The sequence below is a fragment of the Paroedura picta genome, chromosome 1, assembly GCF_049243985.1.
Source record: "Paroedura picta isolate Pp20150507F chromosome 1, Ppicta_v3.0, whole genome shotgun sequence".
Taxonomy (NCBI): domain Eukaryota; kingdom Metazoa; phylum Chordata; class Lepidosauria; order Squamata; family Gekkonidae; genus Paroedura; species Paroedura picta.
Genome location: NC_135369.1, coordinates 27,734,428 through 28,019,612, shown reverse-complemented (window position 1 = coordinate 28,019,612; position 285,185 = coordinate 27,734,428). Strand labels below are relative to the sequence as shown.

The 285,185-nt window shown below is 46.9% G+C and overlaps 8 protein-coding genes and 2 long non-coding RNA genes across 15 annotated transcripts; 6 read left to right on the top strand and 4 right to left on the bottom strand.

The window, feature by feature from the left end:
- Positions 1–68,088: 68,088 nt before the first annotated feature.
- Positions 68,089–79,020, bottom strand: LOC143833713 (uncharacterized). The gene is made up of 3 exons (XR_013229694.1): positions 78,743–79,020; positions 72,497–72,552; positions 68,089–68,252 (listed from the first exon to the last, which is right to left on the bottom strand). It is a non-coding gene; the product is annotated as an uncharacterized LOC143833713 (long non-coding RNA).
- A 4,491-nt stretch (positions 79,021–83,511) lies between these two features.
- On the bottom strand, positions 83,512–89,819 carry LOC143833667 (uncharacterized). The gene is made up of 3 exons (XR_013229685.1): positions 89,652–89,819; positions 85,019–85,224; positions 83,512–83,852 (listed from the first exon to the last, which is right to left on the bottom strand). It is a non-coding gene; the product is annotated as an uncharacterized LOC143833667 (long non-coding RNA).
- Positions 89,820–95,105: 5,286 nt separating this feature from the next.
- Positions 95,106–107,844, top strand: SLC35F6 (solute carrier family 35 member F6). The gene is made up of 6 exons (XM_077331017.1): positions 95,106–95,294; positions 100,036–100,108; positions 101,843–102,014; positions 102,761–102,976; positions 104,346–104,456; positions 105,270–107,844. The coding sequence occupies exons 1-6, from the start codon at positions 95,218–95,220 to the stop codon at positions 105,749–105,751; spliced, it is 1,131 nt and encodes a 376-aa protein (XP_077187132.1). The 5' UTR covers positions 95,106–95,217; the 3' UTR covers positions 105,752–107,844.
- On the top strand, positions 107,727–117,888 carry LOC143843745 (uncharacterized). The gene is made up of 4 exons (XM_077350358.1): positions 107,727–107,771; positions 110,248–110,653; positions 114,592–114,798; positions 115,329–117,888. Exons 1-4 carry the CDS (start codon positions 107,727–107,729, stop codon positions 115,544–115,546), a joined length of 876 nt encoding a protein of 291 aa, XP_077206473.1. The 3' UTR covers positions 115,547–117,888.
- Positions 117,889–120,531: 2,643 nt separating this feature from the next.
- LOC143834288 (uncharacterized) lies at positions 120,532–130,110 on the top strand. 2 transcript variants are annotated; one of them, XR_013229760.1, is made up of 5 exons: positions 120,532–121,766; positions 122,576–122,659; positions 123,878–124,223; positions 124,839–125,428; positions 125,904–126,037. XR_013229760.1 is itself a non-coding variant. In XM_077330986.1 (5 exons), exons 1-5 carry the CDS (start codon positions 121,248–121,250, stop codon positions 128,434–128,436), a joined length of 1,371 nt encoding a protein of 456 aa, XP_077187101.1. In that variant the 5' UTR covers positions 120,566–121,247; the 3' UTR covers positions 128,437–130,110. The 2 variants fall into 2 exon arrangements, 1 of the variants encoding a protein (XP_077187101.1); XM_077330986.1 differs by lacking the exon at positions 124,839–125,428 and adding an exon at positions 128,222–130,110 and having other exon boundaries at positions 120,566–121,766; positions 125,904–126,110.
- CLU (clusterin) lies at positions 128,985–150,439 on the bottom strand. The gene is made up of 9 exons (XM_077331004.1): positions 150,269–150,439; positions 140,781–140,896; positions 138,385–138,533; positions 137,425–137,595; positions 136,426–136,834; positions 134,885–134,998; positions 133,415–133,638; positions 131,074–131,255; positions 128,985–129,217 (listed from the first exon to the last, which is right to left on the bottom strand). The coding sequence occupies exons 2-9, from the start codon at positions 140,866–140,868 to the stop codon at positions 129,211–129,213; spliced, it is 1,344 nt and encodes a 447-aa protein (XP_077187119.1). The 5' UTR covers positions 140,869–140,896; positions 150,269–150,439; the 3' UTR covers positions 128,985–129,210.
- Positions 150,440–155,937: 5,498 nt separating this feature from the next.
- SCARA3 (scavenger receptor class A member 3) lies at positions 155,938–204,301 on the top strand. 5 transcript variants are annotated; one of them, XM_077330936.1, is made up of 8 exons: positions 160,244–160,614; positions 160,818–161,007; positions 163,898–164,001; positions 171,029–171,085; positions 171,895–172,014; positions 182,720–182,818; positions 188,893–189,936; positions 198,175–204,301. In XM_077330936.1, the coding sequence occupies exons 3-8, from the start codon at positions 163,914–163,916 to the stop codon at positions 198,612–198,614; spliced, it is 1,848 nt and encodes a 615-aa protein (XP_077187051.1). In that variant the 5' UTR covers positions 160,244–160,614; positions 160,818–161,007; positions 163,898–163,913; the 3' UTR covers positions 198,615–204,301. The 5 variants fall into 5 exon arrangements, with proteins under 5 accessions (XP_077187087.1, XP_077187051.1, XP_077187068.1 ...); XM_077330953.1 differs by lacking the exon at positions 163,898–164,001 and having other exon boundaries at positions 160,246–160,614; positions 160,958–161,007; XM_077330945.1 differs by lacking the exon at positions 163,898–164,001 and having other exon boundaries at positions 160,247–160,614.
- Positions 204,302–239,007: 34,706 nt separating this feature from the next.
- CCDC25 (coiled-coil domain containing 25) lies at positions 239,008–258,280 on the bottom strand. The gene is made up of 9 exons (XM_077330924.1): positions 258,123–258,280; positions 254,521–254,568; positions 252,657–252,696; positions 250,318–250,369; positions 249,339–249,414; positions 248,099–248,202; positions 244,406–244,608; positions 242,563–242,608; positions 239,008–241,263 (listed from the first exon to the last, which is right to left on the bottom strand). The coding sequence occupies exons 1-9, from the start codon at positions 258,145–258,147 to the stop codon at positions 241,234–241,236; spliced, it is 624 nt and encodes a 207-aa protein (XP_077187039.1). The 5' UTR covers positions 258,148–258,280; the 3' UTR covers positions 239,008–241,233.
- Positions 258,281–260,553: 2,273 nt separating this feature from the next.
- Positions 260,554–267,942, top strand: LOC143834250 (uncharacterized). Its single transcript, XM_077330911.1, has 5 exons — positions 260,554–260,753; positions 261,579–261,627; positions 261,741–261,783; positions 263,216–263,308; positions 265,378–267,942. The coding sequence occupies exons 1-5, from the start codon at positions 260,646–260,648 to the stop codon at positions 267,785–267,787; spliced, it is 2,703 nt and encodes a 900-aa protein (XP_077187026.1). The 5' UTR covers positions 260,554–260,645; the 3' UTR covers positions 267,788–267,942.
- A 4,146-nt stretch (positions 267,943–272,088) lies between these two features.
- On the top strand, positions 272,089–284,379 carry ESCO2 (establishment of sister chromatid cohesion N-acetyltransferase 2). Its single transcript, XM_077330879.1, has 11 exons — positions 272,089–272,237; positions 274,412–274,480; positions 274,929–275,952; positions 278,091–278,184; positions 278,279–278,336; positions 279,785–279,917; positions 280,120–280,251; positions 280,621–280,710; positions 281,313–281,453; positions 282,754–282,929; positions 283,640–284,379. The coding sequence occupies exons 2-11, from the start codon at positions 274,428–274,430 to the stop codon at positions 283,770–283,772; spliced, it is 2,034 nt and encodes a 677-aa protein (XP_077186994.1). The 5' UTR covers positions 272,089–272,237; positions 274,412–274,427; the 3' UTR covers positions 283,773–284,379.
- Positions 284,380–285,185: the final 806 nt, after the last annotated feature.

Sequence of the window (285,185 nt, the reverse complement as noted above, 5' to 3'; positions counted from 1 at the left end):
TGGTAGCATAAGGCTTTTGTGGCACAGAGTGGTAAGGCAGCCAAATGCTGTCTGAAGCTCTGACCATGGGGCTGGGAGTTCGATCCCAACAGCCGGCTCAAGGTTGACTCAGGGCCATTTCGCACGGCTTCAAAGTAGCAGAATGGTTGCTATTTGGAAACGCTACTAATTTGCCATAACCCACGACGTCGTAGACAATCTGCAACAATCCTGAAACCAATCAGCAAAAAGCGCTTCGTTGTGGCGCTTTCAGGGGAATCCAGAAAAGTGGATTCACCCTCCGGATAGCGATACACTCCTGCAACCAATCTGCAACAGTAGCGCTAAAGACCTGTGTGTTACCATTGTTGCTGGTTCTTCAAAGTCCCTCCCCCTGGCTCTCTCCTCCAAACTTCCGGCGAAGCGATCGCCATTTTTTTTTCTCCGAGCGAGCGGGGATAAACGCACCGGCGAGCCTCTTTCTGTTTAGAGGCTTCCCTGGCTTCAGTCCTTCACCTTTAGTCACTAAGCACAAACCACTTAAAAGCCCGTTTGCTGAAATAAAGTCCCTTTATTTTTTACAAATAAATTCAGCCGAAAATCGGGACCGTGAGGGGGGGGGATTTTTTTTTTATCACTCGAGGCAGCGTGCAAACGATCATACAATCAAACGACAGCTCACATTAGGCAGCTGGATGGGTCTCTCCGTAGCAACGAATCTACCTAGATTCGTTGCTATGGGTCTGTTTTTTTTTTTAAAAAACCTTTCTTAAAGGGAAAGGGGCTGTTTGGGAGCATGCTAACGGCTGCCCATTGGCTGCTTGACGGCCAGGGGCGGGACGAGCTTGGCAATAGCGCTTCCTTTCTAGCGATTTCTGCCGAGACCGGAAGCCTGTGGGAAACGCTAAAAAACGCAACTGATTCCACTACAAAGGCAGGTATGCATAACGACGAATTCCACTATTTTAAATGGCGATTTTTCATTCCGCAAACAATTTGCAACAAAGATCCCTGTGCGAAAAGGCCCTCAGCCTTCCATCCTTCCGAGGTCAGTAAAATGAGTACCCAGCTTGCGGGGGGGCGGGGTAAAACAGTAATGACTGGGGAAGGGAATGGCAAACCACCCTACATTGAGTCTGCCAAGAAAATGCTAGAGGGCGTCACCCCAAGGGTCAGACATGACTCGGTGCTTGCACAGGGGATACCTTTACCTTTATTTTCTGTTATGATATTTTTAGCTGAACGTTTTTTTTTATTTTTTGGCTATTTCATATAATCATAGAGTTGGAAGGGATCTCCAGGGTCATCTAGTCCAACACCCTGCACGATGCACTTACTCACAACTACCTGCCCACCCACAGTTACCCCAATTTCATGCCCAAGGGATCCTCTACCACCACCAAAAATCTCCAGAATCCAGCCTGGCCTGGAGGAAATTCACCTACCATCCCACAGCAGCCTTTAGCAATTCCCTGAGTATGCAAGGAGGGATCAAACACTGGCACATCCCTTTCTGCCCACCTACTCACAATCTGCCTAAGTTTGTAAAATCAGCCTCTCTGTCAGCCTCTGCTTTAAAACTTCTAAAGAAAGAGAACTCACCACCTCCTCAGGAATCCTATTCCATTGAGGAACCGATCTAACTGTCAGGAACTTCTTCCGGATGTTTAGCTGAAAATTCTTTTGAATTAATTTAAACCCATTGGTGCTGGTCCGACCCTCTGGGGCAACAGAAAACAGCTTTGCTCCATCTTCTATATGACAGTCCCTCAAGTATTTGAAGATTGACCTTTGGCCAATACAATAAAATATATCTATCACATGGAAGAGTGGGATTTCAACAGGTGAAGCTTTGCACAGGGATGCTGGAACACCTGTCGGTTTGGCTCATGTCTGCTGTGTTTTAATAGCTGCAGTTTATTTCATTGCTGCTGTTTAGAAGGTCATCCCACCAGGGAGGCTGAAGACTGTTGCTGGGCAAATTAGAACCTTCTACACTGAAAGGGAAAACCAAGCAGGAGAGGATAAAAAAGATAGAAAATGTAGAGCAGGGGCTGAAAGAAGGTCAGAAGAATATAACCTTTGTTATGAAGCATGCCTTATGTTGTTTCCTTGTCTGGATCACCCAACTGAAATGTCCTGTGCACCAGCTGAAAGCAACTCGATCCACACCTGTATTCAAGTGGTTCTGTGCCCGGACCAACAGACCCAGCGATCAGCTCGCATGTCAGAGTCAAATAAAGTATGCTTGATTGGCAAATGCATTTTAAATGAGATTCGTGGCATTCCTGGCTTTCCTCCACTTGCATCTACTGAACTGCCTTCTTCTACACAAGCCCTGAAGATACTGAAGTGTTGCTCTCCTCCTTTGCCTCAGTGGCCCATTGCTCCTGACCCAGATGGCCTGGACTAGGCCAGCCTCTCCGAAGCAAAGCAGGGTCATCCCATGTTAGTATTTTGATCGGAGACCACCAAGGGATATCAGGATCCCTTGCAGAAGAGGGCAATAACTAATCACCGCTGAGTACCTTTTGCTTTGCAAGCCCTCTAAAGTTGTTGTAAATCGGCTGTGACTGGACAGAACCTTACACACACACATTGCCCCACAAAATCCGCTGAGGAGCTGTGGGACAAACATCCAGGGATTATTTTAGAGCATGGCAAACGGCCTCATCAAAAATAGCACCTGCTGCTTCGCCACACAGCTGACCAGAAATCTATTATAGCTTCATTGATGGCAGTAGATTGAGGGCTGGAGTGGGGTCCTGGTTAGACCACCAGATTAGAAAACACAAATCCCCACTCAGCATGAAGCTCAACAGGGGAATTTGGGTCTGCCCCTCTTTCTCAACCGAGCCTTCCTCTTAAGTTTGTTGTGTAGGCTAAAGGAGGTGGGGGGAGTCATGTGTGCGGCCCTGATCCCCTTTCAAGAAGGCTGGCATAAAATGTGAGACTGTCGAAAGGTGCATGGCTGCCCTACATATCTGCAGGCAATTTGACATAAGAGTTACCTCCCTGCCTTTCTTTTTCAGCTCCCAGCACACCACCAAACAGGGAGAGGTGTCATCCCCTCTTCCCCTCCAGGAATTTCCTTGTCAAAAGCAATCCTGCCTTTCAGCAGCTCATAGTGGGCTTTGCTATCTTTTCACTGCTTCAAAGGAATAACTCCAGTCACCTCTGGCCCAGGACACAGGGAGAGGAACAGCTGTTACTGGTTTTTACTGGCCTGTGATTTGTTTTGTATCTTGCTTCCAGCCAGTTTTTGATTTTACATTTATAGTGCTGGGTTTTGCTACTGGATTAGTTCATGCTGATCTTTTTAACCAATTGATAACATGCTGTGTTATCGCCTTCACCTTTAATTGTGCCGTATTTATTTTTTATTTTTTTTATTTATTTATTCGATTTTTAGCCCGCCACTCCCGAAAGGCTTGTGGCAGGTTACAACATTTAAAAACCCCAATAAAAATTTCCCTAAAAACCATATAAATTGCACAATACCCATACAAAAATCCAAGATACAATTTGGCATTAAAACAGCTAAAAATCCCCCCTAACCAAGACCTCCAGGGAAAGATATGGGAGAATAGATCTCCAGCTGTCAATAAGATGTTAAAAGAAAGAAGGAAGGGGGGGGGGGGTCCAGTTCTTCCTTAGTGTACCGGCCTCAACCATAGACCTGGCGGAAGAGCTCCGTCTTGCAGGCCCAGCGGAATGATGAAAGCTCGTGCACAGGCCGCAGCTCTTCCGGGAGCTCATTCCAGCCGGTAGGGGCCAGGACTGAAAAGGCCCTGGCCCTGGTCGAGGCCAAGCGTGCTTCCCTGAGGCTGGGTATGACCAAAAAATTTGCTTCCGCAGAGCATAATGCTCTGCAGGGGGGCATAGGGCGAAAGGCAGTCCCTGAGGTATGTGGGACCCAGACCGCGAAGGGCCTTAAAGGTAAGTACCAGAACCCTGAACCGGATCCGGGCAGTAATCGTTAGCCAATGCAGCTGCCTCAGCACAGGCTGGATATGGGCCCTCTCCTCCAGAGCAATATGCTAAGAGATTGGGGAAAACATTTCAAATCAAAGGGATGCTGGCGAAGAAAGGAGAGCACAGAAGCCAAGCTGGTGGGAGAGGCTAACATTTCCCATCTTGATTTTATATGGCCAGTTGAGTAATTCACTGTGATTCATTCAGGCACTACCAGAGCTCCTGATAAGGTGGCCAACTTTTTAATTGTCCCTCTAGCTCAGGACCTCCAGCCTGGTCGCCAGGGGCACTGGGGCACTTGCTGACCTCTTTCCTGGGGCAGCTAAGAGTTTTTAGAAAGTGGGTAGGGCCAGATGAGGATTTTCCCCAGAAAAGCTTCTGATTGGCTACTGGAGATTTGATTGACTGTGCAGATTTGTTGAAAGTTGCCTTGGCAGCAGCTGCCACTACAGCACAAGATGCTTCCTGGTACCGCTGAAGGTGGGTTGCAGTGGCCCTATTGGGGCTCCACTCACCAAACTGGGGTAGCATTTCAAAGGAGCCCACAGGCTCAATAAGGTTGGGGATCTGTACTTTAAGGCTAGTTGCATCCGCAGGCCATTATCAGGCTGTGTTCTTTAACTCTGGGCCAAGAGAAGCTTCACAAGCTAATTTCTACTCACTTAACTGGTGGTAAAGAGAGGGGATATTTTCTCCAAGTCAGGTGGCAATCCAAGGTCCAGAATAGCTGCTCTTAGGGCCGCAGCTGGACAACATTCAAAATAAAGACTGAAGTGTGATTTCTATAAAGGGGACATATTATGTGCCTTACTGGAAGATAGCAAAGTACCCCCCACTATTTCCTCTTTTCCTTCCCTGAAAGCTCCCTCCTCCCCTGGAGACAGTTTCATACATGCAACCTCTTTTCTTGATTCCTTCTGTCCTTCTCGCCCACCAGCCAACTGATCTCCCTCCTTCCCTCTCCCTTGCAGTCCCTGTCCAATGGGGCTCAAGGACATGAGCGGGGCTAGAAGAAGGTAAAGAAACAATTGCACTATCTGTCCCTGGAAACTTTAGCTAGATAATAAAATGTTAGGAAGCCTGCACTTCAGGCAGGTCTGCGGTCAACACTGCCTTTGTCAAAGTCATGGGTCATTTTTAGTGCCCATGCCCATGTCTATGAAAGAGAGAGAGACAGAGAGAGGGCTCAGCTGTTTTTTTTTTTGTACCCCACTTTTCACTGCCTGAAGGAGCCTCAGAAATCGCCTTCCCTTCCTTTCCCCACAACAGACACCCAGTGATGTAGGTGGGGCTGAGAGAGCTCTGAGAGATCTGTGATTGGCCGCACGTATAGGAGTGGGGAATCAAACTCAGCTCTCCAGATTGGAGGCCACCGCTCTTAACCACGCTGGCTCTCCTAGAAGAGGTCTTTTTGGGCTTTCTGGTAAGGATGCAAGGCAGAGTTGCTCCCAAAAGCTTTGGAGGCAGCCTGTGTCCAGGCAAGTGGGGGGGGGGATGACGATTTTCCTAATAGGGCAGCTGTTTCTAGATTGGTTTTTAATACACTTTTAATGCATTGCATGTCTGTTGTTTTCATGCTTATATTAAACAGAGTTTTATATGGTTACACCCCTTGGGGTGCTGAAGAGTTCAGGAGAAATAGATGTGTATAAATATTCAAAATACATTTCATCTGTGGGGCCTCCCCCCCCCCCCAAAAGAAAGAAAGAAAGAAATGAATCCAAGAATTGCCAGTCTGTCCAAAGGAGAGTTGCTTGCCAGGGACAGCTGCGTGATCTTTCGGGCAGGTATCGCCCCCTCCCCAATATAAGGCAAACGGGCTCCTTCTAGCTCCATCTGTTTTTCTGGCATCCCTGGACGGAGAGGCTCTGTGGTCTCTGATCTCCCTAAGGGGGTCAGTTCCTGCCTCCCCAAACAGCTTTCGCATTGTTCCTGGGCTTGCCACCTGTTACATGTCTAAATATAGGCCCCGGCTGGCAATTATTGCTTTTTATTGGCAGGCTCTGACCTGCCCAGCTCACATTTCCTCTGGAAAACTGGAACACAAAACAGGCTGAGAATCGTCTAACCTTTGCCAGCATCCTGGCCACAAGAGAAGCAGCTGGCAAAGGCTGAGAGAGCAAAAATATCCACTTGGACTCGGCAGTCCCAGTGTCCTGGACGGCTCCCAAATTGCAGCTAAACAAGTCCAGGCCAGTTCCAGGCAGGGGTGGAAGGCTGTAAAAGAGACCACCTGTTGTCGGGAGAGAATGCTTTGGCCCCCGGGGTACTGGCCACAGACTGAGTGAGATGGATGGGGGCCCTCCCTGAATGGGGTCCCAGTGCCCCTGGGGTGGCTGTCATGGCCGACCTGGGTGAAGTCGATACTCAAGATCAAGAATTCAAATGGCACCACCCGAATAACTCTCAGGGCGAATCTGGCGACAGCCAGGGGCCTTTCATCATCTGATATCAGACAAAACACAAGCAGGAGACTGCCCAACAGGTTTCGCTCTCTTCCCATTTCCTCAGGATTTGAAGGCCATCCAGGTTTCTAAATCTGTCCTCGTGGTATGCAGTTTGTGATGGCGTTTTGTGCTGTTCTGCTCATGCAACCTCACCTTTATGGCTCCTTCTGAAACTGGAACGCTGAGCGTTGCCCCCCAGAACTGGCTCCAAGTAGTGGACCAAGCTAAGCCTGCAACAACTCTGTACAAGGAAAGGGAAATTCTCCCCTGCCTTGGGAGTCTCAAAGCGGCTTACAATCCCCTTCCTTTTCCTCTCTCCATAAGAGACACCCTGTGAGGGGGGGGTGAGGCTGAGAGAGCCCTGATATTACTGCTCTGTGGCGAGCCCAAGGTCACCCAGCTGGCTGCACATGGAGGAGGAGTGGGGAATCAAACCCGGCTCACCAGATTAGAAGTCTGCGCTCCTAACCACTACACCAAGATGGCTCTCAATCAATGTGGTAGAAGGCTGTTCCTATGTCTGTGGATCGAGTTGTTATGGATTGTCCATAATTTCATTAACATGTAACAATATGAATAATTTCCTATAATATTCTGTTGTTAAGCCATCAGGGCCTTTCCTGATTTCATTGTCAGAATTGCATCATTAACATCTTGTAATGTTACTCTTTGATTTAGGATGCATCCATGTTCCATAGAAAATAATTTTACAGGACTATTTCTTAGTTATTCCATCTCAGGCTTGATCTTTTAAATGATATATATTTTTAAAATATTCTGTAGGGCGGGTTTGAATTTCCTTATCAGACTGACACTGCATTAGACAAGTTATAAAGTTCTTCAAAGATTTTTTCCGGAGTCTATACACCAGCCATCTTCCTGGTTTATCTGAATTTTCAAAGGTTTTTTGCCTTAAAAAGTCTAATTTTTCCTCATTTCTTCTGTTTCTAATAATTCTCTTTTGAGTCTGAGAGCCTTTATTTGGATCCACAATTGCTCTGTAGGATTATTATTATTATTATTATTATTATTATTATTATTATTATTATTATTATTATTATTATTATTATTATTATATTTGTTATTAGATTTGTTATTGTTTTATTTTCTGTAACCCGCCACAAGCAGGCTTTGCCAAGAGTGGCGGGTTACAGAAAATAAAACAATATAATCTCCTAAAACCCCTGGTCCATTCCGCACAAGTTTAATGTAGCAGGAGTGTGGCAAATTGTAATCACTACTAATATGCAGTTATGCACGATGTCGTACACTATCTGCCACACTCCTGAAACAGTCCCACTAGAAGCGCTTCGTTGTATCGCTTCCAGGGAAATCCCAAAAAGTGGATTCACCCACTGGAAAGCGCTACACTCTTGCAAACAATCTGCAACAGTTTCGAAAAAGTTCTGTGCGTTACCATTGTTGCGGTTTCAGCAAAGTCCCTCCCCCTGACTCTCTCCTCTGAACTTCCGGCCAAGCGATCGCCATTTTTTTTCTCGGAGCAAGCAGAAAGCAACGAGCCAGCGAGCCTTCATTCATCCAGCGAGGCTTCTCCGGCTGCAGTCCCTCCACAGAGCTGCTTCAAAGCTCCCCTCAAGTCACCCAGCACAACACAGCCCCATTTGCAAGTTCCCTTTATTTTCGCCCAAAAATCGCGCCCGTGCACGGGGGGCGGGATTTTTTTTTAACTCGGGGGAGCGTGGCAACGATGAAATGGCAGCTCACATGCCAGCTGCCAGCTATATGGGTCTCTATGTTAGGAGGAAGCAAGGAATCAAGGAATCAAGGCATATTCGTTGCAACGTGTGTTTTTTCTTTTTTAAAAAAACTGTTATTAAAGGGAAAGAGGCTTTTCCGGAGCATGGTAACAACCGCCCATTGGCTGCTCGTTTGATTGACGCCCAGGGGCGGGACAAAGCAAGGAAAAAATCGCTTCCTTTCTAGCGATTTTTGGTAAGACCGGAGACCTGTGGGAAACAATTGAAACGCAACTGGATTCCACTACAAAGGCAGGCGTTACGCCAAATTCCACTATTTTAAATTACGTTTTTTCTTTCCGTAATCAATTTGCCACATTGATCCTGGTGTGGAATGGGCCCCTATTTTCCCTTAAAACCAGCAATAAAAATAAACTACCAACAACAGGCGGTAACCTACCCACTTACCCCACTGGGAAATCAGGGGAGAGGATGGCCACCACTGATGACATATGGTGGAATACTCCTCCTCTGGGGAGGCCCATAGATCTTCTCTTCGCCCTGGCTTCAACTGTAAGCCTGGTGGAAGAGTTTCGTTTTCAGGGCCCTGCAGAAAGGGTTTTCTGGGCCCTTTTTTTGGTGTTGATCTTCCGACTCCCGGAGTTGGGAAAGAATCTCTTTTAGCTCCTTTCTCCTCTTATTCTTCACAAAGGGGTTGTTTCCCTTGAACAAAGTCTTTGCTGGATTCCCAGATTGTCGAGGTCTCCACATTTGGGGTATTATTGATTTGGTAAAACTCTTGAAGATCCGTTTGACATGGCCCCTGGGCCAATGGATTTCATGATTCAGAGGCAGAAGGCCTGTGATTGTCAGATGTTGGCGCAGTCAGTGGGTGAGGGCTGCTCTTTAGGGCCCTGCTGGTGGGCTTCCACTGGTGGCCACTGCTGGAAACAGGAAGCTGGACTAGCTGAGCCACTGCTCTGATCAAACACAGCTGCTGTTCTGTTCTTTTATCAGTAAGACCTTATCCACAATCTGCCCTGTACTAATATGCTTAACCTGTGGCAGAAACCTGCAAAGGAAAGGTTCCAAAAGAGATGTAAAGCTTTCCTGTATGTGCTTTCTTTTATTGACCTAGTCTTGTGTGGTTTTGTCACGCTCTTCACATGAGAGTCCGACATGTGATAAGCCCTCCCTTTAACAATAGAAGAGGAGATAGTTTTTATACCTTGTTTTTATCTACCCAAAGGAGTCTCAAAGTGGCTTACAATCACCTTCCCCTCCTCTCTCCACAACAGGCACCCTGTTAGGTAGGTGGGGCTGAGAGACCTCTGAGAGAGCTCTGGCCCAAGGTCATGTAAAGGAGTGTGAAATCAAAACTCATTCTTCAGATATCTGCAACTCTTAACCACTACACCACTACACCTTCCTGACTGTGGACCTTGACTGCTGGCCACCCAGGTAGGACTGTTCTAGGGTTGCCAGCTCTGAGCTGGGACATTCCTGGAGATTTGGGGATACAGCCTTGGAAGCTGAAGGAAATTCCTAAAGGGAAAGGCCTCAGGGTCTGGGGGAGAGTCCCAGTCTTCTTAACGCCTGAGGAAAGAAAGGGCAAGGCTACTGCAGATGACTGGAACTCCAGATGCATAACTGGAGATCCAAAGAGCAGCTGCACAGGTCAAGGTTGGGTCTGATATGGAGAAGTCCATCTGTTGTGGAAAAAGTTTCATTGATTACAGTGGGGTTTGCTTACAAGGATTACACCTAAGTTAAAATATTTAAAACTATATTTCTTCCATGAAGAGAAGGAGCTATTTAGCATACCACACACACAAATAAAGCTAACTTCTCATGTTGCCAGCATTTTATTTTATTTTATTTTATTTTATTTTATTTTATTTTATTTTATTTTATTTTATTTTATTTTATTTTATTTTATTTTATTTTATTTTATTATGCCATGCACACTATAAACAAGTGAGAGCTTTTTTAGAGGATGTTTATAGAGTTCTGTGGGCAGGGTGATGTCACTTCCTGGGGTTGTGGCAGGGAGGTGGGGCCAGCCAACCTAACTTCTGGTTCCTTGAAGCCTGAAAAATATTTTCAAATGTTTTCAAATATTTCAGTGGTACTTCCACAGTCAAAAGGTTGAAAATGGCAGCTTTAGGGCATTACATCCCAGAGGGATGCCATCACTTCCACAAACTGGGCTCTCCCCAGGCTCCACCCCCTAGGCCACCCTAGGATCAAGGCACTATTGGGCAGAACTGGACTGGTATCTGGCCAATGGGACAACACTAGGGCCGCCAACTTCTCTACACACATACACTCACACTCCAGACTACAGAGATCAGTTCCACCCCTGGAGGAAAAGATGGCAGCTTCAGAAGACAGACTCTATGATTTGTCATCCCTGTAAAACGTTCTCCCCCAGACCCCAGCGTCCCCAAGCCCCACTCCCCAAATCCTGGGATTTCAGAGCAGCCAACCCTACCCCTCTTCCCAGCATTCGCCCTTAGCTACTGAACCATCTACCCACCCTTGTGAACACAATGGGAGTAGGTGGACACCTAGGGGCAGGAATTTCCTGGCTGTCCTTCAGATGGGCTCTGAGAAAGGTCTTTTTTAACCTGCATTGCTTTGTTCGTGGGATGTGGAAAATGAAATAGTCTTGGTCTATGTGGCTAGTTAGGCCATAACTTGCTCTATGCGGGCCTGCCCCTGGCTCAGCTGGTACAAATTGCAGCTGCTAGGGTCCTCACTGGGACACCATGGATGGCACATATCCAGCCTGTGCTGAGGCAGCAGCATTGGCTGCCAGTTGAGTACTGGATAAGGTTCAAGATATTGGTTTTGACCTTTTAAGGCCATATACTGTCTGGGCCCTGTGTACTTGAGGGAGCATGTAACTCCTTATACCCTGCATATGTTGTTCCATTTGGCAACGGCAAAAAGACTGGAGGCCCCTGGGCCACGTGAAGTCTGCCTGGCCTTGACCAGGGCCAGACATTTTCAGCCCTGGCCCTTGCCTGGTGGAAGGGGGTTCTAGAACATCTGTGGGCCCTGCAGGAGTTGTCAGAATTCCACAGGGCCTGCCAGATGGAGCTCTTCCGCCAGGCCTTTCACTGAGGCCAGGAGGTAGAAGAACAAGGAAGATCTAGCCCCTTCTCTCATACGCTGTTTTACCATCTTCCTGGGCATACAGTTGTGGGGGTGAGGTGGGATGAGGTTATCTGGTGGTCTGATATAGGGGCTGGGGAATGTGGGAGGAGGGGTTAGACATGTTCTTTATGACTGTCATGATCCACCATGAGCCAGCTGTGCTGGGAATGGTGGAATATAAATAAATAAATAGCAAGGGAAGGAAGGAATGGCATGAATGTTTGGTTGCCAACCTTCCAGTGCTGGTTGGAGATCTCCTGGGATTCCAGCTGATCTCTAGGAGACAGAGGTCAGTTCCCCTGGAGAAAGTGGCTGGTTTGGAAAGTAGGATATAGCATCATTATCATTATTTATTAAATTTCTATACTGCCCTCCCAATATGGCCATATACCCTATTGAAGCCTCCCCAAACTCCACCCTCCTCAGGCTCTATACCTTCCTCCACAAAGTCACCCAGTAGTTCCCAATCCAGACCTGGCAACCATATACAAGTTACTGTAACAGAGGCAGGACCAGTGGGTGAGCACCTCAAAACATCTAATTATGCCCAAGCTAGGCCACTATTGGCTTGTGCCTCTGGATGAGTGGGGGAGGGGACTCCTTTGGTGCTGTCATCTTCAGCCAAGCTCTTTAGATCTTGGAAGTACACAGTGGGAGAGGGAGCTGAGGATTAGCAGCTCTTGGCACCTTCTGACATGAAGGCTCAGAACAGCAAAGCCATCAGTGACCACTGAACAAGTTTGTCACCCTGGTAGAGTTTCACCCCAGTGCTGGCCTGGCCTGGTAGCCAACAGCCTGACACACTCAAGGGAAAGTTTGGAGGACACTACACCAAACTGGCTCAAACCCATAGTCCATCCAGTCCAGCATCCTGTCTCACTCCTCTGGATGGCCAACAACAGGGCGTAGAGGCTGAGGCCTTCCCCTGATGTTGCCTCCTGACTGTGGGATTCAGAGGATTGGTGCCTATGAATGTGGAGGTTCCCCTCAGTCACCTTGGAGAGTAACCACTGACAGACATATCCTCCTGTTTTCAAGCTATTTATTCCTGCAGCCATGACTACATATTCTGGCAGCCAATTCCAAATTTTAATCACACTCTGTATCCCTCCTGAACCTGTTGCCCACCAGCTTCCCTGTGTGCCTCTGAGTTCTAGTATTTTGGGAGAAGGAGAAAAAGTTCTGTTTTTCAAATCTCTCCACCCCATGCATAACTGTATAAACCTACATCCCCCCCCCCAGGTGTCTCTTCACAAAACTGAAAGAGATTCTTTGGCCTTTCCTCAAAGAGAAGGTGCCCCAAACCCCCTAAATGTCTTGGTTGCCCTCCTCTGTTTTTTTTTTCCAGCTCTGCAATCTCTACTTCTTGCATATTGGGTTGGGTAGGGAACTACTTACAACTTGTGCAAATGATGGGGGGGATGATTCCCCTTTCTGGTTTCACTCCCCTCCCATTAGTTTCATAAGTCCCTCTGACTTTCTGGAGCAGTTTTTCAGAGGGGGGGGCACTACAGGATAGATCCCTTGACCTAGATAGCCCAGGCATACCCGATCCTGTCAGATCTCAGCAGCCAAGCAGGAATAACCCTGGCTAGAATTTGGATGGGAGACCTCCAAGGACTTGGATGGTACTTCCTCCAAGGAACACTAGGGGCCGTGATGCAGAGGCAGGCATTGACGGACAACCTCCCAGTGCCCCTTGCCTGGCTGCCAGACAATCCTCAGATCTCCTGCCTGCATTGCACAAGCCACTGGATAAATAGTCAACAAAAGGGAGAAGCAGCAAGACTTCCTTACACAAATCCATTTTGTTTACAGTTCAACAAGATGAAGCCCCCCCCCTTTGGGTGCCCTCTGGGTGTCCCTTTGATTGCTAGTGCTATTGTTTTCTAGCACTGGGCTTTGTACCATCAATGGCCCCCTCCTAGCCCACGTGATTAGATATTGGTAGGCGGGTTGGGTTAAGTTTTGCCATCTGTGGGTTTTTTGTTTATTGTGTATTGTTGGATGTCCTGTTTTTGATGGGGTTTTATCTGGGTTTTATGATGTAACCTGCCATGAGCCAGCTTCTGGAGTGGCGGGGAATAAATCACATCATCATCATCATCATCATCATCTTCAAAACAGATTCACACATACCTGAAATGCACAGGGAACAGGAGAAACAGCAGAATGTAAACTGAGTGGTTTCATTTGTTTTAAACACATTGCTGAGCAAAGTATGAGAGTAAATGCTTATGTCCATGTGTGTCCTGTATGTTTCAGGGTTGTTTTGTACAAGGCAAGTGTGGCTTATATTAAGGAAAAGAAATCTTGGATGGTTTTTGCTGTTCGGTGCCAATCCAATTCTCAGCAAATGCATTGAATAAGAGGGAAAATAACCCATAATGAACCTCAGAACTTCAAATCCATAACAGCTACAGATCATCTTTAACATTTCAATTTGTAGCACTTTGAGACAATAATTGGCTTTTATGTACCCACATTTTCGTTTCAGACACGATCAGGAGTAATGAATGCCCAGGCAGCGGCGACTCAGGGGACCGCAAATTGAACACTGGAATCTGCCTTACACTGTGATGGACTTCCACCAGCTCTGTATTTTCTTGTCTAATTGGCAGTGGCTCTTCAGGGTCTCAGCAGAAAATGTTGTTATCTGAAAGGTCAGCAGTAGGGCATAGAGACCAAGATGACCGTGTGATGTTGCCTGGCTCTGGGATTCAGAGATCTTGTGCCTCTGAAGGCAGAGGTTCCCCTCAGTCACTATAACTAGAAGCCATTAAAAGATCTATCCTCCAGGACAGGGATCCTCAACCTGTGGTCCTCCAGATGTTCATGGACTACAATTCCCATGAATTGTAGTCCATGAACATGGAATTGTAGTCCATGAACATCTGGAGGACCACAGGTTGAGGATCCTGCTCCAGGAATCTGTCACGGACATTTTTAAAGTCATAACTGCATCCTCTGGTAGCAAATTCCACATTTTAATCACTCTCTGCGTAAAGTGGAAATAGACTGCTGAACCTACTGCCCATCAGCTGCATTGAGTGCACTTAAATTCTAGTATCTTGGGGAAAGGAGGAAAATGTCCTTGTCAACTCCACCCCATGCATAATTTTACAAACCTCCATCTTATCCTCCCCAGCTGTCCTAGTCATTCTATTTCATTTTCCTTGCAGTCTCATGGCACTTGGAGGTAGGGGTGCCAGTCTGCAGGTGGGACCAGGGGATCCCCCAGTTTTACAGCTCATCTCCAGGAAACAGAGATCAGTTCCCCTGCTTTGGAGGGGGGGTTCCATAGTATTAGACTCCATTGACATCCCTCCCCACCCCAAAACCTGCCCACTCCCAGCTCCACCCCCAAAGTTTCCAGGTATTTCCCAACCCAGAGCTGGCAACCCATCTTAGAGGTATTGGTTTAGATCTTTATACTGCCACAAGGGAAACCCAAGGCGGCTTGCAACATTTTTCTCCCCCACCCCCAACTTTTTATCCTCACAACATCACCCCTGCAAGGTAGGTGAGTCTGAGATGTGCGTTCGGAGAAACCGTTTCAAAGAGTTCTTGTGTTGCTTTGCACACTTTCGGATGAAACAAGAAGAATCAGAACATCAACAGCACTTGTGAATTCATTACTGGGAGGACAGCAGAGCAGAGGGTATAGTCTGGCATGGCGTTTGATTTGCCTTTCAAGATCTTTATCCCACCTTCCCTCCAATGAGCTCAAGGATGCATCCGTGGCCCTCCCCTCCTCCATATCATCCTCACAACAACTTACTGAAGTCATTTAGGCAGAGAGAAAGAGAGAGAGAAAGTCCCATGATCGCTGAATGAGTTTCACAGCTGAGCGGAGATTCGAACCCAAGTCTCCCAGTTCTTAGACTGTCACTTTAACCGCTACATGACCCTGGCTCTCAGGTTTGTGTATGGAGAGTATTACAGGTGGGACTACAAAAAAGGTTGACTCCAAGGATGACTCCTTAGCTACAGCATGCATTTCCAGGTCTGTAAATACAAACTCTGGGTCTGCATCTGGAGTTTGATTCACTACCTTCACCTTCTTAGTTTATAACCTACTTTGTAAGCACCAACAGGCTGTAAATCCCCAGAGACAGCTACTTTCCCCTCTATTTTCAGGAGAGTAGATCTCCTCTCCACCCCACCCCCTCAGGTTCCACTGAACCAACACCTTTCAAAGCCTTGTAAAGTTTCGCTGCCACCATGTGTTCGAAACATAATTTTCAAAGAAACTTGTATGCAAACCGTCTACCAAGTGAAGACAAGGCTTCTGGAGAGGGGACTCTACCGCATCACATCCCTGCTGGGCTCAGACTCTGCGTGCCAGCATTACGCCAGCCTCAGCAACAGAGCTGCGTCATTGCTGCGTCTCTCCTGGTCTGATCAGAACAAAGCATGTCCAGACTGGAAGGGATGCCGAGGGCTGAGTGCACATTAAACGAGTGGAATGGAGGAGCACTTTAAATTTTAGGCATTTTTATTGTATTTTGGACTATAAGGAAGGCCGAGCGTCAAAGAATTGAGGCTTTTGAACTCTGGTGCTGGAGAAGACTCTTGTGAGTCCCTCGGACTGCAAGGCGAACAAACCGGTCAGTCCTAGAGGAGATCAGCCCTGACTGCTCCTTAGAAGGCCAGATCCTGAAGATGAAACTCAAATACTTTGGCCACCTCATGAGAAGGAAGGACTCCCTGGAGAAGAGCCTAATGCTGGGAGCGATCGAGGGCAAAAGAAGAAGGGGACGACAGAGAAGGAGGTGGCTGGATGGAGTTACTGAAGCACTCGGTGCGAGCTTAAATGGACTCCGGGGAATGGTAGAGGACAGGAAGGCCTGGAGGATCATTGTCCATGAGGTCACGATGGGCCGGACACCTGAAGCACCTAACAACTACAAAATAGCTTATTTTGAACAGAGTTCTTTCTGGGGTTCATGACAGGCACTTTTCAAAGAATGTATTAATAATAGTAAACTTAATGCTGCCAGCAAGATAACAGACAATTCCAAAACTGATCATTGAACTACTAAGCTTGATTGCTAAATAGCAATGGGTTCATTTATTTAAAAAAGAAAATGAAAGTTAATTCCTCTGGATCAGAAGGCTGTTTGCTTTGTTTGCATGATCTAAAAAGCAAAGCAAAGCAGTGGCTTTCCACAGGCAAACTCGAGAACTATAGAACCTAACAACAACAACAAATTGTATTTTTAAATGTTTTATTGACATGATTTTAAATGCGTTCATTGTTGTCAACCGCCCTGAGCTTGTTTGTGGGGAGAGGTGGTCTAGAAATTTATTATTATTAATAATAATACCATCATCTTCAAAAGCAGCTGAGGCTGCTAAGGGCAGTTTAGCTGGACAGTGTGCTGACCCAGATGGCCCAGGCTGGATCCATCTCAACAGATCTCAGAAGCTAAGTGGGGTCAGCCCGAAGTGGTCTGGGACCCTCATACCTGTGAGATCGCCTTCTTCCTTATGTTCCCCAGAGGAGCATAAGATCAAGCCAGCAGAATCTGCTCCAGGATGTCAAATCGGCCTTGACAGGATGACATGTGTGACGTGACTGAGAAATCGGGCTGCCAGTTCTAGTTTGTGAAACCCCTGGAGATTTGGGGGAATTGCCAGGAGAGGGCAGGGCTTGGGGAGGAGCCTTAGTAGGGTATGATCCTCAGAGACCACCCTCCAAAGCACTGTAGTTTTCATGATTTTGTTATGTTTACAAGAATAATTTTGTTTATGATGAACTGGCCTCCCATAATGCTTGTCTACAATAGAGTTCTGGATGGTTGTAGCTTACTATCCTAATATGCTTTATTGAGTCTTTACCACTGGGGAAGAATTTCCTGAAAACAATGAAAGAATCTGGAGAGCACTCTGGTTGGACCTGGCTGGACTGGAAAATAATAATGGTTTGTTTGGTTATTACAATTTATGTTGTGTGCTTAGCAACTTACTGGGCCAGTGATATTTTTGGTTGTATCCCATCTGGAGATTGGCTGCCCTACCTGGAAATGAGGTTATTGTGTCAAGGGATACTTTAGCATTCTGGGGTTTAACTGTAGAGTTTTGGGTGACTGCTACAGTGGCTGTATGTTGATGTCACCATTGCATCACCTGTGATATCTTCTACAAGCCCATGCCCCACCAGGTAAGTCACCTTCTGGCTACTAGCCTTAGCTGGCACCCCTACTTGACACTGCTGACCTTATCAACAAAGTAGGGCAGATCATTTTTGTAGGCATGCAGCAGCAGTGATGAAAGAGATGGCCAGGTGGCACAACAGGAGAGAGACAGAATTTGAAAGGTTGGGATACAAGGAAAATATAGCAGGGGACAGATGAATGGGCACTCTCTAGAGAAGTAGGGGGTTGGCCTCTCACGAGTCCTCTCAAGTCCCCCTCTTATATATAATGGCAGTACAGAACACCACTGAAAAATTGTACTGGGTGCAATTTATTGCTGTTTGTAGCAGTTGCCCTTTCTGAAATAAGAAATCTGGAAAAGTTGAAATTCAGAAACTTCTTGCGTGCCATTTTTCTCAGCACAATGACGCCACACTGAAATAAAAGATAACTTATTTCAAAGGCTTCAGAACCATTTTAAAAAAGACGAGAAGAGCCCTGCTAGATCAGACCAGAGACCCATCTAAACCAGCATCCTGCATCCAATGCAAGCTAAGCAGATGTTGCTGGGAAAGTCAGTAAGACTGGCCTGAAGGCCCACGATTGGTCCCTGGGAACTGTTAGCAAAGAGATACACTGCCTCTTAACCTGGATGTCCTGTTTGGCTATTGTGCCATTAAGTATAAGTTCTACGTGTTATTTAACAGCACTGAAAACCTCAAGCTGTATAAATATTATGCTGCAATTGGTCATCCATCATTCTGTTGTTTTTCTATTCCATTGTATTTTGCACATTGTATTGATTTTCAACTCTCTGCACTTCAACTCTCTGCTCACCCTCTGCTTATATATATGGGCTGGTAATTCCCATTTCATTGTGTCTGAGAAAATGTGCCTGCACATGAAAGCTTACACCTTGAATGATAGTTGGTCTTAAAGGTGTCGCTGGACGCAAACTTTATCTTTAACTAGGGGCCAAGCCTATTGCATTCAGGAATACAACAGGCGCTAGGTTAGGAGGGCGGAGTGGAAGAACTCTGAGGACAGCCTCTCTCGTCCCCCAGGAACTGGAAAGGCTGAAGACAGCTGTTAGGAAACTCACCTGCAGAGGCAGCTCTCATGCAGCACGGATCTGCAGCCCCCAAGCCTCAGAGGAAAGTGGAAGCAGGTGGGTGTGTTCAGGGGTGGAGGACGGAAGGTGATTGGCTGGCCACTGGACAGACAAGAAAACTGATTGGAGGAAGAGGCACTCAGGGGCGGGACAGCTGGCTGAGTAGGTGTTAAGCACTGAGTGGCACGTAAGCCATGAGACACGTTCCTCCTCCAAGGCCTTACCAGAAATATATTATGTGGAATTGATAATGCTTTCCATCAATTTATCTGGAACAGATGTTAAGCTAGCCAGTCTGTAATTTCCAAGATCCCCTCTGAATCCTTTTTTTTTTTTTTATGGGTGTTACATTGGTTACTCTCCAGTCCTCTGATCTTGGGCTGATCTTGGGAACATATTGCACATTTCAGAAGACCAACCATTTCTCATTTCAGTTCTTTAAGAACTCTAGGATAAATATACCATCTAGTCTGAAGATTTGTTACTTCACAGTTTGTCTATCAGTTCTAGAACTTCCTCTCTTCTCACCACTGTTTGCCTAAGCTTCACATCCTCCCCTCCTGAAAACATCCATTTAGGAACAGAGATCAGACTTGTATCTTCAACAGTCCAGGGTGAAGACAGGTGAGAAGACTTCATGTAGCTTCTCAGCAATCACCTTATCCAGTGATCCCCAACCTGTGGGCCTTGGACCACATGTGGTCCTTCGACTAATTGGAGGTGGGCCCCGAAGGACGCCTTCTCCTCCCCCCAGCCCTTTACTTCATTCCCCCCCCCCAGCCCTTTACAACACACTTCATTGTTGTGGCGTGTCTGTATCTTATTTTGAAGGGATGTTTAAACATTACCATAGCGATCAGAGAGTGTTAGGGCAGTGGTTGAGAGTAGAGGAGTAAACTACCCCCCCCACCGGGCCTCAGTAAAAGGCATTGAGTGGTCCCCGGCATTGAGTGGTCCCCAGTGATAAAAAGGTTGGGGACCACTGACCTTATCAACCTTTAGTGATCCTTTCATTCACTGTCATCCCGCAGTCCAACTGATTCCCTAGCTGGTTTCCTGCCCCTAATATATTTGAATTATTTTTTTATTGTTGGCCTTTAGGCTTTTAGCAATGCAATCCTCAAAATCCTTTTTGCATCCCTAATTGTCTGTTTGCATTTCCACTTGGATAACGAGGGCAACGCATAATAGCTTCCACTTTGAAGCTTTGTTCTAATGGAATTGATACAGCAAGAGCAATGGAGGCAGGAACAGGAGAACGGTTGCAAGCAAACTTGCAAATCTTTATTTGCTTGATTTTTATCCCACCCTTCCTCCAAGCAGCTCGGAATGGCACAAACAGTCCCTTCCCAATTTAGTCTTATCCACTGAAACTAATTTGGCTATCTAGCTCCAAATCACCCATTTAGCTTCATGTCCAAGATCCTACTCCAGTTTTCGAACCACTTAGAATCATAAAATCATAGAATCATAGAATCATAGAGTTGGAAAGGGCCATACAGGCCATCTAGTCCAACCCCCTGCTCTATGCAGGATCAGCCCTAAGCATCCTAAAGCATCCAAGAAGAGTGTGTATCCAACCTTTGCTTGAAGACTGCCACTTGGGAGGATATGGAGGAGCACAGGGAAGTGGACTTCAACATTACCACAATATGTTTGTTAAAAAGAGAGGTGAGACGAGAGAAAGTACTGAATGCTCAGAACATTGGATGGCATTGCCCTTGTGGATAACAACCATGTGCTTCTACTCCAAGCTTGAATGTCTGCTTTCACTCTGGGGAAGAGCCAGGAGATGCCTTCACAGAGTGTTTCACAGAAGCATTCCACGAAAAGAAAAAGATGAAAGGCTGAATTGTTACTACACAAACTTCCTTTCTGACATTTTCTCAACCTCCAGATCTGAACAACTGCTGGCCTTTGACGACACCTCCTGTACAAAGCAGCTTTATCCTGTACATCTGTGGGATTGAGAGTCTAAGGGATGCTGTAAAGTGTCAGCACAGGATTCATTGGGAGCCAGAGTCTTCTGCCTGTCATTACCAAGCACTAAATCCTGGGTTCCAAATGAACTAGATGCAGCTACCAAGGAGAGACAAAAGATCTTTAGGACCTAGGAGAGCTCCTGTGGAAGGCTGATGTTGCTCTGGGCTTAACTGAGCACCCAAATAGCACAGCAAATTGCCAAGTGCCCCAGCCATGCCCTTTATCTGAGGTTATGTGGGAATTTAAAGGTCCTGGCATGGAGCCGTGAACTCTGGTATTGCTGGGCAGGCTCCAGTTTTGCCCTTTGCATTCTCTGTTAGAAGGTGCAGAGTCAGATTCCTCTCTTGAGAAGCCAAAACTCTTCGCCTGAAGCCTCTAGACAGGCACAAGCAGCTCTTTCCCAAACTCGGCTAAACTGGGCCTGGAAATGATGCTTGCATCTTCATTGTCATCACCATTATAAATTGCATTTGCTCTCTGCCCTGTCTCTGAGGATTCAGGGCAGATTACATTACAAGTAAAATTACATATAAAAATAGGATATATCAGGGGTAGTCAAACTGCGGCCCTCCAGATGTCAATGGACTACAATTCCCATGAGCCCCTGCCAGCGTTCTCTGGCAGGGGCTCATGGGAAATGTAGTCCATGGACATCTGGAGGGCCGCAGTTTGACTACCCCTGTGATATATAATACAGATTACATATACAGATAATTTTTTAAGATCAGATTCATAAATTCAATAGATTTTAAATTCTTAAAATGAAATTGAAATCAGCCAATTGCCTAATTCGCTCTGTTGGGTGGGAAGAAGAGAAGGGGAGGGAGGGAGGGCCTTGGTTGGGGCCAATCCCACAATGTCACAATCCGAAGCATCCAGCAACTGGGGCATAACAGCTTTGTGAGGAAGAGAGAGTCTCTTGGAAGACTTGGTCAGCCACCTTGAAGCCCTTGGCATTTCCAGGCACGGAGTCTAAAGGACAACTCAGCCATCATCTGCACTCCAAGGACTAGGCCGAAAAAGGTATTCTGCCAGCTTGGACAACCATGTCTTCAGACCTGAGGCATACTCCACTAATGCCACCGAAGATGTTGAATTCCTCTTGAATTCTGTGCTGCTTCCCTGGCCATTAAAAAAAAATGTTTTGCTACCTTGATGACAGCTTGGATTGCTTCTCCCATCTGGTTAGGCCAGCCCAGGAGACACAATTTTGATGGAGTTGTTGACATGGAATCATCATCCTCTCCATCTCCATCTATTTTTATAACTCAGGTTGCTCCATCCTAGCTTGGAAAAATTTCTAGCCAGATGCCGTTTGATTTAAATAACTTAACAAGGTTATTTCTGATAACTGGAGGGAATGTGCTGACTTCTGCTCTCTTGCAGGAACCAGGGCAAGAGAAGGGGTTTGTGTTGCCCTTTGACCTTCAGCGCTATAAATGCATGTGCCGCTGGCACGCGTCTATTCCGACTGTCTGCCACCATCACCGAGGATCTGCATTAATGTCTCTTAGGATGCTGCCCAGAGGCAGTGGCCCCGTCATCAGAACCCAGTGCGGAATGTGGCCTCTTGTCAAAAGGCACTCGGTTTTTACAATTTAAAAAACCCTGGCTTTAAAAAGGACTAGGCTCATTAAAGGTCCAGTTTCTTTGCCATATCTGTTTCATGGCAAAGGTGCAAATGATGTGGCCTGAGACCCATGAATCTGAGGGACCCTGGCCCCAAAGACATCCACCTGCCCTTGACCAGAGCCAGGGCCTTTTAAGTCCTGGCTCTGGCTTGATGGAATGAGCTGCTGGCTGAGACTAGAGCCGTGATGAGCTATCACAGTTCCACAGGGCCTGCAAGATGGCACTCTTGCACCAGACCTATGGTTGAGGCACAGTGACTTAACATGGGCCTCCTTCCATCGTTCTCAGCATTTGCTGGCAGGGGCTCATGGGAATTGTAGTCCATGAACATTTGGAGGACCACAGGTTAACTACCCCTGGTCTAGGGTTCTCCCAGATGTACAATAGATCACCAGACTACAGAGATCCATCTCCTTGAAGGAATGGCAGCTTTAGAGGTCAAGCTTTATGGCAGGGGTGGCCAAACTGCAGTTCTCGGCAGTGGCTCATGGTAATTATAGTCCATAGGCATCTGGAGCACCATAATTTGGCCACCCCTGCAAGGCATCACATCCCTGCTGAGTTTTCTGCCCTCCCTGAGTACCAGCCCCAAATCTCCAGTGGTTTCCAAGCCAAACAGCGGATATGTACACCAGTAAAGACTATGTGAAATCTATTTTCCCCCTCCCTTTAGTACAGAAAGAGTTCCATGTGCCTTGTGCTGCTCAGATACTACATTTCTTAACTTTGGGCTTCCCAAATGAACCCGTTGTGTCTGTCTGCTAAGCCTTTATTACTGTGTTGCTCAGAGAACAATAAATAATACATGTCAGACCTTCCATTCTGGAGGGAACATCTGAGGAGCGAGTTTCAAGGCATTCCTCCGCTCTTGCCTGCTAAATCTAATATAAGAAATCTGATTCCACCAGCCAGGGCCTGAGTGCCACAAGGACAGTTCCCGTGCCAGGAAAAGGAGCACCTTTGATTTCATTAGGCCATCTGGAAAGCAGGAAAGTGCATGCCTTAGAAAAACAAACAAACTCTCAGACTTGGGGAGGCACTGAATGGTTACCAGCCTCCAGGTAGGGTCCTCAGCTCTGGGTTGGAAAATACCTGGTGGAGGTGGAGCCAGGAGTGAGCAGGATTGGGGGCAGGGAGAGATGTCAATGAAGTTTAATCCTATGGAGTCCAAAGCAGCCCTTTTCTCCAGGGGAACTGATCCCTTTAGACAGGAGATGAACTATAATTCCAGGGGATCCCCAGGTACCACATGGTGACTGGCATCCCTACCTGCAGGTGGGGCCTGGAGATCTCCAGAAATCACAACTGATCTCTCCAGAAATCAGCTCCCAGGAGAAAATGTCTGCTTTTGAGGCTGGGTTCTATGAAATTACATCTTGCTGAGGTCCCTCTCCTCCTCAAATCCTACCACCCTCTGATCCACTCCTGAATCTGCAGGAATTACCCGGTGTGGAGTAGGTCACCCTAGAAAGCAGCCATGCCTAGGCCTGCCTTGGCCTAATAGCTCAGGAGCAGGTCTCAGCATCCATTTCATTATAGGTCTTGCGGAGTCACTTGAAGAAAACACGTTTGTTCCAGAAGTTCTTCGGGGAAGCTCAATTACTTTGTAATGTTGCTAATTTGTAATTAACTTCCTAAGAAGGTGGTGAGTTCCCCCTCACTGCAGTCTCCAAGCAGTGGCTGGATAGATACTTATCCTGTATGCTTCAGGATGATCCTGCGTTGAGCAGGGGGTTGGACTAGGTAGCCTGGATGGCTCCTTCCAACTCTAGGATTCAATCAATCAATATTTATTTACGGTCATTCAGACCAAAATTAAAATAAGGTAAAGGTAAAGGTATCCCCTGTGCAAGCACCGAGTCATGTCTGACCCTTGGGGTGACGCCCTCTAGCGTTTTCATGGCAGACTCAATACAGGGTGGTTTGCCAGTGCCTTCCCCAGTCATGACCGTTTACCCCCCAGCAAGCTGGGTACTCATTTTACCGACCTCGGAAGGATGGAAGGCTGAGTCAACCTTGAGCCGGCTGCTGGGATTGAACTCCCAGCCTTATGGGCAAAGCTTTCAGACGGCTGCCTTACCACTCTGCGCCACAAGAGGCTCTTATAAAAAAATTTAATTATCAAAATTAAAATACATGCAATTAAAAACTAAGACAATTTAAAAAGAGAAAAAACAGTAATGGTATTATAATTTTTTTTAAAGATCTGGCGACATAAAAACTTTGTTAGATTGAATATTTAAGACAGTTTAAAGTTGCCAGTGACAATTGGCTCTTTGTACTTCTGAATTTGGATCAGAGAGAAATTTTCTGAGCCACATACATAGTACGATATTTCATGGCGGCAGTGCAAAATTTAGCTGTTCAGAGAGTTATTTGCCTGCTTTTGTCTTGAGGCAGCAGCTTGACTTTCTCCTTTGGGGAAGATCTTGGGTAGGCGTTCAAAATTGGCTGAATAAAGTTACATCTGATGGCATCATAAATGGGGCAGAACAGAAGCATAACTCTATGATTCTTTGATTTTAATTGTTGGCTTTGTATGCTTTAATCTGGTATTGTACTTCATGTTTGAGTTGTCTTGTGGCCTTGTAATCAGAAAAAAAATCTAATTGTAATCAGAAAAAAATCTAACCAAATGGCTGAGAAAAAAATCAGAATCAGAATAAATTGTAATTAAATGAATATTGCAAAGGTTCTGCAAACAGACTTACCACAGCTGGCAAACTACCCATTGCCCACTCTCCCAGCCCAAGAAAATGTGAAGGGATGACATTGCAGTAATGGCACTTCCAGAAACCACATCTATTATACTCTAGGGGCCATTCCGCACAAGGACCAATGTTGCCAATTGCTTTCACAAAGCGGAAATGCTATTTTAAATAGTGGAATCTCGGCGTTCCGCATACCTGCACTTGTAGTGGAATCCAGTAGTGTTTCATTCGTTCCCCACAGGTTTCCGGTCTCTCAGGAATCACTAGAAAGGAAGCGATTTTTTTCTGTGCTTGTTCCCGCCCCTGGCCGTCAATCAAATGGAACAGCCAATGGGCGGTTGTTATCATACTCCCGGAAAGCCCCTTTCCCTTTAAGCACAGTTTAAAAAACACACACACATGTTACAACGAATATGCCTTGATTCTTCGCAACGTAGAGACCCATGTAGCTGGTGTGTGAGCTGGCAATTCATCATTACCATGCTCCCCCGAGTGAAAACCTCCCCCCCCCACGGGGGCGATTTTTGGCCGAAATTAAAGGGAACTGGCGAACAGGGGGCTGTGTTGTGCTTGGGGACTTAGGGGAGCTTTAAAGCACTTCTGTGGAGGGACTGTAGCCAGAGAAGCCTCGCTGGGTGAATGAAGCCTTGCTGGTTCATTGCTTTCCCCGCTTCGAGGGGAAAAAAATGGCGATCGCTTGGCCGGAAGTTCGGAGGAGAGAGCCAGGGGAAGGGACTTTGTTGCAACCACTACATTGAGAACACACGTGTCTTTTTCGCAAGTGTTACAGGTTGTTGGCAAGAGTGTAGCGATTTTCTGAGGGTGAATCCACTTTTCCCGATTCCCCGGAAATCGCTACAAAAAAGCGATTTTGGCGCTAGTGTTGCAGGAGTGTGGCAGATTGCTCACAACGTCATGGGGAACGTAGTTTTAGTGGCAAAAACAAAATGCAAGACTAGTGCTATATTAAAGTCGTGCGGAATGGCCCTAGGAATCTCCCCAGTCTCTATAGAGACTATACTATACTTTGCTATAGAGCAAGGTTTCTCAACAGCCGTAGAAGGGTTTCCCGAATGGGTGGGAGTTAATTAATTTGTTATATATTTTTTTTATTTGCTAAACATTTATCGGGTGATATGACTATATATGGTCATGTTGACCTTCCCCCCAAATGGTCAATGATGGGCCTGGAGGGGGCGGGGGAAGGAGAGAGGTCTCAGGTGGGTGTGTACCCAGCTCTGCTTCCCAACCATATTCCGCACGATCACACCACTTCTGGGGGTTCTCAAAGCCTGAAGAATGTTTCAGAGAAGCTTGGGGTCAACTTGTAATCTGGCAAGTTTGATTCCTCGCTCCCCCACATGCAGCCAGCTGGGTGACCTTGGGCTTGGCACATCACTGATAGAGCTCCTCTGACCAACCAGTAATATCAGGGCTCTCTCAGCCACACCCACCTCACAGGGTGTCTGTTGTGGGGAGAGGAAAGGGAAGGTGATTGTAACCTACTTTGAGACTCCTTCTGGTAGAGAAAAGTGCCATATAAGAACCAACTCTTCTTCCTCTTCTTCTTCTACCTCACAGGGTATATGTTGTGGGGAGAGGAAGGGAAGGGGATTGTCGGCTTTGAGACTCCTTCTGGTAGAGAAAAGCGGCATATAAGAACCAACTCTTCTTCTTCAATGGTTAAAAGTTGAGAAAGGCTGCTATAAAGATTGCAAGAATTCCTAGTGCATCACAGAGGACGGAGGGTGACATCACTCCTGAGGGATCCCCCCCCAAATGATGTTCCTGCTTCAGTGACACACTCCCTGCCCCTATGCTTTGCCCTTGAAAAATGACCATATCTGCATACATTATCTCAGCAATTCTTCCATCAGCCCTCCTAGGTAGACCATTATTATTTTACACATATGAAACACCAGAGTGGACTGGCTGTGAGACTGCCAGGTGGCCTAGCCCCAGCTATGGAATTCATGCCGGAGATGAGGCCTCAGCCAAGGAGTCACTCCCCCTTTCTGTACCAGCTGCCCTCCTCAATACGTAGAAGGTATCTCCTGATAAGCTCAGAGATGGGAGCCTCCCTAGAAAAGGAATGCTCCCTTGGCACGTCAATACACTTACAGGCAGCTTGCGGGGATAATCTGTGGGTGGCACAGATCTAGAAGGAGAAGAAGAAGAAGGAGGAGGAGGAGGAGGAGGAGGAGGAGGAGGAGGAGGAGGAGGAGGAGGAGGAGGAGGAGGAGGAGGAGAAGGAGAAGGAGAAGGAGAAGGAGAAGGAGAAGGAGAAGGAGAAGGAGAAGGAGAAGGAGAAGGAGAAGGAGAGGAAGAAGTGTTAGTTCTTATATGCCGCTTTTCTCTACCCGAAGGAGGCTCAAAGCGGCTTGCAGTCGCCTTCCCTTTCCTCTCCCCACAACAGACACCCTGTGAGGGAGGTAAGGCTGAGAGAGCCCGGATATTACTGCTTGGTCAGAACAGCTTGATCAGTGCCGTGGCGAGCCCAGGGTCATCCAGATGGCTGCATGTGGGGGAGTGCAGAATCAAACCCGGCATGCCAGATTAGAAGTCCACACTCCTAACCACTACACCGCACTCCAAACCACTACACAGACACCCTGTGGGGTGGGTGAGGCTGAGAGAGCCCTGATATCGCTGCTCGGTCACAACAGCTTTATCAGTGCCGTGGAGAGCCCAAGGTCACCCAGCTGGCTGCATGTGGGGGAGCGCAGAATCAAACCCGGCATGCCAGATTAGAAGTCCACACTCCTAACCACTACACCAAACTGGCTCTCTAGCAGCCTATGTGTCGTATGACCGAACACAGCACAAGCACAGAGTGGGATCACACATTCTAGGTCTGCCAACTTCTGCTTGGGAAAGTTCTGGAGATCTGGGGGGCAGACCCTGAGCAGGGTGCAGTTCAGCAGGGGAGGGAGCTTAACAGAGACATGCAGCCACAGAGACGAGGCTACCATTTCCTCCAGGGAACTGATCTCTGCAGAGATCCAGAACTCCAGGCCCCCCCCTGGAGATTGGCATCCATAACACATGCAGTAGTTTACCATCACATGTTCAGCAACCCAGGGCAAAGAAATCCAATTATATCCATTGGGCTTCCCCCAGAAGAGATATAAAGTTTTCCAGGGGTCACATGCAAGGAGCAGGACCTCAGCCATGCCGAAGTGCCACCTATAGCAGGGGTAGTCAACCTGTGGTCCTCCAGATGTTCATGGACTACAATTCCCATGAGCCCCTGCCAGAAACTGCTGGCAGGGGCTCATGGGAATTGTAGTCCATGAACATCTGGAGGACCACCGGTCGACTACCTCTGACTTATAGCACAATTAGTGTCATGATGCTACGGGGATGGGAAATGTCCCAACATTTAGTCTTCCAAGCATGTGGTTGCCCGGCTCCTGGAAATACAACACATTATACTGCATCTCCGTTGAGCTCTTTCCCTGTCCTTCCCAAACTCTGCCCTTCTCAGGCACCATTTGCAAACCTCCAGGAATATCCCAAACTGGAGTTGGTAACCCTGCAAGCACCCCTGGACAGGAGACTGCCTACTCCTCCATTTGCTGCTCTGGACATCCAAATGTGAAGCTGAGTTCACCCAGCCTGGCCTCAGCTGTTTTTCTGGAAAGTTTCCTGTGCTCCTAACAGCTGCCTGGCAAGCAGAAATCCAACAGGTGCGGTGTTTCTGAGAAAGCAGGTGCTTTGCACCTCGGTGTCTTCCATCAGCCACAAGGCCTGCTGCTTCCCAGATGGTCTAATGAAATCAAAGGGGACGCTTGTTGTTATGTTGCAAGAAAACTGGCTCAAACTGGTTTTGATGTTTGGCCTTTAGATGCATAAATAATGATGTGCACACATATAAAATACACACACACACACATACACACACTCTCTTAATCTGCTTTAAGCCACTGTGGACAGGGGGAAAGGCAAGATGTAAATAATTTGAAAGCAAATAAAAAGTAAGCCAAGGGCTTCTCTTTGCCTTAAACGGAGTGCACTTTATTCAGAAGTCTCACCCCCACCTCCACCTCCACTCCTTTACATGTATGCTTTATACTGTAGGCCAGGGGTAGTCAACCTGTGGTCCTCCAGATTTTCATGGACTACAATTCCCATGAGCCCCTGCCAGCAAACGCTGGCAGGGGCTCATGGGAATTTTAGTCCATGGACATCTGGAGGACCACAAGTTGACTACCCCTGCTGGAGGCTATAAATACACAAATACATAAAAATGAAAGGATCATTATTTACCTTGAACACACACACACACACAATTGCTTTATGCTGAATCAGACCTCAAGGCCAATATTAACTCTGCTTGCTGGCAGTGGCTGTTGTGTGTAATAAAATCAGAGTCCGGTAGCACCTTTAAGACCCACAAAGATTTATTCAAGGCATGAGCTTTCGAGTGCAAGACTAAGTCTGAGGAAGAGTGCTTGCACTCGAAAGCTCACGCCTTGAATAAATCTTTGTTGGTCTTAAAGGTACTACTGGACTCTGATTTTATTGTGCTGCTTCAGACCAACATGGCCACTCATTGGAAACTGTGTGTGTAACCAGTACACATTTTGGCATTTGTCTGCTGGATATATTTCTGACGAACCTGGAAAATGCAGAAAATAAATTGATGCTTATTGCATGACCATTGCTTACTACACTGTCAGTTTCTTTGCTTCTCGGCCAATTTGCAATATTGACAGGTCGTCCTCCATTTACGCAACCTCCAGGTGGGGCCTGGAGATCTCTCAGGGTTACAACTGGTCTCCAGACTGCAGAGGTCAGTCCCCTGGATAAAACAGCTGACTTGGAAGGTGGATTCTCTACGGCAGGGGCAGTCAAACTGCGGCCCTCCAGATCTCCATGGACTACAATTCCCATGAGCCCCTGCCAGCATTCGCTGGCAGGGGCTCATGGGAATTATAGTCCATGGACATATGGAGGGCCGCAATTTGACTACCCCTGCTCTATGGCATTATACCCCACTGAGCTCCCTCCCCAGGCTCCACCCCCAAATCTCCAGGAATTTTCCAGTCCAAAGTTGGCCACCCTCAGCCATCCATCTATTATGGAGCCCTGTATTTCACTGCCTTATGAGGCCAATCAAGCGAGATGTCTGGGAGCATTCAGGGAATGAATGTCAGGTTAACACCTCTGTCCGTCTTGACTTCCGTGGGAGGTGTGATTTTTCTCAGCTATTTCCCTTTCCTCCTTCGCTGGACCATCGCAGGCCAACCGACGCTGTCTGAAGAGGGGTCACTCTTGAGACAGGCGAAGGAGCGCCGTGGCAACGTCACCGCAGCCTTCTGCACTGGAGTGCTAAAAATAGCTGCAGCCAGGGCTGCCGTGGGGGGGACTTATGGCCGCTTGCAAACGGACGCCGTGTGCCAGCAGATGACGTTGTTTGCCGCTGGCTGATGGGTTCAGGATGAGGCCCCGTCATGAGAAGACAGCCTTATGCTTTTGCAAAAGAGGTTCTTTCCGGCCCAGGCTCGGTACAGCCAGTGCAGCTGCTCAAACGAACTATGGTCCAGGGTGTTTGCATCACAAGTGGGGAGACGGGTGCCTTTGTGCAGCAGTGATGTGCAATGGGTTGGACAGAAACCAGAACGGCAGCTGAAAGGTATAAAAAGTCTATTTGGCCCCACGAAGGATTGGGCCCCTCTGCCTCCCTTTCTCGGTCCCCTCAACCTTGGGATCCCTCGCTTCTTATGTTCTTATAGAAAAGGGGAATACTGGGGCGGGGGGGAGACAGGATGGAGGTTTATAAAATTATGCATGGGCTAGAGAGGCCTGAGGAAGAGACATTTCTATCCCTTTCCCAAAATACTGGAACTGGAGGGCATCCAATGAAGCCGACGGGCAGTAGGTTCAGGACAGACCAAAAGAAGTGCTACTTTACACAGAGTGATTAAAATCACAGAGGGATTAGAATCCGTGGCCAGAGGATGTCATGATGGATACAGGAATAAACAGCTTTCAAAGGGCATGAGATAGAGCCAGGGAGGACAGGCCTGTCAGTGGCTACTAGCCTTGATGATGGAGGAGAACCTCCACATACTAACCCTTTGAATTCTAGAGCCAGGAGGCAATATCAGGGGGAGGTCTCAGCCTCTATGCCCTGTTGCTGGCTGTCCAGGGGAACTGGCTGGCCCCTGTGTGAGTCAGGATGCTGGGCTAGATGGACCTTCTGTCTGATCTAAGGGATTTTCTTATATCCTTCTAAAGTGGATCCCTAGAGTTAGTCAGTAGGTGATTACCAAGCCAGACCTGGGTTCAGAAGAGAAGATACAAAGCTCTTTCTCCCAAATCAGACCATTGGCCCATTGAGCCAGCTATAATCTCTGACTGGCTGCAGTTATCTAGAAAAAGAGAAAAGAAAACATTACCTGCTCTCTCCTTCAGTGTATATTGCTGCTGGATCAGGCCAATAATCTGTATAGTCCAACCTCCTGCTTCCCACTAAGGCCCCCTGGAAAATCAGAGCCTCCCTCTGCTGCCCCCTCTGGTAACTGGAATTCTCAGACATACTGCCTCTGGACATGGAGGTTCTGTTTAACCGTCATGATCAACAACCACCTGACAGAGCGGTTTCTCAGTGGAGCAGGCTTCCTCGGGAGGTGGTGGGTTCTCCATCTTTGGAAATTTTTAAACAGAGACTAGATAACCATCTGACAGAGAGGCTGATTCTGTGAAGGCAAAGGGGTGGCAAAATAGATGAGCGATTGGGATGTGAGTATCCTGCATAGTGCAGGGGGTTGGACTAGATGACCCATGAGGTCCCTTCCAACTCTATGATTCTATGATTCTATGATTGTATGTTTCTATGACCAATCTTCCATGTATTTGTCAAATTCCCTCTTTTACAACCAACTGTGGCAACAGCCATCAATGCATCTCCTTTCCCAGAAAGATTCTCTAACTGGCAATGCCAGGGCAGGAGCAAAGCTGGCAAAACCGGCTGGTTCCGTGCTGGCGGTGTCATTCCCCACCGCTTGTAGCCACATTGGCTGCCAATTAGCCCTCATCACTCAGCCCGGTGCTGAAGGATTAGCTGTGTCATGTGAGCCAAGGGGATTAACCGCCTGTGTACATAATCAAAGTCCATTTATACTTGCAGAAAAGGGGTCGGAGGCAGAGATCAAACTAGCGCTGCTTGTGAGCAGCTGGCAGGGCCCCAGCTGCTCAGAGGGCAGCCTTTGCCCAAAATAATATTCCTTTGACTGAGAAACCTGGCTTTGCTCTGGACTGGGAGGCTGTCTTATTCTCTCCAGCAGAATCTCATGGAGTTCTTCTTCACCCTCCCTGCTTTTATCTGAGGCTCTTTCTCCTCTGCAGAGCTCATGAGTCGCACATTAGGCAAATCTTCTCAAGTTCCAGCCACAGCTGAGATTAGCTAGAAACTGTGAAGGTTCCTGGTTCTTAATTTGCACACCTCACATAGATTAAAAACTACACCACAAGAGGCGCCTAGGGAGAGTTCTCGCATAGTGTGAAGGATAGCTCAGAGGCCCTTTTCTTGGACAATTTAATGAAAAGGTGGAAGATACCCTAAGTAGGGGTATCTCAGGTAGCTTCGGGTAGGATACCTCCTTCAGGGGGCCAACATAAATCAATTATGAGAACTCTCTGGTAATTATTTGTGGATTGGCAGCCACATTCTACTCAGAGGCAAGGGCTTTTTGGTTGTAGCACCTTGATTCATGAGGTTCCTTTCCCTCAAGCCTTTGCTTGGCTTCTAGTTCATTGATGGTTAGGTGTCGTGTTGGTGGTAGAAGGTACTGTCAAGTCATAGCCGACTTCTGAAGACTCCATAAAGTTTCCAGGGCTAGAGATGCTTGGAGGTAGAAGAAGAAGAAGAAGAAGAGTTGGTTCTTATATGCCGCTTTTCCCTACCCGAAAGAGGCTCAAAGTGGCTTACAGTCGCCTTCCCATTCCTCTCCCCACAACAGACACCCTGTGGGGTGGGTGAGGCTGAGAGAGCCCTGACATTCCTGCTCGGTCAGAACAGTTTTATCAGTTCCGTGGCGAGCCCAAGGTCACCCAGCTGGTTGCATGTGGGGGAGTGCAGAATCGAACCCGGCATGCCAGATTAGAAGTCCGCACTCCTAACCACTACACCAAACTTGCCATTACCAGCCTCTGCATCTCAACTCTAGAGTTCCTTGGTGGTCCCCCATCCAAAAGCTAGAAAGGGTCCTCCCTGCTTAGCTTCCAAGATCTGAGACCATTAAGCTAGCCCTGGCTATCCAGGACAGGCTGCCTCCCATAGGACATGAAAATGAAAATGTCATAATAACGTTGTAAAGTCATAAGAAAATATATATAGTCAGCTGCAACATCCTAGATCCTAAACATTGCTCGTTCTCTAAGCTGCCCCAGATTTTGTTCTAAAAGTATTCATTTGAAGGTCAAAGCCAGAATCAAACCTGGGACTCCTTGCATGCACAGCAGTTGCTCTGTCACTCAGCCCCAGCCCAGCCCCTCGCACCGTAAATTCCATCCTTGTGCTAAAAATCTGCATGCAAAGTTGAAGTCTACTGGAGGAGGTGGAGTGCCCTAGTGAGGAATTTCTACCTTGTTCATTTTTAAAATCCAATGAATATAAATAGTCCTTGCTTTGGGTTGCAGAGGACTTGGGAAAACTTCCCAGTCCTGGATAGATGAGTTCCTTGTCACCTCATTAGTCTTGGCCATTAGCAAGAGGAAGGGAGACAAGGATTTTGATTTCCTCTGGACAAATTGCCTCTGGATGCCAGAAGTAATGGATGGGCTTTGGCTGCCAGCTGCCTTAGTAAGCAGAGCTCACCCTTGTTCCCCTTCAGGCTCATTACGTGTATGGGTGTGTGTGTGGGGGGGGGGTCTGATTACAACTCACCCAACTCAGCTTGCTTTCATTTATTAAGAAGAAGAAGAGGAGGAGGAGTTGGTTCTTATATGCCGCTTTTCTTTACTCAAAGGAGTCTCAAAGCAGTTTCCAATCACCTTCCCTTTCCTTTCCCTACAACAGGGACTCAGTGAGGTAGAAGAAGAAGACGAAGAAGAGTTGGTTCTCATACACCACTTTTCTCTCCCTAAAGGAGTCTCAAAGCGGCTTACAATCACCTTCCCTTTCCTCTCCCCACAACAGACACCCTGCGTTGTAGGTGAGGCTGAGAGAGCCCTGATATTCCTGCTCAGTTAGAACAGCTTGATCAGTGCTGTGGTGAGCCCAGGGTCACCCAGCTGGCTGCATGTTGGGGAGGAGCGGGGAATCAAACCCAGCTCACCAGATTGGAAGTTGGTGCTCCTAACCTTTACACCAAGGGCTTCCAAGTTGCCACTGAACATTTCCTAGAGCACCATATGACATCTGGATGTGATGCTGCCCCAAAGCATGATGCTTTTCTCCTTAGACCCTGCCCCCAAAAGCTGGAGAGGTGGGATTCACCCTCTAAAAATAGTACAGTGCTTCAGAGGACCCAGCAGAATGCCACATCTAACTTCGATCCCATCCAGACGCAGCATTCTGTGAAACAGCACATGAACTGTCCCCACATCATCGGATGGCAGACTTGATGTTCCTGGAAGCTACCTGGTCCTTTGAGAAAGTCTTGGGAGCAGCCGGTCACCAAACGAGGCCATTATCTATCCACTTCTTTTTTTTAAAAAACCAACCCTGCAGGAAAATGATGTGGCCGAGATAAAGAAGGCCCAGATGGCTTTTGCTGGAAAAGATCTGCCTCCCCATAGATGCAGGTGATGCCTTTTTGTTTCTCCTGCTGGATTTGATTTGCTGCTTTTGCCATCCCACCATGTTGAGATGTTTGGCGGCCTCAGACTCAAGGGGTTGTCGTCAGATAGCATCCACCTGGGACCTGTTCTGGGGGGTTCCACAGGGCACAATCCTGTGCTGTTGAACCTGTCCATGAAGCCCTGCGGAAAAATCATTTGTAGCTGTGTGTATGGGGGGGGGGTGACTGTCACCACTATGCTGACAACATCCAGCTCTAGATCTTCTTCTCCAAACCTCCTGTTGATGCAGGAGAGGTCCTGATGAATCAGTGGCTCAGAGAACGGCTAAGAGAGGATAAACTGAACCTCAACCCAAGACAGAAGTCGTGCTGGTTGGGGAGGTGGAAATCTTGAGGGATCCTGCACTTCCCATGTTCAGCTGGCCCTTGAGGACTTGGGTAGAAGCCGAGGGGTTGTGCTGGATCCAGTAGTACAGCTGGAGAAGCAAGCTAACCCAGCAGCAAAAAGGTTTCCCTTCCACTCAGTTGGCCTCTCTGACCGCCTTGACCCACTGAAGCGATTTATTTATAGATTCTTTTACCCAGCCATTCCCCAGTGGGCGGCATTACAACAAGATTAAAAACACAGTAATTCAATATACTATTTGTTTTAAAAACTAGTTTCAATTTTAAAGTACAAGCAATCCAGTGATAACCATCGATGGCCACCTCTTCTTGCATAGAGCATTATGATGGAGTGCTGACCGGGGCCGTGAGCAGTGTTTGGAGCGGTACCTGCGGGTGGGCTTTGGAACAGGGAGGCCAACAGCTTCTTGATGTTATCATTCTGGGCTCAACCATAGGTCTGGCGGAACATCTGTCTTTCCGGGCCGGCGGAACTGGCTAGGCACTCTGGAATGCACTCTGCTGCAACATTCCCTCTAAAAGTCAGCTCAGAGTCCCCAGCTGGTGCAGAAGGTTACTAGCAGGAGCTGAGCAGAGCATTCTGCAGCCACTCCCATTCTGCAGCCACTCCATTGGCTGCCTATTAGTTGCTGAGATCAGTTCAAGCTCCTGGTTACTGTACACAAGGCCCTTCATGGCTGTGCATGGGGGGAGGGGGGCACCATCAAGCTGCTCCCAACTCATTGGCGATCCTATGAATTATCATTCTCCAAAATGTCTTGTTTTTAAAAGTCTTGCAAACTGAGTGCCGTGGCTTCCTTGATTGACTAAACCAATCACATGTTGTTGGTGCTTCCTCTCTTCCTCCTGCCTTCATTTTTTCCTAGCATTATTGTCTTTTCCACTGATTCTTGTCTTTTCAAAATGGGACCAAAGTACAACAATTTAGTCATTTTAGTTTCCAGGGAGAAATCACGGCTTTGGACTCACCCTCCCATTAGGATGGCAAAAGGGGTAATAGGGGTGGTTTTATAATGGACCATTTCAGGAAGATGCTTTAATAAAGGGAAAGGGACCGTGGACTGTGATGCTCTATATACTATTGCTGCTTGTGTTATCTCACTATGTCGTTTCTGCATTGTTTAACACAGGGGTAGTCAAACTGCAGCTCTCCAGATGTCCATGGACTACAATTCCCATGAGTCCCTGCCAGCATTCACTGGCAGGGGCTCATGGGAATTGTAGTCCATGGATATCTGGAGGGCAATAACGATGTTTCGTTTCAGATTTCTGATTGGTCTCAGAACTCTACAATCCTTATCCTATTACATTGCTTATTGGATGCCCCGTCCTGTTGACCGCAGTGACTTACACTGTGTAATCCGCTTTTAGTTTTGATGAGAAAGCAGGAGTATAAATAACCAAAACAGATAAATAGGTGTGCCGCCTCCTCCTCCTCTTCCTCCTCCACATGAAAGAGAAAGAGAAGAGCAGCTGCTGCAGGTCTCTTTAAAGGGCAGAATGAGAAAAGGATTGTGGACAGCAGCACTGGGGGAGGGGTGGGGAGCGGTTTGGAATGGCTAGGAGAGTAAGTGGTCACTCCTGAGTGACCTCCGACCCTCCCCTGCCTTAAATGGTTTAACAGTGAACAGAGCACCATCATGTGCCAAAAGTTTTAATTTATTTGCTTGTTATGAATTTGGTATTCCTGACAGCAGGGTCTGGGTTTGTAATGAGCAATCGTCTGCTGATGGAAGAGCAACAAAATCGGAAATCTCAGCAATGTCAGAGCAGGAAGCAGAAAGATTCGGTGGAGTTTTAAAGTTCTCCATTCCGTCCCTTCCAAAATCCAATAATGTCCATCACTCAGCCGCCATCTGTTGAAAGTGGTGCCCCATAAACGGTTCCTGCTTGAATATTTTAAAAGCCACAAACGTGTTTACACAACGGTTGTCAACATGCACTTGTCCCCTTCTGCTTCTTGTTAAGAGTTCAGCAGTAGCACAAGGCCTAATCTTTCGCTGTGATTACACGGATGTGCTATGCTGCCGCATGCATCTCTGCTGAGGGCAAGCACGCGGCACACCAGATGCATTTCTATAGGGCTGGTTGCTCAAGCGAATGAGCACAGACGGTGAGGAGCAAACAGAACTTTTAAGAAGTCCGGTCCCTGAATCTGCTCTTCAGACTGGGAGTTCAGTCCTAAGCCCTGCCAGGCACTGAGGGAGTTTTGCAGGTCAGAGTTGTGCTGCTGAGCCAGAAGAAAGGTGACCAGGAAGTTCCAGTTGAAATGATAGACCAGAATCCACCTGGCTTGGGGGAGGGAAACACTGTGGTTTAGAGGTGGGGCATCTCCTTTTCATGCAGAGGTTTCAGTCCTTGGCATATCATCCTACAGCATCCCACGGATTGGAAAAGACAGAAAAAAAGATAAAAACTGATTCAGTTTAAGGTGGCTTCCTATGTTCAGGTCCTGTTGGCTGATGTGACACTCCCAGATCTGTTGCAGTATTTCCACCTGTGCAGCATGGTTAAAGATGCCTTTTGTTAAATCTGTGAGTTCAGAGACCACACGGGTAGTTCATTTCAGCTCTTTATTGGCCCAAGTAAAATACACTGAACTGTTCCCTAACCGTACCCAATATATATATATATATATAGAAGAAGAAGAAGAAGAAGAAGAAGAAGAAGAAGAAGAAGAAGAAGAGTTGCTTCTTATATGCCACTTTTCCCTACCCGAAGGAGACTCAAAGCGGCTTACAATCTCCTTCCCCTTCTTCTCCCCAGAACAGACACCCTGTGAGGTGGGTGAGGCTGAGAGAGCCCTGATATCACTGCTTGATCAGAACAGTTTTATCAGTGTCATGGAGAGCCCAAGGTCACCCAGCTGGCTGCATGTTGGGGAGCGCCAGATTAGAAGTCCTCACTCCTAACCACTACACCAAACTGGCTCTAACCACTACACCAAACAAAAAGATCTCTCTGCCCAGTAACCTCATTGGTCCTAAGCGGAGACCTCTCATTGGTTGTTAATTCTGGTGTCTCATTGGTTGCAAAACAGCTGTAATCCTTGTTTCCCATTGGCTATTTTTACGATCCCAGCACAGATCTCAAGCTCTGGTTGTCTGAGGAACTGCATACACAACAACTTTGCACCTCAGACTACCAGCATGTGCCCTGCTTAGGGTTGCCAGATCCCACCGGCCTCCAGAAGGGATGGGGGGATAGAGCTGCCAGATCCAGCATAGGGAACTCCTGGAGATTTGGGGTCTGGGGAGAACAAGAAAAATGCCAAAGAGTCGATCCTCCAAAACATCCATTCTCTCCAGGGGATCTGACCTCTGTAGTTTGGAGATTAGCTGTAGTTTGTGTGGGGGGGGGATCGCTAGATCCCACCGGGAGGTTGGCATCCCTAAGCCCTGAATGAAAACTTCCTGCCTAAACTACATATCCACACTTGGTCCCCAGTGCTTGAGACCAATAATGAAAAAGAAATTTTCCCTGGTTGAACCTGATTAACAACCCATTCACTCCAGATTTATAAGCTGAATTGTTCACAGTGTGATGCTATTGAATATGTGTAAAAAAATTGTGTCCTGTGGCAAGATAACACTTAACAGTATGACTCTATGATGATTTGGATCCCATCAAGATTTCTATAAGCTTGGTGGAGGGACAATTGTCACTGATTCCTCCCTCTGCTATTCAAGACCTCCACTGAGCTTTTGGGGATTACCAGAGTGTCCCAAAATATGTGTCTCTGCAGCATCACCATATCACTTTTTCAGTCCAATTCTTCTTGCCAGTCCCATTGGTTCTCCTGGTCCCCATAGATGGAGCCGTGCCAAAGTCAAGGACTTTGGGGTGAAGCCACTGCCACCTACCCCACATGCACACCTATGTGCCTCCCTTGCCACTTGCCCATGTGTCCTCCTGCTGCCTGCTCATTTGTCGGCCCTGTGTCACCTACACCAGGGGCATTTGCTGGCAGGGGCTCATGGGAATTGTAGTCCATGAACATCTGGAGGACCACAGGTTGACCACCTCTGACCTACACTACCCCTGACTGCATGATACATCTATTGCATGCATTACAATTGAATGGTCTCCTGCTTCCCCTCTGACCGTTGTGTCAGTTGGCTTAATCTCATGAGATGGAGATCTGTTTTGTTATTAGCGTTTGTTATCTCAAAGTACAGACCATGTGAGCTGCTTGTTTGGAAACCAGGTGTTCCCATCTCTGTGTCTCCGACACAATACATGGATGATGTTCTGAGCACACCTGTCTTCCCTTCTGTATGATCTGAAATGCAGGAACTTCAGTGTGTACCCTAATCCTGACCCAAAGGTAAAATGGTATATTGTAAGCTGCACGTGCCTCCCAGCATGCCAGGGATACGGTACATTGAGTGGTGGGAGAGCTTGCTGGCAGATAGGGAAAGAGAAGTTGCGGGGCACACAATTAAGAATGTAAGAGCCCTGCCGGATCAGACCAGTGATCTACCTAGCCCAGCATACTCTCCCACAGTGGCCAACCAGTTCCTCTGGAGGACCAGCAATAGAGCCTAGAAGCCGAGGCCTTCGCCTGATGTTGCCTTCTGGCTCTGGGATTCAGAGGCTTTGCAATGTGGAGGTTCCCCTCAGTCATCATGACTAGTAGCCACTGATAGACTTATCCTCCATGAATCATTGATTGACTTAACCTGCATAAATCCAAAATCCAATCAAGAACCTCCCAGTATCCCCTGCGTTCATTCCTCCTTGCCTGAGCTTGCCTAGAAATACTTCCAGGTCAGTCCTAGGTCTTTGGTCTGAGCAACTGTACACCTACTTTTGAGCTATGGCTCCTATTCCCTGTTTCCCCTGTCCTTTCCCATTTCATGGACAGACTGCTTCCTTCTCTTTATTCTTCCTAACTTTTGGTGCTGGTTGCTGGGTTCGTACCACTTGGCTGCAACTACTCCTCATGACTTTAGCTCCTGTTGTCCAAATAAGTGGTCCATTTGGCTTATTGGCTTCCCTGTTTTGGGTTTAGGGTTGCCAGGTCTCCTTGGCCTCTGGAGGGAGATGGGAGATAGGGTTGCCAGCTCCACATTGAGAAACTCCTGGAGATTTGGGAAAGAAGCCTGGTGCAATGCCCTGGAGTCCTCCCTCCAAAGCAGCCATCTTCTCAGTGGAACTGATCTCTGTAGTCTGGAGATGAACTGTAATCTGCAGGGGACCCCCAAGTCCCCATTGGAGGCCAGCATCCCTGTTTGGATCTCTCAGCATTTTCTGTCTCAGTCTACCCACCTCTATCCCAATCCAGTTAGATTTGCATTCGGCTCCTATGTAGCTAGCTGTCTACAAACCAGCACTGATAAGAGACTGAAATTCCCTTTGATTATGCCAATTTGCTAGATCCACAACCAAGTCAGCTGCAGAGCTGATGCCGCAGTCCATATATCTTCACAGCAGCATGCAAAATTACAGACACTGCCCCACTGGGTCAAGAGGAGCCATTCCTTGGCCTTATGCTGTGGCTGAAATGTTCACAGTAGGAGAGCTAGGGAATTACCAGTGGGAGAACCAATGTTAACACAGAAATGTGTAATAGGCATTGCAGTTTCCTGATGATTTTGCCCCTTTTTTGAGTCTGGGGGTATTGGCTCTTTTGCAAAGTAATGCATCAGCCTATCAAAGTGAGGTGAGGAATCTTTCGATCTAAGAACTGCTTTCGGTACTCACAAGACTGGCGCTCATTCCAGCTGAATGATTTGTAATCACGGGGGTCCTTGCTGTGTCCACGGCAAGGCCGCTTCTAACAGGATGGATGCTGCACAGTCTCTCCGTTAAGGGACTGCTCTCCATCCTCTAAGGAAGCAGGCAGATTGCGATGGCTAGAGGGCATCTCAGCTCAAAATCCCACAAGTGCAGTATATTATTTTGACAAGCAGAGAGATTCAGCAGTTCCTTGCACTTCACTTAACGCAGAATGACTCCCGTTAGCAATTTCTGAGTTTGGACCCATGCACAGATGGCTCAGGTCAAACATTGCATGAAACCGTGGTTTAATTAAATAAACAATGGAGCTTTTCAGCTGCTACGTCCAGGCATACCAGCAGCTTCCCAAAGGTGTACAGATCCTACCAATACATGTGATTACCACGTTGTCTGAAATACGTGTATTTTTGCATGTAGTTTGGCGTATGCAACTTACCTCTGCCTTTTTCAAGGTTTGGATTTGCGCAGTAGAAGAGAAAGGTTGAAAATTTATATCCTGAAAACCTTGTTGGTCTCAAAGGTGCCATTGGACACCAGCCTAGCAGAATAATGTTGCAACTCTTGTTCAGGTAATATAAGGACATGCATATTGGAAGGGCTGTGGGTAGAACTGGAGGAGACCATGAAGGGCCATCCCAGTCCAACCCCCCCCCCACCACCACCACCACCACCTACTTGAAAACTTGAAAACACACACTCCTGATTCCAATCTCCTCCTAAAATTTCCAACAAAGGAAACTCCACCAACCTTCAAAGCATCATTTATTTATTTATTACATTTATATACCGCCCTCCCCTGAGGCTCAGGGCGCTTCACATAAAACATAAAGAACAGGAACGTTACAGGGAATTTGGTAACCATAAGTAACAATCAAACAATAATAAACAGTGGGAACAGTAAATTTATAACCACAACATACAAATGGACCCATCGTTGGTCGATTCAAGCATTGGATTTCATGGGAGGAAGGCTTAGAAGCCATGAGGAAGATGTTGGTTCTGTTCAACCTCAACCAAATGCCTGGCGGACGAGCTCCCTTTTGCAGGCCCAGCAGAACTGTTCTAGGTCCGTTAGGGCCCTGATCTCCTCTCGGAGCTCATTCCACCAGGTAGGGGCCAGGATAGAGAAAACTCTGACCCTGGTTGAGGTCAAGAGAGCTTCCTTGGGGCTAGGTATCACCAACCAGTTGGAGGTGGAGAAGCATTGGGACTAGGTATCACCAACCAGTTGGAGGAGAGGCTCTTTGGGGGGGGGGGGGTAGGCAGAGAGGCATCCCCTGAGGTACACTGGGCCCAGACCATGTATGGCCTTAAAGGGGATTACAAGAACCTTAGGTCTGATCCAGAATTTAACTGGTAACCAACGCAGTTGCAGAATGGGCCAAATGTGGGACCTCCATGGTGTTGCTGTGAGGTTCCTGGCCACAGCATTCTGGGTCAGCTGTAGTTTCTGGATCAAGGTTTTGGGGAGGTCCGCATAGAGCAAGTTGCAGAAGTCCAGTCTGGAGGTGACCGTCACATGGATCACTGTGGCTAGCTGTTCCGGGGCCAAGTCAGGCTTGGCGAAGGGGGCAGGAAGGCAGCCGCATTACTTTCATGACCTGAGCCTCCAGTGAAAGGGAGGCATCGAGAATCATTCCCAGGTTTCTGGCAGAATCAGCCACTGATAACTGCACTCCATCCAGGTTGGGTAGGCACGCTTCCTCGGTTGACCCCTTCCTGCCCAGCCACAGGTCCTCTGTCATTGAAAGGTTGAGCCACGTTATCGCCGCTTCCAGACAGCTGGCTAATAATTCTGGGGGAGAATCAGGGCGGCCATCCATCAGGAGGAAGAGCTGGGTGTCATAAGCATATTGGTGACAGCCCAGCCTGGACTTCCACACCAGTTGGGCAAGAGGGAACATGAAGACATTCAATAGGATCAGAGAGAGGACGGCTCCCTGAGGGATTCTGCATGCAAGCTGGTGACAGCTTGAGGATCTCTCTCCTACTGCTACCCTCTGTCCGCGATCCTGGAGAAAGGAGATCAGCCACTGAAGAGCTGTCCCCCATATGCCAGAATTGGTGAGGTGGTGAGCCAGGAGTTCATGTGTGCTGAATGCTGCTGAGAAGTCTGGTAACAAAAGCAGCAGCGACCTGCCCAGGTCCATCTGGCAACGGAGGTCATCCATCAGGGTGACCAGCGCTGTTTCTACCACATGGCCAGGCTGGAAACCTAACCAGGATGGGTCTAAGACTGAAGCTCCTTCCAGGCATGCTGACAGCCCTTTCAAGCATCTTTCCCAGAAATGCTAAGTGCGAGACGGGACAATAGTTGTTGGGCTCTCATGTATCCAAATATGGTTTTTTTAACAACAGCTGGACCACTGTCTCTTTTAGTCCCTCTGGGAATTCTCCCATTGAGAGGGAGAGGTTGATTATCTCCCAGAGGGGGGGCACCGAGTCTTATATCAGTTGTTTTTAGTAGCCACAATGGACTGGGGGGCAGGTGGTTGGCTTCACTGCCCTTAGTATCCTGTCCACTTCAGTCAGCAAGAGTCATCTAAAGTTACTCAGTGTTCTCTCCAAAGACAGCCAAGGAACCTCTGGTTCACATTCTGTATCTAAGGTTGGAGGGAGATCATGGTGGAGTGTCGAAAGTTTGTCTGCAAAATGACTCGCAAATGCCTCACAGCTGATATCCGATGGGTGGCGGTGTCTGAATCGGCCGTTCCAGGTCGATGCAACCAGCGCTGCGCCGCGCCGCAGGGAGGAGGGGAGGTGCAGGCGCCAGTGCATAACTCCAGACACACACACGGGAGCGGCACTGGCTGCGTTGGCCTATAATAGCCGATTTGGACACCGCCACGCACGACCCTAGCCTCAGCCATCCTAGTCACCCTTCTCTGGACATGTTCCAACTTGTCAATATCCTTCTTGAACTGTGGCACCCAGAACTGGACACGATATTCCAAATGAGGTCTAACCATGCACCCACAAGAGATGTTTGCCCAGAACACTTGGCTTGTAATAATCTGAAAAGGACTAAAAATACAATTGTCTTAATGCTGGCCACTCCCCCAAAATATGTTAACTGAAGGTCCATCAAATCAGGATCAAAAATTGGTTAATTAATGGTAACCTCGTTATCTCACAATGCCTTCCCAGGGAACAGAGAGAAGGAAAGGAAATGGGAATCTGACAATGTGAACCGTAATTTGAGTGATTGCCTATATATCTAAGGCAGTGTTGATTCACATGATAAAACCTCCTGTGAGGGCTTTTGGCCTGATGTGTGTTATGAGTTCCATGCCTCCCAGATACCTGTGGTGGAGGCAAGTCACATGACCTAAATTTGTTCCCTGTGTGGGAAGCATGGAATTCCCAGCATACATTTGACTTAAAAACCTTGTGGACTTAGTATTGTGTGAATTGGCCCTCATCTAATGTTGCACTATAGTATTGCCCATAATTATTGAGAAAACTCCCCCCACCCCTCCTCAAACAGCAGCCAATAAGCCTGCCTTTTTGAGGGAGAAAATTGCACAAAGAATGGTTTAAAACCCTTTTTCTCCCCAGAAAAAGTTCCCCTGAAGTGGTTTTTTCCCCTGCTGAGGATAATTTCGAGGTATCTGTAATGCACGGTATTGTGGTTCTGAAGCAGAGATACCCAGGACTAAACATGAGGGTTTTTTGCATGCAAATTACATGCTCTACCACTGAGCTATGACTTCCTCAGCCCTAATTTTGCTGGAGGTGTGTGGTTTTTTTTCTGGACTCCTTTGGGAATCCTGTTTGCTCTCTTCTGCTGGAGAGAATTTCTCATGAAATGAAGTTGATAGATGCATCACTCGGAACAGAGGAAGTTGATGGAATGAAAGCTGATCCCTACTTTGTGTCATCTTGGATTTCTCAGTTCCGTGTCCAAATCTTGCCTTTTAAAGCCTACGCATCAAACCATCTCTCCCTCCCTCCTTCACTCCCTTACTGTCCTGGAGGATAGACTGCCTACATTTCAAGCAAAAAAGAACAGGATTGTCCAAAATAGGTGTCATGGAAAATCTCCAGGTATCTGTTCATCTCGAGTACACGCATTAGCTGCTCTGAACTGGCAAATCAAATTACTTGGGATGCCTGTTTCCTGGACCGGGGAGAGGTGCAGAGATAAAAAGAATTGGATGTTCCATTAATGAACGAGCAGCGGCCACATGCGCTGATTAATTATGACAGGGCAACGGAACCGCCTTCCCGAATTATAAACAGCCCCGGACATCAAGGCCAAGGCAAAGCTTTTAAGTCTAATTCTCAAACATGAGAAAACAGGTGCACAGCAGCAGCCCTAGTTGAAATCACCCAGGAATCTGGAGTGGATGGGAATCGTTTCTCTTTCAGAACAACAAACAAGTTCTGAAAACACCAGACCTTGTTAATCACATACAAATGGGGGGAAATCAAAGACAGTTGGCTGTACTGATCACAGGGCCCCTATGATACTTTAGGATGCTTTAGGATGCTTAGGGCTGATCCTGCATTGAGCAGGGGGTTGGACTAGATGGCCTGTATGGCCCCTTCCAACTCTATGATTCTGTGATTCTATACCATTCTAGAGTACACTCACTAGTGTAGGAGGTGGTGGGCATAGGATTGCCATTTGCCCACAGGCAGCAGGCAATCCCCTGCACTTGATCCTCCATTCTTGATAATGTGAGGACCAGGTAAAGAAATGGGAGTGATGGCATTCATGTGGTGCTCTAGGAATTATTCTGAGTTACTCTGGTCTTTATCACAGAAATTAGGAGACATTCCTAGAGTATCACCTGGGACTGACATCACTTCCTCCTGAAACTCCACACTCCCCTTTTATGGATCCCAATCTCCCTGTATTTGCCAGCCCGGAGTTTGGAACCCTAAATGGACAGGACAACAAAGGAGGGTTCCCTTTACCCAAGTGAACAGAATACAAAAGAGAGAGAGCCTCAGATCTCAAGAGTGTGGTTATCATATTAGTCACACTGCTTGGATCCCCAATCCTGCAGGATTTTAGGACCTAAGTAAATATTTTTCCCCAGGATGTGCCCTGGTTGGATAGAGATATGTGTTGTGATGTTTTGCATTTCCCAGACATGCACAGGCCCAATTTAGATTGGGACTATAGTGTACACAGAGAGGAATGCTGATACCTCCTCCATGCTGAACTGAAACTGTCCTAGGGTGATAGTTGTCCCATTGGTGCTGCATGTGTTCTAGTAAACTAGAGATTACATTCATATAGAGGAGCAAATAGTTCCCTTAGGGCAGGGGTAGTCAACCTGTGGTCCTCCAGATGTACATGGACTACAATTCCCATGAGTCCTGCTAGCATTTTCTGGCAAGGGCTCATGGGAATTGTAGTCCATGAACATCTGGAGGACCACAGGTTGACTACCCCTACCTTAGGGTCATTTCAGGTCAGGAAATGGCACAAGGGCCACCCCCCACCCCCAATGCCCCTATGTAACACATAGTTAAGCCTTAGTTCAGACTCAGCATCTTGATAGGGTCACAAAGCAGGATCAGGTTCTGCACAACCAGATGTGGTTCAGTAAAAATGGCGGAGAGACCAGAGCACAAGGCAGCAAGGCAATCAGTCCAATGCTGCCCCTGCCTCAGAATTCCATCAGCATAGAACGTACCAGACTCCTCAGGCATCCCAGAACCCGGTTTCTAAAGGGGGACTTCCCCCAGTCTCTCACCAGTTGCCTCTCTGTAGGCTGTCTAGGATAAAGTCAATGTGTTTCATCTGGCCGACCAGTTTCAAGAGCTCCGTGTAAAATGGCAAATTAATCCCATGAAATTATTGCTGTCATTAATCAGCAAGCTCTACTATGAATAGCTAATATGCCAGAAAGCCAGGTCTCCTCTAGTGATCCCATTATACTGTCTGTGTCTGCGCCATCAAAACTGCTAATTGTTGTGGTTGGGAACAGCTGGGCAAGATCACTCTGGAACAGCCACACCCTTTATGGTCCCAAAGCCAATATTCCAAGGGGGCAGAGGGACACCACAAGCCATTCTTTGATTTGTTTGTTCTCCTGTGGCTTTATTCTTTCTCTGCAACCAGACCCAACAAGTCAGGACCCATGCTGGGTCACACCCAGGATCCATCTAGTCCAATATGCAGAGACACATAAGCCAAAGAGTAATTAAGAAGAAGAAGAGTTGGTTTTTATTACCTGCTTTTTACTGCCTGTTTGGTGTAGTGGTTAGGAGTGCGGATTTCTAATCCGGCATGCCAGGTTCGATTCTGCGCTCCCCCACATGCAGCCAGTTGGGTGATCTTGGGCTCAACACAGCACTGATAAAACTGTTCTGACCGGGCAGCGATATCAGGGCTCTCTCAGCCTCACCAACCCCACAGGGTTATGGGGAGAGGAAGGGAAGGGTGCTTTGAGCCTCCTTTGGGTAGGGAAAAGCAACATATAAGAACCAACTCTTCTTCTTCTTCTTCTTCTTCTTCTTCTTCTTCTTCTTCTTCTTCTTCTTCTTCTTCTTCTTCTTCTGGAGGAGTCTCAAAGTGGTGTCTCCCTGCCCCCTTGAGATATTTACTTTGGGACCCTAAAGGGTGGCTATTCCAGAGTGATCTTGCCCACCCACCTTCCCTTTCCTCTCCCCACAGCAGACAACCTGTGAGGTAGGCGAGTCTGAGAATGTGACTGAAGTGCTCGGTCAGAACAGCACTATTAAGGCTCTGACCAAAGTCACCCAGCTGCCTGCATGTGGGAGAGCAAGGACACAAACCAGATTATAAGCCACCGCTCTTAACCACTACACACTGCCACAGGAAGCGGGGGCAACTACAAGCAGAGACAGCTTCAAGAGGGGATTGGATAAACAGAGGAAGAAGAGGTCCATCAGTGGCTATTAGCCACAAGGTGTAGATGGCAGGGGCTCATAGGAATTGTAGTCCATGGACATCTGGAGGACCACAGGTTGACTACCCCTGTATTAGGGTACCTACTTCCGCTTTATTTGTCTGTTCCCCTTTCCAAGCTGTCTAAGGTCATGGAAGGTCATGGCCATCACAACATGCTGTAGCAGTGAGTGATGTAATTTAACTATACATTGTACAAATAGATGCTTCCTGTTGTCTCTCCTGAATCTATGCCCATTAATTTCACAAGTTCTAGTATCATGGGAGGAAAAAGTTCTCTCTGTTTCCTTTCCTCACTCCAAGCAGAAATATATACACCTTTATAAGGTAAACCTACATGAAAAAACAGGCAAAGATACACATTTCAAGGATAGCACAAACTTCTTAATTCTATGCTTTTTCAGAAGGTTAATGTAGAACAGTGATTCTCAACTTTCCTAATGCCGCGACCCTTTAATACAATTCCTCATGTTGTGGTGACCCCCAACCATAAAATTATGCAAGTGTTCTTTCACAGAAATTAAACCAAAAATTGACCAATGGCATGAAGATCCATTGTTCATGATTGTATAAAAAATGTTTTTTTTCCTGGGGTTTCTCAGTTCTGCCTCTTGTCCCACCTTGCCTATCTCGCTCTTTTCCACTGCTCCAGACAGATGAACGCTCTATCTTGATCTACACTGCAAGGCTGTTCTGTAGATGGCACACACCCCAGCCAAGCTGCTTGCCCTGCCATGATTCCTGTAAAAGGGTCATTCGACCTCCAAAGGGGTCCCGACCCCCAGGTTGAGAACCACTGATGTAGAAGATGGGATGGGGGGGGGGGACTTGCATTGGAAACTCAGTGAAGCAGAGGTGTGCTTGATCCATCTTCTCTCTACAGCAGGGGTAGTCAACCTGTGGTCCTCCAGATGTTCATGGACTACAATTCCCATGAGGCCCTGCCAGCAAACGCTGGTAGGGGCTCATGGGAATTGTAGTCCATGAACATCTGGAGGACCACAGGTTGACTGCCCCTGCTCTACAGCTTCTCTCTCCAGGCTGTTTAAAATATTTTCTTCTTCTTCTTCTTCACAACTGGCTTCTGAAAACAGAAGCCAAATGGATCATGGAGAAAGTGGCTGGAAGAGTGTGGAGCAGCATCAGCAAAGCAGAGACAGCAGGCATGAGTAGGGTTAAGCTTCCTTTCCCTCCACATCCATTTCTATAGTATTTCTATACTACAGTTGCCACCTCTGGGTTGGGAAATACCAGGAGATTTGGGGAGGGGAAGGATCTCAACAGGGTATAATACCATAGAGCCCACCCTCCAAAGGAGCCAGTTTCTCTAAGGGAACTGAATTGGATCATCTGGAGACACTTGTAAGGCAGGAGACTCAACCCTGGAAAAACCCCGGCTAAAACCAAATCTAGATAGAATCATAGAATCATAGAGTTGGAAGGGACCTCCTGTGTCATCTAGTCCAACCCCCTGCACTATGCAGGACACTCACATCCCAATCGCTCATCTACTGTAACCTGCCATCCCTTTGCCTTCACAGAATCAGCCTCTCTGTCAGATGGTTATCTAGTCTCTGTTTAAAAATTTCCAAAGATGGAGAACCCACCACCTCCCAAGGAAGCCTGCTCCACTGAGAAACCACTCTGTCAGGTGGTTGTTGATCATGAATGTTCAACAGAACCTCCATTTCCAGCAACAGTATGCCTGAGAATTCCAGTTACCAGAGGGGGGCAGCAGAGGGAGGCCCTGATTTCCAAGGCAGATATGGGGTCTTAGTGGGAAACAGGAGGTTGGACTATACAGATTATTGGCCTGATCCAGCAGCAATTTACTCTGAAGGAGAGAGCAGATGGCTATCTAGCTTCTGTTTAAAAATTTCCAAAGATGGAGAACCCACCACCTCCCGAGGAAGCCTGTTCCACTGAGGAACCACTCTAACTGTCAGGAACTTCTTCCGGATGTTTAGACGGAATTTCTTTTGAATTAATAGATAAATTATTATTAGATAAATAGAAACAATCTATTATTAGAGCTCAAAAATATTTAAAAGCCATGACAGACTATCTCCTGTATTGGGCACGCATGAAACATCTCAGTGTGTACCCCACAAATGCCAGTGAGTTCAGACCTCATGCGTTTCAATCATAATGATTTTCCTCAGTATATAACATACAGTTATATATAACATTTTTTCCACTTTACTTCTTTAATTTGATATGGTTAGTTTTGGTCCTGCAAAGTATTCATATCCTCAGCCAGCAAATATTTCCTATTCCTCCGCTGGGTACTAGAAAATCCTGCTGTCTGCTTCTCTGCAAAAAGGACCAAACTGAGAAGTGAGCGATGACTTCTTCGCATAGTTCCTGCTCTGACAGTCTAACCACTCTGTTGTGCTGGCTTTCTGAAGACAAATCGTGTTTTCTCTGCTGCTTTTATTAGCTGCTAATTTTTGCTGCTGTTTTGCCGTATCTGAGATGTGTTTTCAGTCCTCGGTAATTAAAGATCAACAGTGAGCTCCCTCAAGCGTTTTTTAATGGACGGGGCAGCTAATGAATATTTTAATATTCTAACTAAATATGGAAATACCTTTGGTCTCCCTCTGTTTGATTTTCCAAAGACTCCGTCTGGCTTCTGATTGTGTTTTAAACAGAAAAGGGTTTAACGGGGTCCTCTACCAGATATGACCCCAGAACTGAGTCCATAAACCCATTCACCCCCCCCCCACATGTCCCTGTTTTCCCCTTTCCTGTACCTTTTCTGCAAACAGGTAACATGTGACCAAGGAAGCTGTGGGAGAAGAAGGGAGATCAGAGTCTCTGTGTGCGTCAGACTCCCTTTGCTCGCACTTGGGATTAGAAGGGATTTAGATACTTTTGATTAAAATAAAGTCATCTCCGGCCAGCATAAATGGCCAAGCCACTCCCGATAAGCAAAAGCTAGTCATGGGCCTGATTCTGGAAGGGTCTGAGACCTAAGAAACTAACCCAAAGGAAAGGAATAGATAAGCTATTTAGTAGCCAGTGTAGTGGTTAAGAGCAGCACCCTCTTATCTGGAGAGCTGGCTTTGACTCCCCTCTCCTCCCCCACATGTGCCCAGCTGGGTGACCTTGGGCTAGTCACAGTCCTGTTGCTCTTGCAGTGCAGTTTCTCTCAGAGCTTTCTCAGCCCCACCTACCTCACAGGGTGTCTGTTGTGAGGAGAGGAAGGGAAAGATGTTTGTAAGCCGCTATGAGACTCCTTCGGGTAGTGAAAAGCAGGGTATTTGAAAAAAACATCCACTCTTCTTCTTCTTCTCAATCTGATGTGTTTAATCTGGATCACCCTGATTTTCTGAGTTCCCTTTTCTCTCCTGAATCAAGAGCCCTTGCAGCGGCTTCCTTAAAAACATCCATCCCTTTCAAGTGGAGAGGGGTAGGGTCGGAGGATTTTTCCTTTCCCACCCACAGAAAGGGGCCACCCTCTCAGAAGCAGGAAAACAAATCATTGTCAGGTAACTTTTGCCAAGAGGTGGTCTGCCAAAGCCAAGCAAAGAAACTTTGCAAGACCGCTCCTCTGCATTCAGGTAAATTGTTCAAAACTTTGCCAAGTTGCCAAGCAGAGCATTTCTCAACTCCTCAGCGAAAAAGGGCACTGCTCAGCCTGGCTTTCTAGTCGCAGAAAGGGCTGCCAAGTCACTGCCAACTTTTGGCAACCCCTCAGGCAGATTTCAAGGCAAGAGATGTTCAGAGGTAGTTTGCCATTATGCCTCTGCATCATGACCCTGGACTTTCTCGGAAGTCTCCCATCCAAAGACTCGCCAGGGTCGACCCTGCTTAGCATCCAAGATCGGACAAGATGGGACCAACCTTCTAGTTCAGGTCAAAGGACTTGAAAGAAGACTGTGAGTTACTTTCCCCATCAAGCAAGAGCTGGGTTGGAGATGCCTCCCTTGGACTGATGGCAAGAAGAAGAAGAAGAAGAAGAAGAAGAAGAAGAAGAAGAAGAAGAAGAAGAAGAAGAAGAAGAAGAAGAAGAAGAAGAAGAAGAAAGCAGCTTACATTCACCTTCCCCTTTCTCTTCCCACAACAGACACCCTGTGGGGTGGGTGAGGCTGAGAGAGCCTTCATATCACTGCCCGATCAGAACACCTTTATCAGTGCTGTAGCAAGCCCAAGGTCACCCAGCTGGCTGCATGTGGATGAGGAGAGCAGATTCAAACCCGGCTCGCCATATTAGAAGTCTGCACTCCTAACCACTACACCAAGCTGTGTTTTATGCTGTTGTATTGTTAGCAGTGGCGTCTTGTTTTCGTGTTTTCATTCTTGTCTCTAATTTGCCTTGGGAATCACTTGTATTAAGAGTGTAGATCAGATATGCTTGTTCCAAGAACGTACATTAATCACCCCCACCCCACCCCCCAGAATATGAAGAATGTGCGGGTACGGAACTACGGCTAAATGGGTTGTCAGGCTGGTCTAAGGAGGAACCGTGAAAGAGATTAGGGGTCATTTGGCACAGGTTTAGAAAATAATGCAAGCAGAAGAGCAACTAGAGAGAACTTTTTCTCCTGCCCCCATAATACTAGAATTTGAGGTCACTCAAAGAAACAGATGGGCAGTGTATTCAGAACAGGGGAAAAAAAGAAAGTAAAGAAAACATAACATTAGCCAGGCTGCATCGGGCCAATGTTCACTCTGCTCCAGCATCCTCTTCTGTACTGTGGCCAAACACATTACTGAAGTCATGCTGGTGCTTCCTAAAATGGGTTTATTCCTCTATGTGCTGAATTCGTTCTATCTTTAGAGCCAACATGGTGTGGCGGTTAAGAGTGGCAGCCTCTAATCTGGAAAGCTGGGTTTGATTCCCCACTCCTCCACATGCAGCCAGCTGGGTAACCTGGAGCTACTCACCATCCTATTAGAGCTCACAGGGCAGTTCCGTTAGAGCTCTCTCAGCCCCACCTACCTCACAGGGTGTCTGTTGTGGAAAGAGGAAGAGAAGGCGACTGAGACCCCTTCAGGTAGTGAAAAGCAGGGTATAAAAAGCAACTCTTCTTCTAAGTCATCATTGCCACCAATTTATCTAGGGCAGTTGTTACAATAACTGGCCTGTAACAAAAGAGGGGCATAATTCACCTGTGGAACTCACTCCCACTGGATGGATGGCTACTAATTTGGATGTCTTTGAAGGACAAAGTTTCAGGGCTATGGCTTCATCAGTGCTTACTTGCCAAGGGAACCTCCACAATACAGAGGCAGCAAACCTCTGAATGCCCGTGCTGAGAGGCAGCCCACGGAAAGGCCTTTCCCTCTGTGGGGCCAAGGGAGAAAGGCCTTTCAGGCGGCTCTTTGGCCACTGAATGCTGGACTGGATGGCCCATTCATGTGATCCAGCTGGATTCTTCTATAGGGGTCAAATGTATTTATTTTATTTATTTAGATTAAAATTTTTATACTGCCACTCATGACAAGCCACCTCATGGCAGTTTACAGAATAAAACAATAAGAATACAATATAAACACACTATATAAAATACAATATAAAAACCCTTAACAATACAGATCAGAATAAAGTGGAAAAATAGAAAAATAGATGACGGCATAATACTTCCTTAAAACGTCTTAAACCAATAACTGTTCCAGTCAAGAGCCTGAATAAGTGACCATATCAATCCAGGGGGCTGAATTGATTACAAAATAGGGTAGGATCCACTGGATGACAACTCCGGTCATCGTCCTGGCCTCAACCAAATGCCTGGGGGAAGAGCGCCGTTTTGCAGGCCCTGCAGAACCCAGCAAGTTCCGCCAGGGCCCTCAGCTCTTCCGGGAACTCATTCCACCAGATAGGGGCCAAAAAGACTCTGGCCCTGGTGAAGGCCAGGCAAATATCCCAGAGAGCCAGGACAACCAGCAAATCCGTACCCACAGAGCAAAGAGCTCTGCAGGGGGCATAAGCAGATAAGTGGTCCCTCGGGTACGTGGGACCCAGGTCACGTTTAGACTTAAGGGTCAAAACCAAAACCTTGAACTTGATCAGGAAACAAAGTGGTAACCAGTGCAGCTGCCTCAGCATCGGCTGAATATGGGTCCTCCAAATCCTTTCCTTTCCCACCCCTTAATCACTGGGTGTCACCCACTATATTTGGCGGCAGCGGTAACCTTGCAAAAATCCCCCCTCTCTCTGTATCTCATTACAATTTATAGCTTGTGAAGTCTTTATTCTACTAAGTGGCATGCGAAGAATAAAAGAGACTAGTCCTGCCAGAATGGCTTAAAACCTAATAGACAAAACACCAAAGGAAGGTGGAGTGGGTGAGGAGAAAGGGAAAGAAGCAGATACTTGTATTGCAGGTGCTTTTTAGAAGCTCAGAGTAAAGAATATTCTCTTTAGCTATACCCAACAGCCCTATGGCAGGGGTAGTCAAACTGCGGCCCTCCAGATGTTCATGGACTACAATTCCCAGGAGCCCCTGCCAGCAAATGCTGGCAGGGGCTCCTGGGAATTGTAGTCCATGGACATCTGGAGGGCCGCAGTTTGACTACCCCTGCCCTATGGTATCAGCTTTTACTGGGCCTAATATTGGATGGTGATCAATAATTTCCTATTGAGAAGCCTTTGGTGACTGGTGGCTACTCAGAACCCTTGAGGGTCGTCTCACATGCATCCCGGCTTAGTTTGGGGCCCATGGTTGCCATAGTTTCAGCTTCCATGTGAACAGAAGAGAGAAGCCCCTTAGGAGCAGGCTTGGAAAAGTTTGCTAAGAAAGTCATGGCTGGCTGAGGCCGCTTGGAGGGAAACATAACACTGTTATGGAAACTCATGCTGCCTGCCTACCATCTGCCCGACCTGTAAATTTGTAAATAAAATCTGTGAGGCCACCTCACTGCGAGGCAAGCAGCCTGAGGACAACGAACTTCATCAAGAACACAGCTCCCTCCAGGCTACTGGGCCTCTTGGCCATTCTCACCTTCAGCTTCCCTGAGTTCTTCCACATTCTTTTGCAAACTTGTGGAACTTGGGATGCCAGTCTCCAGCCGGGCCCTGATCCCCCGAAATCGCAGCTCATCTCTAGATTATGGAGCTCACTTTATGGATGCTTTGGAGGTGGACGCCGAGGCATTGCATCCCACTGAGGTCTCTGTCGTCCCCAGGCTCCATCCCCAAATCTCCTGGAGTTTCCCAACCTGGATCTGGCATCCCTCCCCCCCGTTCCCTGCTGGGGGCCAAGGGAGAACCTGGCAACCCCGTGTGCAACAGATCAAACTTTGTGTGCCAAGCACGGGAGGTGAGCCTCAGCAGGGGAACCTTTCACCATGAGTTTGAGCCTCACTAAAGCACTGTTCGAATGGATTCCTTCCCCAGATCAGAATATTGCACCGACTCAACAAATTAGCAGGGCATGTGCCTGCCCAGGGTCTGAGGCAGGGGTAGTCAAACTGCGGCCCTCCAGATGTCCATGGACTACAATTCCCAGGAGCCCCTGCCAGCGAACGCTGGCAGGGGCTCCTGGGAATTGTAGTCCATGGACATCTGGAGGGCCGCAGTTTGACTACCCCTGGTCTGAGGCAACCTCGATTCGGTCTCTTTACACCATCTCTTCAACTGGCTAGCTGGATGGGCGTGACCTCTCTGGTGCCTGGCTATCCACATTCTCATTTAGCACCAGCTTTGAAGCCAACATTCCACTGTGGGTTCTCGCTTCGTTTTTGGCCACTCAGTGAAGAAATTGTAAAAGGTCCCTCTCCCCTCTCCCCCCCCCCCAACCCATCCCAACATATCTTGCTGGCTAGACCAGGAGCTGATCTTATCATCTTGTTATTTTCCACTGGTCCTAAATCTCTGGCCTGCGTTTGTCTTTGCATCTCGGATGAAGGATTATGAAAAATGAAGTCATTCTCTGCGTCACCAAAGAAGGAGACAGTGACAGAGCCTGGAGGGCGTGGCTCGAGATAATGGCAGGGCAGAGAAACTGTGTGAAGTCGGGCCAGGGCCAATATCACTCCTCTCAGCTGGACCCATCTGTTACAGGATTATCGAATAGCAGGGCAAGTCAGGACCTCTTTATAGGGGCACCACTCTGCCTCCCTTACCTATTAGCAGAGGCATCTCCAAAGCACCCATGTGGACAGCCAAGGGACTTCCTCTGAGCCACAGTTCAGCCTCTGGGTCCTGTTCTCAGTGCCAGGGCTCTGTACTAGAACCTGTGAAGCCATTGTTCAGAAAGCAATGACTGTGGGCATTTGCAAAAGGTATTTGCGGTAGGCCTGGTGCCCAGTCTCTAGCGGTGAGGGAACAGAGATCTCCGGTCGAATGGCTGAGGGCCCCAACACATCTCTGTTTAGCAATTAAATCCACATTAAAATATATTTAACCGTTACCACCTGCAGTTAACCTAACCCACCGAGCAAACATGTTCTCCACTGATGCTCACTTGGCTGCCCAGATGAAATGCCGCCATTTTGACTTTCTTCAACAGGAGAGCCACCCCTCAACCAGTTTAGAATTCGAGGGAGGGGAACATGTGCTCGACTGGCAAGCCCCAGAAGCCCCAATGAAGCAAGATTTTGGAACTCCATTTGTACAAAACACAAAACACAGGCAGTTACTGTATTTACGCAAATAAAAGAGGACTTTCAATATAAGACTCTCACCTCAAAAAAAGTTATACAAAAGGCTTTTTTTAGTCTTCAATGCAACGGTAACTGGCACACACATTTAAGATGACCCTCCTCCCTTTTCTTGAAGGCAAGCCTGGAAAAACACCTCGTCTTGCATCTGAATAAATGCTATAGTGAGGTGTAATGGCTAGAGCAGGGGTAGTCAAACTGCGGCCCTCCAGATGTCCATGAACTACAATTCCCAGGAGCCCCCTGCCAGCATTCGCTGGCAGGGGGCTCCTGGGAATTGTAGTTCATGGACATCTGGAGGGCCGCAGTTTGACTACCCCTGCTCTAGCCAGCATTCGCTGGCAGGGGGCTCCTGGGAATTGTAGTTCATGGACATCTGGAGGGCCGCAGTTTGACTACCCCTGGGCTAGAGCCTTAGCTTGGCCCTGAAGCTCTCTAGGCAATTTTGTGCCTGTCACTCTCTCTCAGTCTAACCTTCCTTGCAGGGTTGACGTGAGGACAGAACAGGAAGGGGGGTGGGATCACTGTATGCTACACAATACGTTTCCTAATAAGTGAGGCACGAATTCCCCCACAGCCGGCTGCTGCAGGGAACAGCATTTAAAAGTCTGTGGGGGCCAATTTCTGCTTAGGATCACAGTGCAGGGGGAAGGGCTTCTGCCTCGCCTCCCAGCACCGTTTTCCCAACCTGAAATGGCAATCAGCTTCAGATGGGGCAGATTTGGCCCAGGAAAGCAGGCAGGCAGAAGGTAGGAACCCGTGCCCTCTAGGCCCTGCAGACTTTGAACTATCATTCCCGCAAACTGCAGCACGGCTATGAGGAAGGCAATTCACGCCCAGTGATTGTTAGAAGCCTGGTGCAGAGCCCCAACTTGTTAGAAGCCTGGTGCAGAGCCCAGTCCCTGGAGTTCACTGAGCACAGGGGGAGCGGAAATGGGTGTGAGCACGCTCTTGTCCCACTGCTTGCTTCCATGTGGTCATCTGCTTGACTGCATGGGTGACAGGATGGAGGAAGGGGCTGGACACACTCTATCTCCCTCACCGTGATCTGCAAAGCTGGTTTTGCAGGGTGCTGATCTCAGGGAGGGAAAGTATGCATGGCCACTTCCTCCATCCGGTCACCCCTTTAGATTAGTGATCCCCAACCTGTGGGCCGCAGACCACATGTGGTCCTTCAACTAATTGGAGGTGGGCCCCGAAGGATGCCTTCTCCCCCCCCCCAGCCCTTTACTTCATCCCCCCCAGCCCTTTACAACACACTTCATTGTTGTGGCGTGTCTGTATCTTATTTTGAAGGGATGTTTAAACATTACCATAGCGATCAGAGAGCACTAGGGCAGTGGTTGAGAGTAAAGGAGTAAACTACCCCCCACACACACACCGGGCCTCAGTAAAAGGCATTGAGTGGTCCCCGGTGAGTGGTCCCCGGTGTTGAGTGGTCGCCGGTGATAAAAACGTTGGGGACCACTGCTTTAGATGACCCGGCACTCTGCACGGAGGCAGGCAGTAGAATCAGCACCCTTGCTGCATCCTGTGCCCCAGGATGTTGTATTGTGTGGGGAAGGTGGGATAAAAATACCGAATAGACAGAGACCTTCTGACCTCTAAGTGAATGAGCACCTGCTTTCCAGGCATTCACTCCTCCATGTCTGTTGCAACAAGGGATGGCAAGGAGTGTTGCCAACCTCCAGGAGAGGCCTGGAGTTCTCCTGGAATTACCACCACAGAGTTCACTTCCCCTGGAGGAAAAGGCAGCCTCAGAAGGGACACAGGATGGTTTCCCATCCTTTTGGAACTCCCTCCCCTCTCCAGGTTCCAGCCCTGGATCTCCAAGAAATGGCCAACCCAGGGAGGGCAAACCCAGATGCCTTGCACGTGTGAATGGGGCAATCCCAGTCCCCATCCGCCCACACCCAACATTTTGCAGTGGAAGGGGTTCACACATTCAGCAGCAAGGGGTCAAGCAAGTGTGGAAGGATCTGCATGAATGAACTGACCTCTCAAGGTGCAAGCAAAACAGAAAGGAAGCTTCGTGCAGTTCTCCTGATGGGAACCGTCCCAACAAAAGACGTTTGTGTTAATTCCTTGCTCTCTGCTTTTCTGTGGAGAACTGATTCACACGAGTCAAGTGGGGAGGCATACTGCGGCCATCTCACCACTGCATGCCACTGCGCATGGAATTTGCCTCCACCCATGTTACATTTTCACAACTCAAACTGCTATCAGAAATATTCGTCAAGGGGGTAGGGAAACGGTGAGGCCTTCAGAGGGCCAATGCAACATGGACACAACTACCAGCAGCAGCCTCCATCGAACCTGTTGGACTGGAGCCTTTCATCATGGTCGTGTGACTGTTCAACCTGCTGCCTTTTGTTCAAGTTGCAATTTCTAAAAGGAATTAATGCATCAAGAGGAGAAGGAGGATCTAAAGTCACTTTTCTGGGGGGCGGGGAGAGGCTACAGCATTTAGAGTTTGGAGGGTTTTTCTAGTTTAAGTGTGGCCATGATTGGGACTTCTGCATATCAGAGAGGGCAGTTCAGGACTTCAGTTTTTCTCCTTCTCCCAAAGTGCTAGAACCAAAGAGCCAAGGCCTGACCTGCTTGTGAGTTCTATAGAGCAGGGGTAGTCAAACTGTGCTGGCAGGGGTTCATGGGAATTGTAGTCCATGAACATCTGGAGGACCACAGGTTGACTACCCCTGCTCTAGAGCATCTGGATGAAGAGGGAAAACATGTTTTAAATATATACTAAATGAATGAGTTACATGGAGGATGACTCCAGCTCCCACCTGGAGGATGGCAACCCTATCTGGATGGCCATTGTCAGAAACGGGAAGGAATACCTTGGACCTGGGTCTGATCCAGGCAGACTATTCTTGTGCTTTTCAGATTAAAGCCGAGCAGGGCCTTGAACAGTGTGTACCCAACATCTCAAGCTCTCCGACCCTGAAGGGTCTCTCTGTCCTAGACGGGAGAAAAATAGCGGGCTGCTGTGCATTCTCCTCCCACCCCCAAGAAATGGCACAACAGACCCCTCATGGTGTTCATGGTGTGACCAGTCATTTATTTGTCTCTCCTGCTGTTTCTGCGTTTGCAGGGTTAAAATAAAGAAACCCAAATCTGCCTAGCCAGAGAACAAAAATGAGCCTATACCCAATTCATCACCATCATTCTTTTCTGCTGCCTTCAGCATTCCACAGGGGGAAGCAGCCATATTAGTCGGAGGTTTGGAAGCACGGTCCGTGGTTACTTGGTGGGAGAGAGCATGCACTCTGCATATGCTCAGGGGCATGCTCCTATTATCGTCCTCCAGTTTGGTGGAGTAGTTAGGAGTGCGGACTTCTAATCTGGCATGCCGGGTTCAATTCTGCACTCCCCCACATGCAGCCAGCTGGGTGACCTTGGGCTAGCCACGGCACTGATAAAACTGTTCTGACTGGGCAGTGATATCAGGGCTCTTTCAGCCTCACCCACCTCACAGGGTGTCTCTTGTGGGGAGAGGAAAGGGAAGGTGACCGTAAGCCGCTTTGAGCCTCCTTCGGGTAAGGAAAAGCGGCATATAAGAACCAGCTCTTCTTCTTCTTCTTTGAGCACCTCAGAGCCAAGTTCGAGGCTGAGTCCTCCCTCCTGTTGCACCTGCACTGGCCATGGCTGTCCAATCCCCTGTTTAAGACCAGGGCTTCTGCTGAGAGGTGAGTGCCCAGTGCCTGTCATCTGTAGTGGGACATACAGGGTTAACCTGGGCCCCCCTGAGCACCGGCATGCAGCCCTCGCTCTCCAAGCTGCAGAGACAAGGCGTGTTTGAAAATAGCCTTGGCAAAGGCCTTTTAGTGTTTTTCCATCTTTTTCCCCCTCCCATCCTGGCCTCCCACGGGTCATGGCCCAGGGAGGCTGACTGCTGGATGGAAAAACCATTTATCTCCAGGCTGAGCCCTTGATGGTTGGCGGCGGGGGGAGAGTAAGACAGCAGCAAGCACTTGGCCGCTTGCAGCTTGGCTGGAAAACTCCACTCCAGGTGCAAAGGCAGACACATCAGCCAAGGATGCCTCACTGGGGCTCAGCAGACCTCTCTAGATGGGGGGTCCTTCTGGCAGGACGAATGAGCCTGAGCAGGGAGCCAAGAGCCTGGAGTGACGGATGGTCCGGAGACATGGCTCCAACAGTGAGACTCTGCAGGCAGGGCCCGAGGATCACCCTGCTAGGAGGCTCAGAGGTCTGCTTTGTCAAACCACAGGCTGCCAGGAGAGGCCTACAAAAGCACATGACAAAATGGGGGTGCCAACTTCCAGGTAAGGTCTGAAGAGCTGCCGGAATTACAGCCAGATCAGTTCCCCTGGAGGAAAACGGCAGTTTTGGAGGAGTGCTCTATGGAACAATGCCCCACCCTGCCTTTCCCGGGCTCCACCCCCCCCCCCAAATCCCTGGGAATTTCCTAACCCAGAGTTGGCAACCCTGACAAATCCCCTGGCTTCCTGTAGTGCATAGCTGGCAGGCCTCATTCGGCGCTTAGGTGTACATCTGACAGGTCTGATAAAACAATTAGGCAGATTCAAGGGAGTAGCCGTGTTGGTCTGAAGTAGCAAAACAAAAATAGGGTCCAGTTGTACCTTTAAGATCAACAAAGATTTATTCAAGGTGTGAGTTTCGAATAAGTCATTTGCATAATGACTTAATAAGTCATTAAGTCCTTTGGATATTATGACACAGTCTACTAATGTGCCATAATTTGCTTTGGCTTTATATCTCCACCGTTATGATGGTTGTTCATTTAGTCTGAGGAAGAGTGCATGCACTCAAAAGCTCACGCCTTGAATAAATCTTTGTTGGTCTAAAGCAGGGGTAGTCAAACTGCGGCCCTCCAGATGTCCATGGACTACAATTCCCAGGAGCCCTTGCCAGCATTCGCTGGCAGGGGCTCCTGGGAATTGTAGTCCATGGACATCTGGAGGACTGCAGTTTGACTACCCCTGCTTTACAGCATCTCTTCAACTGGCTAGCTGGCTGGGTGTGACCTCCCTGGTGCCTGGCTATCCACATTCTCATTTAGCACCGGCTTTGTGAAGCCCTCCCGAAGCCAACATTCCACTGTGGGCTCTCTCTTCGCTTTGGCCACTCAGTGAAGAAATTGTAAAAGGTTCCCCTCCCCTCTCCCCTCCCCCCCCCCACCCCCATCCCAACGTATCTTGCTGGCTGGACCAGGAGCTGATCTTATCATCTTGTTATTTTCCACTGGCCCTAAATCTCTGGCCTGCGTGTGTTTGTCTTTGCATCTCGGATGAAGGATTATGAAAAATGAAGTCATTCTCCGCGTCACCAAAGAAGGAGACAGTGACGGGGCCTGGAGGGCGTGGCTCGAGATAATGGCAGGGCAGAGAAACTGTGTGAAGTCGGGCCAAGGCCAATATCACTCGTCTCAGCTGGACCCATCTGTTACAGGATTATCGAATAGCAGGGCAAGTCAGGACCTCTTTATAGGGGCACCACATCTGGAGGGCCGCAGTTTGACTACCCCTGGTCTAAAGGACTCTATTTTGATTAGGCAGGTAGTCCTGGATCTGCACTATTAGTACCAGTCTCATCCCCAGAAGCGGAGCCCCCTGTGCTTTCCAGGGCACCGAGGCAGGATACACAGACCTTTCACCCACCTGTTGTGGCCAAAGAAGGAAGCAGGCAGAGGGACTGGAGGAGCCAAGGCTGTTCATATCTTCCCCTCAGTGTCACAAAGCTCTTAATGCCTGGCTATAAAACAAAGCCTCGGAATTGCAGCCACCTAGCGGTGGGAAACCACCTGCAAAATAGACTCTTGTCGGCCCCTAAGGCACTTACACACAGTTGTGTGTCCTGGGTGTAAACTGCACGGAGCTTTTATTCCAACCCCAGATCGATTCGGTCCCTGCCCTCTACACAGAATGTGATTTCCGTTTGGATTTGGGGCGATTTTAATTTTCCTTCTGCAGCAAGAAGGATTGATCCGGAGTGACCCTACCTTTATCGTACGATATCTTAGAGTGCTTTTAATGGTCAATGTATTTTAAAATCTGGATTGGGAAACCAAGCTTCTTGGTAGAGAACCTCTGATAGGCCACACCTGGTCATGTGATGCTGTTAGGAAGTGGGTTTTTCCCCACACCATAATGGGCATATAGGGGTGGGGCTTTTCCTGCCCAGCCTGTAGACCAGCCTTTCTCAGCTTCTTTACTATTGAGGAATCCCTGAAACATTCTACGGGCTTTGAGAAAGCCCAGCAATGGCATGATCCTGCAGAATATGGTTGGGAAGCAGAGCTGTGGACATGCCCAACTAAGGACCCTCCACTTCCCACCCCCTCCAAGCCCATCATTGGCCATTTTAGGAGGGGGGGCAGGTTAACAGGAACATATATAGTCATATCACATGATAAATACTTAACAAATTTATATATATAGGAAACTAATATATAATTAGTTTCCACTCATTTGGGAAACCCTTGATGGGCTGTCAAGAAGCCCCAGGGTTTCATGAAACCCGGGTTGAGAAAGCCTGCTGTGGAATGTCCTTGCTGGGGAATTTTTTCTGGTCTCCTCCCTCCCTCCTTTCTTTCCTGAGCCCAGTATCTTATTTTGAAAGATGTTCAAGCAATGGTGGTGAATTTGCAGGAACTGATTTGGCTCTGCTATTTACATTGCTACTCAGATGAATATTTGATACGGCTATTTTTGTTGTGCATTGCTGTTTGGTCGTGCTTATTTTTTAAATTGATTTTAGGACTTTTGTTTTTAGCTCTTTGCTTACGTTTTCCTTTAATCCCCCTAGAACACTATCTATTTAGTGACAAGGGTACAAATATTTTCCATAAATAAATATAATTGCTCTAAATAGTTTACCTGAACAGGCTATTGAACTGGCACCAGCGGACATGATGAAGGGCACAAACCCCATGCTATTTTTAGCATCTCACATTCTCCTTAAAATTGTGACGATGGCACAGGAACCCCAGTGTGAGTTAGTGAGACCAAGTGGGGACAGAATGGAAAAAAATCCTTTCCCTGTGCAGCCCTGATCTGATTTGGGACCAAGCATGTATATAGGCTGAGTTTTTCCAACAGGATTAAAATCCACCTCTGTTGCCTCAGTTGCCAGAGCATATACTTGGACAACTGTGATATTTATTGGCTTGGCACAAATGCGAATCATCATGATTCAATCACTGACTGCCAAGAAGTTTTCCACTGCTCGAGAAAAAAATTTGCTTGCCATGAAAACCTCACCATCCCTTTTTTTGTGGTGTTGTGTCCTGACTCGTAGATGGCAAAATCCTCCCAATAAAAGAAACCGTTGTCTGTGCAATGTAATTCACTGGTGCCAAGGAGGGCGACATTCAACTTGACTATTCCTCGTTTCGACAATTTCCAATTTTCCTTGAATCAGTCCTCTAACATTCCAAGTTGCTATTCAGCGCATCTTTGCAAAGTACAGACCATTGGCATCAGCAGCAGCCGGGGTTCCTGCTGGATTTGCCCCAAGCATGTCATAAAATCCAGGGCTACTTGCAGCAGGTTCTTGCTCTTCTCCAGTTACTCGTTGGTCACCCTCTGGCCTGAGGGTCTCACCCCTGGGCACCATATCAAAATTGTTTGAGAACTGTACCATGGGGTTTTCTTAGCAAACTTTTTACAAGGTAGGTTGCCAGGGATTTCCTTAACCCTCCCCATTTTCCCAGCTTAGGACCAGAATGCCCAGGCGTGTATGGCAAAATATTAGCAAATAATAAATCAAAGGCTAGACAAACTAACAATATAACAATTGATCAGAGGTTCTCCAAATTGAGCAGCCACTTTTAATCTAAATATGTAAATGGTCCAGTTTGTAGACTCAATGATTTAAGCAAGGATGTAGACCACCCATGAAGTTGGGATAACAGGTAGGATCAAGAAACAAGCTACGGAGGTTTATTGGTTGAGAGGTGGGGGGTTGTACCGTTAGTTGCACTGAGAAAGTGACAGTGTCTCTTCTGTGACCGGATTGGCTTCCACCCAGAAACATTGAATCCTATTGAAAGGTTTGAATTTTAGGGGACTGGAGGGTAGAAAGGACTCCAAATATGGGCAGGATTAACCATGTCCAAAAAGACTGAGGGATACAAGAAGTGTCAACCTGTGGTGATTTGGTTATCTGCCCAGAATATCAGTTTGGCCTGGTATAACAAGGCACTAGATGTAACCCATGTCCTTTTGTTTTAATATTTTCATCAAACAATTTAGGGTGTAGGCCTAGGAGTCAAAGGTCATTAGCATAGGCAGTTGGTTGAGTTGCTCACGTATTATTAGCTGCAGAAACCCCCTCCACAGTCAATTGGCCTTGCAGGAGAAAGGAGAAGACCCAGAGCTTGGCTAGGGGGAAACTGCTAATTCCCTTTCAGGCATGTGGTGTTACAATCAAACATGAAATCATTGGCTGGCAAAGTACTTACAGAGGGTTTCTCAATTACTGCCTCTTTCAGTTTTTCTCAACTTTTTTACCATTGAGAAACCCCAGAAGTGGGATCTCCAGGTCCCAGCTGGAGGCTAGCATCCCTGCCAGTGTTCAGGGGTGCCAGCCTCCAGGTGGGACCTGGAAAACCCCCAGAGTGAAAGCTCTTCTCCAGACTGCAGAGATCATTCCCCCTGGAGGAAACGGCTGCTTAGAACGGGGGGCTCTCTGTAGTACTTTGCCAGTGTTCAGGGGTGCCAGCCTCCAGGGAACACGAACACTCTCCCTTCTCAAGTTGTAAGCCTTATTAACCACACAATCACCTCACCATGTAAGAAATACCTGAGCATCTCCCTCCTTGGATTGCTCTGAGAAGCCATTGGCCAAAAGGTCCAAATTTAAGAGGGGGGGATCCCATAACAGTCAATACGCAAGTCAAAACAACTTACAACATCCTCCTGCAACAGCTCCTCCTGCCTGTGCTCTAGCTACATCTCTTAAAGGCGATGGCAATTTGTACCGCTTTGTGTACTTGTTAAGAGCAGTGGCCTCTAATGTGACAGAGCTAGATTTGATTCTCTGCTGCTCTACAATACCAGGTGACCTTGCGCTAACTGGGTGACCTTGCACTATCCACAGTCCTGTTAGAAACTATTCTTACAGAGCAGTTTCTCTCAGAGCTTACTCAGCGTCACCTATGTCACAGGGTGGCTGTTGTGGAGAGAAGAAGAGAAGGCTCTGATAAGCCACTCTGAGACTCCTTCAGGCAGTGAAAAGCAGGGTATAAAAACTAACTCTTCTCCTACTGGAAGGTGCTCCTGGGAAAGTGTCTCCCCCCTCCACATGTCCCCATGTCCTCAAGGTGATTCTGTGCCCTGTCTACAGTTTCCGCATCTTCCATGCCATTGGTCTCAAATTTGCTTTGTTGTGATGATCTTGGAAAAATTGCAGCAAGGCCACGGTAGTATCCTTACAGAAAGGGAAAGTCTACATCTTCCCAGTCCCACCCACAGCAGCATTATTTTCCCTGCTGCAATTGCCTGTGTTGGTTAACCCTAAAGTATTCCTCTCTTCTCAGATTGCAAATTGCAAACCTCTCGTGACTTACTCATAAGTAAACATTCCCAGGGCAGATGGTTTTCCTGGCTGCCCTGGGTCCCAGAGTGCTGGCAGGGGGCTGTTTATGGGCCTCCCACAGCCCACCCCCCTCCAGAACGTCCACAAAGGCTGTGTCATGAGGTAGCTCCCCTCCATGTCCTCCGAGTTGAAAGAGGCCAGGGCAACTTACTGGCAACATGGCATGCTCTGAGGCCAAGTCCTCTTCCCCCTAGCAAGGCTCTAAAACTGGCAGGAAATTGGAGGTGGAGAGTTCAACCCTTATTAGCCTTTTCTGGCTGAGATCTCCTTCATAATTTGGGCTAAACTACCTGTGCAGGCTATTCCTAGCTGAGGGCAATGCCTTACTCATTCCCAGGCCGAAAATGGTTATTTATATATATATTGCACAAGCCTAGCGCAGGCTATTAAAAGCTACAAACAGTATTTCCCAGAGAGGATGTAGCAAATCCATTCTTAAAGGATTCTATTCAATTTTATTTCTGTGCTTTCCCCTGATTTGAATATTCCTTGACTTTTTTTCATCTGTTCTTGTATAACTGCCTGGCTTTCTATAGGAACAAATCTGGGAAGAACGTTACAAGTGGTAGATATGCCTCAACTTCAACAGAAGTCTTCTACTGTGGCAAATCGGCATAGATCACAACTGCACTGCAGTATTGCCATCTGCTGGCAAACTGAACCATCGCACCCACCAGACCTTTGTATTTCAGAGTCTGGTCCAGCCAAGCCTAATCTATCAGGGCCACAGCAAGCGGGCACTCTGTGCAAATTGGCCCTCTTGCCTGTCCACTGCCTATGAAAATTTCATACTACTCAACCTCTAAATCAAATAGAACCAAACAGTTTCTTTCCCTGCTCCAAAGCCAATCATTAAACACTAAATCACAGGGCTATACTGAGATGGCCATTCTCATTGATACCTAGTCATAGAATCATAGAATCATAGTATCTTAACACAGCCCCCGGCACCCATGATAAAGCCGTAAGGACTTAGGGGGAGGAGTTAGGGCGGGCTCTGTCCGGGATGAGGAAGGGTGCCAATTGGCCCCTTCCTCCGGACAGACCATCGGCCGGACCAATCGGCAGGCGCAAAGCGCCTGCCGTTTGGCCCAGCCTATTCCTGCCCTGCCGACGAGGGAGCAACTGCGAGCCGCGCAGAGCGCGGCTCGCAGTTGCTCCCTTACCGACGGCCTGATGCGTCGGGAGGCGCGAAGCCAGGATGGGCCAGGATGGAGGCGGTCTGGCCAGCCCTCTCCCACCTGACCCATGTCTACTTTTCATGCCCGCCAATGAGCGTCCAGAGCGAGCGGGCATTTTCTCATGTGAGCAGTACCGTCTGTGAGTATCACTCCCACCTGGTGCCCGAAAGAGTCCAGCAATTGGTCTTCCTCAAGGTCGGCTTGCTGGCTCTTGGCCATCCAAAACTATTCTTGGAGGAGAATTGCTGTGACTGCATCTGCTCTGTTCTGGGTGGCGGGGTTGAAAAGCGCTCGGCCAAGGTAAAAATTCAGACAGAAGCAGTGCCCTGGCCAATCTAAATTGCCCCCCCCCACACCACACACAGAAAATCTGCAATCACCAGAGGGCCAGAGATTAAATCTGGGTCCCTCAGTCATGCCACCCATGTGGAAAACTTTTCCCAGTCCCAAGTGAGCCTTAGAGCTCATCTTAAACCCAAGAAGTAACTGAGCATTTCTCAGAGGGTGCCCAGGAGAAGTTTGTTGTTGTACACGCGCTGATTTGTCTTTTTGATGCCAGGGCTGTTCTCCCAGAGCAGCTCTGTCAGGGCTCTCTCAGGATGTAGCCTGAGTAGAGCAGGTGAAGTTGTGGTGGTTTAAGGCGGTGGCCTGTGACAGGTAGGTTGTTGGATTCCCCACCAGTGTTCACTGCGCCATATGTGGAATCTGGGGGGGATTTGTCTTTTTGCTGCCAAGGCTGTTCTCCCAGAACAGCTCTGTCAGGGCTCTCTCAGGATGTGGCCTGAGTAGAGCAGTTGGATTTGTGGTGGTTGAAGGCAGTGGCCTAAGTTGAGGAAGGGAAAGGTGACTGGAAGCTGCTTTGAGACACCTTTGGGTTGTGAAAAGCAAGGGCCATTACGCACTCTCCAAAATAGCACAATGGTTACAAATTGAAATCGCTACAGTTTTTGCCATTATGCACAACGTCGTTGACAATCTGCAACACTCCTGAAACCGATCCGCAAAAAAACACTTCATTGTAGCGCTTTCAGGGAAATCCCAAAAAGTTGATTCACCCTCCGGAAAGCGCTACGCTCTTGCAACCAATCAGCAACACTAGTGAAAAAGTTCTGTGCATTACCATTGTTGCGGTTTCTGCAAAGTCCCGCCCCCTAGCTCTCTCCTCTGATCTTCCAGCGAAGTGATCGCCATTTTTTTTTCTCCGAGCGAGCCTGTCGTGGCAGACTAGGTTTGATGGCTTCAGGCAGCTCTCTTCATCTGAAGTGGACAAAATGCTAGGTTCAGTGAGGGTGACCCTGTGCTCCCTTGATCCCTGTTCGTCTTGGCTGTTCAGATCGAGCGACCGACCAATAGGTGATCCCCTGAGAAAGATTGTCAACCTCTCCCTTTCTTTGGGAGAGTTTCCTTGGGGGTTAAAGGAGGCAGGGGTGAGTCCTCTGCTGAAGAAACCATTGTCGGATACGAAGGACACTGCCAACTACCACCCAGTGTCACATCTTGCATTCCTGGGCAAGGTGGTTGAGAGGGCTGCCGCGGACCAGCTCCTGGCGTTTCTGGAGGGTCTTCTGCTCTGAATCCATTCCAGTCTAGCTTCCATCCTGGCCATGGGGTACAGGCCGTACTGGTCGCCTTGATGGATGACCTTCAGCACCAGCTGGACTGAGGTGGGTCAGTTATTCTCGTGTTATTAGATCTATCAGTTGCATTTGATGTGGTCAATCACAAGCTTTTGGTTCACCATCTTGCTAAAACAGGGATAGGAGGTGTGGCCTTAAAATGGCTGACCTCCTTCCTTAAGAACAGGTCGCAGAGGGTGGCAATGGGGGAGAGGTTGTTGGATCCCTATGCACTCCCTTGTGGGGTGCCTCAGGGGGTGATACTCTCCCTGACACTATTTAACTATACACTCAAAAGAGCATTATGCTCCGCCACTACCAACTGGCTGGTGATCCCTGGCCCCAAACAAGCACATCGATCCTCAATGAGGGCCAGAGCATTTTCCGTCCTGGCCTCCACCTGGTGGAACAAGCTCCCTGAAGAGATCAGGGCCCTGCCCAAATTCCCACAGTTCCATAGGGCCTGCAAAAGGGAGTTCCTCCACCAGGCATTTGCCTGAGACCGACCACAAGTCCCTCTTAGACATCCCCTCCATGGCCTGAACCAGTCTGACCTCTCTAGGGGGTTTAGCTAAATTTCTGTTCTTGTTATATTGTTGTTGTTTGATCACTGAAGTTGTGTTGTTTAGAACCACTGTTGGATTGTTATTGTTGTATTTGACTATGTTATATGTTGATTTGTTCCATGTATCCCCCTGTGATGTTGTATGTAAACTGCCCTGAGTCATATGGAACGGTGGTATAAAGGTATCCCCTGTGCAAGCACCGGGTCATGTCTGACCCTTGGGGTGATGCCCTGTAGCGTTTTCATGGCAGACTCAATATGGGGTGGTTTGCCAGTGCCTTCCCCAGTCATTACCGTTTACCCCCCAGCAAACTGGGTACTCATTTTACCGACCTCGGAAGGATGGAAGGCTGAGTCAACCTTGAGCCGGCTGCTGGGACTGAACTCTCAGCCTTATGGGCAGAGCTTCAGACTGCATGCCTGCTGCCTTGCCACTCTGCGCCACAAGAGGCCCTTGGAATGACGGTATAGAAATCATCAAATAAATACATAAATAAATAATATCTATATGCGCCCTGTGGCCCAGCTGGTCCATAGTTATGGGCTAGGGTACCATCAGTATGTTGATGATACCCAGCTCTATCTCCTAATGGATGGACGGATCTCCCCCAGATACATTTGTCAGTCGTTTGGAAGCAGTGGCTGGATGGATCGGGAAGAGTCGCCTGAAACTCAGTCCCTCCAAAATGGAGATCCTGGGGCTCGGGAGAAGAGGGCAGGAGTCGGAAGTGCGATTAGCCTGTCTGGATGGTGTGCAACTGACATCTGCACTGTTGGCCAGGAATTTGGGGGTGATCTTTGATGCCTCACTTACCAAAGACGGTATTTTTCCATCTGCACCAGGCATGGCTACTAGCGCCCTACCTGTCCTCGGAACACCTGGCTACAGTGATCCATGCAACAGTCACTTCCAGGCTAGACTTCTGTAACTCGCTCTACATGGGCCTAACCTTGGCTTTTATCCAGAAATTACAGCTGGTACAGAATACAGCTGCTAAGGTCCTCACTAGATCATATTGGAGGACCTATTTCCAGCCTCTGCTGAATCAACTGCATTGATTGCCAGTCTGTTTCCGGATCAAGTTCTTGCTTTTGACCTTTAACGCTATAGGCTTGAGTCCTACCTACCTGCGGGACTGCTTACCTCATTATGGCCCCCGCAGGGCACTTCGCTCTGCGTGTATGAATCTGCTGATGGTCACAGGAGGCCCAGGAAGCATGCCTAACCTCAACCAGGGTCAGGGCCTTTTCAGTCCTGGCCCCTACCTGGTGGAATGAGCTCCCTGAAGAGCTGCAGGCCCTGTTGGAGCTCTCAAGGTTCCACAGGGCCTGCAAAATGGAGCTCTTCCACCAGGCATTTGGTTGAAGCTTGGGGCGATATGTACCAAGGATTTTTATGTTATCATGGTTTTATATATATGCTGTAAACTGCTGTGAGCCAGTCTGCTGGGAGCGACTGTCTAGAAATCAAATTATAAATAAAATAAATAAAAATAAATCTCAGCATTTGTTTTGTGAGAAAACAGCCTGATCTCCTACACTGTCCAATTGCTGGGCGGCAACACACTAAGCCATCAAGTGCAATGCTGCATTCCCAATGATGCAGACAGCACACCACAGCCTGCTGGTACGCCAACTGCTTCATTGCCATAACTAGTGACTACTGAGAACTGTGACTCCCCTCTAGTCTCTCTCAGCCTCACCTACCCCACAGGGTGTCTGTTGTGGGGAGAGGAAAGGGAAGGTGATTGTAAACTGCTTTGAGACTCTTTCGGGTAGAGAAAAGCAGCATATAAGAACCAACTCTTCTTCTTCTTCAGCGCCCTTGACTCTGCCAACGATGGTCAATGTTGCACCAGCCCCAGCAGAACATCCACTGTCTTCACCTCCACCATTGGCCCCAATGGCAGCGCCACAAGATTTACCCATGGCTCCCATGCCCGAACTCAGACTTTGTCCATCACTTGGTATGTGCTTAGCTTAGGGGAGAGGGGTGTTATGTATGTGGAAATTCTGTGCAATGGGACAGTATGTTAATGAAGGCTTGAAAGCCAGCCAATTGCCAACTAACTGAAACTTTACCCAATCCTTGGGCCCCATTAAGGGCCAACCAGGATCCTCCATTAAGAGTCAATCAGGTTCTTTGGTAGGCTGCCTGAATGTATATAAGTTCCATGAGTTCTAGTATTTGTTTTTCGGTGTTTGGAGTTGTGCTGGAGTCAATAAGAGCTGTTATTCTGAAGAACTTCATAGTCTGTGTTTACCGAACCAGCAGACACTTCAGATATTATCAGATCACTGAAACACAACAAAGCACCAGGGCCTGAATTAAATGAATTTTCTGTTGCTTTAGTAGAGGAGCCATTAGTATGTCTGTATGTTTCACTACAGAAAGATGAGATCAGCAGGAGTTCATGGGTAGAGTTCTGTATCCCAAAGAAGGAAAAGTTTTAAATTGAACTATACTATATAGCTATTTCGAGCCTCTTGTGGCGCAGAGTGGTAAGGCAGCTGTCTGAAAGCTTTGCCCATGAGGCTGGGAGTTCAATCCCAGCAGCCAGCTCAAGGTTGACTCAGCCTTCCATCCTTCTGAGGTCGGTAAAATGAGTACCCAGCTTGCTGGGGGGTAAACAGTAATGACTGGGGAAGGCACTGGCAAACCACCCCGTATTGAGTCTGCCATGAAAACGCTAGAGGGCGTCACCCCAAGGGTCAGACATGACTCGGTGCTTGCACAGGGGATACCTTTACCTTTACCTTTTATATAGCTATTTCAGCCAAGAAACTCAATAGCTTTTGAGGCATGGTGATAAAGTGTTGAACTAGGATCTAGGATCCGCAGGTTCAAATCCCCACTCTTTCATGTAAGCTTACTGGATTACCTTGAGCCAATCACGTACTCTCAGTTTAACCTATCTCCGGATAGGCTGTGAGAATAAAATGGAGGAAAGGAAGATGCTGTAAGACACTTTGGGGGGGAAAGGTGGGATATAAATAATGTAGATAAATAAAATCAGATCAAACAAGACTTATAAAAGGACGAAAACTATTTTGGAAGACAAGGTGAGTAATCTTCTAAATCTGTAAATGTTTAATAAGACAAATTGTTACCATGTAGAAAATCATAGGCCAGGGTCAGAACAAAAGTCCCCATCAGCACCATGCTCTAGGACCTGCTTCCCTGGAAGGACCCACCAGTCCAATACAGTGCCAGTCAGGCCAATCAGGCCCACATATGATAGGTGATCAAAAATATTTTAATTTTGAGGACACTTACTTTGCAAAAGAAAAAAATTTCAAACATTTTCATTATGCCATACCTCTTGGGTGTTTAGCAGCAGCAGAGCTAGTGGGTCTTTCAGATGCCATTGTCTGCCTATAGAAATAAAATAGATGCAATTAATTATTGTTACAGATTCTAGTTGACCATTTTGCTAAAAAGTTAATTTGAAGAAATTATTACCTTATATGAATTCAATAGATAGTAAATAGCCTAGGAATTAACAGAAAATAACTAATAAACCATATATTTTCCAAAACAATAGGTGCCCCACTATAAGATTGGCCCCCAGCTCAGCCACGAATGGCCCTCCCTTGTAGCTTAGTCCCTATTGGGAGGGAGACCTTGGCCAGGAAGGGCAGATAAGGAGTCAGCTTTCCACGCCCAACTTCCTGTTGATCTCGGGACTTGCTGGGTGGAAGCGGAGTTGGCCCCAGTGATTAGCTCAGCCCTGGAGGGGGGGAGGAGAAGCACAGCCATCCCCAGTGAGTTGCCCTGGTGTAGAAGTTGGGGGAGGGGCAAGCAGAGCCAGTTCCAGTGAGATGCTCTGGTTTAGAAGTTGTGGGGAGGGGAGAAGCAGAACCTGCCACAGTGAGTAGCTTTGGAGTGTAATTGGGGGCGGGGAGCAGAGCCAGCCCAAGTGAGTTGTTCTGATTTAGGAGTGTAATTGGGGGCAGGGAAGCAGAGCCGGACACAGTGAGTTGCTCCCAAGCAGCCCTTTTCTCTGGGGTGGGGGAAATGATCTCTGCAGTCTGATGAAGACCTGTCATTCCAGGGGAACCCAAGGTCCCACCCTGGAGGCTGGCATCCCTGGACCTCTGTGGGGCACAAGGCTGCATTCCCCCCTCCCAAGCAGCCCTTTTCTCCAGGGGAATTGATCTCTGTTGAACTTCAATTCCAGGAGGTCTCTAGGCCGCAACTGGAGGTTGGTGACCCCTGGGTGGGAGAAGAAGTATAGGCTGCCCACCCTCCCTCCTAGCTGTTTTCTCCAGAAGAACTGGTATCTGGAGAACAGTTGTTATTCCTGAAGATTTCCAAACCCCCACATAGAGTTTGGCAACCCAGCTGGCTGCACATGAAGGAGGAGTGGGGGATCAAACTGGGCTCTTGATATTAGAGTCTCCTACTGTTTAATCACTTCCAACATGCTGGATCTCAAGATTCAGTGGGAAACGGGGCGAGGGGAGAGTCAAGTCAGGAAAGCCACAGTGTAGGCATGTGTGCTAGCACCCGTTGTATTCCTGGGTACAACAGGCCTTGCCCCTAGTAAGGAATAATTTTCTTTATGGTTTGTAACTAGTGTGGATGAACACATACTAAGAAAACACAGTTCAAGGTTCTATGGTGACTTGTGAAACTAACCAGAAGCAGCCTCACAGAGAACAAATTGGTCTGGGAAGTAGATGACAGCCCTCAAAACTACTAGACCAGGCTTTCTCAACCAGAATTTTCTAAAATCCTGGGGTTTCTAGATAACCCTGGAAGGGTTTCCCAAATTGGTGGGAGTTATTTAATTTTTTAACATATTTTTATATTTGTTCAATACTTATCAGGTGATATGACCATATATGGTCATATCAGCCTCCCCCTAAATGGCTAATGAGGGACCTTGGGGGAGTGGAAAGGGAAGGGGCCCCATGTGGGTGTGTCCACAGCTCTGCTTCCCAACCATATTCTGCATGATTGCACCACTTCTGAGGTTTCTCGAAGCCTGAAGAATGTTTCAGGAGTTTCTCGACGGTAAAAAGTTGAAAAAGGCTGTCTGGTTAAACTAGAGAGACAGAGGAAGGAGAAGAAACAGATAGCTGGATACTCCCAAGGACAACTCCAATAGGAGTGCAATGGGGAGGGGGTTGCACATAACATTGTTGAGCCAAAATCATTCCTAATTAGAAACGAAACTTGCACATCAAAACAATGAATTTAAAAGAATTGCCACTAAACGAATGACCAAGAACCAAAGATACATCACTTTTGAACAGGGAGCACTCTTTTGGAAAGAAGCATTTCACCATAGGATAAGGCTTGTCTTAGGAACTCCCAATCATTTGTAACTGCCCCCTGCACCACCCTGCAGTTATTGTGTAGGTGGTGCCCACCAACCTTCGTTAAAGTTTAACAAGTGCACAAAAGTTCAACACTGTTGAGGAATCCTAAATGATGCATTTAGGTCTGCAGCAGTGATGTTCGTAATCTATTTGGCACCCGGTGTGGGCAGGCAGGTAGGGCTTAGTGACACGGGATGGGTGGGTGCAGCTAGTGTCATTCAAACAAAGCACTTGGAAAGGTTCCAGCTCTGAAACAGAGTTTCCAACTCCCTACCATGCCACGCCCTGCCCACTCCTACCTTCCTCCAGCATCACTGCCCAATGCTTCTACTGCTGTCACTCCAGCCCACCATGGCTGGCTGATCAGGTGCTGGAGACCTGCCTGCTGCTGCAACTTTATGACTCCTCTCCCGGCTGCAGAGGGCGCATTTGCTCAGCTGCGTCCCCTGGCTACCTCCATTTTACTATGCCCTGCCCAACATCCTGGCTCAGGTTCTGCAGCTGTGTTCCCCTCCCTCCATCAACTGGTGCTCAGCTCACCTACACCACTAGTATTCAGGTCTGTTGTTGGATTTATTTCCTGGAATGGATTTGACTATCCCTTTTAAAATCTTAAGTAATAAGTGGTAAAACTTTTTTATGGCAACTAATTTGTAATTACAGGTAGGCATGCACTGGCAAATGCCCGATTTGGGGGCAATGCTTTAAGAATTTCTCCTAATCTTTAGAGATGAGGGGTAATTCTGTTGCTTTAGTAGAGGATACACAGCACAGAAGGAGCCCTATATTAAAACAAATATTTTAAAAAAGCAATACCAAGAAAATCAACAATAAACATGTACAGATCTCTTGTGTGTTCCTTTTACTTCAGTTTCTTGCAAAGTCTTCAAATAAGAAGATGCAAACAATATTCACAGTTCACAAACTCAGAGTAAAAGTCAGCTCATTCATAAGTTGTAGAGTTTTCAAATAATAAGGTGCGAGCAATCTTCACAGTTCACAAGCTCAGTTTAAATTGCCAGACAAACTGTTTAACACCCAGTTTCAGAAGAATTCCCTTCATCAGCTTATGAAAATTAGTCACTGTTTTTCCTATGCAGGAAACATAGGAAAAATGTTCAAGCAACAAGCTTGAACAGGCTCAAACTCTGTCTAAGATTAAATGAACAGTTATAGACCTGCAGACAGCCCATCAAATTGGCAAATAGAGTAAGAGCCACAATACCAGTTAACCACAAAATCCCAAAGAGCGACATAATTAATTCCATTTTACAAGGTACTCTGGTTATCTGGTCAATGAAAAAATCCTAGCATATTTCAAGTGCAAGCATTCTTCCTCAGACTATCAACCTGACAAAGAAACTTGCACAGATATGGTCAGTTCTCTTCCCAGAAAGACTCATCTGACCCTTCTGTTATTTACGTCTGCCAGCAAGTGAAGACTTCTTTATTTCAGTGATCCATCCCTCAGTGATCCATCCCTCTTGCCTGATGTTTTAATTGTTTTAAAAGTTTTAATTGCTTAATTTCTTTGTACATTTTAAACTCTGGTTTTAATGGGTTTAATGATGAGTTACTGTTGATATGGTTGTTTTGGTGGGTTTTAAAATGAGATTTTTTAAATGGATGCTTTAATTTGTCAGCCATCTTGATGGCATGGTGAGGGTAGAAAGGTGGGATATAAATTTGGTAAAATAAATTTTAAACATTAAAATTTGTAAGGGAAGATATCAGAAGGCAATAGTGACTGTAAAGAAAAACTAAACCCTGCTTAACAGGGTGTTGGGGAGTAGCAAGATATCCCTACTTGAAAGAGTGAATTTCTGTGATGATTTCTTTGTTTTTCTCTGGCTGCCCCACCCAGTCATTTGTAAATGCTGGCCCAGCCTATGGAATAGAGGTGAGAGATTAAAATCCTTCTTTTGTCCTAATTTGATAATGGCACACAAGAGACTGATGGTAAATCAAACTAAAAACTGTTTTATTTCACCTTTAGATTTAGATTTAGGATTTACGAGGGAAACAGGCAACAGGAATTAGATAACTTTGTATAAAAATAAACACCATAAAAATTGTCACAAACAAGTAACTGTTTCTTTTCTTCAGACAGCTCTTTAAAACTTTAGAGATGTCTTGGCAATCTCTGCTTGCATAAACAAGCATAAGCTTCCAGATCTAAGAGAACAGGAAATTTAGCAGACACCAGAAAGACACTAAAGTTGGTAAAGGCAGGCACATTCACACAAGTCCAAATTCCCTTCCTTATCCACCGCCTAGGTATCATGCCTGTCTTCCCTCAGTTTTGATAGGAATGGGTTATTCAATCCCACCTCCCTGACTCAGGATCCTTCTTGATCCTCTCACAGTTCACTTCACTCTCTCGGAGTTAACTGACAACTCCCAACTGCCACTTCCTAACTGACTCTCTCAGCTGAAGAATTCCATTTGAATCCCCTGTCACTCAAGGTCCTCAGATCAGATTAAAGTCTGTACCTTCTGCCACAGTTTCCCTCGTGCTCATTTGAACAGGGCTGGATATCGCTCAATTACCAAAGCTGAGAATGATTGCATGCCTTTTTCGTGCCCACTGTTGCTTTCACGGTATGGGCAGCTTTTCCTAACTTTATGAAACCCACCAATCTCTTTTTTTTAATTTAAATATCAAAACTATTCAAATTCTGCAGTAATACTGGGGAACAGCAATAAAACTTGGCCGTGTTTTTTGTTAACCAAGCTTTGATTTTCATCACTTCAAGAAAAAAATACAATGAAATGATGAAGCAGGAGAGGAGAAAGGAAGACAGAAATAACTAGAATTCACTGCAGTTGGTGCAAGAGGTTTTAGAATGAAAGAGAGAGAAATGTTTGTCTTTTCCTGAGATGTGTCCAATTCCAGGGGCCATTCCGCACCAGGATCTATGTGGCAAATTGGTTGCGGGACAAAAAAACGGCATTTTAAATAGTGGAATTTGTCGTTATGCATACCTGGCTTTATAGTGGAATCCAGTTGCGTTTCTATAGTTTCCCACAGGTTTCCGGCCTCGGCAAAAATCGCTAGCCAGGAAGCGATATTGCCGAGCTCGTCCCGCCCCTGGCCGTCAAGCAGCCAATGGGCGGCCGTTATCATGATCCCAAAAAGCCCCTTTCCCTTTAAGGAAGTTTTTAAAAACACACACACACACACACGTTGCAACGAATCTGCATTGATTCGTTGCTACGGAGAGACCCATCTAGGTAGCAGGTGGTGTATGAGCTGCCATTTCATCGTTGCCACGCTCCCCCCGAGTGAAAAAAAAATAACCCCCCCCCGACACGGGCGCGATTTTCGGCCGAAAATACAGTAAAAAATAAAGGGAAAATAAACCAGCAAACGGGGCTGTGTGTTGTTTCATGCTTAGTGACTTAAAACAGCTCTGCAGCCAGGGAAGCCTCGCTGGGTAAACGAAGGCTTGCCGGTGCGTTGATCTCCACTCGCTTGGAGAGAAAAAAATGGCAATCGCTTTGCCGGAAGATCAGAGGAGAGAGCTAGGGGGCGGGACTTTGCAGAAACCGCAACAATGGTAACGCACAGAACTTTCCCGCTAGTGTTGCTGATTGGTTGCAAGAGTGTAGCGCTTTCCAGAGGGTGAATCCACTTTTTGGGATTTCCCTGAAAGCGCTACAACGAAGCGCTTTTTGCGGATCGGTTTCAGGAGTGTTGCAGATTGTCAGCGACGTTGTGCATAATGGCAAAACTGTAGCAATTTCAATTTGTAACCATTGTGCTATTTTGGACGAGTGCAGAATGGCCCTGGGTTTAAAATGATCGCCCATGAGCTGTAAGTGTAGACCTCAGTAGGTGGATTACTTAATAGATCATGTTTGCACCCCACACTTCCCTGAAGGGCACTGAATTTTTTAAAAAATTAACCCTTGCCTTCAAAGAGGAATATGGGGGTTAGCCCATAATCCAGACTGTCATCACTGAACAAAAATTGAATACATAAATACAGACTAAAATCCTCCACCTCAAACTTCTCCTGAGCAAGCCCCACTGAAAATGGGAAGGCATCTGCTAACAATTTCATTGGGGGAAAAGTGGCTTAGGCTCAATACAGACTTTGTGCAGTAAATAATTCATTTTGTGCACAAAAAGAAAAGTGTTCAGGCATATACAAATGTAATAAACAAACGAGAGAGATCCTCTGCAATTAAAGCTCACAAATAATCCCCTACCTATGAAAAAATTACATACTCACAGATGGTTCCCAAATGAATTTGGAGAAGATCTTCAATTGTAGAGTCTCTCTGATACCCTCAGATGATTCAGAGGTTGTTCATTAGGATCTCAAACTTATAAAGTGAAAGAAATTCTGAAAAAAACTTCCTCAATAGGCTTTGAACCAATCCAAGCAAGCAAAGTCAAGCCTTACTTGCTTGCCTTGCCCCTATCTGTTTTTAACTTTCATTTCTGCTGTTTCATTTCCAGGAAGGGTGCAATTTTTGAATTGACTAATCAACAAGGGTTGAAATATGAGCAACAAAATAAATTCAAGAATCAAAAAGTCTTGAGTTTAGAATTGGGGTTAAGATTGATCAATGTTATATGTTAACCAACCGATATTTTAAAAACTGATATTTTCCAAAATGTAAGACGTGGAGTATAACACTGTGCATGATTAACATAAAATCTAACCAGTAAAGTATTCTAACATTAAGACCAATTTAGGCAGCTTGAACTGGGGCAGAGGATAGGAATTTTAGCTGAAGTTGCTACAACTATGTGATCAACACAAGAAAATAAATGGTTAAAACAAACCAGCAGACTTTTTCAGTGTGCCAGTGACTTACAAAAGTACTACAATCCACAGAGGAAGCCATCTGGAAGTGGAATTCCTACTAAAAGTCCTACTGAACATAAGAAAAGGTCTTACATAAGAAAAGGTCAAAGAGTAAGTGGCATTGTGCTGTATATAAGGAGAGGGCTTACCTGTCAAGATATACTAGAAAAGGAGAGTGGCATTCCAGTGGAAAGCATCCAGGTAGAGATAAGGGAGGGAAAAACAAAGAATATAGTGGTTGACATCTGCTACAAACCACCTGATCAGGGTGAGGACTTGGATGCTGTCCTCTTTGAGCGGCTTGATAGAATATCCAGGCAACAGAACCTTATAATTATGGGTGACTTCGATTTCCTTAACGTGTGCTGGGAAACAAACTCTGCTAAGCATCCAGAGACAGGCAACCTTCTGTCCTGTCTGGCTGTCAAGTTCATTTATCAAATAGTAGAAGAACCTTGGCCATATTCAACTTAATACAGACCACCAGACAGGAGTTGGTGTATGAGGTGAAGGTGATGGGGAAAATAATGGAGCAGATATTAAAGGGGGTGATCTGCAAACATCGGGAGGACAACTTGGTGATCCAGGGAAGTCACCATGGATATGTCTCCAATGGGTCTTGCCAGAATAGTCTGGTTTCCTCTTTGGCCAAGTGACAGGCTTACTAGATCATGGAAGTTGATGCTGTTTACATAAGTCTTTTGACAAGGTTCCCCAAGATGTTCTGATGGGGAAACTTGGAGGCTGGAGGCTGGTTAGGTAGATAGGGAGATGGTTAGAAAACCATATCAAAAGAGTAGTTGTCAACAGTGTTTCATCAGATTGAAGGGAAGTGAACAGTGGAGTGCCACAGGATCTGGCACTTTTCAACATTTTCATCAATGATCTGGAGGAGGGGGTGGAGGGTCTACTTACATTTGCTGGTGACACCAAATTGACTTGTCACTTTCCACATCCATCATGATGGACAAGAGGATCATTCAACAAGGCTTACCAGGTACTCCAGTTTTCTGATTTGTGGAGAGGCAAGCTTGGAAAGGAATGGTTACATCAGAGCACATGGAATTCGGTAGGAGGCAGATCTGCAAGGTGGCGAAATCATTGTTGGACTATCTACCCCCCCCCCCCCAGATATCAGTTTTGATTAGCCAGCATTGTTTTGCAAGGACAACATGTACTTGTCAGACTGGGGGTTGTACAATGGGCTTCACAATTTTCGCCATGCTTTGTACTGTTATCTGCAAGTCTGAGTGTTGGTGAGAGCACTGGAAAAGTCCCCCCCACACACACACTTTGTGGCAGTTGTGGTGCATCGGGTGGATCCATAATGGGGGGAAGCTTAACCTGTGTACCAGATTCCCCCATTTTAGGGCACCTCCATAAGAGGCTGTCGATGTTGAGCTACAGTGCAATCTCTGTAGGGGCAGGGATTGGTTGCCTGGCTCACATTGCTGGTTGGCAGGTCAGGCTCCTAGTAGAGGCTAATGCCCATTGGAACCTCCACCTGCCTGCTCCTTCCAAGGATTGGACCTGGGTGTTAGCACATGTAGATTTTATGCACCTCCAGGTCTAGCTGTTGGAGCTAGGGCTTCCTTGCAGTCCTCTGGCCGCAAGATTACTAGATCCTTCCATGCGTCTTTGATGCTCATTTGCACGATAATAAAGCTGTGGCCAATTCTTTGCCAAAAATCTAAGATGATGAAGAAGTAGAATTGGTTCTTATATGCTGCTGGGGCCAGATAGGGAACTAGGAGCCTCACTTGGCACAGGTGGATAAATATCAATTGGGCTACTCTGGTGATCTGCGCCTCCATAGACAGGAAGTTGTCAAAGATCACCCCAAGATTCCTGGCCAATGGCAAGATTGCACCTCATTGAGGCAAGGGAGACACACTGCCTGACCAGACCATTTCCAACCCAGCCACAGGTCCTCTGTCTTGGAAGGATTGCATTAAAGGCAACTCAGCTTGAGCCAAACCATCACTGCTTCCAAACATTTGGCAAATGTTATTAGGGGGGGGGGGAGTCAGGCCAGCCATCCATTAGGAGAAAGAGATGTCATCTGCATATTGGTGACAACCCTGCCTGTAACTCTGGATCAGCTGGACCAGAGGGCGCACAAAGACGAACAACGTAGAGGAGAGAATCACACCCTGAGGTAGTCCTCATAGGAGTTTATAAGGGCGTGACATACCCTCTCCCACTGCCACCCTCTGTGTCCAATTCTGGAGAAAAGAGATCAGCCACTTCGGAGCTGTTCCATGAATCCTGGTTCTGGTGAGGCAGTGGGCTAACTCGTGGTCAACCACATCAAACACGATTGACAGATCTAACATCATGAGAAGAGCCGACGTACCTCTATCAGCTCCTAACATACTGGGCATAGTCTAGTTTTCAGGCAAGATCCTGCTATTATCAGTTCTACTGATTTCCAAGAAATTATTCAGATCCTTTGGCAACTACTGAAGTGGGCTTTGGCACACAATTGTTATACTGCAGTCCTGAAGCTGGCACAAGACTCCTGTTGGGTTTTACCAGAATCTCAGAGATATTTTAATCCTCTGGAGTTGCAAAAACGTCTCATCATTGACTTAGGCTATAATTACTGGACAGCTGAGGCTATGAATACTAGACAGCTCACAGGCACATATATCAAATCCCTTGCAGGAAAAAGGATATATAACTCATACTTGCAAGCTATCATAATACATCACAATGAGTCAGCATTTTCACTGAGCTTTCTCACTCACTCAAAGTAGCCATGGGTGTGGCACTTTCATATTCATGTCAGGACAAGGTACAGCCTAGTATTACTATACATATTTTTAATCGTCTGTCTTGCGGCCTTAACTGGAACAGTACAGCAAAGGTTTCATCGTTCCTTACCACTTCTAAGAGGCAGTGTGATATAGCATTAGGAGTGTCAGACTAAGATGTGGGAGACTCAGGTCTGAATCTCTGCTATGAGTGCTATGGGTGCTTGCTGGGTAACGTTGGGCCACTCATACACTTCCAGCCCTGGGTATTCTGCTATGGGTGCTTGCTGGGTAACGTTGGGCCACTCATACACTCCCAGCCCAATTTACCTTACAGGGTTGTTGTGAGAATAAAATAGAGGAGATTAAATAAAGAATAACACTAGAATCTGACAGAGAACTTAACCAAACGCAGTTCCATTTTGTGTGCCTTAAAATGTCTGTATGTCCTAAATTCTTGAACTCTGCCTGAATTCTGCTAATGTCATAAATGTTGCTGGTATCATAAGGAGATGTCAAATTAAGAATGTAACAGACCTGTTTGAAGTTGAGTTCATGCTGTACTCCAGATAAACAAATGCTTGGTGATGTCTGTCCCAAGCCTAGCCTCAGAGAGAAGATATAGGAGTTAGACTATGAAGACATAATGAACAATAGTTGCTTACCATTGAGTAAGTGCTTGTTATCTTTAGAGTTAGTGGCCATTTCTAATTAACTTCTAAAATGTGCATTAAATAAATATTACTGGTAAACATAGTAAATGTTAATGAAAACATGGGGAAATATGTACTGAATAGGTCACGGGATAATGAGATGAAAGATGACATTATATAATGCAGCATGGTATGCCTGTTAGAACTTTGAAGACTTACTTTCAGCACTACAGTTCTCTGTAGTTAGAAATACTTAATAAATTATTTTCTGCTGAAGTCCACTGTCTCTGTTTGAATTCCTTTTTGGAACTCTCCAAAAATTTCCCAATCAAATCCCATGCAGAATTACTCCAGACACATCCCTTTGGAGCCACTTCAAACTCTGTAAGAATAGAATCTGAAGTGAGTCCAAAGATCTTGGAGATGTTTCTGTAGTAACAATTGTATTTAAAGACTTATTCACTGATTTCCTTGATATATAATGAGGAGATTCCCAGATATACACTGTTGTCACAAAGACTGCTTATGCTAGTACGGACATGAATTTTGTTTTACTACAGCAGACCTGAAGAAACTTGATTTAATTTTACATGCATTTACAAGTCCTGAGTTCTAAGCCGATACACATGCACCAATCGCCACCTAGCAAAACTGAGGAAGTTGCTGGCTTGCAGGGGGGGGGAAAGCCGAGGAGAGAGAGAGAAACTCTTTTAGATGCCTGACTTAAATAAAGCCAGGTAGAAACCAAGTACAAAACAAAACAAAACAATTTTTCCCAGTCCAAGTTGTGATTATTTAATCAGTAAAAATTTAAGCAATGAACATGTTTGAACATATTCAACTTTGAGGATGTTCCCATTACAATAGAATATTTGAGTCATAGTAATGTTCCTTTTTATAAAAAGCAGAGGATTATATCTAAAAAGTGATCATAATACAACTGCATACCAGAAGACCCAAAGATGAGCACCTCCTCTGCTGCCCTCCAGCTCATGAGTCATCCTTGCAAGGCAAGCTGCAGAGATATTTGCTCTTCACATTGCAAAGAATTCAAGTAGATGACAGCACAGCAGGCTTACATCTTGCAGAAGTTTTTCTCTTTTCAGACGAACTTGTCTCCTAAAGCAGTTTATTATAATTAAAATCCAACAAACATTGGCAATCTAACATTACCATTACATCCACCAAAGTTTCACACCCCCTATTTTATTAGCCTTCCTTCCTGGACATGGAACCCTATTTATTGATTGATTTTTTTCATTTATAGCATGCCCTCTTCCCCCCCCCCCCCCCCAGCATGTAGGCTCAGGGCAGATTCCAGCTTTGTTTATAAAGTATACATAATAGAATTCTACACACATTAAAACTTTAAACCCATATTTAAAACAGTCATATTAGTCATATCAGCTGTATAGCCAAAATGTTTCATTTAAGTGAATTTGGGCGTTGGAGGGGAGGGATATAGAGGGAGCCCAAATGATGTTTAATCAGTGTTGTCTTGCTGTTCACTGGCCCCAACCAAATGCCTGGCAGTAGAGTTCCATCTTACAGGCCCCTGTAGAACTGACCCAGTTCCATCAGGGCCCTGAGCTCTTCTGGGAGCTAATACCACCAGGTCGGGGCCAGGACTTTAAAGGCCCTGCCCCTGGTTGATGCCTGATGTGCTTCTTTTGGGTCAGTGATCACCAGTCTGTTCATATTGGACAACCTTAATGGGATTTCCAGTATATCAACATGCAAGGAAGGGAACAAATAAATCTTCCTAGACTAGAAAACTAGAGACAATTCTTACATGCCACAGGCAATTGGGTGGGTACCTGTAATATCAGATATAGGGAGGGGAGCAGGAAAGTATCCTGAGAATCCTCCCCGGATTCTCTCTTCTGTACTCCCAAACATAACCATTGTCAAAGCTTTGCAGCCAGTGCTCTGTTTCTAAGGGGAAAGTGGTACCACTTCTTAGACACGGCCCAAGACATGCAGACATGTTGTCCAAAGCAGAAGTCTACATAATGCCTCCTTCTGACCAAAAATATAACTCACGCAATTTCTCAGGGATATATTCAAATGGGAAGCTATGTTGGTCTGAAGTAGCACAATAAAATCAGAGTCCAGTAGTACCTTTAAGACCAACAAAGATTTACTCAAAGCGTGAGTTTTCAAGTGCAAGCACTCTTCCTCAGACTAATAATAAATCTTTGTTGGTCTTAGATGCTACTGGACTCTGATTTTATTGTACGATTTCTCAGATTAGCTGACACAGTACCAGAGGCGGTCATACTCACTCCTGACTTTCTTGACAGTCACTCCACATGAACTAGAGTCAGTTTGGGGGTGCTTCTTCTGTATGCCTTCACTCCCTCTGCATTTTCACAGATGTGGAATCAGTTTGATTTCTTTCACGTATGCCCTGAACAATCAGGATTTTCGAGGGAGGGCACTGCTGTCATCATCAATAGTTTCACAGCATACACCCTTTTTTTAAAGGCCCCTAAAACATAAATATATGTTTATACTGTATGCTGTCGCCTTGCCTATTTAACTTGTATGCAGAGCACATCATGAGAAAGGTGGGATTAGAGGAGTCACAAATTGGGATCAAGATTGCAGGGAGAAATATCAACAACCTCAGATATGCAGATGATACCACTCTAATGGCAGAAAGTGAAGAGGAACTAAAGAGCCTGTTGATGCGGGTGAAGGAGGAGAGTGCAACGGTTGGCTTGAAACTCAACATCAAGAAAACAAAGATCATGGCATCTGGCCCTCTCAATTCCTGGCAAATAGATGGGAAAGATATGGAGATAGTGACAGATTTTATTTTCCTGGGCTCCAAGATCACTGCAGATGGGGACTGCAGCAAAGAAATTAAAAGACGCTTGCTCCTGGGGAGGAAAGCAATGGCAAATCTAGACAGCATCCTAAAAAGCAGAGACATCACCCTGCCAACAAAAGTGCGTTTAGTCAAGGCTATGGTGTTCCCAGTTGCGATGTATGGCTGTGAAAGTTGGACCATAAGGAAGGCCGAGCGTCAAAGAATTGAGGCTTTTGAACTCTGGTGCTGGAGAAGACTCTTGCAAGTCCCTTGGACTGCAAGGCAAACAAACCGGTCAGTCCTAGAGGAGATCAGCCTTGACTGCTCCTTAGAAGGACAAATCCTGAAGATGAAACTGAAATACTTTGGTCACCTCATGAGAAGGAAGGATTCCCTGGAGAAGAGCCTAATGCTGGGAGCGATTGAGGGCAAAAGAAGAAGGGGACGACAGAGAATGAGGTGGCTGGATGGATTAACTGAAGCAGTAGGTACAAACTTAAATGGACTCCGGGGAATGGTAGAGGACAGGAAGGCCTGGAGGATCATTGTCCATGGGGTCGCGATGGGTCGGATATGACTTTGCACCTAACAACAAAACATAAATACCCTCCCCTTCAAGGATCGCTGCCTTGTCGTGGCAAGGGGGCTTGCGTAGCTCAGTGAAGCTATGAGCTATGCCGTGCAGGGCCACCCAAGATGGACAGATCATAGCAGAGAGCTCTGACAAAAGGTGATCCACTGGAGAAGAAAATGGCAAACCACTCCAGTATCTTTGCCATGAAAACTCTATGGACAGGTTCAAAAGGCAAAATGATATGACGCCAGAAGATAAGCCCCTCAGGTCAAAAGGTGTCCAATAAGCTACTGGGGATGAGCAGACGGCTAGTACGAGTAGCGCCAGAATGAATGAAGTGACTGGGCCAAAGCTGAAAGGACGCTCAGTTGTGGAGGTAACTGGAGGTGAAAAGACAGTCCGATGCTATAAAGGCTTTAATTCCATAGGAACCTGGAACATCAGATCCATGAATCAAGGCAAGCTCGACATGGTTAAACAAGAGATGACAAGACTGAACATCGACATTTTAGGAATCAGTGAACTAAAATGGATAGGAATGGGTGAATTTAATTCAGATGACCATCAGGTATACTACTGTGGACAAGAATATCACAGAAGAAATGGAGTAGCTGTTGTGTTGTGTGTTGTCACCCGGTTTATCGATTAATAATATTCATGTTATTATATGTATGGTTTCATGTATGGTTTCAGTTATATGTAAACCGCTCTGAGCCTTCGGGGAGGGCAGTATAAAAATATGAATAAATAAAATAAATAACCAATAAGAGAGTAGGAAAAGCAGTCTTGGGATACAATCCCCAAAATGACAGAATGATCTCAGTTTGAATTCATGGCAAACCATTCAACATCACAGTAATCCAGGTCTATGCCCCAACCACTGCTGCTGAAGAGGATGAAGTTGACCAGTTCTATGAAGCCCTACAACACCTTCTAGAAGCAACGCCAAAAATGATGTGCTTATCATCATGGGGGACTGGAATGCTAACGTAGGAAGCCAAAAGATAACCAGGATTACAGGCAAGTTTGGCCTTGGAGTACAAAATGAAGCAGGGCACAGACTGGTAGAATTTTGTGCTAGTAGAATTTTGTCAAGAGAATACAATGGTCATAGCAAACACTCTTTTCCAACAACCCAAGAGACAACTCTACACATGGACATCACCAGACGATCAACACAGAAATCAGATTGACTATGGGCTCTGTAGCCAAAGATGGAGAAATTCGATACAATCAATAAAAAAAAAAGACCAGGAGCTGATTGTGGTTCAGATCATCAGCTTCTTGTTGTAAAATTTAGGCTTAAATTGAAGAAAGTAGGAAAAAGCACTAGGCCACTCAGGTATGAACTAAATCATATCCCCGACGAATATACAGTAGAAGTGACAAATAGATTTAAGGAATTAGATCTGCTAGACAGAGTGCCTGAAGAACTATGGACGGAGGTTCGCAACATTGTACAAGAGGTAGCAACTAAAACCATCCCAAAGAAAAAGAAATGCAAGAAATCAAAATGACTGTCTGAGGAAGCTTTACAAATAGCTAAGGAGAGAAGGGAAGTGAAAGGCAAGGGAGAAAGAGAAAGATACACCCAATTGAATGCAGAATTCCAGAGAATAGCTAGAAGAGATAAGAATGCCTTCTTAAATGAACAGTGCAAACAAATAGAAGAAAACAATAGAATGGGGAGGACCAGAGATCTTTTCAAGAAAATTGGAGATATGAAGAGAACGTTTCATGCAAAGATGGATATGATAAAGGACCAAAGTTATAGGGACTTCACAGAAGCAGATTTTAAAAAGGTGGCAAAATTATACAGAGGAACTATACAAGAGCGAGCTTAACATCCCTGATAACCACAATGGGGTAGTCACTGACCTGGAGCCAGACATCCTATAATGTGAAGTCAAATGGGCCTTAGGAAGTCTGAGCAACAATAAAGCTAGTGGTGGTGACAGCATTCCAGTTGAACTATTCAAAATTTTAAAAGACGATGCAGTAAAAGTGCTACACTCAATATGCCAGCAAATTTGGAAAACTCAACAATGGCCACAGGATTGGAAAAGGTCAGTTTACATTCCAATCCCAAAGAAGGGCAATGCCAATGAATGTTCAAACTACTGCACCATAGCACTCATTTCTCATGCTGGCAAAGTTATGCTGAAAATCCTACAAGCTAGGCTCCAGCAATATGTGGACCGAGAACTTCCAGAAGTACATGCAGGATTTCAAAGAGGCAGAGGAACTAGAGATCAAATTGCCAACATACGCTGGATCATGGAGAAAGCTAGGGAGTTCCCGAAAAATATCTACTTCTACTTCATTGACTATGCTAAATCCTTTGATTGTGTGGAGCACAACAAATTGTGGCAAGTTCTTAAAGAGATGGGAATACCAGAGCATCTTTTTTTGTCTCTTGAGAAACCTATATGCAGGTCAAGAAGCAACAGTGAGATCCGGGCATGGAATCACTGGTTCAAAATTGTGAAAGGAGTTCGACAAGGCTGTATACTGTCGCCTTGCCTATTTAACTTGTATGCGGAGCACATCATGAGAAAGGCAGGGTTAGATGTCACAAATTAGGATCAAGATTGCAGGGAGAAATATCAACAACCTCAGATATGCAGATGATACCACTCTAATGGCAGAAAGTGAAGAGGAACTAAAGTTGGACCATAAGGAAGGCCAAGCATCAAAGAACTGAGGCTTTTGAACTCTTGTGCTGGAGAAGACTCTTGCGAGTCCCTTGGACTGCAAGGCGAACAAACCGGTCTGTCCTAGAGGAGATCAGCCCTGACTGCTCTTTAGAAGGCCAGATCCTGCAGATGAAACTCAAATACTTTGGCCACCTCATGAGAAGGAAGGACTCCCTGGAGAAGAGCCGAATGCTGAGAGCGATTGAGGGCAAAAGAAGGGGACGACAGAGAATGAGGTGGCTGGATGGAGTCACTGAAGCAGTGGGTGTGAACTTAAATGGACTCCGGGGAATAGTAGAGGACAGGAAGGCCTGGAGGATCATTGTCCATGGAGTCGTGATGGGACGGACATGACTTCGCACCTAACAACAACAAAAAACATAAGTATATAAATATATCATTGTGCCAATAGGTTAAGCATTTTCACTGAATTCTCAGCTTCAATTTTTTTTGTTTTAAAAAAGGTCTCCAGTGCCTTCCCTTGCAGAGATATGCCTGTTTCCTTATATCAAAAAATGAAAGAGGAGGAGAGGCAGCAGTTTGACAAGGATGACAGTCCAGTCATTGAAAAGTAGGCTAGAGGTAAGTGGGAGTGGGTGAGGCAAATAAAACTGGCAGAAACACACATGGTAAAGGGCAACTCAAAATCAGCTTCCAGAAACAGATTGGGGTAAAAGTGGTCTCAAAAGATCTGGGGGGGGGGGGGGACAACAAAGCTGAAGTGAAAACTAAAGGCACAAAAATATATGCAGAAATCAGCAGATAAACTGAAGAAGTATGAGGCCAGAACTCAAAAGTGAAGCAGAAAAGCCCTAGAGCTGGGAGATGTTCACCTTAGTTAAGACAGCTTTTAAGGCAGAGACCAGAACTAGACTGCTTGAATAATTCACTCTTCATCTGGGAACTTGATCATTACAATCCCTTCTGGCCTCCCTGACTAGTCCAGGATTCCTCCTATCCATTCTCCCTCCAAAATCCAACTGACCATTTTGTCCCTCGGCTGGTGGTGACAGTTAAACTGCCATTTCTGTTCAGAGTTCCATTCACCTTTTGAATCTGATTGGTGAGCTCTGACCAGGGAGAACCAAGGGCAGAACCTTCTCCTGCCCATCACTGGAGGAAACTCTGCAGGGATGTGATGCCAACAGAAACTACTCCAGAGCCAGTTTGGTGCAGTGGTTAGGAGTGTGGACTTCTAATCTGGCATGCCGGGTTCGATTCTGCGCTCCCCCACATGCAACCAGCTGGGTGACCTTGGGCTCGCCACGGCACTGATAAAACTGTCCTGACCGGGCAGTGATATCAGGGCTCTCTCAGCGTCACCCACCTCACAGGGTGTCTGTTGTGGGGAGAGGAATAGGAAGGCGACTGTAAGCCGCTCTGAGCCTCCTTCGGGTAGGGAAAAGCGGCATATAAGAACCAACTCTTCTTCTTCTTCTTCTTCTTCTTCTTCTTCTTCTTCTTTCTTCTTCTTCTTCTATGACACTGCCAATTTCTCCCAGGGACCTGATCTCTGTCCCCTAGAGCAGTGCTCCCCAACCTTTTTATCACCAGGGACCACTGAATGCTTGACAATTTTACTGAGGCCCGGTGGGGGGGGGGGGTAGTTTACTCCTCTACTCTCAACCACTGCCCTAACGCTCTCTGACTCTGGTCACTATGGTTATGTTTAAACATCCCTTCAAAATAAGATACAGACACGCCACAACAATGAATATAAGGAACATTTTATTTTCATGGAAATTTTAACTCATGACAATGACAAATCAATGGGAACCCTGAGCTTGTTTCGCTGCAACAAGAGACAATGACACCCGAAGTATGTTGTAAATGGCCGGGGGGGGGGGGGAGAGAAGGCGTCCTTTGCGGCCCACATCCAATGAGTCGAAGGACCACATGTGGTCCACGGCCCACAGGTTGGAGATCACTAACCTAGAGCAGTGGTCCCCCACCCCCGCTCCGGGGACCGGTACCAGTCCATGGAGCAGTCGGTACCGGGCCGCTGCTTCTCCTCTTCCTCCTCCCCAGCTGCTGCCGGTGGCAATGTCCCTTGGCAAAAGACTACCCCCCCCCCCCCCCGGGCCTCAGTAAAATTGTCAAGCGTTGACCGGTCCCTGGTGATAAAAAAGTTGGGGACCACTGCCCTAGAGATTAGTGTACTTCTAGGGAACCTAAAGCCCCACTTGAAGGTTGAACAGAAGGATTGACTTTTGGCTGTGCAATAAAGTCACTTTATTCAAAGAGTGTATGTATATTTCTTTTTTCATAATGAACATATCTTTAAACTGCTCCTGCGGAGCGGATTAAATAATCGGTTAAGGGCACCTAAGGAGGGCCCTGTCCGTGATGAGGAAGGGTGCCGATAGGCCCCTTCCTCATGACTGACAATCGGAGGGCCGAATCGGCAGGCACTTCGCTTCGCGCCTGTCAATTGGGCCCTCAGATTGTCAGTCCGGCGGCAAGGGACCAATTGCAAGCCGCGCTGTGCGTGGCTCGCGATTGGTCCCTTGCCGCCGGACTGAGGAATCGGGAGGCTCGCGAAGGCTGCCACCCACCCCGGGAAGGGTCTGACGGCCGCTAGCGCCCGCTGCATTTCAAGTGCAGTGGGCTTGATTACTAGTTATCCCATAAAGCACAAAAAAAAGGAGTACGGCAGAACGAGGTCCCGGATCTTACTCTCATTTTAAAAAGTCAAACTTTCCTCAGTGGCTAACTCCCTAAGTTGTAATATCATTTTTTTAAATAAAATTGTATTTGTCATGAATGCAAAACAAGGTCACAATTTACCATCTGGATTAAAGTATAAGATCATTGATTCTGTATACATCACAGAAATATATAGTGCAATTAAAGTATCACTTTGGCCAATGGCTCCCAAATATTTGTATTGGAGAGTCTTGTGCAGTAATGTGTTCATCACAGGATCTCAAGCACATCATCTAAATGTCCCCATTAAAAAGCATATTGTCCCATGGAACAGGTGCATCACAGGTGTAGCTAATCAACTTGCTCTTAAAGGGCACAACTGTTTAATTCATTTATACATGAATGTTGTAATTATAGAAAACAGGATAAGTCCCAGGATGTATTCAAGCCATCAAGCATTGTAGTATCCATAGAAAAACATAGAAGCACTCTCATTGTAATAACCTTTGGTTAATGTTCATTCTCTGGTATGGTCTCACCAATATTTGTTCAATGCCGAAGGATAAATCATCCAGTGAATTATTATTAATTTATTTATTTATTATATTTAGAATTAGATGTTTCCCAATGGACCACTAACAGTGCTTCCTTGATACCATTTCAAATTCTTATTTTTTAGTATTTTTCTTTTATTAAATTTTGTAAAACAATACAAAAAGATAGAAAGCGGATATAAAATCCCCCAAAGGGGTGTGAATATGGATCCTTAACACTGTGATTTACTGCTGCTTATCTAAAAAGTCTTCTGTATAATAATGCCATTTTTCTTGAACTTCTGGTGGTGTTCTTCTGTTGACTCGACTGGTTAATCTGGCCATTTTTGAAAGTTCCACCAGTTTGTCAAACCAATCCAGTAATGACAGTACCGGTGAGACTTTCCACATTTTTGCCAGAGTCATTCTTGCTGCTATTGTAGTGTGAAAAAAGAAGACCTCCACTTGATGTGGTAGATTCTCTGGCCAAACACTTAACAACTCTGCTTTCATGGGGAACTTAATTCTCCAATACAGAATGAAGTTTTGCCCAAAATTTATAGATTTTGCTACACCTCCACCACATGTGGAAAAAGGAACCAGTTTTAACCTTGCATTTCCAACAAATATCATTATGATTGTTTGCAATTTTGCTTATAACCTAAGGAGTAATATACCAACGACAAACCATTTCAAATTTTTGATCAATGTTCCATTCAAGTAGAAGTCTGTTAATTCTGTATACATCTCACTGTACTACATTATAAAAATAATTAAAATAGTGGAAATAATATACCTTAAAAGTATCACTTCAGCCAATAACTCCCAAATTATCTGTTTTGGAGAATCCTGTGCAGTAATGTCACAGGATCTCAAACAAGTCATCTACGTGTCCCTGCCAACCTCCAGATGGTGGATGGAAAACTACTATTACAACTGATCCCCAGGTGACAGAGATCAGTTCACCTGGAGAAAATGGCCACTTTGAAAGGTGAACTCTGTGGCATTGCACACCACTACACCTGGCCTCAGAATACCTAGCCACTGTGATTCATGTAATGTCACCTCCTGCAGAAGCACATAGGGTGAAAAAGCAATCATGATATCCCATAGTTGGTACTCGGACATTGCTCAAAGTTTTTTATCCTTGTTAATTTCATAGTCTGCATAAAATAAGCAGATTAATTTTGGATCTTTGATGCTAAAAAACAAAACAAAAACATCCCACAACAGTGCTGCCTGCTGTACAGTTTTACACATAGGGAGTGCTCTGGGACTCCAAAAGGTGTTCTCTGTGTGGCTGGAAGAAGTCTCAGAGAGTGTGCCAGGGGCTGGTAGTAGGGGTCTTTTTCTGGGGGGTCGGGGGAGTGCATGTAAAAACAGCACCTCTGGATTTCTTCCCTCTACACTCAGGGCCATTCCGCACCAGGATCTATGTGGCAAATTGGTTGCGGGACAAAAAAACGGCATTTTAAATAGTGGAATTCGTCATTATGCATACCTGCCTTTGTAGTGGAATCCAGTTGTGTTTCTATCGTTTCCCACAGGTTTCCGGTCTCTGCAAAAATCGCTAGCCAGGAAGCGATATTGCCAAGCTCATCCCGCCCCTGGCTGTCAAGCAGCCAATGGGCGGCCGTTATCATAATCCCAAAAAGCCCCTTTCCCTTTAAGGAAGTTAAAGGGAACGAATCTGCGTTGCAACGAATCTGCGTTGATTCGTTGCAATGGAGAGACCCATCTAGGTAGCAGGTGGTGTTTGAGCTGCCGTTTCATCGTTGCCACACACACACCCAGTGAAAAAAAATAAATAACCCCCCCCCCCGCCCCCGGGCACGGGCGCGATTTTCGGCTGAAAATACAGTAAAAAATAAAGGGAAAATAAACCAGCAAACGGGGCTGTGTGTTGTTTCATGTTTAGTGACTTAAAACAGATCTGCAGCCAGGGAAGCCTCGCTGGGTAAACAAAGGCTCACCAGTGCATTTATCTCCGCTCGCTCGGAGAAAAAAAAATGGTGAGAGAGCTAGGGAGCGGGACTTTGCAGAAACCGCAACAATGGTAAGGCACAGAACTTTTTTGCTAGTGTTGCTGATTGGTTGCAAGAGTGTAGCGCTTTCCGGAGGGTGAATCCACTTTTTGGGATTTCCCTGAAAGAGCTACAACGAAGCGTTTTTTGCGGATTGGTTTCAGGTGTGTTGCAGATTGTCAACGACGTTGTAATATCATTTTTTAAAATAAAATTGTATTTGTCATGAATGCAAAACAAGGTCACAATTTACCATCTGCATTAAAGTATAAGACCATTGATTCTGTATACATCACACAAATATATAGTGCAAATAAAGTATCACTTTGGCCAATGGCTCCCAAATATTTGTATTGGAGAGCCTTGTGCAGTAATGTGTTCATCACAGGATCTCAAGCACATCATCTAAATGTCCCCATTAAAAAGCATATTGTCCCATGGAACAGGTGCATCACAGGTGTAGCTAATCAACTTGCTCTTAAAGGGCACAACTGTTTAATTCATTTATACATGAATGTTGTCAGAAAATACTGTGCGCTCATTGGCTGGGGCACCTGTACCCTCAGTACTACTCTTGACCCTACTCCAGAAATTACAGCTGGTCCAAAATGCAGTTGGCCAGGTTTTCTTACAAACACCGTGGAGAGCCCACATAAGACCTGCTTAACAAATCCATTAACAAATCCATTCTAATTCACCCACTCTGTTTAAAATTGGTACCCAAGATTACCCCTCTTTGAACCGTGGCTGAGCTGACCCGGCACCGCAAACATCCTAGTTTACCACTAGGACAGTGAAAATATAAGGCCTAAGGAACCCAGGTGCTGAACAGCAGACATAAATCACCAGGTTTTCCCCACCATGAAGAACGGGGAGAGAGCCGCACAGGTTGAACTTCTGCCTGTCATTACGCAGGCGTCACAGCATTGTTTCTCTGCGCAAAGCAAGAAATAAATTCCCATGTGGTCTGGATTTCCGCAACCCACAGCCGTGCAAACCAGGCATCTTGGACGAGGACCCGAAACAAAAACCACGCGCTCTTCTTAGCAGCGGTTCCCAAGCCGGATTTGGGAGTCACCGTCTGGGGTCAGCTGACCGGCTTCAGTCATGTGACCGCGTCTTTCCTTTGCCTGGGAGGAAAAACCGTGAGCCGTGGCTGAGCCGGGTGGTGGTCGTTGCAGAGGGCTGGCCTGAGCATGGCCTGGACCAAGTACCAGTTTTTCCTGGCTGGCCTGATGCTCATCACGGGCTCCATCAACACCCTTTCGGCTAAGTAAGTCGAGGAGGGGAATTGCGGGGCCATTTCTAAGGGGGGGGGGGGTTAGTTCCAAAGGTTCGTTTCGTTTCAATGGGCACCTGTAGGAGAAACCTCCCTTCCTGGTTGGCATGGGGTAGAAGAGCCTTGAAGCCCTGCAAAGTGGGGGGCAAGCGGGCACAGGTGAGGGAGCTGGTGAATGGTCTCTCGTGGGATTGGGGATCATTGCAGACCACTTTCCTAGCATTTTGGAGCGGGGAGAGAATGCAGCAATGCTAAACTCAATCCCAGAATCTTCTCGTGGTCGTCAGTAAAACCAACATATTTAGTGGGATTCCAGCGGCACCCTTAAGAGCAACAAAGCATGGCATTAGCTACGATGGGCCGGGGCCAAGCGGTCACTGAATTGAGTGGGGAGGAAAAATAGCTGCTCAGAATACCGATGTCTTCCTGCTTCTTTTTACCCCGTTCATTTGCTGTTGGCCTAGGGAGGAGGAATTAGATCTGGGGGGGAATTGGGGGTGGCATCTCAGCTTCAGGCCTTCCTGGGGAATTTAGAGAACAATGTCCCTCTTCATTTGGTCGCTGTTATATCTTCATTTGGGGGCTGGTATTTGTTATCCTCTTGGTCCTTGCTTGCTCTTCTAATTGTGCATTAAGTCTTTTGCAAATATGGGAGCAGCTGCAGAGGAAATCTCTGGACTGGGATCTGAAAACTGATATTTGTTGTTGTTGTTAATTAGATTTGTATACGGCCCTCCGGCATAGCAGCTCAGGGTGCTGAACATCATAATTAAAACACACAAAATACAAAAAATATATTGATAATAAAAATTAATTACAATAATATTCTGTAATCTACAACCAATGATAAAACATTTAAAACTGAAGTTAGGCAGCTGTCCAGTCAGTTTATTTCAATTCGCCCCCAGATGTTATCCTTCGGGCACCTCTGTGGGGAGTTCTGATCATCACCAGTAGGTGTTAACAGTTTACTTGGCCCCAACCAAAAGCTTGGCAGAAGAGCTCCATATTGCAGGCTCTGCAGAACTGTGTCAGCTCTGACAGGGCCTGGACCTCATCCAGGAGCTCATTCCACCAAGTAGGGGCAGAACAGAAAATGTCCTAGTCCTGGTTGAGGCCAGACATACTTCCCTAGGGTCAGGGATCGCTAACTGGTTGAAACTGTCTGAGCATAATGCTCTTCAGGGGGCATAGGCAGAGAGCTAAGCCAGGCTGAGACTGCATATGGCCTTAAAGGTGAGAACCCAAACCTTAAACCTGATCCCAAATTAAACTGGGAACCAGTGTAAGTTGCTGAAGCACAGAATTTTATCTGCATGGTATTTTGGACAGAGTGTATAATCCATGAGGTCTATTAATGTTTGAAAACTAAAAATCCAAGCTTCTAGACCTCATTGTCATAGAGGTGCTCAAAACATGCAAAAAAGGCACCAGAGTTTAGGAAGCGGGGCTTCTATTTCTTAAACGCCTTCTCCTGTGATCCTTGGATCTGTTCCTTCTATCCACAGGTGTGTCTTCAATGCAGGTGAAAAGTGAACACAAAGGTGGTACTTGTGGGGCTGCAGAAATGAATCTTTTGAACCCTAGGGCAATGTTGATCTTTCCATCCCTTCAAACACAACTCTGAGTCAACTTAGTTTTCTCTTGGCTCCTTCTTACAAAATCCAGGGCTGACTAAGCAGATATCCTGACATCTGCATTGTCAGTGGCATTTCAGATGAGGTCATTCGTGTCCTAAAATTCTGCTGACTTGGCTGAAAAGATGCTAACACAGCTGTCTTTAGAACTTTTTGCCTGCTTTGTGTGCCACAGTGTACTTTGTGTAACTGTGACACGGCTCCTTGAGTACGAGAGATAAGTCAGCCCTATCAATGGACTGTCTAGACTAGAAGAACCGGTCTCAACCATTTTGCCATTGAAAACCCCTTGAAACATTCCTCAGACTTTGAGAAACGCCAGAAGTGGCGTGATCCTGCAGAATATGGTTGGGAAGCAGAGCTGTGGGTTGGGAAGGGGAGAGGCCACCCTTGGCCTCTCCCCTTCCCACTCCCTCCAGGCCCATCATTGTCCATTGGGGGGGTCAACATGACTATATATGGTCATGTTGTTGTTGTTATGTGCGAAGTCGTGTCCGACCCATCGCGACCCCATGGACAATGATCCTCCAGGCCTTCCTGTCCTCTACCATTCCCCGGAGTCCATTTAAGTTTGCACCTACTGCTTCAGTGACTCCATCCAGCCACCTCATTCTCTGTCGCCCCCTTCTTCTTTTGCCCTCGATCGCTCCCAGCATTAGGCTCTTCTCCAGGGAGTCCTTCCTTCTCATGAGGTGGCCAAAATATTTGAGTTTCATCTTCAGGATCTGGCCTTCTAAAGAGCAGTCAGGGCTGATCTCCTCTAGGACTGACCGGTTTGTTCGCCTTGCAGTCCAAGGGACTCGCAAGAGTCTTCTCCAGCACCAGAGTTCAAAAGCCTCAATTCTTTGACGCTCGGCCTTCCTTATGGTCCAACTTTCGCAGCCATACATTGCAACTGGGAAGACCATAGCCTTGACTAAACGCACTTTTGTTGGCAGGGTGATGTCTCTGCTTTTTAGGATGCTGTCTAGATTTGCCATAGCTTTCCTCCCCAGGAGCAAGCGTCTTTTAATTTCTTTGCTGCAGTCCCCATCTGCAGTGATCTTGGAGCCCAGGAAAATAAAATCTGTCACTATCTCCATTTCTTCCCCTTCTATTTGCCAGGAATTGAGAGGGCCGGATGCCATGATCTTTGTTTTCTTGATGTTGAGTTTCAAGCCAACTTTTGCACTCTCCTCCTTCACCCGCATCAACAGGATATATGGTCATATTACCTGATAAATGTTTAAAAACACATATATGGTCATATTACCTGATAAATGTTTAAAATTAATTAACCCACCCATTCAGGAAAACCTGGCCTAGAGTTTCCTGTGTAACAGTGTTCCCTCTGTGTACAGGAAATCCTTCTCCCTGCCCTTTGGTTTTCTATGTGGGGGCAGCTCTCCTTGTATGGAGGGGCACTAAGTCATGAACACCCTCCACTTCTAGTCTGTGGTAGCACAATCAAATGCAAGTTGCCTGCTTCATCGGCTTTTTGTGAGATCTAGGCCAATAAAACTAGGACTCCTACTAGCATAAATAATAGTGCCTGATTTCCTTCCCCCTTTTGCTCTGCATGTCTAGAATATTCGTTTATTTATTTATTACATTTGTATGCCGGCGTCCCCTGTAGGCTATGATACCCCTCTGTCTTTCCCATCCCGCCTGTCTTGCCTTAATCTTCATTCGTAGTGAAAGTGAGTTCATGGAAGTGTCCATGTAGATCCCTTGTGACTATTGACTGTTCCATGTCTCCCCTCCCACTGTTTTCTTGGCCGTTGTTGAAGTTCAGACTGCAAGCTATTTGGAGCAGAGATCTAATTTTTTCCTCTTAGTCGAAGAAGAAGAGTTGGTTTTCATACCGTCCTTTTCTCTACCCAAAGGAGTCTCAGAGTGGCTTACAATTGCCTTCCTTTCCTCTCCCCACAACAGACACCCTGTGAGGTGGGTGAGGCTGAGGGAGCCCTGATATTACTGCTCAGTCAGAACAGCTTTATCAGGGCTGTGATGAGCCTAAAGTCACCCAGCTGGCTGCATGTGGAGGAGCGGGGAATCAGACCCAGCTCATCAGGTTAGAAGCTGCCTCTCTTAACCCCTACTACACCAAGTTGCTCCAGGTAACTAGTAGTGAAATTCTAAGCATTTCTACTCAGAATCCCACTGACATCAACTCAACTGGGCTTACTTCCAGGAAAGACTTTAAAATGCAACTTTAAAGTATAATTCTAAGAACAATTGTATTCATTTATTCATTAGTTAAATTAGTATCCCACTTCCCCTCTGAAGAGAACCCAAAGAACTTTGTGTTGTTCTTGTCTCTTCCCTTTTTTTCCTCATGGCACTTGTGTGAGGTAGATCAGGCTGAGAGTATGACTGGCCCAGAGACACCCAGCAAGCTTCCCTGGCAGTGCGGATTTGAACCTGGATCTCCCAGATCCTAGTCCAACACAACACTAACAGTTCTCCCATCCCTCTTTCAGACCTTCCTTGCATCCTGCTTCGGCCTGTAATTCTGTAGATGAAAATATCAGACAGATTCAGCATTGACTGGAGTTACACTTTTCCCCCCAGCCAAGATGACTTGAGCCGTCTCTGTTGTCTGTCCTGTTAGGTGAAGTGGCAAGCCTTCTCTCGAAACATGACAGTTTTGGCAGAAATTAGTGGCAGCCCCGACATCTGATCTATGGGAGATGCAGCTCTCGTGATTTGCTCATTGTTACACTGAGGTTTCTGGTTACACGAACCAAAGAGGGCCTTGGCCTCGTGTCAGCTGGAAGACTTTGCATTGCATTTACTGCTGAGCATCGGAGTCAAGTCCAGACTGAAAGGCTGCAAAACAAAACATTAATTGAAAGGATGAGCAGTGTTAAGACAATCTGCCAACAGGGTTGTAACTAAAATGCAAAATGTAAGGGCCTCCCCACTCAGACTTATAAAGGACCATGAAGTTTCTAGGCTGCCCCCTTCACTCTCTTGGGTCTGAAAAACACAATGGAAGAAGACAAGTGGATAACTGGATTCTTTGGGAGATACCAAGTTCCATCCTTGTGAAGTGGGTTTCTGCATGACTGGGACTACAGGACCTATGGAATATAAGGGATGCTCCTTTATTTCAGGTGGGCTGACAAGCTGAGTGCCCCAGGCTGCAATGGCACAGAGCAACACAACTTTGAGCATCCCTTCGTCCAGGTAAGGGCATTTCCGCACTCTGCATCAGCATCACTGTGACATCAGGCCTCCAGCCTACCTAGTCTTAATATCTGAGTATCTTCCTGTACCTAGACCAGGGGTAGTCAAACTGCAGCCCTCCAGATGTCCATGGACTACAATTCCCAGGAGCCCCTGCCAGCGAATGCTGGCAGGGGCTCCTGGGAATTGTAGTCCATGGACATCTGGAGGGCCGCAGTTTGACTACCCCTGGCCTAGACTGAAGACTCTTTCGATAGCCTCCCCCAACTCTTATTCTCGACCTTCAAAATTCTGACTGCAGATGTGCTTATTTTTTACGTTACATTTGCTTAATTTGGAAAACCAAAGGTCAGGATTCGATGAAGTGGTCCAGCCTTAAGTGCAAAGCTTTGAAGATCTGGAATGATAATAGTGCCACTGAACAGTGGCAGCCAGTTCTCCCCAAACGCCTTGAGCCCCATCTCCTTTTGTGTTAGATATTAAGGGCTGGGCATATGTGGGGTGGATTGTGACTTGGGGGAGAGGAGCATGTGTGCATGCAAGAGGACTTGTTCCCTCTTCCTACCACTTATATGGGGTGTATGCCACCACCCAAGCTCTTCCCTTTCCTAACAGAGGGTGGGGTCTCTGTGCATTTGGGATGTGTGCCCATCTAGTTCTTGTTCGCTGTCCAACCTAGCCTAGCCATGAGGTTCTAGCCTATGTATGAAAGAAGCATCCAGGCATGAAGCCCTTTGAACACAATCTGAGCTCTTAAAAGAGAAATATTTACTATAACAACATTGGACTCTGGAGCCCAAGTATGTCACAGCAGTACCGTGTATTGCAGAATTTAAAAAATATATATGAATCCTAGAATCATAGGATCATAGAGTTGGAAGGGGCCATACAGGCCATGTAGTCCAACCCCCTGCTCAATGCAGGATGAGGCTTATCTAAGCTATATAGTAACAAGACCCACTGGTCTAGAAATACTTCATTCTGTCCTTTCCACTGTTCTCGGGCCTGATTTGAGCGTTCCTGACTGGTGGTCCAAGTCTTTTAACTCTTCCTATCCTAGAAAATTGGGGTTCTGTTTGCCATTTCATGAGTTTGGGCCACTCTGCATCTTTTTCTGCAGTCTGCTCAGGGTGCGGGTCTCAAACCTTTGTGGCCCAACTCGGGACATACAACTGTCCACATTGCCTCTTCCTGGCCATTGTGCAACTGGTGAACTCCATGTGGGAAACTTTTCATCGCTCAGCCAGCAGCTTAAACTGTTTCTAGCTCCACTTCCTAAGATTTGGGGTCTCCTGGGTGTAAGGCAAGGCATCTCATTGAAAAGCCTCAAGCCCCAAAATACTGCAGCGTCTTGGAGACACTGGCTGGAAAACTTTCACGTGGTCCCTGCAGTCATGAGAGCTAACGACTTAATTCTTTCTCAGTACTGGAGCTGAGAGTGCTGTGAATCGGGAGCAGTACCTGTGGGTTTGGGGAGGTGGGTGAACTTGGCTCTTTGGAGACTGGATACCACACTGCACTTGACCCGGTTCAGCCTGTCAGCACTTCTGCCAGTTCTCTCAAGGACTAGATGAGATACCCAGCCATGTCCTGTGATCCTTGGCAGAGACTTTTTGGTGACTTTAAGGGCCTCCCTCTTTAACAGGGAGCCAAGTGGGTCAGATATACCCCAGTGTGTCTTAACGGCTTTTTTTATGATCCAGGAATTAATAACCCACCTTGGTTGTGTTCCAGGCAGTGGGCATGTTCCTGGGGGAGTTCTCCTGCCTGGCTGCTTTCTACCTCCTGCTCTGCCATGACCGGCGGAGGCCAGAGCCCACCATGGCACCGCCTCAGTCCTTTAATCCACTTCTTTTCCTGCCCCCGGCACTCTGTGACATGACGGGGACCAGCCTGATGTATGTGGGTAAGTGAGGGGCTTGTCTTGATGAAAGAAACGGAATACTCCTCTTCCCACTCTGTGTCCCTTTTTTTTTTTTTAAGAGAAGAAATGTAGCTTTTCTGTGTCTTGCATTTCTGTCCTGAGCCTCTGAGGAGCTCAGGGCAGTGTATGCAGTTCTTACCAAGTCCATTGTGTCCTCAAAACAACCTTGTGAGGTAGGTTAAGCCCAGTCATCCAGGGAACTTTGAGGCTTAGTGGGGGTTTGAAACCAGGCCCACAAGCTGCAGCTCTGACAAGAAATTCCAGACCAGGGGTAGTCAAACTGCGGCCCTCCAGATGTCCATGGACTACAATTCCCAGGATCCCTTGCCAGCATTCGCCAGCGAATGCTGGCAAGGGCTCCTGGGAATTGTAGTCCATGGACATCTGGAGGGCCGCAGTTTGACTACCCCTGTTCCAGACCATTAATCCCATTCAGGATTTCCACGCCATGCCTCAGCACAGAAAAATACATAGAGGATGTGATTGGATTATTATTGTTGGATTACCCACCTTTCACATTCCCTGCAGCCCAAATCCTTGAGTTTTCAGGATTTCCCCCCTTCCCCGGCATGAAAGTTCAGATTTTTCAAGAGTCCATTTCAAAGTCTGTATTCCCTCTGTACAGTCACAGTTCCGTCATTTCCTAGGGACATGTGATGCAAACGGTCCCAATTTGCCAAACGAAATTCCTCCTCCACTTATTGTACCCCTCTTTTCCCCACATCCAGCTCTGAACATGACCAGTGCCTCCAGCTTCCAGATGCTGCGGGGGGCTGTGATCATCTTCACGGGGCTGCTCTCAGTGGCTTTTCTCAGGCGGAAGCTGGCACTGAGCCAATGGCTGGGCATCCTGGTGACCATCCTTGGGCTGGTTGTGGTCGGCCTGGCGGATCTGCTGAACAACGACAATGACAAGAAGCACAAGCTGAGTGAAGTCATCACAGGTACCAAGGGTGGGCAGGGTCATGTCCTACAATGTGTGTTCCCTTTTGGACCCAGGCCCCTTCTCTTCCTTCCAGGATTTACCTCCCCATCCTCTTTCAAGCCTCTGCCAAAGGAAGCTCCTCTGTACAGCCCTTGCCCTCTTCCCACCTTCTCCTCTTCCTCACAAATTTCCGTCCCAGTGAAATAATTCAGAAGTCCAACCTGCCTGGCTTCTGAAACCCCAGATAAATTGGATGCAGCTTTTAGTTGGCTTACTTCTGCTTTGGGTATGTTGTTTATCAATCCAAATTCTCAAGATGCTGCAGAAAACACACCATGTAGTTGTATATCTTGGTTTGAATACCATTTTGTGTGTAACAGAATTTTATTGTATGGCTTGGGAAAATTGGTGGCTGGTGGCCATGGGGACTGTGAGGAAGTCTCTACATTCAGAGGTAGACATCTTTGAATACCGGTGCTGGCGGGAAGGCATTAGTCTGATCCAGTACAGCTCTTATGATACTGTTTCAAAGTCAGTGGTCCACTAAAGCTGCAGTTCAGCAAGAGCAGGTATAAATCATCTTGGGGCTGACCTTGAAATGGGCTTCCAAGAGGTGAATGGACCACAGCCCAAGAACCATCTCTGAGAAGAGCTCCATATTTGGTCTCCATGTGCTGATTTGGTACATGGGTGGTATCTCTTGAGAGATTGCATTTGTAGCAAAGTCTGAAGACCATGAGGAAGCACTTCTGATATTTCTAAAAATAGATTCTAGCATTGTTCCCTTGTCTCATACCATTGAAACTTGAACAGTAAAATTGATTACTCATAAATTCAAGCACAGACACACTTGTTTGTCCAAAACTTAAAGCGACTAATGGAATTCACTACCCGAAGGGCCATGATAGCCAGTGATGTAGGTGGCTTTTAAAGATGTGAGCACACTTATGGGAGAGGGGAGCCATGTCTTGACTGCAGGTAGCAACCAGTTTCACATTTCTTCTAGTGTCAAAATCCTCAAGCAAGGACACTGTAATGCCATGAAAGGGCCAGAGGGCTAGAAAACGACAGATCTTGTCAGACAGCCGTAACTACCGAGACCGCTTCAGAGCTATGGCACCCCTGGTTTCTTATGCCTATTGCAGGGAATACCTCAATCTTTAAAACATAGAGAGATTCTGTCTCACTGAATGGGTGAAGGTGGGATGAGATTTGAGGGGAGTGAATTTCATTGCCTCTAAGAACTCAGTTATTTTGTGTGTGTTTTCTACAAGTGTTGGTCAGTAGTCAGTACAATTCAGGTGACAATGCTGCTTCCAGTTACATCGGATACCTACAGGCAACCTGTGGTTTCCTTCTGAAATGACCAACCTGCCTCCTTCCTGCAGGTGACCTGCTCATCATCGTGGCTCAGGTGATCGTGGCCATCCAGATGGTGTTGGAAGAGAAGTTTGTCTACAAGCATGATGTTCACCCTTTGCGGGCCGTTGGCACTGAAGGTAGGCCAGGGAAGGAGTATCAGAGAGATCCAAGGAGCAGGCCTGCTAGTTACTGTGTCAGAGTTTCTGTCCTTGTCTTTTCTAATCATTTATTAAATATTTGGTCCCAAGTGAAACTTTGAAGATTTGTGGAGTATCTGAATCTCTTCAGTTTCCATGAACAAGACGGGGGAAAGGGTGACTGCTGTGTTGCAGAACAGTGTCTTGTTTATGAGGGACTGTGAGGAGAGACAGCTTGGTGTTGTGGTTAAGAGCGGCAGCCTCTAATCTGGAAAACTGGGCTTGATTCCCCACTCCTCCTCCACGGGCAGCCAGCTCAGTTGGCAGCTTGGGCCAGTCCCAGTTCTCTCAGGGCGCTCTCAGCCTCACCTCCGTCACAGGGTGCCTGTTGTGGGGAGAGGAAGGGAAGGTGAATGTAAGCCACTTTGAGACTCCTTTGAGTAGAGAAAAGCAGGCTACAAAAAGCCCAGCTCTCCTCTTCTTCCGTCTCTTTCTCCATTGTCCTTAAAATACCATCTTCTTTTGAAATTTCACGTTTACGAAACCGTTTGTGCATTTAAACAGTTGGTCGACTGCTAGCAAGCCTCAGTCTGCTAGCACAGGGGTAGTCAACCTGTGGTCCGCCATATGTTCATGGACTACAATTCCCATGAGCCCCTGCCAGCAAATGCAAATGCTGGCAGGGGCTCATGGGAATTGTAGTCCATGAACATATGGAGGACCACAGGTTGACTACCCCTGCGCTAGCAGCATTAATGTGGACCAAGCCCAGGTTCTCCACAAGCGTTGGCTCCTCCCTCTTCTTCTCTTCAGGTTTCTTCGGATTCGTCATCCTTTCCCTGCTCTTGGTGCCCATGTACTACATCCCAGGGGGCAGCTTCAGTGGCAACCCGCGAGAAGTGCTGGAAGATGCCATTGACGCCTTCTGCCAGATCGGCCACGTCCCGCTCATTGTCGTGGCCCTGCTGGGCAACATCGGCAGCATCGCCTTTTTCAACTTTGCCGGCATCAGCGTCACCAAGGAGATCAGCGCCACCACCCGGATGGTGCTCGACAGCTTGCGCACCGTGGTCGTTTGGGCGGTCAGCTTAGCTGTCGGCTGGGAGATCTTCCACGGACTACAGATCCTGGGCTTCATCATCCTCCTGGTCGGAGCTGCTCTCTATAACGGCCTACACCGGCCCCTCCTTGCCCGCCTGCCCTGGAGGAGGGCACCAGCGGATGCCCCTGGCACAGATGCAGATAGAGAGGGCCTCTTGGCTGCAGACGGGGCTTCTGTTAATGGAGACAGCTGATAGCCCAGGAACCCTTACGGCGCTGGAACTTTGCTGGACTTTTGTCAAGTGGATTAGCCAGTATTGCTGGGCCACAGCTTGGAATTTCAACAGGCCATGGGATGGATTTGGTATTCTTGGATATGCCTTGCTTTGGATCTAAGTTTCAATCTGGTGGTGTCCCTGCATCATCCAGCCATTGCGTTCAGTCTGGTGGGAGGAGCCAAACGAAAGTGCTTTGCAGTTTCTTTAGCTAGCAAAGGCAGTGCCTCTGCTTCTTAGCAATCCAGAAGTCGATAGAGGCAAGCTTTTTGTGTTTCTAGGTAAGGTTAGGGTGGTTGCTTCTATCTCCTTGGTCACCCATCTGGAGTCATGGCTCCTAGGCAGAGGTCCATTTGTTTAGTGTGGGTCAGTCTCTTCCATAAGTCTTTGTATTCTCCCCCCACCCCATGTAATGTCAGGCATTGAATTCTTTAATAGTCCTTTCACATAAAGATTACCATGTGTTTTCATTTTGTTTTTTGCCAAACTTAATCTGTCCTCCTGTTATCTCACCAGAAGATACCCATGCAGTATTCCTGTAGATGTTAATTTGTGACAATGATCTCTCTTCTGCAGGAGCATTTTTCCTGCAATCCTCATTGATGCAACAAAGCAAATTCCACGGCTGTAACTTCACAGCCCTGCTGCTTTCTCAAATCCTTGCTCACCTGCAAGCTTCTTCTTTAGTCTGTTCCTCTTGGCAGAAGATTCCTGAAAAGGGATGGAGAACCGGCTTTTAGGTCCCAGCTCCCATGAAGAAGGAAGCAGCTGTGCCAGTCAGGCTCCAGATTTAAAATGAGACCATACTTCAGAGTCTACATTTGGGCCTTTCAACACTTTCACCAATGACACACTGAGCACTCCCGCACAATTTAAGAAAGGCATCACAGTTTCTTCTGCCGCCTTGACCTGTGGACCTCAAGATGCTGCTGCTTCAGCTGGGGGCCTTGTGTGGTCAGCTATGAGGAGCCTTTTATCCTTAGAGATCCTCCATTTGCAAATGGGAGTGAATACCAGAGACCACTACAAGGAACCAAAGAGCAGTCTGGTGTCTGCTCTTTAATTTGTTTGTTTTGAAAGGTCAGAAGTAAAGGTCTCAGGCTGCAGGGCTGAAAGAGTCCTGAAGGGATAGAGGCTTGAATGCAGGTTGGGCCCTTGAAATTCAGCCTCACAGTGGTTCCTTGCCATCTAATATGGCTGGGGTGGGCAGAGTTTATTCCTCAAATAAGGCAGCTGTTCAACTCCACTTTGATGCCATCAGCACCTCTTCCTACAAACTTTGGTAGCAGAAAAGAGTAAGAGTCCAGTCATACCTTAAAGACTAACAAAATGTACTAAATTTATGAGCGGTGACTCTCAAAAGCTCCTACTCTGCCACGAATTGTGTTAGTCTTTATAAGGCGCTACTGGACACTTACTCTTCTCTACTGCTACAGACAGATTAATGCGGCTGCCGATACTGATCGACAAACTGTGGTGTTTTCCCTGACGGTTACACACAATTTTGGCAGCAAGCCCCAGTTTAAGGGAGGGATCCTGACAAGCTGGTCCCTCTTGCATGTTAGGAGGCCTCTCTCCTTTCAGTTGGGGAGTCTCCGCTGGGCAGGGAAGGCTCCTTGTATTGTTCTCAGTGCATCCAGAATGAAGCCATAGAAGCAGCTGAGTGAATGTAGACAGTGAAGTTCTTACCTTTGATAAGTGATTTTGTTTGAGGAAAGGGGCTGGGAGGGATTTTTTGGTTTGTCTGTTTAGTGCTGACCACTACTGATCCTATCAGGGTCCATCTTTTTGTAACCAATGAACACAGCCTGAATGGAGGTCTGTCCTTCTAGATCAAGGTGTACTTTTCACACAAATATTTGTCCACAGGGCTCTTCTTGATTCTCTTTGGGACTTTGTAAGAAGGCAGCTGGCGTAGAAGGGGAGGGGGAGGGAAAAGGTGGGTTATTGTACTATGGAGAATGCCCTTCCTGACAGCTCAGGGCGGTCTACGTTGAAAGTGCGTCATCATCAAAATTAAAGCATCACACGATTAAACATTGAAATAAAAAAAGATTAAATTAAAAATTTAATTCAATGTAAAAGTCGCCTCTTCTTCCAAAATTAAAACTCATTGAAGGGGGAGGGCTATTCAATTCTTACAGAATTCCGTGTGTTTGGTGGATTTTCATAGTCCCATTCAGGGTTTCTTGATCAGGGTTTCATGAAATCCTGGGGTTTGTTGGTGGCCCTGGAAGGGTTTCCTGAATGGTTGAGAATTAATTTTTATAGATATTTTTTACATTTTGTACATATTTATTCCGTAATATGACCATGTATGGTCATGCTGACCCAGCCACCTCTCCCAAAATGGCCAATCATAAGCCTAGAGGGGGTGGGAAGGGGAGGGGCCCTGGGTGAGTGTGTATACAGCCATGTTTCCCAACCATATTCTGCACCATCCCACCACTTCTGAGGTTTCTCGAAGCCTGGAGAATATTGCAGGAGATTCTCAGTGGTACAAAAAGGCTGGTCCAGTCCTGGAAACTTTAAGCTGATCTAATGTTGCAGGCTTTCGAATTATGGTGTTGGAGACGAATACCATTGGCAGCCAAAGTTACCAACAAGACAGTTTTAGAGAGGAACAAACCAACTATGCCATTAGAAGGCAAGATATTACGCCTAAGGCTTCACTTACTTTGGACACATCATGCGATCAGACTCGCTAGGAAAATCATTAATGCTCGGCATGGTTAGCAGCAAAAGGAAATGTGGTCACCAAAGGATCCGCTGGCTCAACACGATCAAAGCCGACAGAAATGACCATCAACCAACTAAAAGAAGCAGTCAGAGACAGGCACATGGCGGAGACTTTCCTATAGAATCAGAGTCCAGTAGCACCTTTAAGACCAACAAAAATTTATTCAAGGCGTGAGCTTTCGAGTGCAAGCACTCTTCATCAGACTATGATCTTCTTACATGACAGGAAATATATAGCAACAATCAGTTCTGTTACATCTGTGTGACAACCAGATACAGCCAATGATAATGCTGGTATAGAGATCAAAGGCTACCAGCAACATTTTGGTTTCTCTTTGTAAAGTACACTGAATTCTAGGGGATTGATGGACTGTTTTGACAAAGGATTATCATTGGCTGTATCTGGTTGTCACACAGATGTAACAGAACTGATTATTGCTATACTAGAAATTAACATGATGGGAAAGCCTTTCTCTGCCTGAGTCCCTGAAGAGCTGCTGCCAGTCTGAGAAGACAGTGATGACTTTGATAGACCAATGGTCTAATTCAGAGTATGGGATCTCCGTGATTTGCCTGCAGGAGCCTCAGTGTCCTGTTTTCAGACGTCACGTTTTCTTGGAGATGGCCACTCACCTCTGAGACCAGGTCCTTTTCCCTTTTTGATGCGGAACATCTACTTGTGCGCTCCCTCAAGCAGAAGTCTACGGACATGACATCCGTAGTCCCAGCCCCAGGGACCGTGACAGTAGATAGACCACGTCAGCAGCGCTAGAGCAGAGGTAGTCAACCTGTGGTCCTCCAGATGTCCATGGACTACAATTCCCAGGAGCCCTTGCCAGCATTTGCTGGCAGGGGCTCATGGGAAATGTAGTCCATGGACATCTGGAGGACCACAGGTTGACTACCCCTGCACTAGAGCACTGAGGTGCACTCATTGCTTTGGTGACATCACTGCCACTGCCAATCTTCTGAGGCCGCACCCACCCTCCGAAGAGTAGGGCCAGCCTTGGGGGACCGGTGGGGGCGGAGCCAACACAGCGTAACATGCCAGCATGTAAGGAGAAGGGGTGGGGAGGGGGCAGGGAGCAAGGATTCACGCCTCTTATGTGGATGTTCCACATAAGGGACGAGGATCCTTGTTGGTTGATTTATTTGTGGTATTAATACGTCCCTTGACTGAACAGGAGAAGAGGGTTGGGAGTCAGGACCTATTGGTCCAGCACTTATTTTTCTTAGGCAACCTGGGATTTCTAACTTTAGAGCCAGAAACCTATTCCAGAGTTAAGGTCATAAAAGAAGAATTCTGGTTTATGATACTCTGAATGGAATCTAGAAGAAAGAGTGGGAAGTGGCTGAATTGAAGTGGCAGCTATGCAGACAGGAGATGCTAGCAGAGTGAATAGCAAGGCCAGATGATGAAGGGCGTGTAAATTCATGCCCTGGCAAAGGATTTATGCAGTATACACAGTTGCCAACTCCAGGTTTACAAAACCCTGGGCGTCTGCAGGTAGTGCCTGTCCTTTGGTGACCATTTTGTGACATCCCGGGGACTACTCTAGAGCCAACGCGGGGAAAGGGGGTGTCAATGGACACTAGGGGGCAGAGAGGGACGCTGTGAGCCGATCACTGACCCTCTGTGCCGCTTTCGGTTTCATTTTGCATTGCGGTGAAAGATGGAACTGAAAGCAAAGGGAAGCGCAAAGGAGGGGGGGAGAAGGGGTCAAATGCTTCCCTAGCCTGCAGGGCCAGAGCTGAGGGGATCTGCCGTCGGGCAGAAAGGAGGGCAACCGGGCTGTTCCTCGGAGGGGTCTCCTTGGCGTCTCTCCTCCCGCCAGGCTCGGGGCTTGGAGCCGGCAGCCGATCTCAGCGCGGGGAGACGTCGAGGGGAGCCCAGCGGCAGGCAGGGAGGAGGATCCGGCGCCGCAGCGTGGCCAGACTGCGATCCCAGAGCTGCGCCCCACTGGCAGGCCTCCCCTCTGCCCGGCAGCGGCGCCCATCAGCCACCTGTGAACGGGAACGGCGAGCTGGCCCTGAAAGACACGTCCGCTCCCGGAGGAGCCCGCGGGAGCAGAGCGCGATCCACTGGTCCGGGAAGAAATTCTTTCCTTTCTCGACTGTTGGGAACCTCCCCGCCCGTTAATGGTGAGCCAGTTGCAACTTTGAAGACGTGCTGGGGCGCTAGCCCCTTTCAAAACCACACTGTCTGGGCCCGAAACAAATTTAGCGTCCAGGGGCACCTTGAAGACCAACAAAGTTTTATTCTGAGCCCTGGTGTGCGGCTGTGTGGAGGGAAGGGGTGTGTTTTATTGACCTTGCAAGCCCCTTCCACCACGCAGGTGAGGACTTCCGGGTCCATCCCTGGCACTTAGGACCGGGGAGGAGGGGCTAACGTGCTGAATACCTTTCCCTTCCACTTTGAGGGTCTAATAATGACTTTCTGTCAGCAGAACAATTTTTATCTGTCCGGAAAGATTCTAAGGAAAATTGGGAACGGCTCAGTGAGATGGCTGGGGAAGTTTTGCATTCACGGGACATCCGTTTCAGGTGGGATAGCCTGTTGATTTGCAGTAGAGGAGCAAGATTTGACACCAGTAGCTTCTGTTGGTCTTTCAGGTGCCCAAGTCAAAGCTCTGCTGTCTGACAAAGGGGGCTTTGTCTCTTGGAAGTTTATGACCTTGAAAACGTGTTGGTCTTTCACAGTCTGTGGATGAAAAACTGCCCCCATTTCTCATTTCATCCTGCTCAAATGTGATTTCGAATGCCGTGTTTTGGATCTGTGGCAGCCCCGCCCAGTGGCTCCCAAAGTGTAGAGTGCAAATGAAAACAAACAGTTCCCATTTCCAGGAGGCTGAAGTTGGTTCCCAATTCCTTATTTGAATCGTGGCTATTCATGATCTATTCTAGAATTCAAGCAAAAACACTGAGGACAGTTTGAAATCTCTGAACCCCAGAATAAGATTTGGACCACCATAAATCATACACCCCCACATTCAGGGGACTATTTCCTAGATCAAAGTCCATAGGCTATTTCCTAATCCAAAGTGCTGTTCTTGTACCAGCTGCTCCAAAGTGGGGTGCCCCTACAACAATCACTCAAGCAGGTATTGGAGCCAGGCTGCACACTAAAAAAAAAAAATCTTTGGACTTCCCAAAATGACATACACCCCACAGTCCAGAGGCTGTCCCCTGCAGTGGTGCCTGGTCCAAACAGCAGCTCTGGCACCACAAGCATCTTTTTGGAGTACCACTCAGAGGCCTGTATTTCAAAGAAGATGTGAAGAAGGAACTGAAATGATTGCATGATCCCTGCATCACAAAGTAAGGTTTGGGCCACCATGAGCCATACGCCCCTACATTTAGGTCACTCTCCAAGGGGACCTAAGCTGTTTTCTAGTTCAAAGCCCAGTTTTTGTGCCATATGCTCCAAAGTGGGGTGTCCTGAAATGAACCTCTTGAGGTGCCTTTTCCTTTCCTACTCTGTGCATTTCTGAGATTAGGTTGACTGGAAAACTAAAATGAAAAATAAATGGGTTGCTTAAGCATCTGTCTCAAAAGTCATATATGTCTTTCAAATAAGGCCTCTTCACCAACTTCCCCTGATTTGAAGTAAATCAAGAGAATGTCAAGTTTAACTTTTCCAAAAAGGCAGAATAATTTTGGTTTATAGAGGTGTGTATCAAAGAGGGATTTTTTTTAAAGTTGTGTGCCATTTTTTAGAAATTGGGAAGCAACTGTGGGTTTATAACCTTCCCCCCTTTACCTTTATCTCAACAGAGTGAAGCCCAGCCAGGTGAAGGAGGAATCCTTTCCCCATATGCTAGTTTCTTTAGTGAGAATGAGGGGGATTTTTTAAGGTTTATTTATTATACAGTCAAATCACTGATAACAGGCAGTTTTGTCTCTCCTTGTGTTTTTGTAAACTACATTGAATTCAGGAGACTGATTGGCTGTTTTGACAAAGGATTATCATTGGCTGCATTTGGTTGTGTGACACAGTCTAATGATGTAACAGAATTGATTTTTGTTATATATTCCCTGTCATGTAAGGAGTTCATAGTCTGATGAAGAGTGCTTGCACTCGAAAGCTCACTCCCTGAATAAATCTTTGTTGATCTCAAAGGTGCTACTGGACTCTGATTTTATTAGTCAAAGACCAGCAAGTCATAAAATTGAACAAGAATGAGGGGGGGAAGGAGGAAGTTCTCTGGGTGCCACTTGATTTGTGGGGTCTGACATGAATAATTTCTTGATGTTCCAGTCACCCAGTGTGCAATGCATATCTGGGTCTGACGCTGCAGCAAGGGAATCCTCATGCACATACAAGTGTTTTTGCTGTTTATCTCTCTCTCACACACACAGATTTCCTCATGGTATAGATCAGAGGTCCCCAACCTTGAACCCACATAAATAGGGGCAGAAGGAACTTGAGAACAGGTGGGAGGACTTTCAAATGACTGATCATATAATTTTATACATGAGAGTTTATTTGCTGCTGCTGCTGCTGCTGCTGCTGCTGTTTGAGTGATGAAATCAGTTTAGAACTTGATTGTTTTCAATTTGTATTATTACTATGAACCAGTGGCTTCAGTAACTGTGAAAGAGTAACCAGGGAACACCTTGTATCACAAATAGTGACTAACATGCAGTTTCATCTGCAGATGTTCAGAGACATGTTTGCTGTTCTCCAGAAGCAACGTCAGGAGGCACAACAGAGGCGTCAGGAGACACTACAGAGGCATCAGCAGTTCCTACATGCGCAGGTGATCAACCAGGTTGCTGAAAAACCAGAGGATACAACTCCCCAAGTACCATTTCCACAGCTTGCAGGTAGGTGTCAAAGCATCCAAAAGGGATCAGTAAGGGTCATAGAATCAGAGAGTTGGAAGGGGCCTCCAGGGCCATCTAGTCCAACCCCCTGCACAATGCAGGACACTCACAACTACCTACCTACCTACAGAGACCCTGATTTCATGCTCAAGTGATCCTCTCCACCCTCCACCAAAAATCTCCAGAATCCATCCTGGCTTGGAGGAAAGTCACCTACCATCCCACAGTGGCAATCAGCAATTCCCTGGGTATGCAAGGGGGAAAGCTACAATCAAGACATGGGGGGGGGGGAATCAGGCATCTTTCGTCACTGGAGTCTTGTTGGAAAATTAAAACGGGACTCGAGTCCAGCCAAAAGCCCACCTGCCAGACTCAGCCAGCAGCCTGTGGCACTTGTCTTTTTTTTACCTTTATATTAAAGGTAAAGGTAAAGGTATCCCCTGTGCAAGCACCGGGTCATGTCTGACCCTTGGGGTGACGCCCTCTAGTGTTTTCATGGCAGACTCAATTTCCATCTTCGGAAATTTTTAATCAGAGGCCATCTGAAGGAGAGGCTGATTCTGTAAAGGGGTGGCAGGTTAGAATGGATGAGCGATGGGTTGTGGGTGTCCTGCATAGTGCAGGGGTTTGGACTAGATGACCCAGCATATCCCTTCCAATTCTATGATTCTGTTCTATGATCCTAGTGTCACCATGGCTGACACCAGGTCCAAGCCTTGCAAGGAGCTAGATTTCTCCACATGGACATTGAAGTCCCCCAGGATCAGTTCCTCTGGAGAAAATGGCTGTGTTGAAGGGGAGGGGAGAAACTCTATGGCATTATAACATGCTGGAGTCCCTCCCTTCCCCAAAACTTGCCCTTCTCAAGTTCTACCCCCCAAATATCCAGGTATATCACCACCCAGAGCTGGCAACCCATTATCCCATCAGGGATAAGCTGCTTTTTTTTTTGCTAGTGAGTGGGTGAATTAAGAAATAGCCAGCCTAGAACATTGTCATAGCTCTTACTGATGAAGGTGAAATGTTTTCTCTTTGTCTGACACATACCTTGTTTGAGTCAGGATTCCTGTGCAGGCAACAGAACACCTGCATGTGTCGTACCTGTGCACAAGCCACTTACAGTTGGGCTTTGGAGCCTCAGGAGGAATGGAAACAGCCAAGACCAAACCATTTAAAGATACAGCTATTGTAGCCTCTCTTATTTTATTTTATTGTGCTATAGTTCCTCATCACCTTATCTTCCTCTACCCCAGCCTTCTCTGTTCAAGTCCAGGTCAGAGGGATGACAGGTGGCTGTGAGAAGCAGTTCCTAGGCGATTTGACTAAGCTCTTGGTTGATCATGGCATCTCGCTGCAGGTGAAGGATGATAAAGAGAATTCGGAGCACCTCCTGTTACTCTTCTGTCCCATAGCTACCTACGTAACTGCTGACATAAGCAATGCTCTTGAGGAACTTGGTGGTAAGTAGCTCCGTCAAGTTGGCCATCTGACCTGCAAGTAAACCCAACCCAAGTAGGAATCCAGGTCACCTGAAAGATTTTGTTCTCATCATTCAGGTCTTCTCACATGGCCTGACACTCACCCGGCATAGCCCGCTGGTTCATTCTTTGCTGTTTTCTTATGTGGACCCCTCTATCAGACATCTGCATGTCGAATGACCCAAAAACTAAACCCTCTTGCAGCATCTCATTTCTTCTCTGTGTTTGGTTAGTTTAATACTGTGGATTTGTTAGGAACTTTCATTTTGTTTTTCAATTTAAAAATCCTTTTTATTAATTTCCAAGTCTGCTTCTGCCTAAGAATTCAGGCTAGATCCTCCCGTTATATTCACAGGTGGGATATTCTTGCTCGATACCACCCCTCACAAACCGTGGTCCACTAGAATTTCTAGTTCTGCCATCATAAATTCAGGAGACAGGTCTATTTCAGATAACAATCATTCATGTTTTGTAGAAGGAGACCATAGTTATATTTCTGCTTCTGCCTTCAGGTGTCCGGAATGTCCTTGTGGTTGCTCTCCATCATAAACCAAAGGAGAACACTAATTTTGTTGTTGACAAAAATGTACAAGTTCATCATCCCGCCCTGGTGGCCACCGTGCATGCCCGATACTCCATGCAAGATGGATTCTACCTATGCCAGGCCAATGAAGAGGCCGTGGCTTCTGTGGCAGCTGCCATCGGGCAGTTTAAGTGTATGGAAAACTGAGCTTTTTCATACATTCATGATTTTGGTCATGTCTGTTCATGCTGTTCCACACATTTTTATGTAGCTTCATGATCTCTGTAAGGTTCAGTTAGTATTTTCAAAAAGTCAGGACCGCATCTGAACCTAACCGTTCATTGGTGTCATTGAAGAAATAGCAGATGTATTGCACTTTAATTGTGAACACGTGTTGTTTTTATCCTCATAGTGTTGCTTTGAGAATTTAACGAGAGTTGCCAAGATGTGTTCTTTGATGCCCAGCAAGCTGGCTGCCACAAGAAGAAGAGTTAGTTCTTATATGCCGCTTTTCTCTCCCTGAAAGTCTCAAATCGGCTTACAGCCGCCTTCCCTTTCCTCTCCCCACAACAGACACCCTGTGAGGGAGGAGAGGCTGAGAGAACCCTGATATCACTGCTCGATCAGAACAGCTTTTATCAGTGCCGTGGTGAGCCCAAAGTCACCCAGCTGGCTTCATGTGAGGGAGTGCAGAATCAAACCCGGCATGCCAGATTAGAAGTCCATACTCCTAACCACTACACCAAACAGAGGCGTCTTCCACACTGCAACTGTGATCTGTTTTTATTCTCACCTCCTATCATAGCACATTTTAGGCAACTGGCCCACGGTGCTGGTTTTCATGCGTAACTTCCCTATATGTCCACTCTGCCTTTCTATACCTAACTGTTCATTTTGATTCGAGTGGGTAGCCATGTTGGTCTGAAGTAGCACAACAAAATTAGAGTCCAAGAGCACCTTTAAGACCAACAAAGATTTATTCAAGGCGTGAGCTTTCAAATAAATCTTTGTTGGTCTTATAGGTGCTCTTGGACTCTAATTTTATTGTTCATTTTGAGGCATTTTTCCTCTCTCAGGGTTTGTTTGTTGTGTGTATGTGTGTGTCAGGGTGGATAGGTATGCCTGTTCTGTTGGAATGAGCCACTCAAAATGCCTTGTCATTGAGGGACGCCACTTCACTCTAAGTGTGTGTAACTATCTCCTTGAATATCCCTCTCTCTGTCTTAGCCTGGGAGCTGTCCTCTGATTCATCCTCTGTGTGTTGTTGTTCACATTCTGCACACCACTTCTCATGGAATTCACAGGTCTCTCCTGTAAAGACAGTGCCCCATACACACAATGCTGGATTAGCTGGCCATCTGTGATGATGAAAATACTCTTTAGCAGCAGTAGTCAACCTGTGGTCCTCCAGATGTTCATGGACTACAATTCCCATGAGCCCCTGCAAGCAAACACTGGCAGGGGCTCATGGGAATTGTAGTCCATGAACATCTGGAGAACCACAGGTTGACTACCCCTGCTCTTTAGGTTAGGAATCTCTCTCTCTCTCTCTCCATTCTAATACAACCTGCATGTGAACTGAATCTACTGGAATGTAAGTTTTTACCTTTTTTGCAATATACTTCTTTGGAAATTTATTTACTGTGTTTCTGATCTCCCTTCCATGAGTGGGCAAACTCTGTTGTATGAACCAAGTATCTCCATAGTTTTGGTGGTATGATCTATTGAATGCACTCTATGTGCACATGTGCTGTAGCACTGTGCTGCTTAATGCCCCCAAACCTCACCAGCAAATCACACCTTGTGTACATGACTGGCCTTTGGTTAGTCAGTGTTCTGCATCTGACTGGTTGTTTTGATCGGCTGTGCTGTTCTTCTCTGTTTGAATGACAAAAGGTAGCGAAGAATTCAGCATAGCTGGGAACATGGCCTAGCTAAGGGCATGTTGATCTGGAAGGTTATCATGGAGGTTCCTCAAGAAGAAGAAGAAGAGTGAGTTCTTATAGGCTGCTTTTCTCTACCTGAAGGAGTCTCAAAGCGGCTTACAGTCGCCTTCCCTTTCCTCTCTCCACAACAAACACCCTGTGGGGTGGGTGAGGCTGAGAGAGCCCTGATATCACTGCTTGGTCAGAAAAGCTTTATCAGTGCTATGGCGAGCCCAAGGCCACCCAGCTGGCTGCATGTGGAGGAGGATTAGGGAATCAAACCCAGCTCACCAGATTAGAAGTCTGCACTCCTAACCACTACACCATGCTGGCTCTAAGCACCCTTCCCCTGTTTCATTCTCCCATTCTGTTCATAAATAATTTTGTCACGATTGAAGTTATTTTTATTGTGCACAGATTTGTTTCACAGAAAGTGTGGGATGGGCAGTAATGGGTTAAACTGAGGCTAATTCTGCTTTAGAAACACCTGCCCACCAAGAAATCATCATTAATGCCAAAAAGTGTTTTTGTTGCTGCATTCTGAATTGTGAATCATTGATTTTGAAGATTTCAGTAGACTCCTCATCCTTTTTTGCAAAAAATAATAAATGACACACATACTCATTTGCAGTCTGTACTTTTCTTGATTACATCATTTTCGATAAGTACAGCTCACCCCGTAATTCCTCTATTACATGGCTCTTGTTCTGGCATGTACCATTTTCCATCCTAACTTGTTCCTGTATCTGTGTCTGCATAGTGAGGACACACAACAGGCATCTCACAAAGTGAGTTCCAACTAATACTGATACTAAATCAATCTCATTCCAGCTAATACTAAAATCAAAATTTGTCCATCCTTAAAATGCCCACAGGGTTTTGCTGGAGCCATCTAATATTGCTACCTCTATGGAATGATTTCCAGTGTTTGGTTTACCCAGAACAAACCTTCAGGGGAAAGAAATACAAATTTATTTATAATAAGTTTCGCTATCGCCCCTCTTGGCATTACCGTCTTAGGACGGTTCATATCATTTTATAAATAAATAATAGATAAATAACCTAAAACAATTAAAGATCTGAGTTTCTGCATCAACCTCCCCCCCCCCATCTGATTCAGGGGTGGGTTATTTTTGGGGAGAATTCAAGTGGGAGCCAGGGCAGTTGCCTAAGAATAGGCTGAACATAAGCCCTCCCACGGCCCATGCTGCTGCATTCTGGACCAGTTGCAGTTTCCAGGTCAAGGACAAAGGTAGGCCTGGGAAGAGCAAGTTAACAGAAGTCTAAACTGGAGGTGACCATCGCATGGATCACTGTGGCTAGGTGTACTGGAGCCAGGCAGGGTACTAGTAGCTTCGTCTGGCCAAAAGGAGGGCCAGCTGAGCTACTTTAGTGACCTAAGCCTCCAAGAAGGAATCAAGAATCATGCCTAAATTACTAGCTGTTAGTGCAGCCATAAACTCTACACCATCTAGGCAAAGTAAGAGTGCCTCCTGGCCCTTTCCTACCCAACCTCAGGATGTCCAGCTTGGAGGGGTTGAGTTTCAGATGGCTACTAATTTGCAGTTCCGCAAGACATTGCACACAATCTGCCACACTCCTGAAACAGTCCCGCAAAAAGCAATTCGTTGTAGTGCTTAAAGGGAAATCGGGAAAAGTGGATTCACCCTCCGAAAAGCGCTACTCTCTTGCAAACAATCTGCAACACTAGCGAAAAAGACCTGTGCGTTCCCATTGTTGCGGTTCCAGCAAAGTCCCTCCCCTTGGCTCTCTCCTCCGAACTTCCAGCGTAGCAATCGCCATTTTTTTTTCTCGGAGCGAGCAGAAAGCAACGATCCAGCGAGCCTTCATTCACCCAGCGAGGCTTCACCGGCTACAGTCCCTCCACAGAAGTGCTTTAAAGCTCCCCTAAGTCCCCAACCAAGCACAACACAACCCCGTTTGCCAGTTCCCTTAATTTTCGGCCGAAAATCGTGCCCGTGCATGGGGGGGGGATTTTTCTTTTCACTTGGGGGACTGTGGTAACGATGAATCGTCAGCTCACGCACCAGCTGCCAGCTAAATGGGGCTCTCCGTTGCAATGAATTAACGCATATTCGTTGCAACATGTTTTTTTTTAACTTAAAGGGAAAGGGACTCTCCCGAAGCATGATACCAACTGCCCATTGGCTGTTCGTTTGACTGACGGCCAGGGGCGGGACAAAGCACAGGAAAAATCGCTTCCTGTCTAGTGAGTTTTGCAAGACCGGAAACCTGTGGGAAACGAATGAAACGCTACTGGATTCCACTAAAAAAGCAGGTATGCATAACGCCGAGATTGCACTTTTAAAAATAGCATTTCCACTTTGTGGGACCAATTGACAGCATTGGTCCTTGTGCGGAAACACCCCAAATATCTGGACCAGCCATTTAAAAATGTTAAAGAGGGTGACAAAATTGCACCTTGCAGAACTCCACAAGAGACAAACCCTGTCAAAGAAGCCTTGAAAGACGTCAAATACAAAGGTAAAGGCGACTGCCCCCTGAATCCAGTGTGTTCAGTGCCCATTCCAGAATGAATTGGTGGCTTCTTTGCACTTCTGTGGCCCAAGAGCGGGAGGGGAGCTGTAGGCATTCTGTCACGGCAGCTCCTTCAGGGTGGCCCTTCTCCCTGGAAACCGCAACTTCTGCTAGTTCCTGCATTTTTATACCATCCTTTCTCCAAGGCGCAGTCTAGAAACCATGTATTTGTGCCCACTTTACCGTGCACCACCCCGTGTGGCTTTAACATCTGTTGGAAACAGAATTCCAGGGGCTGTGGAGAAGTAAGCCCAGAACGAGTTCCAGCTTTCCATGACGTAGGAACCTTGAAAAGTGAGGCAGGGGGTCCAAGGAAATGGAGGAGGAGAAGAGGGGGTTGCAGGTGTGTCTGCTGTGTCCATATGTCAGTATTGTTTGGACCAGCTATGGGGAGTCTGTCTGGGAAGTAAGGAAGAATCTATCATGCAGGGCTGAGGGGTGGGGTGGATCTGTCCCTTGGCCAGATGGGTCTGGCAGAGGCCAGATGAGGGCAAGCACCACTGAGGTGCCGTGGAAGGAAACCAATTGCCAGCTATGCTTGTGTGTTCATCTCTGAGGCAGGCTTTTGGGCGTTCTGCCAAAGCTCGAAATAGCTTAACCTCCAGGGTATCTTGCTTATGGGGGCGGGGGGGGGGGTCTTTGCACCTGCTCAAAGACATGCCAAGTTAGTTCCCAGGAGGCGGCCAATCGCCTGGGACAGTCAGGGAGGGGATGGACAAGGAGCCCATGAATATTTCGGGGTTCGCGACGCTGGAAGCCGCCCATGGGGCGGGAGAGCCCGGTAGGATCCCGGGTGGGGCTCCTCCCCGCGGGTTTCTTTTTCTCCTTCCCGTGGCATTTGCCGTGGAAGGCGGGCCCAGCTCGGGAGAGCAAAGTCCCCATCGGGCGCCCATCGGGTCTGGGAAGAGCAGCGCGAAGAGGATTCGCACTCCGGAGATCCAGCCGGCGAACAGATCGTACCAACCTCCCCGCCCCTCCCCCATTGGAGCCGTAGGGGAAGCTGGAGCCACTGTAGGGTCTTCTTGCCGGCGGAAGCGATCCCAGCATGCACCTTTAAGACCGACAAAGTTTTATTCAAGGTGTGAGCTTTCGTTTGTAGGATAGCCTTTTTGTCACTTCATCCTTCCTGTCAGGGGTGCGGAGTTTTCATAGGCTTCAGGAGAGAAAGGCCTCTGCATGTTCTCCGAGTCAGCAGGGGAAGAACTTTGCCCATCGCCAGAGACCTGCAGACGGTGCCTGACTTCTGCACACCAACAGGGGCAGCCGAGCCCAGCGACAGACGGATCTTTCCCGGGTTAGCGAGGCAACAGGGGTGGGGCGCAAAACGGATTCGACGGCCGCTAGGGGGCAGCGGGAGCGCTCAGAGCCGACCACGGACGGACCCGCCGGGTTGCTTTCGGTTTCCTTTCGCATTGCGATGAAAGATGCCACCGAAGGAAAAGGAGGCCGCAAAAAGAGAGACTAGCAAGGCGGAGGGTCACATGTGGGGCTTCCCTGGGCAGCCTCAGCTTGCAGGGCCGGAGCTGAGGGGATCTGCCGTCGGGCAGAAAGGAGGGCAACCGGGCTGTCCCTCGGAGGGGTCTCCTAGGCGTCTCTCCTCCCACCAGGCTCGGGGCTTGGAGCCGGCAGCCGATCTCAGCGCGGGGAGACGTCGAGGGAAGCCCAGCGGCAGGCAGGGAGGAGGATCCGGCGCCGCAGCGTGTCCAGACTGCGATCCCAGAGCTGCGCCCCACTGGCAGGGCTCCCCTCTGCCCGGCAGCGGCGCCCATCGGCCACCTGGGAACGGGAACGGCGAGCCGGCCCTGAAAGACACATCCGCTCCCGGAGAATCCGAGGCGGGTCCGGAGTCTCGGAGCATGATTTTCTGGCCCTTGAGCAAATTGTCGCTCTTCTCGAGTGCCGGGAAGGCGTCTGCGGAGAGTCCCGGGAGCCCGCCGCCGCAGGTGAGAGTGAGCCTGGCGCAACTCTGAAGAAGCGCTGGGGCTCCAGCCCCTTTCAAAGCTAAGCAGTGGTGTGTTTGGGGGGGAGGGGTGCGTTTTATGGACCCTCCGAGCCCGTTCTAGGGCTGGGTCCCAGCCAGGCAGGTGAGGAGTTCCGGGTCCATCCCTGGGACTTATGACCGGGGAGGGGGGGGATTAACATGTGCTGAATACCTTTCCCTTTCCCTTTCAGGGTGTAATAATGACTCTGTCAGCGGAACAATTTTTTCTGTCCAGAAAGTTTCTACAGAACGGTGTAGGGCTGGGGAAGTTGATTTGCAGTAGAGGAGCAAGATTTGACTCCAGCAGCGTCTGAAAGACCATCAGAAGTTCCCAAGAGTCAAAGCTCTGCTGTCTGACAAAGGGGGCTTTGTCTCTCGAAAGTTTATGACCTTGAAAACTTGCTGGTCTTTCAGGGTCTGTGGATTCCAAACTGCTCCCATTTCTCATTTCATCCTGCCCGAATGTGATTTCGAATGCCGTGTTTTGGCTCTGTGGCAGCCCCGCCCAGTGGTTCCCAAAGTGCAGAGTGAAGTGAAACTGGATTCAGACAGCTCCCTTCCCCGCAGAGGCCTTCTGAGAATGTGCATGTGCTTCCAAGAAGAGTTGCCCTACCGCTAAGTCTGGACACAATACAAAAGGGGCCTGGCCTCCCAGCGGTGCCTCTGGGCCTGTGTATCTGTTCCTCTTCCAGGTCAGCATGCTCAAATGAAGCCTTCAACTTGTGGTCAGTCTTTCATGCCACTTTTAATGCACTTTATTATTTGTTGCAGCACCTGAAGCAAGGCAAGGCAAAGCCCAAAAGCAATTTGATCCCAGAGACAGATGAGAGCCTATCAAAAACCAACCCACTGGAGGTGAGACTGAAGATAAAGACACCTTAGAAGTAAAGGTTCACAGGCCCAAATCCTTATTTGACCATGAAGCAGTCCTTCTTTCCATCTCCCCTACATCAAGGGTGATCCAACAGATAATATGGGAGAGAAAGACTCATGGAATCTGCCACTTGAAAACTTGCTGGTCTTTCAGGGTCTGTGGATTCCAAACTGCTCCCATTTCTCATTTCATCCTGCCCGAATGTGATTTCGAATGCCGTCTTTTGGATCGGTGGCAGCCCCGCCCAGTGGCTCCCAAAGTGTAGAGTGCAAATGAAAATAGGCCCAAACAGTTCCCTTTTCCAGGAGGCTGAAGTTGGTTCCCAGTTCCTTATTTGAATCGTGGCCATTCATGATCTATTCTAGAATTCAAGCAAAAACACTGAGGACAGTTTGAAATCTCTGAACCCCAGAATAAGATTTGGACCACCATAAATCATACACCCCCACATTCAGGGGACTATTTCCTAGATCAAAGTCCATAGGCTATTTCCTAATCCAAAGTGCTGTTCTTGTACCAGCTGTTCCAAAGTGGAGTGCCCCTACAACAATCACTCAAGCAGGTATTGGAGCCAGGCTGCACACTAAAAAAAAAAATCTTTGGACTTCCCAAAATGACATACACCCCACACTCCATATGCTAACTGGACAGATAACAACAGAATGTAAGCCAGTGCATATCCGAAAGGGAAAAAATTCCCAACAATAAATACTATACACTAAAATCAGGCAAATCAGTCACAAACAACGGGCAGACAACGACTCACAGCATGGAAAGATTAAAATTGTTAGATTATTGCATTCTAGAATTTTTTAAAATTCATTTACTTTCCTTATTTATACTTCATTTCTTCAGAGTGGGGACCCAAAGCAGCTTACATTGTTCTCCTCTCTTTCATTTTATTATCATTACAAACCTGTGGGCTTCCACTGTAATATAGCATAAGAGTTCTAATAAACATGGCGATTAAAACGGACAAAAACGGAGAACCATAGAAAAAGAATAAGTATCAGACATGACAGATCATAAATAAATTCACAAAATAGAAGTAGAAAATTAGGAAACATGAGAATCTTGTATCTGAGCTACTTTCTCAGGAGCCCTGGTTCCTCCTTTGAGGGTTTTCCCATAATGCTCTGTGCTTTGGGATAATCCCATTTCCCGCTTGTGATGGTTGATAATTTTTTTCTCTCTTGTAGGTTCTGAGGAATTCCTCACACCCCCTGTCCTCACAATTCCTCCAGGCCATAGAGGGGCCCTTCCAAATCGTGAATGACTTGCTGGATGAGAATCAGCAACTTCAGAAGGAACTGAGTGAGGTCAAGTTGTTTCAGCAGGAGCTGCAGAAGTGGCGAAGCAGCAAGGGGATCTCAGCACATCACCTGGTGGCTGAGAATCAGAGGCTCCGGCAGGAGCTGCAGGAACTGAAGAATGCCCAGGAGGCCCTCTTAATTGAAAATCAGGAACTCCGACTGGCACTTTGGAAGAGGCCTGAACCTGAGAGCGAGACAAAAGCCAAAGAAGTGCCAGTTCCACAGATTAGAGGTATCTATCGGAGCATCTAGAGGGGGGTGATAGTCAAGGAACAGAGACATAGATTTTAGTAAAGGTTATTCCTCTCTGAACCTTTTTTGGAAAATTGGGGTGGGGGGAAATTAAATCAGGCCAGCAGCATGTCTGCCCGGCTTGGCTGGTGGCAGTGGGGCTTTCTTACCTCCCTGTCTTAATATCACAGGCTGCTGGCAAAGTGGTTCTTAAACGGTGTCCTAAATTTAGAACTTAAAAGAAATCCAATTCTAGAGCCATAAAAGCTTGGAATTCTAAAAGCAGAATAAATCATGCACATGTGCTCAAATCTTAACCAGAATAGTCCCAGAGTTTCTGGTTTACAGAAACAGATTTTTGGACCCCTGTCTTAACTTTTGCAGATGTTGTTTTGCACACTTTCAGTTGCACCAGGCAAGCCCCTGACAGGCTTGTAATATGTCAGGGATTGACAATAGGTTTGCCAGATGCTCTCTCTATATATATTGCTAACAGCTAATGAAGGATCACAGGGAACAAACTGAGAGGGGAGATAGTGTTGTATGACATCATGCCAAACTCTACAATGATATCTCCAGGTCTAGAAATGTTCCCTATCTCTGTTTTTTACCATAGAGTTTGGGGGAAATCATAGAATGTTGCAGATGACATCACTTCCTATTGCACAATGCCTCCCCCAAGGTGTCAGTGATGAGCTGGAGATCTCTGAAGAAGGCCTTAGGCCTTGGTTAGAAAGTGACAGGCTGGTGACTCTTACTCAGCCCCTCCTCTATGCTGAATATTCTGACTTCCAAATCAAATCCCCCCAACTGTGAACAGAAGTGGACCAGGAGCTGCTGCTTGCTAATGGTGCCACAACCCTGAACTTCCAAGCAGCCAAGTTCAGATCCTTTAACCTGGAAGGGCACTGCAATATGGGGGAGTGTGTTAATAGCTGGGGCAAGACAGTTAACTACTTCCTGTGAAGCCCAGAAGCAATCACAGATCCTGAGTCAACTGTCCAGCAGCAGTCATTATACAACCAGGATGGAAGCATTTCCAAGGCCAGGGGATGAGCTGGCATGGCAGAGTGAGGGATTCAGTGATAAAACGGGAGATGGGCGGTGAGTGCTGTATGCCTCCATGACCTCTTTGCAAGAACGACACCTATGAACAGCTGGAGGTTCAACTCAAAGACATGTTTATGGTTAAGCATAGGTGTTATGGTGAGTGGTGACTGTTATTCTGGAATGGGCATTGGTGGAGATTGGATTATTTATTTACTTTATGGCATGTGTGCAGTATAACCAGGAGATCCTAGGATTGTCTGGCAAGCAGGCAAGAGACATTCAGAGGTGGTTTCCCCTTGCTTGCCTCTGTGTCATGACCTCTAGTGCTCCTTGGTGGTCTCCCATCCACATACTAATGAGGGCCATCCCTGCTTAGCTTCCAAGATGGTCAGGGCTGTATTGGTGTTTAGTTATTGGAGTTCACTTGATACCAAACATATATACAAAGGTCTGTTGTGTTAGTCATGTGTATTTCTGACCCAAAAGAAAACTCCTATGGCCGTTTTGCAGGGGGGTTGCTGGGCATTTGAAATGGGCTAAAGTCCTATAGGAGGTGGTGAAGGTGAGGTGAGACTTTTTTGGGGACATTGATGGAGTTGGTCCCTTTCCTCCACCTTTTCTCCTGCCCCAGCCTTCCCTGTGCAGGTCCAGAGAAGTGGGGAGACAGGTGGTTGTGAGAAGCAATTTGTGCATGATGTGGCTAGGATCCTGAATGGCCACCAGGTCTCACTCCAGGTGCAGGAGTATCAAGAGGGTTTGGAGCACCTTCAGCTGCTGTTTTCTCCCATAACCAGCCGTCAAGACGCTGATATCGACAATGCTCTCTATGGACTCAAAAGTAAGTAGGTCTTTTAAGGTCTGTGGGCTCAAGGCAGGCCCATGCAACGGCCTGGGAATGCTCGTAACAATTGGCCTCCTCTCTTGGCTTCTCAGTGGCTTCCTTTGATCATGTTGGCATCGGATGCAAGCTCCACAGTAGCCCAACTTTTTGCAACCTCCCCTTCCCTCCCAGGAGCTATTGTTTCTGATGAGGCACAGGGGAACTTGCATAAGACTCCCAGGGTCATTATTCCCAGCTCATCAGCTATTTTGTTTGCTCAAAGGGCCTAACTGCATGAAAGACGGTCATCGGAATGCTCTACAAGGAACCGTCAATCAGATATTTGCTTGCTGGCAAATTAATTCTTAGGAATCTCAGGCCAGGTGCAGATTCGAAGTGGATCCTGTGGGAAACCTTCCCTGCTATGCTGTTTTCCAAACCTGAAACAGCACCAGGGAATGCTATTGACCCCATTAGGGAAACCTATGTCTCTGGCATCAGTATGCCAGAGCCCCTTTGGGCAAAGAGACATATGGAGCCGTTTCAGTTTACAGAAATTATTGGGTGGGGGAGACACTGGTTTCTTCTTTTTTGCCATGGTTCCAATCTGTGCCCCATGTAGCTGAGAATTAGATTTCCAGTGCAGATCTTGCAAACATCCATAAATCATGCAGACGCAGAGAAAAAATGTACAGGTTAGAGCTCATGCTAAAGGCTATTCTGTGGTGGTGGTGGCAGAGAAACGATTTTTCTCCACCATGAGTGTTGTCAAAGTCTGACAGGTGCTTGGGGGCTTATTCCAGGTACTCCAGCCTACAGGATTAGGTGGACTGCTCTGCACCCAGCTGTGATCTTTGTTGCTAAACCCTTTGCAGATAAAGTATCTTCACATTAACAGTAACAAGTTCAGTCGTTCCCAGGGTGTTCATTTGTCCAATAGAGCAGGATACCCATCAGCATGGACAGGAATCTGCTTGTACAATCCTTGCCCCTGAGAAATGCCTATGGACCCAAGAGTGTTGAATAACTACCATCTAGTCTCAAATGTACCATTTTTTAACAAGGTGATTGAATGATTCCTAAGATCATATGGTATCTCCGTCATCCTGTCTCAGACAGTGGCCAACCAGTTCCTCCAGAGGCCCAACAGCAGGGCATAGAGGCCACCTGACTGGGATTCAGAGACTTGGTGCCCCTAAATGTGGAGGTTCCCCTCAGCCACCACGGCTAGACATTGTTCCCTCTTGTGAATCAAATATGACATTGTTGGACTTTAAGGGTAACTTTCCATTGACCTGAATGTTGAACATAATAGCATTGCAGTCACTGTTCCCAGTTGGTGTAACAACCTCTGAATTTTTCACTAACTCTTGAGATCTGTTCAGAACCAAGGCCAAGATCACTACCCCTCTGGTTGACTCTGTGATCTGTTGTTCTTGAGCACATGTTTACCCAGTCAATGTGAGGATAGTTGAAGCTTCCCAGTATAACAAGATTATCTGCTGTAGTCACCTCCCTTACTTCCCCATCACACTAAGTTTTTTAAAATTTTTGAGTGGGTGAAGGGTGATCCAGGAGATGTTGTTTCCTTAGACTTCCAGAAAGCTTTTGATAAAAGTTCTACATCAAAGACTCCCAAGTAAATTCAGCAGGTCCTCTCGTGAATTAAAAATTGGTTAATTAATAGGGAACAGAGAGTGAGTATAAATGGACAGCTTTTACATTGGAAAGTGATAAGCAAGTGTACCATAGGGGCTGTGGTCTGCAGTGGTAGTCTGGTGCGTTTTCACTTGTTAATGATTTGGAGTTGGGAGTAAGCAATGAAGTGGGTAAGTTTGTGGGTGACACCAAATTGTTCAGGGTGGTGAGAACCAGAAAGGACTGTGAGGTGCTTCAGAGGGATCTGATTTCAATGCTAGCATGTTTTAATGTTTGATATGCGGCACCTTGGGATCACTGTTTGGGTGGAAAGCTGTCATAAAAATATTTTAAATGAAGGGATGAGTATGTTAGGTATCTCACCACCAAAGCACTGTGGCCAGTCATTTCAGTCAGTGTTCTGCTCAGATCCCTCTTAAGACCACCTCTTGCCTGCGTCTAAATGTTTGTTGTTTTGACTTTCATTTCAGGTACGCAAAAGACCCTTCTGGTTGTTTTCCATCACCAGGCAAAGAGCAGCACTAAATTCTTTGCTGACCTCAAGTCACAAGTCCAGCACCCGGCCCTGGTGGGCACTGTGCATGCCTACTTCTCCATGCAAGATGGGTTCTACCATTGCCAGATCAATCAGGATGCCGTGGAGGCTGTGGCAGCTATCATCATGCAGCATATACAAGATGGCTGAGGGGAGACTGCACAGCTTTTGGTGCGCTGCCTTATTGACTTTAATCTGCTTTTTTGATGTTTGTACTGTTTGAGTTGTTACTTGCTTCAGAGATCACCGTAGAAAGGCACAATGTCCAACTCGGAAAGACCCATTAAACAGATATCATGTGAAAGATCGTTGCTTTAGGATGCTTTGGGCTGATCCTACGTTGAGCAGGGGGTTGGACTAGATGACCTCTATGGAACCCTTCCAACTCTATGATTCTAAGATCTGAAAAGTGTTTTTCAAGCATTTTGGAAGCTTACTGGAATAAGTGTAGAGAATAGTTTGGTTTACCATTTCAGGGGATTTGCCAGAGACGCTGGTGGGCTGCAGAGGTTCCTTAGTCCTAGATCCAGAGGATACATGAACTCCTTATGTCCTATTACTCCATCTGAGGAATTTTAAATCTGCTGGCCAAAACTGTACCAGAATTGGGATTCTAATCCACACCTCCCTGAGGTTATAAATATGCAAACTCCATTCTACAATATGCAAATATGCAAACTCCAAGTCTAGCAACAACATTGTACAACGCCAGGCTTAAATCTTTTATTTCAGATGTGGGTCAGCAAAGACCCAGCAGCAAAATTAGGGCGGGCGACACAGTGTGTGAACTACAAGTGCAAACAGATGGGACTTGGTGGGCGCAGCTCTGCTGTGGCAGCTACGAGGCAGGAAGGCAGGAACGGCAGAAGGCTATGGCTTCTTTCTCTCCCTTGTCGTGGCCAAAGATTCAAGTGCCAGGAACAGCTACAGCCTGGGGGAAAGAAGGAAAACAGCTTTAGAAGGGGGGATTTCCTGGTATGGACCTATGGGGGAAAACACATATCTTTCTTAACACTGTGTGATTTAGGCTTGCCAGCAAGAGGCTGGAACATTCCTGGAGATTTTGTGGATGCAGCCTTGGGAAGGCAGCATTTAGGGTGTAATACCATAGAGTCCATCTTGGAATCATAGAATCATAGGAAGGGGCCATGTAGGGCATCTAGTCCAACCCCCTGCTCAACGCAGGATCAGCCCAAAGCTGATCTTCCAAAGAAGCAGTTTTCACCAGAGGACCTAATCACTGCCACCTAGAGATAAGATGTAATTCCAGGAGATGTCCAGGCCCTACCTGGAGGTTGGCAATCCAAGTGATTCTATGGAGCACAGGTCTTTGGTAGACACTGTTCCAGATCACAAGCAGAGATTGGAACAGAGAGCAGAGAGAGAACTTTTGCCTTTGTGGTTCTCAGCATAGAGATAAAATATCTGGAACCCGGCATGTGAGGAGGTGCCCTTCTTGCTGCACCATGTAACCGGAGCAAAAAGCCAGGGACACAATCTGTGTAATCCCTTTCATAAGAACCAGCCCAATGGCACCTAACAGGATGCAGAACCATTAATCAGGCCAGAAGGGAAAATAAAAGGAGGGATGGAAAGCATTTTGTTTAGGCCATGATTTTAAGGCCTTTTCTTGGCAGGAAGTGGTGGAAACATCTGGACATGTTCCATGGACCAGTAAATCTGCACCTAGACAGCAAGCTGGGCTTCACATGACTGCCGGCTCCTCCAGACAAAACAATCCATCCACACAGAAAACAAACATCAGGGTTCAGTGGAAGCTGCTTCCCCGGCATACCAGTTTCTCTAGGATGTTCCATGTTTCACTCAGCCATGCACACCCCTCCCAGCCATCTGAAATGGCACAGTCCAGACTTCAGCTGCCCATCGCAGTGAGAACTAAGCCACAGCTGTACATGGGCCTCCCCTCAAGATCAAGTCAACTCCAATTGGTCCAGAATGCTGCTGCTCGAGTAATAGCAGGAGCTAGAGCGAGCACGCATATTCTGCAGATGCTCCATTGGCTGCCCATTTTTTACCAGGCTCTATTTCAGGGAGAGTCAGCTTGGTGTAGCAATTAAGAGCAGCAACGTCTAATCCGAAGAGCTAGGTTTGATTCCTCATTCCTCCAAATACAGCCAGCTACAGTTTCTCTCTGAGCTCTCTCAGCTCCACCTACCTCACAGGGTGTCTGTTGTGAGGAGAGAGTAGGCGATTGTAAGCTGCTTTGAGACTCCGTTGGGTAGTAACAAAAGAGGGTACCAAAAATAGCTCGTCTTGGTCTGTGGGACTCTCTCTCCCCCTAAGCTCTGCCACAACAACTTTGCTCATGTCAGCAGGGGCTTTTCCAGTTGCCAATGAGCAAAATCAATCAATCCATCTATTTCTGTAACCCGGCTGAAAAAATCAGCTGCCCTTACATGTGCTTTCTCCATTGTGGCTCCCATCTTATGGACTGGCCTGCCCTAGAAGGTTAGGAAAACTCCCAGTCTCCTGGCTTTCCTCAAACTGTGCCAGCCTGAACGATTCAAGGGGGTTTTCTACACAGGTAATAGGGTTGCACTATGCAAAATGGTATTGCAGACTGGCTTGGAGAAATGATTAAAGACTGGCCTACACGGCTACATACAGCTTGTTGTGAGTAGGACTCTCAAATCTTGCACTGCTTAATGTATCATGTTAAAACATTTTGCTATATTTCAGTTCTTTCCGATGGTTCCAGATTTCTGCAATGTGCTGGCTGCTGGATGTCCCATTTTGATAACGAATCCCTCTCAGAGCTGCACTCACACTTCATTGTCCTTGAAACGGTGCAGCGCCTTTTCTGCCACTATTTCCATGAACCTGGGGTCCTCCCAAGGAATTTTTGCTGGCACGGTCAGGTGCTGAGGCTCCGAGTCAAAGAGCCGGATGGTCACCTCTGTGTCAGATGGTCTGGACGGGTCCTCTGGATTGGAGGATCTGGAAAGAACCTTCAGGGGAGGAAAACCATTGGCTGTTAAAGACAAGCCATTTATCCGGGAAAACCAATGCCACTAGAGGGACAAGCATCGCCTCTCCTGACTGTATCAAGAGGGTGGGGCAACACAAAGAGCAGGTTACAACACAAAGAGCAAGTTATGCTGAACAGAAACAACCTAAGGGCTTTCCAGCAGAACCACCCATATAAGGCACATGCTTAAGTTCACTTCCCAGCCTCTAAAAACAAGAAAAATATGTTCATGTTTGTTCACACCCTACATGAGGGGTGGCCAAATTGTGGCTCAACCTGGAGCTCATAGTAATTGTAGTCCATGGACATCTGGAGAGCCATCCCTTCCCTACACAGTGCAAACGCAAAACTGGTGGTGGAATGTGCTGTGAAGTTGCAACCAACTCATGACAACCCTTGTAGGGTTTTTTCCAAGGCAAGGGAGGAACAGATGTGGGTTGCTTACCCGTGCATAAGCAACCTTGGATTTCCTTTGGGGTCTGCCCTCCAAGTACTGAGCAGGCCGACCCTTCTTAGTTTCTGAGATGTGGCAAGATCTGGCTAACCTGGGCCATCAAGATCCAGGCAAAGACACAATTACAAGCACAGGATTGAGAAGTCCAAGAACACCATTTTCCTTTTATGGGTAGTGTCTTCTATGGTCCCAGCCCATTCTTATGGAAATTCTCATTTGCATTGGTTAAAATAGTAGAGTCTCAGAGTGACAACTGCCATTAATTTTCACATGGAGACTAATCATATGTGGCTCTTCAGATCTTATTCCCCCTTACAAAAAGGGCACCTCATGTGAGGAACAGAAAGAGTGGGTGGAAACCACGGCTGCTAATGCTATCAGCTTTTCCCAGCCTGCAGCTCTAGAATCAAACACCAGGATATAAATATTGCCTGGACCTTACTAGATGCAAGATAAAAAATGAGGTGGGGAATCAAGAATAAAATTTAACTGAAATCCTGGCTTGAAATCCCTTCCCCATGTTATTCATCATACTGACATCTCTCCAAATGCTTTAAACTGAACTACATGTATTTCCCCTCTGCTACCACAGTTTTCTAGAGTTGTTTTAGACCACAGATCATAGAATCATAGAATAATAGAGTTGGAAGGGACCTCATGAGTCATCTAGTCTAACCCCCTGCACTATTCAGGACACTCACATTCCTATCACTCATCTACTGTAACCTGCCACCCCCTTGAACCTTCACAGAATCAGCCTCTCTGTCAGATGGCTATCCAGCCTCTGTTTAAAAATTTCCAAAGATGGAGAACCCACCACCTCCCGAGGAAGCCTGTTCCACTGAGAAACCGCTCTAACTGTCAGGAATTTCTTAAAGTATATTTCTAATAAAGTATATTTCTAATGTTACCCTATAGCTTTATTAACTCAGGGTGTTTTTTTAAATTTAGGGACTAACTGTGGCTCAGTGAAATAGCTTCTGTTTTGCATGCAGAAGGTCCCAGGTTCAATCCCTAGCATCTCTAGTTAAAAGGGACCAAATGCTCCAAGTGAATTATTTGGTGCAGGACATTACAATTCTCCTGTATGGTAGCTTGCAAATATTATTATCCCTATATGCGGCAGCTTTTTATCTGGTTCCCCGCTCCTCCTCCACATGCGGCCAGCTGGGTGACCTTGGGCTCGCCACAGCACTGATAAAGCTGTTCTGACCGGGCAGTGATATCAGGGCTCTCTCAGCCTCACCCACCTCACAGGGTGTCCGTGGTGGGGAGAGGAAAGGAAGGTGATGGTAAGCTGCTTTGAGACTCCTTCAGGTATAGAAAAGCGGCATATAAGTATCAACTCTTCCTCTCCTTCTAAAAGTTGGAGAGTCTTGCTTGCCTGGGGCCACTTGGCACTTACCCACCATGTTCAATAGGACAGCTTTCAGATTCCATTCCAGCATGAGAGCATAACAGTATGAGAGCATACAGTGGTAGATCTCTAGTCCGATTCTGTCTTAGTACCAAACCAGCTTTTCCCCACATTATCAGGATGCTTTCTAAAACATGTGCCAAAAAAGAACATCTGCATTCTTGACCCCTCCCCAACCTCAGCCATACACTGAAAGAAGCACAGCATGCAGATCAGTGTAAAGACAACCGTCCACACACACACACAAATCTACACTGTGTTGACTCACCGTGGTGACCTGCAAAGGCCTGTCATTCTTGGTGATGTTGGCTAGGCGAGAGACCCAACTAAACTGGGAGCTGAACTGGTCAAGAAGTCTTGTGGTATTGAACATTTCCTCCTGAAAGGTCTTGAAGAGATTGTCGTACACCCGGCTGAACTGTTCAGCCCTCCGCAGGGCGTCCTCAAAGTGCTTTCTGAGCTGGCTCTGATTTGGATCGGTCTCGGAGCAATCTGTGTGGCGTGGAGAGGATAAAGAGAGAGTGGCCTTGGAAACAGTCTCAAAGCAGGACTAGATTTGGGTCCAGGAGCACCTTAGATACCAACAAGATTTTCAGAGCATTACGCTGCTACAGCAGCAAGACTCTTAACAGAGAAAGATTGGAAACAAGACTTGCCCGGTTTGAATATATGGTTGGATAAGGTTGGAGAATTTGCCACAATGGCTAAATTAACAGATCTATTGGACAGAAGACCTTTGGAAGAATTCTATGACCACTGGGACTAGTATTTAAAGTTTTTGAACAGGGGTAGTCAAACTGCGGCCCTCCAGATGTCCGTGGACTGCAATTCCCAGGAGCCCCTGCCAGCGAATGCTGGCAGGGGCTCCTGGGAATTGTAGTCCACGGACATCTGGAGGGCCACAGTTTGACTACCCCTGGTTTTGAATAAGTAACCTTATTGATGATGTAGGTTATTGTAAAGGAGAGAGGACTTTTGTTTTATGCAATTTATGTAATGCATATTTTTCTTTAAGGATAGATTCAAATGAGTAGCCGTGTTGGTCTGAAGTAGCACAATAAAATCAGAGTCCAGTAGCACCTATAAGACTGTGACACAGTTTACTAATGTAACAGGATTAACTCTTGCTTATATATTCCTACTGTTATGATGGTCAGTTCTTAGTCTGACGAAGGGTGCTTGCACTTGAAAGCTCACGCCTTGAATAAATCTTTGTTGGTCTTAAAGGTGCTGCTGGACTCTGATTTTATATTTTTCTTCGTCTTCTTTTTTTCTTACGATAAAAACTTTAAAAAAAGTTTTTCAGATCATAAGCTTTCCACAGTCAAAGCTCCCATTGGATGAGAGGAGCACTGACTCTCAACAGGTTCTACCTGTGAAATAACGTTGATCTCTTAAAGTGCTCCTGGACTTACCGTAAGTCTGTTTCTTCTACTGCAGACCAACATAGCCACCCTCTGGAACTAATCCGGGGTCCCCGGCCCCAAAGAAGTAAAACTGGGCTCAGCCAGGGCCAGAGTAGAACAGTCTCCCAAGTGAGTTCACAGCCCTCCGGGACTTGGACCAGTTCCAGAGGGCTTGTAAGTAGGCTTGTGCGATTCGGCCGCTTCGGCACTTAGAGAAAGACAGAACGAGTTGTTGCATCTGCAATCCCCAACATTTAACAGGTGTGTAGAACAGGGGTTTTTGACAGGTGCCCCTTTTCCTACAGCAAAGCACAATGCCTTCTCAGACTCACCCACATCCAAGATTGCCTGACATTTCTCACACTTCTCCTTCATCTTCAAGCAGCCTGAGGAATTTCGACGGATCTCACGGCACACCATGCGGCTGTTGCTGAAATTGCGGGGCTCTGGAAGGGGTAAGGGAGCGTCACTAGAATGCTCACGGCCTCCAGCCCTCCCAGATATAATTAAGTCACTGGGCTCAGTGGTAAAGTTTGATCCTGGGATTTGAATGAGTTGCTTCGTTCAAGCCCCCAGAGTTACGTTTCAGCCTGCATGGCTATGATAGAACTAGAACCTCCATGTTCAGTGGAAGTGTACCTGTGAGTTCCAAGTGCTGGGGATTAGTAACAAGGCCTATTGCCTTCCTGCCCTGCTTGTCAGCTTCCTGGGGCCATCTAGTGGCAAATGGTGAAAACACGATGGTAGACTAGAAGGCCCTTCAAGGATAAACCCTGGTTCTGTGTAGTTTAACAATTAAATGCTTTAGGCTGATCCTGCATTGACCAGGAGGTTGTACTAGATGGCCTGTATGACCCCTTCAAACTCTTACGATTCTAGAATGTAGGAAGCACTTCCTGAGAGGTCACATCTGGAATAAAAGCAGGTGTTTTTTAAATTCCATATTTTGGCATTACACAATTGGGAGTCAGGAAAAGCCTTGAATAAACTCACACCTGCATTACAAACTCACTAGTTGGACTTGTGCAAGTTGCTGTCAGACACCTGCCAGCATGGTAACAATACCGGCCTACCTTGCAAGGTTGATGTACGGACAACTTACAACTCTGTAAGGTAGGTCAAGCGGAGAGTATGTGCCTGGCCCAAGGTCACCCACGGAGCTTCCACAAGCGGAGATTTGAATCAGAGTCTCCCAGACCCAAGTATGACATTCTTAACCACTATATAACTTTTTCAATTTTCTGCAAAGTAAAGGCTCTCTACCCGACTGGCAACACTTCATTCAGTCTTAAAAATAATCATGCTAGTAGTATGGCAGGGCCTACAGAAATTATGCAAAGGGAATGCCCCTACCCTTTCCCCCAGTGGGCTAACTTTCCCCACAGAGCAAATGCCTATGCATCAAGCTCTAACATTCCAGTAAGAATTTCCAAACCCCACAGAGGCGGTAGACAGGTGTAGAATAGTGGTTATGGGTGCCAGACTGTGTTTGGGGAGACTCATGAAGCTGTTGGGGTGACTTTGGGCCTGTCGTTCTCTCCAAGCCTGACCTATCTCACAGGGCTGCTGTGAGGACAAAAATGGAGATGGGGAGAACCACATCCACACAGCTTAGAGCAAGGGTGGAATTGAAAACCCAAAACATGAAGAAAAGGTAAAGCAGGACACTCAAACGGTTAAGACAAGCTCAGCTCAGAACACACAGGGTTACTCAACCAGGCCACCTGGTCATCAAGATTGCTACTGTTCACTCTGCCAGTGGCACTCCTGGGTCTCACTGGCCACTTGGTCTTTTCAACTGGAGCACCTGGGACCTTCTGCATACTGGGAAGATGCCCCACATCTGAGCCAGAGCCCCTCCCCTGCTCCTTACCTGTTGGGAATCCACCCAGCCAGCTTTCGTGGTTTCCTCCCAGCCACGGATTGGTCTCAAAATTGTCAAAAAATGGCTGGAAAAGCTGAGAGAAGTCATGAGTGGGGGAAAAATGTCTTGGAAAGAGAGAGCGGACGTTTCTGGCAGCCCTGGACCTGGTGAAAGGGAAGCCAAAGTTACGGAAAGGATCCAAGATCCTATCAAAGATGTCGAAGGAGGGCGAGAAGTGCTCAGAGGCCAGCCTGCTCTCTTGGAAGAGGTCGTCCACACCATCGGCCACCATGCTGTAGCGCTCCTCCAGGTCGTGCAGCCTCCGGCCTTGCTCCTCGGTCTCATCCATCAAAGAATCAACACGTTCTCCGTTCACCCAGATGGAGAAAGGAGAGGAGTGGTTTAGGAATTCCTCCAGCTGTAGAAAACAAGGCCAGGCTCTTAGCATCAAAACAGAGTATCACAGGAGTCCACCCTGCCACACAACACGGCTCTCAGTAAAGGAGTATTGTCCTATCCCTCAAGCCAGCACACTCATCCAGACATAAAAAAGGGTTTCCTACTCAGAGCTTACAGTAGGTTTCCTTGCACTCTTATCTTTGCCAGTTCTCTCCACCCCATATATATAATTTTATAAATCTCTATCATGCCTCCCTCTTAATCATATCTTTTCTAAAGTGAAAAGCCGCAGACTCTAAGGAAGGTGCTCCAACCCCTAATTATCTTGTTTGCAACCTCCACACTTTGCATACCACTGGGTTCGACACACCAAAGGGATCTGGGGATTAATGAGCTCTTACTTGGGGATTTTATTGTACTGGGCCATTATGTAACCCGCTACAAGCTGGCGTGCCGAGAGTGGTCATAATCAGAATCATAATCACAACAATAAAAACAATAGCAACAATAGCAACATTAACAACAATAATAACAACAACAACAAAAGTGTGATCCAAACCCAGCACCCATCTAGCGGCATCTTCAGGCACCTCTCACTGTCCAGCTTACCTGCCTGCCGACCAGGCCGGCCCCACTGTGGCATGTCCTGGAGTAAAATCTCATGCAGGTCTGCTTCAGGCATGGCTTGCACTCTTCCCAAAGGGCCAGCATGGTCTCATTGCAGACCTCCTGTTTTGAGGTCAGCTGTTGCTCGGTCTCCTTGGCAAGGAAGAGGGCCTCCTACAGAAAAGCACCAAGAAGTCAGTTCTTCCCAGAGGAGTCACATGGCCTTCATGGGCAAGACCAAACCAGAGTTGGGGGACAGTGTCCTTCCTTTAACAAGGAAAGCCCACAGCTGACCACAGTTGGGAGGGTCCCATGTAAGTTTCCCCCACTGTTTAAAGCTGGGAGAAGCCTAAAGAACATCAGAGAGGGATTATCCTGAACATTAACAAAAAGCGAGTCCAATGCTCTTGTGGATAGATAGAAGGAGCCCTCAATAAACAAGGCACTCAAACTTTAACAGGAGGAGTTAGAAGCAACACCTGTAGCACAATGCATATGTTGTCTGCTGCCCTGAGTCCACGTTTGGCAGAGAGGGTGGATTACAAATTTAAATAAATAAATTAAAAAAAATAAAAAATCAAGGCTTCATTGGAGAAGCCATATATCCTGCTGTTACCTAGCACAGTAGCAGTGTAGAACCGTGGTATAGTAGTTAAGGGCAGCGGATCCAGTGTGGCAAACCAGAACTGATTCCCATATGAAGCCTGCTGGGTGATCACAGGCCAGTTTGAGAATTTTCTCAGAGCCTTCTCAGCCTCACCCACCTCACAGAGTGTCTCTTGTGGGGAGAGGAAGGGAAGGGCTCTGAGACTCCTTCAGATAGAGTAAAGTTCTGCTTCTACCCTTGTTATGTACAAGAAGAAGCTTATCCAGTGTGTGTACTGAGATTACTAACTAGGCAGACACTTTGAAGAGGAAACTAACTTGGCTCCCCAGCCTGTGGGACCCAATTCAAACACAGACCTCTTTCTTCTTCTTTGTGTCTTCCAAAGTGTTCAGCATCTGCTCATGGTCTTTCTTTGTTTCATCCATGAGGATTTTCATCTGCTTCACTCCGCTGATAGCGTTCTCCACCTCCTTGTCAATGAACTTACTCCCCGTTTCAGACATTTCTGGGGAAGGGAAAAGGGAAGACGTTGTCTTAATCATCTCAACAGTTTATTGGTCTAGGAACTACTTCATACAATACAAGGTTCCTATGCCAAAGGCATTCCAGTGCAGAAATGGTACCAAAAGGCTATTAATAATGAACACAAGGTGTGCTGTCCATCCCCTTCGGTAATTTCTACTTTATAGCAGTGTATATCTCCTGACTAGTGCTGGAAACTGAATAGGTCCTTCAGGGGCAGCCCCAGATTTGGGAAGGACCCTTAACAAGCTTCTATCCAGTGACCACCCCAAAAAGGTCTATACTACACATTACAGTCTGGGTCCCCAGACCTTACTGACACCAATTGTCAGATTCAGAAGGGCTGGTTTTCCAGGTGCTTTGAGCCCCAATCTAGATCAGATCCAGGGCGTCACCCTTCCCCCATGTTCTTTTCTCCCTATCCTAAACAGTCCAGGTAGGGCATCACGTGCTACATGAGCAACCCCTAACGGGGCCAAGAATCCCACCTCCAGGATTTTGAAGAACATTAGTTTGGCAAATTGGAAGGAACCAAAAGCTGCTTCAATAATTTCTCCTTGATGTCTTTGTAACAGTTAAAGAATTTAACCAAATTGGCTCGTTTGCATTTTACCAAAACCTCCGCACACGTGTCTTTGATGGCTAAATGAGATGAGACTTTGAGACAGCAGTGGATATATTTCATAGTTGAAGTGATCTGCTAAAGATCATATCTGGGGCTACCCATATACAGCTTTGTGGCCGCTCAGCTACCATGGCAGTGAGAGAGTGCTGGAGAACCAGATAGTCCAGGGCTTGGGGGAGGGGGAGGGGGGAATAATGCATTCAAACACAGAAACAAACGGCTACCCCTGCTTTCTCCTTGCACACAGAAGTCAACTCACTGTTTGAACTCCTCTCTTGAAGGAACCTACCTCTGCAGATGCCAGACTAAGACTGTTTACACCAGGGGTAGTCAAACTGCGGCCCTCCAGATGTCCGAATGCTGGCAGGGGCTCATGGGAATTGTAGTCCATGGACATCTGGAGGACCGCAGTTTGACTACCCCTGGTTTACGCACTGGGAACTTCACTGCCCCAGCTCCCGGGCAGGAGCACAAATTGGGGACAGATGAGGCGCACCAGGCCAAATGCTCCCTTGTGTGGGTGCAGGAAGAGGTGGGGCAACCTGCCACAACTAAAACTCCAGCCTGCAGCCCGGCATGAAACCTCCAGTGCATAAACGGCTTAAGAGATGCACACGTGAGAGAAGGCATTAGACTTTGGAGCTCAACATTTAAGAAGCCTGCTAAGACCCACACTTCCTGGCTTTTAGAAGCATGAGCAAAACAATCCTTTTCCCTCTGGCACCTGGCAATGCCTGATTCTCTATTTCATCAGATCATAGATGGATGTTCCTTCTGATTTCTTCTGGCTGCTGAGGGATTTGGTTATGGAGCATGATTCCTAATTTCTTTTGGCGTCTGCTTTTCTGGGCTCTGTGTTTTAAGTGTTTCCCTTGTACTGCTTGCTATTTTAAGGGACATCTAATCAAAAAGCAGGGCCAAGAATTCTGAAAGCAAATATACGAATGAAGCCCTCTGACCATTCCCAAGCTGTGCCAAAGTCACTAAAGGGCTTTACAAGGCTCTTAACAAGAGAGCGGTTATTCTCTGTCCAGCTTACTGGATTGCCAGTCCTGCTGCACAATGTGGCAAAGTCTGCAGACTATTGTGACTCGTCAAGCAAAACTTCCCGCTGATGGGCCACAAGCTGCCAGTGAGTCACTGTTCTGGGAAGGTGTCCGGTTGGGAAACAGTGCTGAAGCGAGGGCCACCAGCACATCTGGCAAACGCCGGCACTTTGTGGTCAAGCAAAGGAGATTGTTTGCATCTCTTACAGACCCAGGATGAGTCTAAGCAAGCGGCCCTCCCCACTAATTCCACCAAGTTTCCATGACTAAAATAAAGCTGGAAGAGGATGCAAAACCTCAGTAGCCAGAATCTGATCTGCTTGCAGCTCAAAAACTCTCCAGCCCCCCTTTGAGGCACACCCTTTTATTATCTGACATTCTGATGTTGTTGTTAGTTGCGAAGTCATGTCCAACCCATTGCAACCCCATGAACAATGATCCTCCAGGCCTTCCTGTCCTCTAACATTTCAGGTCCCTACACAGCAGTGAGCAACCCACTGTGCCTTCAACCATAAATGGAGAGCAGCACCCACCCTTCCTCCCCCCATCCGCTACTTACGCTGCAGTTTGTCGGGAGGAACAAGGCAAAATCCCCCCTCAAAGGAAAGGAGAAGCCCCAGCAGGGGGAGCAGGAAAGTGGATGTCATCTTGCCTCCAGAAAGAATTCCCGGAGTCCTGCAGGGAAAAACAACAACAGAAAAATGGGACAACCCAACCAAATATGGTGGAATTAGAACAAGCCTTTGCTTGAGGAGAGGGCTGCCCCCATTGTTTGGCTCCTCTTCCAAGCAGCTGAATACTGCACAGCCCATTTCCCTTGGGGAATGCATAGGAGAGATCCTGGAGCCCAGATAGAAATCCATTTCCCTACCTAGTTCTGGGTGGCCATCAGCCACTACAAGCAGAACTCGGCTCATCAGGTTCTTTCTACCAGGCTCCTGTCTCCACAGGTCAAGAGAGTTCTTGCAGGGTCCCCACCCCTTTTGAGCCTTTGGAATGCTGGCCCAGCGTGGCAGGGGCAGCCACAAGGCACAGCCAGCCACAAAATGGCTGCCACGGCTGACTTCCAGTCGAACAGTGAACAACTCTGTGCTGTCATGGCAGCTGCTGCTGAAGCAACATTTTAAAAATCTCCACAGCCCATCAAAACTCCCAAGGCCAATAAGGAGACTTGCAGGGTGAATGACCCACCTGGCCCCACGCACTTTCTAGAAACACTTGGCGGTGGAAGGAAGGGTGTTGGCAGAGATCATGGTCCCCACAAGCAGCACACTGGGACATCAGATGTAGAAGGAGGAGGAGGAGTTGGTTCTTATATGCCGCTTTTCTCTACTCAAAGCGGCTTACAATCGCCTTCCCTTTCCTCTCCCCACAACAGACACCCTGTGAGGTGGGTGAGGCTGAGAGAGCCCTGATATCACTGCTGATACCACTGATATCAGAACAGCTTGATCAGTGCTGTGGTGAGCCCAAGGTTACCCAGCTGGCTGCATGTGGGGGAGCGCAGATTCAAACCTGGCTCACCAGATTAGAAGTCTGCCCTCCTGACCACTACACCAAGCTGGCTCTCTGTAGAACTTCATATGTTCATAGTGCAAACGGAAAATCCAAACCAGCCAGAATATTAATTCAAGTTGCAAATGCCGCTCTCGCTTTCTGTTTCCTATTACAAAACAGCTGCTTCGGATGCATATCGGGAAGGGCTCCAAGTAAAAACGCAGGCATAGTTGAAACCTGTTTGTGCATAACCTGGTTTGGCTCTTGAAACAAAACTGGGTTCGTTGGAACCAGGAGCTCAACATCGCAGCACAGGACCCCCTTTTTGTGGTGGGGGGAGAGTCAAAACCTCTGCCTTGCAACAACAGGAGAGGCCATTCTACACACACACATTGGCTCTTGAAAGGGTTTGGGAGGCTTCCTCCCACACTGGCTACAGACCAAGATCCAAAATCAGGAATAGCTGAGCAAAAGCCAGCCGTCCAGCCGTGATGCCAAAATCCACAAACAGTCGGGTAAACGAGCATGTTCAATCATCCCCAAAATCATTTTGCAAGTGACTAATGAAGAGACATGGGCCAGGGCTGGTCCAAGTTTTGGGGAGCCTTGGGCAGAGAGCTTTCAGGGCCCTCCACTCTGGGCCTTCCTTCCACCCCATCCTTCTTTCCCACCGTCCTGCCTGTGTGTCCTTCCTTCCCCTGGCCACCACCACCAATATTCACCACCGCCTGGACTGCTCATAGCCCAGAACCCCAACAGACTGGCCATGGGAGCATCTGGGAGCACTAGCAAGTGAGTGGGTCGGGTAGGGTCACATTAGTAGGCCCTGCCAGAAGTCCTGGGAGCTGCCCACCCCCCAGGTTTACTGATGCCAGCCCCGGGACACAGCTAGCGAGAAGGGCCCTGGCCAGCCTCCCTCACCTGCACAGTACAAGGCATTTGCAAGCTCGGGCTCACCTGGGAGTGGGGAGGATGGTGTGCCAAAGTTTGATTCCTGGTGACCCCTCTTTTGGACAGTTTAGGGGAAGGAGCTGTGTGACAGCTGTCACTCACACTAGAGGTAAGTAACCAGACAAATAGTCCTTGCAGGGGAGGTCTTAATTGACCAAGAATACTGTCACCTTTGTTATTACCAAGCTGCAGGTGGGGGGATAGTTAAGGCTGTGCCAGACAACCTGGATGCTTTTACATAAGATATCAGGAGGGGGGGTTACAGCACTGCTACCCCCCTGGCACTGTTTATTGCACGCATTTCTTGGGTTTACGGCACCGTTTCCTAATTTTGTAATCCAGTATTAATGCAATGTGTTGCACAACTTATGCTGTGCTTATTGCATTGCTTAATTTTTTTTAAGTCCACTCAGAAAGGAGAAATAAAGGGCATTTCAAAGTGTACTTCTTATACCGTTAAGCCCCATAGGACACTGGATCCCCATAGATGTCATTAAGCCGAGCCAATAAGAACGGTGATCAAAGAAAGGAAGACTGAATTAATGTGCCTGTTCCCGCATCAGAAATACCAGCTGCATTGAGCCCTGGAGATCCGCAACTTTAAGCCAGACTGTTCCAAGTCAAACTTCCTTTAGGAAAAACCAAGAGGAGGAAAGAGTTTTCAGAAGAGTTGGTTTAAACCCCGCCTTTCACCCAGAGGAGTCTCAAAGTAGCTTACAATCCCCTTCCCTTCTTCTCCCCACAACAGACATCCTGTGAGGTGGGTGAGGCTGGGGTTTCTTGACAGTCTTGGAAGGGTTTCCTGAATGGATGAGAGTTAATGAACATGAATCAGTGGTGGCTAAAAAGGCAAATGGGATTTTGGGCTGTATCAAATGGAGTATCGTGTCCAGATCACGGGAGGTGATGGTACCGCTTTACTCTGCTCTGGTTCGGCCTCACTTGGAGTACTGTGTTAAGTTTTGAGCACTCCAGTTTAAGAGGGATGTAGACAAACTGGAGCGCAACAAAGGAGGGCAACAAAGGTCCAGAGGAGGGCAACAAAGATGGTGAGGGGTTTGGAGACCAAAACGTATGAAGAAAGGTTGGGGGAGCTTGGTCTGTTTAATCTGGAGAGGAGACGACTGAGAGGGGATCTGATAACCATCTTCAAGTATTTAAAAGGCTGCCATATAGAGGATGGAGCAGAGTTGTTCTCTCTTGCCCCGGAGGGAAGGACCAGAACCAATGGGATGAAATTAACGCAAAAGAAATTCCATCTAAACATCCAGAAGAAGTTCCTGACAGTTAGAGCAGTTTCTCAGTGGAACAGGCTTCCTCGGGAGGTGGTGGGTTCTCCATCTTTGGAAATTTAAACAGAGGCTAGATAGCCATCTGACAGAGAGGCTGATTCTGTGAAGGCAAAGGGGTGGCAGGTTACAGTGGATGAGCGATAGGGTTGTGAGTGTCCTGCATAGTGCAGGGGGTTGGACTACATGACCGATGAGGTCCCTTCCAACTCTAGTATTCTATGATTCTATAATGTTTTATATACAGTGATGTCAACACCCCCTCCCACCAATAAAATGATGGTCCTAGAGTGAATGGGAAGAGGAGGGGCCCTGGGTGGGCATGTCACGGCTATGCTTCCATATCATATTCTGCATGATTGCTCTACTTCTGGTATTTCTTGAATCCTGAAGAATGTTTGCAGGGTTTCTCAAAGGTAAAAAAGTTGAGAAAAGCTGCACTAGAGGAGCATCATCTAGACAGCAGAAGGTGGGACACATGCCAATATGTGGGGGGATGTGTGTGCATAGAATATGCATTTTTCCAGTGAGTGTGTGTGCAAATACACACAGGGATAACACACCCTAAGCAGAAGTCTCACTTTAAGGAATTTTATCTGGCTTGAATCCCAATTAATATTTTACATTGCAGATCACCACGAGGCAAGCTAAAGGTTAAGAGTCGCAAGATTAAATGTCACAAGCAAATATTATTGTAAAATATAAACCGCATAGTGACTGCATGAAAAAGTTATCTGGCAAGGGCCATGCCCTCCTCCAGAACTCAGCCGTGAGAGAAACAAAGGAAGTCAAGCTGGACCAAGATAAACATTGCCCAGGGAAAGAACTATGGCTGGGATCAGTGCATGTGCTCTGCAGGCAGAGGATCTCCAGTTCCCAGCAGGTCCAGCTGAAAGAGCTTTGCCTTAAGCCTGGGAGTCAAAAGAAGAAAATACTAGGCTATAGAGACCAAAGAGTAGGACTCAGCTTCATGCCTTTTGCAGTCTCTCTCTCTCTCTCTCTCACTTAACTGTGCAGTCACTTCTGCTGGCTATTTCTCTTCTCTATAGATTAATTATAATTAAGTGCTGTCACCTGTTTACCAACTGACAGTAACCCTTCATGGGGCTTCCGAGACAGGAAGTAAATCGAGGTGGTTTGCCATTGTCTGCATTGCACCCTGGGTCTTCCTTGCTGGTCTCCCATCCGCAGCCAACCCTACTTAGCTTCCAAGATCTAAGAGGCTCAGGTTAGTCAAGGCTGCAGTCAGAGGATCTCTGCAGTCAGGGGATCTCTTGAAGAGTCATTCTCTTGCTCTCCACGTCAGCTTCAGTCCTTCGTTTTTAAAGTGCTCCATCTTTTGACTCCCCATTCTATAGCTGCCTTCCTCGCGCCCAGGGCTGGCCCAAGATGCTTTGCTGCTCTGCCCGGGGATGATCCAGCAGCCACATCCTCTTGTCACTTTGCAAAGGATTCTGGGACACACATCCAGGACTCAAAGCAGCCTAGAACCGGCTTGGGAAAAACACGCTCTCTAGTACCAAGCAGAGTGTAACCAACACAGACGTCACTCTGGAAAGCGGTCCAGCCAAAAGGCAGGCCAGCGTCTGTTTTGTATCCCTTCATTCTCCGGGCCCAGTGAAGTATCCACTGACTCAACAGAAGCCGAAGGACACAGAAAGGAGGCTGCGGAAAGCCAGCAAAGCTGCCTGGAAACATGCCCTTCTGCCTAGCCTGGACAACAAAAGAGACGTGGAGATGCTGGAACCCACTCAAGGGTTCCTGGAGATAAGGCGCTAGAGGGGGATGAGGTCAAGATTGTTCCTGTTTGTGTGAAAAGCGTGGGAGTGTTTGCACTGCTCTCCCCCCCAAACATGCTCTTCAATGCTTCTTAGGTTTGAACCTCAGGCACACCCCCTTCCCTTTCACACCTTCCAGCATTGGCAGATTAAGGCCTTCACTAGAAGCTCTGTGGTTTTCCTTCAGTCCCTGTCTTCAGAGGCTACTGTTTACCTTGGGGAAGTCAACTGGCCAGCAAATCTTGAGCATACAAAGCTGCCTTGTACCAGCTATTAATCTATCCAGCCCAGAATTATCAGCAGCTCTCTGCAGTCTCAAACTGGACGTTCTTTCCTTCAGAAACAAGATTTCAGGGAGCATTTGCTGCTGCAGAAGGAGAGGAGGCAGGAGAGCCGCACCCCATGGGTGGAAATCCAGGTATCCATGGAACAGTCTAGGATCCAGTTGGGTCAAGACTTTAGTGTAGGCAGGACTTGCTGCCCAAAAACGAAGCAAAACCCTTGCACAACCTTGTGGTATAGTGTCACAGCACAGCTGTAGGCATGGCACTAGGCAAACCTTCTAGCCTTTGCCGTGCAGTTTGTGGCAAGGGATTAGCCACAGGAAAGCCACTTTGCTTGGGGAAGAAGAATATATATTTTTGCAAAACTCATCTGGCCAATATAAATGCTGCCTTTCTTCCTACATAAGGCAACCAAGGCAGCTCATAATCCATACAAAACATACAAAATGATATTAAGATTACCACAAAACAAATATAAACCATATAAGAGAACAATCAGTTGTCAGTTCAGTCAGTCTCTGATAGGCCCTCGGGAATGTTCAGCTTCTTCCAGGAGGTCTAGAAGAGTAGTTACCAAATTTTTTCAGGCTGCCGCCCTGCTGGCTGGCTGACACACTCACACAGTGTTAGGTCTACTGCACAATCAAAATACACTATCTTGCCTGGACTTCGTTTTTGGTTATTGTGCAGCAGCCATAATTTTTCCCCAGACTAAAATATATCTTTGTAAAAGTCATTGGTGAAAGCTACTTTGGGTTCTTATTGGGGAGAGATAGAGAGAAGCAAGCAACAGAAAATCCCATGGCTAGAAGCAAGCAGGAGAAGGCTTTTCCAGTCACCTCCCCCCCCCCCAAAAAAAACATGGCTGCCAAATCTGGGTTAAGAAACTCCTGGAGATCTGGAGTGGAGCCTGGAAAGGACACAGTTGGAGGAGGGGAAGGAGTTCAGCAGGAATAGGATCCATTCAGCTGCCATTTTGTTCAGGAAGTTATGCAGGGTTGACCCTGGGGAGACCACCAAAGAAGTCCTGGGTCGCTACTGCCCAGATGCAGGCAATGGCAAGCCCCAAAATTCCTCACCACCACCACCACCCACATTGCCTCAAGATTTCTCACCACTCCTAGGGGGGTGTACTGACTACTTTGGGAGCCCCTAGTCCAGAAGGACCTTATCAATCCCACTGGCACAAAGGGTTCCATAACTGGGAAAGGGCAACAACCCTCCAATTCTCTCCTCCAAGAACCTCTGAGTGTTACGTAGAAGGTGCAGGTTCCTCTGAGAAGAACTCATTCAAAGGACCTTAAAACTCAGGCAAGTTGGTTTGGGTATATGTGCTGGAGGAATGGTATGAATGCCCTGACCTGGATAACCAGGCTAACCTGCTCTGATCCTGCCAAGCAGGACCCTGGTTAAAACTTGGATGGGAGACTCCAAGGAGATCCAGGTTCACTACACAGGGGCGGGTAATGGCAAGCCACCTCTCAATATCTCTTGCCCTGGAAACCCCACAGGGCTGCCAGTCAACTGTGACTTGATAGGGGGAAAAAGTGACATGAACCCATACAGAGCCTTCCTAGCTATTTTATAACAGAGCAAGCATCTTAATCTGATCTCCTTGTAAACACCAAAAATTTGCTAACAATTTCTGCCAGGTTAGGCAGGGCTCATAGACCTTCTGGAAAACAAACCTTTTGCCACAGGCATTCCAAACAAAGAACATGCAGTGTACACTAATAATAAGCAGGGTCCCACATTCCATAAGCATGTGTCAGACCAATTTTCTGTACTCCCAGACTTTAGCATCTTTTTCTTCCTGCTCTTTGAGCTCTCATGCGCATCAGCTATCTGGGGCAAATCTAGTTCAAAGCAAGATCAAAGAAAACGGAGATTTATTACAGATTGTTCCAGCTTCGAGCCCTTGTTATATAGAAATAGGTCCCAGTATTCCCTGGCCTTTCAAATTGCTTCACAATTCTTGTTATCAAGGCCTCATTCGCCCATTCATACTCCACTGCAATGTTTACTACCATCGGTCAATACTGCCCTACTGTTGACACGTGACACACTGTTTGCCCTCTGCCATACAGAATAAGTGGACTCAAGGCTGATACCAAGGCCTTTCTCTCCTGCAGACCTGGCAGCCAGCATCCTTCAGCCAAAGGTGGTCACAGGGACATTGCAGAGATAAAACTGCTGATCTCATCAGGACGCCTGATGCTTCCAGTTAGAGAGAAGAGTCGTTTTTTGGTACCCTGCTTTTTCCTACCCAAAGGAGTCTCAAAGCGGCTTACAATCGCCTACCCTTCCTCTCCCCACAACAGACACCCTGGGAGGTAGGCAAGGCTGGGAGAGCTCTGAGAGAACTGTGACTGCTTCCTGGTCACCTAGCTGGCTGCACGTGGAGGACTGAGAGATAAAACCGGGTTCTCCAGATTAGAGGCTGCCACTCTTAACCACTACCCCAAGCTAGGATTCAGTCATGATCACAGGTTCCGTTTAACACTGCAGGCAGTAATTTAGCTGAGCATTCCTAAGAGCCAGTTTATCACCTGTTACAGCCATTATGCTTGGTCAGTGTATGTTCCAGGGTCAGACGAGGGTTTGGGAAATCCAGGTTCATGTCATGGAAGCTTGCTGCATGACTTTGGGCCAGGCACACCCCCTCTTGCCTATCCTACCTCACAGGGTTGTTTTGAGGGTACACTGGAGGAGAGCAGAATGCTATGTTTGGGTCCCCACTGGGGTAAAAGGTCAGATGTAAATAAACAAATAAATAATGGATCACTAACCCTTTCAGTGTCACCTACTTCACAGGACTGTTGAGAGAATAAAAAGGGAAAGCAAGACAGGTGTTGTCAGCCACCCTGTGAGTTCCTTGGAGAAAGTGTGTGTGACGGGGGTGAATTTGCTTGCACTCCGCTGCCTTTTAACCTGACTGTCTTCAAATTATTGATTTCCCCCATCTTATTACATACACTTTCCAAATTAAGCCCGGCATTGGAAGAAGAAGATTGACACCCTTAAGTTTACACACACAAACACAGCCATGAATCTGGGAGCCTCTCTTTCCGTGTCGCTGCAACAGACTAGCACAGCTATTGCTCTGGAATTTGTTGCAATTCTCATTGCCGGATCCCCCACGGATTCTCCCATGCAGGGCCTGAAAAGCCAGGTTTTCACTGGATTTGTCTGCAAGGAGAGAGGATGGCTTCCATTTCTGCCAGATATACAGAGATAATACATAAGATTAACAATCCTACAGGCGGCATCCAGCCCCCTCTAGAACCCGAAAGCCAGTCTGAAGGCAGTGGGGCCTGATGGCATCAACCGCCCATGCCCCTATTTGTGTCCAGACCACTTCATCCCACAGGCAGAGCATCTGATTACAGGAAGAGGCTGGCGTTTGAGCACCCACCACCCCCACCCCCACCCCTGTCCAGCACGGGGGCCAATGAAGCACTCCAGGCAAAGGGAATCCATCGGCACCGGGAAGCTCGGCTGGCAGGCAGGGAAAGCAGAAGCCAGGATCCCAACCAACCAGGCAGCCGCCCTTTCACCCCTTAGCTGGCGGCCAGCCCCACACCCCTCCCCTCTCCTCCCCTCCCGAAGCTTAGGGGCAGCAGAGAGATCTCGGCTCGGGGTGCCACGTGCTTCAGGCCGACTCCTGCATCTGGGGAGGAAGAAGCCCACTGCGGGTAGCCACTGCGCCGCACAGCCCCCATCGCCGTTTCCCGAGCCTGAGCCTCGTGCAAAGAGGTCCCTCCGGTCTTCTCCAGCCCAGGGTGGATCGGGGCCACCTCCCCCCCCCCCCCCCTCCGCGCGCTCCTTCTCCAGCACGCCCAATGCGAAGGGCGCAGCCAGGTGTTCTTCACCGACCCACGCGCTCCCCGCAAGGGCCGGATGCCCGACGGCAAAAGACCGGCTAAGGCGCTCCTCGGGAGGATCCCGGTCCAGCGCCACGGCATCTCCAGCCCCGAAGGGAGCGGACAGCGGGGTCCGCGTTTCCCCGGCCTTCCCCGCCCCACAGCCCTCCCTTCCCGCGGGAAAGAACTGCGTCATGCCTGCCCCACTTTGCGCTCCGTTCTTTCGCGGGAACGCGCCCCAAGGCAGCGCTCCCTGGCGCATCCCTCGCGAGGATCCCTGGCGGCAGGAGGGGCCTGAAACGCCCCGCGCTTAGAGGCGCTCGCCAAGACCACCCAGCGGGGCTGCGCTCCCCCGTCCGGCAAGGACGCCTTCGCCTCCACCCACCTGCGCGCTGCTCCGCTCCTTCTTGGCCGCCCGGACGAGCCTTGGCGCAGCGGCCACCGAGCGCCCTTTATAGGCGGGCTCCTCCTCCGCCTTCCCCTCCGCCGCCCCCGAACTCGAGCGCCGGCGAACGAAAGGTCTGGAAAGCGGCCGAAGGGCCAGCCAGGGGCCAGACGCGCCGACAGGGGGCGCCCTTGCTCCACCGCTGCTGGCGCTTCTCTCTCCGCCCCCCTCCCTCCCTCTCTCCCCGGGGTCGACCAAGCGAGGTGCAGCGCCTCTCCGGGGCCCGGCCCAGGGCGCGACTTGGCGGGCTCCCCTCGCGGCCGGCGCTGCTCCTTCCCGAGAGCCGGGCGGGCAGAATCCAGCGGGTCGTTTGGAAGGGGCCGCCACGGGCCGCAGCAGGCCTGGGTGGAAGGGCCCTGGCAAGCCGCCACCCTTTCCCCGCCACGCTTCCCCATCGGTAAAATATGCCGGTGCGGTCCGTTGTGACCGTGCCAAAAACCTCCTGACAGCAGCCCTGCAAGCTGAGCCTGGGTTTTCTTTGTGGAGGCAGCAGGGAGCAAGCAGGAATGGCCTTATACAAAATTAAAGATGCACCAATGAATTGGCCAAGATTTTCACGGCCAGAGTCGTGCGGCTGCTGTGGGTATTCCAGGCTGTGTGTCTGTGGTCTGGTAGCCTTAGTCCGTGGCATTTGGCCAGTCACCGTGGCTGGCATCTTCAGAGGTAGGACCCACCAAGACCAGGTTTCATTTATACCCAGAAACTGAACTCCTTGGGGAGGGGGGGTTGGGGGGGGGCACTGGACACCTATTCAGTTCCCACAACTGTTTATTCCTTTACCATCTGTATGTCTAATGTCTTCCACTCGTACTTGTATTTATTGCCTGGTAACATATACACCCTTGTTCTTATTGACCCTACCGACACAAAACATTTAAGGAAAGCTGTTTGAAAGGTAAGCGTACAATTGCACATCCTAGCCCCTCAGTGCCTGCTTGCACCCAGAGCTGAGCATATGGACCTTGGGGCTACCCCTGAGCTCAAACTTCTGTTTGTTAACTCTTGTATTGGTATGCTGATGGAGGGCCATCAGCTTGATTCAGGTCACTGTCTCAATCCTATCTCAGCCCAGTTAATTATGCATCTGAACTCTAGCTGAGCCTTCCTGGCAATTAACTCCCCTCCTCCCTCCTTTCTCTACCAGAGAAATTGCCATTCCATTATGTCTGAAGAAGTGGGCTTGCATACAAAAGTTTATAACTTGAATAAAACTTTGTTGGTCATAAAGGTATCCCTGGACTCAAACTTTGTTCCATGCCGAAGAGTGATTCCCACAGTGCTGTGTCCTTCTGAAGATGGACTAAAGTTACTAGTGAAGCACCAAGTACTGCAACTAACAGGCCACAACAGCAAATGAAACACACACAACTCCATGAGTAGATCTTAGGTGAGATAATTGAACCCAGGTCTTATCCCATGTATATTTTTAGTATTTAAATTACCTGCGTACCATGTGGCTTGCAAATGGAGTTGAATCTCAAGACTTCCCCTTTCAAGAATTAGGTTTTTGTCCTCTTCCCCCCCCCCCTTTCCAGCCACCCCCTTTCTCCAAGGAGCTTATAACAGTTTATGGTTCTCTCTGCCATTTTATCCCCACAACAATCCAGTGTGAAGCAGCCAGGCTGAGAAAGAAAGAACAGCTCGGCCAAGGTCACTCACCTCTGAAGTTTCATGGCAGAACAGAAATATGGGAGTCTCCCCAGTCCTAGGGCCTTATACCAAGAGCTCCCACTGAGTTTACCACTGAAGGGAGAGATTTGTACCCACTTTTGCCTAAAGCCTTCCCAGTCCTATGTGACACACTAACCTTGTCTATTTTATCAAGGAAGATTAAGATCTTGTATTGGATGATAGCTATGTTAAAGGGGGGGGGGGCAACTTGTTTACCTCAGCTTTAGAGATAAGGACTACTTAGAGATAAGGACTACTTTAGAGATAAGGACTACTTCCCATACTTGGCCTCAAAGCATGGGAAGGGAAGTTCCACAGAGATGGAGCAGGATGCATGCCTCCGAGGGTGGTAGAATCTCCTTTGTTGGAAGTTTTTAGAAGGAGATTGGATGAGCACCTGTCAGTAGTGAGTGATTTTTAAGTCCCTGAGTGTGTGGGGCTGGACTGGATGGCCCTCGGTGGTCTCTTATAGCTTTGTGGTTCTGATTCTGAATTAGTTTGGACTCCCAAAAGCTTAAGCTGAAGGGCGTTTTCTTAGTCTTTAAGGTGCCCCTAGAGTTTTCATAGGTAAGGCTTACGTACCCTTTAAGCTGTTCTTGCTCTGGATCTGGTAACACATCTAGGGAAGTGGACTCCAGCTCCCCCAAGCTTCTGCCCAGTTGCCCTGTAGGGTGCACAAGAACTCTTGCGTTGTCCTTGCTGCTACAGTGAAATGTGGGGAACCTAGCATCAAACTCACCGGCAAAGTCATGGTGGTGGGATGTCAAGAGGTGAGAAAGAAGAAAATTCTCCTTCTCCCAGAATACTAGAAGTTGAGGGCTTCCAATTAAGCTTGAGGGCAGTAGATCCAAGAAGGAATACTTAAAGAAGTATACAGAGTGATGATGGTGATGACGAAGAAGAAGAAGAAGAGTTGGTTCTTATATGCCGCTTTTCTCTACCCGAAGGAGGCTCAAAGCGGCTTACAGTCGCCTTCCCTTTCCTTTCTCCACAACAGACACCCTGTGAGGTGGGTGAGGCTGAGAGAGCCCTGATATCACTGCTCGGTCAGAACAGCTTTATCAGGGCCTATGGTGAGCCCAAGGTCACCCAGCTGGTTGCATGTGGGGGAGCACAGAATCGAACCTGGCTCGCCAGATTAGAAGTCTGCAATCCTACCCATTACACCAAACTGAAAAATGTGGAGTTTACTGCTAGAGGATGTGGAGATTTGCGCAGGAATAGACAGCTTGAAAAGGGGATTAGATTCATGGAGGTCTATCAGTGGCTATTGACCATTCTAATTGAGGAGAACCTCCACTTTGAGAGGCACTAAACCTCTGAACTCCACCGCCAGGAAGCAACGGAGGAAGGTCTCCATCTCAATACCCTGTTGTTGGCCTTGCAGAGGAATCGGTTGGACTCTGTATGAAACCACATGCTAGATGGACCACTGGTCTGATCCAGCAGGATGCTTCTTATGATCTTACAAGTTCGCCATCATTTTATTTATTTATTTAGATTTCTATACTGCCCTTCCATACTGCTCTGGGCATTTTAAAGCAACATGAGCCCATGGTGCAGAGTTCAACCCCCCCCCCCCCACACACACACACATATACACCCTGCATCTTTTCAAGAGCCAAAATAATGGCGGGCTGATCATTGTTAATGTGAAAAGAGAAAACTGCACAATCTTTATGCAAAGAGCTTTTCATGCCAATCTCTCTTAAGTGGTTTTTCACTAAGTAAGCATTCAGACGTCACAACAAAATATAAATAAACCAGGATTAGTGCAGGAGTGCTGTTTGTGGCCTTGTTCCTACACTTGAATCTCTGCCCACCCCCTCCCCTGCTTCTCATGCCGAGCACAATTAAGGATTCTTGGTTTTGAAATAAGCTCAGCTCCCTGTAGTGTATGAATGCAGGCATCCGGCTGAATTGCCTCTGTCACAGGGAACCAGAGTTAGCTTCACACCAGGAATCCTTAGTTACACTCCCTGGAAAAAAGGGAGAGGGCCGGAGCAGTGCATTATGTGAGCTCCAACAAGACACCGTGTTTGTGCACATGCTTCAGCTAAATCGGAGCATTTGAATGAATGCCTATCAGCATGTTACTGGGGAAGAATGTGAAGCCGATGTAACGTAGAAAAGAGGTGTTTTGTAAACAGGGGTGGGGAGGGGATGTGTGGCTCAGTGGAAGAGCTTTTGCTCGGCGCACAGGGGGTCTCGGGTTCAATCCCTGTCAGCTCCAGTTAAAAAAGGCCAGGCAGAAGGGGATGGGAAAGACCTCTGCCTGAGACCCTGGAGAGCTGCTGCCAGTTTGAGTAGACAATCCTGACCCTGATGGGCCAATGGCTTGTGTCAGTGTGAGGCTGTTTCATGTGTGTTCATCTTCACTAAACCAATTTTAGTTGGTGATTTGTGGAACTAGCTGTGCAGCACAATCCTATATTGGTTAAATTATCAATAAATCTCTTTGAGTTCAGCAAGACTCCATAAGACTACAAGGGCTGTGAGGCAGCATCCATTTGGCAAGCAGAAGGTCCCCAGTTCAGTCCCTGGTTTCTCCAGCTAAAATAAGCTGACCAGGCGTCCTGATTCTGGCTCCCACTCTTCTGGTTTTTTGCACACTCCGCAAAATTGAATTATTCAGGAGGGCTTTTCTGTGCAGGCAACAGAGTCACACTGTGCTAAATGTTTCACAGATATACTTGGATAAATTATTAGGGGTTGTGGTCTGTACTGAAACGAGGATCCTGGGGTGTAATTTTTGGATCATTTAATGAACCATGTTAATATGCTTGCTTTTAGTTCCCTTTTTAGACTTCTGGTTGGTTTTCAACCCGAATTCCTATCGCATTGTTGACTGAATGACCCATCCTGTCAATTCTATTGACTGGCTGTTGTAATCTGCCGTCAGTCCAAGTGAATGTTTCATAAGTAGTATGGCACAAGTGAAAACGATATGGCAGCTTCATGCATTCGTGTGACTGCAGGCTGGAACAAGATGAGGCTTTCGGTTAACTCACCAGTCTGGCATTTTGTCTTTGCTCCTAAAGCAATATCTCCGCTGAGCATTGAGACGCCTGCTCAGCTAAATCTCTGTGTTCACATTCACAGGAGAATCCCCCATGTTGACCATGGGCCTGGTTAACCAGCGGGGGAGAAAGTGTGGAGGGAACATCTTTTGCTACATTTCAAGATTTGGCCTCCTTTCTGGAAGAGAGTAGAAGAAATATTACTTTAATAAAAATTCAGTGATGTTATCGCAAAGAGAGATACCTCAACCCTTGTGATTTACTTGTTCAAACTTAATTCTACTCCAGAAGCAGTCTGTTTAAAACTGGTATTATTTAAAAGCAGCACAAAAAACCTCCCAAACTGTCTTGCTTCTTGGTGGCAACATGGCAGTTTTTGAATAACACAGGTCTCTTCAGCAGGAGTAGAATGGAATGGCAAGGGAAGTTAGGGGACAATTGGATATTTCTTGGCAGGCTTATAGCCTGGGTGGCAGGCTGTCCTCTGGGAAGGAAATAACATTTTTCAGCTTACAATTTTTCCATGCAAACTTGCTAGCAAAATGAATGTCCCTTCCTTCCCTTCCTCCAGCTTTTGCCCGCCGTTGTGCGTTCATTGCATGGAAAGAGCAAAGGAGATGGGAAGTTCCATCCCACCAGGAACATGCTCCAGAGTTCTCTGCATTTAGGTGATCCTCATCAATGCTGCCGTTTACAGGCCATGTCTGTTGCCTTGCAGAACAAAGGAGAAGACAATGTGTTAATTAGGGACACATTCCAGAAGTGTAGCTGTGTCGGGCCTGCTGGTGCAAAACCACAAAGAACCCCCTGGGGGCCTTTAGGAGGAGTCCATTCATTCCAGGAGGATGCGCAAGAAAATCTGTGAGAAGAGAGTCTTGTCACTCCTTGCAGACTAGGGCTTTGGATCCTGTGCATGCTCTCCTAGGAGGACCATCCACACTGTTACTCCAGCAGAAGCTTCCATCTGACAGGACCCCTTCACCAGTCGCATGCTGCGGTCTCCCAAGCCGGTAGGTGTAGGTTCTCCATGGTTGTTGCTTGTGGCATGGAAACAGAAGGAAAAGCCTTTGTCTCACGGTTCTCCTTTGTCCCTGTTTGTTTCTTGTCAACCTTTGGGTGGGCAGATAGTTGTGAGTGTCCTGCATAGTTCAGGGGGTTGGACTAGGTGACCTTGGAGATCCCTTCCAACTCTATGGTTCTATGAAACTCTGTTCTAGAGGGACATCATCTTGGCCGGATCCAGCAGGGCAATTTTTTAGAGCCACTCCTGACAGCAGGCTAGGCCCTGCCTTGACAAATGCATGGGGTTGTGTTAATTAGGCTGACTCCTTGCTGCTGTATTTGGTTCAAGTCACAGAATAATGCACAAAACACTTACCCTTTCTGATTTGTGCTATTTTGGTTGCTTTTAATGAAAGGCTTTTGGGGGAGGGGGTTCTCTTTTGTCCCTTCTTGTTCTGCAGCCACTGTGTTCTGCAGAAACTGGAGTGCAGGGAAAGACTGGTCATTTAAATTAACAATTGCTTGCCGGTCCCTTGTGTAGTAGAGGGGACCCCTGGCAGCCAGGAGAAAGCAGAGTCCCTGTAGCGCTCCGTCTTGGGGTGTTGCAGGGGCCAATCAGCCTGACTCCTGAGCCTTTCCAAGTCACCCCTCGCCTTTTGTGGCAGAAACTCTGATTGCTCGATATGACAAGGGGACAGGGAAGAAGGTGTTGAGTCAGCCGGGGGCAGAGGCATTCCTGTGGTCGAAGACACGCCTCCGTTTCCCCTGGATCGTAGTACTTCTACCACCAGAGGGCAGCAGACAGTTGCTTTCCACCGTTGGAACTAGCAAAGCGTGAGAACAAGCACTTTTCCTGGCCCTTCAGCCCCCCTCCAGTCACTGCCCACTCTAGGCTGCGATGCTGCATGATGGGCCCCAGAGAACCTGGCATGGAGGCTTCTGGCCATATGGATGACAACCTGCCTCCATACATTTTCCTCCTAGTTCCTTGCACTCCAGCCCCATCCTAATCTTTCTGCCAGGCTTTAGAAGAATCAAAAACTTCTATGGGGGAAGGGGGGGCATAGCTCAGTGACAGAACATCTCCTTGGCATGCAAGAAGTTCTAGGCTCAGTTGCCTCAGCTTCTCCAGAGAAAAGCTGTCAGCCAGAAAGGGATGGGAAAGCTGTCAGCCTGAGACCCGTAGAGCCTCTGCCAGTCTGAGCAGACAATTCTGACCGTGATGGACCAGTGGTTTCATGCGTATCATCGACCGTGCCCTCTTTCTCTGGACTTGTTTTCTGTGTATCCTAGGTTGCCATTTTTTACCCCAGAATGCTTTGTGTTGGTCCAGTTGGCAGGAAACATCAAACAGAGGCCTTTCCATAGACCACAGGCTGTAAGCCAAGGTCCACCTCACCTGATCAACCAGGGAAGCTCCAGCCTGGAGCTGGATGAGAAGCAATCTGACATAGGTGGAGGGATACAATTGTCCCTCCCCTAGACTTGTGATTCCAAAGACATCTACTAAGAAATGTGTGTGTGTGGGGGGGTCATTTGAAATGCGGTGTTGGAGGGGAGTTTTATGGACACCATGGACTGCCGAAAAAGACAAATGAATGGGCTGTAGATCAACTCACGCCTGAACTCCCCCCTAAAAGCTTAAATGGCTAAACTGAGGCCGTATAAGAAGACAAGGGTCCCTGGAATAGGGAAAGTGTAAGGTAGCAGGAAAAGAGGAAGAGCCAGGATGAGATGGATTAATGGGACCAAGGGAGCCCTGGCCCTCCGTTTGTAAGACCTGAGCAAGGCTGTCAACAACAGGATGTTTGGGAGGTATTAATTAATAGGGTCATCATAAACCAGGAGTGATGTGGCAGCACTGAACACACAGGAGAAAAAATACTCTGCAAGAATACCTGCCACCTTCCCCGTCCTCAGGGTTAGTCAGCTATCTTTTTAAAAAGACCGTGTTCTCAGACTGTTCCAAAAGGCTGCGCCTGAGTGCCCAGCAACATTTTAAGTGACGTGGTGTGGTTGGCTTTTGAACTGGTTATTTGGATTGTGATCAGAGAACTAAGGATCCTCTTGTTGTCATACTGCAAATTTCATGGTTTCAGGAAGTACCCATGATGAAAAATGCCACCCCCATTTATGCATGGTGTGTGTTTGTCTAAGCATGCTTACACATATTCGTGGATGGTTTGGGCCCCTCGTTAAGTGAGTGGAAGGATTTTGTCCCGATCCCACAAGAGCACTCCTCTGCTAGGGAATCAGGGGCAAGGGGACATTTTTCCTCATCCTCACGGCAGCTTGCAGTACGTTTTGTTGGAAGGTCTCCTGAGCTTCAGTACATTATTTTCCAGGCATGTGGGGCCTGGAGGTGGGATGCTATTGGAGGGGTAAGGCAGGGGAAGATCTACTTGGATAAGACCCCTTCGGCTCTCAGAAGTGTGTATCCAAATCCAATACACACATGCTTGATGAGTGATTGAGACAATACTTGGCTTGTAAGGTGGCTGGCTGAGAAGGACCCTCTCCTCGAAATATGACTTGGCTTTGGGTTCGAAACCACCTTCAGCCAAGTCAAGCAGGACAGTCAAGTGGGAGGGAGAAGGGAGGGCTGCAGCACAGTGAGAAAGCACCTGTTTTGCACACAGAGAGCTCCACATTCAATCCCCCGCTCCTCTAGTTAACAGCAGTGGGTGATGGGAAAGATCTCAACCCTAGGGAGATGCTGCAGGTCACGTGAGACAATATTGACCTTGATAGACTAACCACAATGGGATTGACTTGGTATAAAGCAATTCCAACACAGGCTGGTCTCCCCCCTCCCCCCACCCTAAGATTTGGTAATGTCTCTAACCTACCATACAGAGGAATAGAGTTTTCAGCAGAATGCTGCAGATGCAAATGGACCACTCCTTACTAGGTTGGTGGCTCAGAATGGCCAGTTGATATCCGCTGTTGTTAGGAGAGCCCTGCCCTGGAGAGCCCTGACTAGCCCAATCCCATCAGACCCTGGAAGATAAGCAAGGTCAGCCCCAGCCCCCTTGGGTTTTGAAGGCAAGAGGCATCCAGAGGTGGTTTTCCATTGCCTGCCTCTGCACAGCGACCCAGCTTCCTTGTTGGCCTCCTGTCCAAAGCCACCTCTGGATGCCTCTTGCCTTCAAAACCCAAGGGGGCTTCAGGGGGTCAGCACTTCCTGCCAGCACCATTCTTAGGAGAGGACGGCCATAGAGTGCTCATTGGAGGTTGGGGAAGATGACCTTCCAGCAAAGGAGAAAGGAACGGGATGCATGGGGGGCAGAACACTGGCAGTCTTCAAGCAAAGGTTGGATACACACTTTTCTTGGATGCTTTAGGATGCTTTGGGCTGATCCTGCATTGAGCAGGGAGTTGGACTAGATGGCCTGTATGGCCCCTTCCAACTCTATGATTCTAAGAAAGAGAGCTGATTGGAGCATCTTGGGATACAGGATCTCACCTTACTTCCACAGGGACTTGTAAGGTTGTACGTAATCACATCTTACTGAAATACCATAAATCTAAGTCTACAGTTGTCCAGAGACCCAGCTCAAGTCCAGGAAACAACTGCTCAGCCAGTGGCGAGTACATACTCCTCTATTTTGCAATCACTATTATGTGGGGTAAGTCGCACTTATTCCCAGGTTACAGATGACCAACTGAGACTGAGCCACTGGCACTGAGTAGCCCATGACTTCACCTCTCTCTCCGTGGGTGTGGGTGTGTCCCCACTTAGCACACTGGTCACTGCGGAGAAAACTGGACCACAAATCCACGCCCAGTTAAATCCCACTCCCTGCTTGGCCGGCCCCTACAAACAACTGGCTTACCCTGCGGTTACGTGCTCCGAGAGGTACGTTCCCAGTCACTAAATACTTGTTTGTGTTCCCTTGCGGTGACCTGCTGCCCGAAGCCTCCCGGTGAACCAAGAACGGAGGGCAGAATAACATTTGCACAGGCACACCAGCCATCCTCTCCCCCAACGGTTGTACCCCTGCTGAGCACATCTGAACATCTCTTCGGATGCTGCATCCTCTCGGGGGCAGGGGTGGAGAGGACCCTGCGTATCTGCGGCATCTCTTCATTTCCGAAATGTCGATGTGCGGATCTGAGCTCCAGGGCCCTGCTTCCCCACAGGCCTCCCACTCCTCCGGCCACGCTGCTCTCACAACCTGCCTGCTGCTTCCCCACCCCTCCTCTCTTCCTTTCCCTGTTCGCTATGGGTAAAAAGGACATTTGTTAGCAATTAGGGTTGGAGGGAGGGAGCAGCGCATATCTCGGCAAGCCTCCAAATGCTCCGTGCCTCGCAGCCCTCCCCACCCCCAGACCGGGGGCAGCAGCCATGGGAGGGGAGACTTCGGCGGGAGACGGCCGGCACTCCGTGAAGCCACTTGCCCTGTTTTGAAATTTCAAGGAAGTTTGTCTGGGCTCCGGCCCAAAACCCAGAGAGTGAAAGAAGGGAGTGTGGCCGGCAGCGTGCTGTCTGCACACTGAAGAAGAAGACCAGTTGGGAAACTCCAGCAAGACAGTAAGGGATGCCCAGCCGGAGGGCGGACGCCGCTGCTGCCTTCCCGGGGCAGTGACGGGGTGAGTAGGGGCAGCGGCAGCAAAGCCCTGTGCATCCCTCAATGCAACGCTCCCAAACATTATTTCCGCAGTGCTCTACAGAGCTGTGAAGTCCATTCTCCAGACTGCTGGGAGGTGGAGCGTTGGGGGGGGGGGAGAGCCGTCTCGTGCTTCAGAGCCATGATGTTCATTTCTCTGAGCTGTGTCTACTGCATTCGTTGCAGCCGTGATGTTGTGGAATGTAGAGCCCCCCTTTGAGATCCATCCTTCACGATAAGAGACATCTGGCTGAGTTAGCGCCTGGCTTGGAGGCCTGCTCCGGCGAGGGTCCAGCCTCCACCCTGTCCCTTGTTTGTTTCACTAGAGGCGCCCTGGACTTGGCCACTGGACTCCTCGGCAAGGGGATAATGAAAGGTGAGTTCTGTTTCAGGTGGGAGGGCGGGCAAGGGTGCCTTCTGGCAAGAGCGATGCAAGGGTAGTCATCCAGGATCGGACCGAGAGATTATGTCCAGGGCAGCTGCAGCGTTGTAAAGGAAACTGGGAAGTGGCTGCCAGAGCCCGTGCTGTTGGACTGTCCCCCAAAATATAGCTGTTCCAGGGGATTCAGTACATGAGTCTGCCCTCAAGTAGTAAAATGTTAACATGGACTGCCCAAAGGGGAGAAGGGGTTGTGAGTTCTAGGACCAAGGTAGGACTGGAACACAGCTCTTCCAAACAATGATCTTCTATTGTTCGGAGATATATAGGTGTTTTGTTTTGTTTATAAAAATATTTTTCTCGGTCTGTTTTCAAACGTGCCGTGCTGTTGGTGTGCACGCATTAAAAACATGTGAGTGCATCAGGTTCTGGCACTGTGTTACTACCAAGTCTCAGAATCTATCCGTGGTGGGATGCAAAAACACCGATTCTAGTGTTGGCAGCTCCCAGTTGGGAAATATCTGGAGATTTTCAGGGTGGAGCATGAGGAGGGCAGGGTTTGGGCAGGAGAGCTATCGAGTGCACCTTCCAAAGCAGGTTTTCTCCAGGTGAGTGGATCTCTCTGTTGCCCAGAGATCACTTCTAATCCCAGGAGACCTCCAGCCACCAACTGGAGGTTGGCAAGCCTAGCCAATTCACTTGCATCTGTTGACCTTCCCGTGCTTTCACAAGGCATGTGTGCTTTCTGCTTTAGGAGAACCAGTGCAGGTTGTGTTTTGGGGGACGTGCTGTCACATTGGCGGTGGAGCTCTCCAACGTAAGAGGGGCCAGGTAGTAGGAAACAGGAAGCCGTGGGCCTCAGTTTGCAAGACTGAACAAGGCTGTTGGCGATCTGGTCCTTCGTTCAGAGGGCCGCTGTCAGTCGGAAGTGACTTGGCAGTACTTCTCACACGTGGGTAGAAGGTGATGAGAAAGACCCCTGGAAGAGATCGTCCTGACCAGTGGCCTTGATATAAGGCAGCTTCACGTGTAAGTGATACAGACCTTCACAGTTTTCACCTGCGATCTTCATTCTGTTTTGCATTGATGAAAGGATTTGACCCTCGGTCTTCCGGATCCAGTTTTAATTCCCTAACGGATTCCCCCTCTTTCTGCGTAGGAATTTGTATCCAGAACACATGGGCGTATGAACCATGGGACAGAGCAGGATGCATGGCCAGGGTGGTGTGTCTCTATGGGCAAAATCCAGCAGGAAGTTCTCTGGTGGAATGCCCTCTTTGAAACGAATGGAGGAGGCATGCAAATAACTAAGTGCCCGGCTGGATCTGGCCAGAGGTCCATCTGGTCTAGCATCCTGGTTCCAAAAACGTTCAGCCAGATTTCTCTGGGAAGTTTACAAGCAAGGCAAAAGTGCAACAGCCTTCCCCAGCTGTTTGGGCCCAGAGATGAAGCCAGAGGTATATTGCCTCTGCCTCTGGAGGTTCCCTTTAGCTGTCACAAACCATAGCATTCATGAACAACTTCCCATGAGATTTGCACAAGAAAACTTCCTACAGTTAGCCTTCCTGTTTTAGAAGAAGAAGAAGAAGAGTTTGGTCTTATATGCCGCTTTTCCCTACCCGAAGGAGGCTTAAAGCAGCTTACAGTCGCCTTCCCTTTCCTCTCCCCACAACAGACACCCTGTGGGGTGGGTGAGGCTGAGAGAGCCCTGATATCACTGCTCGGTCAGAACAGTTTTATCAGTGCCCTGGCGAGCCCAAGGTCACCCAGCTGGCTGCATGTGGGGGAGCGCAGAATCGAACCCGGCATGCCAGATTAGAAGTCTGCACTCCTAACCACTACACCAAAACTGGCTTTTACCTTTGTGTGTTGGAATTTGGCTGAAATCTTTGGCTGCCTCAGGCTACCGCACACAGTTCTGGACTGGATTGCACCTTTGCATGATCCCAAAGTTGCACCCAGTGTTTTCTGCCCCAGAACCCTTGGGCATGCCACCAAATAGTATAGCACCTCCACTGTGGGCAGCAAAATGTCTCAAGAACCTGACAGGTACAGAAACATGCAGTCTTGGTTGCAAGGAATGTTGGGCTTTGAAGTTCCCATTTGAAAGATTATGCCCCGGTGGCTCACTGTCCTGTGGACTATGCGTTCTCCCAATACCAAACAAGAATATCCATTTCCCTTCCTCAAATGCTGGAGAGAAATGCATAGTGGGTGTGGGCAGGGGGAGGGTGAAGGGCTGGATAAGACAGCAAGGGACGAGTGTCAGGGTTCGGAGGAACCGGAGATCCTACAGGCTGGGAAGGAAATGGGAGAAAAAGGACTGGCAGGGAAGGGGAGAGTGTGGGGCTAACAGGAGTACCACCGACCCCTCTGGGGAGCAGCCAGGGAGAACAGTGGTGCTGGTGGCAGAGCCCTTGAGCTCACAGCCCTCCGGGAACGTCCCCCTCCGTCCCCTTCCTGGCCTGACTTTAAAGATCACAACCGAGTCTCAGATTTCAGAGAGAACCCATTTCCATGAAAACAAATAAAAAGTTTTCCAGCGTGTAAAAACCCATCATTTAGCACCAGCGCTCCCCGTGGTGGGCCTGAGACTATGGGGTGTGGGAAATGGATATTCCCAGCTCTGATGTTTTTGGGACTCTGTGTTATTGGTGGCTTTCCGCAGGAAAAAGCAGAAGACCCGCTGAAATCTTCTCTTGGCCCAGAAAGTTCCTGGATCAGATGGGTGCTTTATTCCACCCCCACCCCCACCCCCCTCAAGTTAAGGATTACAGCAGTGAGCTGATTCCACAGCCAGCCGGGGCAAATGGCTCCCCTCCCAGATCAAGAGGCAGAAATCCATTCCTTTCCCTTCACCCTCCGCTGTTTGTTTGGTCCCATCCAGGAGTTTGTTGTCAGCTATGGGGTCTACTCCACAAAGTCTGATTGACCAGCAGTTTCAGGGGCTTTGGGATTACAGCAGTTTTGGATGCTCCGGAGAAAGCAGAGGTTGGTTTGGATTCTGAAAGCTTCTCAGTTCCCCTCCTTGCAGGGCTCCTGTGATTACAGGGCCACAGTCCGCTGCTGTACACAAAGGCCTCCGAAGGAAGGTCTGCCTCCTGGATGATTGCTAGTTAGCTCCCCAGCATCCATAAATACTCGATGCAAAATGCCGTTTCCTTTAATTCCAGGTTGGGGCCAAGTAATAAGAGCAGACGTGAACCTTGCAAAGTGCAATAAAGATGCATGACGAAGTTGGGGGAGACCTTCCTGCTCTGCCTTGAAGTCACGACACGCACTGAACAGGCGATAGAGTGGAAACATGCTGACTAATGCAACTCTGTCATGCCACAGGAGGTTCAGGCAGAGGCTGGACTGGAGCACTTGAGCTTTGGTTTCTCTGTTTTGAGACAGTTCCACACTTGGGGGGGGGGCTGTGCAGAAAGTGCTCATTGCCACACAACCTGCTCATGTGCACTTCCAGCATCAGTATACTTCACCACCAGCTGGCTCACCTGTTAGGGTTGCCAGGTCCTCCCCCCTCCTCCCGGCCACTGGTGGGGGGTGAGGAACAGGGTTCCCAGTTCCAGGTTGGGAAACTGATGTCTGTACTCTGAAGAGGAGCTGTAATTCCAGGGGATCCCCAGGTCCCACCTGTAGGCTGGCATCCCTATCAGTTGCCTACCCTCCCAATGCATTAATGCTTTTTGTCCGGTGGTGCTGGGAGCACAGGCCGTGGGAGCGTTCATCAGTAGGTGTGTGGAAGAGGGGCATGCTGGTGGGTGGCAGGGGGAAACAGCCCTGGGCTCTGCCAGAACATCTGAGCCCTATCAGCTGACCCCCTGTGGTTGATTTTGCTGTTGGCCCTAGATGTCCAACTAGATGGACATCTAAAGCCCCTTTTCGCCCTGGAGTTCCACGAAATGCATGATGTTTGTGCAGGATAATTTTTAGCACTGGGCATAATTTTCCCCATCTTTGCATGCCTTTTCTCTTTAGCCATTTATCTTGTTTGCTTGGCTCCTCATCCGGCAGTTCAGGGGGGCTGCAAAGAGTAGCTAAATCCCTTCAAAGTGCAGGGCGGGTTTTGCTGCTGAAGTGCTCTGTCCTGTGAAATGCCAGGAACAGGACTGATTCTTCATGAGGCTTCAGCTGATGTGGATGGACTGCCCAGGTGCGCATGAGAGGACTGCTTGCGTGTCATGAGAATGAACGACCCAAGGGCAGGCTCCTACGAGCTGTCAAAGAAGCCATCCATAGAGGATCTTGATGACTGTCTTTCTGCACAGCTCACTACCTGCAAAGGTGCCCTATACAGAGTCAGGCCATTCAGGTCCACAAAATCTAATCTGGTCTGTTCTCATTGACAGCAGCTGTAGAAAAGGTAATTGGAGGTAATTGGAGATGCCAGGGATTGAACCTAGGATCTTCTACAAGCCAAGCAAATGCCCTACTATCGAGCCATGCCCCCACCCATATACATCTATGTCTCTTTGGGGGGAGGTGTAAGAGCAGTCTCCCATTTTAATTCAGGAGCAAAACTGAGCATTAATGTATCTTGCACAGTTAGCGCCTTGGATTATCGCAAGTTTGGGAATGACTGGTATTGGTTCTTGTGGTCTCTCTGGGCCCAGGCAGAGGAATCAGGTTTGCAGGTATCCCTTCCTAAAATAATATCTTTTAATGGAAGGTTGTGCAAGTGTCAGTGTTTCACAGAAATCTTCATCAAACTGAACAAGGAAAGAATAACAAGGGACATTTCCTTCTGCAGAGTTTAATGAGATCTCTAATCTGAAGTGCTAGCTCTAATCTGGAGAGCCAAGTTTGATTGTCCATTCCTCCACATACAGCCAGCCAGTCACAGTTCTCTCAGAGCTGTTATCACAAAGCAGTTCTGTCAGAGCTCTCTCCTACCTCCCAGGGTGTCGGTTGTGGGGAAAGGAAGGGAAGGCAGTTATAATCCACTTTGAGACTCCTTTGGGTAGTGTATACAAATCTTCTTCTAATCTTAGACACTCCCACACATACCCCTCCAATGTGCCCTATTTTTGCCATTCTCACCTGGCAATCACAATCTCTTCAGAGGGTAAATATTTGTGTCACTCAGACTGCCGTTTTCCTGCTTTGGAAAATATCTTGAACCTGGATGCCCTCCCCCCCCCCCCTCACAGCCTCTGTAGTTTATGTAAAGGGAACTGGGAGTTTTATAAGCTGTTGATCTAAGGAAACCTCTCTGATGCCGAAACACACACAAGGCTCTTTGCATACCTGTTTGTAGTTCTGATCTAATCCCACATGAAAAGCTGGGCTGCTGCGAAATGGGAGGCCATCTGCACCTAGGAAAACATCGCTCTGAAAGGCAGAGTCAGCCCGGCTCTGGAAAACATGCCTCGTTTATGAATGAGGTTGCCCAAGTTCAGCATGTCAAAACACTCTTGTGCCCTGCTGGCAGCTGCTGGTGCTTCGGTCAGCATTGTAAGGATGGGTGAAGAATGGATGGGTTCTCCTTTTGAGCAGGGGAAAGGGGGCTGGCGGTTGTAGGATGTGGGGAGAAATACCTACATCAGGAGCCTCTTTGCCTATGGCCAGTGTGCTAAGATCAAAAGATGGAAGCCTACTTCAAAAACCTCCTCTACTTTAAGGTGAGACTGGCAAGGGTTTTTTTTTTTAAAGCAGGGCCTATTCAGTGGTGGCATCCCAGCATTTTAGAACTCCCTTCCCAAGGCTAGCTGGGCTTTTAGTTTTAAAAGGGTCGTGAAGGACTTCTTAGGACCAGGAGGTTTTTGGTCCGGATATGTAACTGGTAATGGAGATTTTCTTAAAAACAAATGAGGATGTAGTTCACCAATGATCCTTTATTTTATTGAAGATATCTGATTTTAGCTCTGTTTGGTTTTGTTATGCAAAGTATTCTTTGTTTTTGTGTGTATATATTACGCTACCCCCGAGGGCTTTGTGGAGCCATGTGGCCGGATAAAGGCTCTAAAACAAAATAAATAAAGGAATGGAAGTTATTAACAGCCCTGCTCTGAAGGATTGGAATCTAGCCCCCTTCCCCCTTCCCTATAATTAGGAGTCTAGGAGCAAATCCAGCATACGTTCCCTCAATGACTCCAATGCCTTCTCTCTCTCTTGCTGGCTCTCTCATCTCTAACTGGCTCATTTCAAGTACTGTGTACAGTTCTGGTCATTGTATCTCAAAAAGGACACTGCAGAGCTAGAAAAAGTACTGAAGAGGGCAGCCAAGATGATGAGGAAATTGGATCACCTTCCTTAGGAAGGAAGGCTGGAGTCTTCTCAGCTTAGAAAAGAGGAGACATGATTTGTTGTTGTTGGGTGCAAAGTCGTGTCCGACCCATCGCAACCCCATGGACTATGATCCTCCAGGCCTTCCTGTCCTCTACTATTCCCCGGAGTCCATTTAAGTTTGCACCGACTGCTTCAGTGACTCCATCCAGCCACCTCATTCTCTGTCGTCCCCTTCTTCTTTTGCCCTCGATCGCTCCCAGCATTAGGCTCTTCTCCAGGGAATCCTTCCTTCTCATGAGGTGGCCAAAGTATTTGAGTTTCCTCTTCAGGATCTGACAAGAGTTTTATAAAATTATGCATGGGGTGGAGAAGTTGACAAAGAGACATTTTCTTCCTCCCAAAATACCAGATTGTGAGGGTGTCCAATGAAGCTGATGGGCATTGAAGATGGACAAAAGGGATTGAAGATGGACAAAAGGGAATCAATACTTCTCTACACAGAGAGTGATTGAAACGTGGAATTTGCTGCCAGAGGGTGTACTGATGGCAAGAGGAAGAGATGGCTTTAAAAAGGGGGGTTAGATAGATTTGTGGAGGATAGGTCTATCAGTGGCTACTAGCCATGGTGACTGAGAATGAACTTGCACATGGTGACTGAGAATGAGCTGGGTTCGATTCTGCACTCCCCCACATGTAACCAGCTGGGTGAACTTGGGTTTTCCACAGCACTGATAAAGCTGTTTTGACCAAGCAGTAATATCAGGGCTCTCTGAGCCTCACCCACCTCCCAGGGTGTGGGGAGAGGAAAGGACAGGCAATTGAAAGCCACTTTGAGACTCCTTCGAGTAGAGAAAAGTGGCATATAAGAACCAACTCTTCTTCTTCTTCTAGTGAAATCTGCATAACTGGGTTCACCCTGAGGTTGAAGAACCCGCTGTGACAACTCCTGAAATTTGTCTGTCTTCACCCCTTGATGGCCCAGGTCCCTGCCAGGGCTGTGATTCTTTTGTCAGTGTGCCCGGGTTGTGGCTGGCAAGGAAATCCCTGGTGTGGCCCGATCTCTTAAACTAACCACAGTGTCCGAAAAATGTGGATGTCTCATAGAGAAAAAAGAAGATCCATCCTTCTTGGCCATCCTCTGCTTCCCAATACTCCTGGCCAGGAGTCTGAAAGTAAACTGGGCCAATAAATAAAAATTAATTACCACAATGAATTCAAAATGCCCCAAAGCACCATTGTCACTATCCAGCTCTGTTAAAATGATTTATGCAGTTTTAAAATGAAAAAAAAAAATCAGTAATACAACTATCCAGGACAACACAAATACTGCAAAAAAATGAAAAACGAAAAGGATGTTTTGCAATGAAAACAACATGAAATCATGTGCAGCAATTAAGAGGGCAGGAAACTTGAAAGCATGTATTAAAATTAACATAGTTATGGACCCGTTCACCCCTGCATTTCTTCTTCTCATCCCTACTGCATCTCACTCTTTTTCATGTTTTCGTACTTTTGGTACCCTGCTGGGCAGAGCCTGGGATGTTCCATGTACTTTTTTATTTGGCTCCTGTCCCTTTAAAGCAGCGTTTCTCACCTTTTTTTACCATTGAGAACCCCCCTGTAACATTCTTCAGGCTTCGAGAAACCCCCGAAATGGCTCGATCATGCAAAATACAGTTGGGAAGCATAGCTGTATACATGCCTCCATGGGGGCCCTCCTCTTTCTGCTTCCTCCAGGCCCATCATTCGTCATTTTGGGAGGGGGGAGGTCAACATGACCATATATATCAACCAATAAATGTTTAACGGATTTTAGAAAATATATTAAAAAATCAATTAATTCCCACCCATTCAGGAAACCCTTCCAGGTCCATCAAGAAACCCCAGGAGGTCCCAAAACCCTGGTTGAGGAAGCCTGCTCTAAAGACACTAAAGACAACATGCAATCCAACAATAACATTAAAACCAACTTAAACTAAATCAAAGGACAGCATTAAAACCAAGCTGGGGAGGTGCAGATGTTAGTGCTCAAACAGATTATGGTAACTGCAGGTTTCTGGAGCTTAAATTTGCCTCGGGGCCATGCACCCTTGAACCTTTGGTTTTGCTTTTTCACTAGAATTTTGTGGCAGAACAGCCCTGCTCCAGCCTGCCCTCCAAGATTTTCCCAACCCCTGCTGGAGAGGCTTCCTTTTCCCTCTTGGGTCACCGGTGTCACCACATGACCTTTGTAAGGAGTTGCCCATTGGGAGGACTCCCACTTTCTCTTCCAGTTCTGAGGCCGTGCCTCTGTGTCTCCTGCTACCCAGCACCTGGTCACCTTGGGGACAGTTTACTGCCTTGTGTGCCCCTGGAAGAATAGCCACTTGCCAACTGACTGCCTTCCCCCTGGCACTCCTTTTAAAATAGCTGTCCAAGTTGATAGAGGTCTATGACCATTTACGCACTGGAGGTTTCATGCCAGTCTGGAGGCTGGAGTTTTATTTGTGGCAGGTTGCTCTACCTCTTCCTGCATTCACACGGGGGAGTATTTGGCCCGGTGCACCTCATCTGCCCCTGATTTGTGCTTCTGTACGGGAGCTGGGGCAGTGAAGTTCCCAGTGCATAAACAGTCTATGGCCCATTATGCATGGCCGCCGAAACGGCGATTTCGGGTCACATGGAAAACGCGGAGGGGGAAGACGCGACGCATGCCGGTTATACACGGGGCGGGGTGCGACGGCGGCAAAACCCAGAGTAACCGATTATGCACGCGCCGATCCGGGCGCCGCTTCTGGTTGCGCCCCGCTCACCCGGAAGCTGCGCTTTCTTCCGCGTTTCACTGACGTGGCTTTTTCGGCGGCATGCACCGAAGCTGCAGCCGGTTGCAGCCGGCTCCGTGCGTTATCCGTGATTTTAGTCGCCGCCATTCCACCCCGAATGTGCGCTAAAACCCCCGTGCATAATGGGTCAAGGTGGCACAAAGAACCACTACCAGCAGCAAACGTATTTATTTAAAAGAACATTTTCACAAGCACACTTTTAGCAGGGCATCAGATGGAGTGAGGGATTAAAAAGAAATGGGCAAAACACAATTCCTCTGTTCCTCTCTCTATACATGCCCTATCAGATGTTAAAATATAAGACAGCCTCCTTGGCTTCGAATGTTCTTGATCGTTACAGGTTTTCCATTGCCTTGCAGATGCCTTCTGCTGTCTAGCCAGCACATGGTTATCAATGATCTGGATGAGGGGGTGGAGAGACTAATTAAATTTGCAATTGACACCAAATGAGGAGGAGTAGAAGCTAGAGTTCAACAAGATCTGAACATGCTGGAAAAGTGGGCAAATGAAAACAAGATGCAATTCAATAAGGAGAAGTGTAGAGTTCTACATCTGGGCCACAAAAATGGGAAGCAGGCATACTGGATGGGAGAGACACTTCTGGGTAGCAGTGTGAGTGAACGAGATCTTGGGGTACTTGTGGACTGTAAGCTAAATATGAGCAGTCAGTGTGACATGGCAGTAAAGAAGGTGGATGCAGTATTATTATTGTTGTTGTTGTTGGGTTTATTACCCAGCGCTCCCGACAAGCTGGCTGGCAGGGGGTTATAACATTAAAAGCCCCATAATAAAATATAACCATCCCCAACTAAAGACCATTCTTAGTCCAATAACCAACTAACCCTCCCCCCCCCCAGTTAAAATGATCAGGGAGAGTTAAAGGGGAGAGTTTTAAAGGGGAGAGTTAATGTCATCCTATTTTAATATGTAATTATATTTTAATGATTGATGATTTTGTATTTTAGAAGAAGACCTCACTGGAGAAGAAGACGAGATGCCATCCTTCAGATACCGGCCGAATGGTAAAGGCCTTGGATTGCTCATTTCTTTTATTTTAGGAGTGAGAAATGGAAGACAGATCTCTCTAATTTCCCTTGGCCCTTTTACAAGTTACCAGGCAGTCCCCTTCTCACTTTGGCTCTGTGGTTGGCTGGATAGCAAGCAGATAATATATACTGAGCTCTTGTAACTCCAGATTATACAATCCACTTCAGAGATTAGGCTTCTGTCCAAGAGGGGACCCCGAGTATCCCATGTAGAAGAAGGAGTCTTAAAGCGGCTTACAATCGCCTTCCCTTTCCTCTCCCCACAAGAGACACCCTGTGAGGGAGGTGAGGCTGAGAGAGCCCTGATATCACTGCTTGGTTAGATCAGCTTTATCAGAGCTGTGGTGAGCTCAAGGTCACCCAGCTGGCTGCATGTGTGGGAGGACGGGGGAATCAAACCCGGCTCACCAGATTACTGCTCTTAGCCACTGCTCTTAGCCACTGCTCTTAGCCACTATGCCAAGCTGGCTCTTAGAGGAAGCTAGCATGCAGGGTTTAGATCAAATTGTCAGGTGGGGAACCCTGTCAGAGCTCCCTTCATCAGATGCATGAGATATATGTTCATCAGGCTAATTTATATTTAACAGAACAGTGGGGAGGGAGAATGTGAGAAAGATGTTGGTTCAAATAAAGAACTACTCCCAACAGTAATTGGTTCTCCAGAAGTGTGATGTGACACTCTGTAGATGTAAAACCTAGCACAGGATGAAACAAGTATGCTAAGTGTATAAACTGGCACTCTGACATACCATGATCCCCCCTCCTTGCCTCATCCCCCCCCCCAGGCCGAATGAGGACCAACTGCAGCCAGTGCGAGAAGACCTTGACTCTCCAGACGTCTGTGAAGGTGCTGTACGTCTTTGTCATCTTGCTGATCATTGTTGTGGCTGTGTTGGCTGCCTTGGGTAAGTCGCAGGGTGTGCCTGTTGTGTATTGCAATCTGCCCCTCTTGGCTCTCTGTTCATCTTGCCTCTGTCATTGGATTCCAAGGCAAAGCATAAGAGGAAGAGACCTCCCTAGCCACACACAGAGGTCCAAAGAGTGCAGAAGGAGTTGAGAATCCTGAGCATACACATTCACATACACACACACCTATTCACAGACCAACTTCACAGTATTGTTGGAGAGAATCCAGCCAATTACAAGCTGGTGTTCATCACACACACCCCTTCCCCAGGTTAGTGACAAGACAACCAGGTTAACATCCACTTGTAGCACAGCACTTATTGTCCACTTGTAGCACAGGTTTGGTCCCCTCCATCTTAAAGGCTTCCAAGGAGCAGGTTTTCAGATGCCCCTTTCCCCACCTGAGACTCTGAAGAATGGCAGCTACCCAGGAGATCACAGAATCGTAGAGTTGGAAGGGGCCATTCAGGCCATCTAGTCCAACCCCCTGCTCAACGCAGGATCAGCCCTAAGCATCCTAAAGCATCCAAGAAAAGTGTGTATCCAACCTTTGCTTGAAGACTGCCAGTGAGATCAGCAATGCCAACCTCTTTGAGCCTACAAGGACATTTGGAATTTTGAGTGTCACACAGATAAGGTTTCCCCAGGAGTTGGGGAGTCAAACAGATCACCTCCCTCAAACAACCTAGGAAGAAAGAGAGCCAGAAAAGGGAATGGAGCCACACACAGTGTAAGGGAAAGCCACATGTTGACCACTCCTCCTGATGCTCCTCATTTTAAGGAGGCAGCCATTAACAAGCCCATCTGAAAACCTCTGTGAGCACCCTGGGAAATTTTGACATAATTTTGGGCACCATGTTGGGGAACCCTGCAGCAGATGCTAGTGGGTTAGATGGCCCAGTGAAGTCCCCTTTGCCAGGCACTGTGTATAAATTACTACCAGAGTACATTGTTGGACCCCAATGATGTGTGAACCCTTGCCCCAGGGAACAGGTGTTTCTTGGAGGAAGTTATTCAGTTCTTGACCACTGTCAGGAGAGAGCAAGGGATGCAATGGCTTCTTTAGCTGACCTCTCCATCCCTTCTATATTCAGTCTGCACCAAAGAAGAGCTTTTTACAGGAAGGCTTTGGCCACGAATTTCCAGCCTGCAGCTTCTTGCTTGCTAACCCAGCAGGCTGCAGGAGAACCCAAGTTCCAACCAGACTTCCCAAGGAGATCTTTCTATCAGAGACCTAACTAAGACCACCCACAGCCCCTTGGCATAATTGGAACTGCTGGTGGTCGGGCCTGAGAGCTGTTTATTGGTCTGGGACAGGGCTTCCTGCCGTTTGAAGAAATCCAGCATGTGCCTTTTGCACTCTGCTATTGTGGGCAGGGAGACGCCTCCCCGCTCTTGAGATGGTGTGCCCCAAAGTCAGACTGTAGTTGTGGGCCTGGCGCAGAATGGCCTGAGGTTTGGGACCTGTCCAGGCTCTCTGCACAAAAAAACCTGAGGATCTTCCAGCTCAGCCGCTGTTGGGGCGGCATAAAAGAGACCACTCAGCACAGTTCGCTGTTCACAAACATATCACCCACTTAGACACGACTCAAGATCTTGTTTCTAGTGAGGGAAATTCCTAAAGACCGGAGGACAGCCAAGATTTCATGGCCATGAGACTCTTTCTTGACCTCACCGTGAAGCCTCAGAATAGACACTATTCAGCAAAACTTTTCCAGAAGAAGAGGACTAGGAGGGAAAAAAATCCAGGGGCACCAGTTGCCATGGGAGTAGGGCAATAGGCCACTGTCTGTTCCTTTGGATAAGGAGGACTAGCCTCTTGAGTTGGTTTGATGTAGGACTGAGCAGACTAGAGTTGCCAACTTCCAGGTGGCACCTGGAGATCTCCAGCCCTTACAGTGAATCTCCAGATGTCCAAGATGGCTGCTTTGGAGGCTGGACTTTATGGTATTATACCCCGCTGAAGTCTCTCCCCTCCATAACTCCCCTTCCCGCGCTCTGCACCCAAATCGCCAGGTATTTCATCATCTCAAGTTCTAGTTTAAGACTGGACAGACCCACGTTCAGAGCTCTGAAGCCAAGGGCAGCCTTGGCTCACTCCATCTCTTTTTCTTGCAGCCTGTCCTTCCTAACAGGGTTTATTTATTTATTTGTTTGTTTGTTTATTTCACATTTATATACCGCCTTCCTCTAAGGCTATGGGGATAAAACCCATGTAAGGTCAATGAAGAAATGTTTGCCACATCTTCTCACTGTATTTCTTTATTAACAGTAGCAATATACATATTGGTTTCGCAAATTTTGGCTTTTTCTGCTGAAAACAGTTATATACAGAATTTTATAATATTCATTATTGTATATTACCGCAAAGCTAGCATACTCTTCCTGTGGCAAAAATGTCTTCATTGACCTCACATGGTTCCTCCCCCCCATTTATTTATTTATCTACCACTCCCCAAAGGCTCCTGGTGGGTTATAAATGTCAGATATAATCTAAAAAATCCCATTAAAACTCCTGACATAAAACCCATAAAATACAATATCAACAGTATAAAATAAAGATATGGCGGAAACATCGTCCCATCCCTAACAACCCCAGCAATGCCTCTGGGGGGGGGGAAGGAGAAGGGTGAGGAGGCGACAGATGGAACTCGCAAGCCGCCACTCCTATAGGGGGGCCATGATCGTCCTTGCCAATCCCAGCCTCAACCGTAGACCTGGTGGAAGAGCTCCGTTTTGCAGGCCCTGCGGAATGCTGAAAGCTCCCGCAGGGCCTGCAGCATCTCTGGGAGCTCATTCCACCAGGTCGGGGCCAGGACCGAAAAGGTCCTGTTCACCGTGTACTCCTTTTCTTTTTCTACCTCACAGGGTTGCCATGTCTGGGCTTGACTTGAAACTGTTGTGAATGGATGAGGCCATCCAATCCCTTTCAAGAGAGCTGTTGTTGATCTGTGCCTGGTGGAAATCATGTCCGTCCTGGAAAATACGTCCCCTCCCAGATCTTCATCTGATCTCACTCTCTTCCCCCCTCACACATTTTGCCTTTGGCTGAGCTGTGGCTGGCAGCCCGGGGCCTCTTGGAACTTCTCCTGCTTCAGGTCGAGCTTTCGTTAAAGCTGGAGCATGAGAGAATGAAATCTCTGGCTAAGCTGCCAGCAGAAAGTTGCACTAAGAGGAAATAGGAGAAGGATGGACAGAAAGAGTCACCTGTGAATTCTGAGTAAATTTCCATTCAGAAATGGTTCGTTGTCAAAATGGCCTGATCCTGATCTTTCTGTCCTTAGGGCACCTGGGTTATAAACGTGGAATGTGGAATCTAGCACCGTATTCAGTATCCTGAGAATTTAAGCTTTAAAAAATATACGTTTCAAGTCCTCTAAACGTATACAAAGGCTTTCCTAGAAGGGAGTTGCCTCTTGAAACTCAGAAACAGAGTAATTCACAGTAATCAGTGTTCTTCATAAATTTGGTCCCTCTGGCAAAAACATAATAATTATATATAAATAATCTCCATTTGCAATGTCTGTTAATGTGTCTTTTGTTGGCGCAAGGGTTTCCTTAGCATCGCACACCCCTGAACCCTGTCTGATAGCCCTTCCAATCCAGCTGGTGCTCTGTCTTACTTTGATTGTCACATGCAGTCAACAGTGGTTTGTTTAAACTGTGATTGTCTAAGTCACAAATCCCAGTTTGTGCATAAGCCTCAATGTGACCATTTTCCCTTCTGTCCTCCACCCTTCAGGGAAGACACCTTCCCTCTATTGCATCCTCTATGAGCCACTACAAGGGTCATTGCCAGTCAATACAATAAGGTTCATGATTTCAGCTGTCACAGTAGCCTGCAGTTAGCACAAACTGTGGTTAACAAACCAGCTACAAGCCCTGGTTTGTTTGGCCATCTGAATGCAGAAATTACAATGAACCAGGGTTTTATAAATCATGAGCTAGTGTAGCCTTTCTCAACTTTTTTTACTGTTGAGAACCCCCGAAAATATTCTTCAGGCTTTGAGAAACTCCAGAAGTGGCGCAATCATGCAGAATAGGGTTGGGAAGCACAGCTGTGTTTACGCCCACCTGGGGCCCCTCCCCTTCAGGCCCATCATTGGCCATTGGGGGCGTATGATATGACCACATATGGTCATAATATCTGATAAAAGTTCAACAAACTTTAAAAATATATTAAAAAACTAATTAATCCCCACCCATTTGGGAAACCCCCCTTCAAGGATCGCTGCCTTGTTGTGGCAAGGGGGCTTGCGTAGTTCAGTGAAGCTATGAGCTATACCGTGCAGGGTCACCCAAGACGGACAGGTCATAGCTGAGAGCTCTGACAAAAGGTGATCCACTGGAGAAGGAAATGGCAAACCACTCCAGTATCTTTGCCATGAAAACTCTATGGACAGTTCCAATAGGCATAACGATATGACACCGGAAGATGAGCCCCTCAGGTCGGAAGGTGTCCAATATGCTACTGGGGATGAGCAGACGGCTAGTACGAGTAGCGCCAGAATGAATGAAGCGGCTGGGCCAAAGCCGAAAGGACGCTCAGTTGTGGAAGTAACTGGTGGCGAAAAGACAGTCCGATGCTGTAAAGATTTTTATTCCATAGGAACCTGGAACGTGAGATCCGTGAATCAAGGCAAGCTGGACGTGGTCAAACAAGAAATGACAAGACTGAACATCGACATTTTAGGAATCAGTGAACTAAAATGGACAGGAATAGGTGAATTTAATTCAGATGACCATCAGGTATACTACTGTGGACAAGAATCTCGCAGAAGAAATGGAGTAGCCTTCATAATCAATAAGAGAGTAGGAAAAGCAGTCTTGGGATACAATCCCCAAAATGACAGAATGATCTCAGTTCGAATCCAAGGCAAACCATTCAACATCACAGTGATCCAGGTCTATGCCCCAACCACTGCTGCTGAAGAGGATGAAGTTGATCAGTTCTATGAAGCCCTACAAGACCTTCTAGAAGCAACGCCAAAAAATGATGTGCTTATCATCATGGGGGATTGGAATGCTAAAGTAGGAAGCCAAAAGATAACCGGGATAACAGGCAAGTTTGGCCTTGGAGTACAAAATGAAGCAGGGCACAGGCTGGTAGAATTTTGTCAAGAGAATACAATGGTCATAGCAAACACTCTTTTCCAACAACCCAAGAGACGACTCTACACATGGACATCACCAGACGGTCAACACAGAAATCAGATTGACTATGTGCTCTGCAGCCAAAGATGGAAAAGTTCTATCCAGTCAATAAAAACAAGACCAGGAGCTGATTGTGGTTCAGATCATGAGCTTCTTGTTGCAAAATTTAGGCTTGAAGAAAGTAGGGAAAAGCACTAGGCCACTCAGGTATGAACTAAATCATATCCCCGACGAATACACAGTAGAGGTGACAAATAGATTTAAGGAATTAGATCTGATAGACAGAGTGCCTGAAGAACTATGGACGGAGTTTCGCAACATTGTACAAGAGGTAGCAACTAAAACAATCCCAAAGAAAAAGAAATGCAAGAAATCAAAATGGCTGTCTGAGGAAGCTTTACAAATAGCTAAGGAGAGAAGGGAAGTGAAAGGCAAGAGAGAAAGAGAAAGATACACCCAATTGAATGCAGAGTTCCAGAGAAAAGCTAGAAGAGATAAGAATGCCTTTTTAAATGAACAGTGCAAACAAATAGAAGAAAACAATAGAATGGGGAGGACCAGAGATCTTTTCAAGAAAATTGGAGATATGAAGAGAACGTTTCATGCAAAGTTGGGTATGATAAGGGACCAAAATGGTAGGGACCTCACAGAAGCAGAAGAGATTAAACAAAGGTGGCAAAATTATACAGAACAACTATACAAGAGCGAGCTTAACATCCCTGATGACCACACTGGGGTAGTTACTGACCTGGAGCCAGACATCCTGGAATGTGAAGTCAAATGGGCCTTAGGAAGTCTGAGCAACAATAAAGCTAGTGGTGGTGACAGCATTCCAGTTGAACTATTCAAAATCTTAAAGGACGATGCAGTAAAAGTGCTACATTCAATATGCCAGCAAATTTGGAAAACTCAACAATGGCCACAGGATTGGAAAAGGTCAGTTTACATTCCAATCCCAAAGAAGGGCAATGCCAAAGAATGTTCAAACTACCGCACCATTGCACTAATTTCTCATGCTAGCAAAGTTATGCTCAAAATCCTACAAGCTAGGCTCCAGCAATATGTGGACCGAGAACTTCCAGAAGTACAGGCAGGATTTCGAAGAGGCAGAGGAACTAGAGATCAAATTGCCAACATACGCTGGATCATGGAGAAAGCTAGGGAGTACCAGAAGAACGTCTACTTCTGCTTCATTGACTATGCTAAAGCCTGTGATTGTGTGGAGCACAACAAATTGTGGCAAGTTCTTAAAGAGATGGGAATACCAGAGCATCTTATTTGTCTCTTGAGAAATTTATATGCAGGTCAAGAAGCAACAGTGAGAACTGAACATGGAATCACTGACTGGTTCAAAATTGAGAAAGGAGTTCGGCAAGGCTGTATACTGTCGCCTTGCCTATTTAACTTGTATGCCGAGCACATCATGAGAAATGCGGGATTAGAGGAGTCACAAATTGGGATCAAGATTGCAGGGAGAAATATCAACAACCTCAGATATGCAGATGATACCACTCTAATGGCAGAAAGTGAAGAGGAACTAAAGAGCCTGTTGATACGGGTGAAGGAGGAGAGTGCAAAGGTTGGCTTGAAACTCAACATCAAGAAAACAAAGATCATGGCATCCGGCCCTCTCAATTCCTGGCAAATAGATGGGGAAGAAATGGAGATAGTGACAGATTTTATTTTCCTGGGCTCCAAGATCACTACAGATGGGGACTGCAGCAAAGAAATTAAAAGACGCTTGCTCCTGGGGAGGAAAGCTATGGCAAATCTAGACAGCATCCTAAAAAGCAGAGACATCACCCTGCCAACAAAAGTGCGTTTAGTCAAGGCTATGGTATTCCCAGTTGCAATGTATGGCTGCGAAAGTTGGACCATAAGGAAGGCCGAGCGTCAAAGAATTGAGGCTTTTGAACTCTGGTGCTGGAGAAGACTCTTGCGAGTCCCTTGGACTGCAAGGCGAACAAACCGGTCAGTCCTAGAGGAGATCAACCCTGACTGCTCTTTAGAAGGCCAGATCCTGAAGACGAAACTCAAATACTTTGGCCACCTCATGAGAAGGAAGGACACCCTGGAGAAGAGTCTAATGCTGGGAGCGATCGAGGGCAAAAGAAGAAGGGGACGACAGAGAATGAGGTGGCTGGATGGAGTCACTGAAGCAGTAGGTGCAAACTTAAATGGACTCCGGGGAATGGTAGAGGACAGGAAGGCCTGGAGGATCATTGTCCATGGGGTCGCGATGGGTCGGACACGACTTCGCACATAACAACAACATAACAACAACATTTGGGAAACCCTTCCAGGGTTTCATGAAACCCTAGTTGAGAAAAACTGAACAAACTAGTGTGATGTCTGAATGTAGCTTGAATGGCAGGGAGGTTCAAGAGTTTTATATGTGTGTGAATGTCGGTAGCTGGGTCATGGGGTTTTGTTTGCCTTTCTATCTAGGTATTTATACCTGGCTTTCTCCTCATTCGATATCCAAAGCAGCTTGCAATATCCTTCTTCCCTCCTCCATTTTATCCTCACAACAACCTTGTGAGTTAGTTTAGGCTGAAAGGGAGTGGCTGGTCTCAGTGAGTCTCCATCCTACATCTGAGTCTGATGTTCCAAGCACTGCACCTTGCTGGCATCCACTGGCATGTCCAAGACAGCGCAAGTACCTGCTGGAGAAGACTTGTGCGTCAAAAGGGTGGCAAGGGAAGCCAGAGCCCGAAACAGGGGGAGCAAATGCATTCGTTCAGCCTGTCCAATTTACAACTGAGAAGACAGCAAATGCGCAGACTGGCAAATCAGAAGCTGTATCAGAGTGTGATGTCTGAGGAGGAACTGGAGGTTGGTTGGTGGAGCAGGATTAAAAGAAGCCCAGGGGCTTTGAAGGACAGCGTATCAGTGATTGTGTGCTGCCCTTTGACAGGAATCTCTTTCAGCAGTGGGCCAAATACAGGGACCAGTCTGTTTCACTCAGCTTTGGCTGTAGCGACTGGCACAAGCTCGATAAGCAGAGATACCTGTTTCCCATTACCGGTAACAAGAAACTTTTTAATGGGGTGCCAGGGGTAGAAACCAGGGAATTTTGCACGCAAAGCACATGGTTTGCCACAGAAAGGAGAAACATGATGAAGTCCATGCCTGTTTCATAGTGTACTGATTGTTTTGCAAAATACCCAGCTTGGAGCCCTCTGCTAAGATTACCCATGCTACTGAAAGCTGTGAGTTGCACTCTGTCCTGGTGAGGAAGACGCGCTTCCAGTGCTGGGCCTTCCCTCCATCTTCGAAGGGTTCCGCTTCAGATGACTACCCTTGAGCCATGTAGAAGAAACAACATGCAAGAGCCAGTTTTGAAATCTGTCAGTCAGTCTGCATGAAAAAGTGACTAGTGCAGCTTTCATCCACTGTAGTGATTTTCACCACTACCAAGTTGTTATAAACGGCACATCTGCCACAATCTCGATTTGAAATCCTGCACGAGCTCTCATGTCTTTTGTTCCATTTATCAACCCAAATCAACCCAAATCATCTTCACCTCCTTTCCTAACAGGCAAAAGCTGTACATAAGCTAGGAAACCGCAGTGCGGGACAATACAAAATGCAAGGGAACCGCTAACTCGCTGGCTGGAAGGAACTGGTGGGATATGGTGAATGCAAACTAAACATGATTCAGCACAACCAGGCAGCTGCCAAAAGAAGAGAATGTTATTTTTGGGACGTATTTACAAAAGAGTCAGAACAAGTTCTGCTCTGCTTAGCATTGTTTAGGCCTTGGCTGGAAGAGAGACTCCACCCTTGAAGAAAGGCTGACCAAGTTCAGGGGTAAAAACCAAGTTAAACAGGATGATGAACACAGTTAGCACTTTCTGTCCCACCCTCCCTCCAAGGAGCTCAAGGCATCATGTATGGCTGCCCTCTCTTTTATCCTCACAACAGCCATGTGAGGTAGGCTAAGCGGAGAGAGAAGAATTGGCTGACAGTCATTTAGTGAGGACCACTTGGGAAACCTTTCAAACCAAGGTCTCCAAAACCCTAACCATACTCAAACCATTAGTCCACATAGGCTTTCTGGGAGGATGAATAAGCAAACACACAGTTGCAAATTAAAGGAGATTAGCATCGGTTCTTGACGTATAAGATTCCCATCTGTTTAGTCTAGGGGTTCCCAAAGTGGGCAGTATGCTTCCTCTGGGTGGTCTGCCATCCCACTGCGGACCAGAGCTAATCCTGGAGGAGGAAAAACTATCTTCAGAAGGTTGGCTGGATGGGGTCATATTCCAGTTGAGCTCCTTCGCCTCCTTGGACCCTGTCTTTCTTTTGTAATCAATAAATCTTTATTTGCAACTTAGCTCCAACTAACTTAGGAGAATGAAAGCACGGAAAAAGAATAAATTGAGGGGTGGAGTTTCCCTCCACTCCTAATCAGGCTTTAGTTAATTCTTTACTATCTAGTTTACTACACTTTCCTAGGCTGCATCCCAGATTTCCAGGAATTTCTTAACCCGGGGTTGGCAACCCTTCCCCAAAAGTCTCCATCTTTGACAAGCTGGAAAAGTCTTCTCCTGCTTCCTCCTGGCCATGGGATTTTCCATTGCTTGCCTTACACTCTGGCTCTCTGTCTGTCTCTGTCTCTGTCTTCCTCCCCAATGAGGGCCTAAATGGCTTTTTCAAAGTTTGGGAACCTGTGGTTTAGTCTGTTATAAGGTTGCCAGCCCCACCCCCCCCACACACACACACCCAGCCCCAGTGGGTGATGGGAGGGTGGCTGGATCCAGGTTGGAAGATTCTTGGCGATTTGTGGATAGAGCCTAGGGAGAACAGGGACTTCATTGTGGGACATTCCCACAGAGTACACCTTCCAAAGCATCCATGTTCTCCTGGGGAACTGATCTCTGTACTTTGGAGATGACGTACAATTCCAGGGGATTCCTCAGGTCCCCTTAGGAGGCTAGTGTCCCTACTTTGTGGATGGATTAATGAAGCCAGTTGGACACGATCTAGTACCATCTTTGAGGCACCACATGCCTGCTTTTAAAACTCTTTGAATTTGTTTATTATTACATTTATATACCACCCTCCCCTGAGGCTCAGGGTGGTTTACATGGAACACAGCAGAATAGAACAAAACAGACAAATTAGTAGTCATGGTAATAGTAATAACAGTAATAACAATAGAACAAATAGTACAGTTGAACATTAAAACAATAATTAAAACAGCAATTTACGCTGAAGCATACTGACGGACCCGTGGCTGGTTGGATTCCTGCAAAGAGATTCATGGGAGGGGGGCTCGAGGGCCAGTGGAAGGCGTTGATTCAAGTTGACCTCAACCAAATGCTTGGCCGAAGAGCTCCCTTTTGCAGGCCCTGCGGAACTGCTCTGAGTTGTGTTTGTAACTGGCAGGGGAGATGAAAACAACGTGTCTTCCTTTGAGGAGAGTTTCTTGGGATGCTGTCTCAGCAAACCACGGAAGTCCACGATTGTAAAGTTACAGCCCTGAGTTCAAGGTCACCGAAAACAGATGAGAATGTTGTCAAACTTTTCAAATTTTCTTTGCAGTTTTTAAGAAGGTGGACTCTATAGCTTATGACGTTACCTCAGCTCAGACATACTATGAGAAGAAAATAGAGTCGGTCCAGGGGAACCTTCAGGAACTGGGTAAGTGTGCTATTTCCCGTATGAGATTCACCTGTATTGTATGCTCATCAGTGGATGGAGCAGGGGGTGAAAAGAAAAACTAGTTCCAAAGGTTCTGCAATTATTAGATAGAATAGAGATCCTCAAACCTTTTCAGCCTGGGTGCCAGAAAAGGCACTATGGGTCCCAAAGGCTATGCATTGGGGACCCTACAAGAGAGCATAAATTTGCATCTTTGATAATAGCTATATAATTTAAATATTTATTATCAAATTAATTCTTCAGATTTACATTTCTTCCAATACTGGATGTTTAGCCTGGAATTGCCTTGATTCATTCACTCAGTTTGAATGGAGAATTCAAAGAACATCATCAGCAAATTGGTATTTCCCCCTCTGTCATTTCTTTTCCCTACAAAAGAAATCTGACACAATTTCAGCACCAGGCAGTCAACTGTTAATAGTCAAAACACTGTTGAGGTTTCTCAGGGCTACTGTCTCTTTAAATTTTCCTCCTTTTCTCCTTCCTGCTTAGCTTCTTGCTTCCTGTGCTCTCTTATTTATCACACGGGATGCCTGTGTAATATAGCCAGAGGATCTTGTCTGGCTTCCAGGCAATAGAGGTTCAGAGGTGGTTTGCCACTGCCTGGCTACACGTCATGACCTTGATATTCCTTGGAGGTCACCCTTTCTGGCAGAATAAATAAAGGAGGGTAAAGAGTTCTTAGAAAGAACCCATGGAGAACTTTTCGGAGGGCAACTGGGAGAGGTGGGAAAGGTGTCTCACCAATTAGAGGAGAACCCAATTTAAGGAGTCAGCAAATGGAAGAATGTTACCCAGAGGTGTCAAAAAATAAGATGTTCTGCCCCTCTGATATTCAGAAATCGTTTCCAGGATCTGCCTGTAGACAGTGACTCTGGACCACAGGAACAAGGGCTATTCCCCCAACTCCCCTGAAGCTCAGAAGATGTTTCACAGGCCCCTGTGGATGAGAGGATACCTCTTTTGCTCCCTAATATGTTAGGACTAGGAGATGTGTGCTGGTAATTGGGGATTCCCTACTGAGAGAAGGAGAAGCCAAAGTGTGTCAACCAGACTTGTTGTCTCAGAAGGCATGCTGTCTACCTGGTGCAAGAATCAAGGATGTCATGGAAAGGGTAGAAAGACTTGTAAAGCCCAAGGACAGATATCCCTTCCTGCTCATTCACCTGAGATCAAATGAGACTGCCCAGTGCAGTGTGGAGCATATGAAGCAAGTCTATGTGGCCTTGGGGGAAAAAAGTGAAGGACTTGGGAGCTCAGGTTGTGTTGTTGGTGGTTCTTCCTGTTAATGCCCAAGGCTTAGGAAGGGAAAGAAAAATAATGCAGTTAAATGACTGGCTATGGCATTGGTGACATCAGGAAAGTTTTTGGGTTTTGGACCATGGATCAAGCTACCGTGATGAGGTTCTTCTGTTGGGAAATGTTTTGCACCTCACAAGGGTAGGAAAAAATGTCTTTGCGAAGCGTCTTGGTGATCTGGTGAGGAGGGCTTTAAACTAAGTCCAAGCAAGATGTACATTCAAAGCCTAGTTCGATGAAGATAACTGTAGATGGGAACACTGCAGATTTAAAGGGAATGGCACATGAGGAGGGAACTATTAACATAAGAAAGTGAATTTCCTCCAGGCCATGCTCAATTCTGGAGATTTTTGATGGAGGGATCACTTGGGCGTGGAATCGGAGTCACTGTGAGTGGGTAGGTAGTTGTGAGTTCCTGCATTGTGCAGGGGGACTGAATAACCATGGGGATCCCTCCCAATTCTATGATTCTAAGACGTTTCAGCAAAAGAGGAGTCGCTTAAGTCAGGAGGAGACTGCTGGAGCCAGAGGAAAACCTCACCACGAGCAGAATGAAATCCTAAAACCCAGCCCACAAGATGGAGAGCAGACCCCTTCCCAAGGGACAGGGCCCAAGGTGACCCAGGGCTCCCCTCTTCCTTTCCTCACCACAGTGATCCACGGTTTTCACAAGCTTTTTAAAAACCCACTCAATTGAGCTATTAAAATAAAAGATCGCTATAAAACAAGAAGAGTGTGCCAACCTCCCACTGGAGCAGCTGAAAATAACCGCAAGTAGTGATTTTTTTTGTTTGTTTTTAGCAATTACAATGCCTTGGAAAGAAAAAAATAGTTTTGTTTTTATTGGCTGCTAGAAGGCACACAAAGATGAGCTTCCTTAGAGGGAAAGTACTACAAAAATGGACAGTAGGTTCAAAAAGCCGACTATTTCTTTGCAGCATTGAGTGTGTTTTGAGTAAAGAGCAAAATGAAATCCCAAGAGTCAGGATGATGGATCAGTTATAGTGTCAGACCACTTGGTACAAATTCCCACTCTGCCATGGAAGCTTGGTGGGTGATCTGAGACCACTTACACTCTCCCAACCACATAAGGGCCTATTATGCACCGGTGTTTTCCCTTGCGTTCATTCTGCATGTTAATTTGGTTCTATTTTTATTTTTCCTCCCTTGAGCACCCAGTTCACTTTCTGGTCACCTGTTTCCCCAGGTTTTCTGAGAGTAGCTTTGTGGCGCTTCGTCTTGCTTTGCTTCCAAGCTGAAAGTAATTCAGGGGAAAGAGCAAGCAAGGAGCCAGCCATGCAGAGACTGGCCAAGCCTGTCCCCTTCACCAGCTCTGTGGCTGGAGACTTCTTAGCTGCCTGCCCTCAGGCTGGACCCCCGATGGGCATGGGTGGATGGGTAGTGGGAGGGGGCTTTCCAGAGTCACTGACTGGATCCCAGAGATCTGTTCTGCTAAGGGACATTTTCCTCCGCAATGCAAAGCCTTCCTCTAACTCCTCCTTACAGACAAACAAGAAAAACCTTACGATTGCTTGACACCCGCCAGGAGACCAGTTCATATCATTCCACAAAGCAGATGTTATGGCCAGACACTAGAGTTCTGTGGTCTGGCACACAACTGGAGCAATTTCCTCTTCATTAGCACAAACATCAAGGGCTGTAGCTCAGTGGTTGGTTCCATGCCTCGTATGCAGAAGGTCCCATGTTCAGTTCTGTGCATCTCCTAATAGGAGCTCAAGTAACAGCTCTTGGGAAAGACTTTTCTCTATGTGACTGTTCTCTACAACAGACCAGAGTTAGGGGGAGTCATGGCAGAGTGTTAGAACTTCTACTACTCATGCAGAAGGTCTCAAGTTCAATCCTTGGCATCTCCAGATAAAGGAGCAAGAGCAAGCGATGTGCAAGATTTCTACCTGAGATCCTGGTGAGCTGCAGTCAGTAAAAACAGACTTTTCAGTGGATGTATATTGAAAGGGAGTGAACACCAGTGCATTGCCTCCCTTGGGAATCCCAGCTTGTGAGCACATAGTCTATATGTGTAGATTTCTGTCCTATGTCCATTTCTGTCCTATCTTTGCACATAGACTCCATGCTCATAAGTCTGCAGTCATGCAGGGGGGATGGATAGGCACCTGCGCAAGCACCGAGTCATGTCTGACGCTTGGGGTGACGCCCTCTAGCGTTTTCATGGCAGACTCAAAACGGGGTGGTTTGCTAGTGCCTTCCCCAGTCATGACCGTTTACCCCCAGCAAGCTGGGTACTCATTTTACCGACCTTGGAAGGATGGAAGGCTGAGTCAACCTTGAGCCAGCTGCTGGGATTGAACTCCCAGCCTCATGGGCAGAGCTTTCAGACTGCATGACTGCTGCCTTACCACTCTGCGCCACAAGAGGCTCTTCCTCTGCTGCCCCTAGATGCAGTGATTTCAACCTGCCTAGTGCCATCTGCTGAGGGCTAGTGCAAACGCAGCTTCATGTGTTGACAAACAGAGAGTACTAAGCCAGAAGGGCCAGCAGTTTGACTGTGTACAAGGCAGTGTTAACTGTTAGAAAAATCTTTTCTCACAGCTCTTTCCCCAAAGAAAGTGATCCACAGACTCCAAGTTGTGGAGTTTCTTTTTTCTTTGCTGGATTTTCAGACCTGTTGGAAGACTTTTCTTTTCCAAAACTTTGAAAACTCATGTTTCAATACACTGATGTTCTTTGAGAGGTTTCTTAGAATGCTGCTAGGATGTTTTCCAAAATAATATGCATGGCTATTTATTTAGTCTCACTGTTTTTCAGCGATCCTGGTCTTTATGGTCTACTTCTGACTATTCTACTGCTTTTAATATTTTAATTTAGATCATATCCTATATTTTTATATATATGTTTCAATTTCCCTAAGTCCTCCTTGGACCAGATCAGTAGGATAAAAAATATTATAAATGAATGAATGAAGTTTCAGCTCAAAGCCTTTGTGCTGACCGCTTGGGGCAAATCTGCTGATCTTTGCTTGGCACGAAGGTTGACATTTAGCCAGATTTTGCAAGGTATTGGTAACAGGGGAAACAAACCAGAAGACCTCTCTGAGACAGCCTTCAGGGTGAAGTGTAAAACATCTGTTTCGCTGTTAGGCAAGAAATGAAAGCATCTTTTCTGTGTGTGAGTGAAATCATTTGTGACAATCAGCAAACTGTGGTTAGTTTTTCATCAGTCAGCAAATGTTGGATGAAATTTACAAGCGTCTGCAAATGATCAGCACATGTGTGACTCATTGAAGCTGGGGGGGGGAGGATGGAAGCTAGTTTAAATAGATATTTCTGGCTGTGTGGGACAGAATCAAGCAAGGAGCCATTGCTGAGTGGTACAAGGCCTTGCTATGATTGTTCTGGTCCCAGATTCAATCCTTTGCCTCTGCAGCTAAGGGGTGTTAGGGCAAGGGGAAGTTTCCTTGTGTATGTGACCTTGGAGAAAGGCTGCCATTCAGAGACGATAGTATTGCAGGGGACAAGTCAATGGTCAAACTCAGTATAAGGCAGTCAGAGAGTTGGTGTAGTGGTTAGAATAGCCTTTCTCAACTTCTTTACCATTGAGAAACTCCTGAAACATGCTTGAGGCTTCGAGAAACCCCAGAAGTAGCATGATCATATAGAATAAGGTTGGGAAGCAGAGCCGTGTACACACCCAACCAGGAACACTCTGCTTCCCAACCCTCCAGGCCTGTCATTTGGGGGGGGGGGGCAGGTCGACATGATCATATATGGTCATATCACCTGATAGAGTTTCAACAAATTGAAAAAATATATTAAAAGATAACTCCTACCTATTCAGAAAACCCTTCCATGGTCATCAAGAAACCCCAGGGTTTTACAAAACCCTGGCTTAGAAAGCTTGGGTTACAGTGTTGGACTTGGGAGACTGGAGTTCAAATAATGCAGTTCACTTGGATGCTCTTGAGCCCTACACTGGGTTTTTTCACATTCTTGTTTTCTTTGATTTAAATTCTGTTTCTCGGTATGTGTCCCATCCCCGTCCCCCCTCCCCCCCCCATCCCATGATCAACATAACACAAGTTTATGCCAGGCATAAAAACCAGCAGTTTGGGCTTTTCTGCACTCATGGACTTTCCTCACTGGTAAATTCCTTTTCCACGTGTGTTTTGCTCCCTCTAGTGGCCAGTTTGCTATCCCATAGGTTTCTGTCCAACATATCTCCCTGTAGATTTAAATTGCATGTTTTTATGCCAGACATAAATCTGTGTGATATTGAATTGACAACTAGAGGGTGAAAAACACATGCAGAACAAGGGTAAAACCCCAAAGAAACAAGAATTTACAAGCGAGGGAAATGAGAATGCAGAAATCTAAATCCACCTCTTGGTTTTGTTATAAGGGTAAAATGGTTTATGGCTATGGGGATGGATGGGGAAAAATGTGATAGATAGCTGTGTATGATTTCAGTCCTAACCTTGCCATTAGAATCTCGATCCTAAACCAAAACACAACTGATATTCCCAGAATGCTCTGCTGTATGTGCATTCATGGAATTCCATCATATTCAGTTCCCTCTGTGATGCTGGTGGTTATAAATGGGGGGCTCAATCCAGCTTCCTGTGGATAGCTGCCTTCTGGCTGTCCTCAAAGAAAGAGAAGAAACTGCACTTCGTATCCACTGCTCCAGGCCATGATTATAGTTCTTGCATTGTGTGTCTGCAGTCCTTTAAACCATGCTTTCCACCACTTAAACCATGCTCTCCACTCTTCTGTGTCCAGATCAGAATTCTCCAGGCAACTGTTCCTTCTGTCATGACACAGGCCAGCTGGGCCAAGAAATCAGCAAACTGCAGGAGGAGCTGGAGGAGATCCAGAAGAAACTCTTAGCCCAGGACGTGCTCCTCGATCGCACAGCTCAAGCCCACCAAAAGCTATCGTCCACCAACAAAGAGATCACTGGTGATGTGGATGGTTGCTCTTTAGCCATTCAGCAGGTCAACCAGAGTGTGAGTCTCTTCCTAGCCCAGGTGCAAGGTTGGCAGGCAGCCACCTCTGAGCTGGGCAGTTCACTGAAGGAGTTGTCACAGGAGCGGTTTGACATTGAGGCTGCCGTGCAGCAGATGAACTTCACTGTGGGGCAGACCTCCAACTGGATACACGTCATCCAGAGGAAGACGGATGAGGAGACGCTGACGCTGCAGAAGATCATGACCGAGTGGCAGAACTACACCCGGATCTTTGGCGGCTTGCGAGCGACCTCTGCCAAAACCGGGGATCTGGTTAAGAGCATCCAGACCAGCCTGGGTATCGCTTCACAAAGGATCAGCCAGAATTCGGAAGGGATGCACGACCTGGTCCTCCAGGTGATGAATCTGCAGTTACAGCTGGACAACATCTCCTCCTTCCTGGACGACCACGAGGAAAACATGCACGACTTTCAGTACCATACCCGATACACCCAGAACCGGACAGCTGAGCGCTTTGAAACCTTGGAAGGCCGCATGACGTCCCATGAAATCGAAATCAACACTATCTTCACCAACATTAATGCCACCGACAGCCACGTCCACAGCATGCTCAAGTATCTGGATGATGTGCGGCTCTCTTGCACACTGGGCTTCCACACACATGCGGAGGAGCTCTACTACCTAAACAAATCAGTCAGCCTCATGTTGAGCACCACGGACCTCCTACGGGAACGTTTCAGTCTGCTCAGTGCCCGGCTGGACTTTGACATCCGCAACCTCTCGATGATCATGGAGGAGATGAAGACGGTCGACACCCGACATGGAGAGATCCTTCGGAATGTCACCATCTTACGAGGTGAGGAACAGCATGGTGGGAAATGAAGCAGGGATAAAGTGAGATTTCAAGCCTAGAGGGATTTTGGAGCCACAGTTTCTAAACTGTCATTCCTTGTGCCTAGTAGAAAGAAGATGCCTCGGTTGATGTTGGTTCAACTGAGCAACCCAGGGAAGACATAGTGGCTAGAGCAGGGATCCCCCAATCCTTTTAAACCTGCAGGCACCTCGGCAAGTTTGACACACGGTAGAGAGCACAACCACAAAATGGCTTCCAGAGGAGGCAGAGCCAACCACAAAAGATCAAGGAGTTAAGTTATGCACAACTCTAGTATAACGCTTTAACATTTCAGGCAGAAGCTCTGCTTAACAGCATGTCTTTCAGAACGAACATGTTGTTTTAAAATACTGCCTTGCTTTTGCACTGCTTACCTCCAGTCACACAGGGAAGGTCCTCGTGCTGTGGTGGCCGCTGCTGTCAAGAACAACTTTTAAAAAGATCTGCCCAGCCAATTGGTTCTCCAGTGGCCAATCAAGAATCCTGCTGGATTAAAGCCCCCACCTGCCCCATTCTAAAAATACTTGGCTGGTACCAGGAAAGGTGTTAGTGGGCACCACGGCACCTGCCTATGATCCTGAAACCCCAATTTACTTGGACCCCGATGTGGCTTTTGAGTGACTTCCCTCCCTCACTAGGCACTTGTAAGGCCCCCAGACCAGGTTCAGACTTGGGATCGGGCCTGGTTTCCAGACAGCAGCCTTTTCCTTGGCGTTGTTACAGATTGTCATGGGGATCTTGGGGACTGATAGATTGGGGTTGTTTTTCTGTTTGGTTTTGGATTATTGCTCCAGAGCTGGTTTCTTTGGGCTTCAGAACCTAAGAACTAAATGAGTAACAGGCTTCAGGAATAACCCCTGCTCTTCCACAGGCTTATTTTGTCCAATCCTGGCTTTCTGGACACTCCTCGGTAGTCTGAACAACATAGAATCATAGAGTTGGGAGGAACCTCCAGGGTCTAGTCCAGGGGTAGTCAAACTGCGGTCCTCCAGATGTCCATGGACTACAATTTGTGGGAATTGTAGTCCATGAACATCTGGAGGGCCGCAGTTTGACTACCCCTGGTCTAGTCCAACCCACTGCACAGGGAACTCACAACTACCTGCTCACTCACAATGACCCCAATTCCCTGCCCAGATGATGCCCTCCCACACAAAAAAAAGAAACCAGAATCCCTGGCCTGTCTGGTCTGGAGGAAATTTGCCTCCCGACCCCAAAGTGGCATTTCCCTGGGCATGCAAGGAAGGGCCACAAAAGCAAAATACAGACACATCCCTTCCTGTCCTCCTACCCACAATCTACCGAAGTTCATAAATCAGCATTTCTGCAGATGGCTATCTAGCCTCTGCTTAAAAACTTACAAAGAAGGAGAACCCACCACCTCCTGAGGAAACCTGTTCCACTGAGGAACAAGATTATCAGCCTCCATAGATTTTATTTTTTAATATTATCTGCTTTCATTACTGATTCCCCAGTCCAAAGTAGCAGATAACGGTGTGAAAGAATATCTTGGGGGGCAACACATAAATACGTCATCAAAGAAGTTTGAAGACCAATTCTGATTCCAGGAAATCTCCAGTGTCCACTTGGCGGTTGACATCCGCACCCCACCAGTCACGCTGCTTGCTACCGCAACAGAACAGGTGTGCCCCTGAGTAGCAGCACCCGCTCCCCCTTTACACCATGTTTCCCCCATATATTGCATGCATTTTATTCAGATTTATCTGCACATCGTTAAAAAAGATTTATGCGCATCATATGTATAAACAGCATGCAATTGTATTACATGACTTATTAAAATCATATAGCACACATGCACAATACAAACTAATCCACAAATCCACCAGGGAAAAGCAGGGAATGGAAACCAAGAGAAAATATAAACAGGAACCAAATAGGTAACATTCTTGCTTTGCTGAAGGAAATCCCAAACGGGATATATACAAGTTAGCATGTTCGATTAGGCTTCTCTTGAGACAGCTGGGGCTCATTAATGCATGGCAAAGAGCTAGAAGTCTGCATTCATCTGCCCTGATCTGGAACATGCAGCAGTTCTGCCTCATCTCAGGCTCATAGCGGAGAGAGAAAGGCTAGCTTAGGTTCTGCAGCAGAAATGCCAACCATACGGCGCCTGGGGCTGGAACTGGCCCACCCAGGGCTTTTATCCAACCCGCAAGCTATTGTTGGGGGGGGGGGTGGTATGTGGATCAGAAGGGCCTCTATTGGTCCATTTGTGTGATCAGTTGTGTACAGGCAAGGAAGCATGGCAAAAGATGGTCCTTTGGGCCCCAAATGACTAAGGAGGAATTTGTAGGGTTTGGGGAACATGTGGTGGGCTTCCAGCCTTCCAAGGTTTGTAGTGTAATTCCATGTCATCACTCAAACACAACCTTCCTTGCGGGCAGTCCATTCCTGGAACGCGGACCCAAGTGAAGCCTGATGCCCAGTGGACGAGTCTCTGCACACACGAATGCAGCCTCTAGAGAAGGAATAGAAGCAGCTGGTTTCCATTTGACGGAACTGGCATTGCAACGTCAGTTGTAAAACACTCAGTTGGAAACAGCCAAGTGACAAGCCTCTGGCTGCGAAATCTGCTTCCTGGGACAGGAACAGGGCTTGTATTTCATGAAGATGCTTTGCACGTGGGGAACAGAGCTGAGCAAGCAGTAGCAGGGAGTGAAAATCTACAACAGGCATAGCAATGCCATTGTGCGATGTGAGGTTCCCCGTCCAGACCCCACAAGGCGTTCAGCCGCTACTGCTGCCATGCAGTGAATGTTTGGCTGAGATCGGTGCTGAATTTCCAGAACTGGTTCTGGGGTCCACACTGGGATTCCAGAACTGCTGTTGCTTGGGGGAGTGTGTGTCAGAAGGTGGGCTTAGAATCCCAGCATGGAAAGGTTTCCCTTCCCACAAGCGTGAACGTTTCAGCCATGCTTACAAGGAAGGCAGTTTTGGCACTTGCTTGAAACATCACCTCGTGGAACCCCCTCCTTAAGTCTCTGTTCTTGGTCACCAAGGAAATCACCATGGCAGCAATTTTACTACACATTATGAAGGAAGAGGACTGCATAGGGCTGCCAAAAGACCTGGAGAAAAAGGTCCTGTCCCTTTATATATACACATAGATGTGCTGTCAAGAGGCAGCCGTCTCATGGTGACCCCAGTAAGGGACATTCAAGGCAAGGGCAAGCAGAGGTGCTCGGCCACTGCCTTCCCCTTCAGAGCCTTCCACACTAACTCAGCTTTTCTTCTAAGACTGTGGTTCTCAACCTGGGGGCCAGGACCCCTTTGGGGGTCGAACAACCCTTTCACGGGGTCACGGCAGGGCAAGCAGCTTGAGAGGGGGGGAACCACCACTGTTGCTGCTCCTCCTTCAGGTGCCTGCGCTCTGCTGCCACCTGCCAGCCCACATCCCTTTACTGATGTCTCCAAATCAATTTTGTATGAAGGAGAGTGCCTGCACACGAAAGCTCATGCCTTGAATAAATCTTTGTTGGTCTTAAAGGTGGCCCTGGATTCAATTTTTGTTCTTCCAAATCATAGGTTTTCATTACTCGGTTCGTACCCTGCCCTTCTCACCAAGGGGGTCCCAAAGCAGCCGATATTGCTCCTCTTTCATTTAATCCACACAACAGCCTTGCAGGGTAGACTGAGATAGAGCGTTCATCTATCTGGAACAGCAGAAGAGAGCAAGATCGGCATGGTGGGACAAGAGGCAGAAGTGAACTGAGAAACCCCAGTGAAAAAATGTATATAAAAGCATGAACAATGGATCTTCACGCCATTGGTCAGTTTTGGTTTAATTTCTGAGAAAGAACACTTGCATAATTTTATGGTTGGGGGTCACCACAACATGAGGAACTGTACTAAAGAGTCACAGCATTAAGAAGGTTGAGAACCACTCTTCTAAGATCTTCTGAAATTGGTTTGTATCATGTCGCCTTCCAACTCTCCTGGCCCATTAAGAGAGGCTTAATGTGTAGAAACCTGTGCAGTTGAAGCTTTTCATGGCATGGAAATAAAGATGGGTTCTTATATGCCACTTTCCTCTACCCAAAGGAGTCTCAAAGCAGCTTACATTTACCTTCCCTTTCCTCTCCCCACAACAGACACTATGTGAGGTAGAAGAAGAGGAAGAGTTGGGCCCATTCCGCACAAGAATCAATGTGGCCAATTGTTTAGAGTAAGCAATTCCAAAATTTAAAATAGTGGAATTCGGCGTTATGCATACCTGCCTTTGTAGTGCAATTGTTTCCCACAGGTTTTCGGTCTTGCCAAAAATCGCTAGCCAGGAAGCGATTTTTTCTGTGCTTTGTCCCGCCCCTGGCCGTCAATCAAACGAACAGCCAATGGATGGCCGTTATCATGCTCCCGAAAACTCCTTTTCCCTTTAAGACAGGTTTTAAAAAAAAAACACAAGTTGCAATGAACCTGCGTTGATTCGTTGCAACGGAGAGACCCATCTAGCTGGCAGGTGGTGTATGAGCTGGCGATTCATCGCTGCCACGCTCACCCGAGTGAAATCCCCCCCCCCGTGCATGGGCGCGATTTTCGGGCGGAAATAAAGGGAACTTGAAAACGGGCTGTATTGTGCTTGGTGACGAGAGGTGAGCTTTAAAGCAGCTCTGTGGAGGGACTGAAGCCGGAGAAGCCTCGCTGGGTGAATGAAGGCCCGCTGGTTCGTTGCCCTCCGCTCACTCTGAGAAAAAAAAAATGGCGACCGCTTCGCTGGAAGATCAGAGGAGAGAGCCAGGGGGAGGGACTTTGCTGAAACCGCAACAATGGTAACGTACAGAACTTTTTTGCTAGTGTTGCAGATTGGTTGCAAGAGTGTAGCGCTTTCCAGAGGGTGAATCCACTTTTTGGGATTTCCCTGGAAGCGCTACAATGAAGCGCTTTTTGCTGATCGGTTTCAAGAGTGTGGCAGATTGTGTACGATGTTGTGCATAACTGCATTTCAGTAGCGATTACTATTTGCCACACTCCTGCTACAATAAACCTGTGCGGAATGGGCCTTGGTTCTTATATGCTGTTTTTGTCTACCCGAAGGAGTCTCAAAGCGGCTTACAATCACCTTCCCCACAACAGACACCCTGTGAGGTGGGTGAGGCTGAGAGAGCCCTGATATCACTTCTTGGTCAGAACAGCTTTATCAGTGCTGTGGGGAGCCCAAGGTCACCCAGCTGGCTGCATGTGGGGGAGTGGGGAATCAAACCCAGAAGTCCATACTCCTAACCACTACAACCAAGTCTGGTAAATAATGGCCTATTAAACGTCTCTTAAGGGTACAGGACTTTTTCATCCAGTATTGTTGGCAACTTCAAAACTGTCCATAGAGCTGCCGTTTGCCAAGCCTAAGGTTAGAAACAGATCTGTCCTTTTAACTAGGCTCTAGTTTGCCAGGTGAGGTTATTTATCTCAATTTCAAGCAAAGCTTGAGCAGCTGGTTTTCAGCCTTTCTTAAAGGGGCAGGTCATTTTCCTCCACCTTTCTGTGCGAGAGAGAATTGTGACTGGCCCAAGAGAGTCTTCTGCTACACCACGCTGCCTCTCATGTGGCAGTGAGATTCATAAATTAGTTGTGCATTGGATGAAGAAGCACATTCTTTTATAGGGAAAAAGCCTACTCTTTGAGTACCAGTGTGGTGAAGTTGCCAGGCCAGTGGTTGAGGCCTGGAGTAGAGTAAGATCAGCATTTTGGCTAACCACCCTGTAAAGGAGCCTTCTCAGATAGTGGACCTTGCAAAAATCCTGTCAACTATCTCGAGAACTAATCTGTCTCTGCTGCAGATCGGCTATACGGCATAAGGCCTTATTACTGTTGTCCATATGTCTATGTCCGGAATTGGTTTCTGTTTTAAATTTTGTTTTATGTAAATCAAATCTTATGCCAATAAAGGTATCTGAATCTGAAAAAAAATCTGACTAACCACCCTGCCTAAGTCCATCTGGTTAATTCCCACCTGAGAAATGAACTCTCTCATATAGCCCACCTCTTACCATAAGGATGTAACATCCAGCACAGCAGTTTTTATAATTTTAGAGAAAGTGTTTAATTGATTTCAATTTAATTATTTGCGTATTCTAATTTTTAGTAGCATTTATAAATGTCTGTTTTCATATGTTATGACCCACCCAGAGCCTTTTCGGAAAGGGTGGGGTAAAAATATATTAAATTTTAAAAGGAGATTGAGAGGGGACATGATAGCCCTCTTTAAGTATTTGAAAGGTTGTCACTTGGAGGAGGGCAGGATGCTGTTTCTGTTGGCTGCAGAGGAGAGGACGTGCAGAGATGGGTTTAAACTACAAGTACAACGATATAGGCTAGATATCAGGAAAAAAATGTTCACAGTCAGAGTTGTTCAGCCGTGGAATAGGCTGCCTAAGGAGGTGGTGAGCTCCCCCTCACTGGCAGTCTTCAAGCAAAGGTTGGATACACACTTTTCTTGGATGCTTTAGGATGCTTAGGGCTAATCCTGCGTTGAGCAGGGGGTTGGACTAGATGGCCTGTATGGCCCCTTCCAACTCTATGATTCTGTGATTCTTTGATCCACCTACTGCAGCATCAGCCTCTGCAAACCAGACAGATTGGTTTGTCCTTCCTGTTTCTGAGCTCTGGGATGGATTTTTTTTAACTGTGGAAAAAAAGAGCACAATATACAGCTACCAGCAGGCTGGCATAGGCTAGGGCCGTAAGTGGGTACCGCCTCCCGTCTGGCTTGGCTTGGCATGGGCTGGCAGAACGGCTTGAGTAAACAGATGACTGCATCCCCCAGTCTGACGGGCACAGGGGTTTCAAAAGGCTGGCTGGCAGGTTAAAAACACCTGGAGGTTTCCTTTGAGTGGAGCCAGACAGCTCAAGCTGGAAACAGCCTGGCTGCTGTTTATCCAACTGTCTGGGGGGCTGAGCACACCCAGTCCCTGGTCTCTCCCATCCAAGTGGCCAGATAAAATTTGTTTTCGAAGATTTGCACAAAAGCCGGAGAATGGAGAATGGGTTCTCCTTCAAAAACAAAAGCTAGGTGCTCTTAGCTTCTCCAGGGTGACTGAATTAACACAGTGGGAAATTCAGGGCGGCTTTTGCAGAACATGATGGAAACTTATGGCAGTGTGTGTGTGTGGGGGGGGGGGTGTAAATGTTTATCTGCAAATGTACAGGCTAAACGCCCTAACCTGAATATCCCAGGCTAGCCTGATCTCATCAGACTTTGGCAGGGTCATCCCTGATTTGTACTTGAATGGGAGACCAGCAAGGAAGTACAGGGGTTTGGCTGCCAATGGCAGATATCTCTTGTCTTGGGTACCCCTACAGGGTGAACATAAGTTGGCTGTAACTTTACGGCACTTTCCACCACCACAGAGGCTAAGCTTCTGGTCCTCAAGTGAATTGGCAATGCCAGCTTAGTGTAGTGGTTAAGGAACATGGACTTCTAATCTGGCGAGCTGAGTGTGATTCCACACTTCCCAACGTGCAGCCAGTTGGGTGACCTTGGGCTCACCACAGCACTGATTCAGCTGTTCTGACCGAGCAGTCCTATCAGCTGCACCTACTTTTCAGGAGGTCTGCTGTGCTTGGAAGCTGCTTTGAGACTCCTTCTGGTAGAGGAAAGCAGCATTTAAGAACCAGCTCTTCTTCTTCCTCACAGGGCCTCTGTTGTGAGGAGAGGGAAGGGAAGGTGATTGTAAGCCGCTTTGAGACTCCTTCGGGTAGAAAAAAGTGGCATATAAGAACCAACTCTTTCTTCTTCTTCTTCTTCTACCTCACAGGGGAGAGGAAGGGAAGGCGATTGTAAGCTGCTTTGAGACTCCTTCTAGTAGAGAAAAGCAGCATATAAGAACCAACTCTTCTTCTACTACTACTAAGAATTAGAAGTGATCACCTGCATCCAGAAATGGTTCAAGGATATGAGCAGAGCATTCTGGGCCATGAGTGTACCAGGGAGGAAGAGCGTACAGCTGTATAGGCCAGCCAGATGTGCAGATTAGGGTTACCAACCTCCAGGTGGTCCAACAAGTCCAGTCAGGCCAACAAAGTGAAGGATGAAGAAAAGGTCCAATAATATGACTGAACAATAAAAACTCTTAAAAGTTCTCTTTCTTAAAACGCCAAAACTGGCAATCCAAAACTAGAGAGATCCCCACACATTGCTCTTTTTCTTCCCTAGTTCTTCTTCTCATCAGTGCTCTTTTTCCTCCATAGGTGTTCCGGGACCCCCAGGCCCCAGAGGATTCAGAGGAGAGCTTGGTGGAAAGGGGCCTCTTGGAAGCAGAGGACCCAAAGGTGACCCTGGGAGTATGGGACCACCTGGGCCACAGGGGGCCCGGGGCCCTGCAGGCTCACAAGGTGCACAAGGCGAGAGAGGATCAGTGGGCCCCAAAGGCCTCCCTGGATTCAAAGGCAGCAAGGGAAGCTTCGGACAGTCTGGGACCAAAGGGCAGCCTGGCCCCAAGGGTGATGTGGGGCCTCCTGGGCCGGACGGTGCACCTGGGCCAGCTGGACTTGCAGGACCACCAGGAAGTCCAGGAATCCCAGGCAAACCAGGGCCAGCAGGCCCAACTGGGCCAACAGGGCCAAAAGGGGATCCTGGGTTACGAGGCAGACCAGGGTTGCCAGGACCACCTGGGCCTCCAGGACCATGAGCTTGCCCCACAAAGAGATGGTGGTAGGTGTGGGCAGTGAAACAGCTGCAGACACCTCCGTATCCCCCATGGAAGGTGGTGAGAACAGCAGTCCTACTGATGCCTGCCCTCATGCTTTCTCCATTGAACAGCCAGGACCTGCTTCCAGCCATGGATTTAGAGCACTGAACTTCCTTCCTGCATTGGGGAATTGTCAGGGGCCAAGAGCTGCCACTGCTATCTCACCTGGTTTGAAGCACCTTCATCCTTATGGCTCCTTCCTGCAAGACAGCCAAGGCTGGCTCTGCCCCAGACCGTCTTCTGAGGTCCTGTTTGCTCCCACTGTCCTCGGGCAGGGAAATCTTACACAAATGTTTTAGAGTCAAAGTTAAGCATCTGTGAACGTATGCATAAAAGGTTGCCACCTTTTCTTCCTGGCCCTGCTCCTGTGCCTTCAGTGCAGAACTTTATCACACAATGCTTCTCACGATGCTGGAGATAACTTTATGCTAAGCTGCTACTACAGGCACAAGAGAAGAGACGAGCCAGTAAAAGCTGGCATCCTTACTATGAGCAAGTTCGCTTTCTGCTTGCCACCTTGTTTTGCTCTCCAAGGAATGCATAAAGCATAGACCAGTTAGGCAGGGGCTGCATCTACATGGTGGAGCATCAGCCTTGCTTGCTAAAGGTCCCTGGTTCACGCCTTGACCAAATGATCTCAGATTAGAAGGTTTGCCTGAGATTGGCTGTCATTCAGAGGAGACTGTACCAGGCACAGTGGATCAAGGGTCTGAAGAAGGCAGCTTCATGTTTTCCTAAGCAGATTTTGCCCTGGTAAGTGTACCAGAAATGAAGAGGCCTCCTCTTAGGTGTACCAGAAATGAAGAGTATCAATGCTGGAAAAGGGAGGAGTGGATTGATTGCTCCTTTTATTTTGTATTTAGAAAGTTTGTGAAAACCAGATTGTACACTCCAGAAACTATTTTGCATTTGGTGAAAATCTGAGCTTTGCCTCTTCAAGACTACTTCTAGACTAGCCTTTAGGCTGGTGTTACCATGATTCACTCGCTCAGTTTTAACAGAGAATCCAGATGATGGCGTTGCCAACCTGTTACCTTCCTAAGATTAAGAGGACACCACGAAAAGAGGACAGTTCAAAATGAGTATAATAACAGAAGAAAGAACCTATCCTAGGCTATAATAAACATTTAAACAATTTAACAATAAATGTAAATAGAAATGTCTTATCTCTTCTTTTAATAGAACAACCAAAACGGCCTCCCGATTTAAACCATTTTCAAAGGTATTTTCATCAGTGGTTGTTATCAGTGGTTGTTTTTCCAACTTAGTGTTTGCTGGTGAAGTCCTTCACTAGGATCTATTCTTCTTGACAGAATTTAAACAATATATATATTGGCCTTTAGCTCACAGGTATGGGGAAGTTTTAGTTGAAAGACTGTTCCCCTGTGGGAACATCCACTGATGAAAATATCTTTGAAAACGGTTTAAATCTGGAGGCCGTTTTGGTTGTTCTATTAAAAGAAGAGATGACATTTCTATTTACATTTATTGGTAAATTGTTTAAATGTTTATTATAGCCTAGGATAGGCTCTTTCTTCTGTTATTAGCCTGTTACCTTCCAGCATTTTCTGTATTGCATTTCCATGTTTGTTTTTTTCAGATTTGGTCTGGGACAATAAATATGAAAGCAATGGCAAAGCTAGGCATCCAGCCAAAGATAGACAAAGTGTTACTGAAGCTTCCTGAGTCTACTGACTATTTTTGTAGCTGCTTCCAGATTAATCAGTTAATTCCCACTGAGTGCCTGGCTGGTCCAGCCACAATATTCAGTATTAATCATCAATTCATAAATACTACTTTTCACTTTGTAGTCAAGCCACTCTCATTATTTTCAGTTCTAAGTTCATTATTGCACTATAACAACGACAGAGTAATAAAATTGATGAGCAGTGACTTTGCCTGCAAGGATAAATGCAGTATTTAATCCCCTCCCCCAGATAATTAACAGTTTATTCAAGAAAGTGGTGACTAATTGCATGGAGAACAAAGGAACAATTTTGGTTTTCAGTCTTTACTTCCACTTAAGCATCACAATATGATCTTGCCCATCCGGACAAGCATTTCAGGATTCCTGTTTTGATTCCACTTGGCCCCGGGATATGGAAGAACAATGGCCCATTGTGCATGCACAATTTACTACAGATTTTCAGAGGAGTAAGTCTTTAATCTTGATTGTGGATTCAGTGCCCGTCTTACACATCATTATTTTTCCTCAAGTGTATTTATTCTGAAACCACGAACTCTTTAAAATGAGGGTGGAACATCTCTTGTGATGTGTAAAGGGTGGGGTCCAAAGTTTTTTTGTGAAAAAAACACACACACAAGTGCCATATCGCAGCTGCACAGTAACACCCAGCAATCACTTTCCCTTTAAATCAAGTTCAAGTTTCACGCATGCGTTTTAGTTTTAGTCTGTTGAATGAAAGGGAACAGAAAGAAACAGGAGCAAAGGGGGAGAACCCTTTGTTGAACTTGACAAGACTTTTTTTTAAATTAACCACCAGCTGCAAAGCCCTGTTTTCCATATTGGGAAGCACTAGGGCAGCCTTTCTCAACCTGTTTATCATTGAGAACTCTCTGAAACATTCTTCAGGCTTCAAGAAACCCCAGTAGTGTTGCAATCATGCAGAATATGGTTGGGAAGCATAGCTGTGGGCACACCCACCTGGGGCCCCTCCCCTTCCCACCCCTTCTAGGCCCATCATTGGACATTTTGGGAGGGGGGTTGACATGACCATCTAAGGTCAAATCACTTGATAAATGTTTAACAGATTTTTTAAAAGATATATTACAAATCAATTAACTCCCGCCCATTCAGGAAACCCTTCCAGGGCCAGCAAGAAACACCAGGGTTCCACAAAACCCTGGTTGAAAAAGCCTGCACTAGGCTGTGTTGTCAGCCATGGTGAAAACTGGGGAAGAGTCCTGCAATCTCATAATATGGCCAGTGTACAGAATGCATGGTAGAACCCACTGATACTGGCATTGCAAGCTATGAGAGTTGGTAATGTATATGTGTGCACGTATGACTGTGTAAAATCAGCTGTAACGACCACTCTTTGCATAGGGATGCAGTGAGTATTGGGGAGAAGGTCTTCTGGCAGAAGATCTGGAGAGCTTTTTAGTCTTGTGCTACTAAATTGGGGAAAAATGGGATTTTCACCAATGCCCTGGTACAGTTGCATAGAATGTTCATTTCCTGCCCTTCCTCACAAATTTGCATGGTTTTCTCTTTGGGATTCTCTAATTTGATCCTGCTCATTGGTTGTAAGAACCTGTCCTGTAGAAATGGCACTGTTTCTCCAAATGCATCAGTCCCAAGCCATTCTTCAGTGGTTTACAGAAGGTCCATGTGGCTCAGCAGTTATTTCAATGTTAAGCTTCCAGAGACTGCCAAAATAGTTCCTCCCCCACTTTGTTCATTACAGCATTCATCAGAAAAATATTTACAAAACTTTAGTCTCTATCTTTCTATCTCATCTCTAAACCTTGTGCAGCTCCTTTTAAATGTTCCTCCATCATTTTATTTTATTTTTAATTATTTTTAATTAAGTGATCTGAGATTAGTGATAGTCTCATATTATTGGTCTCATTAAAAATTAAAAAATGAGGGAGTTTGTACACAGATGAAAGGAGGAGGGTCATGGAAGATGCAGAGTGGGTGAAATGACCTTGATGTGGGCAGAGAGTGACCAAGGGATGATAAAGGGAGGGGGTTCCAAGAGAATCTATATTCTTTTGAATTACTTTCAGCTTGGAAGCAAAGCAAGGGGTAAAGTGCTACAGAAGCTCTCTCAGAAAGCCTAAGGAAACAGGGACCAGAAAGCCAACTGAGTGCTAAAGGAAGGAAAATCCACGAAGCACAACAATGAAATCCCAACAGACATGCACAATGCAAGCAAAAGGAAACACCTATGCGTCATAGGCCAGTGATTCAGCACAAAAAGTGGAAGCAGCTGTTTCTGGTCTGTAAAATGGGAACAATAATGACCTACATGAGTAGTAACAAAGCATTCAAAATTTGAAAGCACCCCAAGACCTTACAAAAGACTGGTTCCATTCCAAAGGTGCTTAGGAACTTCTAATAATGATGATGCAGATGGTCTCAGTTTCAAAGCCTTTTTGGGAAGTGAAGTATAAAATTTCATTCTTCATCATATCCACAAAGGTGTTGCTTCTACTTCTGATGGGTTCATTTGATATAGGATGAGTTTCCAGCCAAAAAAAGTCTATGAGTTTGCAGAGATGAATTTCAAAATGTTACATCTTGGGGTGGGCGAATTGTGCCCTGCAGTTCAGATCCAACCAGCTTCTCCTTTGCTATTCTGAAAGCTACACAGCTCATCTTGCCTTGAGCCTCATGAACAGATTGCCAGAAGCTGGCTTCTTTCCATACTGGTCCAAGGAAATCCTTAAATAATTACCCCCTTTTTAACTGAGCAGGTTTCTTCTTCTCTCCCTAGAAGATTTCTCCCCTTTCTACCCAAACTATCACTTCCAACTATCACTTCAGCACTTGAAGTCTGGCTTTCAGTGTGCTGTCAGTCACTGGATCAGCCCCTCCAGTTAAGATAGCCAAATGCACCTGGATCTTGAACAGCTCTCAGAACAAAGTTTGAGTCCACTAGCATCTTTAAGACTAACAAGGCTTAATTCTGGGTATAAGCTTTCATGTGCATGCACACTTCTTCAGATATATGTATCTGCAGAAGTGTGCATATAAAAGCTTATACCCAGAATTAAAATGTGTTGGTCTTAAAGGTACCACTGGACTCAAACTTTGTTCTTTTGCTTCAGATCAACACAGGGATCCACCTGAAAATTTGAGAAATGAAACTCTTTCCCACCCTCCACAACCATCAGAGCCCAAAGATTATTCCAAATATCTTGGGCCAGAAAGAAGGTTCTGAAGAAGGCAAGGGATTCAATCAATCAATCAATCAGTATGTTTATTTGGTCAATTGACCCATATAAATAATACATCTATAAAAACTGCAATCAATTATAAAAGTTAATTGATATGAATGGTGAAAAAATACAAGGGATTCCATCTGACCTGGGCTAGATCCACAGAATATATTTGACTCCAATCATATCTTCTCCATACAACACAAAAAAGCTAAATATTTTTATCCTGCCTCTGCCACAGTAATTCACAGGAGGAGAATGCCATCCACATCCACAAAATCACTGGCTGAGGAAGTACCTTGGCTGGTCAGATGCAGCCTGAAGGACCAGCATGAAACATGGGTGCACCATGCAGCCTGAACTTTGCACCTCTGTGACTTTGCAAGAGATGCTAGGAATTGTCTGTTTCTCAGCTCTAAAATGTGGTTGTCCTCCCCACAGGCCTAAGTGACTAGTGTACGATCTTGCCCTCATCTCCTGCCAGTGCTTTGATGTGAATGTTACAATTGGTTGCTGTGCTTCCTAATGTGTGTTTGTGTGTGTGTGTCTGTGTTTGCGTGGGCACACGTGCACATTTGTTTATTGCAGTTGTGTATGTTCATTCCATGGTGCAGCTGGCTTGCATCATCTTTCTCCTTTAGCTGTGTAACTCTTGTTACCTATGTACGATATGACAACCTTGTGTATAATGCCCAGACCAATAAAGTTATAAATGTGCAGGTGCGGAATAGTTGCCTGATTTCCTTGGGTGGGGCAGTGGGAGGGAAAGAGCTACCTTCTTTTCAAAAACCTATTTGTTGGTTTCATAAGCCAACAGAGCCAATGTGGTAGAGCGCTCAGAGTGGCAGACTAAGATCTAGGAGACCCAGGTTTTAATCCCCTCTACTCAGTGAACCTGAGTGAGTCACAGTCTCACATTCTAATCTAGCCCTCGGAATTATTGTGAGGATAAAATGGAAGAGAGGAGAATAACACACGCCTGGTTCTAAGGCCCTGGGATAGACTCAGAAACTTTGATGTGAAAAGGCCCTGAGAGCAGATTCAGGGCCTTTTCGCACGGGGATCTTTGTTGCAAATTGTTTGCGGAATGAAAAATCGCCATTTAAAATAGTGGAATTCGTCGTTATGCATACCTGCCTTTGTAGTGGAATCAGTTGCGTTTTTTAGCGTTTCCCACAGGCTTCCGGTCTCGGCAGAAATCGCTAGAAAGGAAGCGCTATTGCCAAGCTCGTCCCGCCCCTGGCCGTCAAGCAGCCAATGGGCAGCCGTTAGCATGCTCCCAAACAGCCCTTTCCCTTTAAGAAAGGTTTTTAAAAAAAAAAAAAACAGACCCATAGCAACGAATCTAGGTAGATTCGTTGCTACGGAGAGACCCATCCAGCTGCCTAATGTGAGCTGTCGTTTGATTGTATGATCGTTTGCACGCTGCCTCGAGTGATAAAAAAAAAATCCCCCCCCCTCTCACGGGCCCGATTTTCGGCTGAATTTATTTGTAAAAAATAAAGGGACTTTATTTCAGCAAACGGGCTTTTCAGTGGTTTGTGCTTAGTGACTAAAGGTGAAGGACTGAAGCCAGGGAAGCCTCTAAACAGAAAGAGGCTCGCTGGTGCGTTTATCCCCGCCCGCTCGGAGAAAAAAAAATGGCGATCGCTTCGCCGGAAGTTTGGAGGAGAGAGCCAGGGGGAGGGACTTTGAAGAACCAGCAACAATGGTAACGCACAGGTCTTTAGCGCTACTGTTGCAGATTGGTTGCAGGAGTGTATCGCTATCCGGAGGGTGAATCCACTTTTCTGGATTCCCCTGAAAGCGCTACAACGAAGCGCTTTTTGCGGGTCGGTTTCAGGATTGTTGCAGATTGTCTACGACGTCGTGGGTTATGGCAAATTAGTAGCGTTTCCAAATAGCAACCATTGTGCTATTTTGAAGCCGTGCGAAATGGCCCTCAGCATTCACAGAGCACCTGTGAAGCAAGTCCTAGAGAAATAGCCTCTCCAGTAGAAGGGGATCAGGAAAGAGGGACACCAGCCTTCAGATGAGACCTGGGGATGCCCCGGAATTACTGTTCATCTCCAGGCAGGAGAGATCAGTTCCCCTGGAGAAACTGGCTGCTTAGAAGGTGGAACACATGGCATGAGACTCCATTGAAGTCCCTCCCTTCCCTAAATCCCACCTTCTGCAGGCTCCACCCCCAAAGCCTCCAGGTTTTTCCCAACCCGGAGCTGGCAACCCTTTCAAGAAACTGGTTGTGGAGAGATTGTAGCAGGGCAAATAGCAACCATGTGGGGCTGTTTCAGGCTCAGCAACCCGAATCGAAATCAGGCCCTCATGCATCTCAACATTAAACTTCAAAAAACACTAGGATTTCAGGGCATGAAACCCTGACGCCAGTCAGAGAAGACAGAGCAGAGCTTGGTGGAACAAAGGTCTGATGGCTGGTGTCAGGTGGCTCCGTAAGAAATCAAGTTCCCCGGGTGGGCATCAGCCAGTTCAGAAGGCCAGTTGAAAGCACCAGGAAACTGCCCTACTGGGTTTCATGGGGGTGTGCTGACAGAAGAAAGGAAGGAGAGACACTTTCAGTTGGTGGGGGCATATTTGGCCAAAGTCTCCCACCCGGGCTATAAATCTGTTATTTGCCTCTCACAGATAATGTTTGTCTTCATGCCTCCATTTTCTTCACTTGCTGGTTTCCTCACTCCAAGCTGCCATAGAAGGCACAAGAACAGAGCCAAAGCTTTTTGTGATAAGTTTGCGACCCAAATTCCCACCTACCTGCTCAGTGTACATGCCGCGAGCTTATTCATGGAGCTCCTGAGGTCCCTCCTGTGATTAGTAACACTGTTGTTGTTTGTGCTCCTTTGACTTGAACAAACCATACACTCAGAGAGGCTCTGTTGTTGCTGCTTCACCTGCTCTGGAACTACTAGTGAATAATCTTTCCGTCCGCAGGCCAGGCGATGACTTAGTGGCCAGGGACAGCTGTGGAGGGGGTGCCAACGCTTCCACCCATTCCTCTCCTGTTATGACTTCAGTGTGAGTCAGATAATTAGGGGGAAAGAGGAGGGTGGGTTTCTTCATTCCTCTCGTGCTTGCATTTACAAAGATGCCAACAAGCCCCCAGAACTTCCATCATGCACTATGCTAATCATCCTTAATTTGCAAGCCCACATGATTTATACGCACTGTCTGGCTGTTTCACGTATCACATGGAATAAGTCGGCTCTGTGGCGCCGTCTCAACTTGACTCCCAGCTGTGAGCATCTGGAGAACAGATCCCCACCGTCGCTTGACCACTCCCAGATGCACAGACGGCCTTGCTTGCTCCAGAGGGAAAGCTGAGAAACCAGCGAGAGGAAGGAGATTTTCCTTGTCCTTTTAGAAATGTCAGAGCTCCGTTTTGGATAAATAATTTGGCAAAAGAGAGCTGGATCAATGGGACAAGTGCATTCTGGGTGGAACACATTCTGGCTTGCCAATTGTGGCCCAAATCTGGTGTCTATAAAGGCAGTGCAAGTCACCATTCTTTTAGTAAGAGCACCATTTAGTGAATGTTCTATGTAGGTCTAGCATACATCAAGGGCATGACCCACCATTTTCTTCTACACTGATGTTAGCTGAGGCATGATGTAGAAATTCATTTTAAAAAAATACACTCATGACACAAGAAAGGCAACTTGTAGTGACCAAGAACATCAAAACCCAATTATAGAATCAAAGAATTGGAAGGGGCCATACAGAAGAGGAGGAGCCTTTGAGCTCACAGGTTCACAGCCCAGCACAGGGCGGGGCTTCTGCTGCACTCCACCCCCAGCACACACTTCCTCAATCAGCCGTAAACAAAAGCACTTAACAGTATTAACAGAAACCACTCTCTAGACTACAAAACACCTACCCACCCACAAATATTGTCCTCACTCACATAGCAGCCTCACTTAGAAGAGGCAAAACAAGAATAAGGTGACCAGATTTTAACATTGGTAAAGCGGGACACCATTGGGTTCTTGATTAAAAATTTGATTATATGGAGGACCAAAATTTTCATAGAATGCATAGAACGCAAAAATTGCATTGTAATATATATATTTTAAATTGCAACGTAAGTATAATTTGCCAGCTGCCCCCAGGTGTCCCTCCAAAAGTGGGACAATCTGGTCACCTTAAACAAGAAGGAAAAAAGCCTCACCTTGCCAGCAAGTCTCCATGTGCTCCTTGCCTTCTCCCTAGCTGCAGTGGTTAATTCCAGATGGGTAGCTGTGTCTCTTGCTAGAAAACTAAACTGGAGTCCACCAGGTCCTCTTGTCTAATGTAGTTTGTTGCAGCATAAGCTTTGCCAGAGGTCATTCGTAACTGTTTAAGCTGGAACAAATCTGGTTGTTCTTTATGAAGAGGTCATGTGTTTAGGAAGGGAAGGAGCTAATTTTTAAAGTTTCATCTTTCTTTTTCTCTGGAAGAATACTTACATCTTTAACTGCTGTATAGCAGCCAGAAATTCAGCAGGTGAAGTTATTCCTTGCTGGGGAAAGCAATATGGGCTTGCCAACCTCCAGATGGAGCCAATTGATCTGCACACTATAGAGATCAGTTCCCCTGAAGGAAAGAAAATGGAAGCCTTAAGAGGGCCTTACAGAGAATGGTCAGTTTAGAGACTTGATCAAATTGATTGATGGTTCCCTGTAAAGACATTAAAGACTACCATCCGGATTAGGATTGAGACAGATGAGGGACAGATTGCATTTCCCGCTTTAACAATTTGGGGGTGGAACCATGAGAACAATTTTGAAGGGTTGTTTGAGTAAAGTGAGGCAAGAAATTAAAAATGTGGTAGGAGGAAGTGACCTCACAGGAATAGGAGGAGGTGGAGCAGCTGACCTTTAACCTGGACATGACATCACGTGATGTCACATCACTACTCTGCTGAACTTCCCTCACCAAGTCTACAGAAATTGCTCAAGATGGAGATAGCAACAGAATAGCAATACCTAGTGAGGTTCTCTGTTAAGGTCACAGGAGGCCTTACTGAGCCTTCCAACACTCAAGCAAATGTAGCCTTTTCTTCTGTTTTGAGAAACACATACTAGTGGGGTGGTGAGAACTTCAGGGCACCAAATCTAGAATAGTGGGAGAGCATCTGGATCAGGAAGGGCTGTCAACTGATCAGGAAAAAGGCTGCTATAGTCTGCTTTTCACAGCTCCCTCAATTCCAACTTCTGTCCTTGTCTATCAGGATTGTTGAGCCTGGAATATGACAATTAGAAATTCAACAGCTGAAGGTTTTTCATTACTGTATAGTTACATATTTTATTGCAGGGGTAGTCAACCTGTGGTCTTCCAGATGTTCTTGGACTACAATTCCCATGAGACCCTGCCAGCAAATGCACATGCTGGCAGGGGCACATGGGAATTGTAGTCCATGAACATCTGGAGGACCACAGGTTGACTTGTTGTTGTTATGTGCGAAGTCGTGTCCGACCCATCGCGACCCCATGGACAATGATCCTCCAGGCCTTCCTGTCCTCTACCATTCCCCGGAGTCCATTTAAGTTTGCACCTACTGCTTCAGTGACTCCATCCATCCACCTCATTCTCTGTCGTCCCCTTCTTCTTTTGCCCTCGATCTCTCCCAGCATTAGGCTCTTCTCCAGGGAGTCCTTCCTTCTCATGAGGTGGCCAAAATATTTGAGTTTCATCTTCAGGATCTGGCCTTCTAAAGAGCAGTCAGGGCTGATCTCCTCTAGGACTGACCGGTTTGTTCGCCTTGCAGTCCAAGGGACTCGCAAGAGTCTTCTCCAGCACCAGAGTTCAAAAGCCTCAATTCTTTGACGCTCGGCCTTCCTTATGGTCTAACTTTCGCAGCCATACATTGCAACTGGGAAGACCATAGCCTTGACTAAACGCACTTTTGTTGGCAGGGTGATGTCTCTGCTTTTTAGGATGCTGTCTAGATTTGCCATAGCTTTCCTCCCCAGGAGCAAGCGTCTTTTAATTTCTTTGCTGCAGTCCCCATCTGCAGTGATCTTGGAGCCCAGGAAAATAAAATCTGTCACTATCTCCATTTCTTCCCCTTCTATTTGCCAGGAATTGAGAGGGCCAGATGCCATGATCTTTGTTTTCTTGATGTTGAGTTTCAAGCCAACTTTTGCACTCTCCTCCTTCACCCGCATCAACAGGCTCTTTAGTTCCTCTTCACTTTCTGCCATTAGAGTGGTATCATCTGCATATCTGAGGTTGTTGATATTTCTCCCTGCAATCTTGATCCCAATTTGTGACTCCTCTAATCCCGCATTTCTCATGATGTACTCTGCATACAAGTTAAATAGGCAAGGCGACAGTATACAGCCTTGCCGAACTCCTTTCTCAATTTTGAACCAGTCAGTGATTCCATGTTCAGTTCTCACTGTTGCTTCTTGACCTGCATATAAATTTCTCAAGAGACAAATAAGATGCTCTGGTATTCCCATCTCTTTAAGAACTTGCCACAATTTGTTGTGCTCCACACAATCAAAGGCTTTAGCATAGTCAATGAAGCAGAAGTAGACGTTCTTCTGGTACTCCCTAGCTTTCTCCATGATCCAGCGTATGTTGGCAATTTGATCTCTAGTTCCTCTGCCTCTTCGAAATCCTGCCTGTACTTCTGGAAGTTCTCGGTCCACATATTGCTGGAGCCTAGCTTGTAGGATTTTGAGCATAACTTTGCTAGCATGAGAAATTAGTGCGATGGTGCGGTAGTTTGAACATTCTTTGGCATTGCCCTTCTTTGGGATTGGAATGTAAACTGACCTTTTCCAATCCTGTGGCCATTGTTGAGTTTTCCAAATTTGCTGGCATATTGAGTGTAGCACTTTTACTGCATCGTCCTTTAAGATTTTGAATAGTTCAACTGGAATGCTGTCACTACCACTAGCTTTATTGTTGCTCAGACTTCCTAAGGCCCATTTGACTTCACATTCCAGGATGTCTGGCTCCAGGTCAGTAACTACCCCATTGTGGTCATCAGGGATGTTAAGCTCGCTCTTGTATAGTTCTTCTGTATAATTTTGCCACCTTTGTTTGATCTCTTCTGCTTCTGTGAGGTCCCTACCATTTTGGTCCCTTATCATACCCATCTTTGCATGAAACGTTCTCTTCATATCTCCAATTTTCTTGAAAAGATCTCTGGTCCTCCCCATTCTATTGTTTTCTTCTATTTGTTTGCACTGTTCATTTAAGAAGGCATTCTTATCTCTTCTAGCTTTTCTCTGGAATTCTGCATTCAATTGGGTGTATCTTTCTCTTTCTCCCTTGCCTTTCACTTCCCTTCTCTCCTTAGCTATTTGTAAAGCTTCCTCAGACAGCCATTTTGATTTCTTGCATTTCTTTTTCTTTGGGATGGTTTTAGTTGCTACCTCTTGTACAATGTTGCGAACCTCCGTCCATAGTTCTTCAGGCACTCTGTCTATCAGATCTAATTCCTTAAATCTATTTGTCACCTCCACTGTGTATTCGTCAGGGATATGATTTAGTTCATACCTGAGTGGCCTAGTGCTTTTCCCTACTTTCTTCAATTTAAGCCTAAATTTTGCAACAAGAAGCTCATGATCTGAACCACAATCAGCTCCTGGTCTTGTTTTTATTGACTGGATAGAACTTTTCCATCTTTGGCTGCAGAGCACATAGTCAATCTGATTTCTGTGTTGACCGTCTGGTGATGTCCATGTGTAGAGTCGTCTCTTGGGTTGCTGGAAAAGAGTGTTTGCTATGACCATTGTATTCTCTTGACAAAATTCTACCAGCCTGTGCCCTGCTTCATTTTGTACTCCAAGGCCAAACTTGCCTGTTATCCCGGTTATCTTTTGGCTTCCTACTTTAGCATTCCAATCCCCCATGATGATAAGCACATCATTTTTGGGCGTTGCTTCTAGAAGGTGTTGTAGGGCTTCATAGAACTGATCAACTTCATCCTCTTCAGCAGCAGTGGTTGGGGCATAGACCTGGATCACTGTGATGTTGAATGGTTTGCCTTGGATTCGAACTGAGATCATTCTGTCATTTTGGGGATTGTATCCCAAGACTGCTTTTCCTACTCTCTTATTGATTATGAATGCTACTCCATTTCTTCTGCGAGATTCTTGTCCACAGTAGTATACCTGATGGTCATCTGAATTAAATTCACCCATTCCTGTCCATTTTAGTTCACTGATTCCTAAAATGTCGATGTTCAGTCTTCTCATTTCTTGTTTAACCACGTCCAGCTTGCCTTGATTCATGGATCTGACGTTCCAGGTTCCTATGGAATAAAAATCTTTACAGCATCGGACTGTCTTTTCGCCACCAGTTACTTCCACAACTGAGCGTCCTTTCGGCTTTGGCCCAGCCGCTTCATTCATTCTGGCGCTACTCGTACTAGCCGTCTGCTCATCCCCAGTAGCATATTGGACACCTTCCGACCTGAGGGGCTCATCTTCCAGCGTCATATCGTTATGCCTATTGGAACTGTCCATAGAGTTTTCATGGCAAAGATACTGGAGTGGTTTGCCATTGCCTTCTCCAGTGGATCACCTTTTGTCAGAGCTCTCAGCTATGACCTGTCCATCTTGGGTGGCCCTGCACGGCATAGCTCATAGCTTCACTGAGCTACGCAAGCCCCCTTGCCACAACAAGGCAGCGATCCTTGAAGGGGGACAGGTTGACTACCCCTGCTTTATTGCACAGCGGGAACCCGTGTCATGTTGAAACAGTGAAACAGCTCTATAACCCCAGAAAGTCTTTTGTTTGATTCTGCCACTGACTTCCTCTATGTCCATAAACTAGCTTCTCTGTGTGTCATCTTTCTCTTTCACACACAAACACACACAGAGACACGCACACACACAAAGCCTCCCGCCTGAAAAAATGCTGGTCCACCTTATAGGGCTATTGTAAAGACTACAAGATAATGGGGGAGGGGTGAATTATTGATTATACACGATAAATATCATCTAGCTTTACCCAGGAAGTAACTATTTGTATATTTTCCAGCCTACAAGAATTTGTGTTGTTTTTCCAGGCACATACTCAAATCCTTTGGAAGAGGAAAGGTTGGGAGGGGGAGGGGGGAGCCAATATGTGTTTGTTTATCAAGAAATGCTGTCATGATGCCATGCATTTGATCTTGGGGAAGAGCTACCCCAGCCAGGAAAATGCCAAGACCCCAAGTTGAGTGAGTGGCCCTGAGGAAATCGGTGGTAATCTGTCCAAATTCTGACCATTTTTCCCCCACAGCGGTGGGAGATCAGATCAACATGAACAATTGTATAAGTTGGAGCTCTTTGGAAGGTGTGTTCCAATCAGGATGAAGGCCGGAATCCTGTGCGCATGTTGCATGCATAACATCGCAATGAAGTCAGTAGAACTTTCTTCCAAGTAAACATGTGTAAGGCTGAGCGTTGTTGTTACTGGGGGACCAATGACTGGCAACAAAGGTTGTAAACACCCTGCAGCTGAGCCTACAAGAATGTTCAAGTGTCTAAAAGGTCAAACCAGATTAGAAGCTGAAAGATTTGGGACTGGAAGTTAAAACACACTCTGGGGAGAAATACAATGAAGAGGAAGCAATTTTGAGCTCAAAAACAGCCACAAGGGAAGGGTTAAGCCACATTTGCCCTGCTGGTGGTCCTGTGCCACCTCCTGAAGCTCCTTTCCTTTTTTATATACATCTCTGTTTTTGTTTATCTGAGAGATTGTTCCATATCTAAGGTTGTCAGCTACCAGTTGGTGGCTGGAGGTTTCCTGGCATTATACCGGATTTCCAGGTAACAGATCAGATCACCTGGACAAAATGGCCACTTGGGAAGGTAGACTCTGGTGTATTATGCCTTCACCTTCCCATACCCTGCCTTTCTCAGTCTCCACCCCCAAAATCTCCAGGTATTTCACGGTCTAGAGGTGGCAACCTATCTCCTATATACTGCTGGAGTTGGCCCTTATTCCCCACAAATCTGAGTTTATGTATTCTTCTTCCAGAATGAGCAATAATCGGGATACATCTGTAATCCAGGAAGGAACCTCCTCTGTTGGCACAAAGTAAGCCCAAAAGACACAGCCTGTCCATTTCCCTTTTGTGGTCAGGTCACACATCTGCTGATTGTTTGCTGACCTTTCTTAATTTCATCAGAGATTTTATGACCGACTCTTGGTCTAGCTGCAGCTGGCTACTTGTCACCAAAACTTTAAATCACAGGCGGGAAAAGAATTATACTCTAAATTCTTGCCCAAGAACAAAACAAGCATTTGTTGTTTCACTTCTCTGTTTCTGTTCCAGACTTTTGTCACCCTAGTTCCTTTGTTGCGAAGATCTTGTTCATTCTATAGGTCTGATCATGTAGCACAGCCCGCAGAAGGAAAAGAATCATGCAGAATGAAAGAAGAAACATTGGTACGTACTACCAAGAACACATGACATGTGAAGGGAACAGGAGGGGCTGTGGTTCAGTGGCAGAAAGTATGCACAAAGCCCCAGATTCAGTCCCTGGCATAGTTTGTGTGTAAGGTTCAGGAAGAAAATCTCTGCTTAGAGACCCTGGAGCTCCATGACAAATCACACTAGATAATACTGATCTTGGTAGACCAAAAGTCTCATTCAGGATAAAGCAGCTTGATGTATTCATTGTTCACAAAACTTCCAGTGAATACAATTGCACAACCATATTGTTCATGGTCATGCACCTACTGAGAACAAATTGCTCACCTAGTTGACTCTGCAAATACTGGCAATTTTCCTTCTATATTTGGAGAATGCTGATGACTCTCAGCTGCCTGGATTTCTGGTTGCAATAACAGACTGGATGAGGCCCAATAAACTAAGTACAGTCCTGACACTGTTGAGGTCCTGTTGGCTGACCATCCTCTGAGTAAGGTGTCAGCCTGTACCTAATGTGTTTGCCCTCTCCCTTTAGGAACAGATCCGCACCATAGAGATTCAATGAGATCTATATCCTCAAATTGATGTGTAGGTCTCTCCTATGATATGTAGCACCTGAGAGAGTCAACTGGTGTAGTGCTTAAGAGTGGTGGACTCTAATCTGGAGAGTGCTTGTTCCTTAATGATTTGGTGTTGGGAGAAAGCAGTGAAGAGGCTAGGTTTAACACAAAACTGTTTAGGGCAATGAGAACCAGGGAAGACTGTGCAGCACTCCAGAGGGATCAGCTGAGGATGGGCTAATGGGCATCAAAATGGCAAAAGAGGTTCAATGTGCACAAGTGCAAAGTACCAGCTTGGTGTAGTGGTTAGGAGTGTGGACTTCTAATCTGGTGAGCCAGGTTTGAATCTGCATGGAGCCATCTGGGTGACCTTGGGCTCAACACAGCACTGATAAAGCTGTGATGACCGAGCAGGAATATCAGGGCTCTCTCAGCCTCACCCACCTCACAGGGTATCTGTTGTGGGGAGAGGACGGGAAGGTGACTGCAAGCCACTTTGAGACTCCTTTGGGTAGAGAAAAGCGGCATATAAGAACCAACTCTTCTTCTTCTTCTAATGCACACTAAAGCCAAAACTCCTAACTATAAATATACATTAATAGAGCCTGAACCAGTTCAGTGTACAGAATGCCCAGCAGAACCCAGTGCCACTATGGCACTACAAGCTTAAAAGAATTTATCTCAAACCAGAATCACAAGACATCCAAGCAAGGAGGGATTTTGTAAGCACAGCACAACGAATTACAATGTACATATTGCCTAGCAGAACCTAGGGCCACTGGCATTGCAACCTTAAAAGGACTGCTTTCAAAACACAGAGTCACAAGAGATCCAAGCAAGGCGAGGAGGGGAAGTTGCAAGCTCTATGCAAGAAAATCATAAGGGAACACAGAAACCGACAAAACTAGTTTGAAACTGACCTCTCCTGATGCTTTGAGGTTTGGTGAGAGAGACTGTATCTGATCACCAACAGGCTAGAACCTCCAGAAACAGCTTGAAAGTTCATGGAAAGTCTGTACCAGATGACCTGCCATGAACTTCACTTCTTGACCCATAAACCAGCAAAAATTCATCATAAACTTTCATTTGTGAGCTGGTTCATGCCCATTCCTAATGGTTATTTATGCTCTAGTAACATCTAGACTAAGGAGCCTCTTGTGGCGCAGAGTGGTAAGGCAGCCATCTGAAAGCTTTGCCCATGAGTCTGGGAGTTCAAACCCAGCAGCCGGCTCAAGGTCGACTCAGCCTTCCATCCTTCCGAGGTCGGTAAAATGAGTACCCAGCTTGCTGGGGGGTAAACGGTAATGACTGGGGAAGGCACTGGCAAACCACCCCGTATTGAGTCTGCCATGAAAACGCTAGAGGGCGTCACCCCAAGGGTCAGACATGACTCGGTGCTTGCACAGGGGATACCTTTACCTTTACCTTTAACATCTAGACTAGGCCATTGTAATATATATACGTAGGCCTACCTTTGCAGTTTGTTTGGATTCTTTAATTGGTTCAAAATGCAGAACATCAACTGCTGACAGGTTCAAAATGATCAGAATCACATGTCCTCCATATATAAAAGTCACACTGGTTTCCAAATTAATTTCGATGCATGATTCAAGGGCTTGTCATTATCTTTCAAACCGCAAACAGTCTGGGACCAGGGTACCTAAAGACCCATCTGTGCCCACCCATCAACTTTAGTCATTTGCTAATTAAATCTGTTGAGATTATTCTTCCTTTGGATTGCATATATTTTGAGCAGAGGGCTGGACTATATGGCCTCTAAGGTTCTTCTTAACTCTAGGAGTCTGTCTGAATCTGTCTGCATCTTTAGACTCAACATAGCAAAAAACGTTTTCTTCAGCCATTGGCAGAAACCATAGTTTTCCTGGGAATGTAACAACTTCCATGCTGTCCAATTTCTGGAGGTGGAGTCTCCAGAGGGGTCCTCACTGCTGGGGGCTCTTGAAATGCAATCTCTGGCTCACCCAGGCTGTTCCCTATCATTGCATCCCTTTGCCGGCCTGGCCAAAGAGACGCCGTGAGTGCTGATGTCTAATTGCAGGGTGGAACTGGAACAAAGCATGTTCTGCCTTCCTTCTCCAAACATCCCCTCACCCGACGTTCTACAGCATGGGAACAGCCAATACCGTGGGAAATAGTCGGGCTGAGGACGGCCTTAAAATCAAATGGAGGGTTGAATAAAACCACAACACCCCCACCCCCCACCCCGAGATCTGGGAAAGCTGATCCAAGGAGGAGGAGGGTATTGTTTGATTTCCAGTCCTAAAAATAGAGCACTCCGATGCAAACAGAATTAAGTTTCTTACTAACAAAGAGGCAGAAAAATGCAAGGAAAGAGCTGCAAAGGGGCAACCAGAGCTGCTTCCAACAAAGACAATTCTCTGGGTAGCAGAGATGTTTGCAGTGACAATGGAGAATGTTTTGCCAACGTTTCCCTTCCCTCAGACCCCCCAAAGCTACCATTTTGCTGCCCAACACTGGTGGGCTTTAAAAAAATCAGGGCTCATAAGAACAATTCAGGGTGGAATTTCAGAAGTCAGACAGAGGCTGACCAGGATTTTCCTTGCTCAGCAAGTGGGGATATCATCCAAGGCAAAATTCTTTGTTCTTCCTTCTTCAATGAAATTATGCCAGTCCTGCACATCAAAACAGACAACATGCTCATCCTTGCAATTGCTGTAGATTCAGCCTAATTTTTTAGAGTAGGCTTCTTCGGTACTGACCTGGGGTTGCATTGTAATCCTGCAAGTCCAATGTAGGCTTCATATCTGACCACCAGCCATTTGCTTTATTTACCACCAGAAATGTATTACCAGATGCCAGAAAGAGGCAGTGTGGAACAAAACTACAGCTGTTGCAAAAGGAAGGGGATTTCACCCAACAACAGCCTTGCTTGGCAAAATGTCAGCTTTCCACAAACTGAAAAGATGAATTACTGGTTTCCATGACTAAAGGTAAAAGTATCCCCTGTGCAAGCACCAAGTCACTGGCAGTCTTCAAGCAAAGGTTGGATACACACTTTTCTTGGATGCTTTAGGATGCTTAGGGCTGATCCTGCGTTGAGCAGGGGGTTGGACTAGATGGCCTGTATGGCCCTTTCCAACTCTATGATTCTATGTCTGACCCTTAGGGTGACGCCCTCTAGCGTTTTCATGGCAGACTCAATACAGGGTGGTTTGCCAGTGCCTTCCCCAGTCATTACGGTTTACACCCCCCCCCCCCCAGCAAGCTGGGTACTCATTTTACTGTCCTCAGAAGGATGGAAGGCTGAGTCAACCTTGAGCCAGCTGCTGGGATCGAACTCCCAACCTACAGACAGCATTTATGCTGCTTACCACTCTGTGCCACAAGAGGCTCTCTCTTTTTTTTCCCCCATGATTAGAGAGAAGCAAAATGCTGGTGCCTTTTATCAAACAGAAGCAGTCTCCCCAAGGAGGGCCACCATCTGGGTAGGATTATAAAAAAAAAAAAATGGCTCAGTGCCTAGTCAATGGCTCAGTGAGGTTGCATGCTACCCTAGGATCATGGGAGACAAAAAAAAAGGCAAACAAACACCATTTCAGCATTTGGTTTGACATCTGTTGAGAGAAAGTGCAATACCACCAGACTTTTTCTTCTAGTCTGTGAGAGGGAGCATCAATGGACAATTAAGTCATGAGCCTTTGATTACTGTACTGGTCTTGATAACACTGTTATTCAAACAAATTGGTAGCCCAATCTATGACAAGCGCTCCTAATTCAGGTAATGATTAGGACTGATGTGAGAACTTGTGTGCTGGAAGAAGAAGAAGAGTTGGTTCTTATATGCTGCTTTTCCCTACTCGAAGGAGGCTCAAAGTGGCTTACAGTCGCCTTCCCTTTCCTCTCCCCACAACAGACACCCTGTGAGGTGGGTGAGGCTGAGAGAGCCCTGATATCACTGCTCGGTCAGAACAGTTTTATCCATGCCATGGTGAGCCCAAGGTCACCCAGCTGGCTGCATGTGGGGGAGCGCAGAATCGAACCCGGCATGCCAGATTAGAAGTCCGCACTCCTAACCACTACACCAAACTGGCTCTCTAGCAGAGATAACGTGTGTCCATTAAAACATGCCTTTTTCTCTTTTATAATGCTACTAGTAAAAAAGCCCATTGTATCCAGAAGACAATGGGCGCTAGCAGGCAGGGACCAGAGCGAGGGGCAGGCGAGGGACAGAGCAAGGGACAGGCTACCTGAAAGAGGAGGCGGGTGGCGGCTCCTCTGCGTCTCCTGGTTTTTGGTGGGGAGTCCCAGGCGTGGTGCGCTGGGCTGCGGCGGATCCTGTGCGTCTATTTGATCTTCTGCGGCTGGGGGGGGGGGGTTCTTTCCGCTGCTTCCAGGAGGCCACGGCCGCGGATCAGGCCGCGCCCGGCCGCGCCCGCGGGGCCGCGCCCGCGGGGCCGCGCCTGGCCGCGCCCGCGGGGCCGCGCCCGGCCGCGCCCGCGGATCGGGCCGCACCCGCGAGCCGCGTCCGCGGATCGGGCCGCGTGGGCGCGGCCCGGCCGTGGTTCCCTCTCGGCGGGAGTCTCGGCGGCTGGAGTCTTGCCGGGGGCTCCCTCAGGGGCCGGCCTGACGCGTCAGGCCGGGAGCAACTGCGAGCCGCGCTGCGCGCGGCTCGCAGTTACTGAGGCTGGGAATCAGAGGGACCAATCGGCAGGCGCGAAGCGCCTGCCGATTGGTCCCTCTGATTGTCTGTCATGAGGAAGGGTCCAATCCGGACCCTTCCTCATCCCGGACACATCCCGCCCCAGAACCCCTTACTATTTTATTTAGTCCGTGGCGCCCGCGGCGCCACGGGCGGTGTACAGATAAGAAGAAAGTTAAGACTCAGATTTGAATAATAAAACTTAATGGAGCTTGACTTAATCCTCTTCTCCCCCCCCCTCCCCGCCCAGCCCTAAAACAAATTGGAATTATAATCTAACTGAGAGGATGAACTTTAATGTTCATTTACTTGGCCTAGTTTCCTAGCTGTTTCTCCAGGTGCACATACTGGTTTCCAGTGCCAAAAAAGGTTTCTTAGGGGGAAACACAGAGATTGACCCATCCACCATGGGGCTTGGGCAAGATTAGTCCAGTCTCCAAGAGCTGTGCCCCAGGTTAAATGTCAGAATGTCACCCCGTTTGCTTGAGTATGTGCAAGCTGCAATTTATACCACTGCCAACCTCCAAGCAGGGCCTGGAGACCTCCTGTAATGAGAACTGATTTGCAGGTGACAGAGATCAGTCCCCCTGGATAAAATGGCTGCTCTGGAGGATGGACTCTATGGCATCATTCCCTGCCCTTCCACAAACCCCTCCGTCAGGTCCCACCCCACAAATGTGGGGCAACCCCACATTAGGTCCCAGGATCCTCTGCACCACAGCAAGAGGGGACTGGAGGGATGTTAGACTATGTGTTGCTGTCACTCGGCTAAACAAAATCTTGAGCCATCCCCGAGGATGACAAATGGCCAACTGGGTGTAGCCTTTAAGTGCAGAAGGATGCCTGATGTTCTCTCTTTGCTGGCCTATATATTAAGCACCCTCCCAGCCATTTGCACAGCCTGTTCCAGCTTTCTCTGGACTGGGTCATCTTCTGCCAAGCACAATATACTCAGAAAGGGGAAAGCTTTTTTCCTAAGAGTGGCAGACAAAGCTGTTGATTATATTTCACCATTTCAACCCTTATGGGCTAATCCGGCATTTAAATGTGGCACTGGCCTTCTAGGACAGTGTGTGCCTGTCTTTGTGTGCAGAGCAATAAGGATCCCTGATTCAAACACGTCCCTCTAACCCTTAATGTTCTCCACAGCCATGCCCCTGTGATGCCCCTACTCATTATATTCCAGCCTACTTTGTACCCATATTCCCTCATGTTCCTAACTCATGTCAGCTCTTCCCATGTACCTCCCTCAGAAGGTAGCTGGCTCTCCCTTAAATGGCTCTACCATTTCCTTCTTGTTGGTTCTTGTGTCCACAACACCCTCCCAGAAGTCCCTCTGAAAACCCATTCCACCGTGAGCTAGCATGATGCACTGTTGGACTAAGATCTGAGCTAGCATGATGCACTGTCTGGACTCCCCAGGATCCATCAGTTCAGCTCCCTCTCTCATGGTATTGACGGTACGGCCTCTGACTGAACAAGGTGGGGTTGGAGGGGGTTAGAATACCATCGCTGTTGCTACTGTAAATGGATATGGGAATTTCAGGGGTTTTATTGTGATTTTAATGTTTTGCTGTGAACCGCCGTGAGACCTTCCAGGGAACGGCGGTATACAAGTCCAAATTTTTTAAATAAATAAATAAGATCCAGGAGAGTATGTGGAATGGTACGATATAACCTGATGCCCTCGGACCTCAGATGCTAAATAGGTAGGTACTTGGATGGAAGACCACCAACCAAGACTTTGCAGAGGGAGGCAGTGGTAGACCACTTCTGCTTCTCATTTGTCTTGGGTTCACCATCAGTAGGCAGTGGCCGGGCGGCATTTTATGCACAAAAACAAGCTCCTGGAGACCACAGTTCAAATCTGCAGCCTGCCGTGAAATTTGCTAAGTGTTGATGACTCTCTCCCCCTCTCTCTGTCAGCACAATCTATCTCACAGGGCTGTTGAGAGGGTAAAATGGAAGATCTTTGAAATCTTTGGAGGAAATTAAAGGTAAAAACATCTGTTCCACCTAATATATTTCTGGTAAGGTCTTGTAGGAGGAGTGTGTCTCATGGTGACACTCAGCGCTTAACACCCAGTCAGGGTGGCTGTCCCGCCCCTAAGTGCCTCCTCCTCCAACCAGCTTGCCTGTCTGTCAAGCAGTCAGCCAACTGCCTTCCGTCCCCCACCGATGACCACTCTCTCCTCCTTCCACTTCCCTCTGAGGCTTGGAGGCTGCAGATCCCTGCCATGTGAGAGCTGCCCCTGCTGGTGAGTTCCCTAACAGCTGCCTGACGGTGTCCAAAAAACTTTTTTTTTAGGAAAAGAGGACATCCTTCCAACAAACAGATCAAACAAAAGTACGGAAGGCTGTGACATGTAAGTGAAAAAGATGTAAGATGAAACCACCTTGAACTCCCTGATTGAAAATGATGAATACATTCCAGTGATATATATAGTGGAAATGTCAATTATTACTATTTTAAGATAACAAATAAGCAGAAAATCACAAGCTTTCTCTCATACCAAGGAAGAATTGTAACTTGCAGCTGCTGGCCAAATGCTGACTCTTGCTCCTTTATTAAGAATGCTCTTAGAAGTACTTATTTTAATCTCTATGCAGTTGTATTTATTTTCTCTGCTTCTTGTATGCACCTTGCACTATTTATTGCACTGTTAAAATAGTAATACTTGACATTTCCCTTATATCTGTTGTATGAATAGTGTTATCATTTTCAGTCTCTGGGTTTAGGCTGGCTTCATTATACATCTATTTCACCAATGTGTCACACTCTTCTGTACTTTTGCAGTGTCTAATCCAGCCTTTCTTCACTTTTTTACCATTGAGAACCCCCTGAAATATTCTTCAGGCTTTGAGAAATCCCAGAAGTGGTGCTACTGTGCAGAATATGGTGGGAAAGCAAAGTGGTGCACATGCCCACCCGGGGTCTCTCCTCTTCCCTCCCCCTCCAGGCCCATCACTGGGTTGTTGTTGCTTTTGGGAGGGGGGGGAGTAGGTCGACATGCCCATACATGGTCATATCACTCAATAAATATTTAACAATTTTAAAAAAGAATATTAAAAACTAGCAGAAAAGCCCGTTGTACAAAAATACAACGGGCGCTAGCTTCCCACCCCCTGATCAGCCCTACCAAGGCTTGGTTAAGTGGCAGGACTGCTTGGGGCGGGGACAAGCACTGGTGGGGGCTCCCTCCCCCCAACCCAAGCAGCCCTACTAAGGCCTAGCAAAGCCACAGCTGGGCTGCTTGAGGCAGGGGGAGCGCTGGTGAGGGTTCTCTCCCTCCCCCCCCCCCAGGCAGCCCCACCAAGGCAACGGTGGAAGCAACGGTGGTGGGGAAGGCAACATCTGGAAAGGGGAAGGGAGCTCAGTAGAAGAAGAGAAGAGCTGGGGGCTTGTACCCCATTTTTCTCGACTTCAGGGAATCTCAAAGTGGCTTACAATCTCCTTCGTCACAGACACCCTGTGAAGTAGGTGGGGCCGAGAGAGAACTGTGATTGGCCCAAGGTCGCCCAACTCACTGCATGTGGGGAGGAGCGGGGAATCAAACCCGATTCTCAAGATTAGAAGCCGCTGCTCTTAACCACTATGCCAAGCTGGCTCTCAGTACACATGTGGTGCCAGAGAGTCCATTCCCTGAATCTGCTACTTCCTCGGGGGAACTGATATCCGTACTCTGGAGATCCCCTTGATGTTGGCAGTCCTACCTGAGCTGGGTTAAGGCTCCGCTGAACTTCGCCTTGCCTTTTGCACTCCCCTGAGAGCCCTTGCGCTTGCTTAAGGATGGCGTGTTTTTCCATCCTGCCTGGCCCCCAAACAGCTGCTGGACCCATATTCACTGCCAGGCCCTGCACAGCTTCCAAGGCTGGGGTAGGAAGGGGGAGGCTTAAGTGATTGTTTTGGTTGGGCTTTAAGGTTTTCCATTAAATTAAGTCCTGGCATGCAGCAGCCCAGGCACTGGGAATGGAGCCCGCCGCCTTGGGGCACCCAAGTGACTCACAACCACACGGGGTCGTGTTGCAAAACAGGGCAAAGAATCCCGGCCATCTCCAGTTGCCTGAGTAGAAACACTCTGGGCACGTCACGGGAGGCAAGAGTACTGCTGAAGTCAGCATTGGAAATGTAGGCCTCCATTGGAGAACTGGCGTCCAGTACGTCAAGGGGGAAGAGAGCCGTCAACCCCAAAAGCTTGTGTGCTCCAGAATGAACTTCGGTCCATTAACAGCATCCTTTCTCCAACAACACAGCTTGCGTGACCCACACAGGGCGATTCCTTCGGTGTGCTTTGAAACTCAACGTGCAACATCATCCTGGCTTTCTGTGGGCTCAGAACAGCTCTCTGGGGTTAAAGTTGGGCCCTAAAGGGGAGGTGGCATGGCAGAGCCCAGTCCCATCATGCCTTGGAAGCAAAGTGAGGATGGGAGGCTCTGCAGAAGAAGGCAATGGGAAGCCACTTCGGCTTCTCACGTGCCTCGAAAGCCATAGATCAGGTCTTGGTAATGAATGTGAGCAGAGTGACTCTCTCAGTGTTTCCTTGGAGATATGGGGCTGGATCCATCTTGCTGACAGTGGTGCTTTCTCCCAGTACTAGGAGGTTCTTGTCTCAGGCAAAGGCTCCCTGCATTGTCAGGCATGCCCCCTTTAGCAGAATGGGCTCACAGGATCCCACCCACTTCTTCTTGGTCCCTAACCATGATCTTACATTATGATTTTACCTTGCTGACTATTATAAGGAGTGGCTGGGAGCCAGGCAAGAGATGCTCAGAGGTGGTTTGCCACTGGCTGCCTCTGCATCGTGTCCCTCAGTGTGCCTTGGAGGTACCGCAACCAAATCCTTGGCCATCTCCCATCCTGATGCTAGCCAGGGTTGGCCCTGCTTCCCTTCCGAGATCCGATAGCCTTGGCCTTGCCGGGGTTATCTTCCTACGAAGCAGCACTGGAGATCTTTAGTCTTACCTCTGAGTAGGTAGCCCTGTTGGTCTGAAGCAGCAGTACAAATCGAGTTCAGCAGCACTTTTACGGCCAACAAAGTTGTATTCAAGGGATGAGCTTTCGTGTGCACGCACACTCTCTCACTTTGCTCCCCATGTACACTCCAATGCCACAATTACTGGACCTAACAACATCACCTTTCCATCAAAGGCTTATACACCTGCTCATCTTCAAACTTGGTATATGCCATCAAGTGCCAACAATTGTTCTCTACATAGGGCAAACAGGTCAAACCTCCGCCAAAGAATTAATGGACACAAGTCTGACATCAAAAGCCACAAGACTGAAAAACCTGTAGGGGAACACTTCAACCTTCCAGGACATTCTATAAGGGACCTGAAAGTAGCTGTTTTATTACAAAGAAACTTCAAGAACAGGCTAGAAAGGGATATTGCAGAAATGCAAGTTATTACAACACTCAATACTCTGACATACCCTGGACTCAACAAAGACAAAGGTTTTTTTATCTCACTATGCATGCTAACCTTATGTAACTTGTATATTCACATTCCTCACAATTTCTTTTAATTGGGATTATGTGACTGTTAGTAATACGTAATGTAATTTTGAATTCCACTTTCTGGTCCCAGGACAAGATAGCTGCCAGCTTAGCTTCTACTTGTAAGAAAGTTTCACACTGGTATGGAGACAGATGGGGCCAGCAGTAAATAGTAGGGTGTGAGCCGTGGATTACAGGCTTTGACAGTTTTATTTCTAACATGTCTTTGTGAACGATAAATGGGTTTGAGGGGTTTGATTGGCTGGTTTGGCAGTTATCATGTGGCTGTGTTTGGATGCCATGACACAGTTTACTAATGTAACAAGATTAACTTTCGTTTATTTATTCCTACTGTTATGATGGGCAGATCTTAATCTGATGAAGAGTGCTTGCACTCGAAAGCTCACGCCTTGAATAAATCTTTGTTGGTCTTAAAGGTGCTACTGGACTCTGATTTCCTTTAATCTTATTTATTACCCTATTGTCCCACGTGCCCTAAGGCGCTTGAGACCCAGCTGCTGTGTTTTTCACTTCTTTCAGGTCACTCCAGGCCAGAGCAGGGGTTTAGTTGGCAAACGGAGGCACCAGTTCCCTCTCCACAAAACACCCGCGCTCTACATGGAGCTGCAAAGGAATGCCGGCATCCTCTTTCCAATGAACTCCTGGAAGCCCACCAGACTTCAGGAGGGGAAACAGAGGCCCGTCAGGGACATGCAGGTCTGTGATGGTTGAAGGAGAGGGGGTCTCACAACCCTCCCAGAGGAAGTGATGAGGTTCCTTAGAAACCACCATAGGATGACACCAAGCAGAAAAAAACAAGCCTGTGCTTGAGGATGGAGGCTCTTCCCATGTTTATTGTTTTAAAAAGTGCTCGGAGGAATGGTTTTCTCTTTTATGGATGGAAATTCTGCTGAAGCAGAACATTATGGTTGTTAACGTAGGAAGGGAACAGGGAGGGGGAGAGGCTGGCAAGAGTAAGGGCAGGAATTGCAGAATAGAATTTCAAGCATGTGAGCAAAAATTCTCAAAAAGTCAACTGGATTTAGGCCCTGCAGGGCGGGACGTTACAGCCTGTGCTGGAGCTCCAACCTCTACTCTCCCCCCAGCCCTGGGTGAGCTGATTTACCCATTTCATTCTTGGCCCTCTTTGCTTTGCACCAATCACCTAAGTGGATTTCAGAGGCAGGGAATGTCCAGGGTTTTGGGATATCTAGGATCACTGCACTTTATTCCTGTACCACCCTCAAGGTACAAAAAAGCCCTTTACGGAGGACAATGAACCAGATCCCACCCTAAGGAGTTTACAGTTCTGAACGTTAACACAAGACAGGCAAGGAAGGGGTGGTTAGATTTCATCAGGCACTGTGGTATAGTGCCTCGAGCATCCCGGAGACTTAAATGCCAGGGTGTTTTCTTAAGATCAGGTTGCTAACCCTGGCCAGGTGGGCTGTCTTCCGACAGCTGCCACAGCAGAGCCACTAGCTGGTCTAGCTACAGCATTGCCGTCACCTATTGCTTTCACCCAGGTGTCATCCCTAGTGGTGGGGTCTTGAGCAGTCAGATTATCGAGTGTTCCCTGCTTCCATTTCTTCAGCTTGCTAGGTTTCAGGCACCAAGTGCTTTCCGATGTCACCTGGGGATGTGCCCAAATGACACGGCCAGCACATGACATCTCGGGCAATGCCACCAGCAAAGAGATGGGAAAGTGGAAAGGGTAGAATAAAAGAATAAAAGACCATCCCATCCACAGAACAGGAAACCATGTTTGTACCATGATCGAAGCGATGGTGGGGGGGGGGGGGACTGGGCATCTCAATACAGCAGCACGGATTCCATGCTGAACAGCACCCCCATGCTCATGCACCAGCAAGCCAATGTATAAAGGAGAGTTTGCACCAAGAAATGCAGCATTTTGGCTCATAAGCTGGAAGGAATTAAGTACTGCAGTATGTTGAAGGGGATGCAAAAAGTGGGGTATAATTAAAATGGCCAATTTTTATCTTTAAGGCGCCAGGTTGCTTGAGGATGGGGCACCAGAAGAACTGTCTCCTCCTGACTCAGTTCAGCCAAGTGAACCTTCTTTTGACCCTTTGCACCCTCTGTGGCCTCACCTGCAGAGGTGGTGGCAACCAAATACGTGGCTTTTTCTGTAGTGGCCTGTGGCCATTTTGACGCTTGTCCATTTTGATGCTTGTCCTTTAGGCATTCAGTCCAAAAATTTCTTTTACTCAGCCTTACAAGTGAAGATTTTTGCTTTTTCTTGATCTGCATCTAGCCCAATTTATGGCTATTATTTTATTTATTTTTACTTATTCACTCGATTTATATACCACCCCTTGGGGTGGTGATAAAATCTTAGACGATAAGATGCTGATTTTTATGCCCCTGGGTTGTTTCAGTATTGATAATTATGCTAGTTCTGAAAAATGATTTTATTGTGAGATGCTTTGTGCAGGTATCTGGAAAGGCAGCATGTAGATTTCCCCCAAAGAGACAGAAAAACATCTAGGCAACAGCATTCAATGCAAGTCTAGGGATGCCAGCCTTCAGGCAGGATCTGGGGATCCCCAGAAATCCAGCTCATGACAGAGATCAGTGGATTATATAACATTATACCCCTCCCCTCCCCAAACCCCATTCCCTATAGGCTCCACCTCCAAAGCCTCCAGGTCTTTCCCAACTCAAAGAGGGCAGCCCTAGAAGCAACAGGCAGGCAAATGAACCCAAAAGGCCCCTAGAGAAACAGGTGGGGGAAGGAGACCCAGTCCCAACACTGGCTGTAGTCTTAGCTTGAATCCATGAAGCAGCATATTTTGGATGCTGCTGAAGGTGGCAGAGCAGGAGACCGAAAAGGCAACTCTGCTCTTTGTTCATCCAGGGGGAGATCGCTCCACAGACCATCCTGGTAGGTTGTACTCTGGAAAGGTTGTGCCATTTGGATGTCTCACCTGAAGCATCAGATCACCTGATAGAATCATAGAATCATAGGGTTGGAAGGGGCCATACAGGCCATCTAGTCCAACCCCCTGCACTATGCAGGATCAGCCCAAAGCATCCTAAAGCATCCTAATTTCCTCTTGCCCTCATTCCAAACACAGCCTGAGCCCATGCCCGGGGCCCCGGAAACAACCTGACTGGCCTTTACGTAACCGGGGAAGTGAGACAAGAAGCTCTTTCAGGCTGTGGCAGGGCAGCGGCTGGTGACATTTATGGAGTGTGGTATCAGCAGATGCTCAGTGGGGGGCACAAATCACCACCCAACAAGGTAAGAAAGTGAGAAACAGATCCCCAGAGACCATCAAAATGAAACTGGCCACTGTCCCCCCCCCCCCCCCAGATGGACAAAGTTAAAAAGTGACCTCCTCACACATTCCTTGGCTTGCTGGCAAGTTTACCTCTCAGCTGCCCAATGACCAGGAGATAAGAATAATTTCCTCTTAGGGTGGCCTGAAACGCAGGGAGATTCAGGGTACAGCTGCTGGGAAGCAGCATTTGGAGAGAGGAAAGAACTCCCTCTGAATCTGCCATTTTATGCAGGGGTACACCACGAAAAAAAAGGGGACGGTTCAAAATTATTGCAACAGAAAACAGAACCTATCCCGGGCTATATTAAACAATTTCACAATGAATACAAATAAACATTTCTTATCTCTTCTTTTTTATATGTATATGTATATAAGCACAACCAGAACGGCCTCCAGATTGAACCGTTTTCAATTGGGTTTTCCTCAGTGGTTGTTTTTCAAGTTTTCCTTTTAAATTATATATATGTGGCCTTTGGCTCCCAGGTTTGGGGAGGTCTAGTCAAACCTCCCCAAACCTAGACTAGACCTCCCCAAACCTGGGAGCCAAAGGCCACATATATATAATTTTATGCAGGGGAGCTGATCTATGAAGACTGGGTGTAATTCCAGGAGCTCTTCAGGCCCCACCAAGAAGCTGCCAACCCTATTTCCCCTCCCCTTCCTTTTGTGTGTGGTATAATTGACGGTTTTTGCTCTGCATCAGGAGCATGAGAAATGCCCTTTCCCAGTCTCCTCCACAAAGGTCCCAATTGCCAGCTTTACTATGCTAAAAAATATGAATTTAGAATATCAGTTGCAAACACTCATTTTCAACGCAAAGGAAAACATTGCTTGAAAATTGTTGATGGAAAAGAAGTCACTACATAGAAGGCTGGATCCAGCCAGCCTTTTCATTCAGTCTCACCCAATTCTTCCTCCGTATGCCGGTCTCTGCTGCACATGCCTTTTGCCATTGTGGGCCCATGTTCTGCACTGCAGCATATCCTTTTCAGTGGTCAGTGGAGGGCCTCCTCTCCAGCAGAAGAGCAGGTTGGGTCCAATGCACAAACGGGTTTTGTGTTTCATAGCAGCTCTCTGGGGGTCTCGGAGCTCTTTCACATTACCTACTGCCTCTCCCTTTTAAAGGAAGATGCGTGGGATTGACCCTGGGACCTTCTGGGTGCCAAGCAGATGGCCTGCCTTTGAGCTGTGGCCCCTCCCTCTAGTCCTACACACTAAGCCCTGTCCCACCCTGAGCTCCCTCCTCAACCTGATCCTCCTAAGATCTTCGGTCAAGGCTACAGGGCAGGTTTTGGGTCATGCCCGGCTGTTCCTTAAACCAACTGGGAAACTCACCTACCAGGAACCCATCTCCAAAATGTTCCCAAGTTTAATTAGTATGATAGATTCCTTGCATAAAGTTCACAAAAGTCAAACTAATGGCTCCTGACCACAGAATTCCTCTCTACACGTCTGCTACAAAGCACAGACCTGGATAAATTATCCCCATCAGAAAATCCTCTCAAGGAAGGCATTGGACAAAGTGCCCCCTGAGTCATGTCACCCCTTCAGTCAACCAAGAATTTCCCAGCAGTGCTGGCTCAGCAGGAAGACAAGTGATTACATAAAACGAGGTGCCGGGAGCAGTCAGAACTTTGGGTCTTGTCGGGTTTCCAGTTGCTCCAGTGGGCCAGGCCAAGGGCAACATTTCCCCAGCTGCTGGTGCGCCGGATTCTGATGACAAAGTAACTTTTTAAAAGATGCTCCCTGTTTTTTGGGATGCCGGGGGGAAAAAAGCACTTTTTGATGAAAGGGCCTATTGACACAGGAAGGAAGGGCCAGGGCAGGTTTAATGGGTCTGGCTCACGCAGGGCCAAGGCTGTCAAGGAGAAAAAAAAGAGCCAGAACAGGAGCAAGGACAGACACCAGTTCTGAAAACAATGCTTCTGATGCCAGCTCCAGGCTGAGGAATTCCTGGGGATCTGATGGTAGATCCCAGGGTCAGACAAGGTTTGGGGACTGGAGGTAGAATGCCAGACAGTCCAACCCTCCAAAACAGCCACTTTCTCCAGGGGAGCAGATCTATTTAGTCTGGAGATTAGTTATAATTCCAGGAAATTTCCAGGCCCCACCAGGAGGCTCATAGAGCTGCCCCCTGGAGCCACAAATATGGATGAAAAAGCAGGGCAAAAATATTTTCCAACCAATAACCTTGTGGCCCATCAATCTCAAGACAACCCCCTGGCTAGGTATTTTAAGGAATGTTTGACCAGCCCTCTTTCTCAGCGGAGATATAGGAATTTTATTGAAAACCTGCAGTCACAACTGGATGGAGCTCCAAATTTGCTCAGGGTCACTGATATGAGGCTGTTCTGGATCTTATCAAAAAGAAGAGTTGGTTCTTATATGCCGCTTTTCTCTACCTGAAGGAGTCTCAAAGTGGCTTATGCTCGCCTTCCCTTTCCTCTCCCCACAACAGACACCCTGTGATGTGGGTTAGGCTGAGAAAGCCTTGATATCACTCTCGGTCAGAACATTTTATCAGTGCCGCGGCTACCCCAAGGTCACCCAGCTGGCTGCATGTGTAGAAGTAGCAGGGAATCAAACCCGGCTCGCCAGATTAGAAGCCATCGCTCTTAACCACCACACTAAAATACAGCAAAGTACCCAACCTGGGCAGCCCAGGTAAGCCCTATCCTATCAGATCTCGGAAATCAATCGGCATCAATCCTGGAAGGGCGACCACCAAGGAATATCTGCATTGTGATGCAGGAGTAGGCACTGGCAAGCCACCTCCAAGCATCTCTTGCCTGGCAGCCAGACAATCTTAAGAGTCTTCTGGTTGTATTACACACATGGCCATATGATAAATAAACAGCAAAAAGTATGGCGTTAAGCCTTGGCAAAACCTGGCGCTCAATCTGTGTCCGCAGTGGGCCTTTGTGTGGGCTGAGTCATGTGAGCATTTGCTCATTTAAGATCACAAGGGAAGGCAAGAGGCAGAGCCCAGAGCTGGCCACAGCACACACAATGACTCAGCCATCCTCAGAGACCAGAAGGGAAGGAAGTGCCCTCAAATCCATTCAGTTCGATCCAGGCATGAGTAAGGGCAATAGCATCCATGCAGGAGAGGCAGGATGGTCCCACAGCTAGAAAGCAATGGTTAAGAAAGCAGAAATATAAAGTCGGTCCAATTTTTTTTCAGGCCAAGAAACAAGAGTAAAGATGTTCCAATGAGAGAGTAATGGTGGGGTACATTGCAGGACATCTACTCTGTTCGTACAGAATGAGCGGCACAACAAGCCTGTCCCCCAAAAAACTTCTGCAACACACAGGCGTTCTGCAATAGACCAACAAGGGTTGTTTCCTCCACAAGCAAGTCAACATGGAGTTTTCTAAATCATGAAAGGTGAAACAGAATTTGCTAATTTAATTTTAAATTTAAATAAACCCTACTTCCAAAGGCACTTACTTAGATTTTGTCCATGCTTACATCTCCATTTGGCAAGACTTTTCTCTAGAGAGATTTGGAGGGACAGAGTGGGGCTGAGAATTCAATGACTCCCTTTCTAGAACTACAGTTTCCAGGATTCTTTTGGGGAAACCATAAGCGTTTTTAAGAGGTCAAGCCCTCATTGGGACACAGGCTGACTGTGGATTTGTAATCCCCTTCTCCCCCACACATAAAAAGACTTTGAAGATTTCCTCTAATCAATACGATGCAATGACTGATTCCTCTACATACACAGTCACATTTTATATTTTACATTTTTGAACCAGTGTGTGTTCCCGCCTTCTCTGCAGAGAAGGTATTCAGGTTTGCAGGACTGTGTGTGGTGGCCTGGTCATGTCAAATCAGAGGTAGCATGACCCCCAATCAAGGGCACATTCCTATATCTGGCAGCCAGAATCCATCAGTGAGCGTTCAGTGAAAATCACACCTCCTGGATCCAAGCAGGCCTCCCACACAGACAGGAGAAGGACTGGCCAAGCGAGGGAGGCAGCAGACTAGCAGGAAAGACTCACAATGTTCTGCAAAGGCCTCCAGAACAAGCAAATAAGATGTCCCCACCCAAGGGCCTCTCCTTTGCTCAGCTGCAGCTGGAGATTGGTACCCGCCAACCGGCCTGGAAAATAGACTGCCCCACTTGTGGGACACAACCACGACAGCTTTAAAACTGGCTGAAAGAAGAACTGGGTGGTTTTGGCTGTCTTCTAGACCCATGCTGTCAGCCTCCAATTACACAGAGAAAGTCTCAGGTCCGGTGAAGCTAACTTGGCCACATCTTTTATGGCAATGCAGTTAGGTAAGCACAGATCCATCACAGCCCCAAGCTGTATCACACCTTCTTAGGCCAGAAGCATAAAATGGGCTCAGGAGGAAAGGCAAGGGTGCCCAACAGGGTACCTGCTTGCAACTTTCTGGGCTGGTTAAAACCTTGTTCAGTGGCAAGTGCTAAGCAGCGTTGGCTTTATTCTCTCTCACTCTTCTTTCCCAATGCAATCTAAAATTATTCCTCTTCTCAACCCGAACTTGCCTCCTACTTGCCTCCTGTCGCAGCTACTTTGTGGCTGTGCCCATCACCCTGTGCCAGAATCCCAAAGGGGGTCCCAGGCTCCAAAATGTTATACCCTCCTGAGTTAAGGGATTGCTTAGGGTGAAATTAATTGCTACTGGAGATACATTTATGTTGTCTTTTTTTTCCTTTTTAAAGAAAGAACAGCTGCAAGAGGTACTGACTCAGAAGAAAAATGGCAAGAGACATTAAAGCTTTTTCAAGTCACATTTCTCTGAAATCAACCCTCCGCATCTGTGGTTATATCAGAAGTAGGAGGATTTACAGAGAAACCATCATTTAGTGGACAGTTAAATCAAAACACCCAAAGGACAATTTCAGCCATATCCCCCTTTAGAAATTGCCTCATTTCCAAGTTAATTGTATTCCACCAGAAACAAGAGAATTCTTGTTTGCTAAGGATAAAAGCTAGAGCGAACAAGGGCCAATTCAGAGATTTTCAAACTGTGCTCAAAGTAACCTCTGGCTCCTTACAAGTTAAGAATACAAGTAAACAGCACATAAGCTTTGGTGACCTTTAGGATCAACCACAATGAGGAAAACATCATAGAGGGAACTTTACAGTGCATTAAACAATGCTGGGAGAGTCAGCGATGGACACTCCTTATGTTTAGTTTCATATCAAAACCCCACTGGATGCCCTTACCTCTTCCAGGGAGCGCACTGCGCATAATCCTTGCAGGTGATGGTGGCCACGAGGATATCATCACCTCTCTCTTGGCCCTTAGTCAAAAGGCCAGACTAGTGGCACCCACAAATCCACCCCAGGATCCCCTCAGGAAGTCCCATGGCACACCTGCAGTAGTTCCTTGTCAAGCAAGCCCATAGGGAAAGGATTCCTCAAAGTCTACTGACTGCTGACAGGAAAGCTCAAGACGGAAATGGAGCTCAACTGCTATCCCAACATGCAACGGTGAAAGAACATGGAAGAACAATCGTCAAAAGCAATGGAGTGGGCTGAAATGCAGCCCAGGGGTAATGCAGGACTGGGGTGGCCCATCTTTGGGACTGAGCCTGCTCCTCTGCTCTCTATACAGCAACCTCGAAGTTCTCCAGAGCTGGGGAGAAATAGTAAGGGAAGTGTCAGCCGTTTGGGTTTGTTTTTTCATGCCGGGTTACTGTCAAGAGGCAGAATTATGCACACCAAGGCAAAAGTTTGTTATTCTGTTTGATTTTGATCATGCAAACAGATCACTAGATTTGGGTTTTCTTGGCACCAAGCTGGGTCACCTTGGTGTAGGACTGTGGTATTTGTTTTAAGTTCATACAGCCCTGCTAAAAACGCTACTTGAAAGCTTCTCCCTGTTCACCAGAAACCAGCCCAGATGGTTTTCACCACTTCTGAGGGGGGGGAAAGGGCTAATGAATGATCACATGACACTTGCAGCAAACAGACTGCCAAAGCTGAATTTCTCACAGTAAGAAATACTTGTCCCAGCTGGAATATGAAGAATCACAGGTCTCCTAGACTACCATGTTGACCTAGAGCCTCACAGACCTGGAGATCCACTCCATTTCCCTAACATTCATGCTTTCATGCCCAAGTCTTTCTCTCTTTCTTTCACATTGGCTATTTTGTCTTGTGAAGTTTGAGGCCAAAACACATCATTTTTTAACTTTTAAAACTTTGTCAGACGCTATACATGTGGATGGATGTGGAGCTCCCATGTCTATCCTTGTTTTGTGATGTGCCTGGACTGTCTCAAGATATTTTTGCTGGCAGTGCAAGAGACTCAAGTGTCATCCACCACCGTAAAGCAAGGAACTATGGCCCGGGAGCCAAGCCCTGGTTTCCCACGCGGAAGGGCCAGGTCTTCAGTCCCCGCTGCCTCAGAATAGCAGGTGCCAGGGAATACGTCCCACTTCGCTGACAGAGGAGCCAATGCCCGTCAGGACAACTGAACCAGATGAACTCAACTGAACTCAAGATAACAGTAACCGGTTCCCCTGGGGAAAATGGCAGCTTTGGAGGGTGGTCTGTGAGGCATTATGTCCCACAGGGCCCCTGCCCTTACCCAAATTTCCAGGAATTTCCCAGCCTAGAAGTGGCAACCCTACTTCGTATGGTCCTACTTACTCATGCTGTGTGACCCTGCAAGGGAGCATGAGATGCACTTCTGATTCCTGTCACTGCCTTCTGCCCACAAAAATATGGCTGCCCACTTGTGCTGCTCGCGCCAGTGAGCCAAACTACATTCTAAGCATGGCTTCCCTGCGTGGGAGACTGCTTTTCACACTTTGGAGTAACTGCTAACCCATGAGAGAATGCAGAAGCCACTCAGAAACATGCACACTTCCAAAAGCCCTCTAGCCAACCAAATTAATTGGCCCTACAACAGGCCCAGGAGGGAGGGGGCAGAGACGTAACTTGATAAAGAAGCACAATAAAATCAGAGTCCAGTAGCACCCTTCGTCAGACGAGATTGCCCACATGCCTGTGGGTGCTTGCACTCGAAAGCTCACGCCTTGATTAAATCTTTGTTGGTCTTAAAGATGCTACTGGACTCTGATTTTATTGTGCTACTTCAGACCAACACGGCTACTCATTTGAATCTTTGATAAAGAAGGTTTAATGCATTTGACACAAAGGCCTCTCTTGCTTGTTCATGACCTGCACAGAGCCACCTGGCCTTCAGAATGACCAGAGTGGACACCTGGATCTCTTCCACACACCCCTAAGATTTTCTACACTTCTGTAATACCTCGGCTGCTTATAAGGGAAACCATAACCAAAAGTGGACCACAACAACAGAAAGAGATGTGTCCTCCATGTGCGTGGCTATAGGAAACGCTTAAGAGATGTCGCCTCCTGGTGGCCACCACTCAGAACGGAAGGAGAGGCGCTTGCTTAGGCTGCTGCACCTACAATACGAATACACAGCAGACTTCATAGTGAGAGGTTACAGGATCATTGCTGACGTGGAGTTTCTGCTTAATGTCATCAAAAACTAGAAGTGCTTATAAATTAATTTATAGTGATTTCATGAGGAACAAATCCTTTCCCTGGTTACACAACAGACAAGGGGTAAGATTAAGGGTCTCTTGTATGCTTGTACTCTCTAAACCAGGGTGGCCAAACTAGCTCTCCAGATGTCTATGGACTACAATTTAAAAAGGCAAAGGTATCTCCTGTACAAGCACCGGGTCATGTCTGACCCTTGGGGTGACGCCCTCCAGCGTTTTCATGGCAGACTCAATACGGGGTGGTTTGCCAGTGCCTTCCCCAGACTCATTACCATTTACCCCCCAGCAGCAAGCTAGGTACTCATTTTACCGACCTCGGAAGGATGGAAGGCTGAGTCAACCCTGAGCCGGCTGCTGGGATCGAACTCCCAGCCTCATGGGCAGACAGCTTCAGACAGCATGTCAGCTGCCTTACCACTCTGTGCCACAAGAGGCTCTTTATGGACTACAATTACCATGAATCAATTACCATGAATCATGGTAATTGTAGTCCATTGACATCTGGAAAGCCACAGTTCGGCCACGCCTGCACTAAACTGTCATGTATAGCATAAGATGCCATCTTATTCAGATAAAATAGTTCCACATGAATAACAACAGAATCCTTCCCCGAAATTTTTGTTCACATCACTGGGCAAAGATCTTCCAGTCTCTTGGAACAGCTTTTAATCAGGGCTGCAGGTTGTCACCTTCCTGATAGCACTACAGCAATAACCACAATTCACTTTATTGGTGCTAGTTTCTTACGGCAGGAGTAGTCAATCTGTGGTCCTCCAGATGTTCATGGACTACAATTCCCATGAGCCCCTGCCAGCAAATGCTGGCAGGGGCTCATGGGAATTGTAGTCCATGAACATCTGGAGGACCACAGGTTGACTACCCCTGTCTTACGGTACTTAACCTACAGGTTCCTGGAGCTGTAGAATTTTTGTCCAACATGGGGGCAGCCACTACATAGACTCCTCTCGTTTAAACAAAAACAAAAATGAGCCTTATCTAATTCATCTCTAAATCAAAAAAAAAAAAAACATTTTGGCTGGGGACAAAACGCTATCTTTAAAGGGCACGTTGCTTCAACTGTGCATGATCCAAGTTGTGCAAGGGACTTTATTTTTGCAAAATGAAGGGCCTCAGTAAACAGTGAGGGGTTTGTGTGTGGGGGGGGGAGGTCATGCAAACAGATTTTCTTAATCTACTTGGAGCTCAAATAAAAAACAAATCCTTTCCCTGGTTACACAACAGACAAAGGGTAAGAATCTACAGCTCCTCCATCACATCAAAGGTCCCTCTGGTGCAGCACCCTGTTTCCAAGTAGCCAGCCAGATGCCCTGGGGGCAAACCTCACACAAACACAGCTCCCTTGGCTAAAATCCAGACTCCCCCTCCCCTCAGTGAATTTCAAGGAGCTCTAGAACCAGCAAGACTTGTACTATGAAGTAGGGTTGGTTTTTATACCCCACTTTTCACTACCTGAAGGTGTCTCAAAGCAGCTTGCAATTGCCTTCCCTTCTCCCCACAACAGACATCCTGTGAGGTAGGTGGGGCTGAAAGAACTCGAACAGGGCTGCTTTGTGAGAACAGGACTGTGTCTAGCCCAAGGTCCAGCTGGCTACCTGCGGAGGCACAGGGAATTAACCCTCCTCGCTAGATGAGAAGCTACTGCTCTTAACCCCTACACCAAACTGGATGTCCTTCATTCACAGGATATATTGCCATTCTGTGTAATACGACAATAGGAAATGCTCTGGGGATATTCACAGGAGAAATTCATTTTACATCTCTTAATCCAAGCTACAGGGTGCGACAAACTCAGTACTCATCAATCCAGGGTGCGACATACAAGATGAATGAATGAATGAATGAATGAATGAATGAATGAATGAATGAATGAATGAATGAATGAATGAATGAATGAATGAATGAACGGGCATGTGTCAAGGCCCTCCCCAGTTGTGGCTACAGCCCCTTTTGCCTTTCTCAGAAGCCTACCAACACATTCTAAAGTGAACACACAGAGGCACCAGCATTTACCTCCCTAAGAGTTCTTCTTTCATTATTCCCTCCAGATTGCTGGAAACATACATTCCCAGGCATGTGGGCAATCTTGACCAAGTTCTTACAAGCCAAAGTATTGCTAAGAAGATCCATGCGACGGTCACCTCCAGGATTGACTTCTGTAACTTGTTCTATGCGGGCCTAACCTTGTCGTTGATCCGGAAATTGTAACTAGTACAGAATGCAACTGCTAGGGTGGCTCACAGGAACATCTTGGAAGGCCCATATCCAGCTGGTGCTGAAGCAACTGCATTGGTTGTCAGTTGTGGCCCAGATCTAGTTCAAGGTTTGGGTGTTAACCTTTAAGGCCATTCCCAGTCTGGGCCACACACACCTGAGGGAACACCTGTCTCTTTATGCCCCCTGAAGAGCTCCTCGCTCTGCAGATGCAGAACTGTTGGTGGTTCCTGGCCCAGGCCCAGAACTAGTGGAACAAGCTCCTAGAAGAGTCAAGGGCCCTGAGCTATTACAGTTCTTCAGAGACTGCAAGATGGAGCTCTTCTGTCTTCTGTTGGTTGAGGCCAGGGCAAGTGAGAACATGGCCCATCAAGACAGCCGGAAGAATTGGCCACCCCCGTTTACATCAAATACCTCATGACACTGGACAGTTGAGATCTGTTGAATGGTGGTGGGGGTTAGTTTTTTCACTGCCTGGGAATGTTTTGTTATTGTAATTTAATTAAGACAGGCTTTTATTGTAGGGCTTTACTTTTATTCTGTAACCCGCTGCAAGCCAGCCTGCCTGGGAGCAGCGGGCAATAAATCCAATTAATAAATAACAAGTGCCCAGGGGGATGAAACTGAAATGCTCCATACTCCTCATCCTTTCCAGAAACCGCATTAGGAGAGCCACTTGAGGAGTGATATACGTACTTCATCAGCAAAATTCACTGACTTCAGGCTCTAAAGACAAAACTCCTCTTACCAAAGTCTGAAATACACATCTGACAGCCTCCTACTTATTCAGCTTGGGAGGAAGCAAAAGAGGATCAGATCTGACCACATATGCAGAAATCCTAGATGGTAAACTAGCACAGAAGCAATCTAAAATGTTGTAGGAGTTTGTGTGCCAGCAGGCTCAGTGCTAGTGCTGCTGTAGTGTAAGCGATGGAGCTCTGAAGCAGGAAACTGCTGGTTCAAACCTCACTGTGGCCTCAGTTGGCAGCCTTAAGCAAGCCACCCCGCCTTCTCCACACCCAAAACAGAGGGGATAAAACCACACCGGCCTACCTTGCAGGTTTGTTCTAAGAATCACATCAGCATGTGTGGGGTGCTCTGAACGACCTAAAGTGCTGTAAAGATGCTAACCATATTATGAGATATGTATCGTATCTGATAGCGCCTGGAGTTCCCTATGATGCAGAGACGTTTCCCCAAACCCCTGAACTCCCGTTGTAATACCAGACCTTCGGGAAGACCAAAGAATACAGACCCTTTCCAATAAAGAAGTGTGTTTAATTCTAGTGTATGTACACAGCTGTTCCAGTCTTCACTGTAATCACTCTAGGCATAACAGCACTCATGTCACATTACAGATTCAAGGAGGCAGACACTTCCGCACCAGCTCCGTGGTTAAGGGGCAGGTCCAAAGTGCCCCTCCCCCTACAGGATATATGGACCACATACCTGCTCCAGGGCTCCTTAGTCCTGGCCCCCTCCCTTTCTCTCAGACATACACACATATGCACACACCTGCAGACAGAGACTCCTTCCCTTCTGGGGCAGGACCATAGAAGTCATGTCCGTATCCATTTCTGTTTCAGGGGGCATGCCAGAAGATGTTTCCACATCAGACCCTTGGGCTGGGGGGGGAAGGGCACCATCAGCACCCCAGATCCATGGAATCCACACCAGGTTTCGGCAGCACAGCATAAACTGATCAGCAACAGTAACCAGCACTTCCCACCCAAATCTTAGCTTAGGAGACCAACTGCAGCATGACCAGTACTCCATGTTTTTAAAAGTTACTTGGATAAATTATAAGGGACTGTAGCGTGTACTACTGTGTAGCAGGATGAAATTAGGATCCTACTATGCAAACTTCCCATCATTCAATGTGTCATCTATGATTCTATGATTCTATGTTAATACTTACACTTTGGCTCAACAACTCTAATTCCCATTTCATTATTCCCTGCGTGTCTCATCCTGTTGACTGTAATGACTTCCTCTGCATAATCCACTTTTGAGTCCAAGTGAGAAAAGCAGGCTTATAAATAATGTAAATTAAAAAATAAAATTAATGCTGGCTCAGTATTACTTCAACGATGCAGGCATGAGGCCACCGAGGGCGCTTCGCCAAGCCAAACCAAACAGCCATCAGGCCCATCTGGGGCAGACGCCTCCCTGCAGCCACCCATGTCCTCTATTCACTCCACCAGGAGCGCATGCCCAAGCTCAGCAGAGAATGTGTGAGTGAAGAATGAGATCTACCAAGGCCTGGTCTAACACATGGAGCAGAAGGAAGGAATTCTAAGATGACCAAACAGAAAGTACCATTTCAGACTGTAAGGAAGTACTGCCTGGTTCACAGTCCCTCCACGTTAATTCTTTGAAAAATAGAAAACTGGGCATCTGAAGAACAGACTAGACTGTTTCTCCCTGAATCTAGCCTGTCTCGTTGCATGCTCTACTACTTTGTCATTTACAATGGAGGACTGATAACAGGATTTAGTCCTTCACCTGCAGTCGGAAGTGGCACAGTCCTCTGACCCGTAGGCCAGGCCTAAGCCTGTGGTGAGAAATTCTGCAGTTTCCTGACTGCACTTGTCACAAAGAACAGGAGAAGTGCTGGCCTGCTGTCAAGGCTCATGGAAACAGTCAAGAAACCCCTGGGGTGGTGAGGGGAAAGTTCTGGAACATTCCTGGAGGTGCTAGCTTCATGGCAGGGATTGGAGAGAGACCACAAAGGAGAACAGACTAGACAGGCGCATGCTGCTTTACCTCAGACAAAACAAATAGCGATGCTGAGCTTTGCAGAGTGCTTGAGTTAAAAGCTACACAGTGGCTACACAGGCTATGTTTTCAGGACTGGCTTACTGGCTAGAGCCATCTGCTTTTTACTGCCTGCTGTTGCTGTGCCGTTTGCCCTAACTCGTAGGTTATAACAAACTTGGGTTTGGACGATGGAGGCTCAAATAGTGCAGTGGGGGAGGTTGTGGCATCCATGCGCAAAGGATACAGGCAAGCATTTTTACAGTGTGGAAGCACAGCTGTGCAAAGATCAAATATCTAGAGTTTAAAGGGATATCAAAACTCTGGTGCATTCTGAAACTAGCACAAAAGGGAAGGGAACACCCTCGCAAAATGAGGATGATAACGTCCTCAGGTCAGCAGTTCTAATGGCAAAACTTTTCCAGTGGATCTCTTCACAAGGTAGGCCTACAGCAGAAGCAATGCCTGCCTGGCTCAAACAGCTTCCAAAAGAAGCCTCCTCTGCCCCATCCCACAGATAATACACACATTGTAGTGGCTTACAAGGCAGAGCTCACAGATGCTCTCACGAGGAGGATCAGCCTGTCTCCTCCCAGACATGGCTAACAAGGAAACAAGCATGGAGACTCCCAAGCTTCAGGTTCACTTGCTTGTTTTTTGCCATCAGTGTCCAAGAGCTATGATGTCAAAGTTCATCTTTGCCTTCTGAAAGGAGAGCGCCTTGGTTTACATGAAGTCATCCGAGTCGTTGCCATCCTGTAGAAGGAAAGGCGGAAGAGATTCTTTTATGGATGTCTTGAGGACCGTATGATTTCACAGGATGACAGGTACCACAGTCTTTAGACCAAAATGGGTTGTTCTCTGCCTCGGGATTTAATTAAACCATCAGAAAGAAAATTCTCCCTAGTTCTGACTGACTCATGAGAGAGGATGAGTTACTTTTTTGGCTTGGCCGCCTGCTCTTCACAGTGCTTCTCAGTTGCCCCATATGTGGACACGGCCTATGGGGTTGAATGAATGTGTAGGCACAGAAGAGACTGATAGATATGAAGGATTCTGCGTTCAGAAAGGGAGCTAGCCATCATAGCCTGATGTTTGGGTCAAGAGCAGCTATATGAATCAGCAAAGGTAATGCAGTTACCTGGATAGCCCAGTGGAACTTGATTTCATCAGATTATGGAAGCTAAGCAGGATCAGCCCTGACTACTAATTCTAACAAGGTTGCTACACAGAGGCAGACGATGGCAAACCGCCTCCTCGTCGCCTCTGAAACCCTACAGGGTTGCTGTAAGTTGACTACAGCTTGATAGCAATAAATAAATGAATAAATAAAAGTGGCTGATGGCCCCCATACATAAAAATAAGGATCATATTGAGCTCTTTCCCTTATCCTTTATGAAATAAGGAAAGGGGGACGGGTCAGCCAGCCAGTGTCCTCCATTCCTCTATCCCACCTCATGTTTCCACAGAGGGCTCTGCTGTCCATCCTTGGACTGGAGACTTCCCATTTCCCTTGCGGAAGTTGAGTGTGAAGAAGCCAAAGGCACAGATGGTCCCCTCCAGCTGAGTGTGAGACCCAAGATTCTCAAAGGCTGCTCAATGAAGAGGTGAGGGGAACAAATGGGTTTGGCGTGTCATCCACAACTCACTTGTGCACGCTTGGCTCGACCCCATGATATGGGGATACGGTGACTGTTGCCCTTGCCTGTGCCTCCCTCCCACCAGAAGTCTTGCTTTGACCTCTGGGAAGTTGGGTTGTTGGGAGACTGTAGTGGGGAGGAAACAAAGGTGAAATTGCCCTTTCCTTGCACTTCCACCAGCAGAGCTATGCTGAGGGAAGAGGCAGAACTGGCAGTTTCGTCCTCCCCACTGCAACACCACCAATTTACGTTGCTAGACCACGCAGGTCCCAAAACCTGAGGTTATAAAATTTCCCAGAGTCAGGAAAGAGTTCTGGGGGCGGGGAATACAAGAAAGATCTGTGGCCTTCAGCACTTTTCACTGCCAACTCAATCCTTTGGCCACAAGCTCCTCGCTGCAGCATCCTGGACATACCTGATTCGAGGACATGTTTTCAGCCTTCATTAAGGAAGAGTAATTCCTGCAAAGAAAAAAAAAAAAGGGGGGGGGGAGAACACTTTGTAAAAATCCATCTCGAGAGTTTCTTTGTACCTTAACGTTTACGGGACAGATTACTTGAAGGATGTTCAGTTTTTAAAGGCAAGGACCCTGCCTCTAAGCTGGCACCTCAGTATGTGCCCTGCTACGTGTGAGCTGGCCCTGTAATTCTGTACCATTTATAAAAACTCTACTCCAAATCCAAAACACCATGTTACCTACCAACTGCCAAGGGATGGACAACCTTCTCTGCCTTGAGGCTGCTGTAAACTAGCCCACAATTCTTGATGCCTTCATGAAGCAAACTGGGCCATCTGAGAAAAAAAAAATCTAAAAACCTTCAACTGTGCATCCTCTGCTTGTTGTGCATAATCAGTGGGAGCTTTGCAGCTGAAGTTTACACCAATGCCGGCTTTCCCTTTAGCCATAAGACATGCCTTACTCCGCATGATTCCTTACTGATTCATATAAACAAAGAAACAAAGGGCTGTCGGAGGGTCCAATAGGGAGGCCTTGTGCTGAAGAGATGTTAGGAACCATTTCCTTGCTCCTGGATTTTAGCTATGTGTTAGCTAAAAGGAAAGAGGAAAAGGTGAGAGCCCCAGAACCCAGTGGACTCTTAACTATCCTTCTAATGGCTTTGATTTAAAGGAGAGAATCGTGTGCCCAAGGGCAAAAGCCAGCCCTGCATTCCTGCCATTCAAGATTAGAGCTTGGATCCTTAAACCATTCTGCAACCTCGCCACAACTTCAGGGTCTGTGTGGTACGTTGGTCAGGCCATCGGATTACGATATGGGAAATCCAGATCTGAAATAGCCACATGGTCATGGATGCTCGCTGGATGACCTTGGACCGGTCATCTGCTCCCAAGCCTAGCTAACCTCAGAGGGTTATGGGGAGGATAAAATAGAGAATGGGAGACGTTGTGAGCCATTTTGGATTCCCTTCTGCATGAGAAAGTAGAGTATAAATGAAGAAGAAACAGCTTTTGTTGCCAGAAAGTATGTTATGAATTTTTATTTGTGAGCTGCCTTGAACTATGGGCAAGGCATTTTTCTTAATACGGAGTGTAGCAGAGAAAGATAATCAAACCCAGGTCTACTTTTTGAAGAAGAGGGGTTGGTTCTTATATGCCACTTTTCTCTTCCAGAAGGAATCTCAAAGCGACTTCCAATTGCTTTCCCTTTCCTCTCCCCACAACAGACACCCTGTGAGGTAGAAGAAGAAGAAGGCTGGTTCTTATAGACTGCTTTTCTCTACCCAAAGGAGTCTCAAGCGGTTTCCAATCGCCTTCCCTTTCCTCTCCCCACAACAGACACCCTGTGAGGGAGGTGAGGTGAGGTTGAGAGAGCCCTGATATTACTGCTCGGTCAGAACAGCCTTATCAGTGCTGTGGTGAGCCCAAGGTCACCCAGCTGGCTGCATGAGGGGGAGCAGGGAATCAAACCCAATTAGAAGTCAGCGCTCCTACCCACTACACCAAGCTGGCTAAAAAGCTTGCCACTAAAAACTTCAAAAGGTTTCTATCTACACTGTCAGGAATTAAGAGATTTGCCATGAAATGAACAAACACATATATTTTCTGTGCAGAGAACAGGGATTGCTTGTTGAGGATAATAAGCAGCCTGAGCCCTAAATCAGGACAGCCTCCCTCTCGTTTTTACTGTGCTCATTCCTGTTCCCTAACTGAGCACAAGAACTACAGACGTTCTATCAGCTAATTGAACAAGCATCATGGCAAATGCAACTGGCTCCTACGACACCCCCCCCCCACCTCACCTAAGCTCTTCCAACTCTTTTTTTTTCTTCATCTCCTCCTTTTCTTTCCGCTTCATTTCCTGGATCTGGGCCTTCTTCTCATTCCTCTCCTCCCGGTCACGGGCCTCCTTCTCTGCAGCCAGGTCTGGGAACAGCTCTGTTTTTGTCTTCTCCAGTCGGTTCAAGATCTCATTCACCTTTGTCTCCACTGTAAACGTCTTCACCTTGGGGCAAGGAAAGAACAAGGATTCTAAAAATGCAGTTAAGGGCCATGGAAGAGAAGGACAGAAAAGAAAGGAAGCTCCTAGAATCATAGAGTTGGAAGGGACCTCCAGGGTTATCTCGTCTACAAAATGCAGGAACTCACAACCCACTCACAATCTGCCTAAGTTCATAAAATCAGTATTTCTGTCAGATGATTATCTAGACTCTGTTTAAAAACTTCCAGAGAAGCAGAATTCACAACTTCCCGCAGAAGCCTGTTCCACTGAGAAACTGCTCTGTCAGGAACTTCTTCTGGATGTTTAGCCGAAAATTCTTTGGAATTAATTTTAACCCATCGGTTCTGGTCTGACCTTCCGGGGCAACAGAAAACAACTCTGCTCCATCTTCTCTATGACGGCCCTTCAAGTATTTGAAGATAGTCATCTTATCACCTCTTAGTCATCTTCTCTCCGGGCTAAACAGACAAAGCTCCCTCAACCTTTCCTCATACGACTTGGTCTCCAAACTCCTCACCATCTTTGTAACTCTCCTCTGGACTCGCACCAGTTTCTCTATATCTTTCTTCAGTTTTGGTGCCCAAAACTGAACATGGTACTCCAAGTGAGGTCTAACCAGAGCGGGGTAAAGTGGTAACATCACCTCATGTGATCTGGACACCATACTTCTTTTAATACAGCCCCAAATCCCATTTGCCTTTTTAGCTACCAAGTCACACTGCTGACTCATATTCAGTGTATGGTCTACTGAGATCCCCAGATCCTTTTCACACATACTACTGCTAAGACAAGTCTCACCCATCCTGTAGTGATGCATTTGATTTTTCCCTCAATAATAAAATCCCCCAGTTAAAATTGTAAAAACCCCAGTAACGACCACCCCCTAGCGGCAAACTCTCCCTCCTAACTCTGGCTCAGCAGACCTCGTAGAATAAATAACTCAGGGGGACTATCTCAGGGGAAGCCAAGAGCTCACATAGATATAGGGGGCCCAGATCTTTCTTGCCTTGGCCTCAACCAAAAACCCAGCCGAAGAGCTCCATTTTGCAGGCCCTGTGCAACTGCGAAAGCTCCAACAGGGCCTGCAGCTCACCCGGGAATTCATTTCACCAGGAGGAGGCCAGGACTAGAAAGTCCCTGGCCCTGGTTGAGGCCAGGTGAACCTCTCCTTGACCAGGAACCTACAACAGATTCATACTTGCAGGGCACAAGGCCTTGCGAGGGGCATAGGAAAACAGATGGTCCCGCAGATATGTGGATGGATGCCCTAAGATGATAAAACGGATGAGCTGTGTGAATTTTGACCTACCAGCATCCAGGCAACATAACTGGGAAGTAAGGAGTGGGACATGTGAAATGATGGGAAGTCTGGACCGGGGCTCCATGGGATGATGGCCTCTTCCCATACCACTCACAGCTCCCCCACAATTAGCAGGATTTTTAAAACTGTCCTCTCCAACAGAGGAAACAAGGGACTGACATATAGGAAGCAGGTAGAAAGATAAATCATGAATCCTGGGGACTTCCTGGATTCCTGAGTCTGTGGCAGGATAACAGGCAAATAAGGTCACTGTTCCTGCCAACACATCTTCCCAATTCCTGCAAAGCTAATGCTGCATGATGCAAGGCAAAGGCCCCTGGATCCCAAAGAACCTCAGAAGGGGCAAGACCCTGCAGCGGCCAGAGCTGAACGGAAGGCTGCAATCGTCCCTAGTTTCTTTAGAATCACTATGAATTGAAGTTCTTTGTGAACTCTTATTTGCCCTTCCATCATGTCGTCAGGTCAGAAATGTTCGCACACAGCCTTCCTGCCATGAAAAAGAAATCCTAGCTGTTCTGTGAGGGCCTCCAGTGCCCAATTCCTAGCTCTCTGATGTAACTGGAAAGACTTCTTCCAGGCACAAGAGATTACATCACTCGCAGAGGAAGTCTGTATAACGGCCAAGATACGGCCCCGAGAGGTGAAGCTGGACAGCTCTGACCCCTCTTGGAAACTTGCTGCTTTCTGTACTCAATCCTGGCCTGATCTCTGGCACTCTGGACTTCACAACACAGCCATTCATTCTGGGTAAGGAAAAAGTAAGAAAGGCCCCAACAATCAGTGGCTTCATTTACATGCTGAAGTTTTTGAAAGCACCTCTGGATTTATGGGATCCTGAAGGAAAAGCAGAGCTAAGTAAAGTGAAGCTTTTTGTTCCCAATCAAAGGGAACAGGTTACAGTCACAGCTCATGTCTGGCTATAGTCTTCTAAGTTTCTTTCTGGGCTGTAGCTTCCAGTTTCCTTGAAGTTCAGCTTTTGTTAAAACCAAACAACTGAAAAATCCTGAAAGCAAGGGAAATAAACATATTTACTGCATTTATACCTCACTTGTTTCACCAGTGGGGACCCAGACATTTCTCCTTTTTCTGGTTTGCCCTCACAAACGCCCATATGCAGCTCCCTTATACCACCAGTCCCTTTTAGTCTTGTGCTAGCTGAGATTAGCTTTCTAAAGTTTCCAGCAGAGAAAAGTCTTGCCCTGAGCTGCTGCCCAAGATCCGTTTTTGCTCAGAGCCCTTGTGGACTGAAAGTGCATGCTTTCAATCCCCTGCTGCTGTTCATGAATGCTCATGCTTCATGTTTCACCTTTCTCTCCCCTCCATTATCCCAAATGCTTAATAAACAGATTACACACACACACTACTCTACACAGAAGACTGCAGGCTGGAGTTACAGTGTACTCAGCTTCATCATTTTGTTCTAAGTGACCATCCGGGGGTAACCAGCAACAGAGCTTCTGGCAGCAAGAAAGCAATGTCAGAGCAGGCAAGTGAAGACGCAGTTGTGCACATGGGAATACGGGAAGGGTGGACTGGGAGGGGAAAAACAGCCCTGCAAAAAGGCCCCGCCCACTGGCAATCCTTCCCCCAGGAAAGCAGGAGAAAGAACCTGACTGCCCAACCAATATCAGGCACAGCCCACCCAGAAAAATCCCAGCAGAAATTATGGCTAATCCACCCTTGCTGGCAGTTCACGCCACTGATTTTTACAGCTTATTTCACAAAGCTTAACAGGACAGTCCTTTCCCCAGTCCACCCATGCCCCGCATTGGCTGTCAATACAATAATAGAAGAGTTGGATTCTATCCTCCACTTTGCATTCCCTAAAGGGGTCTCAAAGCAGCTTCCAATTGCTTTCCCTTCCTCTCCCTGCCACAGACACCCTGTGAGGTAGGTGAGGCTGATAGAGCTCTGACAGGACTGCTTCGTCAGAACAACATTATCAGAGCTGTGGTAAGAGCCCAAGGTCCCCCACAACTCACTCTTAACCATTACACGAAATTGGCTAAGAGGGATGTGCCAGAACAAATCTGCCTTTCCTGGGAAATCACATGCCCCGTTCTAAGGGGAGTCACTGCAAAGCTTCCCACTAGTTCCTTGGGAAGTGTGCCAGTGCTCTGCAAACGGAAGGTGGGCGCCTTCAGAGAAGCTGGCAAGAATACACACACTTACATCCTTCTGTCTGTGGAACCCGATCTGCCCCACATCCATGTCTGCTGTTTTCTTTAGATTCGTCCATGGGGTGTACACAACTTTGACATTGTTTATTTTGCAGCCTGGAAACAGGGAGGGAGGGGAAAAGTCATTCCTTTCGCAGAGGGCAGAAGAAGCCAAGTCAATATTTTTCTCCCCTTCTATGCATTCACTCCACATTAGAATTCTTTCAGCTCTAACAAAACAATGTCTGCAGTTATTCTTCGAGAGCTGGAAAAGACTACGGTGATGCGCTGGCAGAAAGACTGTTACTGATCAGGAGGAAAAGAAACAAGTCTGGCACAGAACTGCATCACTCCCTGATGCAAACCTGAAGGTTAAAGCAGAGCTAAACTGGTCCAAAAGGGCACAAGCTACAAGGCACCTTCAAGCCCCTTTGCCTTATCTTGACTGGCTCAGGCCGCCACAAGAAAGTAACACAAATTTCAAGAGAGGTTTAAAGGGGAACATTTTGAATAGCAACAGCAGTCCCAGGACAAGAAATCTATTTCACATGAAACACCAAAACATGAAATGCGCTCCAAATCATAAAGGCTGCGACTCAGTCACAGTAACTGTATGGACATTCATGCCAGGGATTCCTGTTCTCTTCTGAAGGGCCATTAATTATAGGAGCAAGACCACCAGTACGTCTCTTCTACAAATATGGACTTTCCTTCTTTTGGAGGGCTTGGTACCAGAGCCTTGGTACTGTTCTAACATTCCTAAGTGCACTAGGCTTTGGTAGACAGGATCAGGCTCATATCACTTTATGTAGCATTTTCCAGTTAATGTGTGAACTTCAGTTCAGTGCCTGCTGCACTTCTTAAGACCTAGTGCTGAGGAGTGGGGTGGGATAAATACAATCCAAGATACATAAGGTCCAAATTTGCAGGTAACACAAGGCTCAGCATCACCTCATTGCATATAACATCCAGATAACTCCTATGTGAAGTTTTCCAGTGTCTCACACTAAAGTTTTTCTAAAAGCCTTGAGGCTGAAAACCACTTCTAGTAGAGACACCAATTTTCCTATTTGTCAGTAACTTCTCTGGGGCACATCAACCCCCATGGATCATGGTTCTAAGCTCCTCATGCTCTACTACTTCAGGATGCCCCAGGTTTCAAGTCCTCACCCCCTGTCACCCTCCCCTTTGGATTCTTTCCCATTTGTCAGTATAATCACCAGTAAAATGGCCCTGATATCTCAGCATCTTACCTTGAATACTGTTGGCCTTCACCAGGTGTGCACAGTCTATCAAAACCTCTTTCGGAATGTCATCCATTGTTTGCCCCTAAAACAGTCCAAGGTTGATATGAGAAATCCATGAGTAGCTGCAGTCAAAAAGCATGCTGTGAAAACAACCTGGTCCTCAAATATAGCAATAGGCCTTTGAAGCGTACAAACCATTAGTAGACTATGTTCTATTACTACTTCTTTGGCCTTTCAATTAGTTCACATTATTTCACCTTCACAGTAATCCTTACCAGTCCTGTAAGGCGGGCCAGCATTATATCCCTCCAGTCAACACCTGAACCAGGGACTTAAGTCTTCCCATTCTCTTACTTCCTTCTGAAGTTGTCTCCAGCCTCCATTATGGCAACTAATATTTAGGCCCTTTAAAGATTACAAGTTGCCTTTGAATGACAAGTGCAGACAAAGCCTCTTGTTGCTCCTCTCTGGCAACGTCAGGCCTGCACAGCATGCCCCACCCATTGTCAGTGCAAACCAGATTCTCAATCAGCCACGTTAGGTCTGCTGAGCCTTCTCCTTCTGCCATCCCACTGACCCACAGCTGCATCTTTCCCTCATTGTCCCACACTTTAATGCTTCCGGCCTCGGGGAACACATGCAGTTAAATGAGGTGGCAGAACACTGCATGGAGTAGGCCGATTTGGAGCGCTCTCCCAGGTAAACAATTCTGGGCAATGCAAAACAAGAACAAGGGGGAAGGAAGTGTTTATTTTCCACCTGCCTCCACATGCACAGGTTTCCTATTTTAGAAGCACATTCAAAAAGGGGAAACTTGTGCCTGAAGTGGCACATTTGGTTCTTCCACCTTCTTCCTGCTGCACGAGGAGGCCCAGCCATTAACAGCTTCCGGCACCTTAAGCCCAGCTGACATGTGAGTAACAAGCTCACAGCTCAATCAAGCAACGCTGCCTATTGAGAAGGAGAAGCAGAGAACGGCAGTTACCTTGTGTAGCCTGAGGTAGACATGAGCAGAGGAGAGCTTGTCCACATGAAACCTACACAACACAGCACAGATTCAACTGAGGCGATGATTCCATCCAAAAGCAAATGTTTCCATACAAGCTGCCATTAACAGGCTGGCTGCCAATCTGGAGCTGAACATTTTTAAAGCATGCATACTTGATAGCATGAGATGTGATTCTTATGGCTTATCATGCTCACATCTCTGAGCAACTATTCCTGCAGCCTGAATTGGAAGAAACGGAAAAGGATGACGGAAACATCTGCTAAAACAGCCAATGTTTTCCTCAAGTTATAAAAAAGAGAGAGAGAGAGGTAAAGTTGTCTGGCCAAGGGCTCCCTCTGGTAACACCAGCACTCAATCAATGAGATCAGGGTTGAAAGCGTTCCTTTACAACAGGGGTAGTCAACCTGTGGTCCTCCAGATGTTCATGGACTACAATTCCCATGAGCCCCTGCCAGCGTTTGCTGGCAGGGTCTCATGGGAATTGTAGTTCATGAACATCTGGAGGACCACAGGTTGACTACTCCTGCTCTAGACATTCCCCTGCCAAGAAATAATAGCCAGTTCAAGAATCATGTGTTTAGTCTAAGAGAGAGACTCCAGAAGAGTATATTAGGCCAGACTATTGCCAAGTTTAACCATCGTCATCTGCTGATGCCCCATGATGCACCATGGGGGAATTAGTTGGGAGGTGGGAAGATGGTTTTTTCACTGCTGGGGGGGTGAGTTATATTTTTAATGGAGTCATTAAAATTGCTACGTGGAGTTTGATTCTGTAACCCACCGTGAGACAGTTCACTGATAGAGAAGGATAACCAATAATAATAATAATAATAAACTTTAATTTCAAGGGTGATTACTTGGGGCCTGAGAAATGTTAATCTACTTCAGGCACTGCTATTTACCAAAGACTCCTTTTTATAAGTTCTGTGCATATATGGGTATATATATTTAGACATATGTATGTATGTATATACTTCTATTTTCTATACTGATACTTTTGACTATGGAGAACCCTCCCTTTGTCTCACTTTAGAAGAAGAAGAAGAAGAGTTGGTTCTTATATGCCACTTTTCCCTACCCGAAGGAGGCTCAAAGCGGCTTACATTCGCCTTCCCATTCCTCTCCCCACAACAGACACCCTGTGGGGTGGGTGAGGCTGAGAGAGCCCTGATATCACTGCCCGGTCAGAGCAGTTTTATCAGTGCCGTGGCGAGCCCAAGGTCACCCAGCTGGTTGCATGTGGGGGAGCGCAGAATCGAACCTGGCATGCCAGATTAGAAGTCTGCACTCCTAACCATTACACCAAACTGGCTCTTAGAGTAAAACATTCATACTGAGCCAAGACTTGGTTAAAGAATGTGTGCACGATTGATGTTAGTTTTTGTTCCTTTCACCTTGCTTGAGTTATTGGGTCTTTAAAAAATAATACAACTAAGTTGTCCCCTTGCACCGATTGTTATTATTGATGCTTACATTGATTTTTGAGATTTTAATGGCGTTTGTATCAGTCATCTCAAAAACCCTCAACTGAGGAGGATTAAAAATAAAATAATTTTAGGTGTGCACACAAACTCATTCCAGCATAGGGCTGACAAGCCCACACCCTGAAAAGTCCATAGCTAGGCCTATCATGAAGACTAACATATTCTGTGGCAGGACGTAAGCTTTCGTGAGTCACTACTTGCTTCTTCAGTGTTAACTTCACTGATATCTGAAGACTCGCAAAAGTTCATACCCTGCCATAAATATAAAACTTTCACTGAATAGTTATGCTTTTTGGCTTTTATCTGGATCATGAGGATTGGCCTATAGTTTCATGTTTGTTAAAAAATAAATTAAATGGAAACAAAATGAAATCGAAGTAACAATTATTAAACAAAGTCCACTGCAAGAAATTGACTTTCTGCTCAAACACTCCCAGTGTTAAAGCAGATTATCAGTAGGAGTAGCTGTGCTGTGATTCCATTTATGGTCATTTTAAGAAGTACCCTAGCAGTGATCAAGCAGGCTTCAATACCAGCCCTAACAAATTATTGTATCACAGAAGAAAAGAAGAAGAGTCGGTTCTTATATGCCGCTTTTCTCTACCCGAAGGAGTCTCAAAGCGACTTACAACTGGCTTCCCTTTCCTCTCCCCACAACAGACACTGTGAGGTAAGTGAAGCTGAGATAAGCTACCACTTACCTATGGGCATTCTTCACTTGCTTACATTACCTGACAATTTGACCATCAGCAGATAATAGGAAGTCAGTCAACAGTAACTGACCAATGTGTTAACCCTAATGCAACCAAAGAGAATAATTACAGGACTTACCAAATGTCTTCTGGCCAGCCATACTTTATTAGGTCTTCATCTAACAAAAAAAAGTCAATTTTCAGATCAAAAGATAACCCTTGTATGCCACAGTATTTTAAAAGATTAAATAGCAAACTGCATCATGTCAAAAAATCTCTTTTTTTTGCGTGGGGGGGGGGGAAACCTAATAGCTCTTAAGAGATACTGTTACTCAGTCTGAATTCTGAGTGAGGGTCTCTCATTAGGTATGATTAGAGATGCAGCCCTGATGAAGAGACAATTGGAACATCACGATATCAGCATCTCTAAAGATGGATGTGTCTTTTCTATAATCACATCAGGGATGGAAACACTCTGTACTATGCACAAAATGTCCTAGAACAACGAGCTTCTAAATTTCCTGTTCAGTTTCTACACTGTCCATGTTTCAATAAGCTTTCTTTAAAATTCAAGCACAATATCTTGCTAATAGTTTAGAAACAAGTTAAATGTTTAATTTAACTTATATCAAGAACACATGAAGATGTCACATACTAAGCCAGACCTCAATTAAGTAATACATAGTGTGACACACAGCAGCACCCTATACTTCCAGGGAGAATTCTTTCCCAATTGTGCAACCTTTAATTGACAGTCTCAAAGAATAAACCAGAGACCATAGGCACACAAAGCATGTATTGTCACTGAGCCACAGACCAAATCCATAGGAAGCCATCTCATGCTAAGCCAGACCTCAGCCCCTTACTGCCTCTTCTCTAACCAGAACAGATTGCCAAAGCGCAGAAAGATCTCCTGCAGCCCAGCAATTCAAGGCTTGTTTCCTTTGTGGATTGAACCTAGGAGCCCATCCATACAAAACTTGTGCTCCCATAACTAGTAATGTTATTCCACCCAGTACTTCCTGAAAAGAATAAGCAGCGTACACCTGAGATTTAGAGATGAGTTAGAATTACAACCAAAGAAAAAGAAGCCCAACAGTTTTGAGCTTAGATCAAAAGTTGCATAAATAGAGCTCAGCAAGGTGAAAGGAACATTCTATAACCCATCTTGAGTCCCAGTAAGAAAGAGGAGCTAAGAGGAGCTATGAAGTAACTAACAAGAATATCTCCTGCTACAGCACCCCTGAACTGCTGTCTCCAATGATCCAGGGCAGGGATAGTCAAACTGCGGCCCTCCAGATGTCCATAGACTACAATTCCCAGGAGCCCCTGCCAGCAAATGCTGGCAGGGGCTCCTGGGAATTGTAGTCCATGGACATCTGGAGGGCCGCAGTTTGACTACCCCTGATCCAGGGACACCGGGAACAGCAGTGACAAGGGGGGAGGAGAGTCTGTATTGGGAGAGGGGAGACAGCGAAAAAAGTGTCCTTTCCAACTTGAATTGTGTACAGCAGGGGTAGTCAACCTGTGGTCCTCCAGATGTCCATGGACTACAATTCCCATGAGCCTCTGCCAGCAAATGCTGGCAGGGGGCTCATGGGAATTGTAGTCCATGGACATCTGGAGGACCACAGGTTGACTACCCCTGGTGTACAGCATCATGCCAATAAGATTATTTGTAGGAAGGAATGAAGACCCTTACGATATAACCCTGCCTAAATTTTTTGTCTGATGTATACTTCCTGACATAGCAATGACAGTTGTGAAGCTGGCATGCATCTGGCTACTCTAAATAAACATGAATGTGGATTGCACAATGAACAGCCAGCATCACGAGAGGGAACAGCTTTTGCCACTCCAACTTCTATTAACAAGAGCAAATGAACTCTGTGGGAAGATGCGTAACTCACCGAGACATGACATTTTAAATAAAAACCTTTCATCCCTCTGCATGTACAATTGACCTTTTCTTATCAGGCACCTGCAAAAAAATTTATACTCACTTTCATATTTATCTTTTCCCATGTAAATGGTGTAAGCAGAGGGGACAACTGAAAAATGAAAGAGAAACAGAAAGTGTTACAGATCAAATGTACAGCACAAACAGGCATATTGCTGAAAACAAAATTAAATATTATTTATTATTATAATTATAATATCATTGATAATACTAATTTCTAGGGGCTAGTCATTGCAAAGTTGGCTAGACTTAAACCATTGATTGGCCCCCAGGTTCTTTTGGTTTGTCTACAAAACCATATTGAACAAGAGGAAAATTTATCTGACATTTGAGAAAATATATTGCTATTTCCACCCACAACATACATTTCAGTTTCAATTTTAAACTCAAAAAGCATTTGCCTCTTTATAGCATGGAAGAAACTGTGGTACAAACTTCCATGAATCCTCTATTTACAGACCTCTCCCTCCACCACCACCACCACAGAATAGTAAAACCTGATTTGATCATAGCAATAGAAAGCAAGGCAGTACTCATGCGCCATAAAATGATGCTAAACCAAAAATCAGCATGCATAGGCTCAAGTTGTTGCCTTGCTCCTGAGCACTGCCTCCTCCCTTCTTACACAAGTCAATCCTGGTTGCTTATGATATACAAATGCATACACAAAGCTCAAAATTAGCTCTAGGACAGCAAAACTCATAGGTAACTAGAATTAGTTTTAAATGCAGATTCCTACACTGTATTTAGTGCCAGAATGGAGGCAGCAGGCATGCACAAAAGGTTTGTTTTAAATGTTACCTTGATTTGTCATCTGATTCAGTCACAGTTCAAGGTTTTGGTTTTGACCTTTAAGGCCTTACGCGGTCTGGACCCGGCATATCTGAGGGACCGCCTGTCGCTCTATGCCCACCGCAGGGCCTTACACTCTGTGGGTATGAATCCATTGGTCATTCCTGGCCCCAGAGAAGCGGGCCAGGGCCTTTTTGGTCCTGGCACCGAACTGGTGGAATAAGCTCCTGGAGGAGCTGCAGACTCTGCAGCTTTCAATGTTCCGCAGGGCATGCAAAACGGAGTTCTTCCGCCAGGTCGTTGGATGAGGCTAGGCCGCAAGGACGATCTGGCCCCCCTTATAACAGCAGTAGCGAAGACCAATTGGCACCCTCTTTCTCCCCACACCCTAGGATGGGTATTCAAGGGGTGGTTTAGTTAAGGCTTGAGTTTTTTTGCCGCACCTTGGTTTATTGTGTTTTTAATTGTGCATACTGTTGTTTTGTGGGTTTAATGTATGGTTTTATTGGGGTTTTTATCTGCTCTTACTCACCTGGAGCCTCCGGGGAGAGGCAGGTAACAAATTTAAATAATAATGATGATGATAATAATTTGACAGCTTTTCAAGTAGAACCAGGTTCAATAAATTAGCAAAATTAAACAGCAGTCCTCAAAATAGTATTCTAAAAAGGATGGCTCTCATTCACTCTGAAATGTTGGACAGGACTTCTGATCACATTTTAATTTTTATTATTATTGGATTTCTAACCCGCTGCTCCCCTGAGGCTCGCGGCGGGCAACAACATGTAAAAACCCCATAAAACCCCTAATACATAAAAACACCTAAAAACAATCCCCCAACCCCCCCCCCACATGATGATGGCGGAACTATCCAGGAAACTGCTGATGTAGAGGGAGGGTCCCGATCTAAAAAGGGGAGGCGCTGTTATAATACAGATCATATCCCTCACAAAATCTTTTTGTTCCAAGGAAGGTCTGTATCTCTCTCTCATACACACACACACTCTCTCTCTCTCTCATACACACACACACACACAACATACCTAAAAATATTCAAAATCTATAGTTACAAGAAAACTATTGCTTAGATTGCATTAACAAAAGCATTACCTTGAAGAAACTCCAGCTAATGCAGAATGCAGCTGCTAGAGTCCTCACTGGTACACTTTGTAGGTTCCATAACCAACCCTTGCTGAGGCAGCCGCATTGGTTGCCAGTCTTCTGATTCTGATCTTGACCTTTAAGGCCATCCAAGGTTTGGACCCTGACTACCTGAGGGGCCACTTGTCTTCTTATGCCCCTCGCAGGGCTCTTTGCTCTGAGGGCGCTAATCTATTTGAGGTCCCTGGCCCTAAGGAGGCATGCCTGGCCTCAACCTGGGCCAGAGCCTTTTCAGGAGAGCTGGAGGCCTGATGGAGCTATCAGAGTTCCACAGGACTTGTAAAACAGAGATCTTTTGCCAGGACTTTGGTGTAGGCCAGAGCTAGGAACAATGTGGCCCCTCCTCAGCCTGTGATGCAAAATCTAGTGTACCACACCCTGGGAGGTGGATGGCTGTTGGGATGCGGATGGGGGATTATGCCACCAATCTTGTTTTATGTTACCTTAGCTTACATTTGTCTGTTCTATTCTGTCTTATGATATTTTATGGGAATTTTATATATTGTACTCCACAAGTCTCTGAAGTGTGATAGGTAAAAATCTAGGAAATAAAGTAATTTTTTCACTTCAGCCTTTAGATTGCTTAAAACATGATTTGCTAGTATTGATGGGCAAAAAGCCCTCTCTTTTTTTGCACATGTTGGAAGTGTGTTGCAGAAGATATGTGCTCAAAGCATGGGGAAGCTACACGTTTCTCCAGCTGCGTCTGAATGGCTAAACTCATTCTTAGATTCTCTTTCTCTCTTTTTTAAAAAGCAAGCCTTCCACAATCTCATCCTAACCCCTGAGTCCCATTTATTGTTTTGCTATTGATTGATATAGGAGATAACTGTATGGCTAACCCCCCCCCCCCCAAAAAAAAAAAGCAGACCTAATAATGCCCCTGATTTTGTTGCTAAATTTTTGGCACCTATAATTCCATATTGTACTAATACTTTTGTACAATACTTGAAATGATCTTGCTTCTAAAAGAAACAGAACAGTATGTTTCCCCTCTCACACAGTGGCATTATCCCATCATATGAATCCGATGAAGTAGTATAAGGATTCACGAGTAATGATCTCATTCTGATGTATATTTTAGCTTTGGTCATAAACCGCAGCACCCAGAGAGACTACTGGATGAAACGTACACTGTTGAGTAACTTGTTTAGTTTATAGTTTATTGGATTTTTAGACCTCCGTAGCTGGCTCAGGGCTGTCTACAGAAATATAAAATACAGAACTACAACTGGTAAAATTACATTTTAAACTATTAATTTAAATAGACAGTGACAGGTTAAAACAAGTTAAACAACAACTGTACTGCCATAAAATGTTGAAATTCTCCCAGAAGTGCAGGATCCTTGGGACAGGATCCACTGTGTCCCCTTCCCCTTGAGACGTCTTCCTTCCTCCCTTCCTTTTTCAGCAGATCAGTTAGTTTCTAAATGAAAGCACGACAGCAACCGATAAGGCCACATTCGGACCCCTGTCTAGCACCATCACCAGACAGGAATCAGAGCGCGTGCTTTTAATGTCTCACTGCCCTCCCTTTTCAGAACGGACTAGGCTTCACCCACCAACTCACCCCACAGACAGACCCAGAGAAAACCGCGGCGTGGGAGACAAAAGGCGCGGAGCGGGGGGGAGGACACCTTCCCTAAATAGGCTCCTTCCGTCGCCCGGAGAGCAAGGCCAGACTGTACTTACCGTTGGACGTGAAGTAAAACACCATGTTCACGGCTGGCACCCGCCGGCAACGAGCGCCCCTTCCCTCCTGAACACTCGCACAATGCCGCCGACAACCTCCGATCAATGACTTCCGGTTTCCGTTGCGCCCGTTTCCGGGAAGCGACGCTCCCTCCGTTTCCATAGAGTAGAAGGCTATGACGCGGAGCCGCTCCTCAGGGGTGCTTCGCTCTCTCCCTCGCCCCCTGGAGGCTGAGGAGTCGCCGGACTTCGGCACTCCGGCGGTCCAGGGAAGCCGGGAGAGCCTAGAGAGGCGTAGGGGATGCGAGAAGCGCCTTAGAGGCCAGCACGGTTTTCAGGATAGAAGATTCCGCGGCTCAAAAGTCTCTTCGTCGGAGCTTTGACTCTCGACTTATTGGTCTCTCAAGTGCTTCTGGATTGGACTGCAGACCCACACAGCGACGCTTTGGAAGTCAAAGGGGGTACACGCTGCTGTTGTCAAATAAAAATGGGGTGAATTTATCTTGCCGCAAAACCAGGAAGCTGTCATACTCTAACAACTATAGAACAAAGTTTGAGTCCGGTGGCACCTTTAAGACCCAGAAGGTATAAGCTTTCGTGTGCAGCCAAACTTCTACAGATACGTTGAAACTATGTCTTCACCTTTACATATAGACGGGAGGGGGGGGGGGTTAATTGCCAAGAAGGGCTGACTGGAGTCAAGATTTATAAGTAGTAAGCAGAAGAGTTATATGCTGCTGTTCTCGACAAGGAGTCTCAAGCGGCTTACATTTGCCTTCTATTTCCTCTCCCCACAACAGACACCCTGTGAGGTAAGTGAGGCTGAGAGAGCCTTGATATTATTGCTAGGTCAGTACAGCTTTATCAGTGCTGAGTCTAGCCCAAGGTCACCCAGCTGATTACATGTGGGGAGTGAGGAATTGGTTTGCCAGATTAGAAACCACCACTCTTAACCACTACACCAAACTGGCTCTTGTACAAGTAACTAGGTGATTATTGCTGAGATTCGATTAAAGGAGCTGTCAAGATCACAGAATCATAGAGTTGAAGAAGAAGAAGAAGAAGAGTTGGTTCTTATATGCCGCTTTTCCCTACCCGAAGGAGGCTCAAAGCGGCTTACAGTCGCCTTCCCATTCCTCTCCCCACAACAGACACCCTGTGAGGTGGGTGAGGCTGAGAGAGCGCTGATATCACTACTCAGTCAGAACAGTTTTATCAGTGCTGTGGCGAGCCCAAGGTCACCCAGCTGGTTGCATGTGGGGGAGCGCAGAATCGGACCCGGCATGCCAGATTAGAAGTCTGCACTCCTAACCACTACACCAAACTGGTTGGAAGGGCCATACAGGCCATCTAGTCCAACCCCCTGCTCAATGCAGGATCAGCCCAAATATCTGTGAATGGCAGTAGATCTGCATACAAATCCAAGAAACAGAACCAAGTTTGAGTACAGTGACTCCCCTGAGACCAACAAGGTTTCCAGTTACAAGCTAATTTCCTCAAATAAATTAAAAGACCACCTATTTGGGTAATACCAGGAAAGGTGTTAAGCAGGAGCCATGTTGAGGATCCCTAGGCTATAAATTTTATCTCACTCTCTTTAGTGACAAGAGCTACTCAACAGACAATTTCTAAAAAGTAAGGTAAAAGACAAAGAAAATATGATGCAATGTTGGTGGGAGGAATTATTCCAAATATTAATATCCACACACTTTGAGCCAAGTTTACTGTGAAATGCGCAGGTATATTTGGAATATTTCCCCTCACTGCACCATTGTTTTTTCTTCATCACTTTGTTCCAGTCAGTGAGACTTATCAGTCTTTTCTTATTGAATAAAGGGAGAATATAAAAATAACGTAAAGTAAGGTAAAAATGTGAGAATGATCAACAGATTCCTCCCCAGAGATTATTCTTGAGATGATGGAATGTTTCTGGAATATTCAGTTTATTAATCTGATGGCCGACACATATTGTGAAGTCTGTGTGTGTCCCCCCCCCCAACAGTGTACATTGTAATGGGAGCTTTAAGCTGTGTGCTGGGGATAGAAGTAGAATAGGTTTCAGACTTCTGAAGAACTGTTACCTTCATGTGAAATATCCCAAAGGATGTGCTATTGGGAAAATTTTAATTGCCAAGAGCAAGTAAAATGACAAAGAGGAAAATTACTTTCAGTATATAACTGTTTCTTTCACCCATGTCCCACTCATCTAATTTCAGGAGTTTTCTTGATCAGGGAGTATAATTTCAATGCAGGCAGGCTTTTTCTGAGCACCATGTTCTCTTATTTTAGGTTCTAAGCACTTATATGGGCCCTGGCTGGCTGGAAGAAGCCACACTTTGGATGGACAGGCAGAGGGATGAAAGGTCAATTAGCCAGGGATGAAAGAAGACCCTGTAGCCAAGCCAGGATGGGCTGCAAAAGACATTTGTGATGTAGGCATGACCTCAGGAGGGGACGCCTTGAGATCTCCCACAATGGTGGGGGTCAGAGCAGCTGCTGTTATTCCAACCTGGCCCCAGGACCATGCTGATGTTTCTGTTCAGTGACATCCCAAACACCTGCCACCTACTGCTGGGCCTTTTGTTTCTGATCGCCACACACTGGACCATCCAAACAATTAAAGAATTTTGGGTAAGGGATCAGACTCAATTCAGGAATCTGGCTTTGGGCATTGAGAAGGATGTGTTTGCAGCTGTCCCCAACCCCCGGTCCGGGGACCGGTTCGTAGATCAGTCAGTACCGGGCTGCGGCTCCTCCTCGGCCTCCTCCCCGGCTGCTGCCTCGGGGGCTGCCCTGGCACTCTGCCGCTGGCTCACCTTTGGTGCTCTCCCGTGGCCACCATGGCTGGGGCTCCCCCTCGGCTTGGCACTGCACAGCTGCTGCTGGCAGCGCCCCCCAGTGGGCAGCAGAAAGTCAGTAACTTGTAAAGTGAGTAACTTTACAATAATAACTAATGGTTGTAACCGTATAACAATGTAACAGTATAAATAATATAGACAATACAACAATGCAATAATACAACAGGTCCAGAGCATGTTGGTGGAATTTTGAGCGGGGGGGGGAGCAGGGGCCTTTCAGTCGCTGTTGATTGCGTATGGTCTCAACCAAATGCCTGGCGGAAGAGTTCCTTTTTGCAGGCCCTGCGGAACTGTTTAAGCTCCGTCAGGGCCCTGATCTCCTCCGGGAGCTCGTTCCACCAGGTGGGGGCCAGGACAGAGAATGCTCTGGCCCTGGTCGAGACCAGGTGGACTTCTTTAGAGCCAGGGACCATTAGCCGGTTGGTGGCGGTGGAGTGCAGAGCTCTTTTGGGGGCATAGGCGGGGAGGCGATACCTCATGTACACTGGGCCCTGATCACGTATGGCCATTGCAGCTGGTGGAGAATAGGCCGGATGTGAGACCTCCACATATATAAGACATTTTTCTAATTCTTCTTGGGGTTTTTTTTTTCTAACAGGTTCCTGGTTCCAAGAAGAAATTGAAGAACTGCTTGGCACCATGCTTAAGTAAGCAGCCAGATGTTACAATCTTACTTCTTTTGGGCTCATTACATGGCTGTAGAAATGCTGCTCCATGCACCCAACTCAGCTCATGTGACTCTCTTGTATTTCATTTACAGCATCCTTGCAAGGGTCAAGGGACAAAGGCACAGACCCAGAAAGGTGAGATGCTCCAAGGCCCTTCCTTTCAAAACAAAAAAACAAAAAACACCCAGCCTCAGCCATTGAGGTTCTTACACTGGTGATGCCAGAATTGAAGCAAGTGCCCTGCTGTTGAACCACTGCCTTTCCCCAGTAAAGCATAAGATGAGAAGTGGGTAGGGGTGGGGAGCAGGACTGCTTTGCCACCGTGCCCCAGAAAATGATGTCACAGAGAACACAGGAGTGTTGGGGGGAAAGTAACACAGTTGCCGTCCCAGATCCTGACTCAGACAAAGGTACAACATGGAGGATAAGTCTCTCAATGGCTACTACCCATGGTGACTGAGGGGAAGCTCCATATTCAGAGGCACTGAACCTCTGAATCCCAGAGCCAGGAGGCAACATGAGAGGAAGGACTTGCCCTGTTCTTGGCCTTCAAGATGAACTGGTTGGCCACTGTGTGAGACAGGCTGGACTAGATGGATCACTGGTTTGATCTAGCAGGACTACTTATACATTCTTAACTGTCAACCTCCCTTCCCATCCAAGTTGCCTATACAGTCTTGAAGGCTTCCTTGGAAGCCTTGTTTTTATCTCTCTCTAGACTTTTTCAGGCAGACTAAATCCAGAGCATTCCATTCAGCCTTGCTGCGGAGGTTGCTGCCCCCATTCCAAACCAACATGAGGATTTGGGGTGGGAGGGAGAAAAAGGAAAATGGAAATTTCTGGGAAGAGTTCTTATAGTGTTTCCCTAAGATGTCTAGCAAAGCAAAATTGGGGAGGGTTTAGGGAGGAGAGAGACCTCAATGGAGTCCAATACCTTGGAGTTCACCTTCCAAAGTAGTCATTTTCTCCAGCAGGAGAACTGATCTCTGCCACTTGAAGATCAGTTGTAATCCTAGCTCTCCAGCTACTGCCTGGAAGTTGGCAACTCTATTTAGACAGGAAGAGAGGGAGAGACAGAGTGCTTAGGCCTGAAGTACCTGACAGGCTGCTTCTACTTGCTCCAACCCACCAAGCTTTTTCTTCTGGGAACCAGCCTCAGCAAAATTTCTGGCTGGATGGAAAGCCGTTGCTTCCCACCTTTGGAACTCCCTCCCTCAGGAATTGTAAATGGCTGCTCCCTAAAGGCCTTCCAGTCAGCCCTTTTCAGTGGGGCTTTGCGTTAGAACAATAAATAAAGGGGGAGATGCACTTCTGACAGACCACCTTTTATTGATTTTCACTGTCTTGTACTTATGTGTATTGTCTTTCAGTTGTGCCATGGGAACCTTTTAAATGGAGGGAGTTTTGTGAGTGAGAGAGGGGGACAGAGATTACTACAGCGACAGGAAGGAGAAAGGTGTAGAAGAGGTGTTCTGAAACAGCTGGGGAAAGAAAAACTGGAGGAAATCATATGATACACACAGCCTGCACCCTAAAATTCTATCCCCCCCCCCCCAATGTTCCCTAGATCATCTGACGACCTGAACCTGCAGTACACTCTCCGTACGCTGGACAGGAACATCCAGTACCTCGCATGGCAAATGCAACGCATCACTGGCCCGTAAGTCACTACTACAAAAAACAATCAAAGGGTCAGAATCCATGCAGGGGACTGGCAGGTGGAGATGCCAACCTCCAGGAAGGACCTAGGAATTACAGTTCATCTCCAAACTACAGAGATCAGTTCCCCTGGAGAAAGTGGAATCAATGTCATTTTATCCCACTGAAGTCCCTGTCCTCCCCAGACACCATCCCCAAATCTCCAGGAGTTTCCCAACCTGCATCTGGCAACTCTACCCCCTCATCCCTACTAACCCAGTAGCTGGGGAGACCTGGCAACCCGACTTCAGAGAACAAGCTGGAAATCTGCTGTGTAAGGAATAAGTGAATATCACCCCTCCCCCATTAGCAATAGCACCACTTAGGCTGAGCATTTCACGGCTTGAGATGCACCCCTGTTTACATATGTATGCTTTGAGCATGGACAAGCAGACTGGGACCCAGAATAAACTTTGTTAGTCTTAAAGATGCCAGAGGACTCAAATTTTGTCCTGCTGATTCAGGCCAACAGGGCTCCCCACATTAATCTAGCAACCAGAAGTCAACAGAACAAAAGAAGATTCCTTAACAGCCTTTACTGGACCATCTCATTGCTTTATAATAGGACAAAAGATGTTGTTAAGTGACCATCTTTTGTTAGTAACTATGATCTACCTCTCAATGACCTCTGGAATTTAAATCAGTAAACATATTCCTTAATGCAGATTAAAAAGGAACATCTGTTAAGTGTTGGAAGAATACAGGTAGCCTTCGGTGGCACCTTCAAGACTACTAAAATGTATTTAGCCTAAATTTTCCTGAATGGGAGCTTACCTGGTTGATGATAATAGCTCCAGGTGGGGGTCTCTGTTGGTCTGAAGCAGCAGAATTAAGCTTGAGTTCAGTGGCACCTTTAAGCCCTGCTGACTGAGGAAAGTTTATGGTGGGATACATGTTGTCAGTCTTTAAAGTGCCACTGGACTCTTATTTTATTTTTATAGCTTCTAAAATAAACCACAGTTTTTATTATTATTTATTATTATTAATTCAATTTATTTCCCACCACTCTCGGCTAGCTGGCTCATGGCGGGTTACATGATAAAAGCTCCCATTAAAAAACCCAATAAAATTAACAAAACAATAAATAACAGCATGGCAGTAAAAATAACCCCACCTCTAGTCCAGCCAACTCCCTGGTGGATGCCACAGGCAAGATGGGCTGCCACCACTGATGGTGGATCAACCTGGTGGTATGTCTTCCTTAGGGGATTTCCCTCTTATAGATCTCTTGAAGAAATTATTCCAGCACAAGCTTTTGTTGATTAGAGCTCATTTCTTGACAATGGTCAACATTATATCACCCAGGTGGCACTTGGAGATCTCCCTCTATTACAGCTGATGACCAAGGTCAGTTCCCCTGGAGAAAATGGCTGCTTCGGAGGGGGGCTCAGAGGGGACCCTGCTGAGGTTCCTTTCCTCCCTGAATGCCACCATCTCCAAGCTCCACCCCCAAAATCTCCAGGGATTTCCCAACCCAGAGCTGGTAAACTGAACAGCATTTAAGGAAATGGACTATGGTGGAATAAGTTGTTTGAATTTGGGTACTACAATACTCCATTTTATTTGTGGCTCCACAAACCTGCCACCCTTCTAGTCCCATTGCTAGCTGAATGCAGGAAGTGGCTTTGGCCCAGTGTTGATAGCTGTCAAAGTAGACAGTACAGAGATAAAGAGACTAACTCAGTGTAAGGCAGCTTCATTTGTGTATTGCTCAGTGTCTTTAGAAGGATTTGGCAAAAACAAATTGCCCTTTTTTCTTTTTTTTTTGCATTCCCACAGAATTATAGCATGTGTAGACCCCTAAATATATCAGGAGAGATGCTGGGCTCTTGAGCCCTCTCCCTCTCATTTATATAACACCCTCCCATGCAGGCTCATTTAGAGAGCAATCCTAAACATGTCTACTTTGAAGTAAGCCGCACTTTATTCAGCAGGCTTTTCTCCCAGGAAAGCATTCGTAGGCTTGCAGTTGCATCTAGCACGCGGGTATTATCGTAATGCCTTTTCTTTGACTTTCTCAACCCTGCCCAGGACTGCACGCTCTTCTCCATCCAACACCTCTGTAGAGACTGTCATTTCAGTCCACAGCCAGGCCCATTCATCAGCAGGTAGCCGGTCCAGGACACCTCCCTCCCCAGCGCCTGTCAGCCTGACAAGAGACGTTCAGGACGGGCAGCAACAACTCATCAGACCCCCCGGGGCCGGGTTCCAGAAGGTCCGTGTAGAGGCTCTGTCTCATCGCAAGGTGGATTTCAACATACGACAGAAGCAGCTGAAGGAGCAGTGGGGAGGACCCACACCCCACTCTGAGTCTCTGACCAGGCTGATCCCCTCAGCCCCGACTTTTCATAGAGCAACCAAAGGGACTGATCCCTCCATGCAGATTAGGGCTGCCAGGGTCCTGAGCTACAAGGAGCAGGAGCTGCTCAACTGGCACGTCCAGAAGAAACACCAGCAAAAGGAAACCCCCATATTACACTTGGCCCCAGTTGCTGCCAGGGCACCAATTAACGATGAGAAAATGCAGGCAGGTGAGACCATGCATTGGATGATCCAGCAGTCCCCTGCAGCTCAGTGGTCGCGCAGCCACACGCCCCCTCAAAGCATCACATATGGCCGTCACACACCACCCAGATCCCCTCATAAGCAAAGCATAGAACCCTTTGCATGGACCCCAATACCTCTTCCTGCTCCAGAAGAGCGCCCACCTTCCCCAAGACACATCTGCAAGAGTGAAAGTCACAGTAAAGTCTCTGAATCCGTGAAAGTTAAGGTGAGCAGTGGGACTCCCAAGGAGGAACTGGCAGAAATGCTTACCATGTTAGGTCAAAGCAAGAGTCCCACCTTGAGAGAATCTGGGAGACCTGGGACCCCCAAGGAGAAAGAGAAAGACAGGCACAGCCCTGGCAGGAGACCTGGGTCCCCCAAGGCAGACCACAGTAGTCCCAAGGACAAGAAGGCAGAAGTCAAGATCACCCTGAAGAAAGACCATACTATGCATACTTTGAGCTGGACTAACATGCCTGAAATCCAGAAACCAAGCCCAACCCAGCAGCCTCCTGTTGCTGCCCAGCCAAAGTTCTTGGACTCCTCTTTCATGTGCCAGAACCAACTAGAGTTGCCCTGTATTGTTGCAGCACGAGGACAGCAGAACCAAAAAAGCTACACCTTTGCAGAACCGCATCCACATGCTCCTGCTGGAAGTCCTAAATCCCAGTGCTTGGCCCACACCATCATACAGTCCCTGGATGCCGAGCAAGCGATGCGGGACCTGCAGATGCACCTGGCCAAAGGGCTGGAGACGGGGCAAAGTGAACCAAGCGTGGAGTATCCCATTTGCCTACTATGTGGCCGCTGCACCCCGTATTGCCCCCACCCCCGTACACGATACAGCCCCAGCCTCCTCGTCTACCCACGGCTGGATGTGCGGGATGGTGAAGCATACATGACCCTTGGCTTCCTCCTGAAGATCAAGAGATCGGAAGCTGATGAATGGGGCTTGACGCAAGGAAGGGACGTGCTCCAGACGTCCCGCAGCAAAGAGCGCCCTGCAAAGAAAGAGAAGGGTAAGCGCGCAACTCCTCGCAGAAGAAGCCAACAACTTGCAGCAGGGCCCAGGACCCCAGACAGGACACCACCTGTGGTGAGGAGGCTTTTCCCAGAGACTGATGACCGGAACACCAGAGGTCCAGTGGCTACCCCACAGACTTCACGGTTTGCCACAAGCACACCAGCGCCTGCAACCCCACAAACACCCCACCCATCACCTGCAAGGCCGCCCCGATCACCTGCAAGGCCTCCTGCAACACCTGCAAGGGCACCTGCAACACCTGCAAGGCCGCCCCCCACACCTGCAAAGCCACCCCCCACACCCACAAAGCCACCCCCCACACCTGCAAAGCCACCCTCCACACCTGCAGGGCAAACCCTTCCTAAGGGCCCTGAGAAACCCCCTTCTATTCTGAAACAGATAGTCGCCAGTATCAAACGCTTTTGGGCCAGAGCACGACGGGAGGCAGAGAAGTGCCCCGAGAAGTGTTCCGAGAAGTTCTCCCCTAAGAAAAGCCCTCCGTCCCAGAAACCAGGGACTCCCCTATCTGCTCCTGTGTCCCCTGAGCCCCATAAAGCGAACATGGCTCTTTCACTTCCATCCCCCACCTCTGGGTCCCAAGCGAAAGATATTTCAAAAATCAGCAAACAAGAGGCTTCCCCCTCCAAATCAGCCACTCCTCAGACGCCCCCCAAACCGGGGACTCCTGCAACCAAACAGGCTATGTCCTCCAAGCGTACATCCCCCAGGGACCGCAAGAGGTTATCCTTGCAGTTTAAAGAGCCAGACTCACCTTTTGTCCCCAAGAAAGGGGCCAGTAGCCTTAAAAAGTCTGCTTCTCCTCGGACACCAAGGAAATCCCCCAGTGTGCTAAGGAAAACTCCCTCTTAACAAAGCACCCCTAGGTCACCAAAAAGCCAGACTGACTAGAATGCCTGGCTTGTTCGTCTTTGGGGCAGGGATCTATCACTTCCAGACATCCACCTTCACTGCTGGGTACAGCAGGTCCGTGTTATTTTGTTTCCAGGCTGCAAATACATTGGCTGGACTCATATGCTGCTGTCATTAGTCCTCAGGGGATCGTCAGCCTGTGCCCAAGTGACTCTGAGAGACTGGGGGGGGGGGGAGCAGTGCTATGAATTAGTGGCTTTTCTTCCCAGCTCCTTCAGGAAGGTTTGAAAGCTTCAAAATGACACCCCAAAGAAAGAGATGAACCAAAGTTCAGCCAGGAGGAAGACTGGGTAGATATATAGGCCTGGAGGGAGACGGAGGCCAGGGAAGCTGCCTGTACCATCCTAAGTAGAATTATACCTTTCTCAGGATTAGAAGTGTAAAAACTTTGCTTAGAGCAGCATTCCCCAATCTTTCTGAGCCTATAGGCCCCTTTCAAATTCTCACATTGGATGGTGGGCACAACCACAAGATGGCCGCCATGACAGGCAGGTCCAATTAGAAAATGGCTACCACAAGCAGTAGAGTGATAGAACTCTAATAGTAACTCTTCAACATCCCAAGCAGGAGCCCTGTTTAATAGGATATCTTTTATAATGAATATATTCTTCATAATGAAGATTCTTGTGCTGTAGTGGCAGCTGCTGCCAAAGTAACCTTTAAAATCTGTAGTCAATCAAATGTCCACTGGCCAATGAGGCAAAAGCTACTGTCAGGCCTCTGTCAAACTCAGTCACTGTTGAAGAAAATCTCTTTACTGAAGAAAGTAGTGAACAGAGTGCAAGGTACTTCCTTGTTGGCTCTACAGGGCAAGCTTACAAACATAACTTTTGTTTTCCCTGAGACCCCCTCCTCTCAATTTGAAAATAAGCACACTGAATTAGTGTCTTGGCAGTAGCATGTGCGAAAAGGATCTAGGAGTCTTAGTAGACCATACATTGAACATGAGTCAGCAGTGTGACTCAGTGGCTAAAAAAGCAAATGGGATTTTGGGCTGTATCAAACGGAGTATCATGTCCAGATCATGGGAGGTGATGGTAACATTTTACCCTGCTCTGGTTCGGCCTCACTTGGAGTACTATGTTCAGTTTTGGGCACCCCAGTTGAAGAGGGATGTTGACAAACTGGAACGTGTCCAGAGGAGAGCAACAAAGATGGTGAGGGGTTTGGAGACCAAGACATATGAAGAAAGGTTGGGGGAGCTTGGTCTGTTTAGCCTAGAGAGGAGACGACTGAGAGGGGATCTGATAATCATCTTCAAGTATTTAAAAGGGTGCCATATGGAGGATAGAGCAGAATTGTTCTCTCTTGCCCCAGAGGGACAGACCAGAACGAATGGGGTGAAATTAATTCAAAAGAAATTCCATCTTAACATCTGGAAGAAGTTCCTGACATTTAGAGCAGTTTTTCAGTGGAACAGGCTTCCTCGGGAGGTGGTGGGTTCTCCATTTTTGGAAATTTTTAAACAGAGGCTATCTAGCCATCTGACGGAGAGGCTGATTCTGTGAAGGCAAAGGGATGGCAGGTTACAGTAGATGAGTGATGGGGATGTGAGTGTCCTGCATAGTGCAGGGGGCTGGACTAGATGACCCATGAGGTACCTTCCAACTCTATTATTCTATGATTCTATGAATAAAATACCAGGCATGAAAATTTCCCATGTGGAAGCATGCTGGAACCCAGACACCACAAAGACAATTTCTGCACAGAGTTGTAAAACTCATGCCACCTCCTGTTTGTAAATCCGCTCCAACCACGCGGTTGCAAGCTTTCTGATGGGAGACCCCTCCCACATTTTCCTGCCACTTCATCAAGGCTTTTTGCTTCCTGGCAAGGCATCAAGGAAGAACAACTCAAACTTCTCTCCCCCCCCCCCCGCTCTTTGGCTTGTCAATCACTGCAAGCCACCAATCCCATCACAGCATTTGTTTCGGGGACTCAAACTTCCTCCTACCCCCCCCAGCCCCAAAATTAATTGAGGGAAAAAAAGAGCCTAATGCAGAAATGAGTAAAGTATTCCTAACCTATGCATATACAAGCTTGTAGCAATAAACAACACTGGGGGGAAAAGGCCTGCCTCCCCCCTCAAGCCTCCGGTCTGTGGAAAAATACTGGACAATGAAAACATACTAACATGTCACGGCTGGGAAGGGACCATGGGAACAGGTAAACGGGTAACTGGAGAACATGGCACAACTCATGACATGACCATGAGAAAAAGTAAACAGGTAACATGAACAGGTTCTTGACGGCTACATCTGCTCCTACCTAATTTCTGAAAGGTGATCGCAGGGACCATGGGGAGCCTTGGTTTAGAAGATGGTATGGTATGAAGTGGGGAATTTAAGATGAGAACTTGAATAACCACACAATCAGGGGTTAGGAAAAGTGAGAAACCTTGAGGTATCATTCATGTACCGGGGCTTTCTCAGCTTCTACACTACTGCACTATACATTAGATGTCCCATTCTGCTGACTGTACTTGATTTACACTGTCAATCTGTCTTAAATCTCGGGGGGGAAAGGCAAGCTGTATGAACCAAATAATAAATAAATAAATAAAAATAAGTGGGATGGACTTCCAAATAAATAAGTAGAAAGTTCTGCTTTCAATTATATACATTTCCACATCATAATTCCAAAAGAGGAAGAAGAGCTGGGCTTTGTGCCCCACTTTTTACTCCACGCAGGAGTCCCTAAGTGGCTTAAATTGCCCTATCTTCCTCTCCCCACAACAGACACTCTGTGAGGTAGGTGGGGCTGAGAGAGAGACTGGCCCAAGATCACCCAGCTGGCAGGCTGCATGGTGAAAAGGAGTGAGGAATCGACCCCAGTTCTGCAGATTAACCACTACACCAAGCTGGCTCACTACTGATGAACAATCACTTTCAATCAACATACACTCCTTGCATGCTTATTGGGACTCATTTTGAATGCATGAAGTTACTAAGGGCATGCGTGCGTCTGCCCACCCTGGATGGCGTAGAGCTTACGACGGCTCACTCCGCCAGGAACCTGGGTGTGATCCTGGATGCTTCCCTCACAATGGAAGCCCAGATCATGAAGGTAGCACAGCTGGCATTCTTCCATCTCTGCCAAACTAAGCTACTAGTGCCCTACTTGGCCCCAGAACACCTAGCCACAGTGATCCACGCAACTGTCACCTCCAGGCTGGATTTCTATAACTCGCTCTACGCAGGCCTGCCCTTAGCCTTGACCCGGAAACTACAGCTGGTCCAAAATGCAGTGGCCAGGATCCTCACAGCAACACCGTGGAGATCCCACATCCGGCCCATACTACATCAATTGCAATGGTTGCCAGTTGAATTCTGGATCAGGTTAAAGGTTCTGGTAATTACCATCAAGGCCATACACAGTCAGGCCCAGTGTACCTGAGGGACCGCCTCACTGCCTATGCCAAAAGAGCTGTACGCTCCGCCGCCACAAACCGGCTACTGGTCCCTGGCCCAAAAGAAGTTTGCCTGGCCTCAAACAGGGCCAGAGCATTCTCTGTCCTGGCCCCCACCTGGTGGAACGAGCTCCCAGAGGAGATCAGGGCCCTGATGGGACTAAAACAGTTCCGCAGGACCTACAAAAGGGAGCTCTTCCACCAGGCATTTGGCTGAGGCCAGGCCAACCAACCAACATCTGCAGGGCCCCTGCCCCCCTCCCCCCTCCCCCCAGAAACCCACTAAGACTCCTGGACCTGTTCCAGTTACCACTGTTTATGTTATGATATACTGTTATGTTATACTGTCACCTGGTTTATCAATTAATAATATTAATGTTATATGTATGGTTTCATGTATAGTTTCAGTTATATGTAAACTGCTCTGAGCCTTCTGGGAGGGCGGTATATAATAAATATAAATAAATAAATAAATGGCCCTCATTGACGCTGCACGACAAGTCATTGAGCCAGCGATGACTCACCGCCCCAGGTACCCCAATAAACGGCGCTGCCAGGTAAGCGCCACACACGACCCATCTCAAAACTACAACTCCCTAAACACTTTGCGAGATTCACCCTTCTCCCCCTGCCTTTTCGAATTCTACCAGGAAAATCTACATAGTTAGCGCCCCATACTCGGGGCATCTTATGATTTCATTGGCTAGCAGCTTTGTTTGACGCGACAGAGATTGTCTATTGGTCCAGAATCAGTAAGGCGGGCTTATTTTTTTCTTAAACTTAGCATAAGAAGACCAGCTTTGGCTATTAACGCAGCCAATGGCATTTGAGGTTCTCTAGAGTCAGCAAGATCAACCAATAGGCGCAGAGGAGGTATCTCGCGCGCCCGGCAGCGGTTTGAAAGGGGCGAGGGAAGACAGCCGTCGGCTAAGGCGGTTGGCGCGGGAGCCGGAGTTTTCGCGGCTTCTTTTTCTCCCTGAGGTAATGAAGGCAAATTGGGTTTTCCCCCCCATTGCAGTAGAAGATTAGAATTGCGATCGTAACGGGGGCTCTTGTGAGGGCGTCGGAGCTCCCCTTAGCTTCTGGGCCCTATGAGGCGAACGCTGGAAGAAGCCCCGTTTAGCAAGTCAGTGAGCCAGCCAGGGGGGCGGGCTGATCCATGGGCTTCTTACAAAGCACGCGATCTCCTTCCGCGAAGTCAGACGAGGACAAGGGGCAACCAAAAATGCCGCCCCGCACGTAGAAAGCTAGCAACTCAGGGAGAAGACTCGGCCCTTACCCGCTTCCCGGGCTTGCTAGCTTTCTGCGTGCGTGAAGGTGCGTAGGTGCCTAAGTCTATCCCCCACACGCGTAGATTTCGATGCTGTCTAAGCTAAACGGGGAGCGAAAGAAGTATGGAAGTCTTCGAGCCATTTAGGCAGTCCGAGCTCCCGTCACCTTCCGTGTTCTGCAGCCTGGATTGTTTGAATCCCCAGGGAAAGGCCGGTTGTCTCGACTGTATAAACTTGTCTCCGAAGACAAAAGGCACGGGACACTAGACACCGAAGAAGCCTTCCCCAGATCCTGAAGTATTCTGAAGAAATCCATCTGTTACAGTGGGACTTCCCCTGGCAGCAAGGCCTGTTAACTTTTAAGCATCCCTGGACTGTACATATTTTTAAAAGATGGCTGCGAATGAGCATAAAGCTTTTGATTTGCCTTTGGGCAAGGGCCTCTGATCTTTCTGGTGCTGCGGGCACCTTTGAGGTTTTGAGAGGAGGTGGTGTGTGCTGCACAAAATGGCAGCCACAGGGGGCGGAGATAAACTGATACTTTCCTCCTGGCTTTACAAAAGAAGTGCGGAAGGGGAATAGAGGAAAGAAGCAAAGAGACAGAGGAGTTAAAAGACATGAAATCCTAAAGGGTTAAGAAAAATGTGGGTACTTACTAGTCCTCTTGATCCTCCAGTGGCTACGGCTGCAGGTATAGAAACCCTTTTCCTTTGTATGTGGGCAGCTGAGATCTCCCTTACAACAGCCCTGCCAACTTTCTAAAAAGCTTGGCAGGTGCCATAAAGTATTGACAGGTTGGTTCCATGCTAGGAAACCTTGCCTTAAGGCCAGGCAGATTTTCCCTGACAGTGCTAACATGGTGTTGGATTATTTTCATTTAACTGGCTGTGGGTGTTTTCTCCATGGGTGCTAGTTACAAGATGGTCTCCTGTCCTGTCACAGTTTGACAGTATTAGCTTAAAGGTACAAATGATGATGTATAAGGGAAAAGACTCCTGATATTTGGAAGAGGGAGTTTAGATGGTTACAGCTGGGCCTACTACAAAGCTACCATGATCTGCACAGATACATCTGCTTCTCCAAGAACCCTGGTGTTGGAAGTGAGGCCAGCCTTGAGCGAGGCCACAATCCTAGCCTCACAAATCCTAGCTAGACTTCCAGTCCCACTCCATGCCTGGTGTCCTAACTCACCTATTTCACAGGATTGTCGTGAGGCTAAAATGGGAAAGGAGAGAACGATGTGGCTTTAGATCCTTACTGGGGAGCAATGATATAAATACATTTCTGGTACCTGAGTTATGTTTGCATAGTAGAAGAGTGGGTCCTACCACCATACAGATATTGTAAGGTGCTCAGGGTGAGGGAGCAAAATCTGTTTGCATGAGGGGAGGGAATCATGACCTTACATATGATCTGTATGAAGTCATCTAGACATGGATGCACTATAAGTAAGGAGTCACAGAGTGCAGAAAATGTATCTTCCTCCCGTCCCCAAATGGGGTAAAAATTGCAGTTTGGGCAGCCTTTGAAGCACAGGTGGTTGCCAAGACCTCCAGCATTCAATATAGTACCCTTGCCAAGAGTCAGATGAGATGCCCAGTTATTGGCATAGGGAACTGTACTGTGTGAATAACCCACATAGCTCTAGGGGAGTCCCTTGGAGCATGGAGTTACTACCTGTGTAGCATCTGACGTCTTACAAGGACATCTTGTGAGACATTAGACACCATTTCGGGTTGCTTTAGCAACTCGGCCAGGTTGTGGAGAAAAGGACCACCTGCATCAACCTTAAGACTATCAGTCAAGCGTTACATTTTTCTAACTTCAGGGCTATAGGCAAAAAAACAAAACAAAACCCTGTGTTTAAATATTTCTGAATTTTAGGCACTTTACCGAAGACATGGCAAACGTCACTCCAAGAAAAAGAAAATACACTTCTTCTACTTCTGATTGGTGAGGCTTGTGTTATGCATTTCTAGAGTTTTAGGATGACTTATTACCCCTAGGTCTGCTATTTGTAACAGCTGACCAGCATAGTTAAAATGGTAACGTACTTTTTAAAACAGCTGACTTTTTGGTGGCAGTTATATAACTAATAATGTGCAATTATACTTTATTTCACATGAATCTTTAATACTTCCCTTTGCAAATTCAGAAATGGACATGTTTTTGCTTCGAGGGGCACTGTTAAGATGACTGAGAATGATGTGTATTTGTTCAAATCCAGTCTGAATGGGGAATAGCAGTGCATTTCAATGTAGCTTTGTAGTCACAAAGTTAATTGTCCCGAGATTGGTGAGGTGACATAAATTATTATTTTGAGCTGAAACAGTGCCAGCATAGCTGAATTCTTATTGAAATGTATAGGATGAAATATTATTGTAACTTTAATTTTTTGTAGCTGGCAGGTAGTGCATGGGAATCCAGTAAAAAAACTGATGCTGGAGTTCACTGAGGATCGATCCGTGGTGAATATGCCTGCAGGTCACAGTATTGCATCTCTGAGAAAGAGAGCTCCTGACTTTCAAGATAACAATAAAGAAAACCATCAATTGCTTCAGCGGTCAACCAAATTGCCGAAATTGGATTCTTCTCCACTACAGACAGCCAGTGTGCCAGGGAGGATACAAAGGGAGTTCCAGCAGAAAACATCGCCTATATCTGGAACCACACACAGCTCTATTGTGTCCTCCAGCTCCTTTTATAGCAAAGGGAAACCATATCTCAGTATACTGGAGAGAAAGTTGGCCCATGAAAGCCTTCCTCTTGGTCCGAGAAAAGATGAAGGTAACTTACCTGTTGCCAACAAGACAGAGAGAGCCCAGGTGAAAGTAATGCCAGGCATGAAAACCAGATCAAAAACAACTAAGCGCTCAGCAGCTTTGAGGCAGGCCAAGACTTTGTCGAGAAATACCAAAAAGGCTAAAGCACACATGACCCCTGCAAAGCCTGTTCTACAGAAAGAGAATGTTAATTCTGTTGTTGAAAAGAAAATGGAAACTCCTTTCAGAATCTTAAGCATGAAATTCAAACCTGTGCTGAAACTCCAGGCAGGTGCGGCATTCTTCACCAGTGGGAAGAAGAGGCCCTTTGGCTCTAAGAAAGAGTGTTCATCTCCATCTCTACAGCACTCTGTAGACAAATCTGTAATGAAGGAGAAACAGGACAGAGTCCAAGCCTGTACAGGACTCCACTTGTCCACGGAAAGCAAAGCTATTGAAGTTGGCAGAAAAAGGAACCAAACATGTGAGCCCCAAAATCAGGAGAAGCAAGACCATGTGGAGGATAGTGGGACACTGCCCCCTAACACAAGCCAAGATATGAAGACAGTATATGAATCAAATCTTTCACAGAAAACTGAGGTCCTCCAACCTCCTCATTCCGATTGCTCAAACATGGTAGAGCAAAAGGCAGTTGATATGGAGGTATGTAGAATTTATGAAAGCTGCAAAGGGTATGTACTAATGTTTGCACCTTCTTTGTTTTAGTAGTAATGCACAATACAAATGGCATATTACAAAATACTACATGTGAACATGTAACTTTCAGCGTCAGTATTTTAGACGTCTCAGTTCACAGATACACATTAGCAACTTGAGAGTGCTGAAAACTACCAGCCCTGACAGATTCTAGCTGCTTTGTAATTGGCAGACTAAGAAACTTTGGGGGGGTGTTGTTTTATTTTATCTTAATTAATTTTTCTGAACAAGGCTGGATAAGAGTGAGCCATGGGCCTAAAAGAGCTTTAAACACTTGCAATACGTCTAAATTAAGGTAATACGTCTAAATTCACGGAAATGGTCCTTTTTCTATCCACTACCACCTTTGAAGAAAATCATGTAGTGTTGGCCATGCAGCATATGAAGGTGTAATCTGTATCTTTGTGCTTTGGAATATTGCTTACTGCATTTGCCTTGTTCAAAAGGACACAGTAGCAAGACAAGCCTGGTTATAGCAATTAGCAAATTTTATTTTGGGTTTATATAAAGTACTTTGTCTCCCAGAATTGGCCTGAACCATACAAGCTTGCTGAATCATGTACCTTTAGACTTATGCCCTGGAATCCATATTGTCACTGTGGTATAGTGGTTAAGTGTGGTGGAGTCGGATTTGAAGAACCAGTTTGATTCCCTTTTCCTTCACGTGAAGCCTGCTAGGTGGCCTTGGGCTAGTCACAGTTTTCTCAGTACTCACTGAGCCCCACCTACTTCACAAGGTTGTGGGAAGAGGAAGGAGACTATACGCCACTTAGTGAAAAGTGGAGTATTAGGAATCATAGTATCATTCATTTGTATATAGCCTTTAGCAATTACAAAATATAAAAAGCAAGCTTGTGAGAAATAAAATAACTAAAAACATAAAAGTCATAACATTTACCATTGGAAGATTGTAGAAGAATTACAATTGTAGAAGTAAAAAACAGCAGCCAAAGCAAATAATGATTTATATGTAACACTGTCGAATGTTTTACATGTAACATTGTCGGATAAGAGATAAATTAGCTTTTCAGCGACAGAATGAAGGTTAGAGCTGCATAAGATCACATCAAGGAATTTGGCCCTGTGTGAGCGGCGGGCATATTTTAGCCCGCCTGTGGAGACTTATGGATCCATCTGGATTCCTAAAATCTCTGCGGGATCTTACGATGAAGGCACAGGTCACAGGGGTAGCATGCATTTTATCACCTTCACCAAGTGAGGCTACTAGTGCCCTACCTGCCCCCGGACTGCCTGGCCACAGTGTGACGGTCACCTATAGACTGGACTTCTGTAACTTGCTCTATGCTAGCTTACCGTTGTCTCTGACCTGGAAAATCCAGCTGGTACAGAACAGCATTGCTACGGTCCTCACTGGTTCATCCTGGAGGACTCATATCTAGCCAGTACTGAGGCAGCAGCACTGGTTACCAATTCTGGCCCAGATCAAGTTCAAGGTCTTGGTTTTGACCTTTAAGCCCCCCCCCCCCCTGCCCCGTGGCTTGGGCACAGCCTATCTGAGGGACCGCTTGTCTGCTTATGCTCCCGGCAGGGCGCTTTGCTCTGTGGGTACAAATCGGTTGGTGATCCCTGGCCCCAGAGAGATACGCCTGACCTCGACCAGAGCCAGCGCCTTTTCAGTCCTGGCCCCAACCTTGTGGAATGAACTGCTTGGAGAGCTGAGGGCCCTGACAGTGTTGGCAAAGTTCCGCAGGGCCTATACAGTGGAGCTCTTCTGCCAGGTCTATGGTTGAGGCCAGGTTCCTAAGATCAATGCACCCCCCCCCCCCCCCCAGTTTTCGCTATTATATCTAGCACACCCCCTTGTTAGATGACTACAGGAGGTAGGAGGGATCTTTCTGTCTTAGCTTTGTGGGGGAAATGTTGTTCTAGAGTGAGGTTTTTATGGGGATTTTTATTCTTTGTAGCCCGCCCTGAGTCAAAGGAAGAAAGTGGGACATAAATTTAATAATAAATAAAATAAAAAATAAAGCAGACAGTCAAATGTGTAGTGGAAACCTACTACTTTTCGTATTAGAAACTATCACCTGAAAATTTCTTTGTTTAGAAAATGTTTGTCGCCACAGGTCTCTGAAACCATCTCAGAAGGACCATCCAAAAACAGGGATGAACATGATGGGAATGCCTCTTCCAGTAAGATCCCCATTCAGACTACTAAGTGTAAGTACCATTGCAGTCCTCTTAGCATTTGCTATGTTTTATAACTAGGGTATACATGCAACTAAATCTCAAGCTTTTTCCCCCCCTTCCCCAGCATCTACTGTGGCAGATGTTTTCCATCCTTGTTTGGGTTCACCTGGCAACAAAAAAAGGTAATCTTATTGTGGTTAACATAAGTAATGAAAAGTGGATCGATATTTTTCATAAACTGTTTGTTCTTGGTTTAAGTGGCATAAAACTGGGAAGACTTACAATGACAATGGAATCAGAGTCCAGTAGCACCTTTAAGACCAACAAAGATTTATTCAAGGCGTGAGCTTTCAAGTGCAAGCACCCTTCGTCAGACTATGATCTTCTGCTTCACCATTGTTCTTATATTGGTTCTGGAATAAACATCAAATGGAGGCTTAGTGAAATCCAACACAAACACCAATTAAAATGATAATGAAATTCTTTGGGAGGGGAGGTCTTGGCATATTCTGTGTATGGGAGAGGTCTTGTCTGCTACCTCCTCTTAGCCCTGGGATTTGTTAGCTGTATCTAGGGCAATGTCTCATTAACTCCTGGCCCTGGTGTTAACTTCCAGGCCTGTGTGGGATGCAGGATACTTGGTTAATGCCTATGGAAAAGGGTCTGTGCTGGTGAAGCCAGAGGTGCTTACATAGCACAAAGGCAGTCTTTTTGCTCTTAGCAGCCGTACAGGCTGTCACATGAATGCACGAAGCTGGCTTATACTGAATCAGATTGTGGGTCTATCAAGGTGAGTATCACTTACTCAGATTGGCAGTGACTCTCCAGGGTTTCAGGCAGGGGACTTTCACATCACCAAATGCCTGGTTCTTTGAACTAGAGATCTTAAGGACTGAGCCTGGAAACTTCTGCATGCCAGCAGGTGCTCTACCACTGAGCCACAGCCCCTTAACATACTTTGACTGTTACTTGATATGTAATACAGTGACTGTAGTGCTCTTCTTTTAGTAGCTGTGCTCTAAATGGTTCTTTTAGTAGCTGTGCTCTAAATGGCAATTTTTACATTGGACATTTTGTATTTATTTTACAGTACTTCAGAGAGGCAATGTAACTACAAATCAACTATTTAAAGAATCTTATCTGTATCTTAATTTTAAAAAAAATCCTCAAACTTTGAAATCTCTGGCTCTGTACCTTTTGGTGTTGCCATATGTTCTTCCACTATCTAAGTGATGGATTGAAATCCACGGTGCAGACTGGCTATGTGGTAAAGCATTATCCTTGTATTTATTGAGCGCACACGATCAGATGTACAGGAGAATGCTCCAGCAGACATGATCTTGCTGGCATAATGCTTTAGAATGGCATGGGTGAAAACGAATGCTTTGAAGCATGCTCCAAATGCTGTGTAGAAACAGAGCCATTCTTGAAGCTCACTTCTGTAAATAGGTGAATCGAGTCATGGTGGTTGTGCTTGTTCTGGTGGAATGTGAGGATTGAATGCTCTATTCCAGGGATCAGCTGACCAGTGTGATTTGACTTTGTGCAGAATGAATAGCTAAAAATGGAAATATGAATTGCCCCAGAGTTTCCACAGATTTAGGTTGGTGACACACCTAAATACTTCCAGGCTGCAGGTTCTCCCAGATGAGCAGACTGCCCTTGTGGAATGCAGTCCTGTTATGCAGAAGGTTCCTGCCGTACTGAAAACCAGCAAGAAGACAAAAGAATTGCGCAAAGACTTAAAAGATCAGATGGTCATTGTGAGTATATTCTTATGTGTGGTGATATAGTTTCAAAGGAAAATTGCTGTGTTGTTTACTGTTAAAGTTTCCACTTAACCCTTTAAAAGGAAGTAATCTAGTACCTGTCAGAAAGACTGTTCTGTGTGTTCCTACTTTAGATCTCCTTTCAGATGTATATGTGCTGGTCTAAAATATAGTCCCACTGTCTCTGCCCTCACAGGATGCTGGTCAGAAACATTTTGGTGCCACTGTTTGTAAAGCATGCGGCATGGTTTACTCAGCTGCCAACCCAGAGGATGAAGCACAGCATGTCCAGTACCACCAGAGGTTCCTTGAAGGAATAAAATATGTGGTAAGATAAAAGCTAGATGGGTCAAAATCTCCTTTCTGAATGAGTATATTGAATCTTGTTTTGGATAATAGAGATCCCAGGAATTGGCAGTTTCTACGAAATTGAGCAGAACTGTCTGACTGGCAGCTGAAAATACAAAATAGTCACTTATTCCAGCAATCTCTGTTGAGTTGTTTTGAGTGTTGCCATATATAAATTCATCTGGGCATTTTCCAAGTTGCCACTAAAGCAGGGGGGTGGGTGATATTTTTTAAAATTGTACATTGAGATTTCTTAGTTTTGAGCTATAATTTATTAGAAATCGACATTTTCCTCCAAATTATTAGAAATTCACATTTTTCTCCTCCTCCTTCTCTTCCCTCTTGGCAGGGCTGGAAGAATGAACGCGTAGTTGCAGAATTCTGGGATGGGAAAATTATCTTGGTCCGGCAGGGTGATCCAAAATATGCCACCAAGAAGGTACACTTTAGAGTTTTCTTCTGGTATTGCTTTGTCCTGCTATGATGCTGCATATGAAGCTGCTGCACATCAGTTTTGGGAGTGATCCAAAGTTCTTATATTTCGGGGTGGATTATTTTTTGCTCTGTCACATGACACAGGTAATGATTATATACACATCTAACAAACATTCTTAAGTTATGCCCATTAATTTGTTTGATTTTTTTAAATAAGGAAAACTCATTTATTTTCTTCATTGGTTTTCTCCTTTTCAGTTGACTACTTGAAATTAGATTGATTTGACTTTTTGAAGTATTTTATTTAAAGCAACATAGGATTATTTTATGTATGAATTTGACTTCTAGACCGCCCTACCCAGCAAGCTGGCTCAGGGTGGTATACATGATTATGATAAAGAACAATTTCATAGCCACACAATACCAAGCAGATAGAAAACGTTTATAGTTTGCACCAGATCTTGTCTGCTACTTCCTTTTGTTTCCATAGCCATCTGCTACAAGGTAAGATAGAATACTTTATCAAGGAAAATTCCTTTTGTGACCTGACTTGACACTTATTCAACTCTATAGCCGAGTTCAAGATGTCTCATTTATCTTTAATAGGTAGAAGATGTACGGGAGCTAGTCGATAATGAACTTGGGTTTAAACAGGTGACACTAGCCTGTCCAACCCAGACTCAAACATACTTCTTTGTATCAGCTAACAAGATAGTTGGCTGTTTAATTGCTGAACCAGTCAGGCAGGTGAGTAACACATAATATGAAGAGTGTGAAAAGCTATTTCTGGGCAAATCTTTGATAGAGAAACTCCTTGGGGGTGCTTCTGTCTCTGCAAACACTTGAACTACTTATCTGTTGCTTCTTTCAAGCAAGAAACTAAGAAACATGTTGCTGAAGTTCTCTTATTCTGCTGAAAACAGAACTTGGTCATTGGGACAGTAGGGTGTATTTGTCAAAGTTTGAAGTTCTCAAACTAATAGTCACTAGCAATGTGAAGGTTCCTCTTCTACGTCTGTCAAATCTTCCTTTTTGTAAGCTTGTAAAGGACTTTATTAGCATAGAGCATTTGCTGAGGGTCTTCTTTATGCCTGTATTTCGAAGGTCTTGCTTAAAGCGTTATCGTCAGCTGTCATTTACTAATGTAGACTGCATGTTACGTGATGCTCCTTCCACAAGGACATTCTAATTGAAAGAGATGTATTACCCAGCCTTACTGGAAATTAATCCTTAACTCTTCCTGAATAAAGAAAATAATAAGTGTATAAAGGAAAGGGAATGTTTCAAGTAAAATGAAAGCCCACACATTTTTGACCTATGTTTCAGAGGGAGTGTCTTCAGAATCCTTAAACTCCTTATTGAGATGCAGTTTTTGAAAAGTGGACTTTTCCCTCTGGGGTTTCGTTGGTTTTAGCTGTTGATACAAGTAGTTGTATTAGTCTGTGGCAACAAAAACAACAGTCTCATACTTTATTATAGCATGACTTATCTGGGAGCTGAGTGTCCCATAGAAACAGTTCAGTGGAGTGAAATCTTTGTCTGGTTCTTGTGGGGAATGAGGGTTGCCAGGTAATCAGATGAGCCAAATATTGAAGCTTTGTCTGCCCCACCCCCTGTCCAATGGAATCCACAGCAACCAGACCTTGTTCCCTTGAAAATGCAATGGCTTCAGTCCCCATACCTAGTAGGACCACCATGCCAAGCCACAGAGCTCTCCTATGCAGCAGGAAACAAGCAAGCCGACTGTCTAGGGACCTCTCCAGCAGAGATAGACTGAAGAGGACAGAGGCAGCTAAGAACAATGTTAGTTGGCAGCACAGGCATGTTATGGGGTAGTAGACAGGTATGGTAGCTGGGAGAGGGAGGAGTTTGCCCTATGAGTGGTATGACTTACTGTGCATTCTGGGTAATCAAGTGCTGGAGAACACAACATTTTGATAATAGAGTCACATCAAAAGTAATATGTTTCAGCACGTGCAGGTATCCCATAAGAATGGTTGGTGCTTCTCCATTCCACCCCTTTGTCGGCTATTTGTGTTTTTCCTAGGCTTTTCGAGTGCTTTCTGAGCCAGCAGAATCTCCCACTAAGAATAGCCTGGAGCAGCATCGTGCCTGGTGCTGCTCAACAAAGCCAGAGAAAGTGGTCTGTGGGGTCAGTAGAATCTGGGTGTTTAGCCTAATGCGGAGAAAGGGCATTGCCAGACGCTTGGTGGATGTCGTCCGGTAAGAAACTACATTGACTCTCTTCCAATTCAAAAAATGAACTGAAACCCAGAATTCAACATAAAACCTTAGCTTGGGGCACAGCTAAGTTTTAGCTTGGGTTAAGGGAGAAATAACAAGCACACAAGTCATTTACACCTGAAGTTGATTCACCTTCAAATATTGCAACATGGAGCCTTGATCTTGTTTGTTGGCTCTCCCCCTCCCCCCAGTAGAACCCAAGGAGCATATAATTGTTGAATTCCAGCTAGAGAAGTAATCCAAGAATTTGAGTGAAATGATCCTATTCATGGTTTGCATGTTTTCATTAGCCTTGCTTGTAAATATTTATATTTACAGGATGATTCTTATCCACGTTGATAGGAGCTACTACTAAGAAAGCAAGTTCAACAGTGGAATACAAACCTGTAGCATGATTTATCTGGGAGTTGAGTGTCCATAGAAACAGTTCAGTAAAAAAATAAACTATTAATATATGCAATATATTTTAGTCTGGTAGAAAATGGTACTTGAAATAAGTATTTTCCCATAATGCTAGAAACATGCACAGTGAAAATATGAGAAAAAGGGAATTCTGTTCAGCCCTGGGTACTTTATTTCTTTCACCTGTATAGGGTTTATTTTACAGGACAACAAAGTGAAATAATTTTGAAGGTAGGGCTATAGATACTTGTACTGCATTGGTAATCAGTTTTCATTTTCTGTTCCAGGCGTACATTCGTTTTTGGCTCTTGCCTAAACACTGATGAAGTCGCCTTTTCCGATCCTACACCAGATGGCAAGCTGTTTGCAGCCAAATATTGCCAAACCCCTAACTTTCTTGTTTATAATTTCCTTAATTAGTGCTGTGCAGTTTCAGTATGTTTCAGTGGAATCACTGACAGTTTTATCTTTTCTATGGGGAAGGATGCCCTGTTCTGCAGGGAGGTTAAGATTGAAAGGCAGTAGTGTTCAGTGTTAACTGAGAAATTTTTATCAAGTTGCTGTTGTTTTCTGTAAAGTTTATTACTGAAATTAAAGCTTTTACATTTGATTTAGAGGAAAATAGTGACCAATACTACATCTAGTGTCTCTAGCTGATATGGTTAGCTATCTGGATCTGCTGCTTCTTGGTTCTCATCCGGTTCTTGCAAACCTGGTGACTTACTTATAGGTGGGCTTCTAGGTGTGAGACATGAGAATCTCCTGTGCTAAAAAAAAACTCACCTGTGGACTGAGAAACTCAGTAAAAGCTGCTTCCTACAAGGGGAATGGATATAATGTGTGTCAAGTCTTAAGCTGCTATGGACAAATGAGCTATATTTTTGTAGTGGTGGATGTGCAGCACTGGGACTAATCCTGAAGTATTGCACGAGAGGGTAGAGACTACTGGTGTCTACAAAACGCCGAATTTCTTGCACTAAATTTTGTGAGCTGATCACATCTGTTTGAATAAATATTTGTAAATTTGTTTGTGTTTCTTCATGGCAGTAGTATGTGTTCTCTACACCATTTAAGAGTGATGAGTAGTTACCAATTGAATCCGTCCTACAACATACGAGAGAGGGCAACTGTGATAATGAAAAGGCTGGAGCACCTTTTCTAGGAGGAAAGGGTGAAGAGGACTTCTCAGCGTAGAAAAGGGGTGACTGGGGGTGGCCATAAAGATGTATACAATTATGTGCTGAGAGAGTGGGCAACAAACTTTTCTCCCTATCCCAGAATACTAGAACTTGAGGACATATCATTAAGTTGATGGGCAGGCGATTCAGGACAGAAAAGGAAATACTTTACACTATGTTTCACTGCCAGCAGTATCTCTGGAGGGTCAACAGGACATAGAGCCTGAGCCCTCTACTTTTGGATCTGGGATTCAGAGGTTTAGTGCCTCTGAATGTGGAGATTCTCCTGTCATCATGGCTAGTGACCACTGATAGTTTTATGGAAGCTAGGTCTACCTAATTCTATTATTAGGCTGTAATTTCTGTGGCTATCACTCAAGTGCATCATTCTGGTGGCAAATTCCACAATTGAATAAAATTCTGTGTTTAAGTATTTCCTTTTGTGCGCCCTGAGCCCTACTGCCCATCAGCTTCACTGGATGCCCTTCAGTTCTAGTATTTTGGGAGAGGGAGAAAAAGTTCTGTCAACTCTTTCCATGTATAATTTTATAAACTTATTATATATAGGAGGTTAAGAGGGGACATGATAGCCCTCTTTAAGTATTTGAAAGGTTGTCACTTGGAGGAGGGCAGGATGCTGTTTCTGTTGGCTGCA

What these genes read in the sequence shown, in the direction of transcription:
- SLC35F6 (XM_077331017.1), top strand. Translation starts at nt 95,218, where the DNA reads ATGGCCTGGACCAAGTACCAGTTTTTCCTGGCTGGCCTGATGCTCATC. An exon ending in TTGAGCATCCCTTCGTCCAG is followed by an intron (nt 100,109 to 101,842) that starts GTAAGGGCATTT and finishes GTTGTGTTCCAG; the next exon opens with GCAGTGGGCATGTTCCTGGG. An exon ending in GCTGAGTGAAGTCATCACAG is followed by an intron (nt 102,977 to 104,345) that starts GTACCAAGGGTG and finishes TCCTTCCTGCAG; the next exon opens with GTGACCTGCTCATCATCGTG.
- LOC143843745 (XM_077350358.1), top strand. Translation starts at nt 107,727, where the DNA reads ATGGAGAATGCCCTTCCTGACAGCTCAGGGCGGTCTACGTTGAAA. An exon ending in CAGGGCGGTCTACGTTGAAA is followed by an intron (nt 107,772 to 110,247) that starts GTGCGTCATCAT and finishes ATGCTTCCCTAG; the next exon opens with CCTGCAGGGCCAGAGCTGAG. An exon ending in AACCTCCCCGCCCGTTAATG is followed by an intron (nt 110,654 to 114,591) that starts GTGAGCCAGTTG and finishes CCTCTACCCCAG; the next exon opens with CCTTCTCTGTTCAAGTCCAG.
- LOC143834288 (XM_077330986.1), top strand. Translation starts at nt 121,248, where the DNA reads ATGCCACCGAAGGAAAAGGAGGCCGCAAAAAGAGAGACTAGCAAGGCG. An exon ending in CCGGGAGCCCGCCGCCGCAG is followed by an intron (nt 121,767 to 122,575) that starts GTGAGAGTGAGC and finishes TATTTGTTGCAG; the next exon opens with CACCTGAAGCAAGGCAAGGC. An exon ending in CAAAAACCAACCCACTGGAG is followed by an intron (nt 122,660 to 123,877) that starts GTGAGACTGAAG and finishes TCTCTCTTGTAG; the next exon opens with GTTCTGAGGAATTCCTCACA.
- CLU (XM_077331004.1), bottom strand. Translation starts at nt 140,868, where the DNA reads ATGACATCCACTTTCCTGCTCCCCCTGCTGGGGCTTCTCCTTTCCTTT. An exon ending in ACACAAAGAAGAAGAAAGAG is followed by an intron (nt 137,596 to 138,384) that starts GTCTGTGTTTGA and finishes GCTTTTCTGTAG; the next exon opens with GAGGCCCTCTTCCTTGCCAA. An exon ending in TCAGGCAATCTTGGATGTGG is followed by an intron (nt 133,639 to 134,884) that starts GTGAGTCTGAGA and finishes CACGCCACACAG; the next exon opens with ATTGCTCCGAGACCGATCCA.
- SCARA3 (XM_077330936.1), top strand. Translation starts at nt 163,914, where the DNA reads ATGGGGTCTACTCCACAAAGTCTGATTGACCAGCAGTTTCAGGGGCTT. An exon ending in CTTCAGATACCGGCCGAATG is followed by an intron (nt 171,086 to 171,894) that starts GTAAAGGCCTTG and finishes CCCCCCCCCCAG; the next exon opens with GCCGAATGAGGACCAACTGC. An exon ending in GAATGTCACCATCTTACGAG is followed by an intron (nt 189,937 to 198,174) that starts GTGAGGAACAGC and finishes TTTCCTCCATAG; the next exon opens with GTGTTCCGGGACCCCCAGGC.
- CCDC25 (XM_077330924.1), bottom strand. Translation starts at nt 258,147, where the DNA reads ATGGTGTTTTACTTCACGTCCAACG. An exon ending in TCTACCTCAGGCTACACAAG is followed by an intron (nt 249,415 to 250,317) that starts GTAACTGCCGTT and finishes GGACTGTTTTAG; the next exon opens with GGGCAAACAATGGATGACAT. An exon ending in GAAGGCCAACAGTATTCAAG is followed by an intron (nt 248,203 to 249,338) that starts GTAAGATGCTGA and finishes CCCTGTTTCCAG; the next exon opens with GCTGCAAAATAAACAATGTC.
- LOC143834250 (XM_077330911.1), top strand. Translation starts at nt 260,646, where the DNA reads ATGCTGATGTTTCTGTTCAGTGACATCCCAAACACCTGCCACCTACTG. An exon ending in AAACAATTAAAGAATTTTGG is followed by an intron (nt 260,754 to 261,578) that starts GTAAGGGATCAG and finishes TTTTTCTAACAG; the next exon opens with GTTCCTGGTTCCAAGAAGAA. An exon ending in ATGCAACGCATCACTGGCCC is followed by an intron (nt 263,309 to 265,377) that starts GTAAGTCACTAC and finishes AACCCTGCCCAG; the next exon opens with GACTGCACGCTCTTCTCCAT.
- ESCO2 (XM_077330879.1), top strand. Translation starts at nt 274,428, where the DNA reads ATGGCAAACGTCACTCCAAGAAAAAGAAAATACACTTCTTCTACTTCT. An exon ending in TAAAAGATCAGATGGTCATT is followed by an intron (nt 279,918 to 280,119) that starts GTGAGTATATTC and finishes CTGCCCTCACAG; the next exon opens with GATGCTGGTCAGAAACATTT. An exon ending in CGCTTGGTGGATGTCGTCCG is followed by an intron (nt 282,930 to 283,639) that starts GTAAGAAACTAC and finishes TTTCTGTTCCAG; the next exon opens with GCGTACATTCGTTTTTGGCT.